Source organism: Amblyomma americanum, chromosome 7, assembly GCF_052857255.1.
Source record: "Amblyomma americanum isolate KBUSLIRL-KWMA chromosome 7, ASM5285725v1, whole genome shotgun sequence".
NCBI classification, from domain to species: Eukaryota; Metazoa; Arthropoda; class Arachnida; order Ixodida; family Ixodidae; genus Amblyomma; species Amblyomma americanum.
This window is the reverse complement of record NC_135503.1, coordinates 132,668,896-132,955,303: the sequence shown is the minus strand read 5'-3', so window position 1 is coordinate 132,955,303 and position 286,408 is coordinate 132,668,896. Positions and strand designations below refer to the sequence as shown.

Here is a 286,408-nt window from a genome sequence, read left to right as displayed (position 1 = left end):
ACGAATCATAGCTGCCTTATATCTTTCATTGTCTATCAACTCAAGTTCACTTTTTTTTTTAATTTCGTCTGCCACTTTTTTAGGCTCCAAAATCACTGCGTTTAGCAAGTATTCTTGTTGGCGCTGAAGATCTTTTTCATTCTTCGTCTCATTTCGACGCTTGATGCTTGCTCTTTCAATCGCTACCATTTTAACTTCATTTTTGAATTGTTCCCAGGCAGTCGAATAGTTTTCTGGCTGATCATTCACTAGCCGCCCTAGTTTTTCCTCAACTGCTTCAACAAAAGGTTCATCATTGAGCAATTTAGCGTTCAACTTCCACAGGTGCGAGTTAAATCGTGGCTGCTTTTGCTTATTGCCAATGTTGACACTCACAAGGCAGTGATCAGAGAATGAAACAGGTATAACATTGTAACTATTGCAAAGGGGAATTAGAGCGAGGGACACGTAAACTCTGTCAAGCCTTGCTTGACTACCTTGTTGGGTGTGAGTGAACTGCGGCCGCCCGCCGCTTGTTATTGTGTGACCCACATCCTCCAAGTTATAGTCCACCACCAAGGAGCTAAGTAACTCGGCGCGTCTATCACGTACGTATGCCACTTTAGATCTATCCTCAGAGAAGCAAACGCAATTAAAGTCTGCCAGCAGAATAAGATGCCTTTCACAAGGCAGACACCGATTAAAGTGTTCAAAGAAAATACATCTCTCACTGACATTGTTCGGGGCATAGACACACACCAGATGCCACTTTTCTCCCGACAACGAAAAATCCAAGACGATGAGGCGACCATTTTCAGACACAGTAATCATTTCCTCAATAATCCCCACACTTTTGCGTATCAATACAGCACAGCCAGCAGATTTTCCAACGGCATGGCATACACAGACATTATAAATCGTTGTGAAAGGTGACACCATATGATCAGTCTGCTCTTGTTTTTCCACCTTTGTTTCTTGTACCGCAATTAGATCTAGCTCATTCTCCATGCAAATGCGACTAAGCTGGTATTGCCGTCGCCTTGCAGCCAAGCCCCTAACATTGATTGTCGCTATGCGTAGCGAAGAATTTAAGTTATTTGCCATTTTGAATCAAGCAGCATGATACCAATGATGTCATTACAAACATGGCACACTTTTCTATCACTTCTAAGGTGAAAAATAACAACATGACATACCAAAAAGAAGTCCAGTAACGTCTTCAGCCGTACGTCGAATGTGTCGCTGGTAGCTTCAGTGATTCCGTCCATTTGGAATCCGTAGTAGCCCGGCACCTTCGACGACACCAAGTTTGTGTGCTAAGTGGGCGTCACCGCCGAACTCCTATCCGGCGGGATTTTCAGTTGCGGGCGCAGCGTCGGTCGACGCACACCCGGCGTCTTTGGCGGGGGTTCATCGTTGTTCGGCTCGGTCGGTTGTCCATCCTGGGTAGCTAACTCGTCTTGAGTTCTCTTCACCACCGCACCACTTGTGCCTGTCTCGCTGGCGTCCATTGCCTCAGCTTTATCCGTAGCAATTCTTCCGTCGTGCGAGCTTAGAGAGATTGCACCCGTAGTCGTGTTCGTCGCAGTGAGCTCCGGTTCAGAAGCGGTGAGAGACGGAGAATCACTGGCCTTGGCCTTGGGGTCGCCTCCGGACTTCTCTTCTGGAGACTTCGCGTCCTCGCCGCTCTTCTCCTCTGCTCCTTTCGAGCCTTCCTCAACTTCGGCTTCATCCTGCAGCAGGTCGTTGACGTCTATAACCCTGGCAGCTTTCTGCGTGACAGAAGCATACGTCTTCACGCACTGCTCTTCTCCGTGGCCGTATCGGTGGCATAGTGCGCAGCGTGGCACGCGGCAGTCGCGTCGAATGTGGCCGGTATTGCGACAGCGCAAGCATAGCGTGGCCCTACCGGGCACCACAACAAGCGCCAGTTCACCTGCAACACGGATCTGATGGGACAGGTCATCCACTGTCACGCCCGTCTTCAAATTTAAGGCCACCAAGCGTGTCGAGGACGCTTTGTCTTGCACACCTTGAGCACGCCAACGTACCTGGGAGACATCCGTCACTCTGCCGTACGGCAAAAGCGCCGCCCTTATGTCATCGTGCAGTACGTTGTGAAGCATCCAGTGAAGCTTGATACGCGAAGCTTGGTTGTTAGGATCTATCACAACGCACCGCCTTTCCTTCACGGTCAATTCCTTCAAAGCCAAAAGCTTATGCACGCCGTCTCCGTTTTTGAAGGTTACCGCCCGTACATGACTCATCTGATACGCCCCCAGGGCGATAACTTCAGACAGTAGGCCTAGGCTAGCCAGTGTGTCACGGAAGTCTTCCACATGGTATGGCCTTTCACGCACATCGGCATGCAAAAAAAGAGTGTTCAGAACAACTCGCCCTGTAGGTTGCTGAGGCAAAAGCACTTGATAATCCGGGTCATCACAGCCTGAAATCCTGTAACCGCGGCCCTGCTGGGCCGCTGTAGCCGCTCCTACGGAGCTCACGACACACAAGTCCGTTCGCCTCGGCGTCCGGAAATGGAATCCCACTGCGCCACTCTGCTGGATGAGGTAGCGGCATATGTCTCAGGTATATCAATGCCAATCAAGATTATTGCCATGCGACGGAGAATTTCGGGTAAAATGGAGACAGAAAAAAAAGATGTAGCAGAGCGTGGTTTCGATCCACGGACCTCTGGGTTATGGGCCCTGCACGCTTCCACTGCGCCACTCCGCTTTTTTTTTCTTTATTGCCGGTCTCCGACAGTGCGCAGTAACACATGATGGTACACAGAAATAGAAACAAAAAATAAGGCAGACAAAATGCCGCAGCAGTCAGCTTTGTACTGACGTTGTCATATTAAAATCCTTTCAGCGCTGTCAAGGCTTTTACTCTCGGCAGCCACTGTGGTACAGGCTCAAGCGACTTCTGCACTTCAACAAATCTCGCTATGCTCTCGCGAAAATAGATCCGTGCGGGCCTCGCATTCGGATCACAATGGAAACCGGCCATGCGGGAGCGCCATACAGAGTGGAGTCCGGCCAGCATTATGAGGTCGAATGGAATTCCGTCTTCATTGTTTTTGCTAGGTATCTAATGCCGTGTGGGTCCAGTGGAAAATCTTTTTTGACCGTTCGCTGCAGAACATCCCAAAAGTACACACCTTCCCAGCAATGCAGAAAAACATGATCTATAGTTTCGGGCTGTTTGCATATCATACAGGCAGCTCCCCACGGTAAGAAAAAGCCCCGTTGCTCTAGGAATTTCTTTACTGGCAGTGTTTCAGTGTGTAGCTTGAAGAAAAAGGATTTCATTCCAGGCGTCACCTGCATTCTCTTTACCCTTTTTAAAACATTCTGACCGGGTTCTCCACTGTGCAAGGCTCTGTACAATGGTTCCGGAAAAATGCTGTCACACACATCTTTGTACAGTGTTGTTCTTTTCACTGAAGAAAGATAATCAATCGAAAAACGCGCCGACAAGAATCGTACACTAGTCACGACCTCCTTGAAAAAACCTGAAATGGATCCATGCATCACATTTGTGCCAACAACAGGGAACCCCCTTCCACCTGTCTGCTTTTTCTCGCGTTTCGTGCAGCTGGCTTAGCCAGAGGTCGTCATTGTTTTTGTAGCATTCCAGAGGGACACCTAGGTACTTCGCTGGGGTGCTCACCCACGTCTCGCCAGCAATTGTGTCTGGGGTTGTCGGCCATTCTGCATGCCAGAATCCCAGGCATTTACCCCAGTTAATTAAACTGCCCGTGAGATCCCGTAAACACTTCACTACTTCAACCGTTGCTGTAAAACTTCCTTGGTCGATGCAGCATACGGCGACATCATCGGCATACGCTAAGAGCTTTACTTCAGAAGCTTGCAGTTGAAACCCGCGAATCGAATCATTCTGAATAATAGCCAAGCACAGTGTTTCAATGTAAAGACAAAATAAAAGTGGACTGAGCGGGCAACCCTGGCGTACAGAACGCTGCACGGCAACGGGGGCCCCCAGACTCTTTTTTATGATAAGCTGCGTGGTGCAATTCCTGTACGCCATGGCCACTCCATTTTTGATAATCGAACCGACATTAATATGATCGAGAATAGCGAACAAGATAACATGTGGGACACAGTCAAAGGCCTTCTCTAGGTCGAGCTGCAGAACAGCGACACAAGCTTTCATGATGTCACAGCACTCAAGCACGCACCGCATCTTATGTTAGTCACTATAGACCTGCCCCTGATTTCACATGTCTGGTGGCTGCCTACTAGGTCTTTAATCACTGTTTGGAGTCTTCTCGCTAAAACTTTCATTAAAATTTTGTAGTCAACATTAGTTAAAACTATTGGTCTGTAATATGTCACCAGTCTAAGTTTTTCTGCGGCATCAGTCTTAGGTACAAGAACAGTGTGTGATGTACTATAGGACTGTGGTAAAGATTTCATGTGGTACGCCTCATTGAACACTACCGTGAGCACTGCAGCCAGCTTTTCTTTGAAAAACTTATAAAACGAGGCGGATAAGCCATCGGGCCCAGGCGACTTTCCGTCGTTTAAATTTTCAATTGCTAGGCACACTTCACTTTCACTTATTGGTCGCTCCAAGAATTCTCTTATCTCATCGTCCAGTCGCGGCATATGGCCATGAAATGTCTTTTTAAATCCGTCCAAGTCGGCATGATGAAACGCAAATAGCGCCTGATAATGCTCAGAAAACTGGCGCCGAATGCCCTCATTATCATTCACCACAACGCCATTCCGCTCTATCTCGGCTCTGTGGTTTCGTCGGGCGTTTGTCTTTTCAATCCCTAAAGCCCGCTTCGTAGGTACAGCCGCGGTCAAAAATACGCGGCCCACGGCTCCGGTGCAAGGAGCGGCTGCGGGGCCGCACCGCGGCGCTGCTAGCTACGTCGGGCGCTCGCTGCGAGGGTGCACAGAGTGACGACAAAGCTTCACTCTCACCCTCTCTTGGGCACGCCACACGGCTGATAAATGTCAAGTGCGGCGTTCAGCTGTTTCGCGGCTCACTGTCAGTATGAAGGGGCGCGTCTCCGCTTTGCGCCGTTTGCCAGCCGTAATGAAGGGGAGTGTGCGCGGTTCGCCGTTGCCGCCTCGATACTGCTTCGCTCTCGTATGCCCCGCGTGCCCATGCGTGGTGAGCCTTGGTGCAAGGGCATTACGGTGCTCAAGAAATAGGGCAGAACAAGTTATTGTCGCGTCAGGACCCCGGTCTGTGAACTCGGTGAAGCCCTGTTTTGTTTCTTGTAGTGTGTTACTCGTAATTTCACTGCAGCAGGAACGTGGTTAGATTTTTTAAGCTTTAAATTAACGATTTTAAAGAAGCGAGCTCCAGCTACTAATTAGGGTTAACCATACCAAGCGCCGGGCACTGGAGTGCGGCGTACACGAACGTGAGACGCGCGTAAGTATGGAATGCGAACCGAACTCGGACGCTTCGCAGGCAGGCGCACTTATTCGAACTGCCGAACGCGCGCCTGCCGTGACCGGTCTGTGCATAGGGAAGACGAGATATTCAAGTAGGCGCTGAAAGTCACACGCAGCACGCATTGCAGAGCCCTCTTTCGTACTGACCGTCAGCCGCGAAACAGCTGAACGCTGCACTTGACATTCATCAGCCGTGTGGCGTGCTCCGGGAAGAGTGAGGGGGAAGCTTTTTCGTCACTCTGTGCACCCTCGCTGTGAGCGCCCGACGCAGGTAGCAGCGCCGCGGTGCGGCCCCGCAGACGCTCCTTGCGCCGGAGCCGTGGGCCGCGTATTTTTGACCGCGACTGTACCTCGCCTGCTTTCAGTGAATTTGTTCGTGCACGCACCAGCGCACCGCGATAGCGCTCTTCTTCGATCAACTGCAGTTTCTGCTTTACATTCCTGATATCATCTTTGAAAATGCCGGGCGTTTTGCACTCTGCTATCAGTTTCTCCAATATTGTGCGCAGCTCGGTTTCCTTCATTTTTTCTTGGAAACGAATCGTACTGGCCCTGTCAATTGCTGTGACTTTAATCTGCGGCTTGCATAGTTCCCACGGCTGACCCAGATTAAGGCTAGTGTTTGGTTTTATTGCGTTAATTTCTTCTAATGCTTTTGTTACAAATTGTTCGTCGCCAAGTAGCATTGTGTTCATTTTCCACATGTCCCATAAAAAGTGTTTCAGTTGTTTCTTTGTTCCTACTGCGCATTTAACGATGCAGTGATCAGTAAAACATATTGGTACAACCTCGTAGCTACGGCACATCGGGATCATATCCAGAGCAACGTATATGCGATCCAGGCGTGCGTGGCTAGAACCCTGGAAATGAGTGTACTTTACCGCGCATGCTCTCTGTAGGCATTCAGCCACATCTGCTAATTCCGCTTCGGCAACGACCTCAGCTAATAAGTCCGTACTCCTGTCTCGAAAAGCTGTGCAGCTGGTTTTGTCCGCAGAACTCAGTACGCAGTTAAAGTCCCCCATAATAATGAGGCGTTTCTCAGGCATCATGTACTGCCTAACATAAGCAAAAAAAAATTATGTCTTTCCTCCAATGTGTTCGGCGCGTAGACACAAATCACTCGATATTCCGCGTTACACAAAAGGAAATCACACACTATTAATCTCCCAGACGGGCATGACATGATGCTTTGAACAGTAAGACCGGGCAACTTTTTCACAAGGAGTACACATACTGCTGACAGTCCTACAGCGTGGCTAAATACGGCGTAGTACGTTGCTGTGAAACGCTGCACCATGCTCCCGGTCTCCCCCTCTCCCTCGGCTTTGGTCTCCTGGACGGCGAGAATCTCAATGTCATTTTCTGTTACCAGCCGATACAATTGACTTTGTTTTCGTTTCTGTCCTAAACCTCCGACATTCAACGTAGCTACACAGAGGGCTGGTTCAGGAGCCAGTTCGGTTCGCAGTAGGAAGGAGGCCCGGAGCATGGTGCTCACCTTTAGCATCTAGCGTACCGCTAGACGCCTCCGGGGCCGTCCGGTTGTCTGCTCTCGCTTCTAGACGGCGGTGGCTTGTCGGCAGGCTTTCTTTCCGCGTTGACGTTTGGCCGTGGCTTGAAGGTAGCCCGTCGTCCTTGCACCGCTTTCACTGGCGGCTCGTCAACGCTGCTTGCGAGTTCCTGGTCGTCGTGGTCTCCGGAGACTTCGTGGGTGCGTTTCGTTGCAGTGCCAGTATCAGTTGTAACGGAAGCGTCACTGGCTGGCGGTTCCTGGCCCTTAGACGATAGAGACGGCAGTGCATGAGTACTCGCTCCGCTTTTGTCGACACTCTGCTGCACCAGTGGTGGACCAGGCGACGGTTCCCTCGGACGTTCAACGCTTGTGTCCTGCGGTTCACCAGCGAGGGCTGCTTGCTCTGCCACAGCGGTAGGCAGCGGCTCGCCAGTTCCCTTCGCCGCGTCCTCTGCCTCGGTCGCGTCCATTAAGTGCTCGGCTTCATCCCTTTCCCCCGGGCTCATTGCTGAGGCATACGTGCGGACGCACTGGGAGTCCTCGTGTCCGAAACGCCGGCAGTTCGAGCAGCGCGGCACCTTGCACTCTCTCCGGACGTGGCCAGTGCCGTGACAGCGCAAGCACTGCATCGGACGACCGGGTGCCACGACTAAGGCCAGTTCTCCTCCCACCCGTATTTGATGCGGCAAATCTTCAACTGTCATGCCTTTCTTGAGCTTCAGGACGACCGTCCTCGTCATGGAACCCTTGTCGCTCATACCCTGCACACGCAACCCCTCTCTGCTAACGTCCATGACAGTCCCAAACGCCGCTAGAGCGCTCCGCACATTCTCGTCGGCCACGCCGTGCAGCAGCCAGTGAAGCCTAAGCCTCACCTGATGATCCAGCGGGTCGATGATGACGCAGCGACGGTTCTTCACCTTCAGTTCCTTAAAGGCCAGCAGCCGCCTTGTAGCCTCCGCGCCGTTCAGGGTGACTGCCCACACGTGGTTGACCTGGTAGGCTCCCAGTGCCACCACGTCCGGCAGCAAACCGGTAGGCACGAGAGCATCCCTAAAATCTTCGACCCGGTAGGGCCTCGCTCGCACGTCGCCGTGCAAAAACACGGTGTTCAAAACGATGCTTCCTGTTGGCAGCTGGGGCAGTATCAGCTGATAATCCGTGCCGTCGCTATCGGTGATCCTGTTTCCGCGGCCAGCAAGGGCCGCCGTCGCCGCTCCGCCGGAGCTCATGACTCTGCGTTCGTCACGCTCGGTGGCCGGAAGTAGAATCCACTGCACGACTCTGCTGGTCGAAGTAACGACATATGTTTTAGGTATTTTAATTTCAGACAACAGGCTGGAATGCGACGGAGTATAAGGTGGATTGTTGAGCTAGTTGGTGCATGATCGAATAAATGGCAGCGGAAAGTAAACGAAGACATCGAAGAAACACACAGACGAGGACGATGCTGTGTGTTTCTTCGATGTCTTCGTTTACTTTCCGCTGCCATTTATTCGACGGAGTATGCCGGGTAAAATGTTGTGAGAGAAAAAATATAGCAGAGCGTGGTTTCGATCCACGGACCTCTGGGTTATGGGCCCAGCACGCTTCCACTGCGCCACTCTGCTGGATTTTGTTTTTTTTCTTTATTGCATGGAAGAACTTCTGTAGAAAGGAGGAAACTTCAATCAGACTAGTTCGCGTCTCAAGTTACCGGGCTGCTTAATATGAGCCCCCCATAGCCCTAACTCACCACTGCATCCCCATCAAAACATCAAAATTCAGGGAGGCACACACAAGCATCTAGGCACGGCAGCCAGCTTGGAGGTTCGTCGCGAGCAGCATATACACTCCTCACCAACGCACACTGTTCCCGAAACACAGATTTGGACGATCTTGGTGGCTCGGCATGTCTGTCCATCATACGGCTTTTCCAAAGACTGAATAGTCCCATCAACACAAACACGTCATAAGGCACAACAGAGTTTTTGTCAACAGGCAGAAATCTAATAGTGTATGGTGTAATTTCAATGTCCTTCTTAAGAGTTCGTTGTAGTATGTCCCAAAAGAACATGGCATCACGGCACAGGATGAAGCAATGATCAATTGTCTCAGGCACGTTACACAGACGACAATTCACATTCCAGGGTACAAACATCCCCTTGTCATTAAGAAATGTCTTGACAGGCAGCGTCGCTGTGTGTAGTTTGAAAAAGAACGTTTTAGCGGCTGCCTGAATGCACATCCGCCTAACACGCTTTAGAACACTGATGTCCAAAGACCCCAGATAAGGCTGCCGATACAATGGTGTAGGGAACAAAGACTCAGTGAGAGCCTGGGTCATCTGCTTTCTCGAGAGGCTATACAGGTAATCTAAAGAGAAGCGCACAGTGAGAAAATTGAAAGTGCCAGCAACCTCCTTAAGAAATCCCCATAAAGTCCCCTCACGAGCCTGCACAGTCGGTGCGAATAAGTAAGGCAAATGAAAACTAAGCCGCCTAATGAGCACAGCCACCAGAAACGGGTCGTTTGCCGATTTGAAAAAGAAAAAACGGGAAACGAGTTGATGCACGAAAAGGTGAATAAGGCCCACTCCACCACCCTCTAAGGGAAGGAACAAGTTGTCACGCCTCATCGGCTCCCATTGAGAGCGCCAAACGAATGCTGCAAATATTCTATGTATTGCTTGCACCTTCCTCCTCGCACAATGCAGGACTTGAAGGACATACGCGAGCTTTGCAAACAAAAAAATGTTACAGACCTGTGCCCTCGCAAACACTGAGAGTTCCCTACCCATCCAAGCCTGTGTTTGCCGCCGTAGAGTTACAGTCTGTGAATCCCAGTAGGCTGTACTGTTGCGAACTTGGTGCAGCGGAACGCCTAGGTACTCAAGAGGGCTACAGTTCCAGCATATACCACCGAACTGGCTTGGCCTAGTTCCCCAATGACCCAACCAAAAGCCTTTGGATTTCTCTAAATTAAGAGCCGCGCCTGATACATCGCAGAACTGTTTAGTCAAGTTTAGAGCCTCGAGTCCACTCTTTTTGTCAGAAGAAAAGAGGGCGACATTATCAGCGTAAGCTTAAACTTTAACTTCACATTGAGCCAGGGAGAAACCACGGATAGCTGCGCTGTTAATTATACTGAGACAGAGGGGTTCCAGATATAGGGCAAACAACAATGGAGACAGTGGACATCTTTGACGAACAGATGCTTCTAGTGGTACTGGTTTCGTTAGCTTCTGATTAACAATAACCCTTGTATAGGAGTTCTTATAGCACAGCCTTATGCCTTTGAGCAAGACGTCACCAATATTTGCATACTCCAAGACCGCGAACAAGAAATCGTGCCGAACTTTATCAAACGCCTTAGCCAAGTCAATTTGAATCAGAGCTACTTGGCCTATCTCATCTGATACTGTCTCTAATACTGAACGTGCAATATGGATATGTGTTTGAATACTGCGGCCTCTAATACCACAGACCTGATGCGGACCTATCAAGTCCATAATGACGAGCTGCAGACGACTGCTAAGAACCTTGGCAAAAATTTTGTAATCAACATTGCAAAGGGAAATTGGATGATATCCCTCAACACTTTTCAACCGATTAGTATCTTTGCTTTTGGGAATTAATATTGTGTGCCCAGAATTAAAAGTGGGAGGCAGGACACCCACATCATAAGATGCTTTGAAAACTTCCATCAAAACAGGCACTAGGCAAGGCGAAAATGTTTTATAGAATTCGCTAGTAATACCATCTGGCCCAGGAGATTTCTGGCTCTGCAGGGCAGAAATGGCTGATTGAATTTCATCCAAAGTGATAGGTCCCTTCACTATAGCACACTTCTCATCATCAAGTCGAGGGAAGTTTCCGAGCAAGGAACTGTAATCGAAACCCTGACTTGGATCTTCGCAACTGCCAAACAGCTTCCGATAATATTCGAAGAAAGCAGCAAGAATACCAGGCGCATCACTGTATGTGCAATCACCATACTGAATTTCCAATATTTCCTTCGCAAGAGCATTCTCTCTTTCATCACTCAGGGCCCGACGAGAAGGTTGCTTATCAAGAAACCTTCGGGACCTAGATCGTATCAAGGCCCCCTTATATCTGTCTGTCGCAAATTGTTGAAGCTGTGCTTTTACGTTATTAATCTCTTCGAGATAGGCACCCGGGCTTACCCTCTCTAGCTCATGTAGCTCCGTTAGGGTGCGCCCAAGCTCACGAAGGTGGTGTCTCTTCAGGAAAGCGATTCTTGCTGAGGCCTCAATTGCCAAGTTTTTGATCTCCTGTTTAAACAAGTCCCACTTTTGAAAAATGGAAAGATCACGGCGTGACCATACGTCCTTCAAACAAGTAGGTACAGCACGCTGAAAGATTTCGTCTGAGAGCAGACAGTTATTCATCTTCCACAACTCCCATCGAGGGTGAAGTACATGCCGAGTGTACTTTCCTATCTGAAGAGACACCATACAGTGGTCACTGAAGAAAATGGGCCGCACCCAGTAGCCAAACACACTGCAGAAGCCACTGCAGAAGCTCTGCCCAGTGCCCCTAACAATGGACAAAGTTTTAGGCCCCTTAGCCTGCTTCAGGCAACAGAGACATGCAATGAACTTTCTTTTTACATATTTAAAAGACATTGGACATATCGATAAGCTCTAAATTCATTTGCAGGTTACCTTCATGCATTCTTCTTGCAGTGAGCTTCGTCAGCCCATTCGTCGGACTATGCACTCCATCATTCCATAGGAGTTGAGTTCCTTTTACCCCTTTCTCTCCCTTGATGTCAGCCCGAAGGGGAAAGGTAGAAGTTGTTGGATGCCGACGTCTTGAGGTTCTAAACTTGCTCAGTCACATTACTCGTGGAACTTCAGGAAGTAAACTGTTTAATCACACATAAAATAGTTAAGACAGAACGGAAGGTACAACAAGGAGAACAACTCTGTACATAGTGATTGATCCGCAGAGTGACCAGACGAAATCAACCCCCGGTCCCACCAAAACGTCTTCTTTTAATCCCTAAGTCCCCGCCCTCAGTGGGGACACCAACCAATTAGGTCAAAACACAAGCACGCATCCAATCAAGGACCGGGGAAAGGAAAACACATCCAATAAAACACATGGGAGAGGAAAACACATTGAAAAAGAGACAGAGGAGCGTAAAACACGCCCAATCAAAGATTGGGGAGAGGGGACAGGTCACTGTCACGAATACTAACAATTCCCCTCTCGGATCACTCCATCCTCCCCCGCGGGGCGGCATGATTACTCGCTTAAAGAGCATGCGAGGGCCGCACAGATTGTCGAAAGCCGTGCCACTTAAGGCTCCACCGCTCCCCAATTCTTCCTGATGCCTCACGTGCACAGGAAGTGCCTGGCAGTCATATGGAGCTCATAAGCGCTCACAGTGAACACGAGGAACGCGTCTTCAAAATTGCCTCCTAGCAACACACTGAACGACCGCCGCCCGGGTAATGGCCTTGGGCAGCGTCGCCGCGGTAGGGATGAAAGCCGACGCGCCTTCGTTGCTGCTTCTCGGAGCGGGCTGCGAACAATGCGGCCCGGCCAAGCTGGGTCGTCTGCGCACCCCGAACTCCCCTCCGTCGCCGTCCGCTTGACTCGTTAGCTCCATGTGGAGTCAAAAGGAAATGGATCACAGCGTACGCACTCTTGTCCACATACAGGCGGCGTTCCGTACGTGATTACTTGAGGCTCCGGATGTGTCCAAGCCAGCCGCGCACGACACCTCCCCACCAAGTGTGCTGCATAACATCTTGGAATGAAGCACACACAGAAAACCAAAACAGACCAACGTGCCGCGGGCCCGGAGCCGAAGAAGCACCATCTGCCGCTGCCGAACCATATGCGTTGCCAAAGCCTCAGGGTACACCTCCATACATGACATAACTCCAGGCCCTGGATACCCCCACGCCTCTAGTTGGCAGCTACGAGTCGCGACATTGCATCGGCATTAGCGTTTGGCTCCCCCTTTTTGTGCTCGACCCGGATATCGAATCTCTGCAGAGCGAGTGCCCAGCGTGTCAGCTTGGCGCTGTGCGGACTACTCAGAGTCAAATATTTGAGCGGGTTATGGTCCGTTATGACCCTAATTTGTGCGCCACACAACCAGACTTCAAGTCGCCCTAAGCCCAAATGATGGCATAAGCCTCCTTCTCGATAGTCGCCCAGCGGGTCTGAGCCGGGCTTAGCTTTTTGCTCAGAAAAGCGATAGGCTGCTCGCGGCCCTCGTCATCGCACTGGGCAAGGCAGGCACCCACCGCGTAGTCCGAAGCATCGGTTGCGAGCACGAACTCCTTACTTGGGTCAGGCGCATGAAGTGAGGATGCGCTCTTCAAGCAAGCTTTCACCTCATCAAAAGCTTTCTGCGCCTCGTCATCCCATGGGAGCCGCTGCGGTGTCCGCCTGTTAGTTAAGCTCGTCAGTGGGAGCACGACGCGAGAATAGTTGGGGACATATTGTCGGTAATAGTTAGCTAAGCCCAGAAAGCTTCTGAGCTCCTTCTTTGTTTGGGGCCTCGGCATCTCGTCTATTGCCTTGACCTTTCCTGGATTAGCGCTGTGCTTCCCCGACCCAACCACATGGCCCAAAAATTCGACTTCTCGTCTCGCGAAATGACATTTGCCTGCGTTCACGGTGAACCCGGCGGCTGCGATCCAAGCGAGCACCGCCCGAACGTGCCTCAAATGCTCCTCCCAGGTGTCTGAATAAATCGCGAGGTCATCTATGTAGGCGCATGCGTACTCGCGGTGCGGTGCTAGGACCTGGTTTATGACCCTCTGAAATGTCGAACTCGCATTTCGAAGCCCGAAGGGCATGACCCTCCATGCGTACTGCCCCACCGGAGTGACGAATGCCGTGAGGGCCTGTGCCTGCTCGTCAAGGGATATTTGCCAATAGCCTCTCAGCATGTCTATTAGGCTGATGAAGTAGGCCTTCGCTACTCGGAACAGCAGCTCGGACGGTAGGCTCATCGGGAAGGCGTCCTGCTCGGTTATCGCATTCAACTTCCGATAATCGCAGCACAGGCGCAGCCCCCCATCTTTTTTAGCGACGCAAACCACTGGGTGAGCATGAGGACTCTCAACGGGATATATTAGTCCCCACTCCAGGAGCTCATCTACTTGCCTCTCCACTTCCTTCCGATACGCCATCGGGACCTTGTATGCATGGCCAGCCCGTGGCTGAGCACCCTCCTTTAGCACGATTTTGTGCGCTCCTAGCGTGCATTTGCCGGGCCTACTGCTGAAAACCTGGCCATTCTCCTCGATCAGTGCCTCTAGATATCGGCGCTGCGCTTCGTTCAAATGTTCGAGAGCACCCGGCGGCAGCGCGTCGCCTGGCACTGAGCGCATGGGGAACGTGGGCACGTCGCCGAACTCCGCGTCGCCCTCGAATATCACCCCTACTACATTCACCCGTGCGTGGTATGCTCTGAGCTTGTTTGCGTGGACAGTCCGACATGCGCCATTGTCGAGCTTGATCAGATAACTGTACGGGCGCGTCTTCCGCATTACCGTCACAGGCCCCGTCCACTTGGACATCAACTTTCCCTCGCCATCCCTTTCAAGCAACAACACCTGCTGCCCATCTGTGAAGTGTTTATCGACAGCGCGCAAGTTGTATTGTCCAGTGTACCTGCATTGCGCTACCGTGCTGTTGTTACTAGCCTTTGCGTTTGCCTCGGCCAGCTTCTCGCGCAAAGCTGACAGGTACTCTGCCGCCGGCGTTGCCAAAGAATCTGGTACTGCCCAGTCTCCCGTCCAAGTTTTTTGGAGAATGGATAGCGGTCCGGTCGGTATTCTGCCATACATTAACTCAAACGGCGACTGCCCGGTCGTCTCATTAGGGACCTCTCTGTAAGCCCAGAGCAAGAATGGCACAAGTCTATCCCAGTCACGTCCGTGCTCCTGAATAATCTGGAATAGCATGGATTTGAATGTTCCATTCCAGCGCTCGACCAGACCGTTGCTTTGAGGGTGGTCCGGCGTGGAAAACCTCGGAGAGGCGCCCAATTTTCTGAGAAGCTCTTGTGTAAGCTTTGCGGTAAAATTTGTGCCCTGGTCACAGCACACTGTTTCAGGGACTCCCAGGCGCGCGAATACCTGCAGAAGAGCGTCACACGTGGCCTTAGCGGTAAGCGCTTTTAAACACACGACTTCGGGCCAACGCGTGTTCATGTCCACTACACAAAGTGCATAGCAGTGCCCTCGAGCTGACGGTGGTTCTATCGGTCCTATGCAGTCGATGTTTACCACTTGGAATGCGGCCTCTGGTCTAGCGATCGGCGCGATCGGCACTCGATCTGCTGTGCGTGCACGCGACTTCACCTGACATGAGTGGCATGAGCGGCAGTACTGCTTCACGTCGCGTGTGACCCCGGGCCAGAAGAATGAAGCCTTTATCCGCTGAAGCGTCTTCCGCTCGCCGAGATGACCTGCCCACACTGAGTCGTGCGCCATTTTTAACACCTCTGCGCGTCGCTCGGTTGGGAGGACAAGCTGAGTACATGGATGCCCAGCAACAGGCTCCTGGTGGAACAAAAGCTCGTCCCGGACCGCCATGCCGTGTGTTCCCTCTCTAGCCTGAGCCCACGCTTCCTGGAGTGATTCGTCTCCAATCTGCGCCTCGCGAAACCGTTGCCGCGTCGTCTGTGCCACCGCGGTTTCCCCTTCGCTGCAATCTGCTGCTACCGCGCCCGCTAGAACCTCGTCAACCCGTTTCTCCCTCTCTTCGATTTCTTCGTCAGAACCCTCGGCTTCTCCCTGTTCTTGCGCATGGACACGATCGCTCAGAAGCTGTTCATAGTCTTCGGGAGTGATTAACGCGCTTATCCCAGTTATAAGCTCGTCTGTGACTGCGCACAGTATGCCCCGCTCCGACGGGTCAAATGATACTCGCGGTGCTCCCTGAGTTGTCACTAGGGGAACGTACGCCAGCTCCGCGACAACCTGCTTTCCGAAAGCCCCGGTGAGTTTTATTGTTGCCCCCGTGCATTCATATCGCGGCACGAGCGACCTGCGGATGACCGTGATGTCGGCCCCTGAGTCAATGCGCGCACTTATAGCGTTCCCGCTACTCAACAATGTCACCTCTCCGGCGCTGACTTTCTCCTCCGCGGGCTGTCTTTCCACTGAGCCGTGCACTGTCTCCCTGTCATGCAAGGGGACCGATATTCGGGCGATTACTGATTTCTGGTCTGCGCGTCCGCCCCCCATGTCTGGCTTTTCCGCGGTTTGTCTTTTCGGGCAAAATATTGCGATGTGCCCATGCCCGTGGCAATGGAAACACTGTCCACGTCCCCGGGGCCGCGTGTTGTTTGGTCGGGACTGGGTTCCGTCGCGCTGTGTTACCTCGACTGCCTCGTTCGTCGCCACCGCCGCGCTCGCTGCTTTCCCGACCTTATATCTTCGGCTTTCGTCGTGGTTTTCTGCCAGCGTGACAATCTCACTAGGTTTTAGGAACCCTGGCTTATCATTTAGAGCAACGTGCGCTCTCGCCTCTGCACTGAGGGCTTCCTTTAGTCGGTCCGCGACGGCTAGCAGTTTGAACTCTTCTAACGAAGTTACCTGACAGCTGTTTAAATAGTATTCCAGGTAGTTCTGCAGGCGTACCGCAAACTGCTCCCACGTCTCATTTGGGTTTTTGTTCGCGGATGAGTAAAGACGCTTGTATTCGGCGGCAGTGAGCCTCAAGCCGTCTAACACTTTAGCTTTCAGGAGTGCGTACTCGCTCCTTTCCTCTGCGGACAACCGCGTGAGTAGCAGGCGTGCCCTCTCGCTTAGGTGTGGCAAAACTAGTCCAGCCCACCACTGGGTTGGAGCTTCGTATGACCCCAACGTGGCCTCTACGTCCTCGAACCACCCTGGTACCAGGGCTTCTTGAAGCGGCATCGGCGTGAGGACGCCTTTCATAAGGTTAGCAAATTTCAACCTTCTGTCCTCGTCCATTCTTCCGCTCGCTCCCGCGCTCTCACCAAGCCCACCCGCTGTTCCGCTCTGCTTAAGATTCAGCCTTGTATTTTCCAAAGCCAACCGCTCCTTTTCCACCGCTAGTTCAGCAATTCGTAATTGCACTTGCAACTCGGTCATTTGTTGCACCGGCGCGCTAACTGTCAGAGGGTACGTCGGACCCTCATTTGCCTGACCCGCGGCTGCCAACTCTCCGTTTCCTGCCCCGTTCTCCATCTCTTTCTGTTTAACACTGTCACTTCTCAAAACCCAAGGCTTTGGCATAAGCACAAGCCCGACAGAAACAGAAAGGTACTCGCCTGGCTACCGAAGCTCCGCTTTACGAGGCTGCCGGTGCCCCAGCATGGAAGACTGGCCCGGAAGTTGGTCGCTGCGCCGCACGGTCCCGGTTGGAACTCGTCTCCTTGATCCGCGTCGTCGTCGGCTCCTCCTGATCAACAGCGCCCTCCTTGACTCTGGTCACCTGGTTCCTTCAGCTGCCCGCTGACTTGGACCTTCACCGTCACGTCGGCGTTGACCAGCTGTCACTCTTGAAATCTTCTCCTCTGGACGTGCCACGCTATAGCTCGTCCGCCGCCTTGTACTTCCGCCCTCCTTCAGTTGCCTCGAGTAGGAAGACGTCGCAATCCTGTCGACTGCGCCAGTTGAGTTCCTTTTACCCCTTTCTCTTCCTTGATGTCAGCCCGAAGGGGAAAGGTAGAAGTTGTTGGATGCCGACGTCTTGAGGTTCTAAACTTGCTCAGTCACATTACTCGTGGAACTTCAGGAAGTAAACTGTTTAATCACACATAAAATAGTTAAGACAGAACGGAAGGTACAACAAGGAGAACAACTCTGTACATAGTGATTGATCCGCAGAGTGACCAGACGAAATCAACCCCCGGTCCCACCAAAACGTCTTCTTTTAATCCCTAAGTCCCCGCCCTCAGTGGGGACACCAACCAATTAGGTCAAAACACAAGCACGCATCCAATCAAGGACCGGGGAAAGGAAAACACATCCAATAAAACACATGGGAGAGGCAAACACATTGAAAAAGAGACAGAGGAGCGTAAAACACGCCCAATCAAAGATTGGGGAGAGGGGACAGGTCACTGTCACGAATACTAACAATTCCCTTCTCGGATCACTCCATCCTCCCCCGCGGGGCGGCATGATTACTCGCTTAAAGAGCATGCGAGGGCCGCACAGATTGTCGAAAGCCGTGCCACTTAAGGCTCCACCGCTCCCCAATTCTTCCTGATGCCTCACGTGCACAGGAAGTGCCTGGCAGTCATATGGAGCTGATAAGCGCTCACAGTGAACACGAGGAACGCGTCTTCAAAATTGCCTCCTAGCCACACACTGAACGACCGCCGCCCGGGTAATGGCCTTGGGCAGCGTCGCCGCGGTAGGGATGAAAGCCGACGCGCCTTCGTTGCTGCTTCTCGGAGCGGGCTGCGAACAATGCGGCCCGGCCAAGCTGGGTCGTCTGCGCACCCCGAACTCCCCTCCGTCGCCGTCCGCTTGACTCGTTAGTTCCATGTGGAGTCAAAAGGAAATGGATCACAGCGTACGCACTCTTGTCCACATACAGGCGGCGTTCCGTACGTGATTACTTGAGGCTCCGGATGTGTCCAAGCCAGCCGCGCACGACAATAGGTTACATCAATACTCGCCACTGCATCCTTAGTACCCATTTCATGGCTGCATTTTATCTTCGTTTTTTTTTCCACCTCTTCCACGCTGCTCTCCTTCAGTCTTTATCTCCCAAATTCCCCTCCCTACGCACAGTAGCATGCCAGCGATATTGAAACGCCGGCTAAATTCTCTGTTTCTTCATTAAAGAGTCTCTCACAGCGCCACTCTGCTGGACGAAGAAGATATTTTAATTTCAGTCAACATGCTGGCATGCGACGGAGTACGTCAGGTAAAATGGAGTGAGAGAAAAAATATAGCAGACCGTGGTTTCGATCCACGGACCTCTTGGTTACGGACCCAATACGCTTCCACTGCGCCACTGTTTTTTTCTTTATTGCCGGTAGTTTGGCCCACATGAAAAAAAACACATATTCATACATAAGCACTAAAACACAATCAACATCTTTGTTAAAACAACGGCGGTGGCCCAACATGTGCGGACACGCTCATGCTAAAATTCCTCGACGCTGCCACAATGTCTCGTCGCTCATCATCTGTATTTCTACAGGTTTTGCTGCTGCCACTCCTGGGACAGCTGTTGTCGCTGCCCGCAGTACAGCTAGCTGATACCCGTGACGAAGAACCGTGCGTGCGCAAATTCCGTGGCCTGGATGAACCGCCAATCTGCTGCGACTTATCTTCGAGTCTGCTGCTCCGACCGCCGCCGTTTCTGGACACGTTCACTTTGCTCGTCGGGCAACATGGGACGATGCTACCTACAACGTTACTAGTAACGTTGGCTACCTACTCCGCCCCTTGAAAAGCGCGCACGCTTGGACGACGCTCTGGACCACGACGCTGCCACAATGTCTCGTCGCTCATCATCTGTATTTCTACAGGTTTTGCTGCTGCCACTCCTGGGACAGCTGTTGTCGCTGCCCGCAGTACAGCTAGCTGATACCCGTGACGAAGAACCGTGCGTGCGCAAATTCCGTGGCCTGGATGAACCGCCAATCTGCTGCGACTTATCTTCGAGTCTGCTGCTCCGACCGCCGCCGTTTCTGGACACGTTCACTTTGCTCGTCGGGCAACATGGGACGATGCTACCTACTCCGCCCCTTGAAAAGCGCGCACGCTTGGACGACGCTCTGGACCACGACGCTGCCACAATGTCTCGTCGCTCATCATCTGTATTTCTACAGGTTTTGCTGCTGCCACTCCTGGGACAGCTGTTGTCGCTGCCCGCAGTACAGCTAGCTGATACCCGTGACGAAGAACCGTGCGTGCGCAAATTCCGTGGCCTGGATGAACCGCCAATCTGCTGCGACTTATCTTCGAGTCTGCTGCTCCGACCGCCGCCGTTTCTGGACACGTTCACTTTGCTCGTCGGGCAACATGGGACGATGCTACCTACTCCGCCCCTTGAAAAGCGCGCACGCTTGGACGACGCTCTGGACCACGACGCTGCCACAATGTCTCGTCGCTCATCATCTGTATTTCTACAGGTTTTGCTGCTGCCACTCCTGGGACAGCTGTTGTCGCTGCCCGCAGTACAGCTAGCTGATACCCGTGACGAAGAACCGTGCGTGCGCAAATTCCGTGGCCTGGATGAACCGCCAATCTGCTGCGACTTATCTTCGAGTCTGCTGCTCCGACCGCCGCCGTTTCTGGACACGTTCACTTTGCTCGTCGGGCAACATGGGACGATGCTACCTACTCCGCCCCTTGAAAAGCGCGCACGCTTGGACGACGCTCTGGACCACGACGCTGCCACAATGTCTCGTCGCTCATCATCTGTATTTCTACAGGTTAGTTATCTCCAAACTCGGTGTTACCGATGCAATGATGTTTGCCTTTTGGCAGTGTCGTGGCCGCCCAGCCCTTTCAAGCGTGCTTGCTCTGCTATTGTTTATGTTCTGCGCTTGTTGCTTCTCAGTGGGGACGTAGAAGTAAACCCAGGGCCCATGACAAAGGCGCAGGAAGAGAAATTAGACACCGTGGCAGAAACCGTATTACGACTTGAAGCGAGCAACGCCACTCTTATTGAAGCGGTAACAAAAGTGCTAAACATTCATGCGACACTGAAAACAGACCTTGAAAATCTAACCAAACGTGTTCAAGAACTTGAAACAAAACTTGAATTGGCTTCATCTGTTAGTACTTCTGCAAATCACGAAAGTGGGTTATCTAACATCGTCAATAAAATTGATGACTTAGAAAACCGGTCGCGCCGTTCAAATGTTCTGTTTTATGGTATCGCCGATAGTGACTCGTCTGAAAGTTGGGAGACGTCAGAGCAACTTGTCAACGACTTCTGCCTCGTTAAGCTTGGAGTCACTGTTACTTCCGTTGCTAGGGCGCATCGTGTGGGCCGTTTCTCGACCGAGAAGGCACGGCCAATTATAGCGAAGTTTATCAACGATAAAGAAATTGAAGCCATTCTAAGTAACGGCCGCAAGCTAAAGGAAACAAATTTTAGCATCGGACGTGATTATTCGCTTGCTGTCCGTAACAAACGTCGACAGCTGCTGCAGTTCTCGAAAACGATTAAAAAAGATGGTGACCGCGTGCGTTTGGCTTTCGATAAATTGCATATCAATAAGGACACGTATCTGTGGGATGTCGCCAGTGGCCGAGCGGTGCCAGTTAGTCTTTCCACGACCGACTGACCGGTTCCAACGGCCACCTCATCTTTTCCAGCGTCTTCATGCTCGTTGAACACTCGTCTTAATTCAGAGAATAGCAGTAGTTTCCTTTTCACTAATATCCGAAGTGTACTTTCAAAATCTGTTGCCCTTTCTTCCCTCGTCGATTCAACGTGCGCTTCACTTCTGATATTAACTGAAACTTGGTTGGACGATACTATTCCGGATGCTAACATTCTTCTCAGTGAATCCGAATTTTGCTTTTTTCGTTGTGATAGAAAAAATAGAAAAGGGGGTGGCGTCCTTATTGCTACAAAGAAACAAATATTTGCTGTCCCGATCACTGTCACTACTTTTCTTGAATGTGTTTGGATACGATGCAAAATTGGTATTGCTGATGTTGTTATTGCTGCCTTCTACCGACCGCCAGATATGACTGCCACATTTTCAGGTGAATTTCATAGAATATTGAGTGACTTATACGTGCGTTTTCCTAACTCCATTTTCCTTGTATTTGGTGATTTTAACTTCCCAAACATTGATTGGCCTAATCTTACGGTTAACCCCAGTGACCAGGAAGCCCACATGTTCCTTCATACTTGCTTAGATTTTTCGCTTGTTCAACTTATCACTGATCCTACCCGCCGCTCCGCCACAACGGCAAATATTCTTGATCTCGTCCTAACAAATAACCCTGAGGTTTGTTTCGATATCTTGCATTTACAAGGCCTATCCGATCATGAAATCATCACCGGGTACATCACTCGTCCATTTGGTAGAAAGAAAACATCCACTAAGCGAATTCATTGCTACAACCGCGCTAATTTCGATGGGATTAACTCTGCACTGCAATCATTTTCGGAGGACTTCCTAGCTCACTGTTCATCTCGCTCTGTCGAAACAAATTGGAAATCACTTAGACACATTAACTAATCTTGTTGACAAGTTTGTGCCGGTCATCACCATCAGATATCATAGAAATGCACCATGGTTCACAAATCGCCTTCGTCGTCTTAATAATAAGAAAAAACGCTTGTACCGCCAAGCAGTCAAAACAGGTCTTCCATCATCATGGACAAAGTACAGGCATTGCGATCATGAATATCAGTCACTGCTTAATACAACTCGTCATCATTTCTTCAGTCACGACCTGTCCACCATGTTAACCAATAACTGTCATAGATTTTGGCGCGTCATCAATCCGAGTTCCCACCCCGAAATCGTACTAACTAATCCTGACGGTGATCCTGTAACTGAAACTGAGTGTGCACAGCTTCTTAACGACGCATTCGTCTCAGTGTTCACCCATGAAGATACCACTTCCTCGCCCATGTTACAGTCATCTTCCGTCACTTCCATGCCAGAAATTATCATTAACGAATCAGGAATTCTAGCCCTTTTGAATAACCTCAATGTTACTACTAGCTCTGATCACCTTGGATTTAATAACAAAATACTAAAGAATGCCTCTCTAAACCTCTATCAAGTATTGACATCACTTTTTTCACAATCATTATCATCTGGTACAATTCCTGACGACTGGCGTACAGCAAAAGTAATACCCATTTTCAAATCCGGAGACCGCACCATTCCACTTAACTATCGCCCTATCTCATTAACCAGCAACATCTGTAAACTCCTGGAACATAATTCATACTCAAGTAATTAATTATCTAGAGGAGCACGATATCATTTTCAAATACCAGCACGGTTTTCGCAGGGGTTATTCATGCGACACTCAACTCACTGGATTTACTAACGACATATTTTCCGCAGTAGACGCTGGCTTACAGGTTGACGCAGTATTTTTAGACTATTCTAAAGCTTTTGATCGCGTTCCCCATCACAGGCTCCTAACCAAATTGACAAACTTAAATCTCCATCCCAGCGTTATTTCATGGATAAAACAATTCCTCGATAACAGAATACAATTCACCTCTGTCAACGGCTTTAACTCGTCTTCTGTCCCCGTAACATCTGGAGTCCCCCAGGGAAGTGTACTTGGCCCTCTGCTCTTTTTAATTTTTATTAACGATCTACCCAAGTGTGTATCGTCTCGAATTAGGTTATTCGCGGATGATTGTGTAATATATCGTAATATTACTAATGAAACCGACCGCCAATCACTTCAAACTGATCTTGACGCTGTAACGGCTTGGTGTTCTTCCTGGCTAATGTCTCTAAATGCATCTAAAACAAAGTTAATGTCGTTTACTAACCGTTCCACTCGAATTGCTACAACATACTTCCTCAATAACGATAAAGTTGAACTTACAACAACTTACAAGTACCTAGGAGTTCACTTTCAGTCTGACCTAACTTGGCATTACCATATTAACACAATCTTAGCATCAGCAAATCGCGCACTCGGCCTTCTTAGGCGTAATCTCAAACACGCGCCTTCACACTTAAAAAATCTTGCTTACATCACGCTAATCCGCCCGAAAGTTGAGTATGCGTCTGCCATATGGGACCCTCATCAAGCTTACATCATAAACAACCTTGAATCCCTGCAAAACCGTGCTGTTCGCTTCATCTTTTCAGATTATTCACGCTTCACCAGTGTCACAGCATTAAAACAACGTGCCGAGTTGGAACCGCTATCATGTCGACGCCATTTCGCTCGCCTAACCTTGCTTCACAAACTGTATCACCATCCCACCCTCCACGACGACTTCTTTTTGCCACACCCTGCAGTTTTCCTCGCCGCGACCACGTTAACAAAATAAAACGCGTCACATGCCGTTCATTGCTCTACTCGAAATCATTCATTCCTCGCACTATAATAGATTGGAATAACTTGCCATCACACATAGCTACTGAGGTTAACCCACAATCGTTTCAGCATTCGTTAAAACAAACCATGGACTAACAGATTTGGTATTTTTGTTGTATTATCTGCATTTACTGAGTATTTTCTTCTGCGTTGTTTGTTGTTGTTATTTGTGTACATTACTAGTTTTTAATTAATTATTACGTGTATTTTGTTTCTAATGCCTGTGCCATATTTTTATGCTTGTATCGCCCCCCCCCCCTATGTAATACCCTCACACGAGGGCCCTTAGGGGTATTGTAAATAAATAAATAATAATTCAACACGTGACAGCCACTCTCGAATCCATTCCAGCATCTTTTTCTCCTGAACTAAATTCCTTATGCTTTCTTTAAAATATTGACGTGCCAGTCTTGCATCGAGATCGCCGTCCCTTACTGCCATTCTGCATTTACAAATGCTGTGTAGGGCAATTAACATGATCAAATAAAAGGGGGTACCGTCATCACTTTCAATTGGCAAGTAGCGAATTCCATACCCATCGAGAGGAAATTCTTTTTTTGATTGTGCGTTGGAGCACATTCCAAAGGAACACAGCATCCCAGCATTGAAGGAAAACATGCTCAATTGTCTCCTCCTTTCTGCATATTATACAGTGAGTGCCCCAGGGAACGAAAAAACCTCTTTCAGCCATCCACGGTTTGGCAGCCAGAGTTCCAGTGTGTAATTTAAAAAAAGAAAGTCTTAACACCAGACGGGACTAACATTGCCTTAACACGCTTTAGTACCTTGTTACCTATACCTTCCCTGTAAAGGGACCGATATAAAGGCACGTGGAGAACCACACTACAAAGGTCCTTATACAGTTTTTTCCGGTTGACTTCACTCAGGTATTCGAGAGAAAACCGCGCCGTCAAAAACCTACATGAAACCACAACTTCGCGTAGAAAACCATACACTCCACCGGGCGTACTGCCAGCAGAGGCAACCATATTAGGCAAGTGCTTCCCCAGGCGAAGTTGACAGTGTGTAGGAACGGGTGCTTAACGTCCCGAAGAAATAAAACCCGATTGGCGGGTGAAGGTGTGATGAATGATGTAGTAGAGATTCATCACACCATCACCCATCATTGATGCCCTGGTGCAATAAAGTTCGCTTAAAAAAACCGATTGACAACCTGTCTCAAAAATAAATGTGACAAACTGAGTCCTCCATTTCGAACTCGTAGAAATAAATTGGTGCGGCTTGATCTTTCCCAAGAAGATGCCCACATGAACACTGCAAACACCCGATGAAATTTTTGGATATGAACCCTGGAGCAATACAAGACTTGGAGGACATACCACAGTTTGCTCACTAAAAATATGTTGCAAACTGTGGCTCTCGAGAACATTGACCAATTCCATCCATTCCATTTATTTACTCTCTCTCTCATTTTATCCACTTCACTCCTCCAGTAGGCTTCACTGTCTTTGTAACACTCAAGGGGAACTCCCAAGTATTTAACAGGAGTCGTAGTAAAACTCATGTTGGCAAAAGTGTCTGGGGCCTCCGGCCAATCCCCGTGCCAGAATCCCAGGCACTTACTCCAGTTTACCGAGCTGCCGCTGGCCGCACAAAAACTTTAAACACACTTAACAGCTTGTGTTACACTGTCGTAATCATTACGAAACATGGCTATATCATCCGCATAAGCCAACAGTCGGACTTCTAACTGATGCAGTTCAAAACCGCGCATTCAATCGCTCTGTATTGCGCTCAAACAAAATGACTCTATATACAAACAAAACAGTGGCGAAAGAGGGCAACCCTGACGCACCGAGCGCTTGACTGGAAGGCGTGAACCCGCCACCTTGTTGACAATTAGACTTGTCGTGCAATCCTGGTACGCCATGGCGACCCCGTTTCGAATAATTCTACCCACATTCAAATGGTCTAGAATGTGTGGAGGGTGTGGGGACCTGCCCTGCAGCCCCCTGAGTTTGCTTTCCCGCGAGGCACCGTGCAGCGGCGGTCTCACCTCGAGGCTGAGCGCAATCCCTTGTGAGTTACATTAACTGGCAAGAGAGGGCGCCAGCATCGCTGCGCGGAGACTGCCAAAGCCCGCGCGCGGGAGAGGGTCTTCGGCTGGTATAATCGCCGCGATCGGACGCGTCGCTCGCGGCTCCGCTCTTCGCCGGCGGGGCGAAGAAGCGACGGGGAGACAGGCTCCCGTACTCGTCCCGTCCGGCCTGCGGAGTTTATATCCCTTGCCCTAGCGCGGGCGAACATTCTCTCGGAACCTTGCTGGTGAGTCGGACGACCTCGATTCATTAGCGTACCTTGTTGCTAGCTGGCGTAATTGTTTCTGTAGCAATAAATGCCTGTTTGTGTCAGCCAATGTGTCGTTCCTTTGTTCCCTCAGAGCAAGGCCCGCCGTGGTCGGCGAGCGCTCGGTAGCGTACGCGATCACGGGGTGGGGTCCGGGCGGCTTGAACCGTGTCAGCCGCGATTGAGTGGGGAGAACGTACTTATCTCCCCAATTCACCCCACATCTGGCAGCCCAACGTGGGGCCTGCTCTTGGAACATTGGACGACTGTCGGTTCGGTTCGAGGAACGCTCTTTGTCCGGACTTGACAAGTGCTAGGCCTAGAGTGAATTTGATGGCTAGGACCTGCGGCATGCTTTCTTGAGTGCGAGTATTGCGCTGCAGCATGTTTGAACTTTTCGTCATGCTCAGCACATTTTTCCCTGGAGTTTTTTCGTCAGAATCACTTGGTCCACATCGAGGGAGCACGAGGCCTAGCGCCCGCGGAGTCGCCGAGCCCGAAGCGAGTGAGTACGGAAGCCGCGTGGGTGGTTCGAGTTTCTGTATATATTTTCTCTGTCTCTTTTTCGACTCTGGGAGTCGCGACTCCGGGAGCCGGGTGGCCTGGGGCCACGGGTGCCGCTACGAGCTCGCTGGTATTGCAGCTCGGCACCGGGCGCTCCGACACCGTCCGATACAGTGGGCGCCGACCGCTCAGAAGCTGCTTCGTGCAGTGAGCGGGGTAGGACCACCCCACAAAGCTGACGTCTCCTCGTGGCTGCGCGCACATAACCCGTTTCGGGTCTTTGTTGTGGTCACGGTCGTTGTCGGAGTGGTCGTTAGGCCTGAGGCTTTTCAGAGCTGCCTGCACCACGTTAAAAGACACGCGACCACCGGACCGTGTCGTTGAGAGGGGGCGCACTTTGCTGCCCGCCCGTTTTTTTGTTTGTTTGTAACTTCGCACGAACTTAGCAGTCTCGTTCAACTCAAGAAAGGGCTTTGTTCACTCGAACTTTGCGTTTGCACAGCCGCCGATACGTTTTGCTAGCGAGTTAGGCATTGTGCCACGAGGCCCTTGCGGATGCCGTTTCCCCTCCCGTGACCTATGTTAAAGGGACACTGAGGAGAACTCTATAATTTTTTTTTGTTAGCAAAATCTGATAGTTCGGCATTTCATGGCTTTGTTGCCGCTTGTCCGGGCGCGAAAGATGCATTTATTCCAACGAAATTTGGATTCGAAGATGAAAAAGTTTTTCCCGCCGCTCTGATTCAAATTCAGGGAACTCTTATGACGCCACGGCAACTCTTATGACGCCTCAGAACGAAGTGACGTAACCGCAGACTCCGTGATTTCTGACAACTAGCGGTGCGGTGCGCAACCTTCCTTTGCCAGCCTCAGAGATTCGCGACTTCCATGAAGTAAAGAAAATTCCTCCAAGGTGGCGCCTCTTGTCCTAGGAAGTCATCACGCTTGTAGTTGCGAGATTGGCCTGTGGCGGCGACACCTATATTTTGGTTCTTGCTATTTTCTACATTACAAGAGCTTTGTTTTCAGTAAGAGTGGTGTTTTTGTGATCAGGAGCTGCTATTCTATCGATACAAGCAAACTTCAATTCCTCCTCAGTTTCCCTTTAAAGGCACGCCGAGAGCGTTTCGGCAATTTTGCAGATCCGGTGGAGCGACCCAGGCTTGCTGTCCGGTGCACATCGTCTCGCTGTTACCTGCTGCGACGGAGCGGCCTGTATCCTGTTCGCCGCATCCATCCGGGGCAGCTGTGGCGAGACCAGTCAGCAGTCACCTCCGGCTGCTGCTGCCCTGGCGACTACTGCAGGATCCTGGCCTGCAGTTTTCCCACCGGCCTTCGATTCGCGGGCCTGCGGACACGGTAGTCCGCGGGCCATGCGAGTCGTCCCAGCGGAGACCTTCACGCCGCCTTCGGAATACCGCGGAAGTCTGCGTGGACGCTGTCGACGTGACCTCCGTTGCAAGACGTGCCTCAAGGACATGAAGACCAGGAGACTCCTCCATAGCATGTACCTTCAGGCGCGTGGGTCTATTTAAGGTTGGGGGGATGTGGGGACCTGCCCTGCAGCCCCCTGAGATTGCTTTCCCGCGAGGCACCGTGCAGCGGCGGTCTCACCTCGAGGCTGAGCGCAATCCCTTGAGTTACATTAACTGGCAAGAGAGGGCGCCAGCATCGCTGCGCGGAGACTGCCAAAGCCCGCGCGCGGGAGAGGGTCTTCGGCTGGGATAATCGCCGCGAGAGGACGCGTCGCTCGCGGCTCCGCTCTTCGCCGGCGGGGCGAAGAAGCGACGGGGAGACAGGCTCCCGTACTCGTCCCGTCCGGCCTGCGGAGTTTATATCCCTTGCCCTAGCGCGGGCGAACATTCGCTCGGAACCTTGCTGGTGAGTCGGACGACCTCGATTCATTAGCTTACCTTGTTGCAAGCTGGCGTTATTGTTTCTGTAGCAATAAATGCCTGCTTGTGTCAGCCAATGTGTCGTTCCTTTGTTCCCTCAGAGTAAGGCCCGCCGTGGTCGGCGAGCGCTCGGTAGCGTACGCGATCACGGGGTGGGGTCCGGGCGGCTTTCAACCGTGTCAGCCGCGATTGAGTGGGGAGAACGTACTTATCTCCCCAATTCACCCCACAAGGGTGAACCACATGTATTGGACGTGCCGGTAGCCGCGATTGGTAAGCTGGCGGAGCGGGCTGTTGACGTTGCTGGCTAGGCCCGTTGCCGAAATCGTTCTGTTGCACGAGCGAGAGCTTCTGGTCTCCACGAAGCAGGTCGCGGCAACTTCATCTTCATCAGCGCCGTTGGTGATGCCAGCGCCGCTACAGATGCTCCCCCCCCCTAGCGCGGTGCGCGTTAAAGGAAAAAAAAACAGTATGTACAAGTTTGTACAGGTGAATCAAGTCCAGGACACGGTTAGGTTCGTGAAGGCCGCCGGGTGGGTGAAACAAACTCAGGCGGTCGAGCCTGGCTGCTGCGCCAAGGGCGAATGGAGCCAAAGGATGAGGATGATGACCTGAGGAACAGGCGGGAGAAGTCGAGGAAAAGGAGGAGAGCTAGGCGTGCCGCAGTCGGAAGGTATACTGTTGGGGCCGCCAGTTGGGCTGAAGCAGGCCGGAAAATGTCACTGCAGAAAATGCACCCGCGGCGGGTGTTACGGGCGATACGGGCTTTGCGCTGTCACAGCGGGTGCAGACGAAGGGATGGCGTGCGGAAACCGCTGCCGTAGAAGAAGAGGGTATGCCTCAGCCGCTGGCGACGGTGAAACGACGGCACACGATACTGGGCTGGAGGTCTGCTGCGTGGGCTTCGGACTGCCTCGTAGGAAAGTGGTCGACGGGGAGGGGCGGCTTGATGCAAAACCGAGCTCACTGTGGCAGTGGGACGGGTGGCTGTGGGCACAAGAAGCAAGTCCGGGGCGTAGTTGTCGGAATGGCAAGAATACGGTAGGGCTGTCTCGCTTGTCGCGGAGGCACATGCACTGGTGAAGGCGCCAGGTAGACAGGGATGTTTGGCAGGCGTTGCGGGTGGCGTGCATGCGGGCCTCGCGACAGGAATGACAGTTGTGCTCACTGTGGTCGGGTTTGAGGGAGCAGGCGAACGTGGGACTAGAAGAGAGTCCGGGCCCGGGTCGAGAGAGGGTGCTGCTGGTGATGGCCCAAGGGCAGGCGCCACAGCTGGGAAACAGGGCTGGGCAGGAGGCGCCGTGGGACGGGAGATCACAAGTGGATGGCCGTCCATAGGGGCCGGTGAAGCAAACTTGAGAGAGATCGGGGTGTAGTTTGAGGCAGCTGGTTGAGAAGGTGGGCAAGAGACCGACGCGTCCTCGCGTGGCACTTGCCGAACCGTGAGTGGGGGCACATACGGTGGCGACGATAGTGGAGAGACCGGTGGGGGTGGGGCGCCGACGTAGGAGCAGGCGGAGGGAAAGCCGAAACTGCTCGGGTAGGGAATGCGGCCAGGGGTGGTGGTTCGAGTGGCGCCGCAACTGCTGAGTACGGAACAGGAGCGCAGAGAGTCGACGGGAGCTCCAAGCCAAAATATGCCGTCAAGCACTTCGTGAAATCGGCGTATGTGTCGGGACCGGGTGGCGGCAACCGCAGCTCTGCTAGGAGACCGGGTGGGAGTTCGCGGCTGGCGTGCTGATAGCTCAGCAGCTGGCTGGACATGAAAGTGCGAGTCCAGCAGCGCCAGCCGCAAAACGGGGTCCCTGGCATAAAACGCGGGCAGGCCGGGCAGCCGAGGAAGGAAGCGGCGGTGATACGGCTGAAGGAGCTCACCGGATGGGATGGGAGGTGCGTACATTGCGATGAAAAGCTGCCGAAAGCCGGGTGCGAACAGTAGGCGTGCAGAGTCAAGGCTAAGTGGAGGGACAGGACGGGCAGGAGTGCAGAGCTGGTGGGAGCGGCGTTGCGTGCGTCGGGGCTGTCGTCCGGTGTCACCAGATGTGGTAGGAAGTCCGCATGTATTGGACGTCCCGGTAGCCGCGACTGATAAGCCGGCGGAGCGGGCTGTTGACGTCGCTGGTTAGGCCCGTTGCCGAAATCGTTCTCTGTTGCACGAGCGAGAGCTTCTGGTCTGCGCGAGGCAGGTCGCGCCAACTTCATCAGCGCCGCTACAAATGCACAGAATTTCATGAGGCACCCTATCGAACGCTTTCTCCAGATCAATTTCAATCATTGCCACTTGTGTGCCCATTGTATCGCAGCATTCGAGGATACTACGCGCTACATGTATATTTGAGAATATAGATCGGCCTTTAATGCCGTCGTTTGATGCGGCCCCACCAGGTCGGTAATGACTGTCTGCAATAGCTTAGCCAAAATGTTCACCGTTATCTTATAGTCTTCATTTGTGAGGCAAATTGGACGGTAAGAAGTTACTCCGCGCAATACAACGAGTTCTTCTGATTTCGGTATAAGAACAGTGTGGGAGGATGTGAAGGACGGCGGCAGTAGATTGAAATCGAATGCCTCATTATAGACAGCAGCTAAGACTGGTGAAATTATTCCTTTTAGACGTTTATAAAAAAGCTGAGGTCAGACCATCCGGGCCCGGAGACTTCCCCTTCTGCATGCTTTCAATAGCGCTTTTCACTTCCTCTACTGAAATAGCTTCCCCCAATATTTCCTTCGTACTGTCGTCTAGGCTTGGCATCAACAACAGGAAGTCGTTCTTGAAACGATGAATGTCAACTGAGCAGTTAGCAAATAACCCACAGTAGTGCTCGAAGAAAGCGCGCTCAATATCTTTTGCTGTGTCACTAACTGTGACGATTGCCCAAGGCAGCAGACGCCAAGGACACCACAGGCGCCTTCTCAGCGGCACCCAGCTGCACGGGGGAAAAGGAAAAGATAATAAACGCTCCCCTACTTTTTAAGGAGAGGGGCCAGTCTGACTCCCGCCAGCAACGTGTACTGTCGGTTTACGGGGCGCTCTTCCCGCGCCCTCGTTAGGGCACGTCGGTGACCCGTTGCGGCATTCGCTTCTAAGCTCACCCCTTTAAAATATTATAACAATCCTGGCGACGAGGTAAAAGTTTTCCGGCATCGCATCATCTGCAACCATGCCGACCTACGGAGCATTGGAGCCATTCCACGGGGAAGGAGCCTGGACGGAGTACTTGGAGCGAGTCAAGCTGCTCTTCGACGCCAACAGCGTTCCAGAGGAGAAGAAAAGGACCGTGTTCCTGACATGCTGCGGGTCCAGTACCTACTCCGTACTACGGAGCCTGCTGACGCCTAAAACTCCAGATTAAGTCTCTATCGACGAGATATTCTCCGTGCTTTCGGGCCACTACATTCCGAAGCCTTCCGTGGTGGTCTGCTGCTTCAGACTCAATAGTCGCTCTCGCCAACCGGAGGAGTCTGTCAGCGACTACACCGCATAACTGAAAAAGCTTTCAACAAACTGTGAGCACGGCACCTTCCTTCCTGACATGCAGCGGGACTGACTCGTTTGCGGCATTAATGACGCGTCAATGCAACGACGCCTGCTTGAAGAGCCAAACCTGACGTTCGAGTCAGCAGTCAAGCTCCTAATTGCAACGGAGACGGCTAAAAGAGACTCAAGCATGTTGATGCAAGCTCAGGGCATGACCAAAGCGCAGACAGTTCACAGTGGGATGAGGAAGCGAATGAAACAGACGATAAGTTGTTATCGCTGTGGAGATCCGCACTACGCAACAGTATGCCAGCGCGCCAAATCCCGGTGCAACGCATGCAGCAAGATCGGGCATCTGGCCAGAGTATGCCGCTCAAAGGCTGCCGACACGAAGCAAAAGAACGTGCCAAGGAAGCGCAGTACGCGAAGGCAAACAAAGCAGCCAGTTCACAGTCTTGAGGACAGTGGAAATCTTCCTGAAATCCAGTCACAGGTCTACGAGACGTGGCAGATGAACAGCGAGAAAACAATTCCTCCGTTTGTAGCAGTTTTGCAAGTCGCAGGCAGGCCTCTTAGAATGGAGCTAGACACGGGGGCCAGTGTCTCCGTAATAGGGGAGACCGCATTCCAACAGCGGTTTCCCGAGCTCTCAGTAGACCCATGAGACGTAATTCTGAAGAGTTATTGCGGAAGACTGACACCCGTTAGGGGCAAGGTTACCGTTTCATTCCAGTTCGGACGAAGAGAGGCAACACTGCCTTTGTTTGTAGCTCCGGACCAGTGCTCAACCCTTCTCGGACGAAATTGGATCAGTGCGCTTCAGCTCGACCTAAATGACGTCAGATCCGTTGACTCACTTACGAGCGTTGATGAGCTGATTACTTGCTACAAAGAAGTATTTTCGGACGGACTAGGAACATTCAAAGGTGTGAAAGCCAAAATTGTTGTCAAGGAAGATTCACCTCCAAAATTCTTCAAACCACGAACGATTCCTTTTGCATTGCAAGACAAAGTTGCAGAAGAATTGCAAAGAATGCAACGAGAAGGGGTACTTACACCCGTCAGAACGTCTGAGTGGGCAGCCCCAATTGTTCCTGTGCTCAAGCAAGACTGCCGCGTGCGCATATGTGGCGACTTCAAAGTCACAATTAACGGTGCCACAGTGCTGTAAAAATATCCTGTGCCGCGAGTCGAGGACCTATGGGCGAAACTTTCAGGTGGCAAAAAGTTTACGAGGCTGGACCTGAAAGACGCTTACCAGCAGGTAGAACTTGACACCAGCTCACAGAAGCTAGTGCCCATCAATACGCCTCAGGGCCTCTTCCAGTACACCAGACTACCTTTCGGAGTAGCTTCAGCGCTGGTCATATTCCAGAGAGAAATAAAAAAATTGCTTCAAGACATGCGCCATGTCACCGTGTACTTTGATGACATCTTGGTAACGGGATTGGACGACGCAGATCACTTGAGCAACGTAGCCAGTGTACTACAGCGTCTACAGGAAGCAGGCCTCAAGCTCAAGCTAGAGAAGTGTTCATTTCTAGCGACAGAAGTTGAGTACCTGGGCCATGTCATAAACGCAGACGGACTGAGGCCAACACCAAAGAAAATAGAAGCTAACGTGAATGCTCCATGTCCCAAGGACGTCAAGCAACTTCAAAGCTTCCTTGGACTCATTAATATCTACAGGCGTTTTCTGCCTAACCTTTCGACAGTTCTCCGGCCCTTGAATCTGCTACTTACAAAAGAAACACCTTGGAAGTGGACAAGCGTAGAGGAACAAGCTTTCAGAGAAAGTAAAGTTCTCCTGACTTCTGCGCCGGTACTACATCATTTCGATTCTTCCAAGCAAATCGTTCCCAGTTGCGACGCTTCACCGTACAGAATCGGAGCTGTTCTCGCACACCGAGATGAAACAGGGGATCGTCCCATTGCCTTCGCATCGAGAAGCCTTCTTCCAGCAGAAAAGAATTAGTCAGCTGAACAAAGAAGCCCTTGCCTTAATTTTCGGCGTATCGAAGTTTCATAAGTATCTCTGGGGCCAAGATTTTGAAGTGGTGACTGATCACAAACCACTTCTGGGACTTCTCGGACAGGACAAGCCTATTCCCGACAGATCATCACCGAGAATGATACACTGGGCAATTACCCTGTCAGCGTACAAGTATACGCTTATGTACTGCCCTGGCACCAGCATCAGCAACGCCGACGCGCTGAGCCGACTACCGCTTCCTACAGAGCCAGGCACAGTACCCAAGCCTGCTGATATCTTCATGCTTTAAAGTGCATATCCTCGACTTCTTTCACCATCCGCCATCGCCAAAGCTACAGATCGTGATCCTGTTATGTCACGCCTACGACTGGCGCTCCTTACTGGTGAAGAGCTGCCAAGAGGAAGTGATTGGACACTATTTCAGAAGAACCGTACAGAGTTTAGTGTTCATGAGAACTGCACCCAGCGAGGAACACGAGTCGTCGTTCCTAAAGAACTACAAGCAGATGTTCTTGATCTCCTTCATGAAACTCACCCAGGCGTGGAAAAGATGAAAGCAGTCGCACGGAGCCACATTTGGTGGGAAGGACTAGACAGCAGCATCGCACAGAAAGTGCAACTTTGCAAAATCTGTCAAGAACACCAGAGAATGGGACGGAAAGCACAGTCTAATCCGTGGCCGTTTCCGAAGAAACCGTGATCTAGACTGCATGTCGACTTTGGCGGTCCATTTCAAAGACACTACTTTTTCGTCCTAGTCGATACCTACCCTAAATGGGTAGAGGTGGTTCCCGTTCATGCACCTTCAGCGGACGCCACAATTCGATGCCTGCGAACCATATTTTCCACACATGGCATTCCAAACATCATTGTCTCTCAGACGACGAGGAGCCTCTTACTGCACTAGCAGTGGCAGCGGACACGGAACAGCTGTCCCCACCTCGCTGCTCATTAAGCACCGAGCCGTCTACAACAGCCTCGGCGCGGCAACAGCAGTCAAGTGCGGCCCCTTTGCACCCCCAGCTTTGCCGGTCTACCCGGGTCCGGAAGCCTGTTATCTACTACGGACTGTAGAGGCGTAAACAAGACACGGCTCGTCCTCAGTACCGTGCAGGAGGCTTCGCAACAAAGGGAGGGGTGTGACGATTCCCCAAGGCAGCAGACGCTAAGGACACCGCAGGCGCCTTCTCAGCGGCACCCAGCTGCACGGGGGAAATGGAAAAGATAATAAACGCCCCCCCCCCCCCCCCCCCGCTTTTCAAGGAGAGGGGCCAGTCTGACTCCCGCCAGCAACGTGTAATGTCGGTTTACGGGGCGCTCTTCCCGCGCCCTCGTTAGGGCACGACGGTGACCCGTTTCGGCATTCGCTTCTAAGCTCACCCCTTTACAGTACTATAACACTAACTTTTCAACCAACTTCAATTTCCGCTATCTGATTACGCCGCGCGTTCCACTTTACTGAGCCCAATGCTCTTTTTGACGGAACTTCCCCCGCTATCAGCTTTTCAGCTCTCGCCCGCACGAGAGCACGGTGGTATCTTTCGATGTCGAACTGTTCTATACTATGCTTTAGTGCGCGAATATCTTCCATGAACATGCCGGGTCTACTGCACTCCTCACTGATCAATTTTTCCAAGTTTCTGCGCATCGTTTTTTCCTCTGCCCCCTTTTGTCTGCGTATAGCACTCGCCCGCTCCAATGCTTTGATTTTAACTGTCTGCTTGAAGTTCTCCAATTTTTCTCTGCACGTCGTATTACCCATATGATTCATTGCATCAACTTGCGTCATCACGTCTGCCATAAAAATTCCATCATCCAGTAATTTTGAAATCAATTTTCATAACTGCCACTCGAAGCTTCTTTTCCTTTCTTTCGTGCTTGCTACTAAAAAAACTGACTAAGCAGTGATCAGTAAATGAAACAGCGCTCACTCCGTACTCCTTGCAAAAGGGTACCAAATCAAGGCTTACGTATGCTCTATCCAAACGAGCGTGGCTCGAAGCCCGAAAATGGGTGTACTGTGTATTTCTTCCACCACCAAGGTATTCAGCCACATCCGCTAAACTACTGTTCCCTATTATTTCATTTAGGGTAGTGGTGCTTGCATCCTTGTACGGTCGGCCGCTAGATTTGTCCCGGGCTGAAACAACGCAGTTGAAATCACCAATATGAATGACGAACCTATTACACTCGGTATACTGTTTTAGCTGTTCAAAAACCTGCACCTTTCCCCAGCAACCACCGGCGCATACAAACAGATTACACGCCACTCCAAGGACGATAACAAGAAATAACATACAAGAAACCGTCCTATCGTGCATGACGTAACGGCTTCTATTTTGGCTCCTAGACTCTGTCGAACAAACAATTGCGCAGCCTGAAGAATATCCCACGGAATGGCTCACAATAGCACAGTATCGCGCTACGAATTGCTGCACCATGCCCCCGGTTTCCACGTCGCCTTCGACTTTCTTCTCCTGCACTGCAAGAATGTCAAGGTCAAAGTCGCTTAACAGGCGGTACAGTTCACTCTGCTTCTTCCTTGAGGCAAGCCCACGGACATTTAATGTTGCCACTAGAATTGACTTATCCATAGTCATCATAGTAAGGCGGGAAAAAAACGGGGGCGTGGCGCTCACCTCACAGCTGCGGTTTGATCGTGAGTGCGTTAGCACAGGGCGGTCCTCACGGCGGCAAAGGCGGCGTTTCCGCCGTCTGCGCGCCGCCGAAGTGTTCGGCAGCGGCCGAAAGGAAGGACGCCGTCCGACAGTCGTCTTGGCTGGCGGCTCGTCCACAGTAACGGCACTAAGCTCCTTCCCATTTTCGCCTGCGTCGTGAGGACGCTTTGCAGCTGCAATAATACTGTCGCTGTCCATCACGGTCATCGGTGCTAGCTCGGTGGATTCTTTTTCGCCTTCTCCGGGAGGAGTGTGGCCCGTAGTGCTTGCCTCGGCCTTCTCGTTCCCGCCTTCTGCGTCTTCATGTCGACGCTTGACTACGGGTTTATCTCCACCGTCAATGAGTGCGTCCCCTTTATAGCATCCTCGATCACCTTGCACCGGGTGAGCCCCGAAATCAGCGCGGTTTTCTGCGCACCGCGGCGGTGGTGCCCCAACGGGGGTCAACATCGAGGACAAGATGCACCCCGCGGGGGTGTGCATGCAGCGCCCCCATCCGCCGCTCCGAGGGGCGCTTTTTTTTTTTCTGCCGCCTTTCTTCTGGCGCGCGCATTTGACTGTAAACACCGGTCACACGTGCTCCTGTCACAACTTCTGCTGCCTCGCCAAGCAGCGCACCCCGCTCCCATCGTTGGAGAAAACAGCAATGGATTTTATGATTAACGGCAAGAGGCACCATTTGCCGATATCTGCGGATTAGATGGAAGAAGTCATGGCGAGTAAGTATTTGTTTTGATTACGCATGCAGTCAAACATTTTTAGCAGCGTTGTGTGCATCCGCGTTCCGGTGGCAGCGGATCGTGGCAGCAGTCAACATTAGCATCAGAGTAATGCTACGTATTATATTGCGACGCTTTACAGATCCACCAAAGCTTCAGGCGTTGGTGGACTCAATCACTGGCAAGCCAGCCGCTATGCGACAGCCAATACTAAGAGTGCACTGGCAGGGCCTTCGAGGCTTATGAGCCCTACTGGCCCTGGTAAGTTTTTTTTTGTTTTTAGAATTCGCAAGCTTTAGTTTTGAGCGTGCACGCGGTAAAGCATTTTTAGCATAGTCCGTTTCCGCGCTCCGCTGCAGCGGACGTGTTAGCAGTAAACATGAAATACTTTTACAAAATTCGTACGATGCTTTACAGATCCGGCAATGCTTCAGGCACTGGTGGAGTCTTCCACCACTGAGGCAGGCCGCAATTCAAAAGCCGACGCCGAGAGTCCAGTGGCAGGACCCTCGAGGCTTACAAGCGCCACCTTCACTACTCACCCTGGCAAGTATTTTTTTTGTCTTTATTAAATAAAGCAGTAAGCATATCGCAGAAACCAACAATGCATATCATTCGCTGGCTATTGCTTATTTCGTGTGCGACAGTCTCTGTTCTTGGCAGTGAACCATTTGTTATATTAACAGACCTGCTTAAATTTCTCCCCTTATAGGAGGTCCCGATGAAAGAAATGAACAGGGCATCAAAATTTCAGCCAAAGTTCCAAACGAATGGACTCAAGGCGAAACAAAGGTCCTTCTGGACAAATACTATGAATACTTGAGCCAAGTGGGGCCATGAAAAGGTTCAGAAATAAAAAGGCCATGTGGGCTGAAATAGCACTAGACATAGAGGCAAAAACAGGGAGCTTCAGAACAGGAGAGCAGTGCCACAACAGGTTCAAGACCATCAAGAAAAGGCGCTCTGATGGAAAAAAACACAACGGCACATCAGGATCTGAACCAGTTCAAATTCCATTTGACGATGAACTGGCAAAAATTAACTCAACTGATGACAGCTTTGAACCTGAGCTGCTGAGAGGACCAGGGAGAGTTGAATATAAAGATAAGTAAAATGACAGCGTTCCATCAAAGTGGTCTTAACTGTCCATCCCAGAAATGATGCGGAAGATTCACCAAGACCGAGAAGAGCAGCGGGAGCGATGGCACAAGGAGAAGATAGAGTTGTTAAAACATCTACTGGGACCACCAAATGAGGCAACAGTGTCGACACCTTCCAGCTCATAATGCGACCTCTTATCCTTGGTTCTAAAGAAAAACTGCATTTGGAACAACACACAGAGAAGTGGACAGGATGAGCACTCAAATAGTTTTCCTTTCACTGCAGTTTCAGTGCTCTTTGTGCAGTTTTTCTTTTACTCTTCTCGCTTTGGCTCATTGTGCAATTAACATGCGCAATAAATATTGTGCAGTAAACATAATATAAGAACATACTACTCGTCAAGCACACCTTGAACTCGTTTGTGCTGTTGGTATCACTTAATAAACATATTCATATTTAGTCAATTTTCACGACTACTATATTTTATTGTGTCCAGCTACTACTGGCAGCGAACAAACAACAGCAATCCAAAGTAAGGTGAACAAGATGCACTTTAATATCAATTATATGCAACAACGTACTTATACACACAAAACGCACTTATTTATTTATTTATTGCAAGTACCTACAGTGCCCATGAGGCATTATTGTAGGGGGCATATAGCTACATATATTAACACATGCAAAGAAGATATTAAGAAATATGTCAGCAAGGTAACACAATACTAAAAGAAGACTAAATGAATTCACAAGTAGTATGAGTGATAACATAACACGCATCGGCACAGCGCTGGTAAACGCATGAGACCTAGAAAAAATACATCAGAACATCATTTCAACAGCACTTTGGAAATCAGGCGCACAAACTACATAATTTGGAAGCTTATTCCAGTCCAGAATTGTGTTAGGGAAAAACGAATACTTAAATGCATTAATGCGGCATTGATAACTCTTAATCTTTTTCGTGTTGTATAGTCTCTCCGAAATGTAAGATGGCTGCTTTAGATAAGTGTTTTTATTAATGCCGGTACAATCATTGTAAATGCTATGCAAGAACTTCAGCCGGCAGATTCAAGAATTCAGATACAGGCAGTGCAAAAAAAGTGGCAACAAGGAAAGCAGGGGAATTCAAGATCTGTTCCGAGAACTGATATGGACAAGCTTAGTCGAGTATCATTAAAAAGAGAAAAAGGGAAGGCAAAGTCAGTATTACTTTTTGGCTTACTGAATGGTCTGCAGGTACCGAACAATTTGGTTTCGCTTTTGTTCCCCCAGCTGTTTCATTATTTTTTCTGCTTTTGTGTGTGTACAGGCCAGCAGCGCACTGGGGTCCGGCTTGCTGGCATTGGTAACAGAATGGTCTTCATAATCATGGCCATCATCTCCTGCTTCAATGCATAGATTATGTAGAACACAGCAGGCAAGAATAAACAATATTGCCTTCTTTACCGACCAGAACTCCAGAAGAAAAAGCTGTCTGAAACGGCCTTTCAAAAAAACCAAATGCATTTTCAATGCGTACACGTGTGTGGCTTATACCCCTGTCACACGGCCAGTTTCAATCACCCTCGAGTCGAGGGTCTTCGAGGTTCTCAATCGCCATCGAACTCGCCGCTGCTACACGGCAAATCTCAATGGCCATTGAAATGGTTCTCGTGTCTTACGCCACGGATGTGTGGCGCCACAATCGCTACTTTGGATTTTGGAAAAATAACAAAAATATTTAATAAATGTATACTAAATGCTGAAATACAGACATACGCGAAAGTCGTTCAAAACCCTTTTAATTACACGTACGCGACGGACATATGCATACACTGCTATAGCCACACTAATACAAGAAGAGCCAAAACCAAGCCAGTCCAACTGCGTCGGAGCGCTGCTTCGTCAGGCTTAAGACGTGGGAAATCGCCATGATAGCTGAAAAATAAGAGCTATTTGCCTCTTGAAACTTTATGCGAGGGTAAGAATGGGCAAATTGAAGGCGAATACAACAGCTTGGAACACGATATTGCTTTGAGGGATTAGCGACGAAGCTGTTATCGCTGTGAAGCGGGCGGGCAGGGTGCCGCCATGTTGTCAACGTTAAGTACGCAAGCAACGCAAAGACTGCAACGCAAAATTAATGCACTTAAAACCAGTCTAATATAATTTTAAAATAATTTTACAGGCTGCTTGCATTAAATTTTATGCGAATAATGTTTGTTCATGTTTTTGCACCGTGGATGTGTCGTGTACGAAAGTGCGCTTGGCGCCGCTCGAAGCAACGCTAGCAACCTTGGGCAGCGCTCGAAGGCCCTCGAAATCTCGATGGAGTTCTGCGCTACTCCGTTGACTCGATAGGCTATTGACTCGATCGCCATTGAAACTGCCCGTGTGGCAGCGCTCGATCGCCTTTGAGTCGATAGACTATCGGTTCGAGGGCCCTCGAAATGCCCGTGTGACAGGGGTATTAGGCGCAAGTTGTATCTGATAGATTCAGGAGCCAAAGAACCATAATCCCTGAATGGGGTCAACAAGTACTCTCTTAGAGGGTACGCAGCATCTCAAAGAATATGAAATTTCTTTCCACAAACTTCGGCAAGTTTGCCTAAACAAAAACAACGCTTAAATGCTTCTGCATCATGTGTTTTGCCTGTGTGGCCAAGAAATACATCAATAAATTTGCGGTCGGCACTGCTTGCAGGCCATACGACTTTTTGTCGTGCCTATTTACGTAGGTTGAGGCTATCTTCCCAGCTGGGCACCTTGTCTCAATGTAGGTCCCGTCGATGCATCCCAGAACATTTGGGAAACCTCTCCTTTATCCCTTCCCTTACGGCGCGGTTCAGGTGTCCAAAGATATATGAGACAGATACTGCGCCATTTCCTTTCCCCAAAAAACCAATTATATATAGTCAGTGCATTTTAAACGATTTAATAAGAACTTTCTATTTACAGCACTAAGATACCAAAATTACCGGTTCCGATATACAAAATATGCGAACTAAAGCTAGCAAAATGTGCATGAAGTTATATGTTATGTTCACACAATTATGGGTATACATCTTATATGTGATTACGCTACATTTAAAGAACAGTTCACAACAAAAACAAAAAAATGCAGCACCAAAAAACACCTCACAGAAAAGGCCATCTCTCTGTGATGTTGTTTTGGTGCTGTCTGTTTGTGGAAATATGCACCAACCAGTCCCCCCCCCCCCGCATGTATTATTACAACAAACGCAGTGAAAGACTAAAAAGTGGACATGAGAACTCTTTCATTCAGCTTATTGGTTTAGCTAAAACTAAAACACAGGAAAATGTAACATATAAAAATCCGCATTTGGAGCACAGCACAGTGCTGATCGGTTCTTCAATTTCTTAGCACAGACTAAATGACATAACATATTACAAGCCCAACAAAATTAGCTTTGTGTACTGTGGCCTTACCTCTTCGAACCTGGCGCTGGCTGATATTTTTGTATCAGCTGTATCGGGAAAGCGCATGACATCCGCGCTGATGGATTCCAAGTAGCCCGCTACATGGTCGATAATGCCGTGGAGTGTGCTCTATGCTATACCAAATATGACAGCGACGGCTCTTTCGCTTGTTTTGTTCCCCGCATACCTGACGAAGCAAAGACACTTATTACGCGCACAATCGTGGTTACTCAAAAATATACGGGCGTAAGGTACACATACCAAAGAAATGAAAGGATGTGCATCTCAGCCGTCTTCTGTGGGTAAGGGCCTCCGTGCTGCTTAGGATAGAAGCACGACTTTTCATACTCACTGATCATTCTGTAGCAGACGCTCCTCCTGACCCCAAAATGCTTCCCAAAATGCCTTCGCAACTGCAAATAAACAGCACATTTCACATGTCAAAGCCATGCACACAACTATACCTATATGCCAAGCAGTGAAATGTGAGTAGACGCTCACTCCAGTGTCGTCGAGGCGCCTGACGACCTTATCAACCTTCGGGCGTTCATCGCCATGTTTACGCTGTACCACACCAATTAACATTTCATTTTCGCTGTCAGACGAACTTGACAGCAGTTCATCAATTGCGGCAACCATCCGTATTTTCTGCTCCATCGCGTGAGAATGCGCGCAGACACGAGCGAAAAAGTACGGGAAAAGCGGCTTCTCCGCAGCACGCGTTCCGAAATGCTTGCCGGGATTGCACCATTGCGAGCCGTCGATTTTCCGGGTGCGAGTTGGGGCAACGAAAAACTGACCCGTCAGGGTGCGCTTCCAGTGACCGAGGACGGCGGGTGCACACCGGTGCAGTTGATCGATGATAGAAGACGCGCACCAAGACGCCCCGGTGCGCACCAGTGCGGGTGATCGAGGATGCCATTAGTGTTCGACGATGCACCTTGCGTAGCCAGGTTACGGCTCGTCCTTGCTGTTTCCTCTGAGTCTTCCTCGTCCATGATGTGGTCCGATATGTCGTTTGCCTGCACTGGTCCGGCTACGCTGGCGTACGTCTTTGCGCAATCAGCATCGACGTGGCCGAAACGACGACAGCGACTACAGCGCGGCACTTTGCAGTCGCGACAAATGTGCCCGGTGCTCTTGCAGCGCAGACACAGAGGAGCGCTGCCCGGCACAACAACAAGAGTTAGCTCTCCGGCTATCTTGAGCTGATGCGGAATATCGTCTATTTTGACGTCGGCATGCAATTTTAGCCCAGCTGTACCAGTCGTCGACCCTTTTTCAGTGACACCGAGCGCCGCCACTTCTCCCGGGTCACTTCGAACACCTTCCCGTAGGGCAACAGTGCCACGCGAACGTCTTCGTCGGTAACGCCATGCAGCAACCAGTGCAGCTTTACGCGAACCTCTCGGCTATTCGGATCAATGAGCAAACACGGGCGATCCTTTACCTTGACGTCGACTGCCAAAAGCAACTTTTGAGCAGAATCAGCAGTTGTCATTGTCACAGCCCGCACGTGGTTCATTTGATACGCCCCCAACGCCACAACGTCGGGAAGCGCACCAAGGTTGGCCAAAGTGTCCCGGTAGTCTTCAACACGATAGGGCCGGGCTCTTGGATCGCCGTTCATAAAAACGGTGTTGGCGACGGTGCGTCCGGATGGCAGATTGGGCAGAATAACCCGGTAATCATCGGCAGTAGCCGCAAAAAACCTGTTACCGCGGCCCGACTGGGCCGCTGAAACCGCTCCGACGGAGCTCATGATAACGCGTCCGTCACGCTCGGTGGCCGGAAGTAGAATCCCCGCTGCGTCACTGTGCTGCACGAAGTAGCGGACATATGTTTTAGGTATTTTAATTTCAGTCAACATGCTGGCATTCGACGGAGTATGTCGGGTAAAATGGAGTGAGAGAAAAAAAAGATGTAGCAGAGCGTGGTTTCGATCCACGGACCTCTGGGTTATGGGCCCCGCAAACTTCCACTGCGCGACTCTGCTGGTCGAAGTAACGACATATGTTTTAGGTATTTTAATTTCAGACAACATGCTGGCATGCGAAGGAGCGTGTCGGGTAAAATGGAGTGAGAGAAAAAAAGGAAGTAGCAGAGCGTGGTTTCGATCCACGGACCTCTGGGTTATGGGCCCAGCAAGCTTCCACTGCGCGACTCTGCTGGTCGAAGTAACGACATATGTTTTAGGTATTTTAATTTCAGACAACATGCTGGCATGCGACGGAGCGTGTCGGGTAAAATGGAGTGAGAGAAAAAAAGGAAGTAGCAGAGCGTGGTTTCGATCCACGGACCTCTGGGTTATGGGCCCAGCACGCTTCCACTGCGCCACTCTGCTGGACGAATTAGCGGGCATATGTTTTAGGTGTTTTAATTTCAGACAACATGCTGGCATGCGACGGAGTATGTCGGGTAAATGCAGTTAGAGAAAAAAAAGATTTAGCAGAGCGTGGTTTCGATCCACGGACCTCTGGGTTATGGGCCCAGCAAGCTTCCACTGCGCGACTCTGCTGGTCGAAGTAACGATATATGTTTTAGGTATTTTAATTTCAGACAACATGCTGGCATGCGACGGAGCGTGTCGTGTAAAATGGAGTGAGAGAAAAAAAGGAAGTTGCAGAGCGTGGTTTCGATCCACGGACCTCTGGGTTATGGGCCCAGCAAGCTTCCACTGCGCGACTCTGCTGGTCGAAGTAACGACATATGTTTTAGGTATTTTAATTTCAGACAACATGCTGGCATGCGATGGAGCGTGTCGGTAAAATGGAGTGAGAGAAAAAAATGAAGTAGCAGAGCGTGGTTTCGATCCACGGACCTCTGGGTTATGGGCCCAGCAAGCTTCCGCTGCGCGACTCTGCTGGTCGAAGTAACGACATATGTTTTAGGTATTTTAATTTCAGACAACATGCTGGCATGCGACGGAGCGTGTCGGGTAAAATGGAGTGAGAGAAAAAAAGGAAGTAGGAGAGCGTGGTTTCGATCCACGGACCTCTGGGTTATGGGCCCAGCAAGCTTCCACTGCGCGACTCTGCTGGTCGAAATAACGATATATGTTTTAGGTATTTTAATTTCAGACAATATGTTTGCATGGAGTGAGAGAAAAAAAAAGACGTAGCAGAGCGTGGTTTCGATCCCCGCACCTTTGGGTTTTGGGCCCAGCACGCTTCCACTGCGCGACTCTGGTGAACGAAGTAGTAGGCATATGTTTTAGGTATTTTAATTTCAGACAACATACTGGCATGCGAAGGAGTATGTCGGGTAAAATGGAGTGAGAGAAAAAAAAGATCTAGCAGAGCGTGGTTTCGATCCACGGTTATGGGCCCAGCAAGCTTCCACTGCGCCACACTTTTTTTTTTCCTTATTACCGGTCTCCGACACTGCATAGTAACACATGATGGTACACAGAAATAGAAACAAAAAATAAGGCAGACAAAAATGCCGCAGCAGTCAGCTTTGTACTGACGTTGTCATATTAAAATTCTTTCAGCGCTGTCAAGGCTTCTACTCTCGGCAGCCACTGCGGTACAGGCTCAAGCGACTTCTGCACTTCAACAAATCTCGCTATACTCTCGCGAAAATACATCCGTGCGGGCCTCGCATCCGGATCACAATGGAAACCGGCCATGCGGGAGCGCCATACAGAGTGGAGTCCGGCCAGCATTATGAGGTCGAATGGGATTCCGTCTTCATTGTTTATTGCTAGGTATCTAATGCCGTGTGGGTCCAGTGGAAAATCTTTTTTGACCGTTCGCTGCAGAACATCCCAAAAGTACACACCTTCTCAGCAATGCAGAAAAACATGATCTATAGTTTCGGGCTGTTTGCATATCATACAGTCAGCTCCACACGGTAAGAAAAAGCCCCGTTGCTCTAGGAATTTCTTTACTGGCAGTGTTTCAGTGTGTAGCTTGAAGAAAAAGGATTTCATTCCAGGCGTCACCTGCATTCTCTTTACCCTTTTTAAAACATTCTGACCGGGTTCTCCACTGTGCAAGACTCTGTACAGTGATTCCGGAAAAATGCTGTCACACACATCTTTGTACAGTGTTGTTCTTTTCACTGAAGAAAGATAATCAATCGAAAAACGTGCCGAAAAGAATCGTACACTAGTCACGACCTCCTTGAAAAAACCTGAAATGGATCCATGCATCACATTTGTGCCAACAACAAAACTAGACAACGAATCTCCTAATCTGACTTGGCACACTGTGCGTAAAAAAGGATCGCTCGTGTCACGAAAAAATATAAACCTATTAACGAGCTGTCGCACAAAGAGATGCGACAGGCTAAGACCGCCGTCTTTCACCCTTCTGAACAAGTTCGTTCGACTACACCTTTCCCATTGCGATGCCCATATAAAGGTGGCGAACACTCTGTGTAGCCTTTGCACATTCAGCAGCGAGCAGTGCAGTACCTGCATCAAATACCACAACATACTTACAAAAAAAAAAAAGATTGCACACTGTGGCCGTAGCGAAAAAAGAAAGGGGAACCCCCTTCCACCTGTCTGCTTTTTCTCGCGTTTCGTGCAGCTGGCTTAGCCAGAGGTCGTCATTGTTTTTGTAGCATTCCAGAGGGACACCTAGGTACTTCGCTGGGGTGCTCACCCACGTCTCGCCAGCAATTGTGTCTGGGGTTGTCGGCCATTCTGTATGCCAGAATCCCAGGCATTTACCCCAGTTAATTAAACTGCCCGTGAGATCCCGTAAACACTTCACTACTTCAACCGTTGCTGTAAAACTTCCTTGGTCGATGCAGCATACGGCGACATCATCGGCATACGCTAAGAGCTTTACTTCAGAAGCTTGCAGTTGAAACCCGCGAATCGAATCATTCTGAATAATAGCCAAGCACAGTGTTTCAATGTAAAGACAAAATAAAAGTGGACTGAGTGGGCAACCCTGGCGTACAGAACGCTGCACGGCAATGGGGGCCCCCAGACGCTTGTTTATGATAAGCTGCGTGGTGCAATTCCTGTACGCCATGGCCACTCCATTTTTGATAATCGAACCGACATTAATATGATCGAGAATAGCGAACAAGATAACATGTGGGACACAGTCAAAGGCCTTCTCTAGGTCGAGCTGCAGCACAGCGACACAAGCTTTCATGATGTCACAGCACTCAAGCATGCACCGCATCTTATGTATGTTAGTCACTATAGACCTGCCCCTGATTCCACATGTCTGGTGGCAGCCTACTAGGTCTTTAATCACTGTTTGGAGTCTTCTCGCTAAAAATTTCATTAAAACTTTGTAGTCAACGTTAGTTAGAGATTGGTCTGTAATATGTCACCAGTCTAAGTTTTTTTGCGGCATCAGTCTTATGTATAAGAACAGTGTGTGATGTACTATAAGACTGTGGTAAAACTTTCATGTGGTACACCTCATTGAACACTACCGTGAGCACTGCAGCCAGCTTTTCTTTGAAAAACTTATAAAACGAGGCGGATAAGCCATCGGGCCCACTTCACTTTCACTTATTGGTCGCTCCTAGAATTCTCTTATCTCATCGTCCAGTCGCGGCATATGGCCAAGAAATGTTTTTTTTTAAATCCGTCCAAGTCGGCATGATGAAACGCAAATAGCGCCTGATAATGCTCAGAAAACTGGCGCCGAATGCCCTCGTTATCATTCACCGCGACGCCATTCCGCTCTATCTCGGCTATGTGGTTTCGTAGGGCGTTTGTCTTTTCAATCCCTAAAGCCCGCTTCGTAGGTACCTCGCCTGCTTTCAGTGAATTTGTTTGTACACGCACCGCGATAGCGCTCTTCTTCGATCAACTGCAGTTTCTGCTTTACATTCCTGATATCATCTTTGAAAATGCCGGGCGTTTTGCACTCCTCTGCTATCAGTTTCTCCAATATTGTGCGCAGCTCGGTTTCCTTCATTTTTTCTTGGAAACGAATCGCACTGGCCCTGTCAATTGCTGTGACTTTAATCTGCGGCTTGCATAGTTCCCACGGCTGACCCAGATTAAGGCTAGTGTTTGGTTTTATTGCGTTAATTTCTTCTAATGCTTTTGTTACAAATTGTTCGTCGCCAAGTAGCATAGTGTTCATTTTCCACATGTCCCATACAAAGTGTTTCAGTTGTTTCTTTGTTCCTACTGCGCATTTAACGAGGCAGTGATCAGTAAAACATATTGGTACAACCTCGTAGCTACGGCACATCGGGATCATATCCAGAGCAACGTATATGCGATCCAGGCGTGCGTGGCTAGAACCCTGGAAATGAGTGTACTTTACCGCGCATGCTCTCTGTAGGCATTCAGCCACATCTGCTAATTCCGCTTCGGCAACGACCTCAGCTAATAAGTCCGTACTCCTGTCTCGAAAAGCTGTGCAGCTGGTTTTGTCCGCAGAACTCAGTACGCAGTTAATGTCCCCCATAATAATGAGGCGTTTCTCAGGCATCATATACTGCTTAACATAAGCAAAAAAATTATGTCTTTCCTCCAATGTGTTCGGCGCGTACACACAAGTCACCCGATATTCCGCGTTACACACTATTAATCTCCGAGACGGGCATGACGTGATGCTTTGAACAGTAAGACCGGGCAACTTTTTCAAAAAGAGTACACATCCTGCTGACAGTCCTACAGCGTGGCTAACTACGGCATAGTACGTTGCTGTGAAACGCTGCACCATGTTCCCGGTCTCCCCCTCTCCCTCGACTTTGGTCTCCTGGACGGCGAGAATGTCAATGTCATTTTCTGTTACCAGCCGATACAATTGACTTTGTTTTCGTTTCTGTCCTAAACCTCCGACATTCAACGTAGCTACACAGAGGGTTGGTTCAGGAGCCAGTTCGGTTCGCAGTAGGAGGGAGGCCCGGAGCATGGTGCTCACCTTTAGCATCTAGCGTACCGCTAGACGCCTCCGGGGCCGTCCGGTTGTCTGCTCTCGCTTCTCGACGGCGGTGGCTTGTCGGCAGGCTTTCTTTCCGCGTTGACGTTTGTCCGTGGCTTGAAGGTAGCCCGCCGTCCTTGCACCGCTTTCACTGTCGGCTCGTCAACGCTGCTTGCGAGTTCCTGGTCGTCGTTTTCTCCGGAGACTTCGTGGGGGCGTTTAGTTGCAGTCCCAGTACCCGTTGTAACGGAAGCGTCACTGGCTGGCGGTTCCTGGCCCTTAGACGATAGAGACGGCAGTGCATGAGTACTCGCTCCGCTTTTGTCGACACTCTGCTGCACCAGTGGTGGACCAGGCGACGGTTCACTCGGACGTTCCGCGCTTGTGTCCTGCGGTTCACCAGCGAGGGCTGCATCTAGCATCTAGCTTAACGCTAGACGCCTCCTGGGCCTTCCACTGCGCCACTCTGCTGGACGAATTAGAGGGCATATGTTTTAGGTATTTTAATTTGAGACAGCATGCTGGCATGCGACGGAGTATGTCGGGTAAATGAAGTTAGAGAAAAAAAAGATTTAGCAGAGCGTTGTTTCGATCCACGGACCTCTGGGTTATGGGCCAGCACGCTTCCACTGCGCCACTCTGCTGGACGAAGAAGCGGGCATATGTTTTAGGTATTTTAATTTCAGACAACATGCTGGCATGCGACGGAGTATGCCGGGTAAATGGAGGTAGAGAAAAAAAAGATTTAGCAGAGCGTGGTTTCGATCCACGGACCTCTGGGTTATGGGCCAGCACGCTTCCACTGCGCCACTCTGCTGGATTTTTTTTCTTTATTGCATGGAAGAACTTCTGTAGAAAGGAGGAAACTTCAATCAGACTAGTTCGCGTCTCATGTTACCGGGCTGCTTAATATGAGCCCCCCATAGCCCTAACTCACCACTGCATCCCCATCAAAACATCAAAATTCAGGGAGGCACACACAAGCATCTAGGCACGGCAGCCAGCTTGGAGGTTCGTCGCGAGCAGCATATACACTCCTCACCAACGCACACTGTTCCCGAAACACAGATTTGGACGATCTTGGTGGCTCGGCATGTCTATCCATCATACGGCTTTTCCAAAGACTGAATAGTCCCATCAACACAAACACGTCATAAGGCACAACAGAGTTTTTGACAACAGGCAGAAATCTAATAGTGTATGGTGTAATTTCAATGTCCTTCTTAAGAGTTCGTTGTAGTATGTCCCAAAAGAACATGGCATCACGGTACAGGATGAAGCAATGATCAATTGTCTCAGGCACGTTACACAGACGACAATTCACATTCCAGGGTACAAACATCCCCTTGTCATTAAGAAATGTCTTCACAGGCAGCGTCGCTGTGTGTAGTTTGAAAAAGAACGTTTTAGCGGCTGCCTGAATGCACATCCGCCTAACACGCTTTAGAACACTGATGTCCAAAGACCCCAAATAAGGCTGCCGATACAATGGTGTAGGGAACAAAGACTCAGTGAGAGCCTGGGTCATCTGCTTTCTCGAGAGGCTATACAGGTAATCTAAAGAGAAGCGCACAGTGAGAAAATTGAAAGTGTCAGCAACCTCCTTAAGAAATCCCCATAAAGTCCCCTCACGAGCCTGCACAGTCGGTGCGAATAAGTAAGGCAAATGAAAACTAAGCCGCCTAATGAGCACAGCTACCAGAAACGGGTCGTTTGCCGATTTGGAAAAGAAAAAACGGGAAACGAGTTGATGAACGAACAGGTGAACAAGGCCCACTCCACCACCCTCTAAGGGAAGGAACAAGTTGTCACGCCTCATCGGCTCCCATTGAGAGCGCCAAACGAATGCTGCAAATATTCTATGTATTGCTTGCACCTTCCTCCTCGCACAATGCAGGACTTGAAGGACATACGCGAGCTTTGCAAACAAAAAAATGTTACAGACCTGTGCCCTCGCAAACACTGAGAGTTCCCTACCCATCCAAGCCTGTGTTTGCCGCCGTAGAGTTACAGTTTGTGAATCCCAGTAGGCTGTACTGTTGCGAACTTGGTGCAGCGGAACGCCTAGGTACTCAAGAGGGCTACAGTTCCAGCATATACCACCGAACTGGCTTGGCCTAGTTCCCCAATGACCCAACCAAAAGCCTTTGGATTTCTCTAAATTAAGAGCCGCGCCTGATACATCGCAGAACTGTTTAGTCAAGTTTAGAGCCTCGAGTACACTCTTTTTGTCAGAACAAAAGAGGGCGACATCATCAGCGTAAGCTAAAACTTTAACTTCACATTGAGCCAGAGAGAAACCGCGGATAGCTGCGCTGTTAATTATACTGAGACAGAGGGGTTCCAGATATAGGGCAAACAACAATGGAGACAGTGGACATCCTTGACGAACAGATGCTTCTAGTGGTACTGGTTTCGTTAGCTCCTGATTAACAATAACCCTTGTATAGGAGTTCTTATAGCACAGCCTTATGCCTTTGAGCAAGACGTCACCAATATTTGCATACTCCAAGACCGCGAACAAGAAATCGTGCCGAACTTTATCAAACGCCTTAGCCAAGTCAATTTGAATCAGAGCTACTTGGCCTATCTCATCTGATACTGTCTCTAATACTGAACGTGCAATATGGATATGTGTTTGAATACTGCGGCCTCTAATACCACAGACCTGATGCGGACCTATCAAGTCCATAATGACGAGCTGCAGACGACTGCTAAGAACCTTGGCAAAAATTTTGTAATCAACATTGCAAAGGGAAATTGGACGATATCCCTCAACAGTTTTCAACCGATTAGTATCTTTGCTTTTGGGAATTAATATTGTGTGCCCAGAATAAAAAGTGGGAGGCAGGACACCCACATCATAAGATGCTTTGAAAACTTCCATCAAAACAGGCACTAGGCAAGGCGAAAATGTTTTATAGAATTCGCTAGTAATACCATCTGGCCCAGGAGATTTCTGGCTCTGCAGGGTAGAAATGCTTGATTGAATTTCATCCAAAGTGATAGGTCCCTTCACTATAGCACACTTCTCATCATCAAGTCGAGGGAAGTTTCCGAGCAAGGAACTGTAATCGAAACCCTGACTTGGATCTTCGCAACTGCCAAACAGCTTCCGATAATAGTCGAAGAAAGCAGCAAGAATACCAGGCGCATCACTGTATGTGCAACCACCATACTGAATTTCCAATATTTCCTTCGCAAGAGCATTCTCTCTTTCATCACTCAGGGCCCGACGAGAAGGTTGCTCATCAAGAAACCTTCGGGACCTAGATCGTATCAAGGCCCCCTTATATCTGTCTGTCGCAAATTGTTGAAGCTGTGCTTTTACGTTATTAATCTCTTCGAGATAGGCACCCGGGCTTACCCTCTCTAGCTCATGTAGCTCCGTTAGGGTGCGCCCAAGCTCACGAAGGTGGTGTCTCTTCAGGAAAGCAATTCTTGCTGAGGCCTCAATTGCCAAGTTTTTGATCTCCTGTTTAAACAAGTCCCACTTTTGAAAAATGGAAAGATCACGGCGTGACCATACGTCCTTCAAACAAGTAGGTACAGCACGCTGAAAGATTTCGTCTGAGAGCAGACAGTTATTCATCTTCCACAACTCCCATCGAGGGTGAAGTACATGCCGAGTGTACTTTCCTATCTGAAGAGACACCATACAGTGGTTACTGAAGAAAATGGGCCGCACCCAGTAGCCAAACACACTTGCTAATGCGTCAACAGAAACGTAAATTCTGTCAAGGTGAGCATTAGAGGAAAACTGAAAATGAGTGAAATGTATACTGTCGCCTTTTTCCTGCCCCACATCCACAAGACTATATTCAGAAACCAAATCGGTAAGTAATGCAGCACTATGTTCGTATCTCTTACATACCACTGAACGGTCCTCATCCCTACAAACGCAATTAAAATCTCCCAACAATATAATTTTGCGGTCCGTGCACAAATGTTCAACTAATGACAGAAAAAAAAGCCTTCTATCGCGCTGCTTTGTGGGGGCATAAACACAAATAATCCGCCACTGTACAAATGAAATTGTGAGATCACAGCATATAAGTCGCCCCTCGTCATCTATGCAATAAGACATGGCTGTCATCTCTAGCGTGTTCGCCAGGAATAGCATAAAACCTCCGGATAAGCCTCTCGCGTGGCTAACAATAATGCTGTATTCCGACAAAAAAGGCTCAAGAGCAGCTGCTGTCTCTTCATCAGAGGACAACTTTGTTTCCTGGATAGCGGCTACACACACACTCCATTTCTTTAAGAGATGCCGTACCTGCTGTTGCCTCCTACGATTACGCATACCCCTAACGTTAAGGGTAGCGACTTGATATGCTGCGACGCTCGCCATTTTGGTGCCAGTCTTAACAAACGCCATCCCCTGGAATGTGGTGACCCGCCGCCAAATTGGCGGCCTCTCGGGCAGACATCGCCCTCCTCTTTAACACCACCCTTCCCGTGGCCTCTACACATTGTGCCTTCTGGTCAGCGCCATCGATACACACCTCGTCAGCATCTGCAGGACGTTTCAAAGGTGCGGTGCTGTCCATGTCTTCCTCTGAGACAGCCAAGGCCTCGGCCCACGAACCCAAGGGGAGCACATCACTCGCTGCCACACTGACAGCCGACAGAGAACCTGACACGCCAGAGATCGACGCCATACACGTCTCACCGTTACCCTCCAACGACGAAGCAGAATCAGCATCAGAGGAGGATCGGCGAGCATTCACTGGCTGTATCGCCTCGACTGACTCCACAGGAGGCATATCCGGACGTTGACCTGTGGCAACGAGGTGTTCCTGTGCAGCAAGCACAGCAGTCTCCGTAACACTCACGGGGGGGCCCGGGTCCGGCGGTTTTCGTCCTGGAGGCGTGGATGCTAGATGGCCAGTCGCTTCATATTCCGTGTTGTTTTGAGGTGCTGAAGTCTTCTGTTCCCCATCTATTCGATGCTCATGACTTAGTTCTCCGGTCGCGTCCACAACCTCAGACACATCCATAATGTGTTCTGATGCCACGTCATCTTCCCGCGACCACTGGCCTTGACGCAGCCTGTCAGCGTAACTCAAGACACAGTTCTCCGCAGTATGGCCAAAGCGTCGGCACTGAGTGCATCGAGGCGTGCGACACTGGCGCCGGACATGTCCAACCCGGCTACATCGGAGGCACAGTGGAGATCTCCCTGGGATAAGGACTAATGCCTGCACTCCATAAACATTAAGTGTGTGTGGAAGGGTGCTAGCTGACACTCCATCCTTGAGTGTGAGGGAGAGTTCACGGTTCGCCGTTTCCATATGCTCCATCCCTGGGCACCGCCACTTTTCACGCTCCACAGACTGGACCGTGCCATAAGGCTCTAATGCTTCCACAATCCTCCGGTGTTCCATATAGCGGGGAAGCCAAAGGAGCTTAACCTTGACGTTCTTATTATCCGGGTCAAACACCATGCACCGCAGTCCTTCGACAGGAAACTCCGCTTTGTTAACAAGCTTCTGTTTGGAAGAACTACTCTCGCAGGTAACCATCCACACGTGGCTCATTTGGTATTGACCAATGCACAAAATTTCCCGGAGATCCAATATCTGTGCGAGTGCGTCACGGAAGTCAGGTGCTCCGTACGGGCGACCCTTAAGGTCAGCATGCACCACTCTGCTGGACGAAGTAGCGGGCATATGTTTTAGGTATTTTAATTTCAGACAACATGCTGGCGTGCGACGGAGTATGCCGGGTAAATGGAGTTAGAGAAAAAAAAGATTTAGCAGAGCGTGGTTTCGATCCACAGACCTCTGGGTTATGGGCCAGCACGCTTCCATTGCGCCACTCTGCTGGACGAATTAGCGGGCATATGTTTTAGGTATTTTAATTTCAGACAGCATGCTGGCATGCGACGGAGTATGTCGGGTAAATGGAGTTAGAGAAAAAAAAGATTTAGCAGAGCGTGGTTTCGATCCACGGACCTCTTGGATATGGGCCAGCACGCTTCCACTGCGCCACTCTGCTTTTTTTCTTTATTGCCTGGCTTTGGCTCATAACATTTAACCAAAAAAAACATTCAACAAAAAACACACAAAACACTATGTACATAAGACACTGTCGTGGTCAGCCAGCATGAGTCTGGCTTCGTCATTCTAAAATTCACGAAGCATACAGAGCGGCTCTAGCCTCGAGAGCCACTCGGGAGGCTCCGCAGCTGCTTTTTGGATGGCCAGAAAGCAGTCCATTCTTTCCCGAAAATAAATTCGGGCAGGTCGTGCGTCTTTGTCACAATAATAGCCTGTCATTCTGGAGCGCCATATACAGTGGAGGCCCAAGAGCATTATGAGATCAAATGGTGCCCCATCCTCATTGTCTGTTCTTAAATAACGAATTACCTGCGGGTCAAGTGGTAGCTCTTTCTTTATTGTCCTTTGTAACACATCCCAAAAAAAAACCCCTTCCCAGCAATGCAAAAAAACATGGTCTATTGTTTCGGGCTTTTTACAAATTAAGCAGTTCGATCCCCACGCTAAAAAGAAATCCTTTCCTTCCAAAAACTCTTTAACTGGGAGTGTCCCGGTGTGTAATTTAAAAAAGAAGGTCTTTACTCCTGGTGGCACCTGCATTTTCTTTATCCTTTTTAAAACATCAGCTCCAGGACCTCCACTGTACAGGGCCCTGTACATAGGCTCTGGGAAAACAATATCACAAAGATCATGGTACAACTTCTTTCTTTTAGTTTTATACAAATAATCGCTAAAAAAACGCGTTGAAAGAAACCTAACACTTGCTACAATCTCTTTGTAGTAACCAAAAATTCCACCCGAGAGCTCTTCTGTGGTAACAACAAACTCGGGCAGCAATCGCCGCAGCCTCACCTGGCACACGGTGCGCAAGAACGGGTCTGAGACGTCGCGAAAAAACAAAAAACGGTTCACCAGCTGCCTTAAAAAGAGGTGCCCTATCCCCAACCCACCGTCTTTTACCCGCCGGAACAGGTTCGTTCGGCTGCAACGTTCCCATTCGAAAGCCCATATAAAGACGGCAAAAATCCGGTGTAACTTCTGAATGTGCACCCGAGAGCAATGCAAAACCTGCATCACATACCAGAGCTTGCTAGTAAAAAACAGGTTGCAGACTGTAGCTCTGGCGAAAATGGAGAGATTGGTGCCTTTACATTTTCCAGCTCTGTCACGTGCTTCTTTCGTTTGCTGTTTCCAATACTCCTCTCTTTCGCGATAAGCATGGAGCGGAACGCCCAAATACTTGCCCGGTGTCGTCGCCCACGGTACGTTGGCAAAATGGTCCGGTTGGGATGGCCACCATCCATGCCAGAGTCCGAGGCATTTGGACCAATTAACCCCGCTACCGGTGACTTCGCTGAACTCGCGTACACACCCGACAGCTTCGCTTATGCTCCCCTGATCAACCGTGAATACAGCAACGTCGTCAGCATACGCCAGCAGCTTAACTTCAGCAGCTTGCAACCTAAAGCCATTAATACTATTGTCTTCTATTATTTTCCTACATAGTGTTTCGATGTAAATACAAAATAAGAGAGGTCTGAGGGGGCAGCCCTGACGCACCGAACGCTGCACGCTAATGGAGGCCCCCAAGGCACTTGTTAACAATCAATCTTGTCGTGCAGTTTCGATACGCCAGGGCTACACCCTCGCGGATAACTGAACCGACATTCACATGGTCTAAAACTGAAAACAAGATTTCATGAGAAACACAATCAAAAGCTTTTTCGAGATCAATCTGAAGTATGGCCACCCGCCCATTAATTTCATCGCAGGTGTCAAGTACACTGCGTGCTTTGTGAATGTTGGAAAAAATCGATCGCCCTTTTATTCCACATGTCTGGTGGGGTCCAACAACATCCATTATCACTGTCTGTAGTCTTCGCGCCAATACCTTCATAAAAATTTTGTAGTCCACATTAGTGAGTGCTATCGGTCGATATGCGGTAACAGATTTTAATTTCTCTATATCATCAGTTTTCGGTATGAGCACCGTATGGGAAGTCCCAAAAGACGGAGGCAAAAAGTTTATTCCATAGGCTTCGTTAAACATTGTACATAGCACCGGGGCAATTTCATGCTTAAATTCTTTATAAAATGCCGCACTGAATCCATCTGGTCCTGGTGATTTTCCCAGGTTTAATTCATCTATCTTCTTCTTCTTCTTCTCCTCAAGTAATATGGCACATACCCACGTGGGGGGATTGGCCAAGGTATAGAGTAGAATGCCAATGAAGCATTTGCGCGGGGAAGGAAACGTCAGAAGACTGAATCAAGATAAAAAAAAATAATAAAATTGGGAAAAATAAAATGAATTCAAGAGGTATGAGTCATCCGGAATAGAATCAATCTAGCCTTTTTTGGACATGCGAAAGAATTTTGTATATAGCTAACAAGATAATCGATTAGTTGCACTTATGTAATCGTGAAGGTAGCCGCATACACTGCTCAACGGGAATCCCTTGGCACTCGCACCGAACGATAGAAGAACTGTAAGAGACAGAGGCAGTCCTAGTCTCGAAAGAGGAACCTCCAGATATTGCTTTCTCTGAACCGCGAACCGCCGGCAAGAGAGGAGAAAATGATCGATTGATTCAACTTGCCCACATGATACACAAAGGTTTGTCGCAGCGAACCCGCACCTGCATAAGTACAAGTTTAAGTGAGGGATTCTACATCGCAGGAGTGTTATGGACACTTCACAAAGCCTTGACTTACACCACCGGATATTCCATGGGTACTTTAGGTGTTGAAAGTCCACGGTATTGAGCAACGGATCACTCAAAGTGGCTGAAATATGTGTGAACCGCTGGAAACGTGAAGCTGCTAACAGAATGAGGTGAGGGACGGGATATATTACAGGTGCGCTGAGAGTTGACCTTGCCAATAAATCAGCCACCTCGTTAAAATAGACGCCTGAATGCCCAGGTACCCAGACCAAACGGATGTCGCGCACTGTGCTCGGAACAAAAAACCTAAGTGAACGAGTCAAGAAAGATTTTTCCGAATTTTGGAGAGAGACAATAACTGAAAGGCAGTCTGTAAGAATAAGAACCCGTGCGACATGTCTGGGAATTTTGAGAAGAGCCAAACCAATGGCCAAAAACTCTGCGAAGAATATAGGAGTATAATCAATGATACGAACGGAGTAGCTCCAAGCTAGATCCTGCGAATATATGCCAATCGCCGCCTTCTCACAGCTGCCGGAGGCATCAGTGGAGAGAACAGTATGATGTGGAAAATTCTGTAGGTGTTCAGAAAGAAGATCATTTAGGGTATTTGCGGGCATATGCTTCGCATGGGACGGGAAAATAAAGTCGTAATAGAAGACGGGATCAGCCTGCGTGTCAGCAACTCGTTGCAAGGAGATCAGATCAACCTGAAGCGGAGCTAACAGATTCTGTGTGAACCTAACTTGCGGAAGCTGATAACGTGGCCAGTGATTAGTCAAAAAAAAGGTGTGGTTGGGATACAAAAATTGGAATACTAACGCCTGGGGCCGGGTCAAAAGACTTGAGGAAAGTACGCACTGTTAGAAGTTGGAAGCGGGAATAGAGGTTGGGGATACGGGCTTCCAGATAAAGGACAGCGTTGGAAGCTGATTTTGGGAGCCCGAGGCATAGCCGTAGGGCACGTCTTTCCAGTAAGGCTAATGGCTGCAGCTTGTAGTTCGCGCTACCAGAGAACAAGGGGCAACCAAATTCCAGAATCGGTCTCATATAAGCCTTATAGAGCAACAGTAGCGTGTCACGACGCATGCCAAACTTTTTATTGCCGACTCGGGTCAAACGGCCCAGTGCAAGTTCCCCTTTAATAACATTATTCTTAATATGGTGTCGCCAGTCCAAATTTTGGTCATAAGTAACACCTAGGTATTTAACCGACTCCACCTGCGAAATTGGAGTGGAGCGGTAGGCTAGCGAGATGTACATAGGAGCGTCGGGTGGAAATACCAGCACGCCACATTTGCTGACATTAAGTGATAAATTGATTTGGTCCAACCAAACTTCAAGAGCATTCAGATATGCCTGCAAATACCCGTAGAGCACATGAATATCCTTTGCTGATGCGAAAAAAAGCTATATCATCTGCGTATACTTAAACTGTAACGTTAGGATGAATGGGGATGTCCCGAACTAATATGTTGAAAAGCAGCGGAGAAAGAACAGAGCCTTGCGGCACACCTCTTGATTGACCATAGGTATTAGAACAAAAAGATCCGTCTGTACAGAAGAAAAATCTATCTTTTAGAAATTCACAAATCCAGGCGTAGAGGTAATGCGGTGGTTGTAGTTGAGCAAGCTTGTTAATGAGGACTGTGTGCTCCACGCTGTCATAGGCCTTCGCAACGTCAAGCGTCACCAAGGCCGAAACTTCTCTCTGGCGCATTGAGAGTCGTATTCGGCTCTCGAGATCCACATGCGCGGACCATATGGAACAACCGCGACGAAAGCCAATCTGTGCGGGGCTGAGGCCGTTAATATGATGAACATGCTTTGTGAGGTGACTGTGTACTACTCTTTCTATTAGCTTTACTAAATTTGAGGTTAAAGCAATAGGCATAATATTGTCTAATTGAAATCCATTGTCTGCATTTTTTAAAGGTAAAATTATTTTCGCAATTTTCCAACTGTGAGGAATCCAAGAGGTTTCCAATGACGCATTTACAATATCTAGAAGGTGAGTTGGAAAGTCGTGCGCTAAAATCTTTAACATGCCCACAGTAATCCCGTCAGATCCCGGAGCAGCAGAGTGCATCGAGGAAACAGTTTGCAGGAGCTCCGACACGTCGACCTCAGGATAGTCCGAGCTGGGGGTGAGAGTGTGCAAAGGTTCTGCTTTCTGTACCTGGAAACGTAAGGCCAGCCCCTGCGCGATGCGTTCAAGGTTTTGCTTAGCCTCCTGCGGAGACATTACCATTGACCTTATGCGGTTGGAGGCCGGAGAGCTGTTATTCTGCGCCATGAATCTATAGAGAGCCTTCTTATTCTGGGGTTTTGAGAGATACGTGTTTAAATTTTGATTATAATCCTCCTTTGCCTTTTTAACAGTTCTTTTGAAACATGCAGAGAAGAACTTATAATTTATCCAATTAGCTGGGCTCTGATTATAGGAAAGGCTTTTCCAGGCTGCTTTTCTACGACGATAAGCTTTCTCACACTCCTCCGTCCACCAAGGAGACGTCTGTCTGGCAGGAGCAGTAGTGCACACCGAGAATACAGAGCTCTCAGCAGCATCTTGCAGAAAGGTAATTGTCCGCTGAGCTCTTTGTGCTCGACCTGAGCTAACTATGGAGGGGAGTGAGGCAGATATCAATTTTTTGTACATAATGTGGTTTAGAAATTTCATGGTTGCACCACCTTTTCTGATAGGCGAGGATATAATAGAAAAGGTTATTGGAAAGTGGTCACTAGATGTACCTGAGTCTTCAGTTGACCATGCAGATACGCCAACCCCACGAGATGCTAATGTTAAATCTATGATTGAACGGGATCCTCCTCGCATAAAGGTTACTGCTCCGGAATTACAGCAGCGCACTGCATTCATTGACATCCAGGACCACAGAAGCTGGCCGCAGGAGTCAGAGCGACTATCCCAGGCACTGTGGTGCGAATTAAAATCTCCTGCGATGACTGTGCTGTTTGCGCCGCTCAGTAAGGTATCCAAACAGTCTGTCCTGTGAACACCGATTGGGAAGTAGACGTTAGCAATAGTGACTTTGGCGCACTGTGGAAGGGAGATTTCAACCTCCAACAACTCACAGTCGGGGCGCATAACTGTCTGCGAGATTGATGCCCTGTGACATATTTTCGTAGAGATCATAGTTATTAACCCACCACCCCTGCCATTAACGCGATCTACCCTGAAAACACGAAATTTTTAAAATGTGAATGGTTTAAGTGGAGAGAGCCACGTTTCTTGTAAAATCACAACATCTGGATTATGTTTATGAAGAAGTAATTCAAGATCCGGTAAAGAAGAAAGTACGGAGCGACAATTCCACTGCATAACTTTTAGACCCGCCATGATTATCGACTGGTTAAACAGGCATCAACAGCCTCCTTCAGCACATATGTCTGGGGAATTAATTTGGGGGGTCCTTTCATTGCTTTGACTTGCGGAACAGCTGAATTCGAGGGTGAGGAAGAAGCTCGACGCTTCTGGGAAGTGGTGAGCATTTCAACGTCCATGCTACAAGTATCTACGTGAGCGACACTGTCAGGAGCGCTGTTGGCAGGCGGTACTTGGGGCACGGTAGGAGGCGACATTGAATGACTCTTACTAGCAGCACTTGGGAGTGATGCCGGCGTAGCCGCCGAAACATGTGATTCAGTAGGCAGAGATTGGCCAGCAACAAGCTGAGATAGAGCTTCGGTGAAACTGCCCAGCATTCGCTCGACCACCACAGAAAGAGCCTGTTCTACTGAGGACACTATTGAAGTAGTCAAACTTGACGGTATATCAGCAACAGAGCTTCGCGCACGGCTGGCATATGTATTATCCCTCCGATCCAGAAGTGCATAAGCATCTGCTCTCGAACATCGTTTCGCATGAATGATATCGAGCAGGCTTTGTTCGTCGGCTCGTTTCGAGCAGTTGACATCATCAGCTGAGTGGTTGCCCTTGCATAGGCAACACTGGGGCTGATCAGAGGCGCAGCTGTCATCTGAATGCCCTTCTCCACAAACCCGGCAGCGAGTCGCCGACTTACACGCTTTACCACTGTGACCGAAACGCCAACAGTTGTTGCACTGAAGAGGACGGGGCTGCAGAGGGTCCACACGATACACTATCAGCCAAACCTTGAGTTCAGAAGGACAGGAGGAACCAGCAAACGTAGTGATAACTGACTCTGTCGCAACACGCACACCATTGAATTCTCTACTGCACCGGTAGACAGAAAGAACCCCCACACCTGCATCCTGAAACTACTTCAGTATATCCTGCGGGGAAGATGCTGGGTCCACGCCACGAACAATACCGTTGGAACATGCGAGCTGTTCCGGGATGAAGGCTTTAACCGCTAATGATTGAAAAATTTTGCACTGGAGCAGGTTCGTGACACAATCAATGTCAGCGGACCTGCAAACATTGCCTCTCCGGCAGAACGGTCGCACCTCAGAGATCTGGAGGTAGTGGGTAGTGAGAGATCTTAGCTCCTGCTGAAGGACCTTGGGGCTTTTCATCTTGATCGTTCCCTCACCGATCGGCAGGAGAGCCACAGGGATGATGTCAATTCCATTTTTACAAAAATTTTCTAGCGGCAAGCTTTGGGTGGGCAAGCTGGCAAACCAGGTTGCCGTCCCTCCACCCGGGGAGGTCAGCAACATACCTGAGCCAAACGCACCCTCAAATGCACATTAACCTGGCCTACAGACCTAACCTGAGACCTGGCCAAATCCCCCACACAGAACGGCCTCACCAGAGATGACCACGTAGGCACCACCAGGACACCACAGTTGAGCTCGAAGCCAAGCACCAGCAAGAACACGTCAGCACCGTCCAACACTCTTCTTCCATTTTCTTTTTCCTTTCTTCGTCCAGCCATGGCATTGCACCAAGAAACTGATGCTTAAATGCCACTGCGTCTGCCGGATGCCACGAAAAAAGCCTCTGGTTGAATTCTGTAAAGGCTGCTTCGATGTGGTCATTGTCTGCCGATAAGATACCCCCCATTCTATTTTATCGATGTGATTACTTTCAGCGTGGGCTTTTTCTAAACCGAGAGCACGTTTTGATGGCGCTTCGCCAGCAGCTGTGTCTTCCGCCCTCGCCCTCACCAGTGCTCCGCGATAACGCCGTTCTTTCATGAGTTCTATCTTTTGCTTGGTTTTCCTGACATCTTCTATCCATTTCCCAGGCGCCTTGCATTCCTGCTTCAGCAACGTTTGCAGTAGTGCCTTTAACTCAGATTCGTCTTGTTTTTCCTTATACCGGATACAAGTGGCCCTTTCTATTGCTTTGATTTTTAAAGATTCTTTGCTTAACTCCCACTGTTGCCATATCTTCAGGGTCTTGCACGGGTTTATTTTTCCTATTTCATCCTTTACTGCTCGGAAGTACACATCGTCGCGAAGAAGCGTGTTGTTTAGCTTCCACATTTCCCATGAAAATGCCTTGCTTCGCTTGACACTTCCGAGGCAGCACTCAACTAAACAGTGGTCTGAGAAGGACACTGCCACAAATTCGTACTGGCTGCATACAGGGGCAAGGTCAGCTGATGTATAAATGCGGTCCAGCCGTGCATGGCTTGAGCCCTGAAAATGGGTGAACTTCACTGCCCGCGCACCCTCAAGACATTCAGCCACATCTTCGAGGTTTCCGTTATCAATAATTCTGATCAACACTTCAGTGCTCCTGTCTCGAAACCCCCGAATGCTTCACTTATCGCGAGCATTTAGGACACAATTGAAGTCACCTAAGACGATGAGCTGCCTCTCCGTGCAAACGCGCTCTAGGAGGCTTTGGAAAAAAGCAACTCTTTCCTCTACCCCATTGCGCCACTCAATGCTACTCAGGGAAAAGTCAAGGAGAACACACCGGCCAGACACACACGAAAAATATGCTTGCACCTCTAGCCCCGGGATCTTCTTTACAAAGAGCACGCAACCAGCAGATGTCCCTACTGCATGACTGACGACAGCAAAAAATCTAGTCGTGAAACGTTGCACCATGCGGTCAGTTCCTTCGTTGCCGTCCACTTTCGTCTCTTGCACGGCCAATACATCTATCTCTCGCTCCGTAATAAGTCGGTACACCTGACCTTGTTTTTTCCTAGTCGCCAGGCCTCGTACATTCAGCGTAGCGACTTTAAAGGCAGAGGCGGGAGCCATTTTAACTCAAGAGGAAGGACCCAACAGCATGGCGCTTACCTCCCACGTCTAGCGCGCGGCTAGACGCCACTGTTGCCGCCGGTATCATCCGGCGGAAGAACATCGGCCTGCTCGTGGAGTACCTTGTCGCCGGCCCGCTTGTCATCCGAAAGGTTCGGGCGCGGCCGTAACTTCGGACGCCGGGATTGAGCCGTCTTTGCAGGGGGTTCCTCGACGCCGGGCGCTGCCACCTTGTCCCCTTCGGGGCTGGTCTGGTCGTGGGGACGCTTCGCCGGTGTGGTGACGGGGGGCGTGACGCTAGTTGCACGGGCGCCACTCTGCTGGACGATTTAGCGGGCATATGTTTTAGGTATTTTAATTTCAGACAACATGATGGCATGCGACGGAGTGTGTCGGGTAAATGGAGTTAGAGAAAAAAAAGATATAGCAGAGCGTGGTTTCGATCCACGGACCTCTGGGTTATGGGCCAGCACGCTTCCACTGCGCCAATCTGCTGGACGAATTAGCGGGCATATGTTTTAGGTATTTTAATTTCAGACAACATGATGGCATGCGACGGAGTATGTCGGGTAAATGGAGTTAGAGAAAAAAAAGAGTTAGCATAGCGTTCGAGACCACGGACCTCTGTACGCTCCCACCACGCGCCACTCGCCACTCTTCCTTTCTTTTCCTTATTGCCTGCTTTGGCTCTACATTTAAAAAACATTAACAAAAAAAAAACATGCAACAAAAAAACACACAAAACACTATGTACCATAAGACACGTCGTGTCAGCCAGCATGAGTCTGGCTTCGTCATTCTAAAATTCACGAAGCATACAGAGCGGCTCTAGCCTCGAGAGCCACTCGGGAGGCTCCGCAGCTGCTTTCTGGATGGCCAGAAAGCAGTCCATTCTTTCGCGAAAATAAATTCGGGCAGGTCGTGCGTCTTTGTCACAATAATAGCCTGCCATTCTGGAGCGCCATATACAGTGGAGGCCCAAGAGCATTGAGATCAAATGGTACCCCATCCTCATTGTCTGTGCTTAAATAACGAATTCCCTGCGCGTCAAGTGGTAGCTCTTTCTTTATTGGCCTTTGTAACACATCCCAAAAATAAACCCCTTCCCAGCAATGCAAAAAAACATGGTCTATTGTTTCGGGCTGTTTACAAATTAAGCAGTTCGATCCCCACGGTAAAAAGAAATCCTTTCCTTCCAAAAACTTTTTAACTGGGGGTGTCCCGGTGTGTAATTTAAAAAAGAAGGTCTTTACTCCTGGTGGCACCTGCATTTTCTTTACCCTTTTTAAAACATCAGCTCCAGGACCTCCACTGTACAAGGCCCTGTACATAGGCTCTGGGAAAACAATATCACAAACATCATGGTACAACTTCTTTCTTTTAGTTTTATATAAATAATCGCTAGAAAAACGCGCTGAAAGAAACCTAACACTTGCTACAATCTCTTTGTAGTAACCAAAAATTTTACCCGAGAGCTCTTCTGTGGTAACACCAAACTCGGGCAGCAATCGCCGCAGCCTCACCTGGCACACGGTGCGCAAGAACGGGTCTGGGACATCGCGAAAAAAAAAAACGGTTCACCAGCTGCCTTAAAAAGAGGTGCCCTAGCCCCAACCCCCCGTCTTTTACCCGCCGGAACAGGTTCGTTCGGCTGCAACGTTCCCATTCGGAAGCCCATATAAAGACGGCAAAAATCCGGTGTAACTTCTTAATGTGCACCCGAGAGCAATGCAAAACCTGCATCACATACCAGAGCTTGCTAATAAAAAACAGGTTGCAGACTGTAGCTCTGGCGAAAATGGAGAGATTGGTGCCTTTCCATTTTCCTGCTCTGTCACGTGCTTCTTTCGTTTGCTGTTTCCAATACTCCTCGCTTTCGCGATAAGCATCGCGCGGAACGCCCAAATACTTGCCCGGTGTCGTCGCCCACGGTACGTTGGCAAAATGGTCCGGGTGGGATGGCCACCATCCATGCCAGAGTCCGAGGCATTTGGACCAATTAACCCCGCCACCGGTGACTACGCTGAACTCGCGTACACACCCGACAGCTTCGCTTATGCTCCCCTGATCAACCGTGAATACAGCAACGTCGTCAGCATACGCCAGCAGCTTAACTTCAGCAGCTTGCAACCTAAAGCCATTAATACTATTGTCTTCTATTATTTTCCTACACAGTGTTTCGATGTAAATACAAAATAAGAGAGGGCTGAGGGGGCAGCCCTGACGCACCGAACGCTGCACGCTAATGGGGGCCCCCAGGCACTTGTTAACAATCAATCTTGTCGTGCAGTTTCGATACGCCAGGGCTACACCTTCGCGGATAACTGAACCGACATTCACATGGTCTAAAACGGAGAACAAGCTTTCATGAGAAACACAATCAAAAGCTTTCTCGAGATCAATCTGAAGCATGGCCACCCGCCCATTAATTGCATCGCAGGTTTCAAGTACACTGCTTTTTTTTACTTTATTGCCTGGCTTTGGCTCATAACATTTAACAAAAAAAAAACATTCAACAAAAAACACACAAAACACTATGTACATAAGACACTGTCGTGGTCAGCCAGCATGAGTCTGGCTTCGTCATTCTAAAATTCACGAAGCATACAGAGCGGCTCTAGCCTCGAGAGCCACTCGGGAGGCTCCGCAGCTGCTTTCTGGATGAACAGAAAGCAGTCCATTCTTTCCCGAAAATAAATTCGGGCAGGTCGTGCGTCTTTGTCACAATAATAGCCTGCCATTCTGGAGCGCCATATACAGTGGAGGCCCAAGAGCATTATGAGATCAAATGGTACCCCATCCTCATTGTCTGTGCTTAAATAACGAATTCCCTGCGCGTCAAGTGGTAGCTCTTTCTTTATTGTCCTTTGTAACACATCCCAAAAATAAACCCCTTCCCAGCAATGCAAAAAAACATGGTCTATTGTTTCGGGCTGTTTACAAATTAAGCAGTTCGATCCCCACGGTAAAAAGAAATCCTTTCCTTCCAAAAACTTTTTAACTGGGAGTGTCCCGGTGTGTAATTGAAAAAAGAAAGTCTTTACTCCTGCCACTGCGCCACTCTGCTGGACGAATTAGCGGGCATATGTTTTAGGTATTTTAATTTCAGACAACATGCTGGCATGCGACGGAGTATGTCGGGTAAATGGAGTTAGAGAAAAAAAAAGATTTAGCAGAGCGTGGTTTCGATCCACGGACCTCTGGGTTATGGGCCCAGCACGCTTCCACTGCGCCACTCTGCTTTTTTTTTTCCTTTATTGCCGGTATTTTGACCCACATGAAAAGAAAGCACATATTCATACATAAGCACTAAAAACACAACCAACATCTTTGTTAAAACAACGGCCGCTCAGCTTGTGCGGTCACGCTCATGCTAAAATTCCTTCATCGCCAATAATAACTCAACACGTGACAGCCACTCTGGACTACATTCCAGCATCTTTTTCTCCTGAACAAAGTTGCTTATGCTTTCTTTGAAATATTGACGTGCCGGTCTTGCATCGAGATCGGCGTGCTTTACTGCCATTCTGCATTTCCAAATACTGTGTAGGGCTATTAGCATGATCAAATCAAATGGGGTACCGCCATCACTTTCAATTGGCAAGTAGCGAATTCCGTACCCATCAAGCGGAAATTCTTTTTTGATTGTGCGCTGAAGCACATCCCAAAGGAACACAGCATCCCAGCATTCAAGGAACACATGCTCAATTGTCTCCTCCTTTCTGCATATTATACAGTGAGTACCCCAGGGAACAAAAAAACCTTTTTCAGCCATCCACGGTTTGACAGTCAGAGTTCCAGTGTGTAATTTGAAAAAGAAAGTCTTAACACCAGACGGGACTAACATTGCCTTAACACGCTTTAGTACCTTGTTACCTATACCTTCCCTGTAAAGGGACCGATATAAAGGCACGGGGAGAACCACACTACAGAGGTCTTTATACAGTTTTTTCCAGTTGACTTCACTCAGGTATTGGAGTGAAAACCGGCCATCAAAAACCTACATGAAACCACAACTTCGCGTAGAAAACCATGCACTCCACCGGGCATACTGCCAGCAGAGACAACCATATTAGGCAAGTGCTTCCCCAGGCGAAGTTGACAGACAGTGTGTAGAAACGGGTGCTTAACGTCCCGAAGAAATAAATACCGATTGACAACCTGTCTCAAAAACAAATGTGACAAACTGAGTCCTCCATTTCGAACTCGTAGAAATAAATTGGTGCGGCTTGATCTTTCCCAGGAAGATGCCCACACGAACACTGCAAACACCCGATGAAATTTTTGGATATGAACCCTGGAGCAATGCAAGACTTGAAGGACATACCAAAGTTTGCTCACTAAAAATATGTTGCAAATTGTGGCTCTCGAGAACATTGACCAATTCCATCCATTCCATTTATTCACTCTTTCCCTCATTTTATCCACTTCACTCCTCCAGTAAGCCTCGCTGTCTTTGTAACACTGAAGAGGAACTCCCAAGTATTTAACAGGAGTCGTAGTAAAACTCATGTTGGCAAAAGTGTCTGGGGCTTCCGGCCAATCCCCGTGCCAGAATCCCAGGCACTTACTCCAGTTTACCGCGCTGCCACTGGCCGCACAAAAACTTTTAACACACTTAACAGCCTGTGTTACACTGTCGTAATCATTACAAAACATGGCTATATCATCCGCATAAGCCAACAGTCGGACTTCTAACTGATGTAGTTTAAAACCGCGCATACAATCGCTCTGTATCACGCTCAAACAAAATGACTCTATATACAAACAAAACAACAGTGGCGAAAGAGGGCAACCCTGGCGCACCAAGCGTTTGACTGGAATGCGTGGACCCACAACCTTGTTGACAATTAGACTTGTCGTGCAATCCTGGTACGCCATGGCGACCCCGCCTCGAATAATTCTACCCACATTCACATGATCTAGAATGCACAGAAGAATTTCATGAGGCACCCTATCGAAAGCTTTCTCCAGATCAATTTGGATCATTGCCACTTGTGTGCCCATTGCGTCGCAGCACTCAAGGATACTACGCGCTACATGTATATTTGAGAAAATAGATCGGCCTTTAATACCGCACGTTTGATGCGGCCCCACCAGGTCAGTAATGACTGTCTGCAATCGCTTAGCGAAAATTTTCATCATTATCTTATAGTCTCCATTTGTGAGGCAAATTGGACGGTAAGAAGTTACTCTGCGCAATACAGAGGGGTCTTCTGATTTCGGTATAAGAACAGTGTGGGAAGATGTGAAGGAAGGCGGCAGTACATTGAGATCGAATGCCTCATTATAGACAGCAGCTAAAACTGGTGAAATTGTTCTTTTTAGACGTTTATAAAAGGCTGAGGTCAGACCATCCGGGCCCGGAGACTTCCCCGGCTGCAAGCTTTCAATAGCGTTTTTCACCTCCTCTACTGAGATAGCTGCCTCCAATAATTCCTTCGTACTGTCGTCTAGGCTGGGCATCAACAAAAGGAAGTTGTTCTTGAAACGATCAATGTCAACTGAGCAGTAGGCAAATAACCCACTGTAGTGCTCGAAGAAAGCGCGCTCAATATCTTCTGCTGTGTCACTAACTTTTCCACCAACTTCAATTTCCACTATCTGATTGCGCCGCGCGTGCCACTTTTCTGCGCCCAACGCTCTTTTTGATGGAACTTCCCCCGCTATCAGCTTTTCAGCTCTCGCTCGCACCAGAGCACCGTGGTACCTTTCGATGTCGAACTGTTCTATTTTATGCTTTAGTGCGCGAATATCGTCCATGAACATGCCGGGTCTACTACACTCTTCACTGATCAATTTTTCCAAGTTTCTGCGCATCGTTTTTTCCTCTGCCCCCTTTTGTCTGCGTATAGCGCTCGCCCGCTCCAATGCTTTCATTTTAACTGTCTGCTTGAAGTTTTCCCATTTTTCTCTGTACGTCGTATTACCCATATGTTTCATTGCATCAACTTGCGTCGTCACGTCTGCCATAAAAATTTCATCATCCAGTAATTTTGAAATCAATTTCCATAACTGCCACTCGAAGCTTCTTTTCCTTTTTTTTCGTGCTTGCTACTAGAAAACTGACTAAGCAGTGATCAGTAAATGAAACAGCGCTCACTCGGTACTCCTTGCAAAAGGGTACCAAATCAAGGCTTACGTATGCCCTATCCAAACGAGCGTGGCTCGAAGCCTGAAAATGGGTGTACTGCGTATTTCTTCCACCACCAAGGCATTCAGCCACATCCGCCAAACTACTGTTCCCTATTATTTCATTTAGGGTAGTGGTGCTTGCATCCTTGTACGGTCGGGTGCTAGTTTTGTCCCGGGATGAAAGAACGCAGTTGAAATCGCCAATAAGAATGACCAACCTATTACACTGGGTATACTGTTTTAGCTGTTCAAAAAACCTGCACCTTTCCCCGGCAACAGTCGGCGCATACAAACAGATTACACGCCACTCCAAGGACGACAACAAGAAATCACATACAATAAACCGTCCTGACGTGCATGACGTAACGGCTTCTATTTTAGCTCCTAGACTATGTCGGACCAACAATGCGCAGCCTGAAGAATATCCCACGGAATGGCTCACAATAGCACAGTATCGCGCTACGAATTGCTGCACCATGCCCCCGGTTTCCACGTCGCCCTCGACTTTCGTCTCCTGCACTGCTAGAATGTCAAGGTCAAAGTCGCTTAACAGGCGGTACAGTTGACTCTGCTTCCTCCTTGAGGCAAGCCCTCGGACATTTAATGTTGCCACGCGAATGGACTTATCCATAGTCATCATAGCAAGTCGAGAAAGAAAACCGGGGGCATGGCGCTCACCTCACAGCTGCGGTTTGATCGTGAGTGCGTTAGCACAGGGCGGTCCTCACGGCGGCAAAGGCGGCGTTTCCGCCGTCTGCGCGCCGCCGAAGTGTTCGGCAGCGGTCGAAATGAAGGACGCCGTCCAACAGTCGTCTTGGCTGGCGGCTCGTCTGCAGCAACGACACTAAGCTCCTTCCCATTTTCGCCTGCGTCGTGAGCACGGTGGAAGAATATTGTTCTTCCATCGTGGTCGTGAGGTCGCTTTGCAGCGGCACTAATACTGTCGCTGTCCATCACGGTGACTGGTGCCGGCTCGGTGGGTGGTTTCTCGCCTCCTCCGGGAGAGGGGTGGCCCGTAGTGTTGCCTCATCCTTCTCGTTCCCGCCTTCTGCGTCGTCATGTCGCCGCTTGTCTGCGGGTTTATCTCCGCCGTCAATTAGTGCGTCCCCTTGAATGTTCGACGATGCACCTTGCGTAGCCAGGTTACGGCTCGTCCTTGCTGTTTCCTCTGAGTCTTCCTCGTCCATCAGGTGGTCCGATATGTCGTTTGCCTGCACTGGTCCGGCTACGCTGGCGTACGTCTTTGCGCAATCAGCATCGACGTGGCCGAAACGACGACAGCGACTACAGCGCGGCACTTTGCAGTCGCGACGAATGTGCCCGGTGCTCTTGCAGCGCAGACACAGAGGAGCGCTGCCCGGCACAACAACAAGAGTTAGCTCTCCGGCTATCTTGAGCTGATGCGGAATATCGTCTATTTTGACGTCGGCATGCAATTTTAGTCCAACTGTACGAGTCGTCGACCCTTTTTCAGTGACACCGAGCGCCCGCCACTTCTCCCGGGTCACTTCCAACACCTTCCCGTAGGGCGACAGTGCCACGCGAACGTCTTCGTCGGTAACGCCATGCAGCAACCAGTGCAGCTTTACGCGAACCTCTCGGTTATTCGGATCAATGAGCAAACATGGGCGATCCTTTACCTTCACGTCGACGGCCAAAAGCAGCTTCTGAGCAGCATCAGCAGTTGTCATTGTCACAGCCCACACGTGGTTCATTTGATACGCCCCCAACGCCACAACGTCGGGAAGCGCACCAAGGTTGGCCAAAGTGTCCCGGTAGTCTTCAACACGATACGGCCGGGCTCTTGGATCGCCGTTCATAAAAACGGTGTTGGCGACGATGCGTCCGGATGGCAGATTGGGCAGAATAACCTGGTAATCATCGGCAGTAGCCGCAAAAAACCTGTTACCGCGGCCCGACTGGGCCGCTGAAACCGCTCCGACGGAGCTCATGATAACGCGTCCGTCACGCTCGGTGGCCGGAAGTCGAATGCACTGCGTTACTCTGCTGGACGAATTAGCGGGCATATGTTTTAGGTATTTTAATTTCAGACAACATGCTGAAAAAAAAAATTTAGCAGAGCGTGGTTTCGATCCACGGACCTCTGGGTTATGGGCCCAGCACGCTTCCACTGCGCCACTCTGCTGGATTTTTTTTCTTTATTGCATGGAAGAACTTCTGTAGAAAGGAGGAAAACTTCAATCAGACTAGTTCGCGTCTCAAGTTACCGGGCTGCTTAATATGAGCCCCCCATAGCCCTAACTCACCACTGCATCCCCATCAAAACATCAAAATTCAGGGAGGCAAACACAAGCATCTAGGCACGGCAGCCAGCTTGGAGGTTCGTCGCGAGCAGCATATACACTCCTCACCAACGCACACTGTTCCCGAAACACAGATTTGGACGATCTTGGTGGCTCGGCATGTCTGTCCATCATACGGCTTTTCCAAAGACTGAATAGTCCCATCAACACAAACACGTCATAAGGCACAACAGAGTTTTTGTCAACAGGCAGAAATCTAATAGTGTATGGTGTAATTTCAATGTCCTTCTTAAGAGTTCGTTGTAGTATGTCCCAAAAGAACATGGCATCACGGCACAGGATGAAGCAGTGATCAATTGTCTCAGGCACGTTACACAGACGACAATTCACCTTCCAGGGTACAAACATCCCCTTGTCATTAAGAAATGTCTTGACAGGCAGCGTCGCTGTGTGTAGTTTGAAAAAGAACGTTTTAGCGGCTGCCTGAATGCACATCCGCCTAACACGCTTTAGAACACTGATGTCCAAAGACCCCAGATAAGGCTGCCGATACAATGGTGTAGGGAACAAAGACTCAGTGAGAGCCTGGGTCATCTGCTTTCTCGAGAGGCTATACAGGTAATCTAAAGAGAAGCGCACAGTGAGAAAATTGAAAGTGTCAGCAACCTCCTTAAGAAATCCCCATAAAGTCCCCTCACGAGCCTGCACAGTCGGTGCGAATAAGTAAGGCAAATGAAAACTAAGCCGCCTAATGAGCACAGCTACCAGAAACGGGTCGTTTGCTGATTTGAAAAAGAAAAAACGGGAAACGAGTTGATGCACGAACAGGTGAACAAGGCCCACTCCACTACCCTCTAAGGGAAGGAACAAGTTGTCACGCCTCATCGGCTCCCATTGAGAGCGCCGAAGGAATGCTGCAAATATTCTATGTATTGCTTGCACCTTCCTCCTCGCACAATGCAGGACTTGAAGGACATACGCGAGCTTTGCAAACAAAAAAATGTTACAGACCTGTGCCCTCGCAAACACTGAGAGTTCCCTACCCATGCAAGCCTGTGTTTGCCGCCGTAGAGTTACAGTTTGTGAATCCCAGTAGGCTGTACTGTTGCGAACTTGGTGCAGCGGAACGCCTAGGTACTCAAGAGGGCTACAGTTCCAACACATACCACAGAACTGGCTTGGCCTAGTTCCCCAATGACCCAACCAAAAGCCTTTGGATTTCTCTAAATTAAGAGCCGCGCCTGATACATCGCAGAACTGTTTAGTCAAGTTTAGAGCCTCGAGTACACTCTTTTTGTCAGAACAAAAGAGGGCGACATCATCAGCGTAAGCTAAAACTTTAACTTCACATTGAGCCAGAGAGAAATCGCGGATAGGTGCGCTGTTAATTATACTGAGACAGAGGGGTTCCAGATATAGGGCAAACAACAATGGAGACAGTGGACATAATTGACGAACAGATGCTTCTAGTGGTACTGGTTTCGTTAGCTCCTGATTAACAATAACCCTTGTATAGGAGTTCTTATAGCACAGCCTTATGCCTTTGAGCAAGACGTCACCAATATTTGCATACTCCAAGACCGCGAACAAGAAATCGTGCCGAACTTTATCAAACGCCTTAGCCAAGTCAATTTGAATCAGAGCTACTTGGCCTATCTCATCTGATACTGTCTCTAATACTGAACGTGCAATATGGATATGTGTTTGAATACTGCGGCCTCTAATACCACAGACCTGATGCGGACCTATCAAGTCCATAATGACGAGCTGCAGACGACTGCTAAGAACCTTGGCAAAAATTTTGTAATCAACATTGCAAAGGGAAATTGGACGATATCCCTCAACAGTTTTCAACCGATTAGTATCTTTGCTTTTGGGAATTAATATTGTGTGCCCAGAATAAAAAGTGGGAGGCAGGACACCCACATCATAAGATGCTTTGAAAACTTCCATCAAAACAGGCACTAGGCAAGGCGAAAATGTTTTATAGAATTCGCTAGTAATACCATCTGGCCCAGGAGATTTCTGGCTCTGCAGGGCAGAAATGGCTGATTGAATTTCATCCAAAGTGATAGGTCCCTTCACTATAGCACACTTCTCATCATCAAGTCGAGGGAAGTTTCCGAGCAAGGAACTGTAATCGAAACCCTGACTTGGATCTTCGCAACTGCCAAACAGCTTCCGATAATAGTCGAAGAAAGCAGCAAGAATACCAGGCGCATCACTGTATGTGCAATCACCATACTGAATTTCCAATATTTCCTTCGCAAGAGCATTCTCTCTTTCATCACTCAGGGCCCGACGAGAAGGTTGCTCATCAAGAAACCTTCGGGACCTAGATCGTATCGAGGCCCCCTTATATCTGTCTGTCGCAAATTGTTGAAGCTGTGCTTTTACGTTATTAATCTGTTCGAGATAGGCACCCGGGCTTACCGTCTCTAGCTCATGTAGCTCCGTTAGGGTGCGCCCAAGCTCACGAAGGTGGTGTCTCTTCAGGAAAGCGATTCTTGCTGAGGCCTCAATTGCCAAGTTTTTGATCTCCTGTTTAAACAAGTCCCACTTTTGAAAATGGAAAGATCACGGCGTGACCATACGTCCTTCAAACAAGTAGGTACAGCACGCTGAAAGATTTCGTCTGAGAGCAGACAGTTATTCATCTTCCACAACTCCCATCGATGGTGAAGTACATGCCGAGTGTACTTTCCTATCTGAAGAGACACCATACAGTGGTCACTGAAGAAAATGGCCACTCTGCTGGACGAATTAGCGGGCATATGTTTTAGGTATTTTAATTTCAGACATCATGCTGGCATGCGACGGAGTACGTCGGGTAAATGGAGTTAGAGAAAAAAAAGATTTAGCAGAGCGTGGTTTCGATCCACGGACCTCTGGGTTATGGGCCCAGCACGCTTCCACTGCGCCACTCTGCTGGACGAATTAGAGGGCATATGTTTAAGGTATTTTAATTTCAGACAACATGCTGGCATGCGACGGAGTATGTCGGGTAAATGGAGTTAGAGAAAAAAAATTGGAGGCTTATCAAGGTTAAGCCCAGTGGATGCGAAGCCGCTTGGCTAGGCGTTCTTCGCGTTCTTCATCGGTTTCCGTAGCACGCTGCAGCCTTCGTTTTGCATTCCTATTATTAACGTCCTTAGCGTTTGGAGGCATCTTGACCGCATACACGCCCGGCGCAAAGACGCTGGCGCGGTTGCGGGCACAGAGACTGACGCGACGGCGGGCGCGCGCCGCTTCATCCCTGGCGTGACGTCACATATCACGTGATGCAGCAATGGTGGCTCCGCCGCCGCGTCGCGCGCGACGGCGCGAACCGAAACGTGGAGGCCTCCGCCGGGCGACGTCCGACGGCGCGATATGAGGCCCCATCTGCAGCCGGTGTGACGTCATCACGTGATCTCACTTCAGGGTCAATGGTGGGCACCGCCGGGAGGCGACCGACGGTGCGATATGACGCCCCATCTGCAGCCGGTGTGACGTCATCACGTGACCTCATGTCACGTGACCTACTTGAAGGTCACTTGAAGGTCAATGGTGGCCACCGCCGGGAGGCGACGGACGGCGCGATATGAGGCCCCATCTGCAGCCTGTGTGACGTCATCACGTGACGTCATGTCACGGGACCCCACTTCAGGGTCAAAGGTGGCCACCGCCGGGCGTCGCGCGAAGGCCCGAAACCTACGTTAATATGCTTCGCATAAAAAGATTTAGCAGAGCGTGGTTTCGATCCACGGACCTCTGGGTTATGGGCCCAGCACGCTTCCACTGCGCCACTCTGCTGGACGAAGTAGCGGGCATATGTTTTAGGTATTTTAATTTCAGACAACATGCTGGCATGCGACGGAGTATGTCGGGTAAATGGAGTTAGAGAAAAAAAAAGATTTAGCAGAGCGTGGTTTCGATCCACGGACCTCTGGGTTATGGGCCCTGCACGCTTCCACTGCGCCACTGTTTTTTTTTTTATTGCCGACTTTGACATTCAAACACACAAGATGAACGATTAAAACGTGTCGGCAGACGTTTGCCTGACACGGCATGTTAAAATTTTTTCAGTCTTCCCAAATCATCAAGCACATCGATCCATTTTGGCTGTTCAGGGAGAGCCTTATACGCCTCCCTAAATCGCACAACATTTTGAATGAAATGTTCTCGTACAGGTTTCACTTGTTCATCTGCATTGTTAAACTCCATTCTGGTTTTCCACAAGCTGTGAAGTCCCAGGAGCATTACTGCATCAAATGGAAAATCATGTTTTGTGAAAAGTTAGAAATCTTATGCCATATGCATCTAATGGTAGGTCTTTCTTTAATGTTCTCTGAAGGACATCCCAGAAAAAAATGGGATCCCAACAGTCCAAAAACACATGTTCAATGGTTTCTGGTTTGTGGCACCGGAAACAGTTTGTTGACCAAGGGACGAAAAGACCTTTATCGTGCATCCACGTTTTCACTAATAAGGTATTAGTGTGGAGTTTAAAGAAAAAGGATTTGATCGCTGGCAATATTGGCATCTTCTTAACTCTTTTAAGTACATCAGCTCCTGGGCCTGCAGTGTGTGGCAAACGATATATCGGCAGAGGAAGCATTGTGTCCACTAAGTCCACGTACAATTTTGTTTTCTTGACATTACACAAATACTCCATGGAAAACCCAACATGCAGCATTCTGTACGCGAGCACAGCTTCTTTAAGGTACCCTCTTATCGCACCATTTACATGTACCGAACTTACAAGAAGGTCAGGAAGAAGTCGACAAAGCCGTACTTGCATTACGGTCCGGAGGAAGACATCATTTTCATCCCGTAGGTACTTGAAACGCGAGACAACTTGTCTCAAAAATAAATGCGCCAGGCCAAGCCCACCTTTCTTCACAGAAAGAAACAAGTTTGTTCGACTCGTCCTTTCCCAGGTCGAAGCCCAAATAAAAACCGCAAATACACGATGAAGTTTTTGAATGCTTACCCGGGAAGCACTGAGCACATTCATCACATACCACACTTTAGCAGCAAGGAACAGGTTGTAGATAGTGGCACGCGAAAACATCGATAACTGTCTCCCTTGCCATGCATCACTTCTTTCCTTGGCCCTCGATGCTTGATCAAACCAGTACGGATCTGGGTCTCGGTAACTGTCAAGAGGTACTCCTAAATACAACGCTGGAGTGGTGGACCAGCGCACCCGAGAATAGCGTTCAGGCGTGACGTCCCAGCCACCGTGCCAGAACCCGTTGCTTTTTTCCCAGTTGATCTGGGGTCCAGTGCAGCTACAAAATTTGTGCACTACGTTCGTTACCTCAGAAATACTCTCTGTATTTGCACAAAATACAGCGATGTCATCAGCATAAGCCAAGAATTTTACGTGCGCTGATTGCAGCCTGAAACCCGTTATGCATTCATTATTCCGGATGGCCAAGCAAAATGGCTCAAGGTACGCCGCGAAAAGCAATGGCGACAGGGGACAACCATGTCTTACAGAAGATCGCACTTGCAGGCTGCCAGTGAGTTCGCCGTTCACAACAATTTGAGTCGTACAGTTTGCGTAAGCCATTCTAACACCTTCTGTTATTATTCGGCCAACATTCGCATGCTCTAGTACGGCAAACAGGACGTCATGAGACACCCGGTCAAAGGCTTTTGCCAGATCTAGTTGTATCATCGCCACTCGGTCATCAAAAGAGTCACAGCATTCTAGTATGGACCGCGCCACGTGTATGTTCGTAGCGATACTTCGACCTTTTATGCCACACGTTTGGTGCGTGCCTACAATCGATGTTATAACACTCTGCAGTCTCTTCGCCAACACCTTCATGAAAATCTTGTAGTCGACGTTTGCGAGGCTTATCGGGCGATAAGACCCCACCATCAGGAGCTTTTCAGCATCATCGGTTTTAGGAATGAGCGCTATGTGCGAAGTTGTGAAGGACAGCGGAACACGTTTTTTCTCATAACTTTCAACGACAATGACTTGCAGTATCTGGGCTATTGCAGTTTTGAAAGCTTTGTAGAAAGCTGCCCCCAGGCCGTCGGGGCCAGGAGCTTTACCGGTTGGCAATGCATCTATCGCGTCCTCTATTTCTTGCAAGGAAATCGTCTGTTCGAGCCGTATTTTGATTTCTTCGTCAAGTTTCGGCATAAGTGGTAGAAATTCGCAATGGAAGCCCCTTTCCGCTTTCCGCGAATGACCCAGCATATCTTTGAAGTGATCACAGATTGTTTCCTTGATTACGCCACTGTCTGCCGAAACCCCTGCCCCTGTGTTTATTTGTCGTATTTGCTTTCGACACGAGTATCGTTTTTCATCGGATATCGCTCGTTTTGTTGGTGTTTCCCCTGCCCATAGCTGCTCAGTTCACGCCCGAATAACTGCCGCAATATACTTATCGGCGTCTATTTTTTCCAGCTGGGCTTTGACATCCCTGATTTCATTAAAGCATGTGCCTGGTTGTGCGCTTTCTATACACGTGAGGTATTCAAGCTGTTCACGAAGCTGTGCTTCCTTTTGTTTCTCGGCATATTTCAACTCCGTACCTTTTTCAATCACTCTTATTTTTACCCTTTGCTTAAACTCCTCCCACTCTGCAGCGAAGTTCGACGGTTGCGCTGTAATTAGCTTCTCTAGTTCTTGCTTTACTTCCTTGGCGAATCCTTCGTCCTCCAAGAACTTATTATTTAATTTCCATAAATGCCAACTAAACCGCTTTTTGCTTTGCTGCCTGCCAAAGGTTGTAATCACTAGGGCGTGGTCACTGAAAGCCACAGGTCTGACATCGTACAATGTGCATAGTGAAAAAAGTTCTGCCGACACATAAAATCTGTCCAATCGGGCATGGCTATTGCCCTGAAAATGGGTATACCGTGTACAAGGGCCATTGGTGAAAACACTTCCAATATCTTCTAAATTATGGCCATGGACCAATTCGTTCAAGACATCAGCACTCCTATCTCTCACAAACGAACTTCTTGCACGATCAGTAGCCTGACAGACGCAGTTGAAATCGCCCAGTAGGATTAGTTCCTTGTCACAGTTTAGGTATGTCTCAAAGCGGTCAAAAAACACTCTTCGCTCGGACTCCGCATTTGGTGCATACACACAAATAACTCGGAACTCAACGCCAGAGTACAAAAAATCAACGACAAGAAGACGGCCGCTATCACACGAGAAAAGTGACAGCACCGTAATACCGAGATTATTGCGAAGAAAAAGTACGCAGCCGCCAGAGGCACCTACAGAATGACACACACATACTTCAAAGTGCGTACGGAAAACGGACACCATACGTTCTGTAGCTTCTTGGCTTTCAATTTTAGTTTCTTGTATTGCAACTACGTGCAGATCGTTGTCTAGAAGAAGGCGACTGAGCTGGCATTGTCGCCCTCTTGCTCCAGGACCTCGCACGATTAAAGTGCCTACACGTAGTGCTTCACTGATAGCCATATCGAGAAAAAAAACGCCTTATTTTATGGTGCCTGCCTTCGCGCCACACCCCAAAAATCCCCAGACCCCAAAGCGGGCTCTAGGCATGAAACTACGGAGGCGGTTTCACCGCCTGCCGTGTTTCGGACGAAGTGTTCGGCCGCGGCTTCAAGGTCAGCCGCCTCATACCTGCAGCTTTGGACGGCGGCTCGTCTCCGCCATTGCCGTCCTGTTGAAGCGCCGTGCTCTCACCGTCGTCGTGCGGGCGCTTTCCCGCCGTTAGGTTATCCGCCCCGGAAGACATGTCCATGCTCACAGGGTCAGGAGGAATGGAAGGAGCCCCAGTAGCGACTGGGGATTTCACCTCGCCCTCCGACCTCGGCCCTGCGTCCTGGCGAGGCGCTGTTTCACGTATGATTGCGCCCTCCTCAGCAACAATTTTGTCCTGTTGCGATGTCTCCACGGCATTCGTCTCGCTCGCCGCTGTCGCAGTCGTAGCGGCAGACGTCTCTTCCATATCCGCCCCGTCCATGAGCAAGGCTGAAGCGTCCTGAGTGTTAACGGACCCGGTGACTTTTGCGTAGGTACGCTCGCACTGGCTGTCCTCGTGGCCGAATCGTCGACAAGCACCGCACCGCGGTGTGCGGCACTCCCGGCGTATGTGGCCCGTGCCACGGCAGCGAAGGCAGAGCGGAGCCCTGCCCGGCACGACCACGAGAGCCAGCTCACCGGCGACGCTCACCTGGTGCGGAATGTCGTCGAGATTCACTCCCGGTTTCAGCTTCAGGGTGACGAGCCTTGTAGTGGAGCCTTTGTCTGCCATAACCTGCACTCGCCACCGCTCGCGGGCAACGTCAGTCACCTTGCCAAATGCCGCGAAGGCGAGCTTCACGTCGTCGTCAGGAACACTGTGCAAAAGCCAGTGGACTTTCATGCGCAAGTCTTGGTTAGCTGGGTCGATGACGAGACACCGGCACTTTTTCACAACCAGCTCACCAGCACTCACAATTTTTTTCACGGCGTCTTCATCCTTAAACGTAACCGCCATCACGTGGCTCATCCTGTAGGCTCCGATGGCGATTACTTCGGGCAGGAGCGATAACTCAGCCAGAACATCGCGGAAATCTTCCACCCGGTATGGGCGTGCCCTGATATAACAGTGCAAAAAAACTGTGTTGGCAACGAAACGCCCTGTAGGCAAACTCGGTAGAACTACCTGGTATTCAGCACCTGTCGAAGAAAAAGCACCAAAACGCCTGTTTCCGCGGCCCTGCTGGGCCGCTGACGCCGCTCCGACGGAGCTCATGATAACGCGTCCGCTCGCTAGCGCGGCCGGAAGCAGAGTCCCCTTCCACTGCGCCACTCTGCTGGACGAATTAGGGGGCATATGCTTTAGGTATTTTAATTTCAGACAACATGCTGGCATGCGACGGAGTATGTCGGGTAAATGGAGTTCGAGAAAAAAAGATTTAGCAGAGCGTGGTTTCGATCCACGGACCTCTGGGTTATGGGCCAGCACGCTTCCACTGCGCCACTCTGCTGGACTATTTAGCGGGCATATGTTTTAGGTATTTTAATTTCAGACAACATCCTGGCATGCGACGGAGTATGTCGGGTAAATGGAGTTAGAGAAAAAAAAGGTTTAGCAGATCGTGGTTTCGATCCACGGACCTCTGGGTTATGGGCCCAGCACGCTTCAACTGCGCCACTTTGCTTTTTTTTTCTTTATTGCCTGGCTTTGGCTCATAACATTTAACAAAAAAAAATTCAACAAAAAACACACAAAACACTATGTACATAAGACACTGTCGTGGTCAGCCAGCATGAGTCTGGCTTCGTCATTCTAAATTCACGAAGCATACAGAGCGGCTCTAGCCTCGAGAGCCACTCGGGAGGCTCCGCAGCTGCTTTCTGGATGGCCAGAAAGCAGTCCATTCTTTCCCGAAAATAAATTCGGGCAGGTCGTGCGTCTTTGTCACAATAATAGCCTGCCATTCTGGAGCGCCATATACAGTGGAGGCCCAAGAGCATTATGAGATCAAATGGTACCCCATCCTCATTGTCATTGCTTAAATAACGAATTCCCTGCGCGTCAAGTGGTAGCTCTTTATTTATTGTCCTTTGTAACACATCCCAAAAATAAACCCCTTCCCAGCAATGCAAAAAAACATGGACTATTGTTTCGGGCTGTTTACAAATTAAGCAGTTCGATCCCCACGGTAAAAAGAAATCCTTTCCTTCCAAAAACTTTTTAACTGGGAGTGTCCCGGTGTGTAATTTAAAAAAGAAGGTCTTTACTCCTGGTGGCACCTGCATTTTCTTTACCCTTTTTAAAACATCAGCTCCAGGACCTCCACTGTACAAGGCCCTGTACATAGGCTCTGGGAAAACAATATCAGAAGCAATAGTAATAATGGCTTTAGGTTGCAAGCTGCTGAAGTTAATCTGCGCCACTCTGCTTTTTTCTTTATTGCCTGGCTTTGGCTCATAACATTTAACCAAAAAAAACATTCAACAAAAAACACACAAAACACTATGTACATAAGACACTGTCGTGGTCAGCCAGCACGAGTCTGGCTTCGTCATTCTAAAATTCACGAAGCATACAGAGCGGCTCTAGCCTCGAGAGCCACTCGGGAGGCTCCGCAGCTGCTTTCTGGATGGCCAGAAAGCAGTCCATTCTTTCCCGAAAATAAATTCGGGCAGGTCGTGCGTCTTTGTCACAATAATAGCCTGCCATTCTGGAGCGCCATATACAGTGGAGGCCCAAGAGCATTATGAGATCAAATGGTACCCCATCCTCATTGTCTGTGCTTAAATAACGAATTCCCTGCGCGTCAAGTGGTAGCTCTTTCTTTATTGTCGTTTGTAACACGTCCCAGAAATAAACCCCTTCCCAGCAATGCAAAAAAACATGGTCTATTGTTTCGGGCTGTTTACAAATTAAGCAGTTCGATCCCCACGGTAAAAAGAAATCCTTTCCTTCCAAAAACTTTTTAACTGGGAGTGTCCCGGTGTGTAATTTAAAAAAGAAGGTCTTTACTCCTGCTGGACGATTTAGCGGGCATATGTTTTAGGTATTTTAATTTCAGACAACATGCTGGCATGCGACGGAGTATGTCGGGTAAATGCAGTTAGAGAAAAAAAAGATTTAGCAGAGCGTGGTTTCGATCCACGGACCTCTGGGTTATGGGCCCAGCACGCTTCCACTGCGCCACTCTGCTGGACGAATTAGCGGGCATATGTTTTAGGTGTTTTAATTTCAGACAACATGCTGGCATGCGACGGAGTATGTCGGGTAAATGCAGTTAGAGAAAAAAAAGATTTAGCAGAGCGTGGTTTCGATCCACGGACCTCTGGGTTATGGGCCCAGCACGCTTCCACTGCGCCACTCTGCTGGACGAATTAGCGGGCATATGTTTTAGGTATTTTAATTTCAGACAACATGCTGGCATGCGACGGAGTATGTCGGGTAAATGATATGCTGGCATGCGACGGAGTATGTCGGGTAAATGGAGTTAGAGAAAAAAAAGATTTAGCAGAGCGTGGTTTCGATCCACGGACCTCTGGGTCATGGGCCCAGCACGCTTCCACTGCGCGACTGTGCTGGACGAAGTAGCGGGCATATGTTTTAGTTATTTTAATTTCAGACAACATGCTGGCATGCGACGGAGTATGTCGGGTAAATGCAGTTAGAGAAAAAAAAGATTTAGCAGAGCGTGGTTTCGATCCACGGACCTCTGGGTTATGGGCCCAGCACGCTTCCACTGCGCCACTCTGCTGGACGAATTAGCGGGCATATGTTTTAGGTATTTTAATTTCAGACAACATGCTGGCATGCGACGGAGTATGTCGGGTAAATGACATGCTGGCATGCGACGGAGTATGTCGGGTAAATGGAGTTAGAGAAAAAAAAGATTTAGCAGAGCGTGGTTTCGATCCACGGACCTCTGGGTCATGGGCCCAGCACGCTTCCACTGCGCGACTGTGCTGGACGAAGTAGCGGGCATATGTTTTAGGTATTTTAATTTCAGACAACATGCTGGCATGCGACGGAGTATGTCGGGTAAATGACATGCTGGCATGCGACGGAGTATGTCGGGTAAATGGAAGAGAAAAAAAAGATTTAGCAGAGCGTGGTTTCGATCCACGGACCTCTGGGTCATGGGCCCAGCACGCTTCCACTGCGCGACTGTGCTGTACGAAGTAGCGGGCATATGTTTTAGGTATTTTAATTTCAGACAACATGCTGGCATGCGACGGAGTATGTCGGGTAAATGCAGTTAGAGAAAAAAAAGATTTAGCAGAGCGTGGTTTCGATCCACGGACCTCTGGGTTATGGGCCCAGCACGCTTCCACTGCGCCACTCTGCTGGACGAATTAGCGGGCATATGTTTTAGGTATTTTAATTTCAGACAACATGCTGGCATGCGACGGAGTATGTCGGGTAAATGACATGCTGGCATGCGACGGAGTATGTCGGGTAAATGGAGTTAGAGAAAAAAAAGATTCAGCAGAGCGTGGTTTCGATCCACGGACCTCTGGGTGATGGGCCCAGCACGCTTCCACTGCGCCACTGTGCTGGACTATTTAGCGGGCATATGTTTTAGGTATTTTAATTTCAGACAACATGCTGGCATGCGACGAAGTATGTCGGGTAAATGCAGTTAGAGAAAAAAAAGATTTAGGAGAGCGTGGTTTCGATCCACGGACCTCTGTGTTATGGGCCCAGCACGGTTCCACTGCGCCACTCTGCTGCTTTTTTTCTGTATTGCCGGTGAACAATACATACGCAGGAATAAAAATCTAGCCACACTTTGGCCGAGACAATGGCTTAAAAGATTTTCATATCAATCAGTTTATCCATAACTGCCACCCAGTCCGGCGTCTGGGGTTGACTGCGGAGAACATCTCTCAGGAAAACTGCACGTTCGCCATAAAAGAAGTGAAGAATGGTGTAAACGGGAACGCACGCAACGGCGTGAAAGGGTAGAAGTGTGTAAATGGCCATATTGCCCAGCACCACCAGCAGCCTGGTCGGCTAACTCATTTCCAAAAATTCCGGAGTGACCCCGGATATGAAATACAAGAAATGAGGCAAGAGAAGACAAATGATAGCGATCTTTCTTAATGGAAATAATTGTCGGCTTAAATGAAGTAACTGAAGACAGGGCAGAAAGCAGAGATAGCGAATCAGTGTAGAAATGAACGGCATAGAAGGAGGGTTATTAATAGCAAACGCAACAGCAGAATGGAATGCTACAAGCTCGGCGGCATAGGCACCTGAATGTGGTTCTAAGGATATGCGATGAACGTATAAAATATTTTGTGTTGAGCTAAGAACAACAAAAGCAGCACCAGCACTGTGATGAATGAATGACCCGTCTGTGTAAATATGCAATGCGCGTTGACACGAAAAAGACAAGGCTTTCTGATAACTAAGTTGAGCAAAAGAAAATTTGTATTTCAATGAGGGATGGTCAGACCAGATAATAAGTACTGGCTGAATTTCAAAAGGGTTATAAAATGTCTTGCTGTAGACAACGGGTTGCCGTAATGTAAAAAGCATAAACTCTGAACATAATTGGTCGAGATAAATAGGCAATGGAAGAACATTGGCAAGGACATGAAGAGCAACAGTACTCGTAGTGCTGTAGGCACCAGTAAGAGCAAGAAGCGGAATGCGTTGCAACGATACTACACGACCTCTAAGTCTGGAAGTCGGACAATGGAACCACCAAGCTGTGGCGGCATAGGTGATTGTAGGAAGAATAACCTGATGATACATTAGGCGCAAATGCGATGGAGAAACACGAAAATGGAAACGGAACAAATTAAGGAGCTTGGTCGTAGATGCAATAATTTTCTCTTGCAAATGATTAACATGAGGAATAAAGCTTAGCTTGGAGTCAAAAACAACTCCTAAAAATTTAATATTGGGTTCACACTTGAGACTGTAATTGTCTAGGCGTATAGTTTGCTTACGTTTGCACAACGCCGGGACTCCATTAAAGAATAAAACATAAGAACACTTTTGAGGGTTTAAGTGAACACGATACTTTTCACACCAGTTTTGGATAAATGTTAAAACATTTGAACCCAATGTTGACAACTCGCGGCTAGTCTTTCCAGGGACAAGGATAATAGTGTCATCAGCATATGCCTGAATGTGGATAGGTGAGGGGACAGGGAGATTTAAGAGGTCATAAATTTAAAATGTTCCGAAGTAGAGGTGACAGATGCTAACCTTGCGGACTACCGACAAAATAAGGCACAGAAATAGTACAAGAAGGAGATTGATAGGTAAAATATCGGTTATCTAGGAAAGAAGCCAAGAGGGAATATAAATTTTCTGGACAGCGATGTTGCCTTAAAAAATTTAAACCCAAAGGGTGCCAAACACTATCAAATGCACCTCTGAAGTCTAGAGAAATGAGAACCACAGGAAGGTTTTGTTGCTGATACGTAAATAACTCCCGCAAACGATAGAGAGCCTGAACAGAACTACGGCCATGCGTGAAACCGTACTGATTTTTGTGCAGTAGCCTACCGTACAACAAACGTTCGAGCACTTTTCCGAAAGACAAATTAATGCAGATAGGTCGGTAAGAATTGGGAAGGTGCGCTGGTCTATTCGGTTTGGGAATAAAAATAATCATTCCAGCTCTCCAAGTCTGAGGAAAGTAACACAAATGCAAAGAAGAATTAAAAATCGAGGGTAAAAACAGGGGATGAGCATTAAACAAGGCGCGAACAACACGAGGAGAGATTAGATCAGGGCCAGGAGAAGACGTCACAGCGATCGAATTGATTGCAGCTTCAATTTCCGCAGCAGTGAAGGGTAAATCTTGAACTGAGCTATTGTAAGGCTGTGCTATAATGTCACGAACGTTAGTATGGTATGGAAGATCGTGGGAAAAAGTGTCTGTAGCGATGTGAGTACGAAGTAGCAACTTTACATAGTCAGGAAGCGTATCAGTATACGTGCCATCAGAGTACTGTAGAGGAGGAATTACAGAAGGGCACCTGAGCTTGCAAAAAGCATGTTTGTATGGCTTGCCAAACAGGAATTTGCGCGTAGCAGTGGAGCAGATCTCCTTTAAATAATTATCATGCGTGTTTCGAATATTAGCCCGATACGTTGCAAGAGCCCTATAATAAACTGAGCGGTGGAAAATTCTTAACTGAGGGTCTGAAATGCGCTGGAAACGGCGACGAAGAGCGCGCACACGGGACCGCTCCATGCTCAAATCAGCCGTCCACCAAATGGAACCCTCGGGAAATTTGGGTTTTACCAAACGCAAGTTTTTCTTATATAGTGTCATAAAAGTGTCGTTAAATTTAGCTAGAACCTGATCAAGAGCTGACCCTGAATGGAACTGGTGATTATAAAAATATTGAAACCAAGGCAAAGAAGTTAACTGGTAAATTAAACGACCCGAGCTGGCCCTCGGTGTTGTGCCTTGCAAAGAGTTGTAGGTTGTGTGTCGTCACAACAGGTGGACCTGCATGCTCGTGCAGGGTTGCTTCGCCATTTTCGAGAATGTTACATTTATATTGTTTGAATGCCTAATTTAAATGTTAGGGCACCGGAAGCGTTTGGGATAATTGGTCAAGCATGTTTAGATTGTGGAAGTGCTCAAAAAGTCGAGGACACAGGAAGAGACGGCCGGATACACAATGTTAGGGAAAGGTTACGCGAACTTTTTCTTAAAAAAAAAAAAACGTCAGAAATTAAGGACATCAAGAACACTGATTTAACGTCTGAACAAGCATTCCAACAACGTCTACATGTGACGTTGTTGGAATGCTTCCTTCGGTGCTGACTGGGATGGTGCCCTAGGTGTCGATAATGAGTTGGCCTAGCAGATGAATTGTCCTTCAGGTAGTAAACATAATATACCTACGCCGCGTCTGTTAATATTTAGGCCGCATGTGAGCAGAGTGCTCTTGCAAAGACCGATAGCGTGTCTCCACGGAAATGTGGATTACAGGAATTCCAAAATCGCTAAGAAACTTATAGCAGTACCTTAATAGTTTGGAGGGTGTGTTTTTATTTGTCATAATCATTGATTGGATGAGTTCTACCGTATGAGATGTGTCATGAACCAACTGGCCCGGCTAATTCCACTCTTGGACCAGTCTACATTATCCAGACGCAAACGCAAATCTTCAAGAACGCAGTGTGATTGTACTTGCGTGGGCAGTTCTCGCCTGTGCATTGTGCGGTTGTATAATTTCATGACTATCTTAGACTTTCGATAAAAAGAATTTAATAAAAAACAGACCACTCTCTAATGATTGAATGAAACGCGGTGTATGTACACAGTGTTTAAAACACAATGAAATTTTTGCTTCGAGAAGTGAGCCGTAAATAAAATTACAAGACGCACTTATTGGATGATTTGAATACTTCTCTTTAATGCTCTTTCTGCTCTTTCGGCACGAGAAAAAAAATGAAAATGGAGACTCCCGGCTCCTGCATCTTTTGGGCGGATACTGCAGCCTCAGTTCAGGACACTGTTTGCGGCTCCTGTCTTGCACACGAACCAGACGGACTAGATGCTTCTCTCGGTGGCCTCCAGCTGCCCCGGTGGGCGGTGCGCGCGCCAGCGCGGCGAGGTACTTTAGCAGCAGGTGGCCGCCTATTCGGGGCTGGCGGAGATGTGAGTCTTCTGTGGCCGTGTGGCTTTTTGTGCGGTCGTGAGCGACTTCCCCGGTGGTGGCCAAACAGGTCCTAGGTGCCTGGACGCGCAGTGAAAAAAATCGTGCGTACTGCTTGAAAAATACCTTATTTTTTGGGTATACATTTTAAAACGTTCCACTTAAGTACACTGTGCGAATGTCTGTACTCTTCTATAGACGGATACAACTCCAGAACGCCGCGGCGAATGCCCTTCCAAGCAAGCCTTCCAGCCATTAGCGTCGACCGGCCCTCGCGACATCGCGGCTAATACTCGCGTGAAATCGTAGGTCACTGGCAAGTGGCTTCGCGTAATGGGATTAGCCACGACTTCATGACAATCGGTCGAGGCCATTGGCTGGAGGGTGTTCTCTGAGGGGCGTTTGTAACCACATTCTCGACTTGCACCCTACTACAGTCAAAATTTCCAGAAACTTTCTAGCTTCCATTGGGCCGGCTGATATTTGTGCCTATACAATTCGACGCCCTGTTCACCTCGTGTTTTCCTGATAGCATGCAGCTGACAGTTCGTACACTGTAAAAGGAAATACGCCTATGTGGGGAAAAAAGGGAATAAGCTGTCTTCTAGCGCACTACAGCTTGCTCCCTTTTCACTCTTGAGTGTACCCTGTCACATTATAGCGACATTTAATAGAAAAAGAAAAGCCTTGCCTCGTCCCGTTTACTGTGGCGCTCTCAGTATTTCGTGAAACAAAAAAAAACAAAACTACTCAACGCTGTCTAGGTGCTGACTTTGTATTTCGCGTGTTCTCTGTTCTCACTACGGACTCCGTGCCTAAATGCTATAGTAGTGTCATGACAGCACATAGGAAGACCGCCTACACGTTGCAAGTTTACTGCACAGAGAATCATTCGGCAACGCACCGCGAGAAGATGGCATTAATCACTGAACTGATTCGGCGTGTACAGTTTTTCTAGCATGCTGGTTGCTTTCACAGACATTGCAGAATGGCTGAAGCCATCCTTGGATACACTGGAGAAAGCGGAGTGTTGCGAACTGGTCTGCGCTAAAAGAAGGTGACGGCTTTTCGACGCAGTGCCATAGTTTCGACAGGCACACTGTTTGACTTTAAGGCAGGTGCATTTGTGCTCGGGGAATTCGCACACTTATCCTTACTTAAACGCCATAGCAAAGAAGCTGAGGTGGCGCCAGAATTCGTTAGCTGTAAGCGTCCTTATAAGCAGAGATTACGTTGATGGCCAATATCACGCACCATGTGTTTGGGGATGGGTGTACTCGAAACATAACAGAACGATCGCATTTCCTGAAGAATTTTAAGTCTCTCATAGGAATGCCAGAAGTAAAATCGTTCTGAAAAAAAATATTGCCTGCTTCTGTAAATACTAACAGGTCATGTACGTATGAAACATTTTACTCCATGAAAATAGCGACATTGGTCGCTCTAATTAACGTAGTGTCTTGCCGTCGACCGCTCGAATTTTGAATCGGGTCCGTTAGATTGTCTGGGGGCCGTGGAAAATATGTGGTTACTCTTCGTGGATTCTTCCTTTCTTGTCGTTTTCGGCCGCTATATATTTGAGATGGCCTAGAACGTTATAGCAGCATGAAAAAGTAGTCCCGTACGTAACCGGCCATGACCGTTCAGGCTCAGCGAGAGTTCTACATGACGGTGCTCACGTTACAAGTGCGAGGTATAGTGATCTGGGCATGGCAAACAAGAGAGGATTCGCCGCCTTCTTTGTCATTGTCACCGAGTCGTTGGCAGAATGACTTAACTTTCTGGAGGACATTGATTCTCTGGCGGACGTTTAAATCAGCGCTGAAATTAGTGATAGTAAGAGTGGAGATATTAAGCACTGAGACAGACGTACAGCCGTCGTCGCTGTGGTCTTTGACTTGTCAGTTCCGACAGATACATGTTATATGTACTGTGAACTGCCTGCATGTTTTGTATGTTATCATATATCCCGAATCTGCCGCCGTGGTGGCTCAGTGGTTATGGCGCTCGGCTGCTGACCCGAAAGACACGTGTTCGATCCCGGCGGGGGCGGTCAAATTTTGATAGAGGCGATATTCTAGAGGTCCGTCTACTGTCCGATGTCAGTGCACGTTAAAGAGCCCCAGGTGGTCGAAATTTCCAGAGCCCTTCACTACGGCGTCTCTCATTGCCTGAGTTGCTTTGGGACGTTAAACCCACATAAACCATTAGCCAAACATTCCTGAATCTGTAACGCAGCGCGTTGCACGGCAAAATACAGTTTTCATTACTAAGTAACATTTTGTATGCCTGGAGCTTGTACGAAGCGACTTCGCATTAAGGATCAACACGTAATCGCGTTGCCCATCGCGATTTGCGACGAACGAAACTTACTTCTTGCGGAGCGCAAAAACTTCCATTCGGTAATTAACTTCGGAGGCTGCGGTTCTTGTTGTCGATGTGCAGGTAGATCGAGGATGGTGTGTACCGAAAGCTCGCCCCGTGTATATACGCATGTCTACGCACCGGGTGCACACTGGTTGCTTGCGGTCGCTGTCCCGTCGGGCGGCTGTGACTGTCACCCGTTGACAGCAGGGTCGGCGACGGTCTCTAGCGCGAAGAAGGCGACCGTGAGCAGGCCCGTGCCCGTGAAGTCTCCCGCGGCCGTGATGAAGGGGATGGCCGCGTTGTCCGGGTCCACGCGCCACCACCACAGCCAGTAGACCAGTGACCGCGACAGGAACAGCAGCACGGCCACCTGCCACCGGACACGGGACAGCAAACACATTCACGCACAGCCACATAGACGACCGTTCCCAAGGACTGCTGCAGGAAATTCCTCAAATGGTAGGAGAACGGACGTCTGATACATATTTAATCGTATACTATCGCAGAAAGAATCTCCAGGACAAGAAAAATGATCTAGGTGCATCTAAGTGTCATACCAATCAACCACAACTTCGTTTAGCAGTATACCGCAGATTGGAGCACAGATTAGAGCCGGATATTCACATCCATAGGATCAGTCTCGAGCCTACCACCCAATAACAGAGCTGCCGGCTTCGACTGCCACTCACGCGTCCTGCAGACACTTGGCCTGGAGGTAATTTTACAGCTCTACCTGCTACGGCGCAGTAGTGTTCTTCGCCAAAAAACGTCCGCGATCACTTGATCACACCGTACATGCAGCCGGTGTCGCGCGCCGCGCAATAACTTATGCCCTTGTCATATGCTGCGACTAGAACGAAAAATTTGGTACAATCGCGGTGGTGTCGCTTTGCAGCCTTTGCTGCCTTCAAGGCTGCCCTCTCTCCGCTAGAACATGGTACTGACGAGGCTGCATTGGAACTCGCACAGCGCATTCTTTCTTCAGCGCGATAGCGAAATAAATTTTAATCTAGGAAGAATTGATCGTTATCAACAGTAAAACCAATGACCCGTCCAGGAAGTGGAGAAAGCAAATACAAGGGGACAAAAAAGGGACAGGACATGGACACTGCATGCACCACTCAGTTCTAGGAAAGCAGCAGTTTGAGCTAGCAGGCTTTATAACATTCTGTTCAAAGTGCGTTACGACGACACTTGAAGACATTTGCTATCTTTAAAATGATATGGTTATGGTGTCTTCTGTTTGTGTCTTGTAATGACCCGCCGCGGTGGCTCAGTGGTTAGGGCGCTCGACTACTGATCCGGAGTTCCCGGGTTCGAACCCGACAGCGGCGGCTGCGTCTTTATGGAGGAAAACGCTAAGGCGCCCGTGCGCTGTGCGATGTCAGTGCGCGATAAAGATCCCGAGGTGGTAGAAATTATTCCGGAGCCCTCCACTACGGCACCTCTTTCTTCCTTTCTTCTTTCACTCCCTCCTTTATCCCTTCCCTTACGGTGCGGTTCAGGTGTCGAACGATATGTGAGACAGATATTGTCATTTCCTTTCCCCAAAAACCAATTATTATTATTATTAATGACCCAGTTGTAGCGCACTAAGTGATCAGAAAAATGAAAACGAAAATTAGTTTTTGGGGAAAGGGAATATAGCAGTATGTGTCTCATATACCGGCGGACACCTGAACCGCGCCGTAAGGGAAGGGATAAAGAAGGGAGTGAAAGAAGAAAGGAAGAACGAGGTGCCGTAGTGGAGGTCTACGGAATAATCTCTACCACCTGGGGATCTTTAACGTGCACTGACATCGCACAGCACACGGTCGTTTTAGCGTGTACTACAGATGTGTCTGCACTGCGTTTACACCTGCGACTGTACGAGTGGAAAGTCGAAGTCGGGGCTCACCTGCACGAGGGCGACGAGCACGTACAGGAATCCGAAGAGCGGCGTCACGTTGAAGGTGCCGTATCGCAGCAGGTCGGTGGCGGTGAGGAAGATCAGCTGTCCCGGGATGACCACCAGCAGCAGGATGCGCGCCACGCGGCTCACCTCGGAGCCCGCGAAGAACAGCCCCAGCGGGTTGGGGCAGCGGGACGCGTCCTCTGGCGGAAGCACGCCCCGCTCCACGCGACGGCTCAGGAACGTCGACAGGCGGCAGCAGAAGATGGCCGCCAGGTTGCCGCCCACCGCTGTGTGCCAGCGTGGCTCGGGTATATTAGAGTAGTGCGTTTAACTTTAGCGCATGCACGTTTTTCGAAAATTGCCCGGCTAACAGTTTTCACTCTATTCGCTGAATTATGCCAGATTTGTCCCCGAAAATACGCTTGTATGGAGCTTTACAGCGTGAGGTTAATGCTGACATTTTAGCGCGACAGTAGGTTGGAGGTCCTTCTAGAGTTTGAGAAATTGCTTATGCCGTTGCAGCACGACTGATGGGATTATTCCCAGCAATCAAATGTTGTGGTCAAGAATTGTAAGCGCAGTGAAAGGACGCTTATGTCTCCCGTGGATGTTTTAGGAGCCTACGCATGGAATGAATAGAGATACGAATTACATACCTACTTTACTTCACTGCGCGAAAAGAGAAAAGTAACCTTTAGGAGCAGAGGATATTGAGCCCAGACTCACAGCCTATAGCTGACAGCTTTGGATATAGTCTTGCGGCACTTCACAAACGAGTTGGTTTTAACGGCGAGAAACATAGCGGGATGACGTATTGCAGCGAAGCACCTTTCCAGTCCCACTGCAGCACTAGCGCAGCTCACGTAGTACGCAGCGACTGATTGATATCACCCGAGGGCGGATGACGGGAACAAGAGTTCGCAATAACTTACTTTCTGTTTAGCTGAACAGTATATTTTGTGGCTGCCGTGCATAAGTTGCTCCTGCAGCTAAGTGCAGTAGATAACGTAGCGAACATTAAAAGGCAGCGCTGGTGACGTTCCCGAGGCCATTCCATGTTGCCTCTAAAAGCTCTTTGAATCGGCGTGCGGTTGAGAGACTCCTTACCGTTGACGGCGGACAGGTGTAGAGCGATGCCCTCGAATCTGATCACAGAGAAGTCCAGGATGTAGCCGCCGAAACTGCGATTGGGAGCACCGGGTTCAGATTAAGAGAGAGGAAAAAAATTGGCGTACATTGGCACACGCTGGCGAGATTCGTGGGAGCCAGATGTGTGGTCAAAGGAGCACGCCGCCGTTGACGACTCGCTTTGTTTATCAGCAGTCAGCCGTTGGCAGCACAGTGCTGGTCCCGTCTACTCATTTGCGCTCTGGGCTCATTAAGAGAACCATGGAGCGCGCTGCGATATAGAGCCTTCTGTGGATGCTGACAGACCGAGAAACATTTTAATTTAAATTGTCCTCGCTTTAACACTGCCCTTTTAGGTGCCTGCAAGCACCTTTGTCATAACGCTTCCGTTTCCGGTAGTCATAGTAACACCTTGCGCGGTCATGGTTCTAACGGACGAAACTCGTCCAATGAGCGTTTAGGTATACTGCGGGAGAGTGACCTTTTTCGTACTAGACGAAACCGAGCATATCTGAGAAGGCGCGGATACCTTCCTGCCAGCCACGTAGGGGAACAATGCGCGAGGACTGGTAGACAGAAGGGATCTTACCTGGATACCAGCACGGCGGCCAGGATGGGCGGCCAGCCCACCTTGAGCACAGAGCGCGTGTTCTCGTGCCTGAAGGCCAAGAAGAACCACAGGGGCAGAAGCAGCACGCTCATCAACACCACGCCGGGGGTCATCCACGAAGAGTCTGCAGAGACAACAGAAGCAACAGCGACCGTTGGAGGTGCGGGCGTTGCATTTTGAAACGCGCATGACTTGCGCCTTCTCGTCCCTGTCCTTGTTAACGCGCTCTGTCCCGTATGGAGCCAGCAGTGCAGAATACAGGGCAGTAGATCAGGTGCGGCCATAGCGCTATTGGAGAGCACAGCACACTAACAGTGCTAGAAAATAGTGTCAAGGCGCACGGGGCCGTCTGCTGCTCTGCAATTTTGCATACTCCGGCGGTTCTGAGAAATCGTCCGAGAAACTTACTTCCATAAAAATTTATTTGAACAAGCCCAATGAAAGAAAACTTTCCGCCGTCGTAGTCGGGTCATTTTGACACGCGTCTTTCAGCCATATGAGCTCCCTAAAAGGGTTACTTGATCCACAAGAGTGGCGGATGTTCTCCCGGCCCCCTTCCAGCTGTAGGGTTCACAGCATCTGAACATCAAATCATGCATCGCACCTGAGTGGCGCCAGGTATGCGGTTTCGCCTGTCTGTAAACGCGATCATCACAATAGCATAGCTGAAATTGGTGTGTTGATGCGCGTGAAGCGGATTCCTAACTTACTACTGGCGTACAGCGCAGAGACGGTGCGTCAGCGGGCGCGAGATGAAACTGCGGCCCGGAACGAAACATGAGAAATGAGCGAAAGAGCGACTGAAGGCAGAATCCTCACTATAACGCTAGCGCACTGGAAAGACATGTTAAGGGGCTTTCTTAACCATGGAAAACGAACGGCACAGCGAAAGAGTGTTCAAGGTGAAAAACGTAGCGCAAAGAAACGAGGACACAGAAAGACGGACAACACACGGCGCTGTGTCCTCGTTTCTTTGCGCTACGTTTTTCACCTTGAAGTTATGAACCAACAAGCCCAAGCATATACCCTTCCGAAAGAGTGTGGTGGCTCTGCCCATGCGGCCAGACAGCAGCGAATCACAATGGTGGGCAATGAAAAGGGAATGCGCAGCAGGCGGGACCCTTCCGTCCACAAAGTTGACGGCGACATTGAAAATGTTGACAGGGATGATGTACGGGTTTATGGCTTGAATTTCTCCAGTTCTCCACGACGCGCATGGCTATATAAATTTTTAAAAATCATTGCAACTGCCAAACTACGTGCCACGTTTCAATGTAGGTATAGGAGCGTAGAGCAGGCAAGATCATGGAATGAGGGGCTCGTTACAATATACGTGTGAATGAAGCCAGCAGTCACTGAAACCAAGGAAAGCATAAAGGAATGTGTCTTCTTTTAAGTTGTAGTGTTTATGAATGGAATATAGTAGCGAGCTCACCTCATGGCTGAAAGAAATTTGATTTGAAAGAACAAAACTACAACTTGCCACCAGTGGGATTCGAACCCACGATCTACGCACGTCGCATACGGTGCTCCACAAACTGAGCTATAGCGGCGGCTGTTCAATCATCTACTTTCGGGGATACTTTATGTTGCGTGTAACTTAACCTTAGGGTGTTCACCAGCGCCACCCTCGTCCACAGCGGTGGATGTAGAACGTCCTGTATTACCGCTAGTGTATCGTGGAACGTGATCAAGCGGACAAGGGCAGATAAATGAGGGCTCGTTATGACATTCATTTAGGAAGCCAGTAGTCACCGATACCAAGGACGTCGTAGGGGAGTGTTTTTTTTTTAAATTTGTGCTGTTGACCAAAGGGAAAAGAGTATCGGAGTGGAACCACCTTATGACAAAGGTAATTGAGGATTACAAGTTATGCATGTTATGCAGGAGAGCTTGGACGAATTCAGAAATTAAGAATCAGCAGGCGAAAAAGGAGGTAGCCTTGTGGAATTGAGAGGCTTCTGTAGGCAGTCGGTGAAAATGCATTTTTGCACCAGTTGCAAGTACCGGCTCGCATGTGTGTCTGCAACATTTTTCATCGGCCAGCAACTGAGCGTAGAAGCTTTCGGTGGCAGCCTGCTGCGGTACCTACGCCATTTGCTCATGCGAAAGTTCACAGCACGGAAATCACTGTAAAAAATTAATGTAATCTAAACGATAATATGGTTAGAAAAATTCCTGTTGACGCTGTTTCAATGGCGTTGCTCTCAGTGATGAGACATCGTCATGAATTTTTGAAAAACAAAGCTTAGAGCGTCCGAGGAGTTTACGCACCAGTGGGGTAGATCTCAACAGTATTGTATGTTCGCATACAGGACTGCCTTGACGTGCATAAAGAATCCAATTAGCCACTATGGCGTACCGTCTTGCTTGGACCTGTCAGACATTGTCCACGTCTGAGGGAACAATACGTGCGTTCAAGTTGCCCACATTGGCTACCAGCGGAAAGAGGAAGTAGCACCGTTAGAGTAGCAAATGGCTGCACAGAAGCATGGCGGTGATGGGAGCTGCGGGCGCATGGCGCGGCCTGGCCCTCGGCCACTGCCACCGTAGAGGGGATCACCTGGTGTTCACCTTTCCAGAGAAGCAGCCGCGAGCTGATGGTTGACAGCAGTGTGAGCGTTGTGAGGTCGCCCAGGGAGGCTGCGATGGGCGCCGCCACGTTGTCCGGGTTGAGGCCGCAGCGCCGAGCCACCAACACCACTGTGGTCATGAACGCCCCTGCACCATGCGTATATGGTATCGCTTGTGAGCCACCTCCACCACGGCAGTCAGTATCATTAGAAGTGCTGCTGCGTCTAAGTGCAGGACAGATGCCTCTCTTACTGATCTCCAGCTAACCCTGTTGTGCACTACCTTCACGAATGGCTAGTCTGTTGGATTTCATCATCCCCACGGACTGCGTCGTCAACTGCTACGCTTGCATTCCCTTAGAATGCACTATTCACGGTGGCAGCGTGCTTAGCGCGTTCGAATTCCGAGCACGAGGACGCTGGTTGGAATCCTGACTGCGGGTGACGGCCACATTTTGAGAAGGAAAATGCTAAATACACCTGTGCGCTGTGCAATGTCAGCACACTTGAAGAACTACAGGTGGTCCAAATCAGTCCGCAGCCCTCCACTGCGGTATCCCTCAAAACCCACGTGTCGTTTCGGGACGTAAACCCCGCATACCATAGCATTACCCAAACCGACCATCGTTACCTGTTCCTCTCATTAGATGCCACGCTCAAGACCATTTTCTGTTCTTTAGTTCAGCTCAGATATGATTATTCTTGTTCGATCTCATCCTCACTGCACTGTTTGTGTCTTCTGTCCATATCCCCTGGACATGATATCCTGGAATCTTCAAGCCATGTCGTACTCAAAGGTCACCTAGTCTGCGAAGCCTCATTGAAACCAGGAGCAGTGAACGGTTATTTAGGTGGATTCACGCGGTTTAAAGTGAACTTTTGCTGAGACACTTCGATTGATTCGGCGCAGGACGATGATGTCGAGGTTCCCACAAAGCAATACGCGGTAGGAAACACCACTGATCCCGGAAGGAGTGATGAATCTTCACGCTTCGAGAGTTTGATGCGTTATTTTGGCGAATTATTGTTTGTTTATTTATTTGTCTACAGTTCCTAGAGGGTAACACTGCATGGGAGTGTATACAGTACAGATATAACGAAAAGTGCCAGGTTGGAAACAGTAAAAAAACTGCATACAAAAGAAGAGATCTATGCAAAAGTATATACACTAGGCAACACAGAGAATACGTACAACGTGCACATGGCGAACAGGCCGGAAAGAGAGCCACGATAAGGAAAAAGCTACGCCTATGATACACTAAAAAAAAAAACAGGCTGGCCGCACAATAGGACCAAAACTACAAAATAGACACAGAATGCAAGAAAAAAAAAGCAACTGCGCAGATAACATATGAAGCAGCAAAGCGTGTGAAATTGTAACTAGGCCTAACAGTTTACAATATCTCGCGGTAATTTGTTCCAGTTTTCTTCTCGCGCAAACGAATTCGTCAGCTAGTTCTGGAATGAGTTGAAACGTATCTTGCATTTGCAGGTTCAGAAAATGCGGATGCAAATGAGAACATACGTCACGTAATAAACGGACAAACATTGAGATTGCGGCGAATTGCGTCTGCTTAATACAGAAATCATAAATGTGTCATAAGGTGCTTTTGCGTGAGGTTTTTTTGAAGATTGGCTATAGTCCACATTGGGCTAGGAGCTCAGGAATGGTAAAATTGGCGGGTCAGCTTCCCCTGAAGATGTATTCTTCCGATCACAAACAGAATGGCAAATGGTCGCTGATCGCTATGGATTGATAGGGGTAACAGAGTGCGGATGTGCCCTCACCGAGAACCATGGAGGCCACGTTGGCGGCGGCCAGTCCACAGGCGCACAGCATGCACGCGTAGAGCGGCGTGATGCCGGAGCCGTGCCGGGCAACGCCCTTGGCCAACGCCAGTCCGCACGCCACCAGCGCCACCACCGTCGACTGACACTGCAAGCAGGGGGGTGGAGGGGGGGGGGGGAAGGAACGAAGCAGCAGTCATTATATGCTGTATGAGATAGCATTGCACGAAAAAAAAAATAATCGCCGCAGTGTGACAGGAAGTTCCCCCTTTTTTCTACCTGGGGCTCAAAGGAAACCGACGCGACGGCCTGAAAATAGCAGCCGTGTCCTAGAAACCGCACGTCACACGGAACGCGCCCGTGAGGTAACACATTTCTGCGCAGGAGTCGCCATTTCTGAAGACCCGCGCGGCAGGCAGAGTCACATAATGCGTTGCACAGTCTGCGCGCAAGAAAGTGCAGTTCAATTCGTCATGTACATTTTTCTCAGTAGTGTAGCAAAAACAAAAAAAAGTGACAGACGATTACGATAGTCGGCAATGCAAAATCTGAGCGCAGCTCTTCAAACGCCACCTCTGCCTCCGCTGGTAGGTGGAGCCACCCTCCGTGATCATCCCCCCAATGGCAGCCACCTTCCAGCTGCCCATTCTTCCATTCTCGACGTGGCAGGTGGCGTTTCGCTCTTCTACTGGCTTCCACGCCACCTCTAACACACCACTTGACAGGTGGCGTGTTAAGCCGTTGACGACGTCGACTACGACGCGGAACGCAGGCACGTGCGGCGAAGAGCTGCGCCCTAAGAAATGTAACGTGTACTTTTTGAAAATTTTATGCATGAACCTCCAACGAGTTATAACTTTTAGAAATGAGCACGCATGCGTCCTCTCTTAAAGTCATATCGTGGGACTAATTTTTACCCGACAATTTGGCTCCAGATATTTAACACAAAATGCGCGCATGCAATATCTTTAGGCAAATTGCTAAAAAAAGTAACATAGAAGCCATATGCCTACTTTACTGTATTTCACATACAAAATCGTGTAGAAACTGGCATGTGTGTAGTTATGATATTTTGCCATTTGCGTTTACCCATCTTATTCCGGCGTGCGTAATATCAGCGCATATACAGTCGCACCTCGCCGTAACGGAACGGTATATAACGAAATAATGGATATCAGGAAAAAATAGCTATTCCCCTTAGAAGCTCCCTATTACATTCTCCTTGGAAGCTTTTTTATGATTACATTAGTAACTGCCTGCTTGTTTCGTGTAGTGGCCTGCATATCTTTTGGAGGGGTGATGCTGAAACTGTCATACGCGTCACAGCGTCTCCAGTGTGGTTCCCTGTTAAAAGAGAAGGGGCTGTAGAGAGCTGCCAAATCACATTTTGACTGCTTTTGCTTGGCTTCCATAAAAAAAAATGTAAAGCAGAAAAAACTCCAATGAAAAAAATTGACGAACAAACAGAGCAGGAATAAAGTTGTTTGTGGTGTGACCGTATTCGTGCAATGTTTCCACAAGAGGTGACATGCAGTAAACAAAAGGGCGCTGAGCAATCCATGATTTTCTTAGATACCCTTTTGAGGGAACTCGTCAGGATAGAATTCTTTCTTTTTAAAGGTCGGAGCCATCGCTTGTGATCGCACTTCGTAGTGACGCTCTATTTTCTTTGTCTCTCATGGTGTTCACGGGTTTTCAGACAAGAAAGTAACTACGCGTTTTGTTCCATAATCTGACGAAAATAAGGCGGAGCTGTACAAAAATCCAGAAACACATCGAACACTTACCTGTAACAGCGCCATGTTGGCAGCCGCTTGTCGAAGCTGGCTTTTGATCGTAGTGAGCCGGTCGAGGTTAACCTGCATGCAAGAGAAACAAGCACTCCATTACGATCCCGTATGAAACGTAACTTGTTCGCGTCAAATATGCCCGTAACTTTGCGAGTACTGACTGCGGCCTGTGTTTCTTCGGCCGGCTTGACGTTGGCTGTGTGGATCTGAAAAAGGTGTTCGCATCGGTTTAAGTGCGAGGCAGTGGAATACTGACACAATCCGTTGTAGCGGGACAACAGAGAAGGATACACTAGGTCGTACGTATTGAAAATATGAGCCCAACAAAAAGGGACAAATTCCTGCACGAAAAAGCAGGCAATGGAGGGCTGCGGTAGATTCGTGTGACCTAATACCCGTGCCGCCGGTCACAAGGAAAGACTGAACTGGCCTCTAGAAAGTTTGGTTCCCCACAATTTTGCGACGTCTCAAATAAACTGCGGCTTTTACGCCAAACACAGTTTCCTAAAACGCAGTCTTACTTTGGTGTAGATTACCTGATGGCTCCTCAACACTCAAGTGTCCTATTATTTTTTTATAACGAGGAAGGCTCCCATCACTTGGCGAGGCGCCTGATTCCTGATCTTGAAAATTAACTGCGTACTGTTCAGATCTGGATGGCCACGGCTACACTCCCGCCAGTGCAAAACAAGATTTGAGCTTGGCGGTTTGGTGCTCTTTTTGAGGCGAAGATTAATACAGGGTCCAGTGTGGACGATATACTTGTCTTCACAGGGAAGGCGAATTTTATAAATGAGCTCGCTGCATGGCACACACACTTGACCATGGCATGTCCGGTAACCTTCCTTGCAACCATTTTTCTTCGGACTTACATGCCTGCTGACAGCGCCGCAGATTTTGCCAGCTTGTTTTCCGTTGTGAAAATAAACTGCAGCGCTGTCAGCAGGCGTGTGAGCCAGAATAAAAATGGCAGCAAGGGAGGGTTCCAGACATGCCGCAATGTAGATGTATTTCCTTACCACTTCCAATGCTTCGCTGCCTATCGTAAAATGCTGTACTCTTCCAACAGTACTTTTTTTTTAAAATTCAAGAATTTTATTTATGTTTCTTTCAAAATACAAAATAGTTGCTAGACCCATAACCATTGGCTAGTAAAGGGAAGATTGAAGATTGCTTTAGATTTCTTCATAATATTTTCAACCCATCGTTCTGCTTTGCGTGTCCAGGCCTTTCATCATGCTTCCCATTTCGTTCGCTAAGCAGTGTCATCAACGAATCGCAGATTACAAAGTCATTCTTCGTTATCTTTTACCCAAAGTCTTTCCAATCCACTTCTACGAATACCTCCAGTAAACAAGCGGTGAATACTGTAGATATCTTGCCTCCCGGACTGTCGCCATTTCTGATAAGAGATTTTGTCACTTTTTCTATACCTGTGTTTACATGAATGCGACAGAATGTGGCTTTATTAGATTTTTCAAGAGTAAGAGCGGGTTTTAAGAAATCGTGTCTTATACTCCCTTCCTGAACGTTTTTGCACTTTCCTTCAAAAAGTGGACACGAGTCAACTTTTGTCGCATTCATGTAAACGTGGCTTATGGAGGACAGCGGCGGCTGTGCATCCATATAGGTATTTTCCAGAAATTATTTCTCTTCTACGCCCTGATTCCGCAATGCCTGCATGACTGCTGGCTTTTTTACTGAATGAAACACTTTTTCTTCTTCGATGAACGCTATATATACCCTATATGTAGGCTATATATAGTCTTTACGAAAGCCAGCCTTGTCCTTTGATTGACTGAAGTATATGTTTATTCTAATTCTATTAGCGACTGCTTTGGCAAGTAACGTACCTAACATAAACAGAGAGTAAGCTGAGCGACCTGTATTTTTTTAAGTCCTTGATGTCCGTTGCTTTAGCATTAAGATCATGTTAACGCTCTTCCAAGACTCCAGCTCGTCCGCGGTCGTTAGACATTGTGTGGCAAGGTGTCAAGTTTTTTCAGTACCTCCCCGCCGTCCTTCAACAGATCTGTAGTTACCTGGTCCTGACCAGCTGCGTTGCTTGTAAGGATTTCTTTACTTTCTCTTTCTTATCCAGTGGGATATCCAATTATTCGTCACTACTGCCTCCGTGATTTGTGTCTTCATTATTTTGACTACTGTATTGGTCTGTGCAGAATTGCTCGGCTACTTAAGCGATCTTTTTCATATCGTAGTGCGTACGTCTGATTGTTGTCCGCGTCTAGCTTCCTCATGACCGCTTTAAGGCTACCATAGTTTTTTAAAGCATGCTATATTCTCCTCGTATTATACTTCCTTATGTCTATTACCTTACGCTAATTATTAAAATAAACGATCGCTAAATTTACGTTCTTTGGAAAAACGAAGATCGTTTTCTCTTTTGTCATGTTTTCATCGGTATTATCACGCACCGTCGTCGTTCTCCACCGCTCATATCACGCCTGCTCATCGAAGACAAAGTCCAGCCCATATTTGCTCGCACTAACTTACTTCATCATTCACCGCTCTTCATAGCTATTCGTCGCTGGAACACATTTCCAGAAAGCATTGCGTTAGTCAAAAGCCACGATGAATCTGTTCGCAAACTGAAGTCTTTTGCCGCATTGTTTGTTTTTATTATTTGTGTTTATCATTGCTATTTTTTCATGTCTTGTATTCTTCCTCTCCGCTATGCAGTGCCTCCCTGAGGCCTTTAGGGCATGTGAATAAATAATTAAATAAATTAAATAAATAAATTAGGTTTGACAGTCCTTCCACTTCTGCGCTATCTAGGATTTGAAGGTTTTTATGCTTTGGCGTTTGTTAATCAGGTTTATCACCTCCTGAGAAAGCTTTTCAGCATCCTGCGTAGTTACGCTGCCCCCTGCTTCTATTGCGCACTGCGTAATCATAAGTACTGAAGGATTGGCTTCTACATAAACAACAGGGCTGCTAAGGAGTGCGCATGCAGAGTACGGCGACAAGTTTTCACCGAGCGAATGTACTCCTGAAAGCGTGCACGTCCAAGAGAAGTAAAAGTGTTATCTGAATCACCTTTCGTTTTCGACGAACGGTGTTTGTACTCGTCGCCACATGCGACATCCTGATCGCAGAATTTTAGAGGTGCTTCAGAAATCGGATCCTGTAAGGTGTTAAAAGGGGCAACGGAGAGGGCGACTCTCCCCCGCTTCTTTCCACTTGCCAAGTGATCCGTACAATCTGGTCTGTGCATATTGCTTTTCGGGAGGGAGGAAAGAACAGGTACCACGTTTGGCAGAAGTGAACAGGCTTCGTGGTTTGCTTCTCATTCGTATAGTGGAATACTTATGCTACTCCCAAAACACAAAATTTGAACAAGGTAAAGCGAGCCCTCGTCCTCACATTTCGGGCACTTTTTTGCCTTTCGGTAAGCCGTAAAGGATCCACTATAGGAGTGAGAAGCAAATCATACCGGCTGTAGTTTTTTGTCAAAGCCTGTAACTTGTGTCTCACTGTATATCAAAAATGGAGCGCTACCTTTGCCCCGTTCGTGAACAGTGTCTGAATCATGGTCTGCGCCACAATATGGGCAACAATCCATGCTATCGCATGAACACTCCCTATGCAGGGTACGGCAGGGAGCCTCAAGTCTCGCAGTCATCACGGACGACACTAGGCTGCATAGCACTCTGAGCGCACAAAGAGCTACGGTGTATACGGCCTGCGATACGAAGTTCATAAGTGAGCTCGCGGTTCTTCTTTGGGTTTAGCAGTGTGCCCTCACATAAGCTGCAGAGAATGCCGAGACAAAGCGAAGAATCCCCATTGTGTAGAGCGCAGTCGGGGCGTCGAGCGTGGTACGCTACGCGGATGCAGGTGTTTGAAGTGCAGTGACGTAGCCAGAGATCCGTTTTCGTAAAGCAGTCCCGCCCGGATGCTGCCCCCCCCCCCCACCCCCCCCCCCCCCAAACTCATTTTTTTTTTTCTGCGCACGTGCACGCGTGCGACTTTCCGCCGCACTTGGCAAGGGCGCGCTTGAAGAGGAAACGCTGCTTTCTGAAAATTGAAAATCGGTATCGAGGAAAGGAAATGACGCAGTAACTGTCTCTCTTCTCAGCGGACAACTCAACCGCGCCGTGAGGGAAGAGAGGAAGTTTTGAGTTAAAGAAGAAAGAGATAGAGGGCCGATGTGGAGGGCTCTAGAATAATTTCGACCACCTGAGGATCTTTAACATGAACTGACATCGCACAGCACAAGTGCGCCGTTTTCGTTTCGCCTCCGTCGAAATGCGGCCGCTGCGGCCGTGCTCGAAATCGGGCACTCCGGCTCGACAAGTACCCTTTGCACGCTACCCTTGCGTGAGTGCCAGCCGTCACAGGAATCGCACTGTCTTGTGCCCTCCCACAATAAGCCTTCAGACAAAGCGTGCCAGAACAGACGCCCGCCACTGTTGGTATGCGTGCCAGGAAGCTATAGTGAGGCGCTATTGGCTTCTTTTCTTCGAAGCAATGGAAATTTGATTATCTTTGATTATCTGGAGGACGACGAGGAAGCGCGACATTGTGCAACGAAAACTTGGCTCTGCGAAACGTTCATGGTTATATGGCGCCATTAATACCCCTGCAGCAGCCTGTAGCTAGAAAAGGTAAACACAGCGGAACTTGCGTGACCAGGATGCAGCAGGAAGCCCTGTATGCGTGCGGTATAGCAGCTGCAGCACGGTCAGACAACAGATGTGACCCCATTAGGAAGGAGAGTTTGCTAGGGCAAGCTACAAAGCAAACGATACGCCGTGTAGTTTACAGAGACGCATGGCAAAACTCTGCGAGACAGTCACGGGAGGCCTCAAGCGACACAAGGCGATTGTTACGCATCGCCATGTATATCCGCCGTGCTGTGAACGGAGAAAAAAAACAAAGATTGCGACTCCATCGAGAGCGCGGCGTCCCTTCGCTGACTTGAATTTAAGCTGGACGTCAAAAACGCGGCCGTCCTTTGTAGGACTGGCACCCATGCCTGCGCCCAAGCACTTTGTAACAGCTGTGATAGGATGAAGCAGCTACACGCTGCTGCAGTGTGGGCGCCAACGCTTGTGCGCGCCCTCTGGCGGAGAGGTGCGTACCTGTGTGCTCATGCGTGCCACGAGGGTCATTTCCAGGTTTCCGTTCAGTCCCAGGAGGGGTGGGATCAGCACGAACAGCTCCCGGTACGCCGCATATACAGGCCAGTCCTGCAGAAGTTACAGCGCGCAGTCCATTAGGCTTCGCTTCCTTCGACGAAACCATAGACTTGTACCAACACATTACAAATAATTGATTACATGTTAGTAAGTTACACTTTCTTCCAGTTTTCTATTGCAAGTATTAATTTTTGTAACGTGTAAAATTACTGGTAATCGTTTACTGGTAATCTTGTTGGAAATTTTTCCAAAAACGAGTTGTAACCAGTGGTGTCACTTCAGGAAGCTTACCTCGACGGCAAGCACTATGTAAGTGTGGAAACAGAAACGATGCCACCAATCATGATTTTTTCAGACCACCTCGCAATGACAGAGAGTTTAAAATAGGGGTGCAGATTTTGCGCCGCAGCGTGTAGCGCGGAATTCTCTCGCTTTAAGAGCGACAGCAGTCGAGGTACGGAGAAGCCGCGCGCATGAGGATGCCCGCACACACTAGCCCGAGCGGCCGCCATTGAACTAGACCCGTGTTTTGTGCTTCGTATTTCGCATTTAACTACGACGGCGCAACCGTATGTCATGTTTAGCGAGCTTGAGCTTTGGTCCCCTCATAGTGCGGGAAACAGCAAAGCGCATCGCTTTGCGTAAATTCGAGGTGATGAGGAAGGTATTCGTTGGCTAATGCAACGCGCTTCCCTCTGGCGCGTAGATTCAGATACAGCTCAGTGTCGCTACTGATGTGTTCAGTAAGAAAAGTAGAAAAAAAAGTCGAAGGAAAGGTAGAAAAATAATGGCAGGGGAAACTACCAACGCATGTACTGCAACAGACCAGAGATCAAGCAAGCCTCACTAGCTCATTCTTGTCAACGCATATTCGTGCGACGCTAACACAAGATGAAAGAAAAATAACGAAATATTAATCGATAATTTCTCAGTTACTGTTCAGTTACTTTTCCAGATTTTAAGTGACCCCTGAAGCGAGTTGCCTTTTACGTGAAGTAATTGTAATCACTTACATGTATTCTGTAAAATGCACAAGACTGGAAAAAACGCATATTCGCCAGGCTTACCACGAAGACACGGTGAGGGTGCATATGCCTCGATCACTTGAGTGCTAGCGTTACGGCTACCGTACGGAAATGTTTGGGAACGAACCGACACGTAACCTTTGTTTCATTGTCCACTATTTATCAAGCGCTTATACCTGCTGGTTTCATTACGATTTTATTCATAAGTCCGCTCACTAGATTCCGCTCACGAAACTTTCCTAAAGAAACTGTCGGGGGTACTACTAAGGGCTGAGATGTTCATTACAGCAAAACAAAAACATCCTCTGCCGTGGGCACGTGGTCTTATCGTCCTGCAGCACAGTTAACTGGAGCGGTGAAAATTTTATGCTGTCTGCTTTTGTTCGTCCGTCCGATTTGTATGCTAGGAAATGTTGCTCTTTTTATGCAAAGAAGCAGAAAAAGGCGTATACTCTAACGTTTTTACATCCTTAAAGGTGTCAAAAGTCTCATAGAGTTTCCCAGGGCTTGCACCTTTTAGTAATTTAATACTCACCGTTATAGTACCCATAAACACTCATAAAATGCTGAACACCAAAACACTATCAGTATCAAAACGTCGTAATGGTGTTCACGAACACCCTCAAAAAGTTGGTTACACCCTCAAGGGGTGTTATCCCTCGGGAAAGAGCGTTACACGCTAAAAGGCGTGCAACTTTTTAGTGTGTACCACACAACTGTTCGGCTGGTTTGATGGATTTAACCTCTTTGTATTTGCAGGAGAGGTTTGTATAAAACTGCGCGCTCTGCCTGTGGCTGTCTTATTTGACCAGTGATGCGTCAATGCACCGGAAGGACCAGTCCGAGGATGTAGTCATGCTACTGAATGCTTAGATGCACACGTTGAGCAGAGTTTGCAAATGACCGCTGAGACTCCGCGTGCGCGCCGAGCGCCTGCTGTTCTGGACATCTCTCTTAATGAGGAAAAGCACGACGAGAGATGAACAGCGTTAAAGGGACGAGACGAGCGACCAAGGGCCACAGGAAGGAAGGGGGGCTGTGTGCCTTGTTGTAGCTCGCTTCTCACAATACAAAGGCCAAGCACCCTTACGACAAAAGGCCATGAAGTACAACCGGCGACGCGAACGTCATCGACTGCGTTGTTTGCGTCGAAGTTGCCTATTTTCGCGCAGCTCAGTCAGTGCTGCAGCGTAGAGCGGCACAGCTCTGCACCTTGTTTAGAGGCAGACAGTTGGGAGAAGGCCGAACAGTAACGGTCCGAGGTGAAATGGAGGCCACAAGCAGCAGCGCGAGAAAATGGGAGCAAGGGGGTCTTGCCATGCACTTTTTTAAATGCCCTTAAGACGAATCAGGTTCACATTCCATAAACTCAGGAAATTCGGCCGATGCCAGTGCGTCATTAGCAGTTTGTCGACCGTCACTTTTTTAACACATGGGAGATGTTGACTTCGCCATACAAGGAAGGCAGAAAAACTGGCCGATGACGTAGCTCTGCTACACGAGCATCAGGCTCAGTCTAACAGGGATGCCATGCAGGCGAATATGGGAGTTCAGGGAAGTGAATTAACCGCCATGCTAATTAACTACCGGAAGCTTCGTGCCGAGGATGTTTTCCAGTCGGCGCCTCAGAGGAATAAGATCAGCACGCCGGTCGCAGAGGTGAACGAGAAGAGCCTCATTACAGGTGCGACAAAAGCGGCTAGTAGGACCGCTTCCACACTTCGGGTGTAAATGCCTTGAAGAACGTATTCTGAAATTGGTAGTGGATGGCAGCATCACCAACGTACAGTCATTTTGGAGGTCAGAAAAGCTGGCGTCATTCATACGAACGGGGAAAATGGTGGACTGATGCCGAAACACAGCAACCTTCTTGATTCCCTTCTACGGTTTCGTAAGCTCTACGCTTCGCATGTAGTCTTCAATTCCCCACAGTGCGGACAAAAGACACGGACGGAAAGACACACGTCAGAAAGCGCTTTCCGTCCGCGTTTTCTGTGTGCGCTGTGGGGAATCGAAGCATCTACAGCCAACTAGCGCAGCAGTTCGTCTTCGCACACAGTATACGCTCGCATCCGCTGGTAAGTGGAAGTGTTTTGTTTGCTTTTTTTTTTCGAGTCAAAATAAGAAGGAAAGCACGACTCCCAGCTTTAGCATTCTGCGCCATTGGAGTTTTTGTCACAGCTATGTGCGACGGAAGAGGGGGGACTAAAACATTGAAAGCTCCGCAAAATCGGAGGTGGTCGAGCAGGAGGGCACGCGGGTTGTCCAGCGCACCCACCTTGACGTGGTCGAGCAGCAGGCTGGCGGCCACCGATCCCATGCCTGCCAGAAGGAAGGGCAGGAACACCTGCACGCATGTGACCCACAGGCTCTCGGACTTCTCGGGCTCCTCCTCGCCCTTAACGTCGAGTCGATCGCTGGAGCCACCGCTGCCCGCGAGGACCACGTCGCCCGCAGCCGGCAGGTCGTCCGCGGTGGAGGACAACGCCAGGGGAAGCTCGATGATGGCCACGCCTCCGTCGGCGGTCGCCACGGAAGAGTCCTTGGTGCCGCGCATGTTGGGCCGCTTCTCTAGGAAGCCCACGCGACAATGGCTGGCCGCAAGGGAGAGCATCTCGTCGGCCGCCTTCCTGCGAGCGGTGGACGGGCACGTCTCACGCGGGGGCAGCTGCAAGTGCAACAGCTGTTCCACTGATGTCACACCTGATGTGACGCCAAACGTTTGTCACGAAGAGCCGCGCTCTGCGCCGCACTGGTGTGTAACCTGTAATCTGACGCCATGGATACAACATTATGCACGTGCACATCACCTTCCTGTCAGAACTGCAATTCATAACCAATTTACCCTCCAAACAAGTCGCTAAGAACACAGAATGGCAAGTTCCTGCCTTGGAGCACGATCACTGCGATGTCACAATGGAGCACAAACTGTAATGACAATTTTAAGCTACTCAATAACTATAACGCTATAGGTATAACCATAACGCCCAATTAAGGACTCGCCAAGATGGTTGAGCTCAGATGTTTTAGACGTTATGGAGTAAAAGAGTGCTGTAGTAAATTAGGCTGCGACAGAAGTGCACTTTTCAAGCATAAAATATCACTTTCCGTCGGTTAGCACACGTCCCATCCCTAAGAGCACTGTCAGTTCTGTGCGCATTTTTTGCGTGTGCGTTTTTGTGTAGATGTCACCACGGGACAAGTTGACAGGCGCTTTGACTTGTTATGGCAGCTTTGTTTACTGTTCTGCGCATTTTAACGCAAATAAGCTTCAGCAAAGGGAGTGTACGCGGCAACTGTTCGGAAAAAATGACGGACATCACTTGATACTATATTTATGCTGCGAATGCGAAAGCACGCACACGGGGTGTTGTTCTGCACTGATGGCGCTGTGCTCTAATGAAGCAGCCTGTGAAGCTCATCTGTTTGCGCCGGCCTGGGTTCTAAATGCACTTTTCTTATTTCCCATTTTCATTCCCATTTTTATTTCTTTCCAGATGAGTTGGGCTTTCAGGCCGTCTGGTGTGGGCAGCAACAACGCGGGGTTTTCCGCCTCGTGAGACGCACAATCCTTTCGAACTAAATAAAAATCGCAGTCTACCTCGTCGTAGTGAGTATAAGTAGACATGAAATTGCCCTCGTTACGCACTCACTGCGCTGGATCACGGGAACCCATTTGGGGTGCTATGGCGCCCCGTTTCTCGCCGCAACTGTGACGTGTTTGAAGCGAGGCATGACGCCTATGCCGGCGGCGGGAATTTCAAGAAACTGTTTTTGAGGAAATTAAAGGCGTATTGAACGCCCACCAGCTCCTTATATTTATTTATTTACCCACAGCGCCATGCCTGGCATTACAGTGGCGGGTGAAAGAGTAAAAAGCACAAAAAATACGACACAATGTATACAACTATAACTATAATGTATACAACTATTAACAACTGTAAACGCACGAATCACCACAAATTGCAGCAAAGGTTTCAGTATTTCCATTATCTATAACATCAATTACCAGCGATGAGAGAAAATTCTACTCGGGCACAATCATTGAAAATATTGAATTTTTAAACAGCCGAGTATTATATTTATAATCTCTAACTGTGCGTACGGGGTCGACACGCTCAGGCATATAAAATGGTTGCAAAATATATTTTTTGCGTTGAATACCTACTTGATCGTGATAAATAATATGGAACAGTTAAATCTAATTTTTTTTTTATGTAGTGTCTCAAGAGGCTGCCATTACAGTTCCTGAGTCACATTCGTTGCACTGACTTCTCGGCCGTACCTGCCAGAAACGTAACGGGCCGCTAAGATTTGGACTCTTTCCTGCCTGTTTCTATCTATATTGGTCGGTGGGTCTCATACAGTACATCCATATTCAAGAATCTATCTAATGTATGCTTTATACAGGATTTCTTTGCTTTCAAGTGAAAATGACCTTGTAATTCGCCCTAAAAGGCCAGCTATTCGCCCGCTTTTGAGGTTATATAATTTCATCATTCGTTCTCCTTGGCCTTCTTTTGTAACAGTTCGCTCCCCATTTGATTCATACGCCCCACTGTCATTGGTAGCGAGCGCCAATGAAGACACTGTCGATGGCTAGCTGGCAATGTGCTTTCGCAGCTTCGGAAACGCAGACGGGGCTGACGAGTGACAGGAAAGGAAAATAATGAACAGGAAGATGAATCTCTACAAAATGCGGTTCCTGCTTGTTCCCTCCGGAATGCCTTTTGAATGCCCGTCTCTCACAGGGAATGCACCCTATATGCGACGGGCTTCTCCAGGCCTTCAAAGATTTAGTTTGCAAATCTTGAGGCAGCACCAAAAGCACCGAGCCCCAGAATGCGGAAAAGTTACACTGCTACCGTTCCGCGCACCGTTCGTGGAGTTATCGCTAATGTGAGCGCGGAACAGCTCTGGAAGTGTGAATTTCGGTGTTTGAAACTCGAAACCCCAAGTGTGCCGCGCGTCGAATGGACTGGCCACCGAGGATATAGGGGCTGACCCCCTGCCGTTGCACTTAGCGCACACGCACACATCTAGGCGACGACTGCACCTTACTGAGCACATACCGCGTAGCGCCATGCCAACACGTGTTCGTGTCCCTGCGCGCTCGAATGCTTTCAAGTGCAGATTTCTTAGAGCGTAATTACGGGATAAGCGTTTCGTTAATGTCGTCCACAAGAAAAGTACTTAATTCGTAAAGATACCGGGACTCGTTGTCCAGCTATGCATTCTTTCTCCTCAGCATTTCAGAGAGCGAAGAGAAATGAGAACGTTTTTATGACGGCGGGGTACTGAAGGCTGTACGGCAGTCATCTTCGAACAATAAATAATAACAATAATTGGTTTTTGGGGAAAGGAAATGGCGCAGTATCTGTCTCACATATTGGCGGACACCTGAACCGCGCCATAAGGGAAGGAATAAAGGGGGAGTGAAAGAAGAAAGGAAGAGAGGTGCCGTAGTGGAGGGCTCCGGAATAATTTCGACCACCTGGGGATCTTTAACGTGCACTGACATCGCACAGCACACGGGCGCCTCAGCGTTTTTATGGCGGCAAAACGCTAAGGCGCCGGTGTCCTGTGCGATTTCAGTGTACGTTAAAGATTCTCAGGTGGTCGAAATTGAATAAGATCGTTTCCGAAGATTGTCCACCACTACACAAAAATACATATTTCTAAAAACATTGCAGACCATGAAAAATTTGTCCTGGTCTGTGATTCCACACTGCCATACATCACTGGTCGATACTCTAGGACTGCAATCTGAACTACTGAGGTTTCCAAATTACGGCCACATTGAATGAAGACTTAAATGGGAACGGAAGTGCAATACACTTCGGAGAACACCCTCAAGTTAACCCCCAAGTTAACAGCAGCGCTTTCTCTCAACCCCGTTTTTAAAGGACGCGGAGGACAAAGTGAAGTACACCTGTATCTAATTGCCACGTTGTAGTAACAAATACGCTAATTTCACTGAAAGCGGAGTTTTTACAGCTAGAAGAAGACAAAAGACTAAATACGGATATGCGGCCAAAGGCCGTTTGCTCAGCACAAGTACGATGACGGCCAGTTCCTCTTGTTTCCGAAGCTTTCAGGTTAGACCACGCCGCCGTCTACTTTTCGCAAGTCCATAATTTTCTCGACGTCATCATTAACGTCCCGAGTTAACGTCGCGTCATCACTAGGTCACTAGGCGCGAGAAAAATGATACATTATGAGCGCAAAATTTCTTACAAATATCAACACATTTATCGCCGAATGGGTGACAGCAGGGCTATAAAAATAAAATCTTTTGAATGTTACCAGCAGCAAAAAATATGCTCAGGGACATACATATAGCAATCCTTCAAGCTATATATTCCCTAAGCCCCCGGCCCGCGTCAGTATAAAGGAGAGGGGGGGGGGGGGGATGAATGCTGAGAGAACCATGCAATGACAATTAAATAACAGTTCGCGGAACCCCACAAAGAAATATATATGAGATGCACATACAGCTTTGTAGCTACGGACGTAAGCATTTCAATAAAGAAACGCTTACACAAAACACGCTAAAATACAAACAATCGAAAGAGAGAAAATTATGCGACTCGCGAGGAAACAAGTAAACTGAGGAACGCAAAAATAATTACAGCTTAGCTTAAACAAAATTGGTGAATGGAAACAAAATTGTTGAATGGCTTGTGCGTTTCGCCAGGGTACCTTCACAGGGTATGGGTTTGAAAAGAATGACAATAAATGTCACGTTCTGGCGAGGTATGTGAATGGTGACATATAGACGAGATGAAATGAAAGAAGCAGGTGAAGTCAAGCGCAATTTCAGTGCGAGACTGTGGGGAGAGATGTGGGCGGTGCAGAAGCTGGGAACATTATTCAAGTGGCGAATAAGGTAAGATTAAGTATTTTTACATCATTTGCTCATTGATAGCTGCGAACCGTAAAATGTATTGAGCAACTCTGTACATATTCTGATTCAACTGGAGCTTGTTAATGAGCCACACCTGGCTATTGTATCGTACTGATTAAGTGTGAACTAGCGCACGGCAAGCTTTACGCTTTACCAGGTATCGCGCTTTCTATATTACCAGCGAAGGGAAAAATACCACTGCAAGAAACTGAGCCTCATTGTATGTTTTTCTGTTACGTCACATGACGCGACCAAGAAGTTTCAGGGATCTGTACAGTAGGAATGATGATTCAAAAGGTAGGATCAAATATAATACAAGGAAAAATCAATGGCTGCGTGACACTTTTCATCTAACACACAGGTAAATTACATTTTATGCAAGTTACAACAATCAGCAGTCCACTTTTTATCTTACGCACAGGTAAATTACATTTCATAGAAGTTACAACAATCAGCAGTGTCAGTACTTATCTGTGTAACCTCTGTCAGTGTTTACATGATCCTGGCAGAGTGCGGTAATAAAGAGTACACATCTGACATCTAGAAATGCGAAGGAAGACGCTTGCACCTATTACAAGCAACTTGACGGTAGTGCTGACGCATTATCACCCGTCTCGCACGCCTATCATCTTCTTAGTACGATTACATCGCCAGCAACTCCACCAACAACGTGCTTCTTCTCGGATATTATCCCAGTGGTGCATTCCGAAAAATAAGTGCGACGTACAAGATTATTGTGGTCATCAAACATATGGGCAGAGTGGTTATTCTGCGCTATTTTGCACATTGTGCATGCTGCAAGCAAATAAGTGTGGCGCGTGTTTCCGCAGTATTAGTTGCAGTATGAAAGAACAGCAGAAAGGCAAAAAAAATCACGTGTTTAGCATCAATTCTTCATACGACTTTGTAGGATCAATGAAGCGAACAAAATCGCGTGGAGCCGTTATTTCCCTTATTTCAATACAACGAAGTAAGCAACCAAAGGACGTCCGGAGCGCGTGGCGAGGTTCCGGCGGAAGTTCGCACACGTTGGAAAGTCTCGGTAACAGGTTTGTTGCCGCTTTCAGTGCAAAGTCACATATTTGGCGAGAGTTATCACTGATCTGTCTAAGCGCAACCCAGGCCATCCACAAGCAGTGAATTCCAAAATGGTGGCCGCCTGCGTTGCCAAGGAACGCGGCCACACAGTGCAGGTAATAAGACTCTGCCAAATGCATCAACGTTCTTGAATGCGTTACGTAAATCAGCCCGCACTGTCGATACACGTGGACTTGGCAAGCCATATAGCAAGTTGTTGCCGACAAAGCTGGCACGCGTACTCTGTGTCCTTCGTAAACCAGGAGAGTGTATATAGCTGTGGCGCAATGCAATATTAACAGCGGCAAACAAGAATACTTATGCCTCAATGGCAGCTGTTTCACCTTATAGGTAAGACCTGCTTTCATTGCGACAAGTGCTGCCATATGGTTTCGACTAGAGCGCTTTAGGCTTGGATTGTTTTCACGTTGTCTACGTCAACGATCGAGCATGCAGCTACATTGAACACCGGGTGAAGTGCACTGGCGCCTGACAGGGTCGAGCGAGTAGACCAACCGAAACGGAGCTAAGCACCCTCTGCCGCCACCACTGAGTGCGCTGGCGCCGCGCATCCCTCACCGTGTGATCTCGTGAGCCGTGATGACGCGAGGCCGCGCCCAGAAGCCCGTGGTCGTCGCTGCGGGGCCCCCGTTGCGCTGGTCGGTAGCCGGCATGGCCTGCCAGCGCCACCGCCGGCTCCCGCGCCTCCCCCTGGAGGGCACGTCCTCTTCGTCTTCTTCGTCTTCGCTCAGCGGGATCAGCGGCCCGGACCGCGGGGCCGCAGCAGCGAGCGCGCCGGTTCAGCGGCTGGCATCGGGCACCTGCTCGTCGCCTGGTCCGGACGCCACAGGGACTCCTCCTCCGGGCACAGCTGGGAAGCGCGCGCGCGCACCACTCCTTGAGCCAGAATCAGCGACACTTTCGTCTGAGCGTACACTGGCGTCTAAAAAGCGACACACGGTCGCACTGTCGTCGCCTTTTCGGGTCGACATCCTGGTTCAGTGTCTCGCATCTCGACTTCCCTTCTCCGGTCGCCGTTCTAGAGACCTTTTTACCTGATGCTCGGTGACCCTCGTGATGCAGCGGGCGGCGGCCGCTCGACGACTATGCGCGCTCTACTCGCTTGTCGACTTGCGTGATGTTTGCTTTGCTTTTCCCTTCTTCCAAGCAGCGGCCAACAAAGGCGCTTACTGCGGCCGACGCGGGCGTTCAGGCGTGGCCGGCCAGGGCGAGGGCGCCTGGAGTCACCGCCGCATTTCGCTTTCGTCGTTTTCCCTCGGCGCAACGGCGTTTCCAGGCCAGCTGAGTGCGCTTTCGGTCTTGAGTCTGCCAGACCGGATCGTGCACGGTTTCCTCACAGTGTAGCCTTTGTTCGCCCCGCCCGGCACTCTCTCCCCCTCTGCACATCGGGCTTCTCTTCCGGTGGCCGGCCACCGTTCACCTACTTCTTTCGCTGCGGACGCTCGCGTTTCCGTGACCTCGAGCGCGTGGAAAATCGGTTCGGACGGTGATGGACATCGGAGCGATCGCAAAGCTCCTTGCCGGCGCTCGCTCGAGCCAGACGGTGCCAGGTCTTCGACAGGGCGTCGAGTCGAACGGGTTAAGTAGGACGTAGTAGGACGGACACCTTTACGGCATCGCGGAAGGCGTCTATGATGTGACTTTACACTGCAACGCTTATCGTTGTGAACTGCGATCGAGAAATGATAGACCCGGATTGTAAAAGTCTTCCGGAACACAGTGGCGGAATCAACGGAAGCAAGAGTAGGAGGAAAGTACCCAGCGAGAATAGCTATACACCCTTGCTCAAGACGAATCTCTCAGCGCTATACCAAACTCATCGCAGCAAGCGGGCTGTACATCCCAAAAGATGTGCTATGCGAAGGTAGTAGGTTTTGTGCCGGTGGCAGGCAAGGGTGAAAGTTACCTGGAATCGGGAATTTGTTGCTGCCACATGATGGCCTCACTACGTACTGGCTCATTTAGACAGCAGGGGTGCTACATTTATTTTCAGTGGTTTCCTTCGTTACGTTGCCGTCCAGTGCCACATGGATGCGAGTTGCGGAAGTTTTAGGCGCATTAAGAGAGTCATCGCAGACCTCAATGTCCGCAGTAAAAGCTCTGAGTTGTCAATGTAGTTACTGCTTTGGTAAAATTTTTGTCCTGATTCTAAGATGATTCAAGTATTGACAAGATATGGGCATTTTTACCAGCTTGCGATTTACCACGTGGCCTATTTAATAGGGAGTTGTTCAGGATTTGTGTTTGGTGCATGTATTCATCAATGCTCCGGCTCTAGCGATCAGTGACATTTAACACCATACATCGCGTGGCTGGTGATGTTGAACAATACACACGTAACTTTTTCCGCGTCAGAAAAATTTCCTGCCTCGAAGAAGTGCTAAAAGACAATAAGAGCGAACAAAAACGGAAAGATGCGACCGGCACTTAGCTTTGCTGGTTTGAAATAGAGCATGGAGAGAAATCGTTCTGACGACATCGTCTGAAACGATATTAGGTCAGCATGTGATTACTGAAACACTTATGGTGGTGCACCACAATTTATGGTGGTGCACCAATAGAAATCACAAATAATATTAAAATTCTGGGTGTTACATTTTCTCAGAGCATGCTAAGGGATAGTCACATTGATGCTGTTTTAACTAAGTTAGCTCGAGCAGTTGGCATTTTTTCCAATTTCAGTTCATATCTCCCGCATCAAGCAAAGATACTGCTTTATAATTCCCTGTATTATTCTCATCTTAATTACTGTTTCCTGGTATGGGGCACAACCACGTATACAAATTTGCAAAAGATCTTTATACTTCAAGAAAAGCTTATCAGAATACTTTTTAATCTACCATAGAATAGTCACTCGCAAGGTCTTTTCCCCAAAGCAAACATAATACCAGTAGTCGATCTTTACAATTATAAGCTAGCACTTGCATTCCAGCGCGAACTAAAATATCATCTTGAATCTCTGCATGCATTGTCATTACTGGAAAAGAGCACTGTGTGTTACCCTACCCGTCATAAAGAGTGGATTGTACCAACTCCTAGAACCAACTGCGCAATGGAAAAATTATCCTTCGCACTTCCAACACTATTAAACAGCTATAAAAAATCCGGGACTGACCTGCTTAAAATATCTAAACATGAATTACGACAGCTTCACTGCATTCATTTTTAAAAACTGCACCTGTATTCCTATAATGTTTATATTTAATACTGTGTTTAATCTACTGCTTTGTATCCTCTGTATTTATTGTGTTGATTGTTGTTCTATTTTCTATGTTTCTATTTCATTTTTGATCCCCTTATTTTTGACTCTAGGAAATAGCGAAGAGACTATATGTATATTTGTTAGTGTCTTTGCTTTGGTGTTGTTGCCCTGTAGAGGGAGGCTGTGGGCCTTTGTCTAGCTGCCATTTACGAGCTGCTTTTACCCACAACCTCCTCCGTCATCCCGATGGAAATAAAAAATATTATTATTATTAATATTATTACTTATGCTTTTTGCCATAGGTCTCCTCAGCTCGCTTGTTGATTGCAAATGTCACTGCCGAAGAAAAAATTCCACTTTAAATATATGACCGAAATTCTCCTAAAACAACACTTTGTCACCTGGAGATATTTATCTTACCTTTATATGCCTTGAAACTTTTGTAGGCGTTGTAGAAGGAACTAAATAAACGTAGCAGTAAAGAAATTTCGCGCCAAAAATGCACATGAAAGCATAAACGATTCACGTTTGCAGCAAGCAGTTCGTTCTTCAGGGACAGTTGGAACACGAGCGCATTCGCGGCAACCGCTGTAGCCGAGGTCAGCAGACAATAATTGCAGCCTGCACGAAGGACGGGCAACATACACGTTGCCTCGACAATAAAGGAAGTCTGCATTACACCTGTTGTCCGCGCTATAAGATGAATGAGGGTCAAACTCACCGTACAGAATTGGAAGCTATGACGACTAGTTGTATCAAGCTTGAAGAAAGAAGGAAGGAAGAGAGCTGGAATTGGCTCTGTGCTGACAGACTTGCATGAGACAGCGGAAATAAACAGGTTTCTTACATGAGACAAGATACGTGTTTCGTAGGCGATGTAAGGCTTGGATTCTACACTGCGCGCGGCAAGACGTGGGCTTTGAGCTAGCGGAAGCTTCTGGGTAGAGACTTCTTTAGGAAGGGCGAAACTTGTAGGGCTTGAAAAACAAGGACGGAAAGAAGAAGACAACACATACGCATAATACAAGTTACGCCACGAAGAACCAACTCCTCCATACAACTGCCCTGTTCAGGAAAGAAACTGCCGTAGAAAAGACGTAATCATGACGGCCATGCAGTTGGCGCCATGATTTGTGTTTGTAACGAATATCGGTTCTCGCAAAGAGCAATTGCGTTCATGAGAGTGCGTATTCATTTTTAGAAATCCAGCTTCTTGAGTTAGGAGCCTGGGCTGCTGTCGCTGCAGCTACGGTCCTGAGCCGGCATTGGCCCAGTGATGCCACCTTACTCGCCGACGCACAATCAAAGAGGGGGGTGGGGAATAGAAGGAGTTTATATATCTGGTAGTAGACAAGTTAAATACATAAGAGCGTTCAGTGTTTACTGGTATTTGTTGATTAAAACACTGGTGTTGACAACTGCCCTTTTCCCTTCAACCTGGTCGCATAGACTAGTACAACATATTGAACAAACAAGGGTAGGGAATGTAGGGCTCGTAATGAGATGCATAACGTGCCCTAATTTTCTTAAATTATCAATGGCCCATTGATTAACACCATAATTAAAAATAGAACAATTCCCGTATGCTTTCTTTCACATATAGTCGAACATGAGTACTGGAGAACCCCCCCGTGGAGTCCATTTAATTTAGAGGGTAATTACTCAGAAGCATCCATATGATCACAGTCATGTAGCCCACGGCGCATAGCTTGCGTGAGGGAAACGGCTTTCACTGGCTATACGATATTTTTTTTTTAGCCTTTAAAGAAATGCCGGCCTTTAAAATTATTCAATGCGGATTTTTCTTCTAAAATTCGTAAAAGGTACTTCAGTGTGGTGTGTGCATGTGGATAATGCGGCAAGGCGGACACTATTTACATACGCAGTAATGCACAATAGTAACCAATAATAAGCGCAAATGAAACAGGTTTCAATATTTTTGTTTATATACAGAAGCTCTGCATGGATCTATAATTTGTTTGCTGTTATATTCTCTTGACAGTAGATTTTAAAGCTGCCGTTATTGAACCCAATTTAGCGTTAAAGCTTATTATTATTATTGTGGAAGCTGACTATCCTTTATTACTTTTCTTGATAACTCAGAGGAAAGATCAGCTAACATAGCGCTCTCTTCTGTCTTTGAGTGTCTAGGGTAAAAATTGGTGGAAATATAACGCACTCGACCGACATGTACACATTGCGCATGATTTGTGTTCACAACCGATAAATTCGAAATTCCTCCATTTGCTGCTATGTGACGCACCTGAACTAGCGACATTTATGCAGACATTCAGGGAATACTAAGCCTCGTCTAGCGTCTAGACACTAAAAAGAGTCTTGCTCCTGATGACATTAACGCTTGTTTTTTGTACACTAGGCGGAATGGACAAGCAGATACCTCACTATTATATTTATAATGGAGACAAGTTTCGCAGCATGAATAAAACGCACACAGAAGACAAGGAACAAACAAGACAGGACTGTGCTGCCATGCTGAAGAATCCGTCCGTTCTTAACTGTATTTCTGGTTTTCTTACTCTTCGATCACAGCACGTACGTTTTAACTGGACCATTTCTTCTACAGTAGGTGTTTTTCTGAAGGGCCTCCTTTTAGACCACCACAAAAATTCGCTTGAATGCTGACGACTATGTACCCTACCATACCACCACTTCTCCACAGGCCCATAATCTTCTAAATGATTCTTTTACCAGCTTCTGCCAGCAACGCGACACGTGGCAAATTAAAAGTAACTTCTATGAAACGGTCTTTATGTCATTTAGTAAATGCTCCTCTCTTTTCCTATTCACATATTTTTGGTGTTTCGTCCTTAGAGTAACGGAATATAAGTATCTTAGGCTGCTTTTCACATATAATACGTCTGTGTCGAAACACGTCAATCTAACATGTAACCGCGCCTCAAAGACTTGGGTATATCTAGTGTATATTGCACGCAATTCCGCAGCATACAAAAATTATAGCTTGCAAAACACTCATCCGACCGCTTATTGAATACGGCTCCATCGTGTGATCCCTATAAGCCATCAGACACCAAGAAAACTGAATCTTTCCAAAGGAAAGCAATTCCTTTTATTTGCCGTCACTAGGAAAAAGATTTCTCGCCCTCCTGTAACCTTCGCGCTTTATCGTTAACCCCTCATTCGACACGCCTGTACAGCGAATGCCTCGAGTGCATGCACTCTGAATAACTCGCCACGCCTAATGGCACTGAGCACGTATGTTAGTTTTTCTAAACTTTTATCAAAAAGTCGCCACTGAAAACTAATTATTTCTTTTATTTATGCTCGCACTGACACATATTAATGCTGAAATTTTCCCACGAGTCATCGAAAGCTGGAACAATTTGGCTGGTGAAATACGTTCACTTCGATTTCGACAATTTATGGACCGCATCGAAGGTCTTTGATGTTTGTGCATGTGCATTTTGCCTTACTTTCTAGACACTTTTTATGTATGTAAAGCACGTGTGTATGAATGAATGTATGTATGCAGGCGCTTTATATGTTTCATATCCTCATTCCTGAAATAGCCCCTGACAAGGCTGCAGTATGTAAAAACAAACAAATCAATCAGTAAATAAATAAAGAGAAACGTTTGTATATGTCTTTGCTAGTTGTGTTTTTTAAATGCCTTCCAGTTGAAGGAAATAGCCGTAACCATAGAACAAAACTGGGACTGGGTAAAAAATATTGAAAATGCGCTCGAAGGCGAACCAAACATTGCATATCTTTAGAAACTGCAGTCAGCTACTTGTGCAGCCATGATAACTGCGTGTAAAGCATTAATCATACCAGTGCCAGAACAATCCCCCAAGTTCGAAGTAAAAGTCGCAAGTAAAACTTCTTAAACATGAAATGGGAGAAAACTGAAAACAAGTGGCAAGCTTTACTGCTTTCAGTAGCGCGAAACTGACTTGGTCACAAACATGCTACTTTATTCCCGCCTTGGCCTAATTAAAACTCAGACATATCAGCCGCTTGAAAGAAAAAAATATATATATTTGAAATAATGAAAGGGTAACAGCAGTTTTTCATGCAAACTTTTGTGTTAGCCCCTGTTAGAATAAGCACTTGATCGAACCACAATCACGTCATTCACTAGAATGAATTGCAGGCGCCGCATAGATTTACAAAAAAAGAAGACAGGCCAGGGCAGACGTTCAACCCGGTTAGGCGCCTAACCATGCTGAACGTCTGCCCTGGCTTCTCTTTTCTTGTAAAAACGAACACAAACTATACCTACAATGTCATTCAGCCGTAAGTATCTTTCTGCAATGTATTGTGATGTTCATTAATTTTTGATGCAATTGAGTTGCAGAAAAAATTGCAAACAGTTTTGCCGAAAGCGAGGACGTCTGAACATTCTTTAGGGCTGGATTTACAGAGTCTAATGCCTAGCTTTGGTTCATCTCCTCATTTGTACTCAATCTTGTTATTGCTCTTTTCATCTCAGGGTGCTCAACACGGGGTCAGCGTTGTGAATAAGGAATTATTCGTACCGTTGTTCTCAGTAGCTAATATTCTGATGACGTTTGCGCAGCGTTATCGTCTTTTCATTCTCTCCGTTCGCAATTTAATTGCATTACGAACATAAAAATATCTTGGAAAGGAGAAGTTTAACTTTCCTAATATTATGATCAGACAAATATTGCCGCCTTTGCTTCTACTTCACCAGATGTCTACCTGTCTAGTAAATGATTTCTATTCGCTTCTAGCATATGTCATGAAACTTCCACCATTGTGCGTAAAGCGATGTGAGAGAGAGGTGAAAGGGCTAACCAGGCAGCCCCTGGATGGATACCCTACTAAACATATACATGTGAAGTTTGGAAAGTAATATGCCATACAGTGTTAATTTTGTTGCTTAAGCAGATTGCTGGGAGAGTTGGCGCGTGATGAAAGAGAACGGCGGCGCGAGTGTAGGTCTCTTTCTTGTGCTGTCGTAGTTGCCGGCCTTGGCTTCCGTCATGTGTGCTGTCGTAGCTGCAGCAACGTTGTTATCTTTGAGACTGAGAGAAGCCGCAGTTACAAAGTTTTTACCGAGAACTTCTGTTTTACTGATCGTGCCACAAAGCGGACAGGGGATGTGGATAGACTTCGCCGCTAGTGTTATTTGCTTTCTAGGAAACACGACAGCATGCACCATATAGCATCCCACACATGGCATAGGCTTCAAAGGATGCGGCCTTCAACCGGGCACGATTGTGTTCACGTGAGGAGATAGCTATGCTGCCAGGAATAAAGAACGTGTTTTTAGTTGGAACACCCCAGAGCGCCAGATAAGCTGCACACACGCGCGTCCGTTACAACCCAGCGATAAGAGTTCGCACGAAAGATACACAAGAGACAAAAGTCCAACGATAACAGCAGCCTGGCGCGGGAGTTCAGAAAACATGTCGAAGCGAAAGCAGAGAGCCTATGTTGCTTCAGGCTGTTCCCGTCGTTTCTCAGTCAGTTTTACTTATCTCTTATAGGGGTAAACACGAGGCAGGGAAATGTGAGTGCCGAACGGGTGATGAGGAAAGTGCAGCAGGGGCGTACCTGCTTTGTGTGTTTGACTACTCTCGGAACTCAAGTCCACGAGCAACGCAGAAATACCGCTGCTAGGCAGCGGCTGCGCGAAATAAAAAAAAACACAAATGGTATGCGTGAGTGACTGAGACAAGAAAGCATTGGTCAAGCACTGCAGTCTTCCCAGACTAATCCCTACAACAAAAAAAAGATCGAAGGTCTAATAAGTCTTGTAGTACTACGTAGTCCCTGAGAGATCAGACGCAGAAGGTCTGTGAGATACGTTAGTGAAGAACCGGCCAAGAGAGACATAGTTGGTTTGATCCGGTGTGGCACCACTGCTTTGTGCCTGAGACTTTTGCGAAGATGTCGCAGAAATTATGTCGCATCCTATAATTCAAGAATGAAAGCTCCGAAAGCTTGAAAAGAAATTCGTAGATATTTATGCCTTATTTTTTAACTGCTATTAGAGGCGAACAATGCGCTTAAAGTTTGTCGCTTTTCCGCAGGTTCTCCGTGGACGTGGAGGATTTAAAGATCGTGCTGCTTCCGTCACTGACTAGACCATAGCATGTGCTTTCAAACTTACTGAACTGAATCGTGTTAGCCCAGCGATTCTTTTAGATTACTCTCTGGCGTTTTATGTTTCTTTTCAATTAGCAAAGTTTAACAGGGTCATAAGCGCAAGCACTTTGTATTAAAAAAAAATACTCCCCTTATTTGTAGTTCAAGTGGCCGTGGTGATAATCGTAAGGTATAGACCGAAAACATTACGGTTAGTAGCAATATAGTAACGGCAAAACTACACAGGGTGGAAGGTCCTGCAGTTTTTCTGTGGTTTTCACAGTACAAGCATGACGGAAAGAAAACTTGAGCAATAGCTAATGAGTTCTCGGGCACAGGAAAAAAAAAATTCTGTCGATGAAGTGTTATGAACGAACTTCTAAAAGAAAATTTAAGGGACTCCACAATAAACTGATTAACGCCTTAGTAAACAAAATAGAAACGTTGCAAACAATGTCGCCCGTAAAGAACATGGGCGCATACTGAGCATCTGCAACATCTATGATGATATAATCTGTGGACAAACATGCGCAGACTGAAGTGCTACAAATGGCTGGGTGCGAATGTATTTTTTATTTAGAGTTCCCACAGAAACTGGCGATTAAAAGACGCTTTGTCCGGGATATTAAACGGCATATACTTAACTCGAGATTTGCATAAATGCAATGCTTTGGTCTTCAAGCCAACCTTAAAAATGATAAGAAAGAACTTCACAGATGAAAGGCATACGTTAAAATTGACAGCAATAGCATACAGGTCTCTTAAATATGAAACGAAAGAAACAGTTTGCACCCAGAGAAAACGAATTATTTCGATATTTCTCGATTAAAGCTGCAAATTACTTGTGCATACCACAAGCCAAAAAAAAAGTAGCTAGAAAAGTGGAAGAAGTGCGCTTGTTAGATATAATTGTGGAGTAATCAAGAATTGAATGCTCCAACTTTGTTCTCTTTTGTGTTGGAGGGGCCTGCAGATTACGGAAGAGCATCTAACACTTAAGTCTTGAAATAATACTGTGATAAATGTTTCTGGATAAGGGTTGGATAATTTGGTGTTGAAAAGGACAGAAATACGGTAAGACATATTGAAGAATTTTTGATAATTTTTGTAAAGCAAGAAAAATGAGCACGTTTTTTCCTCTCTTTCTCTAAACGTAACGAAAGATCTAAACACAGTAAAATACTTGTTCAATAATGACGCACAATTAGTTTTCGCGACTATTTTATTAAGTTCTTTTTGAATTTGTTCACTGGTCGATCGAGAGTAGTGTGTTGTGTTTCAGATTATCCATAGAAGTTTCGAAAGTGTGCACTCCAGTTCAGCTCCAAAAAGTACACACGGCCTACCTGCTTATTACCATTTATGTTTATGATCAAGGTTAGCAGCGCATAGATTCGAAAAAATTCAAACGCTAATAAAAGAGCGCTTAAACTTGAAGCTATTGATTATGATAGACGCACTGAAAAGTTTTAAATAGATATAACAAATTATTCGATTGGTGCTTGTTAAAATCAGTTCTCATGAACTTTCTAAAAACAAAACGAACATCTTTAAGTTCACACTAGCGCATAAAACGTCCCTTCATATAAACCAGTAATCTTAAGCTTGTCTGCCTGCCATCCAAGCAATTGCTAAGATTTGCCGATTAAGGCGCTTGTTAAATATCTAGATATACACCGTCACCAACGTCAGTGTGTCTGAAAAATTATGGCCATTACTGCCATCATGTGTCCAAATCCGTTGATTACGTCCACTTCGCCTGAGATGGGTGATTTTTAAGCATTAGAGGAACCTATCTTTCCATATGATGCTGCGTCATCCGGAAGTTAAATAAATTACAAAAAGCAAATTCCAAAATACAGTAAGGATATTTATTAATGCTGTAATTTACGGTACCAAACTGTAACCGCCAGACATGGAAGAAAAACATAAAGCTTTAGTTGTTTTCCGACTAACCGAACGTTTTGGTGACATGGTAATAATATTTAATTGATTTCAGGACCCCAACAGATGAAGATAATATATCAAGAACAAACCCCGGGAATACTCAAAATGTGCTGAAAAAGTACAATATTTAATGAACTTACCCATAATGTTAGTGCTTTAAGTGAGAAAAATGAGATAGTAAAAAATCTGATATCGGTTTAGGACGTCGTTGCGTTTTGTAGTGTTGTTTTAAATGTTATGCGTATAATTCTTTGTGTTGTTTGCACGTAGCATTCAGCGGTGTTGAAGATGTTAAAAATGATTGAGAGGGTATTCATGCGTGAAAAAATTGTGGAGCAATAGACACGAATTTTACTTATCTTTAGCGCCCACGTTTAGTTTACTTTTCATCAAAGTAAAATGAACCTTGCGCGTACAAAACGAATAAGGAAAAAAAAAATGCTCGCGCTGGAAATGTTCTCACTCATCCAGGAACCTATGAAACACTCGCTCTCCGAAAAGGTGAAGAGCGTTACCTGCTCATAATCTCCTTCTTAATTTCTATACGAGCAACTATGTTTTATAACCTGAGTAAACGAGAAGAAACTGGGAAGACCACTTAAACCTCCGTCGATCCTCAGGGGGTGATCAGTTGGCTCTCTCGCAGAGGTCAGGCTTGACTTTCACGCAGTCTACTCGACGCGGGCGGGGTCAAATGTTTCTCTCAAAACGGTTATTCCTTGAACCTCTCTGGCTATGGGAAACGAACTGCGTTGAAAGTGCGTCATACGCGACCGATCAATTTCAGCTCGGAATGGCCAAAAGGGGGCTCTCCAATGATGTTAAAGCCCCTGACGCCTTCTTTCTTGTGCCGGCGAAGCGGCTGCAAGAGAGTGGAGCACTTTCCTGAGAAAAATGGCGGACCCCGACGAAAATTGCGAGCAGCCCTGCATTCCTGCAGCAGAGGCCGTTTAGAACAGTCGTTTTGCCTGGCTGCGCAAGACCAGGTGAGATGATCACTCCTGTCCGCGTTTGTGGCATTGCTTCAAGACGTCTTCCACGTGTTTTTTTTTCTAGTTGCGAAACGTTGCGGCACGCCACGCAACCGCATTCTTGAGGAAGAAGACAGAACTCACGAATGCGCGACTGGAGGGAGCGAGAATTCTTTGTGCGCCGACTGAGCACGCACTGATTAAGGGATTTGCATGCACTGAGTGCACCGCGAAAAGGTTGCAAAGCCGTCAAGGCTTGTTTAATCTCACCGCAGGTAAAATTCCGAATGCGAAGAATGCATCTACAGAGCAATGCGAGTTCTCCACGGGCGGTATTGCGAAAACAGGTTGCAACAACACAGATTATGTTTTTTTCTACCGCTCTAAGAGGAGAGCTGGCATCCTTTTGTTTTTCTGAAATGTAGCATGTTTTTGCTTTAACTCTCATCCGGCTGCTTCAAAATACTCTAAGAAATGTGCAAGGAGACCGACGCCGTGACCTAAAGGTGCACAGAATGGCGCCGATTATTATTGTTGTGAGAGATAAAAAAGTAAAGTGCGGTCTCCTTTAGACAAATAAACTATATCGATGCTGTTGGCGGTTGCCTCTCGCAGGAAAAGGTACCGGTTTTACAGCAAAGGCGATTACGGACGAAATGCATAATTCACCTTTAAAGTTCCCGCAGAAAGCTTTGAGTTTCCACCTTTTTTTGGCGCCTTCAATGAAGTGAAACTTTGCTTTTGAGATATACAAAACTGGTAACAAGTCTAAAGAGGAAGTGTATAATAATGCATGCATTGTGATCACATGGTGCTTTTGTCCGACGTATTGCATACTTTAGGCAGTGCTATGACAGCCACTTTTTACACCTGGGAATACAGATGAAGGCCGATACAGTGGAAAAATATGTCAAACTGGCATAACTGAAATATCTGCTTTATTCCAACCGAAACTTTTGCCAGTAAGCATAACTTGTTTTAAAAAGGTTCACTCGGCATATTTAAAAAAAATATTTAGCCTCTTTCAAGTTTGAATTACCTGATAGGTTTTTACACCCATAGCTCTCGTGCAACTCTCTCTTAAGAATGAATGCCTCTATTTAATATCACTAAATGTGATGTTAAATTAGGAACACAAGCTGAGGTGAATTGACGGATCTACGAATCAAATAAAATACTTCAGTATTTCACTAAAAAGACCAATCTTATGATGTCGTACTTTCGAAACTCCTCCTCCTGTTATCTCCGCACTGCACAAAGGGGCAGATATCATATTGCGCCTGGTTTCGCCACTGGCCTCGTGACCTCAATCGCTAAGATATCAGCGGGCAACTCCGTGTTTCTGACGTCACAAACATCACCTGCTCGCTGATACTTGTTCTGGGCTTTCAGAGCGAGATAATGTATTTTTTTTGTTCCCGCCTATCAATTGGTCATAGCTTTCGGTCGTCAATTTAGCAACTCGACGTGTGCATGATAGTTGTCCCAGTAATACCTCCGACGTCATCTATGCATCAGAATAAGCTCAGCTTTGTTTTTTCCTGGCTTTTTATTTGGGAACAGTCTTTTTAAATATCTGCATATTAAAAAAAACCGCACCGAAGAGAAAAAAAAAAGCGAAGAGAGGGATGCCTAAGAAATACAAGCAATCCTCAGCTCACTATATTAAAACCTGCGGACTTAAACTTTACAACACAAAATGTATATATGTTATTTGTCCTATCTGCTATGATACGTGGTTTGTGCTTGAATAAATAAATGTCAGTGCATAAATTTTCTTAAAGTGCTGTTTTGCACTTAAGATTTTGTAATGTTATACTCATAGTTGTATAACTTTATTTTTACATATGGTTTTGTACTATATTAAGTTTACTGAAAACAGTCTAGTGGTTTTACATTTCTTTTCTTGTGTAATTGTGTATTTATTTTTACTGTTATACTGCAACGTACATGTGCTGAGTCGTCACCTGCTTCGGTTATATATGTGTGAGCATTGTGCACTGAATGCCGAACTTCGCGACCTGGGGCAGGAGCCCTTGTCAGGCCATGAGCCTTTAGCTCCTTGTCGATTTTCTGTGTAGAGAGAAATAAAATAAATAAAAAAAGCCGTTCGATTGATACCGAGTGGCTAGGGGGACCGGTTAGAACAGCAAAAAAGAAAAACTTCTGCTGGCGGGAACCAAACAGCGTTTGTCCGATGTCCGCACTTTCTCTTGCCATAATTCTAAACCGGGCTCGAACCAATGCTTTTGAACTTACGTCTGAGTATACCACGTGACCGCTTGTTTGCTAAGCGCATCGTCAATGTTCCAGCTTGTAGCTACAATCTCAGCGCCGTCCTCCGCAACACGTACTGTAGTACAAAGCTAGGAAACATTGACACAACAGCGGGTGATAATACAAGATTACTTTCAGCACCACTACGATCTAAATGCATCCTTTAAGCGCAAATATCTTAGTGATAGCATGGAGTTTGCTCAATAAATCTGTTAGAAATTCTAATTTGATTCGGACACAAGTAGTTCCAAAGGAGAGTACGATGAGTTGCTTGTTAGAGCTGGTCTTTTCTTGCCCGATAAAACATGCCGCGCGTATGGAGACAAAGATTGGCCCGGGAGAATGTCACCCATACAGTTACTGCCGTGAATGAAACGTCTGGAAGAAGGTAAAGCTGGGAGACGACAACAGCGCTGAAACGTGTTACACTGAAGAAAGAAGGAAGGGGTCACGACAGCTAAGCGCGTATTTGGTCGGGGTAGAAGATGCGTCCAGACAAGCGCAAGTAAACTAAAAAAACTGTTAAGAATGCAAGATTATGATGATGATGAATATTATAGACGCAAGAGAAGCGTTGGCTAAAGAGCGCCATAGCAACAGGTGTTTGTCGCCTACACAAGGTGCGATCAAATATCAACAGAATACAGGCTGAGGTGAATTGACTGATGTATGAATTAAAGAAAACGCGTCAGTGTTTCAATAAAAAGACTATAGGCGCGAGAATAATCGCGAAATGGCGTTGTTTCGAAATTCGCTGTCCTGCTATCTGCGCACTGCACAAAGGGTTCAACAGCACATATCGGTTTGCGCCTCGTTTCGTGACTTACCTCGTGACCCCAATCGCGATGATATCAGCGGGCAATTCTGTGTTTCTGACGTCACAAACATCAGCGATAGGTACCCTAAAGCATTCGGGATCAGTGCAGATTTTCCCCCGCATGCGAGGCGTATGCTCAAACCACGAGGACACCGCTGCAGTAAATGAAATAATGGTACCTCTTCTTGCAGCATGCGCTGACGCCGAGTGCACATGTCTTATCTCCATCGTGGTTAAACACGCATCGGACTGACCGACGTCGTTCTGACGCAGGGCCGTTCTTCTAGCATGAAAACCTTGCTGGCGAAGCGCGGGGTTTTGCGCGTGTTGCTTCCTAAACGAATGGCATTATCCGACTGCGGCTGTCAACCGCACCAACCTGTGCGAATAATGGCATTGCAGCCCGTTAATGCCATCATTGACACTGAATGAGTGCCCGTGCATTCTTTGGTTGGAGCACCACCCGGTCCGGCCCTCGCAACGTTTTCCACGGGTAAAAGGGATGTCAGATGACGTTGGTGGCGTTGAATTCGGCCTATTAAGGTTCCACGCAAAATTACCGGGAGCACTTAAAGAACTTACGTGCGAGTGGTGCGAAAGCATGAAAACTTCCATTTTAATTATATTTCAATTCTATTCTAACTCAGTTCTAATTTCATTCCGATTCTATTTCGTTTCTATTCTATTCCTGTGCAGTTGGCGCAGTTGTTGGCACTAGTACGGACTACTACTGTTTAACATTTCGTGTTGTCGGGACTTTGATGACGTCAGACCGTTTCAACGAATCTCGAGTTTTGTAACGCCACCACTTTTCCGGCCACGCCGGGTTTTCGTGCCCATGAACCGTCTACTGTTTTCCCATTAAAATTCCATCACGAGTGCTTCGCCTTCGTCGACTTATCATGAATGCAACGCCCTTGCGGATAGGGCGTTCTGCTTGGAACCAAATTGTTGGCGAAGGTTCAGAACCTGTAGGTGTTGGCGCTGTCCCTCGAGGGTGAGAGTGCGCCAGGCGGCTTGCGTCGATGGCCTGTCAAAGCAGATCTCTAGACTGCATGCATGCGGCGCGTAACCTTGAAATTTCGAGGGGTCTAGAACCGACGTTCTGGTTGATGGAAAGGTCACTTAGGTGCGGGCTCAGTGGCGCCATTCAACTGCCCTGCTTGTTATATTAATCCAGAGCACTGTCTCTTCTCCTGTCGTCTGGTGACGATGATCACCTCAGGCTCGCCTTGCCCATTACCTTCATCTTTCTCTTGGACTATCTGGCTGGCGTGGCTGGAAAACCAGCTCGCCCTGGAAAACCAAGCGCAGGATATACTCAGCGCTAGAACGGCGTTCTTTAATAAATTGACGTCATCTCTGTCAACCAAAGCTTCATTAGGGAGCTTTAGTGCTCTACAGTCCGGCCCTGCTGTCTCTACAGTTACCGAACTCTGCTCGAGCGAGAACTGTCGGGCCCTTGAAGACTGCCCGTGGCGTTTACCTTCAGATGCACAGTCGGTCTTCGACCAGGGGCGAAGTGTGGGTGCTCTCCTAGTCCCCGATGAGCGGGCAGCAGCTACCTCTTGGGTCGGCGGCGGGGTCGAGCGCGCCGCGGGAAGGGCGCCGCATCCAGCCGCTCGCCTCCCAGCTCTGCGCGCTTTGCTTCGGCCAGACCGATGGGGGTGCCGGGCTGGACGGGCCGGCTCAACCACATGCAGCGACGGACGACGACGACTACGCTGACGACCACGGTGCGGACGGAAGCGGTACGAACTTGAGCGCGAATAAGGACTGCCGTTAAGCGTGGAGTGAACTCGGCGGAAACGGCGCCTGGAAGGTCTTCGATAAGAAGGGGGCTCTTCGAAGGATTGCACGCGCGGCGGTGGTCCGGGCGTGCTTTAACGACTACGAGGGGACGATATTTGGACCGGGAGGTCTGGGAACCAACCGGGAAAGAAGGTGGGTGGAGGGTGAGGATGTGCCGGCTGTCGTCAGCGGTGGACTCTACACTCCACGTGCCGTGAGTATGTGTCGGCAGCTGTACGCGTATTGCCTGTGCCTGCGGATAGGAGAGATACTGGCCTGCCCTCTTTCCGACTCTCTCTCCCCCCGCGCAGACTGGTCGCCTACCGGTTGACATATCAGCGGTCTGAGGAAGAGGTTGCCGGAATGTGTCGCGCCGGATTCAGGGTTGAGGGGAAACGGCGGAGAAAGAGGGAAAGGAGAGTGAAGGAGGAAATGAGCGGCCCCTGCAATAAACGTTTCCACGGGGCATTGAAACGGCCGGCGGGCGCTCAGAGATAGCTTTGTCTGACGTCTGCACCCACAGAGCACGGGAAACGGCAGGTGCGAAGGTCAACGCGCAGGCAGGTTGAGGGCTGGTTTACATGGACGGCTCTTCAAAACGCTTGCGTAGAGTGGTAATCTGGCCGACAAAAACAAGTTGATCATTATTTAACGAAGAAAGAAGTAATGACGGGATAAATATAAGCCCAAGGAATATGGCTAGGGGGCGGGGTCATTTGTTAAAAGCTTTTCAGCGAAACGAAGCAAAATATTATTTTAAGGCTTTGTTGCCTAATGCTTAACTGCTTTTATATTCAGCGTTTATAACTGCTTTTGTAGCAGCTGAAGGCAGTCACTGCCAGTCGTAATCATTATGACGTTACTGCAGATTATTATTATTATTATTATTATTATTATTATTATTATTATTATTATTATTATTATTATTATTATTATTATTATTATTATTATTATTATTATTATTAATTGGTTTTTGGGGAAAGGAAATGGCGCAGTATCTGTCTCATATATCGTTGGACACCTGAACCGCGCCGTAAGGGAAGGGATAAAGGAGGAAGTGAAAGAAGAAAGAAGAGGTGCCGTAGTGGAGGGCTCCGGAATAATTTCGACCACCTGGGGATCTTTAACGTGCACTGACATCGCACAGCACACGGGCGCCTTAGCGTATTTCCTCCAAAAGAACGCAGCCGCCGCGGTCGGGTTCGAACTCGGGGACTCCGGATCAGTAGTCGAGCGCCCTAACCACTGAGCCACCGCGGCGGGTTTACTGCAGATGTTGTTTTTGCTTTGAGTATATAGAATTCCGCATACGTGCTAAGTATAACCGTTAAAGATGAAAAACGAAAAGTACTTAGCCTTTTATTTCATCTTCCCAAAGCGCTGTCACCATCCCCCCCCCCCCCCCCCCCCAGAAAAAAAAAAGAATTTCGCTTTTCAATATGGCACCAGGCTCCAAAGATACTTTACTACTAGCAGAGAAAAAGGTGTTGAACTCCTCTAGTAGTCATAGATACCTAGGGATCTTCTGGGCCATACAATATTTCCAACATATTTCTTAAAACTTATGTTTAAATGGATACCTATTCTATGAATGGAAAGATTCTGTGATTCCTGTTTTCAAACAAACGGTACCCAAATCATCGCTGTCTTCACAAAGTCATTCTTGTAGCAACGTGCTCTAAACATGTACGGCACAAATAAGCGAGATACCTTTAAAATCAATCCGGAATAAAATTCACAGGGACACCTAATTGCATTATGTGTTGGCACTGCAATAGCATTACAAGCTATTGATATCGAGTTTCGTGTTGTTTTTTCATGATTGTGTTTTCTATCTCTTGGCCCAGTGTTTCCCCGAAGGTTTCCAGAGGTGGTGACAAGGACGCAGTAAAGATACATCGAAACTTACAGTTGTCACCAGAGGTGGGCAACCTCAGCAGGTTGCGACCTCATGAGGTCAACCTCAACCTCAAAATGACCTCAACCTCTCGTCGCGAGGTGAGGTTGAGGTGAGGTCAGCTACGGCTAGAAATTTTGTGAATGAGGCCAGCAAATCAGACCTCAAACTCACACGTGAGTGTGAGGTTGAGACGTTTTGCAGTTGTCGCGCCTTACTTCTACGAGTGCCGCTTCCGAAGCGGAGTTGCAGCGCACCACTGCAGTATTCATGCAATGACGCTTGGTGTTCGGTTTCCCCTGTCTAGACAACCGGATGCCGCAGTCCGCTCTTAGCTTTAGGTGCTGCGCCGTAATATCCGTTCAGTCCGAGCCTACAGGAAGACACACCCCTCTGGTCTTCCCGGAAGGAGTGTTACTGTCACGGCATGCCACTCTCCCTTTCCCTTCCCTCGCTGGCGTAGCAGCCGTAGCTGCCTGCCGTTCGGCTCAAACTCCCGGGAGCGCGCAAAGCACATAACTCACGTTCATCCGCGGTAGCTTTGCCTGCATGGTGCCGCAAAGAAATAAGTTCAGTCCAACAGGCACACTATAAATTGGTCGCAGCGCGGATGGCCCAAAGCAAGACTGCTTAGTGTTCATGCTCGTTGCGGGCGCTGACGTCACGGCTCTTGCCTTGCGGTCGAGTAAAGGGATCCTGGTGTACATTACACGGTGTCTTGACAGAAACTGGATCAGTCGACACAGGCGAGAGAATTTGATTCAGGTGGTACATATAACAAGGACACATGCTGATTCGATGAAAAAAGAACGATGCCAGAAAAACCCGTAAAACACCGTCGAAGCTTTTGATCGGCGTCTTCCCCTTTCGAATCTCACACTACTTCTGTATATTCCCGTTACGTAATGCAAGCAGATGCAAATATAATTTCACTTGCATATCCTTTCAAATAACGTCTCTTTGGTCTCCTGTTCCTTTTTGCTTCTCGGAAATTCACATATGCCAAAACACCACAGCATGGGGCGAACGGACCGGGACAGCGGTGTTATAGCGGTAAAATATGCAAAACTATAATTAATGTATGATGACGTGGCAGCTGGTTCTTTTATTTTTTTTAATGAAGATGTGTGAATAGAACTGATTAAGTGCTGGCGCTGTGCTGCCAAGTCGATGTTTCAAGCCTTCTAATATGACGTTTAATGGGACACACTGCTAGCTTCTATTTTCAGTGTGCGATTTTTGTTTGTAAATGTGTAATAATTCTCTTTGTTTTCCTTTCTTTTCTCGTATGGGATGGGTTAGTTTGGCGGCCTCCCCAGCAGACGACCAGGCTCTGCTCACACCGTTATCTTTCCTTTAACTATTTTGCAGAGACCCATCGTTCACCTTAAACTGCTTCTCGGAATGCTCGCGCGGTGCTCGCGGGTAAAGAGCTTCGAAGATTGCGGTGTACCATTGATTACTTCAGTTTTGGAGGAAAACAAGTGACTGACTCAAAGCAGCTTGTCTGAGACTAGTTGACGAAACGGTACCCCGAATTCTGTTCAGTTGTATAGTATCTAGACGTTTTTTTTTTTGTCGCTGGTTAGGGGCGTGGGAGGGGGGGGGGGCTGCGCCGATATTTGAGTGGAGAGCCGTGGTGCTCTTGACAGAGAGAGCGGTTCACGCTGCCCACTCTAGGCCAGTTGTATTGACCCGTGTGATTTCAATAGTCGGCACAGTGTTCGATGACGTAATTTAGCCCGTTCCTGCAAAGTGCTACATGATTACCGAGTCATCGGAGAATTCCCAGGATTTCGAAACAATTACCATCGCCATCTGGAGGGAAGTGGCGGAAACGGAAGAGGGTCTTGACCTCCCAAGAACATAAACATCATCATCATCATTAATTTTGCCTGCAATTATTCCTGTTTCCCCGATGAATTATCGTCTTCGGTTGCTGGTAATGTCCTATATTAAATCAATATTCTGGAAACATTTAATTTGGTAGCGGTTTATCGGCTTCCTGGTGCGCATAAAGATACACTATTACCATCGTCATCATCATCGCCATCACCTCGAGGATCAACGGCATGTGTCGTTCCATGAGCGTTGCAGTATGTCACACATGAGAACTGGCGCATTTACCTGCTGGTCAGTGAGAATGTCATTAATGTGGACCGAGCTGTAGGCACTCTTTGTAATGTGTCATGCGCGCATGTGTAGTAATGTGGAATCCATATGGACTTTGAAATGGGGGTGGGTGGGGACCTGGTATGATGTGACATCACATCGTTATCATGTCACTAGGTGTGACGTCACATTAAATCGTTGTCACGTGAATAGGTTTGACTTCACATCACATCGCTGTCAGTGACCTGGTATTACGCCACACTCATATAATGTCATCACTAATACTAATCAGTTTTAGCGTTACCTAATTAGATTAATAAGCATTGGTTAGGCATGTTGATCAGTATGTTAATTAGCATTAATTAATTACATTACATCATCTTCGTCACGTGACTCATCGGCTCGTGACGTCTTATGGTGCCGTTTCTTTTGGACACTTTTTTGCAGAGATGACCTTGAAACTGAGCCATCTAATGCTTTCGCATTAATAAAAGATGCCGCTGGCTTCTACATAGACATAAATACAACGTGCCTCTGGTGGTGTACTATATAGAAGGCAGCATACGGAGGACTGAAAAATGTGTCCGCTGGGTGGCAAAATTTTCATCTAGGCTGAGTACTCTCGCTATGTCGGATTAGAGTTAAAAACTCGAAATATACTGTTATGCGTCTGCATAGCCGTCAAATTGGAAAGCGCATCTGCGACCAATTTCTTTACATTCGCTATATCTAAAGTCTAAGAAGAGTATCGGGAATGCCTCCCCCCCCCCCCCGCCCTCCCAATTTCTGGTGTGTTCGGAAATTCCGGTTCGTGCGTGAATGAGTGAGAGGCTTAGAATACGAGCAAGTATTCGCGGAGCAGTTGCCGAATACTGACACTGATAAGTTTATAATTAGTTAGTGAAGCAAACATAATGAATAAGCTTCTTCTATTGCGTGGACATCAGCAGTAAGTGTACACACCTTATGAAATAGTTATAGACCGCTTAATGCGCTATTGTAATAACTAGCCATCACAATGGTACAATCTTCATTTGGCTTTCCTGTCTCACAGGATTCTCAAAATTGTTTTTAACTGAAAAACTTCTTAATCGCTTTTTGTTTTTGTTTGTTTTCTGAGGTTGAGCAGCCGACCTTAATCTCAAAATTTGAGGTTGAGGTGAGGTTGAGTGAGGTCGCCAGTGGCCTCAGGAAAAGTGAGGTGAGGTCGACTCAGGAGACCTCAAGCTCAACCTCACCTGATGAGGTTGAGTGAGGTCGGCAAAGTTTTTTTCAGGTTGAGGTGAGGTCGAGATTTTTGAGGTGAAATTCCCACCTTTGGTTGTCACTTCTAGTTCTCGCAATTATGTAATCGAATGTGCATATTTTTAGGATGAGGATTCTAATCTTCTCACATTAAAAATTCGCGCTCTAATGAGTGCTGCGCCAAGACGTCGACATCATTACAGGAATGCATGCGCGCTGTTTAATGTTCGTTCTCGTATGTACAAAAAGATCATCACAAGGAAGGTTCTTATAAAAGAAACCCTTACGCATTGTTTTAGTAACTTGACTTGCATATAAGCACCCACGCGGCAGCAACGACGCCGCAGCGTGCACGAAAGGTCTACTTGGAGTCCTCGCCTGTTACCGGCTTCCCGGCATAGGCGCTTGCTTTTAATTTCATTTCCTTTCCGATAACGCCACGCGCTGCAGCTGAGGTCAATCTGACGGATGCCAGGAACGAGGACACTATGGCGTTGGCACAGGCATATCTGTAGACATTTCATGCACGAGGCGAACCGGCCAGGCATATTGAAACGCACACACGCGGAGAGAGCAAACCCAGAAATCACGTGCAAGCGCAGACAAAAGCACGTGCGAGGGATGCGACGAGTGCTTGCTAGAATGCAACGGAGAACGCGTCACAAAGGACGACACACTGCCCGCATGTTCCAAAAGCATAAAGAGCTGCAGTGTTTACAAGGAGTCTTTTTGGTCACCTCGTCGTGAGAATATTGTGCAATCATAAGCGGTAAAATTTATCTCTCGTACAATGCCTTTGAAATAAACCATTGCTTCTCCTTGTGCTTGCTGCGTAAGACATTAGCGCCAGTATTCAGCAATGCTGTAATTGTCAAAGCGAGCAGCCACGGTGGCTGAGCGGTTATGATCCTTGGCTACTGACACGAGAAACGCGGGTTCGATCCCGGCCGCGGCGATCGCATTTCGATGGAGGTGAAATGCTAGAGGCCCGTCTACTGTGCCATGTCGGCTATTGCACGTTAAAGGACCCCGAGTGCTAGAACTTATACGGAGCCCTCCTCTGCAGCGTCCCTCATAGTGTGAGTCGCTTTGGTACATTAAACTCATCAAACCATAAAACCGTTATTGTTCATGCCACAGTAATTGCAAGCTAACATGAGCGAGTGGCCTTTGCATAAACATCCATGACCGGCATGCCAGATGGAAACAGCAGCGCCGTTTTCTCATTATCATGAAAATAATCATCATGATCATCCGTTAAATGCATACGTACATTAATAAATAATACACAACATGGTTTCAGCCACTACGCAGCTAGCGGCAATCTCCAAAACTTGCTTGTTAGTCGATGCGGCTTTTTTGTTTAGATTTGTACAAAGCTTTTGAAAGAACCCTTTATGATAAAATGTTTAAAAAATGCGAGCGAAAGCCGTTTCGTGTCATGAAATTGATAGGGTTACTCCACATATAGCAAGCGAACAGTTTTTGGATATATAGGTAACATGTTCTTATTTTTAAGAGATTCACTGTGGTGTGCCACAGTTTAGCTTCTCGGCCCAGATTTGTGTCGTACTTACATAATAATTCGAAAAAGAAACACTGCTCTATGCGTCAATGAAGCTATTTGCTGCTGGTGGATGTTTAGCACTATCTGATCAGTTTCCTGCCAACTAGTCGTAGACGCTAATCGGCAACCGCTGCTTAATTCGGACGATGTCTTGTTAGGTAAGTTATCACAGTATAGAATACGTGGCGTGGACCCCTCTATTTAATAATGTCATACTTGAAAAACAGGGTCCACTGCGTTCGTATACATAATGCTGAGTCGTCTGCGCTGCCCCTACAAACTGGAGTACCACAAGGTAGTGTTTTAGGCCCGCTATTATTTAATATATATATTAATGATAAAGTTCTTATTATACAGTCAGCTAAATGGTTTATATATGCTGATGACAGTAGCATTTTTTAAGGGTGAAGATCCAAACGATTTAGTTCTGCAGTGCAACCGAACGCTTGAATCACTATCAGGGTGGTCCCACACTAACTGCTTTGTAATCAATCCTACTAAGACTAAGGTTTTACTGTTTAGACCGAGAAATAAAGTTTTCACACTGCAAGATAAGATCAATTATAAGAATAAAGACATGACAATAGTAGATGAGCATAACGTTCTTGGCGTTACTTTTTATTCTCACCTAAACTGGGATCACCACATTAATCACGCCTGCAAGAAGCTGTCTACTGTGGCAGGCACTCTGTCCTGCTGCAGCAACCTCATTCCCGAAAGAGTTAAACTTCAGTTGTACCAAGCGTTATTTGCACCCCACATAAATTATTGCAGTCTTGTCTGGAGCTCAACAACAATAAGAAATATTGATAAAATTAATGTGCTCCAGAAGAAAGTCTTGCGTTATGTGGCAAACGTTGGAACGCACACATCTACAAACAACTTAATTCCGAAGTATGGGATCATTCGTTTTCTGCACAGTTTTGAATAAAAACTCTTAAATCGGCTTTACTTCCCGTCCGTTGGATCTGCAAATTTTCTTAAAACTGTTGCAACATTAGAACTGCGAACAATAGATGTATTCACTAGAAAATCCCCACACTGGCTAGTTCCCTATTTCAGCACCCAAAACAAGTTTCAGTCATTCAAGCATAATGTTCCATCACTTCTAAACAAATATCCAAAGGTATTTTTTCGATCTAAGAAAGAATGTAAAAATTATTTCCGTAACCTCAACTGAACTCTTACACGTCACCCTGATTCGATGTATCTTGCCTTGGTTTTAAACTAATTGTTCTTTGACCGTGTGCTTCCATATCATCTATTGATTTTTTTCTTTTTGTCTCACTGTTTTTTTCGTGCTTTATTGTCAATATGTTTTCAATGTGATCCTTGATGACTGCGGTTTTCTTTCTTTGTTGATAATCTGCGTCGACTGCTGTCTTGTAAGGTGGCCCCTGGGCCGTCGTCAAGTTGCTTAGTGCAACTTTTAGACCAGGGGACCATTCAGAGTTTATGTTTGTACCACTATGAAAAATAAACGAATTGAATTGAATTGAAGTGCGAAATAATTATGCTTGGTAAAACTACTTAACTCTGTATCAGTAGCAATGCACGCTGGATTCTACTTATATATAGTAGTCCAATTAAAATAGAATATGTGTCTGGTGTCACATTACACGCGGCCTGAAATATACCAATACACAGAAATAATATATGCTTCTCCTTGCGCCAAGAGGTCTGATTTCTCGAAAATTGGACGGCCTGAACTAATTCATCGTGTAGCATATAAGGCCATCGCTAGACGTTGCCTCGATATTCCAACATTATGCCAACAGCAGTAAGCTTGCGCAGTCATCGCTTTCTGCGTTGCGTTTTATCGGGCCGCAACGTCCCACAGGTGCACGCATATGTAGCGCCATCTAGTGACGAGAAGTCAAAGCACATCAACGCTCGGTTGAAGAAATTTTCGTCCGTTTATATTGATTACGTGTGGGTGCATTGTGAGCCTTTTTTTCGTTCCAAGTAGGAAAACTATGCAAATAGAAGAAATAGTTAGAAATGACAAAAAGCTAGAGAACAGCTTCTCCAGGCGTCGTTGGTGTAAGAAAACACACTGCAAACAGTTAGCCCTAAGAGCTTGAAAATCGCCAAATTACCTGAAAAACAAGAGCTAGTTCTCGCTTATACCTCCAAGTGCGGGCGAACGTGTGAGTAATAAAAGCGAAAGCCACCGCTTAGAGCGAGCTATCGCGTCTAACAATACAAGGCGACATGCATTTTTTTTTCGAAGTGGGCGAGCAGGTCGCCGCCATCTTGTCAACGCATCCCGTAACGTGCCCGTAGCGCACACGCGCTATGGTTTGTAGCATGCGCATGCCACTGATCCACATTAGGTGGCTGGATGCCACATTCCCGCTTTCCAAGGCGGGCGCGAGTGAAGCCACCGGACGGCTTGCTCCGGAAGTCGTGCGGCTGTTGTGTATTTCAGCGCAAAAATTCGCTTTGTTCCTCCTTTTCGTTCAGAGTTTTTTAGCCTTGTTCTCGTGTAATATCAGCTGTTGAATGAGTAGAGTAAGCAAGCTGAACGCGAGAAATGTCAGCATTGATCGGAGAACCCTGTAATTGCAGAGAAATTGAATAAAACATATATACAGGTTTCATCCGCCCACGGCAAAGCGCAAGTACATAAATATAAGTACCACATTATTACCGGGTTCTTGTCTGCAGAGCGTAAAGGAGCACTACAGGAATTGCAATGAGGCTAAGGTCATCTCAGAACCGCATTTTCATGTAGCAAAGAAAAGGCGAATGATGACGAAATCATGACACTCGTACCTCGAAGGGCCACTCGTGCTGCTGTAGTTTAGGTTTTGGAGCTGCAGGCAGCAGATATCTCATCTCATCGATAGCGGGTGATGTTTATCGCTTTAGGACGTCTATTATCTTCCAAAAGTGTTTTTAACATAACTCCGTAGCACAGACACTTTTGTGCAGCTGCACCTACATGAAACATGCAAAACAAATTTCGGGCCAGTGATTAGCATATTTAGAGACGCACAGCGCGAGAGAAACGACTGGCAGGAAGGACGAATGCTGCAGCGTGGATTTTTCGATGTGAAGCGGAGTGTGGGAAATAATGAACTAGAAAGAGCGCAGGGCAAGAGCTATTAGAACTCAAATGCACCAAGCGTCACGAATCAGTGCCCATTCAGGCATATAAGTACAATACGAAACATTGCTTGATACACTCCGTTAGAAAAACAGTACCATACTTTCTGGAGGCGCTGATATCAACCTGAACGCGATCAGCACATCTGCATATAGTAACCGCGCCCTCGCTCCTGTTCGATCGAAACTGAATTTGGTAGAGCGGTCACAGCAAAGTCGGCTGCCTGCTGTAGGTTTCCTCCTATTGTTATTATTAAAGGCTCTTTATTAGTAAAATTGTTGCTCAAATGTATGAGACTCCCCCAGAGTGAAGTAGATTGGTAATAAAGGAGTGATCACTCATCAACATCCACCCGAGCGCAGCCATACGTCTACAAAGGAAAACTGTATAGCTTTCCTTTGTAGCCGTATGGCAGCGCTAGGGTGGTTGTTAATGAGTAATTAGTCCCTTATTAATATATTGTTACTAAAATAGAAATGGGGGACAAAAAGTAATCCCGCAATGCTGGTATAAGTTGGGCTTAGAGCGTGGGAACGTCGTCCTCATCATCATCATAATCAGCCTGACTACGCCCACTGCAGGGCAACGTCCTCTCCCCTGTCTCTTCAATCACAACCCTGTCCTTTGGCAGCTGCGGCCACGTATCTCCGCAAGCTTCTTAATCGCATTCGCACACCTAGCCTCTGTCGCCCCCTGCTACGTTTGCCTTCTCTTGGAGTCCTCTCCGCTACACTCAAGGACCAGCGGTTATCTTGCCTTCGCATTACATGCCCTGCCCAAGCCCATTTCTTCCTCTTGATTTCGACTAGGAAGTCATTAACCCGCGTTTCTCCCCTCACCCACTCTGCACGCTGGTCGGGGTTCAAACGTTACACCTATATAGTGAAAGGTAGCGCGAAGAGAACAAGGACCAAAGGAAGAAGACAGACACGACACGAGCGCTTTGATCCTTGTTTGCGGTCCTTCTTCCTTGGTCCCATTTCGTGCAGTGTCAACAGCTGACTTCCGGGAAGAGGCCGCTTACTTCCGGTGCATTCACTTTCGGGTGGATGGGTGGGTGGAAGATAGCAGCGTTTCCCTTGAAACGTAGTGGTAGCAGTTGCCACAATGCTCGTTTTTTGTTATGTAATATCATTTAATAATTTATTTCATTAGCAAGATGCGCCAAGATACGTAGCGTTGTGCGCATGCGCATTCGTTACCTGCAGAATCGCTGTGTACGTAAGCTTACTGCATACGTGCAACTAAAAGCGTCTGTTGTATGGGAACCATGCACGGCAATTCACGCAAATAACTCCAATAAATCTTATTAATACTGCTATTTATTGCTACTATTAGCAACTGTTTGAGGGAAAACTGCTCGTGTGTATTGAGACTAGCGAGATGATAAGCAAGGAGGAGATATAGACAGGTTGACGCAGGTCGGGTCCTCTCCGTGCACTTCACAAAACCGCTTGACAGTTGGCGCCTGTTATGTTGTGTTCGTGTGCCTGTTTTTTCTGTTATTTTCGCGCCGTCCTGACATCATCAAAAAGCTATGCATCAACTAGCCCAAACCAAAGTACCGCTTGACAGAAACTCGTCGCCACGGACAGGTATTGTGTTCCGCCCCAGAAAGTTTACAAAAAACTTCCTTGAGTGCCGAAGAAAACAAAGGGTCCGCAAAGATGCACAGCGCATGTCCTGCTGATTACGAGGAGTCTAGTTTATTATTTTCCAAACAAGCGATAACCAATGCATGGTCTAGACTGATTGCTGTGTGAATGACCGATTCAGTGAGCATGATAACGACGGGCTCAAGGCGGTTACACGGCGTCGCGCTGTCGAGATTGCTGTTGTACTGCGGAATTCCGTCGAAGTATATCATACGCAAGCACAGGAAGAAGCTGGTACGCGAGATTTAAGAGAAGACATAGATAGCATTAGCTCCAGCATGGTTGGGTCAGCGTCTCACCTATAACAGCAACTGAAAATCAGCTTGCGGCAAGCGATAAAGTAGCGCTATTCTTTCAGTTGACGCCCTCTGCAAGACTCCTGTAAAAGGATTCGTCCGCCTGATCCCTCTTCTTTGCCTTTTCTGCGCATGCTTCAATTTATTCGGCTGCCCGTTCAAACTTGTTGAGTGTGATCATTTGTTGGGCCCCTCGCCTCGCCATAAATTGTTCCGTTTCTCCACTATGGCGCAGCTGCTCATCAGTGCTCAGCATTTTAACGAGGACTCCTGCTCTGTAGACAATCCGGCGTCGGCGTTGTGAGCGAGAGAGAGAGAGAGAAAACTTTTATTTCTTTCCAAGAGGTTCGCGGGGATGAAGACTTCCTGGTCGTCTTGCTTGGGTGCTGGCGACTTGAGTCTTCAAGCAAGAGTGGGCCCTCAGTCCAGGGCTCCACTGAGTTGTGCCGCTTCAGTTGCGTGCTTTACCAAGGCCCTCTGGACCTCAAGCTCGCTGCTGAAGAGACAGCTCTCCCATTGCTCCGCACTCGGTGTTTGTTGATTGTGGAATGCTATGTTTCTCTTGCATTCCCAGGTGATGTGATAGAGTGTGGGCGTACTGCCGCACCAGGGGCAGTCTGGTCTGAATTGCGTTGGTGATATCTTGTTGTATGTGTGAGCGAAAAGCAGGTGGGCCACCTGCAACCGAGGTCACGTGACCGTGCGACTTCATCATAACCTGCCCACAGGATTGTGAGAAAACTGCACACCGTGGCAAGACCCAGTTAAATTAATGATTGGTTGCGAGAGGTTGCTTGGGAACAGCAACCTGTGCCTCTCAAACCCCACCGGTGGCTGTGTTCGAAACAGCCTCCTGCAGGGCCAGTGGCGTATTGCTGATCGCTATCGCGTTATACTGAGAAGGCGGAACTTGGAGTCCCCTCAACTTTCCTGACTATTTCGGGAAGCACGCAGCGTTCCTTTGGAGCAGTAAAGAAAGAAAAAAGACTGGCAGTTTTGTGCGGAAAGGCTACTATTAATGCATGTGAAGGTGACGAAAAGTGCCGTGTAATAACGCCAGGGTAACGAACGGGTAGCGTTGGCGGTCACCGGTGAAAAGGGTGCACATCACTGCTGAGTTCGTATAGCTCAGAGTGAAGGTCAGAATTACGCCAGATGCGATGTTACGAAAAATGCAAGCCGATTGTGCTTCAAGATAAGTCTCTAAACAAAGCATAACTCAAGAAATTCGCTGCAAGACAGTTGCTCATTCTTTTTATTAATGTGAGGGGCGTCACTAATAAAAACCTATAACATACAGGCAACTTTGCTTTTTTCATGTGATCGTCACATGAAAGCTCTAACCGAAAACACGGCTCCATGATAAGTTCATAATGTCGAAATCACTCCGTTAGGTTTCCACAATCCCCGCGTTCCCCCAGGACGGAGCGCTGCAGTAAATAATAAAAAAAAGCCACATCGATATCTCAAATAGAGTACTGCGGAAAGTGATGTAATTTCTGGCCGTGCATATGTATTTCCGGGCCTCAGAGATCAATATGCCATCTTGGTTAATTTGATGACAAGCCAGAAAGCAGTACCACCAGGCGTTGGCGCCATCGCTCGTACAAAACACCCACTAGCTCCTAAAATCAAACTTCTGTTAAATGATGCTCTTGTGTACCACTTCTTCAATACTGTTCCTTGGTTTGGTGCACCACAGGAGTAACCAATTTATCAAAACTGCATTCATTATAAAAAAGCCGTACGGTACATTGCTGGCGTATCCTATTGTCATCCAACCAAAGAGTTTTTTCCGGTTATTTCTTTCTTTCTTTATTTTTTTTCTTAGACATTTGTCTAAGAGAGGGCTGAGACTAAAGGCTTGGTATCGCTGACGAATCCTCAGACCCCTGTGCAATGACAAAGAGGCAGAAAATATATATATATATATATATATATATATATATATATATATATATATATATATATATATATATATATATATATATATAACAGTGCGGCTGGACTATTGATAACTCTTAAATCTGACATCAAATCTGATGACAGTGATATCATTTCACTTGCTGAGTTAAACGAAAATCTTGGAAACAGGCAGACATGACATAAACAGAAATATCTTGTTTCAATACCTCGCACGTCCACATGTACACAGTTATCGCATTTCGCCATGCCCAAAGTTGAACAGGTTGCATTCTGCCGGATTCGATCCAATTGCGTACCGAACCACCAAATTAGCCTTTCCATTCAAGAAATATTATGAATTGTAAAATGTTTCGTTTCCAATTCCTCTTAACATCTCTGTGTATTACTCTTGTATGTCTCAGCAATTTTTATGCCGGTTTCTTTTTGGATTTTCTGTGCTGCATTGCACAAATTATCTTTTTGGGTACCCAAGAAATAGTACAAACGTAGAAGTGTTTAGAACATGCGAATTGATTTTCTCCTTTTTTCCTGCTCTACCAAAGTTTTAAAGGAACAAGGAGCCCGTCAAGCTGTTTTCACGGCTTTTGGTCCTGGTCCCTTCATTTCTTGATACACAAGGGTAGAAACTTGGGCGAGTCGGTAACGGTGATCCATGGAAAGTGAGAGTAGCGCAAAACGGTTGTTGTGTCTGTCTTTCTCTGTCCCTTTGTCCCGTTTTGCGCTACTCTCACTTTCCATGGATTTCTTGATAAAAGAAAACATATACGTGAACTTCAAATCAAATCAAATTTATTTATTTCACCACATATATACATGGTAGGAGCTCTTGGGAAAAAAGCTGCTCGGGCAGCTTGACGAGGCCCAAGAGACCATATCAGGGTAGAGCTGTGGAGATACATGATTGTAATATGGCAAGAAAACAATATTATATGCAATGTTATATACAAGGAAAACACGGCTTGTGTATACAATACAAAAATTGACTCTGTATAGAAGTGAGCATATTACATGTTCAAAAACCAACTATCGTAGGCGATGTAATTTGTATTTGTATCAATATTTGATAAAGAAACACAATGTGATCAAAAGCTTGACATACATTTAGGTTTTCACAATGCATTTAGAAATTGTTCCCGCAAGTCATTTCTTGTGGGCTTAGCATTAAATTTAAACTTGTTTAACAGTGAGTAAAGTTGTTTAACTTAAGCCGCCCGCTCCGGACATTGCTCATAACGGGTACGCCCTTTCTAGCGGTACTTTTTAGGGAAAGAGCCAATCGCATGGCGTCACATTGGACATTATTCTGGCACTGAACTGTGAGCAAGCTGTCAAGCAGTTCACCTGTTGCCTCAGCCGCCGCGGTGGCCGAGTGGTTATGGCGCTCGGCTGCTGGCCCGAAAGACGCGGGTTTGATCCCGGCCGCGGCGGTCGAATTTCGATGGAGGCGAAATTCTAGAGGCCCGTGTACGGTGTGATGTCGGTGCACGTTAAAGAACCCCAGGTGGTAGAAATTTCTGGAGCTCTCGGCCTCCCTCATAGCCTGAGTCGCTTTGGGACGTTGAACCCCCATAAACCGCAAACCTGTTGCCTCAAACTTGATTTCTGCTACAGAATAATTTCCCACTCGCGTAAAGATTCTGAAGCCTGGCGTGTTCAGTCACTATCTACTGTCTTTTATTGGGACAACCAAGGCTATTTACGCTGACGTGACTAACTTCTAGTTTGTATTATTGATCATGTTTATGTGAGCTATACCAATGTTAGTCATTGTCCTGTCAGTAAACTTGCATAGAACGTTCACGAACATATTCGAGGGTGACGAATGACCAGGACAACAACTGATGCCAGTGGGTTTTTTTCATGAGTGCCGATGAATGGACTTACAAGGTGTTAAGGGGAATAAAAACGACAATAATGATCCATGCTTTTCCCCTTTTTATTTAGGGAGTAGGAATCACTACCTATGCTGTCACACAGCAGATACCAGAGCATTCAAGGTGGTGCCATCTGCTATGCTTGCGTCATTTTAATCGCTGACGTTTGGCACCGTGTGTATTACAAACACTACTTGAAACACACTGCATTCCGATGGAGAAAAAAAATTGCTACGATGGCCGAGTGGAACTTCAATTTCGCTTTGTTTGCACAAATCACGCAGGTCGTCGCCTTAGTGCAATTGGTGGTTTGTTTGTGCTATCTTCTTACAAAGCAACTGAGAGCGCGGCGGTGCTTCTTGCTTTGCACCGCCGTTGGCTCGAACTCACGTCAGCGCAATCTGAGCGTAAATTTACGGAAGTTTTTGGCTTTAAATATTGTTGGTTTCCGCGTTGATTTTGGGAATAGTTTCACTACTGCTCTGACTCGATTGACGATGCTTGTCTGAGATTGCGGATAAAAGCAGAATTATGAGGCGAGACAAGCATGAAGCACATCCACCATCTTGTTACGCAAAACAGCGGGCTAGATCACTTGCACTTCCCATGCTTGCTATGAAATCGAAAACTGCCTTTTGGGAGCACAATTTGATAATACAGTTTGTGTAAGTCCGTGAAAGTTGTCGTTGAACTCATTTAGAGACGACTGTGCTATCTAAAAGTGTGACACTTAACTAATAGCGCTAAAGTTGAGTGTCACTGGCTGAAGGTGACAATGAATTTACCAATATGAGAGTGGTCTTAAACCTGGCGAAGTGGTTGAGCTGGTTGTGAGCTGCTGGTGGGATAAGTCGTGCGTTAATGGTAGAAACCCTTGAATAATAGTTAAATACGAGAGTTTTTGGCATAGTGATGTGACCTAGCAGACCTCAGTCATTACGCATACAAGCACCCAAAAGAATATTCAACTTACGCCGTCACCAGAGGAAGCACGGGGCGTGAGAACAGAATTGATGGACTATGAAGCCGGTCGTCGGGGCACTCTCCTCGAAAGGCAACAGACCTGAGTAATTTTTTTCTCAGAAAGTAATGATGGCACATTCACCAGATGCCCCATCTCATGACGGCGAGAAGTATAAAATTCCGCAGTTCACAGTGGGCGGACGTCGGCGGAAACGGCCCTTGTTCCCAGGCATCAATCAGCTCATGGTTATGGCAACGCAAGTAAAGGCCTGAATATTTGAAGATGGGCAAATAACCTGTCAGGAACAACCGGAACGACCTTCATTGGCCGTGGAGTGATTGAAAATTTCCAAATGCGTGGAGCACGTTAGGAAGTTCACGGCGCTTCGAGTAGATTACTCCCTGCATTTATAATATGATAATGCACCTTGCTCGGGTATTTTGTATGAAGCGGCTGTGTGTATGAGAGAGAGAGAGAGAGAGAAAGACGGCACTTCATTTGGAAACTTCATTCTAGTCGCCGAGGATGGAACGAGCTTGTTCCACAAGGACCAATTGATCCTCAAACTTGTCCGATGCCCAACAGGCACTCCAGGAGGGGGGGGGGGGGGTAAGTAAAGTGTAGAGGCAATGCTCTAGGCTTGCGTAAGGCTCAGGGCAGTTGGGGCAGGCTAGGGTAGCTCGGAGACGATGTTGACAGGACCGGGCGGGGATGTGTAATATGTTTAGCTGTAGTTTGCGCAGTGTGTGGAGAGATGGTGTTGATAGTGCTGGGTGGGTGGAAAGCAGTGTTTGGAGGGCCTCCCTAACGTTGTCATAGTGTGCGTTTATGTTTCCTTGCTTATGTCGTCGTTCATAGTCGGTGTAAGCATGAAATGCATTCCAGGAAAAGTGTAGCGTATTCTAGGGCGGCTAGTATATGGCGCTAGACGCACTCGGTCATCGGCCAGGTTCTTTGGCGGCCAATCATGCGCGCGCCAGTCTTCGCCCGCCTGTGCTGATCGAGCAATGAGCAGCGAGCATAATCTCCCTGGTTTCTTTCGCGGCCTGAGCAGAATCCGAGACCAGCCTATTTCTCCGTTTTAATCAAACTAGCAAGCGTCGAAATAAATGTATAGTCAAGCATAATATATGCACAAGTAAGCATGGCATCCCACCGCATAGATCAACAAAATCAGCATTCCTTTTCCTAACGCATATGATAAATATAGCCCTCAACGACAAGATTGTCATAGTTCTATATTTAGACATTAAAAAAAGCCATTCGATAAAGTTAATCATTCAATCCTATTTAATAAACTCTGTAAGTATGGCTTCCTGGAAAAAATATCACATTTTTGAAATGATTACATCATAAACCGCGTACAGCATGTTGTATTGAATGACGTTATCTCTGGGGCACAGGCCGTGCTGGCTAGGGTACCACAGGACTCAGTTCCTCCTCGCTTTACGTACTCCTCGCTTTATGTAACTAACCTTTCGGCTATACTAAATATTCGCAAGCAGTAATGTGCGCCGATGACAAAGCTTTAATATTTTTAGGAGGCACAATTAACGAACTGAACAATAAATAAACGAAGAGCTCGAAATGGTTCTTAAGTGGTATGCTAAAAACCACCTCTTACTCAACATTCATGAAACCAAATATACTCAGTTCCACTCTAGGAGGAAAAAATGATAAACTACGAACATGCTGCTTTGTATTTAAAGAACGCGCCTATACAACAAGTAAACAATTTCAATTATCTTGGCGTATAAATTGATATGCACGGGAAGAATCAAAGAAAGTTTGCTCAAAGCTAGCATAGGGCTGCCATATTTTATTGCAAGCGCAAGAATGCTTTAATCTTTTTATACTCCGAATACTCTACTTTGCTTTTATACAAAGCCAGCTAATCTACTGCATAGAGTCGTGGGGTGACACGTACTTCACATATCTCCAAACTGTAGCCCGATTGCAGAAGACAGCGATAAGAATAATTACATATTCAAAATACACTGACTCTAGAAAAACCCTCTTCAAGTGCACCGGCATTCTTCCTTTCCATTTTATCTATACTTTAAAGGTAGCCCAGATACATCCCATCCTAATGATATTAAATAAATATTGCATTGTATTGTATTGCAAAAAAAAAGAGATTAGAGCTGCTAGAACTGACCATTTCAATTTACCCATGTGTCGATACTTATGGGCAAAAATTTTTAGAGTTCAGTGGAGCTTTAATCTGGAATGGCGTTCCTAAGATTCATAGTTATGGTGTGAATTGTTTTGCGAAGATGAAAATGTTTTGTGAGTGTGTTTTGTTTTCATTCCTGCATTCCTCCTGAAAATGCTCGAATTTTCTGATTTCTATTTTATTAATATATTAAGTGCTCGTCTTTCAGCACTTATGCAGCAATTATGTTGTATTTTATTGTGATGGACCCGAAACTAGCCCCTGGCTATGGGTTCCATTTCATTGTACATACCGTACATATGGAAACGTGTCCAGAAATTCTGGACAAAAGCATTTTTGAGCGGGAACCCGTTTATGAGCGCATTTTTTTTTCAAATAATGTAAGTTTTCACTATAACAATCAATATATCCGCAGATCATCCTACGGCAATCTTGTAACTTTTTCTATTCACGTTTTTGCTACCGCCAAAAGCCTTCCCCAGTGGCTTTCTATGGGAATTTTAGCTCTTAGATGAGATCGCTGGAAGTACTTTGAACGAAAGGTTCCCTTCATCTCAGAATAATGGAAAATTACCTTCAATATTTCCTTAACCGTGTCTTACAATTTACCAATTTTCAAAATTGTCGCTGGAGAAAGCTGGGCTTGCTTCGAAATAAAGAAAAAGGTGCACGAAATTACTTCGCGAAAAGAAAGTAATGCCAAGGGCTATATTCAATGCCTTGGAGGAGGTTGCGTCGAGGTTGCGTCTGGAACTCAAACAACGAACTTAGCCTCTTTTTCAGGGGAAACGCAAAGTACCTGATCAGCAGTGAAACGCCCGTAGAAAGGCCCTATCCCATCGGGAGATGAGACCAGTTTCACTGTCGAACTAAAGCCTGCCACGCGCGCATCCGGGTCTCGGCTGAGGTCTTGGAACGCATTCGTTCCTGATAATAGAGGCTTGTCACCTGAACGCGCTGCTTTCTTTCGCAAACGGCAGTCACACGAATTGGGTTGAAACTGTGGACATTATTGAGCTTGAGGTATCCTTAACAGCGCTTCGGTCTCTTCCGTCGTTGAGTAACGGTATATTCTACCAAGATTCTCGAGCTTATTGGAGTTCGGGCAACAGGTAAGGGGCAACTATCACTGCACACAGTTCAACGCGGTTCCTATTGCCTGATGACACAGGCACCTGCTGTGATGCGTTATCAGATAGTGAGCATATATATAATGTTGTTATGTTTACATTAGCGAGCAGTGACCAACCTTGAGCTTACACCCAGCCATTTGACAATTCGAATAATAGAAGCCCAGGAACTCCATGTAATACCAGTGTTTCGAGATAGAACAGAGGGTTCCTTCACCGGTTCGACATCTGGTTGCCAGCATACAGAGGCAGAAAAGTAATGTTCTATGAGAGCGTGTACCGGCGTGCAGGAGAAGCCGGCTGGATGAACGAAAGAATGAACTTCAGGAGCGTCCCCTTTGCAACAGAGTGGTGGGAGGCGCCACCATGCTGGGAATATCAATTTCCTCATATTTTTCAAGACCAATCTCTCAAACTTAACAGTATTATATATCATTTACGAGAGGCGCGCCCGGCGTGGAGAGCCGTGGGAGAATTTTTAGGATAATAAGTGATGCATGGTTTGCGTTATGTGCCACTACTTGCCTATGGGACAGAAACGTGGAGCCTAACAAAAAGGGTTCAACATAAATTAAGGACAGCACAGCGAGCTATAGAAAGATAAATGATAGTTGTAACGTTAATTGCCCGGAAGCGGGCAGAATGAGGGAGGGAACAAACATGGGTTGTGACATTCCGTGTATGCTACGAGAATCCACGTTCGACGGCGCGGCGTAGACGGAGACCCGTGACAGCGGCATCATCAATTACCCAGCCATGCTCTTTGAGTGACGACCAGAAAAACCGGACCCGCCGCCGCCCCGGGGAAACAGGCTTTATCCTCCCCAATTTCCGGGCCACTGGGACAACATTCTTTCCCTCCCCCCCCCCCCCCCCTTTGTCGTGGGCTATCGCCGGGAAGGCACCCACAGCTTCCCAGAAGGGCCGTGACGGACACCTGTCATGGCGGACACGCAGTACTCGCCAAGAATGTGGAAAGACAGGCGCTAGTGAATTAGCTCCGAAGAGAGAGCCTGTGTATACTCTCACTTGAGAGAGAGTGGTGGCGTTTTTGTTGTTTATTTAGTTTGTATTGTTAACAGACTCTGGGTTCGAGGCTAAGCCCAACCCAAGGGGGTTGTCCCCATCTCGCATGTTATTTTGGATTGGAGAATTGATGCTTTGGGCGGGCCACTGGAAATGACCGCCCTTAGTCCTTTGTTAATCAAGTGCTTAAAAGCACATGTAAACGGATGCAGTCCAGTCTGAGCTGGGGCTCCATGCTTAGCATGTAATGTGATGCTACTTAGGCACTAACCTGCCCGGTCAATGAGTAAAGAAGTGCAAAGTTTGTTCTGTTGTAAAATTATGCTCTGCTGTCATCATCTACAAGCTCGCCTCCTGTTCATCTTCCAAGCCGAACGACACTAGAGGAAGGGTTTGTGAACCATCCTCGAAGAAACGGACGACTATTGAAATTCTACTGCAAGCACGCTCAGGACGACATCGTTCGCGAAGAGGGCCTTCAGCGCCGAAGCCCGTCGGCGTGCAGCTTCTGCCAGCAACCGCTCGAGCCCAACTCCGGAGCCACTCCTTCGCCCCCATGAAGTCGTCGGCACGTAAGCTCGGACGCCCTAGCCTCTGATGTATAATCTTAATCGTGTGTAATTATTGAATATACCTGTTTGTTTAAACTGAACCATACGGTGTCTCTTTGCCTCTCCGTCCCGTGTGGACCTGCGCATTATGGGGGTCATCACAGGGTTAATGACATTCGAATTGAAATGGAGAGGAAGAAATGGGTTTGGGCAGGGCATGTAATGCGAACGCAAGATAGTCGATGATCCTTAATGGTAACAGACTGGATTCCAAGGGAAGACAAGCGTAGGGGGCGGCAGAAACTTAGGCGGGCGGATGAGATTAAGAAGTTAGCGGGCATATGGTGGGCGCAGCTGGCAAAGGACTGGACTAATTGGAGAGACATGGGAGAGGCCTTTGAAACAGGAGTGGGCGTAGTCAGGCTGATGACGATGTGCCGATGTGCTCCCAGTTGTGCAATGTTGTTGTTGTTGTTAGCCTATCAAAAGTTGGCACATACCAACACTGGGGGATCGGCCAAGAATCGGGTGACTATTGTGACATTCCTTGTGTGTGCTACGAGGTTCCGCGTTCGACGGCGCGGCGTAGACGGAGACCCAGATGACAGCGGCATCATCAATTACCCAGCCATGCTCTTTGAGTGACGACCAGAACGAAGGGGTTTAAGCCCAACCGGACCCGCCGCCGCCGCCGCGGGGAAACGGGCTTTATCCTCCCCAATTGGCGTGGCGGTTCCAGGGGCGGCCCTCCCGAGCACGTCCCAGGACAAGGGAACTGTCAGCGGGCCAGAGCGCGCCTTACATTGAGGAGCGAGTGTCAGTTGATGGATGGAGAATGGAGGCCGGGGACCCGCGGGAACTGTCAGCGGGCCAGAGCGCGCCTTACCACAGCCGACGCTATGCGCTACCTCGAAGACAACCTTCTTTCCCTCGGACTCAACACGTGAGGGGGGCGAGACCATAAGTGCGGTGGTATGTTTGTGCGCCCAAGTGAAAGCCCTAGCCCCCCCTCCTTCCCCTCCGGCGTGGGCGTCCTCACCCTAGGGAGTGTGGAGAAGAGGATATAAAAATCGACAAGCAGTACGGAAGAGAACGCTCAGGACGACATCGTTCGCCAAGAGGGCCTTCAGCGCCGTAGCCCGACGGCGTGCAGCTTCTGCCAGCAACCGCTCGAGCCCAACTCCGGAGCCACTCCATGGCCCCCATGAAGTCGTCGGCAAGTAAGCTCGGACGCCCCAGCCTCTGAATCTTAATCATGTATAATTATTGAATATATCTGTTTGTTTAAACTGAGCCATACGGTGTCTCTTTGCCTCTCCGTCCCGTGTGGACCTGCGCATTATGGGGGTCATCACACTGGTGTCAGAAGTGGGGTCTCAAAAGCAAATGTCCTCTGAATGCTGCGACATTCATGACTTCAAAATTGTAATCAAAAGGGAATCACGGGACTGATTGTGGGACTTTTACCCCCATTTGAGAGGCTTGAGACACCGGAGGGCTTGAAAAAAAAATGTCTTTATCTGAGGGAGCTCCCACTCCACAGCCGTCGCTCGGAGCAAGCATGCTGGCATTAGGAAGCGTCATTCCGACGTTTACAGGAGATAAGACAGGGGTTCCAATCTGCGATTTCTTTTCCATGCTAGAAGAGATTGGGATAATGGGGGGATGGTCCGATGCTCAAATGCTGGGAATGGCGAGGTGTAAGATGGCAGGAGCTGCTCATGATTTTGCATGGCGAGACGAAAAAGTAAAATCCACAAAATCATTTGCGGAATTTAAGAAGCTCGCGTTTGAGCATTTAGACACTGAACCACGTCATGTGCGGGTACAGAGGTTCCTTGACGCCGTACAGATGGTAGGGGAGGACGTGCGAACGTTTGCGTCGCGGCTTCAGCGCTTAGCGCGCGATACGTTAAGCAGGGAGGAGGAAGGAGACCAGCTAAAGAAGAAATACGCGGAGGATATATTTAAAGAGGAAATGACCGCTTTGTTCGTGGCTGGACTGCAAGACCCCGTGCGCCGGTTCGTGCTCTCGGGCAAGCCGAGCAATTTCGACCAAGCCGTGGAGGCCGCATTGGATGAGGAACGAAATGAGGCGTTAACGACAGCCGCAGCGAGAGCACGCGTCATAGAGAGAGCGGTGCTCAACCCTGAGGTTGCTCTCTTGACAGAGCGATTAGATCACTTAGAACAGCTGCTATCTCAGCAGGTAGAAAGCCAGGTTGAAGCGCGCGCTCAACAGCGCTCATTCGCTGGAAACCGGAGACCGCCACAAAGCTACAGGCGCGGTATGCGAGATTTTGAAGAAATCGTATGCTTCGCTTGCCAGGGTCGCGGACACATCGCCAGGTTCTGCCAAAACGTGCGCCGTGGGGAGCCACAAAGAGAAGCAGGCGAGACACGCCCTAAGCAAGCCTACAGCGGGGCTCCAGATACCGAGACAAAAAACTAGTTAGTCCTCCCCATCCTGAGGAGCATGGGGAGGGAGCAGTGGATGATGAGGTGGTAGTAGTTTGTGTGGCCGACGAGGCATGCCCTGTTGTGCGTTGCAAGTTAAATGGTTGTTGCATGGAATTGTTGATAGATACGGGGTCAAAGGTGACATTGCTTAAGGAGAGCAGTTTTAACACGCTTCGAAGGAAGGGGGACCGCGAGGTGTTGGAAGCGTCTGGTGGTATGGCAACCAAATTTGTAGGCATAACGGGGGATCCTCTTGGCATAAGTGGACTCTACCGGTTACACTTCTCTCTCGGCGGAATTGCATTGGAGCACCCCTGCTACGTATGCCCGGACACGGTGTCTCTGCCAAACGGAGTGTCAGGTATATTAGGGCAGGATTTTTTGAGAAAAGGGAAGGTAGTAGTCTCATTCTCTGAGGAAGAGGTTAATGCGGGCGGCTCAAAAGTTCCGTTTTTGAACAGGAGAGGGGCTGAGATTCGCATTGCCGATATTGACACCCGTCAAACAGTGGGATCATTGGAGAAGGTATATTCGCGGGTTGCCGTCAGGCTGGTCGAGGAGGCGGTCGTCCTTCCTTGGTCGGAGCACATTTTGTACGCGTTTGTGCCTTCAGATGTAGAGAGCGGCGCCGTGGGAGTGCTTGACCCGGTCGACTCTCTCAGCAATGGCCTGAAGGCAGCCGCGTGCCTCGTGACAGTTAATGACGCCCACAGAGTGCCCCTACGGGTGGTTAACTGTAGCCAGCAGCCACTGAGCCTTCCCAAGAACAAAACATTGGCTTTCTTCACCTCTGCGATAGAGAAACGTGAGCCCACCGATACGGTACTCGCAACTGTAGAGCATGCTAGTCCTTCGGCTGCTCCAAAGGTGTCGTTCGATCTTTCTCACGTAAAATCCAGGGAGAGGGAGGCTCTGGCTGGTTTGCTGAACGACTACTCGGAGGTATTCGCCGCGTCCAACCTGTATTTGGGCTGCTGTGGCGTTATAAAGCACAGGATAGAAACCGGCACTTCATCGCCCGTTTACCAGCGTGCGTACAGGATTCCTTACTCCCAACGTGAGGAGATGGAGCGGCAGGTGCAGGACCTGATTGATCGCGGCATTGTCGAACACTCAAAGTCACCCTGGGGAGCACCAGCACTATTGTTGGAAAAGCCAGATGGCTCGTATCGATTGGTAGTGGACTACCGCAAACTAAATGCCGTAACTCGCATCGATCCATACCCCATCCCCAATATACAGGAGACGCTTTCTCAGCTGGGCTCTGCCAGGTACTTCACGGTAGTGGACATGGCGGCGGGATTCTGGCAGATAGCAATGGATCCGGCAGATGCCGAGAAAACGGCATTCAACACGCCCTCAGGGCACTATGAATGGAAAAGAATGCCGATGGGTCTGGCCAACAGCCCTGCTGTCTGGCAGAGAACCGCTGATGTTATCCTGGCAGGTCTTCTGGGGAGGCTGTGCTTCGTGTATATGGATGACATTATCATATACAGTGACAGTTTTGAGAACCATTTGCGCGATATTGAGCAGGTGTTGGTGCGACTAAGAGGAGCGGGTCTCAAGCTGAAGCCCTCTAAGTGCCAATTCCTCAAAAACGAGGTGAAATACCTCGGGCACGTTGTTTCAGCTGACGGCGTGCGACCGGACCCTGAGAAACTAAGGTGTGTCTCGGATTTTCCATCCCCGACTAGCGTCCGCCAGGTCCGGCAGTTTCTCGGCCTGATCGGTTACTACCGAAGGCACATAGAGGAGTTCGCCAAGCTCGCTAAGCCGCTCACCGCCTTAACAGCCAAAAATGTCGCCTTTCGCTGGGACGAAAACGCGGAGAATGGTTTTGGGGCCCTGAAAAGGAAGCTAATGAGTGCACCGCTGTTGCGCCACCCAGATTTTAATTTGCCCTTCGTTATGTCCACAGATGCGTCAAAGTTCGCAGTTGGTGCCGTGCTATCTCAGGTTATCGAGGGCAAAGAACATCCCGTTGCTTTTGCTAGCCGACAGCTGAGCCCCACAGAGCAAAAGTACGGAGCTACAGAAAGGGAGTGCGTCGCCGTTGTCTGGGCAGTAAAGCACTTCAGATGCTACCTGTACGGCCGCAAATTCAAGCTAGTCACAGACTGCCATCCTCTGAAATGGGTGATGAGTGTCAGGGACCCTAGCTCGCGACTCGCTAGATGGAATCTACACCTGCAGGAATACTGCTTTGAAGTTGAGCACAAGTCAGGAAAGACACATCTGAATGCTGATGCACTCAGCCGCACAGCTGCCGTGGCAGCTATAGAAGAGTTTGTCCCCGTAGTCGACCCCGCCGAATTACGCACAGAGCAGTGCAAAGATCCTGACCTGAAGCGAATAATCGAAAGCTTAGAGGGCGCACCGTCTCACCCCGAACAGCTAGGTTATTTCATTGACAAAGACGGCACCCTGTGTCGGCGCACGAGGCCAACTAGGAAAGGGAGACCAGAGAAAACCGCTTGGGAGAGAGTCGTCATACCTGGGTCGTGGACAGAAAGGGTTCTTCGCGCGTTTCACGATGCGCCATGCGCCGGTCATTTTGGCGTAGCGAAGACACGCAGGCGTGTGGAGCGTTTGTACTTTTGGAGTGGCATGCGACAGGATGTTAGAGACTACTGTGCGAAGTGTCATTCCTGTCTCGAAAGAAAAACACCCAAAGGACGAAGACCAGCTCCAATTCAGCCGTTCTCTGAGGTTTCGGCTCCCTTCGAGCGGACAGGTATGGACATAATGGGCCCATTGCCCACGACCACTTCCGGAAACAAGTACATTTTAGTATTTGTCGATCACGTTTCAAAATACGCGGAAGCGGTTGCACTCCCAGATCAGAAGGCAGACACGGTTGCAAGAGCATTTGTCGAACAGATCGTGCTCCGACATGGACCCCCGAGGCAACTCTTGACAGATCGGGGAACGAACTTCGTGTCGCAGCTAATGAGGAGAGTTTGCGGGCTGCTTAAGATCGCTAAGAAGCAGACAACACCGTACCATCCGGCTTGCAACGGCGCGGTGGAGCGACTGAACCAAACCGTGGCCGGGTTCCTGTCGCATTTTGTTTCGCGCGACCAGCGGGACTGGGACTTGTGGCTCCCGTATGCAATGTTTGCCTACAATTCCGCAGCACACGAGAGCACGGGCGAATCGCCATTCTTTTTTCTCTACGGCCGAGACCCGGACCAGCCTAGTGAAGTGCCAGAGGGCCCCCGTCGTGTCCCATACGCTTCACTGGACGACTATAAGGTTGAGCTAGAATCGCGCTTGCAAGTGGCGAGGGACATCGCAAAGGAGGCCTTAAAGAAAGCGGCGAAGCGCAGGAAGGAGGTGCACGATCGCAGTGCTAGAGACGCGCCGTTTGATGTGGGGGACAGCGTGTACATTGAAAACTGCCAAAGGCAGATTGGGCTAGCTCGTAAGTTCCAGACGAAGTGGAGAGGACCGTGCGAGGTTGTCGAGAAGCTTTCTCCGGTAAACTTCAGAGTCCGAGACGTGAACCGGCGCTTGATAAGGATACACGCAAATCGCCTCAAGTCGGCACCGGTTCAGTATTCACGAAATGAGGAAAGGGAAAGCGCGGATTTTGATGGGGACAGAAGTGAAGCGGAGCGCGCAGATAGTTCGCAAGAAACGCCCTCTCCTGCATTTGTTCAGCAGGCGCCCGAGGTGACGGCCGGAATGCCACCGGATTTACTTCATGCATTGCTAGAAGAAGAAGCGCGCGAGGTTGCCGCGCAGATAACGCCAGGAGAGGCTCCTGCCACGAGCCCTCGCGAGTCCCAAAGCAGACAAAGGGGCACAGACTTACTTAGTACGACTCATGAAGGCCGATATCCGCTGCGAAATCGGAAAGCTAAGTCGGACTAATGGCGTAAACAGAGCGGAGTTGTGAACTGGTTAGAATTGTGTAATGCCGCAGCTCATAACATTGCTATGTGCTTATGTGTTAAGTTATCGGAGTTGGTAGTTAAACCTTTCTGTCATTAAGTAACACCTTCACAGGAGAGCATGCGGAGCGCATGCAGAACCTGCCCTACTTCCTTTCGTTAACTATATTTTTGTCTGTGCCGTGATCGTGCTAGAAGTGGGAGCTCCTTTGTAACTGTGGTAAATTTATTTCGTCCAGTTTGGACTAGAAAGGAGAGGTTTGGGTGCTGAGTTTCATGTTTATCTGTAAAAGAAGATCAGTGCTGCCCCTGGAGACGCCAGTTATGACAGCGGAGGCATATGGTGTTGTGCAGTGGTGTTGAGTGCAGCGAAAAGTGTTTTGTCGGACGCACTGTGCGCGGCGATTCAGAAAGACAAGGGGAGCTGCGTGGACTCAAATGTTCGGAGAACATTCTTCTGGAGGGTGAGCGAGTGTGACATTCCTTGTGTGTGCTACGAGGTTCCGCGTTCGACGGCGCGGCGTAGACGGAGACCCAGATGACAGCGGCATCATCAATTACCCAGCCATGCTCTTTGAGTGACGACCAGAACGAAGGGGTTTAAGCCCAACCGGACCCAACCGGACCCGCCGCCGCCGCCGCGGGGAAACGGGCTTTATCCTCCCCAATTGGCGTGGCGGTTCCAGGGGCGGCCCTCCCGAGCACATCCCAGGACAAGGGAACTGTCAGCGGGCCAGAGCGCGCCTTACCTTGAGGAGCGAGTGTCAGTTGATGGATGGAGAATGGAGGCCGGTGACCCGCGGGAACTGTCAGCGGGCCAGGGCGCGCCTTATCCCCAGCCGACGCTATGCGCTACCTCGAAGACAACCTTCTTTCCCTCGGACTCAACACGTGAGGGGGGCGAGACCATAAGTGCGGTGGTATGTTTGTGCGCCCAAGTGAAAGCCCTAGCCCCCCCCCCCCTCCTTCCCCTCCGGCGTGGGCGTCCTCACCCTAGGGAGTGTGGAGAAGAGGATATAAAAATCGACAAGCAGTACGGAAGAGAACGCTCAGGACGACATCGTTCGCCAAGAGGGCGTTCAGCGCCGAAGCCCGACGGCGTGCAGCTTCTGCCAGCAACCGCTCGAGCCCAACTCCGGAGCCACGCCATCGCCCCCATGAAGTCGTCGGCACGTAAGCTCGGACGCCCCAGCCTCTGAATCTTAATCATGCATAATTATTGAATATATCTGTTTGTTTAAACTGAGCCATACGGTGTCTCTTTGCCTCTCCGTCCCGTGTGGACCTGCGCATTATGGGGGTCATCACACTATTGACCTGTATTCAGGTAATTAAAATGAAAAGCACGCGGGAAAGCAACACCGGAGGATTATTCGTCATGAAGAAAAAAGGGATAAAAGTTTTGATTTCAATAATAATAATAATAATAATAATAATAATAATAATAATAATAATAATAATAATAATAATAAAGAGATAGACTCGTGCAATGACTGCGTGGTGAGTATAATAGCAGAAGATGAAGAAAACAAGCAGATGGAGGAAAAAAGCTTGCGCGCAGACAGGGAACAAAAGAGCGAAAAGATTGTGCCTCGACAGCGCCGTAATGGTAGGTTTTTATTTTTGTTTAGTTATGCACATACGTACATCGCCCGTGGGGCATTATTGCAGGCGGATCACAAACATTGCATATCATCCGTAAGAAAGAAAAGTCAAGGACAAAGAAGAAGACGAAAGAAGACATGAGAAGAGCGAGAGGATGGGTGGGTGGCAGCAGCCACCACCCACAAATGGGGCTTCCGATGACTTCAGAAAACAAGACATTATAGATAACCGCTGGCAATATTGCATCGCGCCCTATACTCGCAGACTGTGTCATGCATCTATTGAGGAAACCTGGAACAGAGTGCTCCTAAACACCGCACAGCACTCAGACGGGTCACAGAAAGGGACACTTGCGCGCGTCAAGATGAAGTGTGGTTCAAACTATCTGAAATTTTTTTTCTGCAGTGCCAGTTGTTACAGTAACCCTGGACAGTATACGTGGCAACTGACAACGTAGCGTCCCCGCTGCACGCAGTCTAGTCGTCGCTTACGAGCTAATAGCGAGCGTTTCAAAGTTGTTCTCGCCACCCTAAAAACATCCTCCTTCACGGTCAGACCGGTGCTAGTCGACCATGTTCTTACTCTACTACGGCTATGACGCCGATCGTCTTGGGCCCTTTAATGGTCGCGGGGAGAACAAACATCTAGACAACAGGCTGTGGAACGTAAGTGACGACGATGAGGCAGAGGCGTGCCGAAGAAATTACAGAGAAACGCATGCCACGAAGGCAACAACAACAACAAAACGCAGTCGTCGTGAGATCATATCGTGAGGAACCATTACGCTGTTCTTTAGCGGCCGCACGGCGCCGACCGTTGACACAGAATAGGCAACGCGTTGCAGATCTCACATGCCCACGCAACCAGCGCATGCCATCATCGTTTCGTTTACCCCTGTAGTGGATGTGCCGCGCAAGTGCTGCAGCGTGCCAATCGAGCGCCGTATCTGTTGTCCCTTGCGCGTCGAGAGGCGTAGCGTTCACGCCACCCCTTTGGCTTGAGCCTAAGTATTGCGTTTCAGCGGCGCGACTGTGCGATGACACGCACAGCCACCCATGTCATACACCTTACGTGATAACATCACTGCCCCAAAATTTTCTATCGTAAGGAAAAACTTGGAGCCACGTGCAGCCTTGAACGATTTATCAGATTCCAATTAAGGGAGCACCTACACGTCCACCCAAGTGCAGCCATACGGCTACAGAGGACAGCTGTGACAGCTTCAGTCAGTTTGTTTGTGACTCTGTTGTCGGTCGCGATGACGAATTGAGAATATGCGCGCTTTGGTGGCGAGAAAGAGGCGATCATCCCTCGTCTATGGTCGGGTAGCATGTTTTCTCGGTAATACATGTACACACCCTACCTGGGCTGCGGTGCGCACAAGCGACGGACCTAACCGCTCTGTACTCTGCGCAGGCGAGAAAGGGTCATGTTTCTTATAATTCTGTAAATAAGTTACTGCTAGCGCACTGCTGCCGAACACTGCAACATTACTTCTATTTTGTTGTACATTGCTTTTTTCGCTGAGATTTAGGTGTGCGATTGAGTCATTGTGCCGCGTTAACGGGTTGTCATGAATAAGGAAGTGAAAGATCTCGCAAAATCTGTGGAAGATATGAAACGCGAGCTCAGAACTGACCTGAGGACATTAATGGAAAGCGTAAAATATTGTAGCGACACCTGCGATGGAGTAAGTGAACTACGGAAAGAAATAAAAGAGCTGCGCAAAGAGCTTCAGGATTCACGCAAAGAGAATGAAGAACTAAGAGCAGATAACCATAGACTCAGTGAGAAGCTAGAAGAACCAGAACAATATGAGAGGTCAAACAATCTGGAGATACGGGGTGCTCCAGAAAGCGGAGATGTTTGTGACGTTGTTAAGAAAACAGAGACCTTACTGGGCGAGCTAATCGTAGGTTCAGACATACACATTTGCCACCGAGTGCCTACGTTTAAAACGCAAGAGAAGAACCTTGTCGTGCGCTTCGTGCTACGAACAAAAAAGGGCAAAATCCTGCAAAAGGCAAGAAGACCACAGCTCAACACAGAAGATCTAGAATACGCTGGAGGCAGCAAACCAGTATACATAAACGAGCATTTAACCACCTTCAACAAGGAACTGCTTCGCTCTGCAATCCTACAAAATAAAAAAAAAATGGGCTGGAAGTTTGTGTGGACTCGTGGCGGAAGAATCCTTGCAAGGAAGGACGAAGAAGCTGACGTCGTACGCATCACCAGCTTGTCAGATGTTGAAAAAATTTCAAACTGAATCAAGACATAAAGACCTCAGCAATGGCAATATCTATGACTGAGGATACGGATGTACACTGCTGTTATTATGACACGGAAAATTTTAAATCAAGACTTGAAAATTTCAGGGAAAAATTGACAGCACTACATTTCAACATTAGAACTATCAAAAACTAGATGACTTCGAAATTCTTCTTGGTTCTCTCGGAATGAAATTTCATGCCCTAGCACTCACTGAAACCTGGCTGTCTGAAACGGGTATACCGCCCCACATAGATGGCTACAAGTGTATGAGTTTAAGTAGGCAGGGGAAGAGAAGTGGAGGTGTGGTGCTCTATCTGATGTGCAGTTTGCACCTCCAAGCTATAGATGAATTGACAAGGCTGGATGACGACGTTTAAAGCCTTTTTGTCATGGTCTCAAATTTTGCAACTGGCGTTTTATACAGACCGCCAGCGGGTAATATATCAAATTTTTAATATTTCCTAGATGATGCACTCTTCCTGCTTCAGTCGTCAACTTCGTCCATCCTAATCCTTGGTGATGTAAATATAGATACAATATCAAGCAATGCAGAAGCACAAGAATTTCAAAATGTCCTGAATCTTCATGCCTGTACCAATGCCATACGACTGCCCACCAGGATTGCTCGCGACTCCGTTACCTCCATAGATGTTTGCATCCCGAACACGTATTGCAGCCATGTTACTTCTGGTGTTATAATCAATGATGTTAGTGATCACATTCCAATTTTTTGCCTCACATCTTCAGCAATAGAAAGCGATTTACACCCTAGAAAGTTTATGTACCGTGCAATTAAACAGGAGAGCTTTCAGAGATCTAGAGCCCTTATTGCGCTAGAATTTTGGGAAGATGTATATGAAGAAACCAACGACAGTCTGGCCTATAACGCTTTCTTGAAGATGTTTTCTAGATGTTATAATGCGGCCTTCCCATTGCAAGAATGTGAGGCAAGGAGCAAGAAAAAAAAAGAAACCATGGATCACTTGTGAATTGTACAAGAGAATAAGACAAAAGCACAAAAAATACCACGAATTTATAAGGTGCAAAGATTCAAGCGTACTCGTGGAGTTCAGGAAGCTTAGAAATCAATCAAATTCCGATTTAAGAAAGGCGAAGAACACATATTACAAAAATAGGTTCATGAATGTTCAAAATGATTCTAGGAAAGTACGGGGCATCATCAACGAAGTAATGGGCAGAATACGTCACCAACAAGACATGATAGACATTTACAAAGACAGCGTTCGTGTTCCACTAACAGAAGTTGCTGAAGAAATGAACATAAATTTTATTACCATAGGCTCAAGCCGAAAAATGCACTCTAATATCAGAGAAGAAACTCGAATCTATTATACTTGTACCAGCGACACCTACTGAAATATATAAAATTATTCAATGTCTATCGAATTGTGTCGCTGCTGGAGTAGATATACCCATAAAATATGTTGCAGATACACTTAGCCCGATATTGTGCGATATTATAAATAAGATGCTCCAGTCTGGAGAATTTCCTGAGAAACTAAAAATTGCTAAAGTAACTCCTGTGTATAAGGGTGGCGGAGAAACAGATGTTAACTATAGGCTTATTTCGGTTCTACCAGTGTTTTCCAAAATATTCGAACGTGCCATATACGTTAGGCCCTGGAGCTTCTTTGAAAAGCATCATATAATTAGTAGTGCTCAATATGAGTTTCAGAAGAATAAGTCTGCAGAACAGGCACTCATCAATATCAGAGATAAAATAAGTGGAAATACTGAAGACAAATTCCTGACACTTGGTCTGTCTCTAGATTTAAAAAAAGCTTTTGACACTGTACAGGACGATATGCTGCTTAATAAATTACAAGCATATGGAGTAAGAGCAGTTCCACTGGGATTAATTAGAACATCTTTTGAGCCGGTCTCAATACGTATCTGTAAACCATATGTTATCTAGCAGAATGACAATTCTGCATGGCGTTCCTCAGGGATCCATTTTAGGGCCACTGCTATTCTTGGTATACGATAATGATATAACAAGAATACCAGGTTCTCCCGAATTAATCATGTGCATGCCAACAATACAAATGTTTCCTTCAAGGCCCAGACAAATGAGTCCCTGGAGAAAGCAGTTAACACTTACCTTTCTAATCTGTCTACATGGTTGCGAATGAATCGGCTAGGACTAAATACCAGTAAAACTAGAGATGTCATTTTTAAGCCAATCAATAAAAAGGATTCATACGCAATGAATATAAAGTTTGAAAACACCCTGCTGTCACGGATCTCCCCGGAGAACACACGGACCGAAAGAATGGATTAGGCGACGGGTGTACCCACACAAACGCACATTTAATACACCCTACGTGGCACACACACTAGAACACAAAACTAACACAAAACACAAAGACTATAAATACACACGACCCGGGCACACTGCTACTAGCGCCTACTACTAGTGTTCTACTATTAGCGGTCCGCGTTCGTGCTCACGGTTGGTTCGGTGTGGCTGCGGCGTTGTATGGATCCAGTAGGCGGCGTCGAGGCGGCGTTCGCCGTGCTTGGGCTGGCGTCGCTGGCGGCGTTCGACGCGCTTGGGCTGGCGTCGCTGGCTGCGTCGTACAAGCTCCCGGTCCAAGCGCCCGTGGAGGTGATGCCGGTGTTGTTGGCGTTGGGGGCACCACCCGGATGGGTGGCAACAGCGCTGGAGACACCCCTGGACGTAGCAGGTGGTAGCGTCCTCTGTTGACTCCCCGGAACGGGCTCAGGCACGGCAGAAAGTCCACGATGCGATGTCGTAGAACGCGAGCTCACCGAAGCAGTAGCCGGCGTCGCTCTCTTCCAGCCGATGTGTCCCTGACCCGCCGGAGCCTCCGCTTCTCTGCTGCTCCCCCCTGTGCCTCGCTCTCACTCGCCCTTTTATAGCCTCGGTGTTAGTCCACGTAAGCCTTGTCGTCGTCTTCTTCTCTTCTCCACCAATCATCTCTCTCCACTTCGCCGAATGCTTCTCCACCAATCATCTCTCTCCACCTCAACGAATGCTTCTTCTTCCTCTTCTTTATTCTTCGGTTAATTCGCGTCGTCTTCTTCACACCTTTTTCCTTTAAAATTTAATTTAGGCTCCTTAATATATGTGACACCTGCTCAGCCAATTAAGTGAACAAAAATTTCTGGTAATCTGGTTCTCTGAGGATCTTTCATGGACATTTCATATTCTTAAGCTCAGCACTGATCTTTTCCGAGTGGTGGGTAGCATATTTAGAATACAGAATCTATTACCGAAGTGGCCAAAAATGAAATTGTATTACTCTTTATTCTACTCCAGGTTATGTTATGGCATCTTAAGATGGGGTACAACGGCCTATTCTAATTAGAACAGGTCCTACAAAAAGAATGTTAAGAATGTGCGAAAACTTTCATGGAAACATCAGAAACTTACCCACACAACCGCTTTTCATAATATATGCTTTTATCCGGGCCGACCAGGTGCACTATTTCAAATTACTACTATGGATTCATAAATACAAACTTTATCCTACGTCCTCAGGCAATTCATCTCGCTATTCAATCCGAAATCCTACTCTTTGACTGCCAGCTATAAAAACAAACTACGGGCACAAACGTTAAACTTTCGAACAATTAAGATGTTGAATAGAACAGATATCAATGTTGATTAAATTTCAACAAAGAATTTCCTGTTTTCTAAATAGATTGCAAAAATGTTTTCGTTCCAGGCAGTATTTTTGTTGCTTTGTGAAGAGATTGTGTGATTTAATGTGTGTGTAGTTTTCTAGCTAGAAGGAAGCGAGACAAAAATATATATTCTGTGCGTTCCTTAGTTTTTTGTCTATCAAATCCGTTGCTTTATTTTTTTCCGTTCCTGGGGGATTAGCTTTGTCACTCCCGTTGTTGTGTTCTTTTTTTTATTAAAAAATGTTCGTTTCGTACAACATTAGTACTCTAACAGTGAAGTGCATTTACATACGTGTTTTTCATGAGATTGCGTTTGTTTACACACCTTTTCTGATGAGCAAATATTTGTTTGGCTCACAAGTGCAATGCCGCTTGTCGAAATGTAGTAATTATTTTTTTTTGCTGAATTTGTATTGGGGGGGGGGAGGCGCTATTACGCCTTTAGATTCGGCTCGCCCCCCCCCCCCCCTCCCCTGACAGGTTCTAAGAAACAAAGGGAAAAAATGCCGTGGAGAGGCTCGGGTGGGAGAGCAAAATGCGGTTGGATGGGCATATGGGCAATTCATATCGGATTCATGCTGAAGGCGAATCAGCAGATCATCTTGAAGTGGGTTTGCTCGTTAACTTGCAGTGCATTGCTTTTTGTCGCACTCTGGCGCCGTATAAGCATAATTTATTTATTTGTTTTGTTTTAAATACTTCTAACTCCTTAAAGAGCAGTTTTAGCTGATTAGGATTTAAGTTTTTACACAACGAAAGCGAAAAAGAAAAACTGAAAGAAGCAAATGGGAACAATCATGCCGAAAAAGCGAGAATATGACACAAGTCATGGTCACAAAAGAACAGAACTCACACATATGACCTTTTAAATGGTTAAAAACGGCTGGAGATATGTCAGCCAGCTAACGTTATCTTCTGAGAATTATAAACGCTCCTTTTTGGTGGAGAGTTTTAAAAGCACGATATTTTTAAAGAAGAATGACTTTGTGGGCTCCTCTCTCCGCTTTCCTGTACACACTTTTCGAGGAAAATTTATAAACTTCTCCGTCTTTTGAACTCGTACAGTAAATGAAATACATGCACCTAGCTAAATGTAATGAGTACCTCCGCAACGTTCCGTCGTATCACTACTCCCTCTGGAGGCTGTAATTAATGCCTACGTAATCCTAAATCTTATTGCTAAACCAATATTTTATTCGTAGGTTGCTATTTACGCTTAGAAGACTTTAATACACTAATTAAGGCTAAACAGTACTCCGCGATTTTCCATCAAAAAAATTTCGTATAGTGCCCCAACTTTCAACACCTTGACCAAATTGGAGTAGTGCATCTTGCATCATAATTCTTGCCGTTGTTCATTCTCATCAATATCTAAAGGTGAAATATTTACGTCGCTGATTACACTCGAAATGGTATGGAGGGCTAATCAAGCCGAGGTGATAATAGCGAAATTCACGTTTCGAGTTGCAGTAATTAATCTTAAAATCTACATTCATCGTTATCGCCACCATCGTCATTATAAACAACAATCATCGTCGCCGACATCTTCAATAGTGATCATCACCATCGTCGCTGGTGATTTTTTTTTCCGATTCTTGGCCGATCCCCCTGTGTGGGTATGCGCCATCTTTTGATAGGCTAACAACAACAACAACAACAACAACAACAACAACAACTGTAGCAGATACAACTCCGCGAGAACAAATTGGAGTGCATCTTTTTATGATGGGGCAATTTGTGCTGTTATTTCGTAACCCTTCGTGAGAGAACCGTCATACCATCTCACAGTTATAAGTTCTTTGCAATTTAAATGAAAAAAAAACATTTGGGAGTCAGCGCTTGTCCTCAATCCTTCTACCTGTCTCTCGTTCCGTGCGCTAACTTAAGCTGTATACACACGAAACATGAATACGCCCATATCTGAGTCGAAAAAGAGAAAGCTCCCTCTAGCGCACTCGCTTTTATATAAAAAAGTGCGCTAGAAGACAGCTTACTCTCTTTTTTACTCTTTTGCCTTTAGAGTGTTACATAGTGGGCCGAAGGCATGACCATTGAATGGGGAGGGGAAAATCGGTTTGCAGAAAGATGCCAAGGTACACACGTCAGGGAATGTGTGAGTGTTCATTTTTTACACGCGACAAAGACTGAAGGAGGCAACCAGCCTTCCTGGGACACGATAGCTACCCTTCTGCCCGCTACGTTGAAGGTTGTCTTGAACAGAAGGGTTGAATGGAAGGGAGGTTGAGTGGAAAGGGAAGTTGAAATAGGTGGAGGAAAAGCGGGCTTCGGGCATATCAGGGGCATTCGAAAAGATATCGAGAGCCAGTACAATGCAATCGGAAGCAAATTAAGCTAATTGTCGCAGACAGCGCAGATAACTGCGCAAGTGCGTGGAGCGCTGAAAAGGCAGCTATCGCCAATCCCCTTTATTCGCTGCAGTACATACTGATGACTGACTACGCTCTACAGAGAGTCGCTGCGAGTACGTGCACTGCACAACCGGTCTGTAGGAGCGAGCATAGGGGCGGCTTAGCGCGTTGCCCAGTCAGTTTTTGCCAAATTTGTACTGCATGTTCATGAGCCCTGTGCAGTCAATGTGCTTTTACTTGCTTCGCTTACGGCCGTAAAAGTGTAATGCCTTTCGAAGTGGCTTTTTATGAAATTACGCTTAAGAAGAATAGCGCCATCCTGGTCCTGGAGCTTCGGCGTCCTGCATGTACCGTGCTCGTCGGTCGTGTGTTCCTGTCCGCACCGTCCGGCAGTGCCCCAGCCCACCAGACCAGAACCGACCATGCCGTACACCCCAGCCCCGTCCCCCGTCCCGACCAGAAGACATGACGACGCCGCCGCAACTTGAACCTATGACCTCACCGACCCGAGAAGCCTCCAGCATATTCGAACACAGCCCCTTCCCATGCCGTTCGATGTGTTCATGGGCCTCGGTCGTCGGCTCATGGTGACCTAGCTACGGCCCGTAAGCTTCCTGGACCAGCGCTCATCCAATCGTCATCTGCTCATCTCTTTCACCGTGATGGCAAGCCCTGCATCTTATTCTCTTCTGTGTTCATGCCTCCTGTCGCGCCCATCCTCACGTCCTGCGTTTCATCTTCACGGCCGTTCCTCTACAGTTCACGCGATCGGTACGATCGCTCGGCAGCCCCGGGTAGTGTCACGGACTAGAAGACGACGAAGTGGGCAGTGGCGCGTCACGGAGCGCTAGGGCCACCGCCGTTAAACATTCCATCGCCATCTGTCATGTAGTCCTATCTTCACCTGCTTGCCGTCACGTAATAATATTTTCACTTGTAAACCATTTCTCAACCAGGTATGGAGTCCGCTTGCCGCTGTTAACTCTATTGTTAGCTGGACTCTATCATCTTCCTTTCGTTCCATCCCCCCGATAATAGTTCGACGAGTGTTTCCAACTGCATCGACTGATATTATAAGTAACCTTTAAAAGCATGTAGGCATCCTAGCTGAGAGATTCATAGAACTGTTGTCCAATCTTGGGTAGGCACTCTGTTACTGGGACAGCGTTTATGCCTCCACCAGGGTCCTTCATAGCTGTAATCGCTTTAGGACGTTAAACCCCGTAAAAGGCAAGAAAAGCCTCCACAAAAAGAAATTCACGTTCGCATGTTGCCGCGTTTCATTTCGTTTTTGTTTTATCTGGTCGTGACGTCAACCGTGACGAGAGAAACGGGAGGTGGGCGAGCAAACACCCAAACGCAGGCATTGCCACTCTGTGCGTAGCGCCGCCGCCACACCCTAGACAAGACTTCCTCTATATGGGAGTAAAAGTAATTATCTACAAAATGAATAAAAAATACTTTCTTGGCTGACGAGCGACGCGGACGGAAGTTGTAGACGGCAGTTTGTGGACGGAAGATACAGACGGAAGTCCGCAGGAAATGTCAATCATAAGTTGTATAACAGTTGGTAAGCAGCATATATGTAACATAGAAAAATAAAAATAATAGAATTGAAATAATAGGGATAAGAACGAAATAAAAATAAAAATAGGAAGTAAAAATAACAAAAAATGAAATGAGAAAGAGAGGAAAGAGAAAGGCTTTCGCATTTCAGCTCATGAGCAGACAAGTGCAAGCCTGTAACTTTCATAAAACGGACTGTGCTAGAGTGCTTCCTTTTTACTTCTCTCTGTTAATAGTGAAACCACCCTACCGCCTCCGCGCATCTAGTCCGGCTGTGACCCAGGAACCATGCCCCGTCCATTGGTTGCACAGCCACCGCACAGTCTCTTTCCCGAAGTAGCGCCGACAAAGCTCGTCGGGCACGTCAAACGCGTCACTTTGTTCCTTCATTTCTCGCGTCTGCCTCTGCCCCACCCAGTGCGCCATGGGCGCGAGGCAGTGGCATCTAGAGTGTGCTTCTGCTAAGGTGCAGCAAGCTGTCATCCGCCACGGCCTTCGTCAACGGGAAGCAGCAAACGAAATTAACGCTTTACAAGGCGCTGTGTGCACAGTTGTGCGCGAAACTCCCACCCTTTTTATGAGAATGAGTTACACCTGATCAGTGGTTTCTCTTCCAGGTCAGTTTAGGGTCCATCATGCAAAATAGAAGGTGCTTTTTTATGCAATCTAGCGAACGCAGTAAAAAATATTTGAAAAAATATTGAGCTTGGGAGCATGTCCTCTGCCATTTCCTTCCAGACAGATTTGGTCAACAGTAATAACATTATTTTTTTTTCCGAACCTCTGACGTCATGTGCATCTTCATAACAGAGTGATTCCATGATCCTTCGGATGTTTATCTGACGAATTCTGACGTCATGATGTTGAAATTTTAGTTATAGTGGCAGATATTGTGCGTACCTGTAGAATATTCACTGTTGGTCTTGTGCGTTGGAAAACTAATGAATTGGCTTCCTTGAGGTCTTCATAAACTAAGCGTGGTTCGGCTCAGAAATGCTTGTTTCGGGCTTAAACAACGAGTAGCCCTGAAAGCGTTAAAGGGAAACTAAATGAACCTTCACAAAAAAAAGGCTCCTGTAAAGTCTTGTGCATCGGCTTCATCTTGAGCGATACTTTCTTTTTGAGCTATGCCAGAGCTCTGCGAAACCGACGACAGAGAACTAGTGTTGCAGCGATTTTCGTAATTGTTGACAGCCTCACAGTAGCGGTTGCCTGACGTGTGGACTTGTGTAGTTCCGACTGGATTAATTGTTTACAATCTTTTTAGGCTGCCCCACCATACTTTTTGTCCCTCATGTCCCTGCTCCTATTGTAGTGTCAAATTCTCGAACCAATATACTGATATATATTTGCAGCCAATTATTTAAAGTAAGGAAGTAAAGTACTTAGACATGGAAAAGTAGAATAGCAAGAGAGCATAGAGTTTTGAAGAGGAACAAACGAGAAGGAGAAATTGAGATAGTAAGGTAAAGCAGAGGAAAGCTATATCAGCAGTCCTTTTCCTTGGCACTTTGTTTACTACTGCCATAGTAACGTTACTAATACTGTTGTTTACTAATTATACTTCACTCTATTTTGCGTTTACTTTGCTGAATCTATAAATATAGTTATTCCCCCTTCTTAATGTTTGTTAACTACTATTCTAAAATACTCGGTAACCTTTTAAAAAACAAAACAAAAAGCCAATAATAATAATACAGTTCATCTCTCCATTTAGTTATAGCCTCTAGCTGCCGCGGTTGCTCAGTGGTTATGGCACTCGGCTGCTGGCCCGAAGGACGCGGCCGTCGAATTTCGATGGAGGCAAAATTCCAGAGGCCCGTGTAGTGTGCTATGTCAGTGCACGTTAAAGAACCCCAGGTGGTCGAAATTTCCGGAGCCCTTCACTACGGCGTCTCTCATAGTCTGAGTCGCTTTGGGACGTTAAAGGGAAGCTGAAACGGTTTTCAGATCGCATGAATCGCTGTGGTTGGGAAGAAAGGACCTTGAAAATCATGTGTGTAATTTTTTCCCCGATTCTATCTGCAAACAGAGCTGCAATCGCTCCTTAAAAACCCGCCGCCGGCACGCCCTCGTCGCTTCCGGATGCGCCGGGTGGGGGGACGGCAGAGACGGAGAACTGGCGGAAGTGACGCTATTCACGGAGAGTCGGCCGGCCGTCCGGCTGCGTTTGCTTCGCGGCGGCCCGCGCTTTGGCGAACCACACATCAACGTAACCTTCTGCCAGTGCCGTTTGCTTTCTCTCGTTCGGGTGTAATCCTTGAAGCCTGTATATAAACCAGTTTGGCATGGTACTTCTTTCGAACAGCACACAGAATCCGTCGGTGGTTCTCCCACAGCCCCTTCCACGTTAACCAGACAATCTGGTGGTACGCAGCATGCCGAAACTGCCTGCACAAAATATGTGCATCAATATTTCTTTTTTCGTTACATTACTTTCTTACCTGTCTGTAAACTCTTCGCCTTTTCCAGCTGGTTCAAATCCATGCTGAGCCAAGGCCACTTCCAGCACTGTCTTTAACCCTTTTGAGCTCGTTACGCACTGCGTGCATTTTTCTTTTTCCTAACTGCTTGCACCTCTTGGCAGCACAAGTAATTCTCTTAATCTTTCATCAGGGCGCAGCAAACGCAGCTGCGCCGAACTGAACAAAGAAACGATTATATAAGCCTAGTATACTTGAGCAAAGCAAGCATTTGCATTCATGAGCGCTTGGTCATGACTGACGATGGACAATGGTGCCAGAATTCATGCTAATTTGTCCTTGAGTCAGAACGGCAAAGTTGTCGGCCCGCGGTACGCATATATCTGCCATAAGTAATTCTGCTGGTTACCTCGATATGCAACAACAGCAACTATATATATCTCGCAGCACACTAGTTTTGATGAGCAGCACTGAGAGCTCCGACACGCAGCCATAATTATTGTTCAGAAGCGTGTTCAGCATGCAAAAAAAAAACGCCGCATGGGGTAAGTGCAGAAGTTTTATGGTTAAACAGTAGCCCGAACATGCGACAGAAGGAAAGCGCAGACGGGACCTTCCTCCCGGTCACCTCGACTCTTCGCGCTACAGTACAGCAGTGCACCCACTCCAACTCACCCAGTTTGGCATTCAGTTGTAGTTCTAAAAGGCCTTCGGGAGTAATTAGGCAAGTAACTATAAATAAATCAACAAACAAATGCTTTATCCCGTGCGACTCGTGTAAGCATGCCGGTGATCTGAACTACATCACGCTTACAGGCGTTACAAGAAGTTGGTCAAGAGAAAAAAACCGCGAAAAAAGACGCAGGAACAGGAGAAGACACACACAGACCGTCACCGGAAAGATGATGGCCAGGGTTTTATGCAGCAGCGGTACACGACAACATTTCAGCGCACTTTACTTTTTTTTATTGCCACTTGCACCTACACAAAAGATATGAACGCGCATGCACCTACGCAAACCATACGTATCACTCGAGATTTGATTTTCGTTTTACCCTGGTAGGACGTGAAAGGTTCATACTGGGTTAACGAAATTTCCGGCTTGCAGGCGCCACCATGTCGCTTCTCTATTAGCTTCTTATCAGGCGGTGGCACCAGTTTTCCCTTCTGTAGTCTGTAGTTCACTACGATTTCGGAATAGGTTTGGGCGCGCTCGCCCAGGTTCCGACAGTGCGGCGGTTCCACGGTTACCCGGAAGCAGAGAATATGGGAATGCGCGGACAACCCCGGAGTCGACGAAGATATTGATAGCAGAGAAAGCTGGGAAGCCCTGCTGCGCACCGAAGAACCCGCTCGGCAAAAACAAGCCAATCTGCCTGGCGGCTGATTCCGCGAAGAGATAAAATCTCTTTGTTAGCCTTTATTCACGGAGACTCCGGCCCCCGCCCTCCCAGCCTGCGTGCCGGGGGCAGTAAGTAATAAAGGGTCTCCATTTCCGTTGGAAATAAAAGTTGTCATCCATCCATCCAGTGGAGATTTCCAACACGTGAAAATGTCGCGACTTGACTTTCGCTGCCGGCGCACTCCGCGGCGTCGTTGGTTCCGCCGTTTTCTGAAGCTGCTGATGGCTCGAACATGCTTGATGAGAGCCGGAACTGTTCAACACTGCTTGAATTATCCATAATTTCTAAAACGTAGTCCGTAAAAGGAAGCTGAAGCAACGCGCTACGCAGCAACGCCATCGGTGCCGGCCGGAGGTCCCCGTGGATGACGTCATGATGGTCCCGACCAATCGCGGGGAAGAGCGGCGTTCGCTCGGCGCCCTGAGGCGATGGGGTGCTTTGTCTTCTAAAAAAAAACAGCTTTTAGTGTTTATTTCCGCTCTTTTTGAAGGAGATATTCTTTATCAGTGGACTAAAAGCTATAAAACGATGTAGAGAACTCATTTTTTTCGAAAAGTGCTTCAGCTTCCCTTTAAATTCCAGTGAACTGTGAACCGAGTTACAGCCTCTATAAGTGAATTTGAGAAAGGGGAATAAATAAAAATAATATTAAATAAAACTGATGGACTTTACAGACAAAAAGGAAGATTAGGCGAATATATTACAAAAATTAGAACACTAGTAAGTAGTGTCATATTGTGCAGAAATTAATAGTTCTTTCTTGATTTGTCAGTTTTTACAGATGCCGGGCAAGGGAAGGGCAAATTCAGATGCCAGTCGGCAATTCCCTCATCCCCAAGAAGGCCCCGAGGGGGGCAGAGAAAGTCACTATGGCAGAACATGGCTGGAACGATTACTGGATGTCCAGGATCCAAACTAGGTGGCAGCCACTGTAGCTCCTGAGAGGACTCCAAGCCCAGATATCAAGCAACATGAGGGCGAACAGGGAAGAATGAAGAGAAGACATAGACAGGCGAAAGCCTGTCACCGGAACAGAACTCGTTATAGAAGAATTGTCAGTCAAGAGAATAAAGAAAAACGTAATTATCAATTTATTTTAAGTTCAAAATAAATGCCGCTGAGCCGGGCCGCCCCTTGGCTGTGGTCGCTGATGATGGTAGATACCCGGACCCCCTTTTTAACTTTTATTTTTCTGCTATGCTAAATTATTTTTTTCTCTTTCTAATATTTTATTTTCTATTGGTTTAAGCCCGTTGTGCCATTGGTGGTGCGGGCCGGGCAACATTATTTTTTTTTCTATGCCCACACTAATATATGTCCCTTTTAGTTGCATACTGTTTATTACTAAATGAGCAGCGCTAATATAGCTCTACGCAATGTGAATGATTTACTTGATATGTAAAAGAAAAAAGAAAATGCGCAAATGAGAACGCGAAAAAACTATATAGAAATCAGCGTAAAATCTGCGGGCGTCCCTGCTGGAAAGGAAGTAAGAAGTTAGCATACAGCACGTTTTCAATAATGGGGACAAAGCACACCAACAGACAGAATATGTTCAGAATGGAACAGCAGCACAGCGAACGGATAAGCTGAAAAACATTCATATCATTTTCTTTATAACGTTTGATAAGCAAGGCGCGGAGACTGCATCATCCGGAAGCGTACTTTGCTCCTTAAATATTCGCGGGAGCAATACTAATTTGATACATCAATGTGATTTCGACATCACATAAATTTTTATTATAATTGTCTGGTCTCTTATACTGTGATTTGTTTTAACAATAAGTATCTATATTTTGCAAGGCTACTATAGTCGATACCAAATAAAAAAAAATGTAACTTCTGCGTTCATATAGTACCTGCCAAATAGTCTGTCCTTGCGTTTCGCGTGTTTTTCAAGGAACATTCACGTTTCCCAAAAAGAGAAATTTTTTGCTTGTTTCAGTAGATAACTCTACGACTTTTGGAAATAATCCGCCTAGAGGAAAACTATAGTTAGAAAACAGGGAAAAATGCATCATGCATAATTATGAAGCACTCGTTAATTTAATGTTCAACCTTCGTTCTTTTATATTCGAAGGGACTTCACACCTTGACACTGATTCACGAACTGTTAGTAAATCATAATGAGTCATAAAAATGCAGAACGAAGACGATTGGTTTGGTTTGATGGGGTTGAACGTCCCAAATCGACTTATGAAGGACGCCGTACTGAAGGACTCCAGGAATTTCGACCATCTGGGGTTCTTTAGCGTGCACTGACATCGCACAGCACACGGGCCTCTAGAATTTCGCCTCTATCGAAATTCCACCGCCGCGGTCGGGATCGAATCCGCGTAATTCGGGCCAGCAGCCGAGCGCCATAACCCCTGATCGAGCTACCGCGGCGGCTTACAAGACGAAGACGCAGCACCACTTCCGTTTTGTTGCAGGGGCAAAGATACCCCAGCTCGTGAGCTTAATGAGGCGTTCCACATTAACAAAGGTGGAAGCGAACGCGTAAGCACATCCTCGCTTACAATTTACAATAAAGAAAGTCTTTTTAGATACGTGCTGAGACACGTTTTTTTATAGCCCATTGTTATCTTTTCGTTTCTATCCTTGTGCGCATGTGTGGGTCGTCCTCTCTGCTCTTGCCTTTTTTTTGCCCATATATTCACTCGCTTCGTAAGTGAATAACCAGTTGCAAGTTGCGCTTGTTTGGTCTGTCTTCCTGCTTTGTTGTCTCTTTTGCGCATCGTCTTTTTCAAAATCTAGTGACTTGATCAGAATTCTTTCACGCTCTCAAGGGCACTTACACAACATGCACGAGTCCTGTGTCGAGAAAAGCCAACAGAAATGCCGTCGTCTCATGAAACCCTAAGGCTACGTTTCCACAAAGCGCTAAAATATTTGCACGACTCAGAAAATGGTAACGACACAACCTCCTTCCAGGCTTGCACAACCTGCGTGATTGCGTAAAACAAGCGTTATGCACATGATATGCGCAACGCCTTGATGCTGGTTATATGGGGGAGGAGCGCTTGTCACGAGTGCCGATGAGACCGTGGTAAGGTCGCACGCACCATCTGACTCAGGAGCCCGATAGACTGCGGACGGGGAGCCAACACACGGCACGCGCCAGTTATCATTGTCAAGTGCTCATTGTCCGCAGGGTGGCTGCTGCAAGACGCATTCGCGGAGACCTCGACCTCCGGGTGTCGCGTGACTGAAGAAAAACTCGGGAACAAAACATGAAGCGCTTATCTGTCAAATGTTTGTTCGCTCTGCGAGAAAGCTACCTGTCGCTTTGAACGGAGCAGTTGCGACCTTTGTGTCTTTGTCGAGGTGCGCGAGCCTCCGATGTAAAATAATCTATCAGTAGCCCTCAACAGAGGGACGAAACTTTCGGCCCACGTCATTGGTCGTTAAGTGGGAACAGACATTTGAGATTCTTCTTAGGAAATTGTTTCAAACAGGCTACATTGCTTTGCTTCACGGGTGTGGGGCACCTTCGGTAATGAGTAATGTTACTTCTCCAAAGCTATATTGCAGGACCGCAAGCTAAGAATGGGTGATAGAGTGCAAATACACTTAATAGGGCAAGCGGACTCGCCGGACAGTACCACATGTGGCGTGCTAGAGACTATAGAACATGTTTTAGTGGCGTGTCCAGCATATGCACGTGAAAGACTCATGCTCGCATCTGCTTTGAAGTCTATGGACACCAGGCCCCTCTCAGAGGATTTCATCCTCGGCGCTTGGTCAGTATAATATAGTTTGAAAACTGTAAAGGCAACGCGAGCGCTCTCAGGCATTTTAAGCGACACGGACCTTGCCTTGCGTTTGTGATGTTAGAAAGTGTGCCCTGTTTTTTTTATGTATCTTTTCATCTGCCTCCTCTCATCATCATCACCCCCCATCGTGACCCTCTTTTTGCTCCTCTTCCCGTTCGCCAGTGCAGAGTAGCAGGCCAGATATTTATTTTTAAGGCCAACCTCTCTGCCTTTCCCGTCAATAAACCCTATCTCACTAGTAAAATGCATGCAGATAATGCTGAGTATATCTTGTTGCTTTACGATACTTCTTGAGCGCTTTTACTGCACGCAGCTGTCAGAAAACCACTGCGAGCGCAGAATTTCAAGCAGAGTTCACAGCACTCAAAATCTACAAACATTCGGTCGTTTGCTTTTTCTCTTCGCTCGTGGAATGAAGGTGCGGAAGATATCCTCAATACTTTGTTTTTGTAACAAACACTGGCTGTTGCTATAATAATGCCCTTATCTAGGGGCCCTCTGTGACGAGGCGCATTTGCTTATTGAAGCTTTCCACGTGTCTGTAGCACTGAATAATTGAATCGTCTTGAAGGGACACTGAGGACAGCCCCATTCATTTTTTCTTAATCTATTCAGTGGCTTTTCTAGCTATCTTAGTTCTTAGTTCAGCAGCAAAATACGCACTTATATTTGAGAAAACTGAATTTGAAAATTGACACGACATTTATGCTCGTGCAGATGCTTTCGAACTCTGGAAGGCAGCATGTCAACTTAAAGTGCGTCCTCTTTTGACACATCTGATCCGCCCTAGTGGATACGTAATAACCTAGCAAGCGCCCAAGTAAAAACACCACAAGCGCCCCTGGCGAATGGCTTTTGGCAGTTTTTGTTTCCGAGGCGTTTTTCGACGTATGCCACAGTTGATGGGGGCAGGTGATGACGACCAAGCTTGAGCCACCTAACTCCTGAACCGTGCGTTCCGCTCGTTGGGTGCCAGTTCAATTTGTAGGAACACAGAAGTGTGGCCAGCGCTCTTTTCTGATTCACGTCGCGTACATGCAAACTGAATGAACAACGTCGCCTATACCTTCGCCTATCTTTTTACGGCATACACGAAGGAGCGCCTAATGTGCCTTTAAGTGGACAGGATATGGCCGCAACGACATCTATAACAGCAAATACAGATCGCAGCAGCTACATGTTGCCCACAGCTAGCCATTTTAGCGTGAAAAATGGGCATAATCATAACCGTTCTCCTGTCCTTGCTGCAAGTAATGGGAAAAAAAATCTCACAAAACTTGTAGCGACAAACTGAGCATAACCACTAACCTTTGTTGCATTAAATTACCTGGCCACGTTCTTTGGCTGGTCGCCTCCAAACCGTTTTATGGCCTCACTGCTATGACTGTATCCGCCAGAAATGCTAAAAAAAGTGACTTAATTTCACCAGCAATGAAACAGAAAACGCGATATAAATGGTAAAAGTTTGACAGAGGAGGTGACGGAAGTAGCTGCACTCACTTTCCCTTCCTTTCCGCAACTCATGGGGGCGGCCGTGCCTTCGGCCAGGTGTGTACCATATGACAGCAGGCGTCGCATTCTGTGCGGGTCGTGGTCTCATGCCCCGTTGACTCCGGCCCACCCCAGAAAAGTTGTGGTCCTTGGACAGCACGAAAATACGGGGGATTCAGTTCTCGACCAAATGCGACGGCTACGTAGCCTCTGTACCCCGCAACACACCACGAAACAACGCAGTGGACGTATTTGTAAAATCTTGCGTAATTTGTATGTGATCCCGATAGTGGAGACAAGTGAACAATTATGCACCATCTCGGCACACTGCTGCAGCGTTGCGGAGGGGTGAAATTCCGCATCTTTTCACCGTTCGGGCACTAGGTAGCTTTGACGTGTTTAAACTGTCTACACATCATCTACCTTTGCTTGCCCTTGATATTCTCGCTGTCCTGACAGCATTATTCGCTACGAGGAAGCAACAAGGGCAAGGCAATACGGCGCGCCTCCAGTGCAGCGCGTCCGGCACGCCTCCCACCCCGCGCTGGGCCCGCCTGATGGCCGACCGCTGCGTCTTTCGCTCCAACCTGTTGTTTGCTAGTGCCTGTGTGATTCCCCGAAGACCGCATTGCAACTGCCTAACAATAAGTCTGAATGATAGCGCAGCGAACGTATAAGGATGGCGAAGCGATGGCAGAATGTTTGCGATGCGCTGGTGAGTACGCTGTGCCTTTCAGTCGAGAGAGAACATAAACCGACACTGACATGCTATTTGCACGAGTAGGTCGGCATGCTGGAGACATGGCGTAGAAGTTTTGAACTGATGCCTTAAAGGATCCATAGGATCCTTAAAGGGCGGGTTTGAGGCTGAAAACACGGTTAGGGTGCAGCGGAATTCACACTTTCGATCCATCTTAACGCGGAAACAGCGTCGAGCTCGACCAAGAAGATGCTGCCACACTTTCACGCACTGCTTGTTTTACGAAAACCTTACGGGACTCTTTCTTTAGCCTCTGCACCGTTCACGCAGCGTTAGCCTGGACGGCGGCACCATGGTGCGATTGTTCATTACGAAGTGAGCGTTGGCGAAGTAGTTGGTAGCGCTGTTGAGGCTATGGACGCTCGCACCCTAGCACAATTTCTCAAAATTCCCCACAGCGATAAGTGGCGCTGCGGTTACTCACACACCGTAGGAGGGCTACAAAGTAGGAACTTCATGTATGGCTTGGTTAGTAAGTGACCGGGAACGGGGACTTGGATGTAAGCGCACAGAATTCACGGAGAAAAATCTTATAGTAATCATGTGTCAACTGCTGCATCGGGTTCATGCCAAACAATAATTTGAAACAAATTGATAAGAGAAGTGCAAAACCTCCTCTTAAACTAATTTATTCTGCACACAGCGGAGATCTCCGCAGCGAAGCTGTGTTTCTGATGTAGAATGCACCTTTTCAGCCAGATACTAATCAGTTCAAATACGAAGTTAACACTTTTCAGCGTCCCAGCGGCGAGCTAAGTGCTGTTTAAGAAACTCCCATAGATGGTGATGCCTATTTTTCTTAACAAATTCTGAGAAAATCACAGGGCTTCCTGACTGGATCGTGGCCTGAGCCGTCTGCAAAAATGCTCCTGACGTGTCGGATGCTTTTTCACATGCTGACATGGTCATAAATCCTTGCGCTTTCCCCTTTTCTCTGCAAATGATGTCCCGTCAACCACTGAGTATAATTCTATGTTCTTTACGAAAATAAACCTTCACAGCAGCGTTGCGCACTGTCTTGTGGGTAATTTAAATCTAGTCCTGTCCCCCTTTTAAAGCTAGTGCTATTCGAACAACATGTCGGATGGTCGTGCTTCAAAAATGAACCAAGCAGCACAGGCAATCAGCCCAATATTGAAAATGAATAGTTTCACTCTGGTCTTTTGTAGGACCGGCCTTTGCCAATACGCTTCCAATATTGGGCTGATTACCTGTGCTGCTTTGGGGGGGGGGGGGGGGGGGGTCGTTGAGGGCGTAGAGCCGTGTACAGCTGTACTGCTTTTAGTGCTGTGGAATGCTTCTTACGTCGCGTTCCGTGAAGCTGACGAACGCCAGCTTCTGTTGCCGGCAGGGCTGAGGGCTCGCTCAACATGCGCGTACCTTGTGACCTGCTAGCATTTTATCTGTGCTCTTGGTGGCAGACCAGTTTCATAAAATACCAGCCTTAGTCACCAGCTGTTTTCAGCCGCGTTCTGCAACCGGGCGAGGTTAGATGCCATTTAGGACAACCATTGAAATGCCATCTGCTTTGATGGCTACGTCAAATGCTTGCGAAGAGAAGGCTGTCTGGCGCAAAACATCTCTATCCGTAGCATTCCGGCGAAGGCAAAAAGAAAGATGCATAGATTTGTTTTGACAGCTTTCCAGTGGAATCTCAGGGTCTCTGCGACGAATAAATTATGTTTTTAATTAAAACGCGCCAATATTGCACACTTTTATAACTGCGTAAGCGATGAGTCTGCGTGGTTTGTTTTGTAGTGCAACTTTTTCGTTTACGGCTGTCAACTCTAAACGACTGCCAGGGAAATGTTCCGCTAGTTAGGGTGTCGGAGCTGCGCGATAGGCTGTGATGTCGGTGCACACGCTTACACGACATCGTTCAGTTTTAAATCAACCCCCTTTACACTTTCTCTTTATACATGATCTTCCTATTCCGTCTGTACCGAGTAGCTAACATTAAGGTAAGAGGGCTCTTAAAAAGCCAGGTTTTTGATAACGTTCAATATCGCAGATTTTGTTTCATCAAACTTCTGATTCATTTCTGAATGAACTGCAACAAAAATTATGTTTCTAGTTAACACGGTTAGAAAGATACAGCCAGAGTTGTAACCCTATGCGCACCTAGCGATACAGAAACGGCGTTTTCCAGCCAAATAAAAGCCTAATGTTTTCATTACTCTTTACTTTTGTTAATTTTTCAGTTAAATTGATTGTACCTGTGTCTTATCTTCTGTCTGTTTTTATTTCTATTCCCTAATTAAACGCTAACAAAAGAGACGCAAGATGTTTGAAACAGATTGGATGCTTAAGTAAGGATACAACAATGATGTTTGGTTAATACCATGGCGTGTGTCATTTCAACAAAGGTCACAGAGGTACGCTAGACGTTTTGAAGCACATTGGCATCAGATCTGGTCCGCGCATACAGAAAGTTTGCCGTAACGGTGACGAACAGCGTGTCAGGAAAAAATTGTCTCGGTCTACTGATGCCACAAAAACAACAAAAACACACGTGATAAAATTATTTGCGTAGTTAGGCCAAATGCGAATTAGGTGCGCTAGCAGTGCGGCTTTCCCTGAGGTTCCGGTGTTCGGATTGATTGTTCACGGATAGAAGTTCTTCGGATAGCGATAATGGGTTAATGTGCATAAATGTGAAATTGGCAATTCTCTCCTTTACATTAATAGGCCCCTTGGAGTCGTCATACAGCTCCTGGCGCAGTGGTGCAGAGGTCAAGCGATACACCACTGCCCTTCTATGGCAGCTGCTGCCATCGGCGAGACTTATGTTCCTTGGTTTGGGTTGACACCCAGGACACTCCCCGAGCAACCTCTCGTGATTAATTGAGCTGCCACCTGACACGGAGGGCAGGTTGCTAGGTGTGTGTTTGGGAAGTCAGCATTATATATGAAGGAAGTCAACAGCCACAGAAAGCAAGGTGTATAGGAGATGTATTTTATCAATGGGTGAGCATTAAAGCATGCCTTTGCTCCTCTGCCTACAGTGAAACTTTAGCGCAGGAGGAAGACTAGTAGAAACAGTAAAGCAGAAAAATCAAATGTAGCGAACCCATCACACGTGACGCCATTACTGGTGATGCGAGTTTGAATGGAGTGGCGCGTCAAATGCTTTAAATACTCACTTGTCGGGAATAAAACCACGTCAGCGGACTCATGAAAGGTGAGCCTATCGCATTTTACTCACATGGTAAACGTACTGCAGTAGATGTAGTTTCCACATGAACAGCAATTCCGGGTAATGTAAAATTTCGTTGCTGTTCGCATTTAAGGAACAGTCTCACCCGGTATCTGATGCGAGCGGCAGTGCGAAGCTCGCGGCTTATCCCAACTATTGGGACTTTTTAACAGGCAGAAAATTTAGCGACACGAGAGTTTCTGCATTTCAGCCGAGGAAATGTGGTCCCGGTGGCAGAGACCGAAACCGCGGCATGAATCTCAACCGCTCAACTCCTCAAGCGCTGAGCCGTAGAGGCAGGTGCCTACTGTTACGTTTCGCCTACGACGCGCGGTATAGCCGGCGCGGATGCAACGGACGCCGGGGCTTCGTTCAAAGTGGCGGTCATTTTGGGCCCGTTCAGTGCTGCCGCAACGCCTCCCGCCAAGCGCGTCCAGGCAGGTTTCAATGCCACGTGTCTTCGTGTGTGCGTGTGTGTGTGTGCATGTTGGTGCCCACGCTTGTCAAAGCGCGGCAGCCGGGGTGAGGAGCTCCCCAACTGGGAGGCGAGGAGGTCCGACCGGCGCCGGCCCGGCGGATGCGTCACGTCACGTTTCAACATGTCCGTGCGTCGCCGTCTCGGGCGCCTCGTCCCGAGCCGTTCCTTCTTGCCCTCGACTCCGAGGGTATAAAGGCAGCTGCCCCGGACGCCAAGGAGAGGCTTCGATTTCTTCCGTCCAGTAACGTGGTCGCCCTGACCGGCTGCTCTTTTGCGATGCTAGAATAAACAAGTTGTTCTGTTGGCAGTCGACTCATCCTTTGCCAGGACCTTCGGATGTTTCCAGCTGTGCCCCAGGCCGCCAGGCCAACGCTACCCTTGGGGCTTGCGACCCATTTGCAACAACTGGTGGCAGCGGTGGGATCGCGACAACGGAGGCCAGCAGCGAAGATATGCGGTCGACTGTATGCTGAGCAGCACAACGACCATCCGGGAGCAGTGCAACGAGCCCTGTGTGATGACTGGTTGCCTGCAGCGGAACGACTGCGCTGAATTCTTGGCTGCGAGGTTTGGTGAGTGCGGGACTTTCTTCTTCTGAGTTTTGCCAGGCTTTTGTTAGTGTCAGAAACAGAGCTGGTAATTGTGTTGTCGTTGCTGCCGGGTTAGTTTGCGGCAAGACAATAGTAGGCAGTAGAGAAAGCAGCATTCGGAGCAGCCATGGATTTGAAGTCGTTGCGCAAACCGAAATTGCTGGAGCTTGCAAGAGAGTTGGGTCTGGATGTCTCAGACAAACTCAGAAAACCAGAACTGCTAAGGGCTATTCTTGAGTTGGAGGCTGAGGATGACGAGCTGTCGGAATGCCTTGAGACCATTGAGGAGAGGGAGCAAAAAGAGAAAGACGAGCGCGAACGTAAAGAACAAAAAGATAAAGAGAAAGAAGAGCGCGACCGTCAACACGCTTTGGAAATGAAGCGTCTCGAGGTAGAGATGGAACGCGCTCGTAATGGAAGTCAGGTACACGGTGCAGGAGAACGAGTATCGTTCAAAATGACTGACCTGATGCGGCCGTTTAAGCTTGGAGAGGACATTGGTTTGTTCCTGGTTAACTTTGAGCGAACGTACGAGAAGCAGGGGTTCTCTCGGGAAACGTGGCCACAGCGCTTGCTCACTTTGTTACCCGGCGAGGCGGCCGACGTAGTCGCTCGCTTGAAGAGAGAGGAGGCAGAGGAGTTCGACAAAGTGAAATCGAGTCTGCTAAAGTACAGGCTGTCAGCGGAGGCGTTCCGTCGGAAGTTTCGGGAAAATGAAAAAGGCAGAAGTGAGTCATATACAGAGTTTGCCTACAGGCTTATGTCAAACATGCAGGAGTGGCTCAAAGAAGAGAAAGCGTTTGGTGACCACGAGAAAATTCTGCAGTGTTTCGGGCTGGAACAGTTTTATAGTCGGTTACCTGAGAACGTGCGGTACTGGGTCTTGGATAAGCCAGACGTTAGTACAGTGGCTAAAGCCGCCGAGCTAGCCGAGGAGTTTGTGACGCGTCGGGCTCGCGCAGCTAAGGACGGTCAAAAGGGTGAATTTGGCTCCAAGTCTGAGAGGCCGAAGTTCACACCCATGAGAGCAAGGGGGGACACACGTAGTGCGGATGCGAGTGAAAGCAGTCCGACCGAACGTAAGGAGACGGCGGCAGCCGAAGCCGAACGCAGAAAGCGGTTCGAGACGAGGCAAGCGCGCGTGTGTTATACGTGCCAGAAGCCGGGTCACTTTTCGGCGCAGTGTCCAGAAACAAAAAGAAAAGTCGTGTTTTTGTCATTATGCAGCACTGACGAGAACATGAAGCTTCTCGAGCCTTACATGCGAGAGTTCCTCGTGAACGGGAAAGAGTGCCGAGTGCTTCGTGATTCCGCAGCTACAATGGATGTAGTTCACCCCTCTTACGTAGAACCCTATTTTTGACGGGCCAGTGCGCATGGATCAAGCAAGCCGTGGAAGCTCATAGCGTGTGTCTGCCCGTAGCAAAAGTGCTTATTGAAGGACCTTTCGGAGCAATTGAGACGGAGGCTGCAGTGTCATCTATGCTGCCCCCCCCCCCCCCCCCCCCAGTACCCGTACATATTTTCGAACAGGTCCGATCACCTCCTGCGCGAGAAGGGGCTTTTGTTTGGTGAGGCCAGCGTTCAGGCCTTAACCAGATCGAGAGTTCGGGAGCTCGCTGCAAATGCGGTAGTTGCGGGGCCGACGTTGTCGAACAATGAAAAAGGGTCGGAGGCGCAGCAAGCTGATATTCAGAGCACGTCCGAACTGAATAAAATTGAGCCTGTAGCGTTGAAGGCACCAGGTACTCGAGAGGAAATGCCCGACACGGGAAAGTTAGAAGAGCTATCTGCAGATTTGCTCATCGCGCCTACGTCAGATGGACTTAATAGGTTGCTAAAAGTCAGCCGGTCGGCTTTGATAGCCGAGAAAAAAAAGGATGGCAGCCTAGAAAACATGCGCTGCAATGTCAAGGAAGGTATCGCCAAGAAAAATGCTCGTTTTGTGGAAAGAGGTGGGGTCCTGTACCGGAAGTATCTAGACCGCAGGGGAGTGGAGTTCGATCAGCTGATCGTGCCTCAGTGCTACCGTCAGGATCTGTTGCGCTTGTCGCATGGCGGTTCGTGGTCCGGACACCTAGGAGTTAAGAAGACTAAGGACCGTCTCTTGCAAGAGTGTTATTGGCAGGTTCCACTTACAGAAGAGGCTAGTAGGTATGCGGCGTTCATTTCACCAATGGGAACATTCCGTCCTAAAGTTTTGAGTTTTGGTTTGAAGAACGCGCCATACTGCTTTTCAAGCCTCATGGACAAAGTGTTGCGGGGACAGGAAGAATTCGCTTTACCGTATTTAGACGACGTAGCGATATTCTCCGCACCCTGGTCTGAGCATATGGCACACTTGCGGGCAGTGCTAACCCGCCTGCGCGAAGCGGGCTTGACAGTCAAGGCTCCCAAGTGCCAATTAGCACAGGCCAAGGTTGTCTACCTCGGTCACGTGATTGGACAGGGTCGTCGCCGCCCCTCTGAAATAAAGGTGGCCGCTGTGCGAGACTTCCCGCAACCGCGCACGAAGACCGATATTCGGTCGTTCTTAGGTGTCGCCGGCTACTATCAGAGGTACATCCACAGGTACTCCGATATCGTGGCTCCCCTGACGGATGCTCTAAGAAAAACAGAGCCCCAAACAGTCGTCTGGGGCGAGACAAAGGAAAGAGCTTTTAGCGCCCTAAAGAGCGCCCTAACAAGCCAGCCTGTGCTACGATCGCCAGACTACACAAAAGGGTTCGTTGTTCAGTGCGATGCTAGTGAGCGAGGCACGGGCGTTGTACTGTGCCAAAGGGAAAATGGAGAAGTGGAACACCCCGTCCTGTATGCTAGTCGTAAGCTGACCTGTCGGGAGCAGGCGTACAGCGCCACCGAGAAAGAGTGTGCGTGTCTCGTGTGGGCCGTTCAGAAATTGTCGTGCTACCTAGCCGGCTCGAGGTTTATGATTGAGACGGATCACTGCCCTCTCCAATGGCTGCAGACCATCTCTCCCAAAAATGGCCGCCTCCTGCGCTGGAGCCTCGCTTTGCAACAATATTCCTTTGAGGTGCGTTACAAAAAGGGGAGTCTCAACGGTAACGCCGATGGCTTAAGTCGAGGCCCCTAACGTAGGAATCCGCCTCAAAGTTGTTTGTTACTGATGTTTTCTTCCTGAGGCAGGATTTTTAACATATTGCTTTTGTTTAGTGTTTCAAAGTGATGACGTGCTTTCTAGTGCAACTTTCCCATTTGTGGACGCGTTCTGAGTGCTGCTTGACTACTGTAAGGAACTAGGCAGTAGTATAAAAGGGGAAAGAGCCTGGCAGAGCTTAGTGAGGGTTGTCTCGTGCTTGCTGACTGAGCGGTTGCGTTTCGGCGTAGTTCTAACGCTTGCTGGGAACGAGAACAAAAATGGCAACTCTCCCGAAGTCACTTTGCAGTGTCCTGTGTGAACCTGAACCTGAGAACGAGGCCTTCTCTGTGCGCTGCGCTCAAGCAACGCCGAGGGACGACCGATTTCGATTACGAGCATCATCGAGCGACATCCCTCCGGACAGCGGATGCAGTCCCCTGACCATCGGGATCTCCTTCTCCCGGCGAGGCGGTCTGTTACGTTTCGCCTACGACGCGCAGTATAGCCGGCGCGGATGCAACGGACGCCGGGGCTTCGTTCAAAGTGGCGGTCATTTTGGGCCCGTTCAGTGCTGCCGCAATTGTATAATTGAACAATTGTATAATCGAATCAGTTCCTTCATTTAAATATCTTGGTGTTATCTATGACAATAACCTTAACTGGAAGAATCAAGTGAACAGCGTTTGTAATAAAGCTGCGTTTGGTTGCTACGTCCCTATTAAGGCTAGACAATACTTTCCTCGCAACATATTACGAAGCTTGTACTTCTCATTCGTTCATTGTCTGATGAGTTCTTGCTGCGAATCATGGGGCCGCACATACTCAACTTATCTCACACCTCTGCAACGGTTACAGAAGCGAGCACTAAGGATTATAACATATTCTCTATTGCATCATCCAAGTAACAATCTGTTTGAAGAAGTTCGAGTACAAAAATTTTCCGCCCTACGCGACTAAAAAATCTCCCTTCTAGTAAACTGCATGTTAACAACTAACTCTCCACTCCCGATGAGCTTATTCACTTTGCCTGTTCGCAACACAAGACATGCTGCCAATGGTAATTTTAATCTTCCGATCCATCACAACACATACGGTGAGAGATTAATTGAGTTCATTGGGACGAAAGTCTGGAATACATTGCCATTGGAAATAAAGCTTGCCAGCAATTTTAAACTATCTTCTAAATTATATTTCTTGCAAAATCAAGTAATCATGTGATTTCCTTTTTGTGTTTCTGTGTTTCTTAAAATGCCGGTGTATACCTTCCTTGTACGTTTGCCAAAATGCCTTGTTTTTGCATGCGATCGGACACTGGATGCTTTCGCTGTGTTAATTCGCTGTTTTCATTTTTTTCTCACTTTACATATTTATGTGGTTGCCTAAATGCCTAAATGACTTGATTTGTATTGGACCGGACACTAGCCATGTAGGCTATCGGTCCAAATATTTTGTACATTTTTTTTTGAATTATGAAATAAAGCTTCCTTTGATTGATTTAACGCCTCCCGCCAAGCGCGTCCAGGCAGGTTTCAATGCCACGTGTCTTCGTGTGTGCGTGTGTCTGTGTGCATGTTGGTGCCCACGCTTGTCAAAGCGCGGCAGCCGGGGAGAGGAGCTCCCCAACTGGGAGGCGAGGAGGTCCGACCGGCGCCGGCCCGGCGGATGCGTCACGTCACGTTTCAACATGTCCGTGCGTCGCCGTCTCGGGCGCCTCGTCCCGAGCCGTTCCTTCTTGCCCACGACTCCGAGGGTATAAAGGCAGCTGCCCCGGACGCCAAGGAGAGGCTCCGATTTCTTCCGTCGAGTAACGTGGTCGCCCTGACCGGCTGCTCTTTTCCGATGCTAGAATAAACAAGTTGTTCTGTTGGCAGTCGACTCATCCTTTGCCAGGACCTTCGGATGTTTCCAGCTGTGCCCCAGGCCGCCGGGCCAACGCTACCCTTGGGGCTTGCGACCCATTTGCAACACTACTTATCCGAAATTAATTCGGTAGCTGTTATTACACGTCTTGTATGTTTGGCAGTGCGAGGGGTGTCCGAAGTTTGGTATGCGCTTCTTCGCATAGCGCCGTTTGCCGCAGTTTGTTCCTTGTGCACATGGGACATAATATGAGAAAATAAATACGTATTTCATCCCATACAATTTAACTCGATTTTCTGCCTGCTTTCGCGACACAGTTGAAAGCTATCACCTTGGATTGTAAAGTGCAACGTAGTGTTTATGAGTTCCCTTCCACATAACAAACACAATATACAAGAATTGCATACTGCCATTCGCTCCTTTTAAAATCACACGATCGCTGCAGACCTTCACGCCGACCTCACTGAAGCCCTTCATACCCTGTCCCCCGCAACGGTCACAGATAAGTGGATCCCTGGCCGTGATGGCATCGGGGACAATGCGCTGGTCCGCAAACTAGCCCGCGAAACTCATCCGGGCGCCAGCGATCATCTGGTCAAGCCCTCTGACCTGCGACGAGACTCTGCGCTACAAGCACATCCTCAAGGAACCCTGCAGGCAGCTCCGTGACTCCTTTCAGACACTCCACAAAATGCACACTCAACTTAGCGTTGCCCATACTGGTATTCGCTAAAATTTCGCACCAACACCTTTCTCGCACCAGCTCATCTGCACATTTCGCTTGTGGTCAGGCCCCTCCTGCCCTAAGTGCTTCTCACCCCCGGCCAATCTGGAGCGCTGTCTTTGTCAGTGCCCAGTAGCTCCTTTCTTCCCCTCTACCCCTCCCTCTTACTTGGAGTACTTGGCTAGCGTCGGAACAACTGGCCGACCAGCCTGCTCTAATGCCCTATACCCAGGACGTATTGAGCGCTTGATATGTGGCTGTTTAATAAAGTGGCTTTCTCTCTCTCTCCTCTATAACTGACTGCAGAACCGCCAGATCTCATCCTCCATTTTTTCCTACGTCTTTGCTCCTACACACAAGCGGAGGGTACTTTGCTCCAAGTACTTCGTAATTTATGCATGCATTCTATGAAACATTAAAATTTCGCTGCGCAACTAACCTGTCTCAGGAGACGATCGTCCACATTTCAAGCACTTAGTCGTGGAAGTACCAAACCCGGCACTCCCGCTATGAAAGAAGAGATGTTCTCACGCTTGTGCGCTTTCTCCGTAGCAAAGCAGCACTCCTCCCCCATCATCCGCTGACGCAAGTGCACCCGCTCCCACGACGTCCACCTGATGTGCATAGATACAAAAATATTGTGGGACGATAAAAAGAAATAAAAAGAAAATGTCCCTGCCCGTGCAACTAAGTATAACGGGCTTAGTGCATAGGGACAGGAGGCACAATCTCCGGAGGGCTTACTAGCTTTCCCTAGTCACTCTTTGTGGTTCCCTAGCGCTCAAACCCATCTGAGTAATATTGCCTTTGGGGAGCAGGTGAACGATGGAGATTTGAAAAGTGACAGTCTCTATTTCGGAGAAATTTTCTTACGGAGATATCGCGGCAAGAAAAATGAATACATTCGTTGAATTCTCAGACTAACCGCCTCCATTGTTGATCGCTCATGTTTCCGCACCTGCTTAACACGGTCTAACTAGAAACGTTTGCAAGGTTTTGTGGAACTTCCATAAAAACGCTCCCCTCTAGGATGGCGTTTGCCCATAGGATATCAAATACAAACAAACAAACAAACAAACCACCGACCGACCGGCCGAACAACTAAGCAAGAAAAAAACAAACAAACAAAAACGAACAAACAAACAAGCAAGCAAAATATACAGTTTTATTTGTCGTAGAGAATAGGTGTAAGCAACTGATCGATTGCAGGAAAAGGGGCAGCTCATTCAAGAACGGCTCATAGGTGGTGGCAGTCGCACTCGGGTATCAGCCGGGTACTTCAGCTGCTGGACTTGGTGCCGCCGTCGCCCGCTTGGTTGGCTGCTGTATCAGCGGCTTCTCTTGCAGCGGACCACCGCACTCGGCGATTTTCGTTGTTTACGCACTGCCGTGTCGCCATTTTCTCTTGTGCGTGTTGTCCAGCGTGCTACGCAAGTTTTGATGCTTCGTGTGCCATAACGCTGTCCCACTCTTCGGCATTAGCGATGCGTTCGGCCGCCTTGGGAGCCTTTGCACGATCGGGGGCACCATCATAAACCTGGCCTTCGTGACATAGGCGAATCTTTCCATCTCTTGTCTCATGCTGCTCCATAGCACGACCGCAGCTGCAAGCGCTACCACTGCTGAGCATTTGCAAGCGCAGAAGAAAGGGTGGAAGATCACGAGAGTCATTTAGTCTCAGCAAGTGGGAATCAATTCTTTCAGAGGCGACAAGTGCAATACCAATACAGCCATAATGGAGGACGCTGCGGCGATGGTTGACGCGTACCAATGGTAAACTATTGTCGTCTTCGTCATCCTCATCGTCAGCCTGACTACACCCATTGCAGTTCTAGGGGCTGTCCCATACTTCCCCAATTACCCTGCCAGCTGCGGCCTCCTCATACCCGCGAACTTCTTAATCTCATTGCCCACCTAACTTTCCGTCGCCCTCTGCTACATCTGCCTTCTCTTGGAATTCAGCCCGTTACCCTTAACGGCCATCGGTTATCTTGCATTCGCGTTGCATGCCCTGCTGAAACCCATTTCTTCCTCTTCATTTCGACTAGGATGTCGTTAACTCGCTTTTGTACCCAACCCACTGTGCCCGCTTGCCGTCCCTAACGTTGCACCTCAACACACCTGGGCTTATTATATTTAGCTCGTGCAGCTCAGTTGTAAGGCTAGACAGAAGTCACGAAGATGGTGTCGCCTCAGAAATGCGATTCGTGCTAGGCTTCAATAAAGATGTTATCCCACTTCTAAAAAATGGAGAGAACTGCCCTGCGGCCAAATGTGCTTCAAAAATTTAGAGCGGTTTGACAGTGAACATCTGAGGCAGACAAAAATACAGAAACAAATAGAGAACAAAAGTTATCCGTCAAATAGATATAAACAAAAAAAAAAGCCGCGCACGGTGGCAACTGTCAGCACGTGGTTTCAAAATGGACGCTCATATCTTCCATCCATTCCATCCATCCCCTAATTTGGTGCTCACCTGCTCGCGGAACCTGCGTACAAATTCCATTTTTGTGCGTATTCATAGTTTAATTTTAAAAGTGAAGAAATTTCGATTTTCAGTATCCTGGATAACGGGTTCTGAAATTTTAGTGATTGTTCAATGTGCGGAAAAGCCGCATGACAGACCGGCGCGACGAGGCGCCGCGTTACATGAAGCCTTTCTTCCGAGAACAGCGCGCTTTGGTGGCGGGGGCAGTGTGCGACGCGGAACAACCCGCTGACTGGTTACCCTTTCTTGACGCGCCTGTGTGTCTCCCAGAATTTTGATGGGCTTGCTTGGGGCGGAGGGAGCTAGACGGTAGTTCGGAATTGCATAACGCGACCCGGTTTTGCGAGACATGGGCCGGTCCCAGCGGAGAAAAAGAAAAAGAAAACAAAAGAAAGGAAAACCTGCGGCGGTGGCCGAGTTTGTCTCAGGCATCGGGAAACGAAGTAGCTCTGCTTGCGCTGGCGCTTGAGCTCGTTGCTGTGGTAGGGAAACTTCCACCCTACCTCTTGGAGAGCTGGTTCGCGTCACCCAACAAAGCAGCCCTGAAACGTATCAAGCTTCCAAATTTGTTTCGTTGGTGGTGCCAGCCACCTCTCTCGAGAGATTGTATGCAAGCAAGGTTTCATGACGATGTTCCATGGTGTTGGATATTACTGGTCTCATGTGGGAGCACTCCGACATCCTTTTGCGTTGACGGAACGCAGCAGCAATGGCGGCAGAAAAAGAGTGACAGAAAGAGGGCGAGATCTCTGGATTATGCGGGGCAAACAAATTCTTTTCTCTTCCTTGGAGCACCACTGGTAAAATAACCGAAGCAGGAATGCCAAAGTTTAGCCGCGTTTCACCAATTAACGAAAGCGAATATTTTGGACGCTTCTCGTTGAGGAATGCTAATTTGGTGCAAATGCGCGCATGAACCCACCAAATTCAACACACTCTGAATGTAACGCCGACACTGCGCAGCCAGGTGGCGTTCTTCCAATAACGTGTCTTCGATCTATGATGGCATACGCAAGTGCCGCGAGACGCGGGTAGCAGGATCCGAATAAAGACACACCGAGTCACACCTAAGTTTCAGAGATGCGAAATATGGTTGTACACTGCGGTTGTCCTGGGAGTCTGCGCGTGTTCTACAGGCGCATTAGTGGCCGTGAAACAAAGCGCAGTGCAAGTCCCACAGAGGTCCAAAAATAAGACTTGATAATGCCGCACACAACAATGCTAACAATAATCTGTTAAAACTGGCAGTTGGCAGATGAGGCGTCTTAAAACAGCGCCGCTAAAAAAAAAACACACACACAGATGGTTGCCCTCTAACATTATATACAAGACTATCTGCATGCTGCTAAAAACAAGCGTGTCGGTACTACATTAGTATAGCCGGTGAAATTCATCGATTGGAAAGCGGCGGTGAACCTCTTTAAAATAGCGCAACGAATTCATCCCTATGGAATCAAGCGTAGCAGTAATACGTGAATAGAGCTCAGTGATGCGAGAGCGCAATGAGACACGCGTAGTGCATACGCACCCGTTTGTTGCCTCTGCAGAGGACGCTGCCAGCAGCGGGCAAGGTTAGTCGGCCGCAAATCTCCGGAGCGAGCGTCGTGAGAAGACGGCGCACCCAAAACCAGTAGTTGATACGGAGACGCCGGGGGCGCAAACCAAATGGCGTGGCATAACCACCGTCGCGATGATTACCGAGTAGAGAGAAAGAGGCCGCTTCCTCGTCTTACGCTTTGTCGTGGTAACCGCAGAAACAACAGCGAAGCGAAAACCTTTCGCCGCACCGACAGGCCGGCTCGCCCATCGGCGCTTTTCTTTTTTAGCCGCGGCTTTCGCTCTCTCCGGGAGGACTACATTTCGCGTCGCCCCGCTTCGGCCGGGACCGGTCAGGGCAATGCCGGCGGAAAGGCGGTGTAAAAAAATTTGGTCTGACGTCGGATTCTTTTGCTGCTGTTTGTTATATTTCTAAAGCGTGTAATGCATTCTACCTATCCTGATATGCCCGGCCGAAGCGGATGAATAAGAAACTGCATTATGTACCCACAGAAGCGTTCAAGGATTAGGTTTACTCATTTTTTTCTGCGTAATAAAAATGCCACTTTTTCTTTTTTTGTTGCACACTGACTAGTCTGCCTTACTTGAATGCAAATATATACTTTCGTTGGTTAAGGGAGGGATTATTTAAGCTGCTTTCCAGCTTTTTTGGCTCAGCCTGCACAACGTGTTCTTGGAAAATAAAAGTTAATATTAGTATTGTTATTATTATCACGTGAGCGGTCGTGGCGGTGGTTGTGGTAGTGACAATAGCCGTAGTAGTTATAGTAGCAGCAGCTTTAAAGGTAAAAAAAAGTAACGAAGTGGCCGAGAGTACTGTAACTTCCTCAGGGAACGACGGGCGCCGGGACTATTTCGCGGCCGAAAAAAAAAAAGTGGATCACAGGACGCAAAAAAGTTCCTACATGGCATTGGCGCGTAACATCTGAACATCGCTCCGACGGTGCACCTTGGGCACAGAGGTGGCACACTGACACGGATGAGGAGGACATGAGCGAGACACGAATGGCTTCAATTTCTGAAGGCGCGAGTGAACGCAGTTCATTATTTTTCCTTCTGGTTCATGCATGTGTCGGCCGCCCTTTGATGACTGTGCTTTAGGTTTGTAATCTTTGGCTCCCTGACTGTCACGGTTTTTTTTGGGCATATATTGTGCTCCGTTTACCTAAAAAATAAACAGTTGTTAGTCAGCGCCCGTCCTGTCGTGTTTTTCTTCTCGTGTCTTCGTCTGTTTCCGCGCTGGTAATTTGGAACCATTATACAGGTTTGATGCCAAAGGTAACCTCACTCTGAGTCGTCTGTTTTCAGATAAATTAAATGGATGTGCTCGGGATAACCAAATAAATAAGACAAACTTGTCTGAGGAAAAGTGCTTGACTGCACGTACAAAGAGAACGTTATGCGCGCAAGAAAAGAACAGCTAGCTCTCCGTCAACGTAGCCGGCGCTCATCGGTAGTAGCGACGCTGTTAGTGACTGAGTCCAACTGAAAGTTGCTTGCAGTAGGAACGATTTCATTGTAACATATTGGAACTAGCTGACAAATATTGCTGCTGGCCTCCCCTCAACAGCGAATTGTTATGTAGATGAATACAATAAGTGTGAAAATATAACCACCAATCGGACCACAGAAAATTGCGCACAATATAATGAATTACCGTAAGCTATATCCTTCATGGACTCCGAGAAAGCTGCCATTCAGTTGAAACAGCAGTAATCATACGGGCATTGCGCAACCCGGTTATAAAAGTGGGATATGTCAAAGAAAAATATTGAGTGACTGCACATCGACCGTACTTCTCCACGGAAGAAGAGGTTGCATACCAGCCAGAAGAGGAATTTGTCAGGAGAAATAAACCCATCCGTGGCAATTGGCTGCTTGCTACACAAGTCATTCAAGGGTTTGCACTGGAAAATGCGGGACAAAGCGATGACAGAGTACACATCGATAACCTCCGATTTGCTGATGGTATTGCCCTGCTGACTGCGAAGAGCTGTCACGCATGACTAATGACGAGAACCCGTCGATGAGAAGGGTGGTACAAAAAATTACTGCGAACAAACCTTAAGCTTTGATCAAGAGTCTGGGAAAGAGGCAATGGTTCACGACCGGTAGTGACGAAGTACAATAAGTGCATCGTTGCAATATGGCCGCGGATCTGGACCACGGCAAACTGCCAGCGGTATGAGACTAAATTTGAGCCCGCCGGCTGGCATTGTTGAGTTATGAGCTTCCCGTTGTCCCTCAAGCGGAGATTGTGCAACAGTGGTATACTCCCCACAGGCACCGAAAACTGGAGGCTATAAAGAAGGGGCCTGAGATTGAACTGACAACAGAGCAGCGAGCTACGGAGAGGAATATTGAAATTTTACGGGGAAATTTACAGTAGAGAAAGAAATCAGCGCGCATAGAGAACAAATTCGTTTTGACGATTTCCTGAAATAGGGCTAACATGCGGGCTGGTTATTGTGGGTCAAGCATATAATGATATCAGGAGCAAATACAGCAACACAAGAGACACAGCAACACAGGACAGCGTTGCCCTGTGTACTTCCTTATCTTGCATTCCCATTTTTGTTGCTAGTTTCATTATGTTTCACGACATGCTATTCGAAATAAACATACAGAAGGCTGAGAAAAAACTGCAGATGATGTCTTACGGCAGAGAAAATAAGAAACGGATTTCAGTGAAAGGAGGATGTAGCCTGAAGCGCCAGGGTGTCAGGAATGCAAAAAAAAAAACGAGGAAGAAAGTAAAAAGAAACAAAACCGAGGCAACCACCGCCGATGCAGGTAAAGTTCGACAGCACGGGGCTCGAAGAAAGTTTAGGAAGAAACTGTAATTAAAGAGAACTAAGTAAGGGGTAAGAGAGCTGAGTAAGTTACAACCGAACTCGACGAGCATCGCATCGCGGTGAAGAAATTGAAACGAAAGTGAAGATAAAAAAAAATTACCCGACGCTGAAACAGCGATCGAATATCGAGCGTTAACACACCTGACAGAGGTCGCCGGTTCAAATCACTGCAGCAAGTTAGACTCTAACTTGACTAGTAAGTTTATTGACTAACTGACTAGTAAGTTTAAGTCGTATGCCACAACTCCGAACTTTCTGCGGCAAACGGTTCGCCTACAAATTTTACACGAATGTCGGGACTAAGTGACCAGACTTTGACACGTGCTAGAGTGAGATATATACCAGGCGTTTCAGGGAAGGTGCACTAATTTTTTTGAAAATAGGGTTTTTGAGGTAAACAAGCTTTTTCCCGCATAGGAATGCCAGCGTTGGCGGACGTCAAAAAAAAAAAAGAAACAGGCGAATCATCTTAACTAGCTAAGAGATTAACTAAATTCTAATAGCTAACTTTTGGCTATTACCAACAGGCACCTGATTGCAATTAGAGATTTGTAGCCGGCCGTTAGTAATAGTCATATCAGTTTTTAAAATTTCTAAAACGCCTTAATTCTCGCCTCTGTGGCACGACAAAATTGGGCTATTTGACTAGTTACGACCACTGGAGGGGTTTCTTTGCCTGCGTACTTTTCGAAAGTGCATGTATTTTTGCAAGATGTAGCCAGATTTTGTCCCACAGCGGCGAGAGTAATGCCGTTTTCGAAATTCTAAAAACTGATATGGCTATTATTAACGGCTGGCTACAAATATCTAATTACCATCAGACGCCCATTGGTAATAGTTAAAAAGTTGACTATTAGAGTTTAGCTAATCACTTAGCTAGTTAAGATGATTCGCCTGTTTTTTGACGTCCACTAACGCTGGCATTACTATGCGGGAGAAAGCTTCTGTTTACATCAAAAACCCTACTTTTAAACACCAGTGATCACCTTCCCTGAAACACATAGCGTACCGGATCAACATCAATTAGTTTCGAGCTGTGGTGCTCGGACGTCACGCTGCCGCCTTTTACCATTTTATTCCATCGGTTACCATGGCAACTACTGGGATAGTCTGCTATGGAGGCTGCCATCTTGTATTCTATCCGTGGAATAAGCAAAGCTCGGAGACTCGAAACGGGACCAGTAGAGATAACGCCCTAAGAATATATTGGCGTAGGGTGGCTGCGTTAGGCTTTGGGAGGGATATGGTGGAGGCCTTGGTCTTGCTGTGGACGCATTAGGCTGAAAATAGTGAAAATAACGGTATTCAAACTCAAGCCGTTACAATCGTCAGGCTCTGACAAGGACGCCCTTATTCTAACTTCATCTAGAAATCTGAACAAGGTGGATAAACAAGGCGCGCAATGCCTTATAAAAGCAGTCGTAAGTACAGAGATAAATGCGCAGTTGTTAAGGTGGAACATTTTTATGTATTGAAAAACAATAGTTGAAAAACAATGGTTAGGTTAGTAACAAATTAAAGAAAAAAGAAGCCTTGCTTTCCATGCTACGAACCCTCGGTGTAACAAAGCTTTAAAAAGGGTCCAAAACGTCTTCTGATTGCGCTAATTAGTTATTTAAGTCAAAACGGTGCCAGATCTACGTTAGTGCCCCGTTATTAGCACTGCATGAAAAGGGAATTGTTTCAATTTTTTTTTCATCATATTTTTGTACGGTTCCGCGCTGTTTGACGTAGGTATTTGCTTTGATGGTTACAACTAGACCAGATGGCGGTGCCTAAGATAGCGTCAATGTTTTATCTTTCTGTGTTCGTTTTGCTCCCGCACTCCTATGGCAGCAGTCGGTTATGTGCAGAGACAGCAACAATCAAAGAGACGCATCCCCTTTCTTCAACTAACACTGATCGCAAAGAGAGCGATATAGAGCGGAGGAGAACAGGCGGGAAATTTAACACGAAAAGGGTACCAGGTTGCTAGCCTGTACTGATAATATTAAGAGGAAAAGGACTCGAAGAAAGGCTTAACTAGCCTTCCTTCGCATTACATAGCGTGACTTCAAGGAATAAGGACTTGGCTTCTGGTAATTATAACACAGAGTGTGCTAAAAAATACACAGCAAAGATGCCGTAAGACAGGGAAGTTCCGTGTACACCTGTTGTTTACGCTATGACATTCCGAAAAGGTAACAGCGTAAATATAGGGCCTAGTTGTTTGTTCACAGAGAAGAACAGCGCTGCTTGAGCGCTGAAGAATATTATTGGCACGGTGAAAAGTTGGGATGACAGGCATAAGAACGAACAAAAGCTGCCGCTAGTCGCCGTTGAATTTGGCCGGCTGCCACTTGTTTCTGAAGGCTCCCTTGGCAGAGTCGTTTCGAATGCCAATGTCTTGCTGCAACTCATCCCAGATGTGCAATACGTTGGCTGCCTTCGCCGAACGCCGTGTCAATTTTTATCAAAGTTGAAGGTTAAGTGCAGAGGTACTCTATTTCAGTCGAGGTGTTAATTACCTAGCTAAACGGCCGCTGTTGAATTTAGCGCACCGATAACGTGTGTATGCGACATTGTTTTGAACTTCTTAAATTAAGCAAAACGAAAACGTGGAAATGAAAGGCATGTGTGAAAGGACAAAATGCGACCAGCTCTGAGCGCGAAACGGGCAATCGATCGTGCTCAAACCCACCGAAAAAAGAAGACGGTACTGACGGGCGAACTGGAATGTGGTGTAGTAAAGCGTTTCATTGTTAACGCCAGCGTTTCATTGTTAACGCCAAGGACAAGACAGACCGGCAAATTTTAATGGAGTAAAGGAGACCCCTAGCCATGGTTTTACCAGTCCTCTCGACCGGCATATCACGGACGGGCTGGATTAGAAAGCCAAGAAAGTGTATTAAGTTCGCTTTGTTCGCGGGGCGAACAAGCTCACCCGAAAGGTAGTGATCAAGCATTGGTTTTGGGGAAGGTGACGAATGCCAGTGGTCTTTTTCGGAAACCCCTACATAAGATGTGCATACGACGAATAAACACTTGTAAATTTTGCGCAACTCTCAATGATTAACTAACTTAGTGAAGGGCATGAATGGCAGCTGGGAAGCTGCTGTATATACAGGCTATTTCAGCGGAGGTCACCAGAAGAGCGGAGGGTGGCCTTCGTGCGCACTTTCCAAAAAGCGTGCGTATTTGGAAAGCAATGTCCACTGCTACACGTCGCTCCGTGCCGCCCGTACTATACGAGCTTCTCTGTCTCGTCGTGGTGCAGTGCTTATCGCTTTTCGCTCCTAATGCCCCTCCTCGCTCCTATTCTCTGCTCCAGCCCACATGGGAAATAGGCTACAGCGCCACAGTTTGTTTTTAATGCGAAAGCATTATATCCACCATTACCACAAAAGCTGTCCGCCGAGGTCTAAGGCACGAAATTCGGATGGTGGAGTACGCCGATGTACGAGGTCACCAACATATGTAAGCGAACATGTATAATCGTGAATGATGAAACGTAGCGCATTATGCCCTACGAAAGTCATGGCTCGTAGTCAAAGTCATCACTCATGACACAGTCATGCTGCGAAGTACCATGACAGCACTTTGCAAGTGACGTGATGTATAAGCTGTGTAGAGTTTGTACAAAGCATGCGTAGCCATGATGGGCACTCATAATCATGACTCATGCCTCATAAATAGAACTTTACTTCTGCAACGCAATCAGCACTTTACAGGTATCGCAGTCATAGTCATGACGCATGACAGCCCTTTACTTCTGCTACGCAGCATGCCTAAGCACTTTACAGGTACGTAATCTTAGATGTAGGTCGTTTGTACAAAGTATGCGTATCCATGCCTCGTATTAGCAATCATGACTCGTCATTCTGCAGCGCAGCATCACTGAGCATTTAAATTTTACTGCTTTCGCATTCTCAAACGCAACCAGTCTTAAGGCTGGTTCACAGGTAAGCGAGCTGAGCGGATGAGCGGCACGTCGCAGCGCAAAATTTCCATCTTGCCACGACAACTCAAAACTGGTTTTGCGCCACGGCGGCAGGATTCGCTAGCATTTTCGCTTGCATCTGAAACAGGCTTTAAGTGTCTCTGGTGAATTTTAGATTTTTTTTGAAGAAATAAAACCAGAGCAACTGCCTCACACCTCGGTAGACACCTCAGCCGCGGCGCATAGAAAGGAAGATTTGAGTGAAAGACTAAAGTTCCGGAATAATTTCGACCACCAGAAGGCCGGGAGGGAAGAAGGGGGGTCTGATGAGGGACTGTTGCCAGTTTAAAACACAGGGACGTAATGAGATGGGTGTTGGTTTGCGCGTGCCAAAGACGCGCGCTCTTGGAGAATGGCGCTCGGCTGCTGAGCCGGAGTTCTCGGGTTCGTACCGGGCCGCGTCGGCCGCGCTTCTATACAGGCGCAACGCAAAGGCGCCCGTGTGCTGTGCGAGGTCAGTGCACGTAACGATGCCAACGCGGAAGAAATTATTCCGTAGCCCTCCACTCAGCCACCTCTTTGTTATCTTCTCTTAGTCCCTCCTTTATCCTTTCCCTTACGGCGCGGTTCAGGTGTCCATCGAGATGTGAGAAAATTGCTTCGCCATTTCCTTTACTAAAAACCAATCCGTTTTTTTTCACAGCTCCGAAGCTAATCCCGTTTTCGAAAACCTAAATAGTTCACTAGCTATTACTAACGACTAGCTAAAAATCTCTAGTGCAAACAGGTGCCTAACTGTTATTTTTCAGTATTTAAGTGTCAGAAATTGGTGAACCATCTTTCTAGTTAATTATTCGCCAGTTTTCCATGCCTGCCAATACTGACATTACAATGCCGCACAGGTCATGCCTCTTTTTTCATCCTAGTCAAAGTCAAGAGGAAGAAATGGGCTTCGGCAGGGCATGTATTGCAAAGGCAAGATAACCGATGGTCCTTAAAAGTAACTGAATGGATGCCAAGAGAAGGCAAGCGTAGCAGGGTGGTGGTGGTTGTAGTGGTTTTATTAAAAAATAACAGCAAAAAGGAAGGAAAGGATTTTTGCTAGCCCCGGCATCTGCCATCACTGAAGCACCTGAGCTGGGGCAGCGGAAATAAAGGATAGCAGGCAGAATGGAGAAATGAAATGAAAGAGGTGAGGGGACTGGAAGAGAGGATAGGGGGAGAAGTAATATGTACAAACTATTTACACAATAAGAAATGTGTCCAGGTTGTGCTCGTGATTAGTTCATTTTAGAGGAATTAAATCACACATGCGCACAGCACTGTGTTGGTTACAACTGGAGTGGGGCGTCCAGTTATTAATCGTTCAAGGTAGAACTCGCGGAGCGTTCGGTCACTGCGTGTAACTACCTGACAGAAAACAGACGGGACGTCAAGCCCGTGTGTTCGAGGAATGCACAGAGGCTCACCAAAGTTCGCTCACGAGTGCGCGCACTGCCCTGCGGCCACAATAGCGTCTTGATGGACTCTGGTAGTAGCAGGGGGAAGCAGAGAATTAAGGGTGCGGTTGAGATTGGGAAGTTTGCAGGGATACGTTGGCCGCAGCTGGCAAACGACAGGGTAAATTGGAGAGACATAGGAGATGTCTGCTCTGCAGTGGGCGTATTCAGGCTGATGGTGATGACGAAAAGTAATCTGTGTACCTAAAAAAGCGTGCTTCAAAACTTTAGGCTCACCTGTATATTGTGCGTACTGGGGGGTCATTTGTGTTTGATCCGGGCTGATTATGATGATGATGACTGTAAAGATCCTCTTCGCGCGTGAAGTTCGGAATGAAGGGTTGGACAAGTCGAAATGGATTTCGGTATAATAAAAGGTGCCCAGTGCGGTAGGAGCAAGACCAAACCGTTATCAAAATGTTTTAGAACTTCTGGGTGGAAAACTGTCCATTCTTTCATTCTTTGCGTGGTACCTTGCGGCGCTTACATGCGTCGTAGGATTCCGGCAGGAAAACTGGTGCTTTCCGATTCACTTAGATGAATCGGTGTCCGGACCCCGTAGAATATCTGACACGGGTCCCAATTGGACTTATTTTTGGAAATGTGGCGGAGAGTTTGAAGGTTGCTTCACTTCCGCCACCGGTTGGCCCGGTATTGCACTGCCTCCGGGATCGGCCTTGGTCTTTATACCGCGCGTCTTTGCTATCCTGTCTTTCTATCCCATCTTTCAACTCTCCTTCTATCTGCACGTGGTAGCGATTGTGGCTCGGCTTGAGCCAGTGGGCAGGCCTGTGCACTTTCCTTTTCTTTCTTCCTGGCAACAACAGACAGACAGATTCACTTCAGGGCGTGAGAGCGCCTGCGCTCTTGAGTTTGCTCGCATATAACCTGGCCAAGTCCAGGATTATCGGACATCAATTTTAATTGTGAGGCCAATGTGGAATATTGAAAGGCATTATTATTGAAATACTGAAGGTAATGATGCATTCTAGCAATGGATAGAAAAATCCTTATTTTAAAGTTTGTCCATCACTCGCATGAAATAATTAAGACTGACATTAAAAACTAATGGAGAGCATCTCTGACAACAGCGAGAACGTTAATAGCCAAAATATGCAAGCCTGCCGAGGGCAGATCTGCGGATATACTGATTATAGTATTGGAATAATAGGGTATATAAAAATGCGTTCATAATCACGTCTGGTTGAAAAATGCACTTGTCCACAATTTTTGGGGATGATCCAGTAGTCTGCAATGGGAGTTAGATTTGTTGGATAAGCAGGTGTATAATAGAATAGAGTGAGTTGTTTGAAAACTGACGGCAGGCGCCTTGACTTTTATAGCGAACCAGAATGTTATCGCAGTGGTGTGTGGTTAGCATGATGGCTAGCGTTTCGGCCACCGCGGTAGAGAGTACCATTTTTTAGGGAGAGGATTGACAGAACGTGAGGCTAGTGACTTTCGTGCGTCACCGTTCCGGGAGACAGCTCATTTCGAGGAAGTACAGTGCTTATCAGAGTCCGTAAAATTAGCATTCTTCAATAAGACACGTAACGCGGTTTTTATGGAACAAGCAGAATGTTAAGGCAATCGATCTCTCGGTGTGGAAGTAATGTTTGAGAAACAAATGCAGAATACACAGCTAGCTGGGTAAAAAAAAATAACAGGTGTAACGTTGAGAGAGCGGGATAGGGCACAGTGGGTCAGGGGACAAACGCAAGTTAATGATATCCTAGCTGAGATCAAGAAAAAGAAATGGGCCTGGGCAGGAGAACCGATAGCCATATTTGTTGCAGAGTGGATTCCGAAAGATGGCGAACGTACCAGGCTGCGGTACCAGGCTGAAGTTCAAGTTATATTAGAATGGTTTAAGCCACGATAACGCCGTCGGGTACGGGCTTACTCCAGCTAATATTAAAAAAAAAATGGGAGGAATCTGAGCACGAGGTGGGTAGATGCCATTCGGAACTTGCGTGTATGGAATGGTCGCAGCTGACGCACGACAGGTTATTTGCAAAATGATGGGAAAGGCCTTTGTGTTGCAATGAAAGAAGTTAGGCTAACGGTGATAATGATCGGTAATGCATGTAGTGAGCAGGCGTGATGGTACAGATGATGCATATTATTGCTAGCCAAGGTATCTCAAGAATTATTTATTAATATGGATGCGCCAAACTCCAGGGAGGCATACCATTAAGTACGCTGTACTGGGTGACTCAAGACTAATCTTGACCACCCGAGGTTCATTAACATACCTAAAAATATCAGCATACTAACGTTTTTAGACTCCCCTTCACTCGCTGGCAGCCATCAAGACTGGGATCAGACCAAGAACACTGTGCTTAGTTCACTGACGCCGTGGGCAAGCAGCCACCGCAGCGACTATGGCTGCCTGCGGCCGAAACCCGACAACATAGTGTCTTGCGGAGTGCCCTAGTGACATGGCGGATCAGACGGGATCTACACATATCTTGACTCCTTCCTTTTATATGGGTAGATGTGTAGGTACTTCTGCAACGAATAGAACTGAGAAAAATGAGCAGCGGAGATGTCGCTGTGATCATTTACGAACATCAAATACCTTGACAGTAGCATTGCACGCAAAGCCTGCAACCAATCGCCTCTCAAGCGTTACAATGGAGGCAGCTTTGGCAGCGCCCCTACATGTGTCCTAGAAGGAAGTGCGGCGCCCAAGAACGCGGGTGAACGCATGAAGTTGCACCTCAAGGAGAAATGCTGGTCAGACGGTTGCTGGGGCCTTCCATTTCCAGGCCACATAACTTCCTCATAACGTTCATGCCAGATGCACTCGACGCGAAATCTGTCGGGGTCCGGGACAGCTTAAGTGGGTACAAAGCTTGCATCCACACGAAATAAAATCAATGACATTTTTTTTTCTCACACCAGAAGCTGCATGAGAAGATTTCTTCGTGTTTGGTTGCGCTATGTATTCTCTCCACTATAGAGGGTGTTTCACGTAACACTTTGCATAATTTTTAAGAAAAGGCTTTTTGAGTTAGATGAGCGCTTTTTTCTACATAACATTGCCCGTGCTGTAATGCATCAATACACGGCTAAGACATGCTAACTAGCAGGCTGATTAACTAATATTCAATAGATAATCTTTCAACAATTACTTTTAGGTACACCAATTATCGCGAGGCGTGTAGCACTCCGTAAGTAACATCCATATAAGTTTTTAGAATTTCGAAAACGTGGTTACCCTCGGCGCCGTGGCTCAACAAATTCTATTTAGACAGGTTATGCGCAGTAGAGAGGTTGCTTTGGCTGCAAGCTTCTCGAAGGTTCGTATATTTTGGCGCGATGCAGCCAATATTGTTGGGCCACAGCGCCGAGGGTAACCGCGTTTTCGAAATTAAAAAAAACTGATATGGCTATAACTTACGGAGGCCTACACGTCTCTCAATAATTAAGGAGGCTAGCAGTAACAGTGAAAAAGTTCACAACTCAACATTAATGAACCACACTGCTAGCTTACCAGCCTAATGCCAGCCTGCTGTATACGACCCTCTCCTCCAGCCCTCGCCATAGGTCGCCAGGGTGGCTCCTCTTCGATCCCGATTGTAGCGAACCATAACGGCCGCACTTGATGCCGCTCAGGAAGATGAGAACGAGAAAGGCGAAGCGAACTTGGTTTTGCGTTGCCCTTCTTTCAGATTTGGGAGAATTCTATGCCCGTTTTATTTGCGGATAAACCCCCTTTAAATAAATAGATAAATAAATAAATTCATAAATAAATAAACAAATCGATCAATCATTCAATCCTACATAGCGCTCAAGAAGCAACTTGCAGATTTCAGTACCCAATGCCTCCGAAAATCCTCACAAGTGCCAGAGACGAGAAAAAACGTGAACGCAAAGGATGCAGTTGTGGCGAAAACGAACTTTCGTCAAAATTGGCTGCGTCCTTGGCTTCGGTTATTCAAAACATCGAACCAAGTTACGCGAAACACAGCCTCACGGATAATTTGATTTTTTTTTTCACGTTTGCCGAAGTGTAGGCGCCTCTTGTGGACTTTTGTTTTCGATATTGCGGCCCCGTTTGCGGCCACGATCTTACCGCCGCTATGCTCTGCGTTTATCGACTTGATTCAGACCCCCCTCTCCCCCCCTTGCCCTAACTTCCCTTCCCCATAGGTCAAATGGAAGCATATACCTCCAGTGCGTGGTTAGAAGGGGCAGGAGGAGGAGGAAGGGCAGCTGAGGTTAACCGGATGAATAACCGGTTTTCCACCCAGCACGGGGGGAAGGGGGTGGGGGGATAAAAAGATGGAGAAAAGAGTAGTTTACCCGCCGCGGTGGCCAGTGGTTAGGGCGCTTGGCTAATAATAAAATAATTAGTGAATAACATAATTGGCGCTCGGCTACTGATCCGGAATTCCCGTGTTCGAACCCGACCGCGGCGACTGTGTTTTTATGGATCAAAACGCTAAGGCGACCGTGTGCTGTGCGACGTCAGTGCACGTTAAAGATTCCCAGGTGGTCGAAATTATTCCGGAGCCCTCCACTACGGCACCTCTTTCTTCCTTTCTTCTTTCACTCCTTCCTTTATCCCTTCCCTTACGGCGCGGTTCAGGTGTCCAACGATATATGAGACAGATACTGCGCCATTTCCTTTCCCTAAAAACCAATTAATAAAAGAGAGTAGCAGGAAATTGAAGTCACTATGCAAAGTCACAGCGTTCGTTAACGTCACAGCCTATCGTGCAGGCCAGAAGTCCTCAAAAAGCGGAGCAGTGCCTTGGAGGCCTTCACCGCCGACGATCGCCGTGGCCAGTGGCCGAAAAGCTTCATTTCCGTCAGTGGGCACGGATCTAGACGCTCCAGCGCAGATCAGAGAGACTGTCTTAAGGCGCTGTGGGCAGGGCAGTCACAAAGAATGCGGTATAAAGTCTCGTCATATCCGCAGATGGCACATGCAGGGCTATCAGCCATAGCGATTAAGAAAGAGCAATGGTTGGTGAAAGTTACACCAAGCCACAAGCGACACAGCAAAGCTGCTTCACGTCGTGGTAGGCCGGATGGAACCAGGAGCTTCATATCTGGGTCCAAGGTTTTTAAACACAAATTCAAAAACGGGCCTAAATTCCATGCGGAAAGCATGATCCCTTAATGAAAACTAATACGTTTGGAATATACTTCGGGATGTTTATAATTGTTTTTTAGACATATTTTGTATTCATGAATGCACTAAAAATACGATGGAAATAGGCTCGTGATGTTTTATGCTTGGTATTGGAAATATATCTTTAAAATTTCTTAAAAAACGTCACTTAAAATATGCTTCGAGCACGTTTCAAACACGTGAAAAATTATGAATGGGGTTTTAGCATCTTGTGAATATATTAAAGTGTACTTTCGTAAATACGAAATTAATTCGTGTGAAGTGTACGCCCCTTAAAGCATGTTTCGAGCACGTTTCAAACACGTGAAAAAATACGTATGCGGTTTAGCATCTTGTCAATTTATTAAATATGTACTTTTGTAAATATGAAATTAATTCGTTTGAAGTATACTCCAATTTTAACAAACGGGTAGTCCTTTTATTCGTTTTTGAAGCACACTTTTTGCTGCCGTGGAACAGTCTAGTACTCGAAATCGCGTTTCGAACAATGACCTTTGCATGTTGGCTGTGTATTGAAGTGTACTTTCGCAAATACGACATTAATTCGTCCAAATTATACTTAAATTCTAACGAATATGAGCTGTCCGCGTAAACGTATTTGCAGCACACTTCAAGTTGCCATTGAACAGTTAGTGTACGAAATCGCGTTTCGGGGAATGACACCTTGGCAGCGCATTTAAAGTGTACTTTCATAAATACGAAATTAATTCGTGCATAGCATACTTCAATTCTAACAGATGAAGAGTCCGCGTCATGGTATTTGCAGCACACTTCAAGCTGCCGTCGAACAACCTAGTGCTCGAAATCACGTTTCAGGGAACAGTGAAAACTCTGCCTTTTTTGTCGTCCATTCGTTTATGTTAACTTATTGCAGAAAGACAATCACCACTTATTTAAATTACGTGTCGACCGCGTGATAGCATTATACCGGCAATGACGCCATGCGCGCCTCCGGGCCCGAACATGCCAGCGAAAAGGATCCCGACTGGCAAGGCCGACCGGCTCCTATTGACGCCCAGGTATGTGTTGGTTGACAGTTTGACTCCTGACCGATGCCTGACGCAAGTAACGACTAACAATTCGGTTCTAGGTAGACCGCAGATTCGAACGCGACTATTCCGACGCTTGTGCGACAATTTTGGGGCCCACAGTCTTTGCGCAAAAAGCGCCTCACTGGGCAAGATAATGTGTCTCCTCTCGGGGGTATATATATGACAAGCCAAGCATCAGGCCTGTCAGAGCTGTTCCTCTTTGCTGACGTCACTTTTCGTCCGCATTTCTTGTGTGGTGATATCTTTCCCGTTAAGGTTCCGTCACGTGACCTTGCATCGAGATACACTTCTTGATGAGAACGCTTTTTATCTGGGATTGTCTGCCTCCTGATGCTTAGAGCAAGTTCAGTCATTACTTCTGATGTTGACCACATTGAACAGCATTACCAGGCAAATCCGACTAGTACACCTTTCTTAAGCTGAGCCGAAGTTAGAATTTTTAATAATTTTGATGCAGTTCTAAGAATGTTAAAAAAATTACTCCTAGCATACTTAGAAACCATTCGTGTTGCAATTTAAGCATAGGGACAAAAATGCAAAATAAATACTAAATTAATAAACGTGTTCTAAATGCATTTTTAGCACAGCATTTTTTCGCTAAGGGGTGTCCCACGCCAGCGGTGTAAGCCTACATGCTGCGTCGGCTCTCGAGATGGGGATGGACACACAATCGCCTTCATGGCGAGCAGTTCACGCGGCTTCGTCCACGCGATGGCTGCCTGCGATGCCGCTGTGTCCTGGCAGCCATAGGTAAACAATATTGCCGCGGATCTTCCCAGTGTTTGTTCTTTCTTCAAATCTGCACCCACGCCACTTTATCGCTTTGTTTGCGACGCAAGACGCGACTAAATTTATATCGATTGATCGGAGCCAGGCACAGCTGATTCTGCGTTGTTCCGGAATGTTCCAGTAGCTTTGCACGCTTTATGTGGAAAGTTCGCTATCAGTTTTAAATTGAGCACTGTCGACAGCGGCGGGCATTCTGTTCGACGACCGCCGAGCACGCTTGTCGCGTCGCCGCCGCCGAGTGATTCAGTCCATTGTGGGCGCAAGTCAGCCCAATAGACAGCTTTCTTTTAGAAGAACATTTGCCCGTCTTCATCGCTCCTTCCACTGCCGTCACCACTACGTGACATCTGGTGAAAGTGCGGGGTCCCCTTTCATGTTCAGGACGCCCCCTTCAAGTCGGGACGCCAGCCCCCTGCGCTTACATCGGAGGACGAGCCAGCAGTTACCCGAGCCAGCCGACATCTCCAGGGAGAGCAGCCTGAGTTCGGGACCCTGCCGGACCGCACCAGACAACGAAGAGGCGCTGCTACGAGCACCACTACCTCGCCAAAGACGTCGACCTCGATCATACTGCAGCAGCCGCGGGCGCCTCCAAATTTCAATGGATCCCTAGGCGAAGACCACGAAGAATGGTTGGACCAATATGAACGCGCGGCATCATTCAGCAATTGGGATGATGCGGCGAAACTCCGGCACGTCTTTTTCGCACTGGAGAACTCAGCACGCACGTTCTATGAAAACCACGAGTCTTCCCTAACGACGTGGGAGCTATTCAAGAAGGAACTCTTTGAGGTATTCACCAGTGTCGCGAGGAAAGAAAGAGCCGAACGACTCCTCGAGTCCAGGATCCAGCTTCCCAATGAGCCCGTCCGCGCCTACGTGGAAGAGATGAAGTGCCTCTTTCGCCATGCCGACCCCCAGATGACCGGTGAAAAGAAGGTTTGATTTTTAATGCGCGGCGCAAAGGAACAACTCTTTGGCAGCCTCGTCGGCCAGCCGCCAAAAACAGTCGATGAATTTGTGCAAGAAGCCTGCACGATCGAAAATGTCCTCGACGTCCGGGCGCGGCAGCACAACCGCCCTTCCTCTGTCTGTGCAATGTGTCCGGACACGAAGACCACCACAAGCGACAACTTGCGGGAAGTGATCCGCGAAATCATCCGAGAGGAGCTACGCCAATTGCTGCCATCCTCCCCACCGCCGCAAGCAGCGACTCTCATGGACGTGGTGCGGGAAGAAGTGCAACATGGTCTTGGCACCCCGACAGCCACAGAACCCCAGATCATGACCTACGCCACTGCAGTACGCACTCCTCAGCGCCAAGACAGCCCCTACGTCCTCTCCGACATGAACAACTTGTTCCCGAATGCCGCCTCCCTGCCCCCACCCGCCCAGCCTATGCTCGACGCTCAAGCCCCAGGAAATGCGACGCCTGGAGGACTTCCAGCAACCGGCCGTTTTGCTTCCATTGCGGTGAGGCCGGCCATATTCTTCTTCACTGCAGGTACCGACGTATCTGTCTTCGAGGATTTGGCAGTGACGCCCGACGACCAGGTTTCGGCCAACGTCCGCAGGAAATCGACGAGTACCTGCGTCGAGAAGAGTACACGCCGAAGCGCCTTTCGCGCTCACCATCTCCGTCAACCTCACGCTTTGCGTCGCCACGCAGCAGCTACGCAGCCCCGGTACGAGGAATGTCTCCCAGCCTCCGTAGGGGAAACTAAAGACAGTAATCTCTGGAGGTAAGGTTGCTCACGAGCGAAACGCCGAAGATCCTCCATCGACCACGCCCCATGAAGGCGCTGCACCCGCGATGGCACATGAAGACACTGCACTGGCTGCACCGACGCAGCACAAAATTATATCCCCGACCACGAAGCGAACTGCATTCAAAACGACGCCGCCACACAGAAAAGCTTCGACGACACGCCCCACCCGCGATTCGCATACGCGACGAAGCCGTGACCCGACGCCGAGGGCGAATTGCAATGCAAGAGCCAGGACATCTGACTTAGAAGTGACTATCAACGGCCGGAAAGTTACCGCTCTTGTCGACACAGGAGCCGATTACTCGGCGATGAATGGAACATTCGCTGCGCAGCGAAGGAAAGCCGCGACCGCTTGGTACGGCCCACAAATTCCTACCGCAGGGGGCCACCTCATTACGCCATCAGGGCGATGCACAGCGCGAGTGACTGTCAAAGAACACACCTATCCTGCGTCCTCTGCTGTGCTACCGCAATGCTCCTGCGAAGTGATCTTGGGCATGGATTTCTTTAATGAGCACCAGGCGATCATCGACCTGCGATCCAAGCTGATCATGCTTTCGACGGACGAGGCCATCCTTTGAATGAAAACTGGAAAATCACGTTGCCCTGAGTGTCCTGGAGGAAGAAGGGAGCGTCCCACCCCGTTCAAGCGTTATCGTGACCGTAGGCGCCACGAAAGCCATTAACGCTGAATCAATTATCGAGGGAAACATGCAGTTGCTTCTAGACCGAGGAATCAGCATCGCAAAAGGCATCGCACATTTCCGCAATGGCCAGGCCGAAGTACTGCCAACTTCAGCGAAGATTACCCGCACATTAGCAGAGGAACGACAATTTCTTTCCTCGACGAAATATCCGACGTACGAGACTCCTTCGCCCTCTCCGACCTTTCCGCAGAAGAATCGCCTGACCAAGAAAACTCCCCACTTTCGACATCAACCCGGCCCTGCCCCGGAACAGACAAGAGCAGATCCGCAATCTGCTTTGAAGCTACAGCGAGTGTTTTTCGTCATCGCCGAAGGTCCGACAAACGCCGATTGCCAAGCATTGCATTAGAACCGACCAGCGCGCCCGATCTCTCTGTCAAAGCCCCTACCGTGTGTCACCGCGAGAACGAAAAGCCATCCAGAATCAAGTGAAAGAAATGTTTCGCGACGCCGTCATCCAGCCATCAAACAGCGCATGGGCGGCGCCGGTTGTTCTAGTGAGAAAGAAAGGCGGCGCACTTCGATTCTGCCTTGATTACCGCCGCTTGAACAACAAAACAAAGAAGGACGTTTACCCCCTCCCCCGCATCGACGACACACTGGACCGGCTCTTCAACGCCAAGAATTTCTCATCATTGGACCTCAAGAGCGGCTACTGGCAAATTGAGGTCGATGAAAGAGATTGCGAGGAGACGGCATTCATCACTTCGGATGGGCTCTTCTAGTTAAATGTGATGCCATTTGGTCTCTGTTCCGCACCAGCGAGGTTTCTGAGAGTAATGGATACAGTACTGGCAGGCCTGAAGTGGCAAATGTGTCTGGTATATTTAGATGACGTCGCTGTCTTCGCCTCGAAATTCGAAGAGCACCTCAAAAGACTTCGAACAGAACTGGACGCCATCAAGTCTTCTGGCCTAACCTTGAAAGCAGAGAAGTGCCACTTTGCCTATGAAGAGCTGCTGTTTCTAGGCCACATCGTTAGCAAGGAAGGAGAACGCCCAGACCAGCAGAAAACAGCGGCTATTGAACAGTTTCCACTGCCGGCCGATAAGATAGCAGTGCGCAGATTCCTTGGACTGTGCGCATATTACCGACGATTTGTGAAAAACTTTCGCGCATCGCCGAGCCCCTGACAAAAATGACGAAGGCAGACATGGCATTTAAATGGGAAACCCCTCAAGCAGAAGCCGTCAAAGAACTTCAGCGTCGTTTACAGTCCCGACCGATCCTCGCGCATTTTGATGAAACCGCCGATACTGAAAATCATACGGACGCAAGCAGCGTGGGCCTAGGCGCGTCCTCGTTCAAAAAAGCGAAGGGCTGCGTTCCCTTTCCAAGGCCGAGGCTAACTATTCGACGGCTGAGGAGTGCCTTGCCATCATCTGGGCTACGTCGAAATTCCGCCCCTACCTGTACAGACGACAGTTCAAGGTAGTTAGCGATCATGGCAGTGACGACGACATGGCACATGGCAGTGGCGACGACGTGAATGCACACCGGCTAAACCCCGCTCTTTTGCAATGTTGCAGATTGCATCGCCAACGGTTGCAAGTGCTGCAGCGACTACATAACGTGGAGCATCGGAATCGACAGCAAAACGTCACCGTCCCTGGCACTGGTTATCTGCACAGCGCATCAAGCGACGAGAAGCCTATAAAGAGAAGCCGTCACCGCCCCCAGGTTCACATGGCAGTGGCGACGACGTGAATGCACACCGGCTAAACCCCGCTCTTCTGCCTTGTTGCAGATTGCTTCGCCAACGGTTGCAAGTGCTGCAGCGACTACATAACGTGGAGCATCGGAATCGACAGCAAAACGTCACCGTCCCTGGCACTGGTTATCTGCACAGCGCATCAAGCGACGAGAAGAAGCCTATAAAACCAAGCCGCCCCCTCCCCAGCTTCACATGGCAGTGGCGACGACGTGAATGCACACCGGCTAAACCCCGCTCTTCTGCCTTGTTGCAGATTGCTTTGCCAACGGTTGCAAGTGCTGCAGCGACTACATAACGTGGAGCATCGGAATCGACAGCAAAACGTCACCGTCCCTGGCACTGGTTATCTGCACAGCGCTTCGAGCGACGAGAAGAAGCCTATAAAGCCAAGCCGTCACCGCCCCCAGCTTCACATGGCAGTGGCGACGACGTGAATGCACACCGGCTAAACCCCGCTCTTCTGCCTTGTTGAAGATTGCTTTGCCAACGGTTGCAAGTGCTGCAGCGACTACATAAAGGGGAGCATCGGAATCGACAGCAAAACGTCACCGTCCCTGGCACTGGTTATCTGCACAGCGCATCGAGCGACGAGAAGAAGCCTATAAAGCCAAGCCGCCCCCTCCCCAGCTTCACATGGCAGTGGCGACGACGTGAATGCACACCGGCTAAACCCCGCTCTTCTGCCTTGTTGCAGATTGCTTTGCCAACGGTTGCAAGTGCTGCAGCGACTACATAACGTGGAGCATCGGAATCGACAGCAAAACGTCACCGTCCCTGGCACTGGTTATCTGCACAGCGCATCGAGCAACGAGAAGAAGCCTATAAAGCCAAGCCGTCACCGCCCCCAGCTTCACATGGCAGTGGCGACGACGTGAATGCACACCGGCTAAACCCCGCTCTTCTGCCTTGTTGCAGATTGCTTTGCCAACGGTTGCAAGTGCTGCAGCGACTACATAACGTGGAGCATCGGAATCGACAGCAAAACGTCACCGTCCCTGGCACTGGTTATCTGCACAGCGCATCGAGCGACGAGAAGAAGCCTATAAAGCCAAGCCGTCACCGCCCCCAGCTTCACATGGCAGTGGCGACGACGTGAATGCACACCGGCTAAACCCCGCTCTTCTGCCTTGTTGCAGATTGCTTCGCCAACGGTTGCAAGTGCTGCAGCGACTACATAACGTGGAGCATCGGAATCGACAGCAAAACGTCACCGTCCCTGGCACTGGTTATCTGCACAGCGCATCGAGCGACGAGAAGAAGCCTATAAAGCCAAGCCGTCACCGCCCCCAGCTTCACATGGCAGTGGCGACGACGTGAATGCACACCGGCTAAACCCCGCTCTTCTGCCTTGTTGAAGATTGCTTTGCCAACGGTTGCAAGTGCTGCAGCGACTACATAAAGGGGAGCATCGGAATCGACAGCAAAATGTCACCATCCTTGACACTGGTTATCTGCACAGCGCATCGAGCGACGAGAAGAAGCCTATAAAGCCAAACCGTCACCGCCTCCAGCTTCACATGGCAGTGGCGACGACGTGAATGCACACCGGCTAAACCCCGCTCTTTTGCCTTGTTGCAGATTGCTTCGCCAACGGTTGCAAGTGCTGCAGCGACTACATAACGTGGAGCATCGGAATCGACAGCAAAACGTCACCGTCCCTGGCACCGGTTATCTGCACAGCGCATCGAGCGACGAGAAGAAGCCTATAAAGCCAAGCCGTCACCGCCCCCAGCTTCACATGGCAGTGGCGACGACGTGAATGCACACCGGCTAAACCCCGCTCTTCTGCCTTGTTGCAGATTGCTTCGCCAACGGTTGCAAGTGCTGCAGCGACTACATAACGTGGAGCATCGGAATCGACAGCAAAACGTCACCGTCCCTGGCACTGGTTATCTGCACAGCGCATCGAGCGACGAGAAGAAGCCTATAAAGCCAAGCCGTCACCGCCCCCAGCTTCACATGGCAGTGGCGACGACGTGAATGCACACCGGCTAAACCCCGCTCTTCTGCCTTGTTGAAGATTGCTTTGCCAACGGTTGCAAGTGCTGCAGCGACTACATAAAGGGGAGCATCGGAATCGACAGCAAAATGTCACCATCCTTGACACTGGTTATCTGCACAGCGCATCGAGCGACGAGAAGAAGCCTATAAAGCCAAGCCGTCACCGCCCCCAGCTTCACATGGCAGTGGCGACGACGTGAATGCACACCGGCTAAACCCCGCTCTTCTGCCTTGTTGCAGATTGCTTCGCCAACGGTTGCAAGTGCTGCAGCGACTACATAACGTGGAGCATCGGAATCGACAGCAAAACGTCACCGTCCCTGGCACTGGTTATCTGCACAGCGCATCGAGCGACGAGAAGAAGCCTATAAAGCCAAGCCGTCACCGCCCCCAGCTTCACATGGCAGTGGCGACGACGTGAATGCACACCGGCTAAACCCCGCTCTTCTGCCTTGTTGAAGATTGCTTTGCCAACGGTTGCAAGTGCTGCAGCGACTACATAAAGGGGAGCATCGGAATCGACAGCAAAATGTCACCATCCTTGACACTGGTTATCTGCACAGCGCATCGAGCGACGAGAAGAAGCCTATAAAGCCAAGCCGTCACCGCCTCCAGCTTCACATGGCAGTGGCGACGACGTGAATGCACACCGGCTAAACCCCGCTCTTTTGCCTTGTTGCAGATTGCTTCGCCAACGGTTGCAAGTGCTGCAGCGACTACATAACGTGGAGCATCGGAATCGACAGCAAAACGTCACCGTCCCTGGCACCGGTTATCTGCACAGCGCATCGAGCGACGAGAAGAAGCCTATAAAGCCAAGCCGTCACCGCCCCCAGCTTCACATGGCAGTGGCGACGACGTGAATGCACACCGGCTAAACCCCGCTCTTCTGCCTTGTTGAAGATTGCTTTGCCAACGGTTGCAAGTGCTGCAGCGACTACATAAAGGGGAGCATCGGAATCGACAGCAAAATGTCACCATCCTTGACACTGGTTATCTGCACAGCGCATCGAGCGACGAGAAGAAGCCTATAAAGCCAAGCCGTCACCGCCTCCAGCTTCACATGGCAGTGGCGACGACGTGAATGCACACCGGCTAAACCCCGCTCTTTTGCCTTGTTGCAGATTGCTTCGCCAACGGTTGCAAGTGCTGCAGCGACTACATAACGTGGAGCATCGGAATCGACAGCAAAACGTCACCGTCCCTGGCACTGGTTATCTGCACAGCGCATCGAGCGACGAGAAGAAGCCTATAAAGCCAAGCCGTCACCGCCCCCAGCTTCACATGGCAGTGGCGACGACGTGAATGCACACCGGCTAAACCCCGCTCTTCTGCCTTGTTGCAGGTTAGTGCTTACAGCGTACTGCTGCCGCTTGATTACTTATCTACGTCGTCTCCACTGCCAAAGTTGAAATCTGTTGTTGTTCAAAGATGTCGAAAGAGCTGGCTAAAGTGAAGGATGAAATGTGAGCAGAATTTCTTAAGCTTAAAGAGGAGCTCCGACAAGAAATGAAGACGATGAAAGAATCAGTTGAGCGGAGTTTAAGGAATGAAATTCGGGAAATACGAGCTGATCAGATTGAAACAAAACCCTTACATATGCGAACGAAACACTCGAGGAACTACAGAAAAAACTCGACAATGAAATTGAAAAAAACTCTAAGCTGGAAAAAGAGAACGAAATTCTTCAATCCCAATGTGGGACCCTAGAGCAATACACTGCAGAACTAGAGAAACGCCTTGTTCGTTTAGAAATGTACTCGCGAAAGGCGAACATTGAAATCCAGGGTGTAGAGCAGAAAGAAAGTGAAAGTGAACTGGAGATAGTTTCCGAACTTGGGAAGGCTATCAGTGAGCCTATTTCCGAAGCTGACATAGAGAGTTGTCACCGTTTGCCCGCTCGACAAGGAAAAACGCCAAACATTCTCGTCCAGTTCAAGTCACGAGCGAAACGCGATGAAACGCTCATAAAAGCAAATAAAATGCGTATCACAAACACCGATGTAGGAATCGAAGGTAGGGACCCAATATATCTGAATGAACATCTTTGCCCAGTCTTGAAACGTTTGCTTGGCCTGGCTGCCAAAAAGAAACGGGAGTAATCAGTGGAAGTCGGTCTGGTTGGTTAATGGAAAGATTTTCGCAAAGCAGGCAGACGGCACTGATGCTGTGCAGATAGAAAATGAAAAGGACCTTGAAAAGATGTGCTAGGCAATGTTTAGAGCAGCACAGCGATACCGCATCAATCGAAAATGCGCTATCACGAATTTGCTTTTCCACAAAACATAAAACTTGAACAGTCCACACAAAACCCTGTCTTACATATCAACGCACGTTCTGCTTGTAACAAGGATGAGTGCATTAGTAGTTTTCTAAATGAATTGAATTTCAAGTTTAAAATATTATTGTTGACAGAAACTTGGCATTATGAGCATAGTAATATGCTTTACCTAGAGGGCTATAGAAACTTTTTATTAATTGATTTGGTAGACGCGGCGGTGGCCTTGCTATATATGTCGATTCTGCCCATGACTAGGAGATAGTTCCAGAGATTTCAAAATCATCTATTGATTTTGAAATATTAACTTTGAAATATAAGCAGGAAGCGGTTACAGTTGTGTACCGGCCCCCGGATGGCAAGGTTTCAAATTTTCTTACCTTCTTTGACATAATTCTTGACTACATGCGTGTTAATAACCTCAGATTAATTTGCGGGGGTGATTTTAATATTAACATTTCTCAACATAATACTGCGGCAAATGACCTTATCACAACGCTTCACAGCTCTGGTTTCACAAATGTAATTGAAACATCAACTCGCGTCACGTCATCCAGTACGTCTATACTTGATTTACTGATAACGAATATAGAGACGGTCATTTCCGACGCTGGTACTATTACATCAGATATTAGTGACCACTGTCCAGTCTTTATGATCTACAAATCAGAAACAAGAGCTAAAACTGATGCTTCTTGCCCGATTACATTGCAGTACATAACAGACCTCGCATTGCAGTCATTTAAACATGATGTCGCCGTTTATGATTGGTCGTTAATATTTCGCATTAAAGATGCATGTGATGCCTATACCGCATTCATTCAAATCTTCGTGCAGATATACATAAGATACTTCCCATTTAGGAGCTTTAAGAAACCAAGAAAGATAAGGAAACCGTTGGCCACAAGGGCTCTTCTAGGCATGATCGTAAAGAAGAATACTCTTTATCATGTCTTTCTGCGCACGCGCTCGCCTGCCGATCTAGATGGTTTTAAAGCAGCCAGAAACAGGCTGAATGCTGAATTAAGGCGGCCAAGAAAGTGTACTTCCAAGAATTCTCTGATATCGCGCGAAAGAGCCCAAATATCGTTTGGAAAGTAGTAAATAAGGTCTTAGGTCGCGGAAAGAAAAACACAGAGCCAAACAGAATTACTTTTAACAACTTCGAATTGACTGGAAAGGCACTCGCGGAACATTTTAATGAACATTTTATTAAATCTATACCAAGGGACAATAACCCATTAAGTTTGGATATGGCTATTCAAAGCGTTCCCGAAAGTATGTTTTTGCAGCCGACCAATGAATCAGAAATCTACAGAACATTTATTCATTTGAATAACAGTACAGCATTAGATGTAGATAATATGCAAGTAAAGTCTGTTAAATATGTTTTGGAGGATATTCTTCCTGTTCTAACTCATATCTATAACTTGGTCCTTGAAACGGGTGTATTTCCAGTTGCCATGAAGAAAGCTAGATTAACTGCAGTTCATAAGGGGGGCGATAAAAAATTGGTTTCAAATTACAGACCAATATCTGTTCTCCCAATATTTTCAAAGGTGCTAGAGAAACTAATTTATGGTCGGTTAATTCTTTTTCTAGAGAAGCATAATGTGCTAAGCAATGCCCAACATGGATTTCGGAAAAATAGATCAACAGAGACAGCTTTATTGACTCTGAAAGAAAATGGTTTGGTTTATGGGGGTTTAACGTCCCAAAGCGACTCAGGCTATGAGAGACGCCGTAGTGAAGGGCTCCGGAAATTTCGACCACCTGGGGTTCTTTTACGTGCACTGACATCGCACAGTACACGGGTCTCTAGAATTTCGCCTCCATCGAAATTCGACCACCGCGGCCGGGATCGAACCCGCGTCTTTCGGGCCAGCAGCCGAGCGCCATAACCACTCAGCCACCGCGGCGGCCTGAAAGAAAATATACTACAAAATATAGAAAATACCAATTTTACCAAAGGTTTATTTATTGACTTCCCGAAGGCCTTTGATTGTCTTAATCACGATATACTGCTGCATAAACTTTCACTCTACGGAATTCGGGGCATACCACTAGAACTGTTTCGGTCATATTTGAGTGGCAGAACTCAGTGCGTATGCATTGATAGGGAACAGTCAAATTTCTTAACAGTTACACATGGTGTGCCACAAGGAAGTGTTTTGAGGCCTTTATTATTTAATTTATATATAAATGATATTGTTACACTATACCAAACAGAGAAGTTCATAATATATGCAGATGACAGCACAGTCTTATTTTCTGGTCCAAGCGTACACAAATTAGTACTAAAATGCAATGATATGCTTGGCAAGCTCTTGCTCTGGTCGCAGCGCAACAAGATAAATATTAATGCAGCAAAAACAAAAGCAATTATCTTCCGGGCAAAAAAATAAACCACTTCAAATTCAACACGCAATTAGGTATGCTGATAAAGAAATTGAAATTGTGCGTGAGCACAAAATTCTAGGAGTTGTTTTCTCGTCTAATCTCAGCTGGGATACGCACGTGAAAAACATCTGTAAAAAGCTCGCTGCGACAGCAGGAGCACTGTCACGATGCCGAACGCTGCTGCCCACAAACGTTAAGCGACAGATTTGTTATGCACTCTTCGAATCTCATATTAATTACTGTAGCTTAATATGGGGAACCACTACGAAAACAAATATCGCGAATATTCTGCGCCTCCAAAAGAAAACCCTTCGTCACATCGCAAACGTACACTACTTATCCCCAACAAACGTTTTGTTTCCATTGTATCACATTGTCCGCATTGACCATATGCATGATTTCCGGATGTTACGTTTGTTTTCTTTCTCTAACAGTTCTTACAAGGCCTTTATAACTGAAACAGCGTCCCTAAAAATTAAACATACTTCTGCTCATACCCGCAGCACGGACGCTTGGTTTGTTCCTCATTTTAGAACTAATTATAAACTCCAAACATTGCAACACAATCTTCCTCATGTACTTAACAAATATAACCATACCACAAATTTCAGGTTCAAAGAATTGCGACGGTATTCCGTAGAGTTGTGAACTTTTTATTTTTTTAGATATGTTACTTCTGATTCTCTAGGTGGCCTGTGATGTACAGAGACAATTTTGTGCATTTCTGTAATATTTTGATTATTTCATACAATTTGATGTGTGTATTCTGCTTTTCATGTGTGTATATAGGTTCAAAATGTTTATAAGTGAACATTAAGTGCGTCTTTGAGATTCTATTACATGTGCATTTCTTTATTACGTATTATTTTTGCACTAGATGAGCCTAGAAGTTGCAGTTTTAACCATACAATTGCATGTAAAAGTGTATTCATTGTTTGTATTTGATAGTGTGCATATTTGTTCTCCTTTGTTGTATCTTTCTTATGTTCATTTCCATCAGCTGGTATGTCGAAGCCACTGCTATGTAAAGGTTTTCCGGGCCCAGTCAAGTTGCAAAAGCAGCTTTTTGCCTGGAAATCCTCCTTCCAGTTGTTCTGGAGAAATATATTCAATTCAATTCACCACGCGCTGCGCTGGCTTGCCAATTTGAAGGAGCCCTCTGGCCGACTCGCTCGATGGAGTCTGCGTCTCCAGGAGTTTGACGTCACCCTCGTTGACATGTCCGGACGCAAGCACTCTGACGCCGATTCCCTCCGGCTAGCCCCTGTAGATGCACCGCCGCCGGACGACGATGAGGACGCCTTCCTGGGACCCATATGGTCCAGCTCTTTTGTCCAGCAGCAGCGCTCGGACCCCGACCTATAACGCCTTATCGAGTACTTGGAAGGCAAAGTTTCTTCACCCCCCGCCTCATTCAAGCGAGGACTTTCTTCCTTCTGTGTACAGAATGATGTCCTCATGAAGAACTTCGCAGCGAACAAAACAGCCTACCTCCTTGTTGTACCTGCTTGTCTCCGCGAAGTTCTTCAAGATTCACACGACGTGCCGGCAGCTGGACATCTCGGGTTTACTCGCACCCTCCACCGCATTCAAGACAAGTATTACTGGCCCCGACTGTCTGTCGATGTCGCACATTATGTAAAAATCTGCCGAGATTGTCCGCGACGAAAGACCCCTCCCTCCCGACCAGCTAGATCTCTGAACCCAATTGAACCCCCTTCAACGCCCTTTCAGCAGATCGGCATGGACTTGCTTGGTTCCTTCCCAAAGTCAACGTCTGGAAATAACTGGATCATAGCGATCGACTACCTGTCCCGCTGCGCCGAGGCAAAAACCCTACTGAACTGAACAGCAGCAGAATTAAGTCGCCAAATATTTTGTGTAGTGTATTCTTCTGTTACACGGCGTCCCCCAATGTGCTCATCAAGGACAGAGGAACAGCATTCACGGCGGAACTAACGCAAGCCATCCTGTATCACAGTGAAACCAGCCACCGGAGGACAACGGCATACCATCCGGAGAACAACGGGCTGACCGAGCGTCTGAACAAAACTATCGCCGATATGCTCGCCATGTATGTCGATGCCGAACACAACATCCGGGACGCCATCCTGCCTTAAGTCGTCTTCGCCTACCACAACGCAGTGCAGGAGACCACCCAGATGACACCTTTTAAGCTCGTCCATGGAAGGGCGGCAACGACCACGCTAGACGCCATGCTGCCCAACGTTACTGAAGAAAACGTCGACGTCGCCGCCTGCCTTCAACGCGCAGAAGAAGCTCGAAGGCTTGCGCGATTACGGATCAAAGACCAGCAGCGGACCGACGCCAGACGCTACAACCTACGAAGACACAACGCGGAATACAAGCCAGGAGACCATGTCTGGGTTTGGATGCCCATTCGCGGCCGTGGATTGAGTGAGAAGCTTTGGAGCCGCTATTTCGGCCCTTACAAGGTTCTTCGTCAGCTAGGTGAACTGGATTATGAAGTCATCCCTGACGCAATGAGTGCATACCAGCGACGCCGCGTACGACCAGAAGTTGTCGTCCGTCTGAAGCCTTATTATGCTCGCTAAAGGATGCTGCATTTCCACACTCTGTGTTTGTTTTCGTGCGATTTGTTTTTATTTGTTGCTAGTCGCATTATTTGTTTTAATGCATCGGATCAATAATTATTTGAGAGAGGAGTAATGCCGCGAATATTTCCACTGTTTCTTCCTTCTTCAAATCTGCCGCCATGCAACTTTATCGCTTTGTTTGCGACTCAAGACGCGACGAGATTTATCTCGATTGAACGGATCCAGGCAGAGCTGATTCTGCGTTGTTCCGGAATGTTCTGGTAACTTTGCACGCTTTACCTCGAAAGTTCGCTATCAGCTTTAAATTGAGCACGGCCACAAGCGGCGGGCATTCTGCCGACCGCCGAGCGCACTTGTCGCGTCGCCGCCGTCGAGTGATTCAGTCCAATGTGGGTGCAAGTCCGCCCAATAAACAGCTTTCTTTTAGAAGAAGATTTGTCCATCTTCATCGCTCCTTCGACTGCCGTCACCACTACGTGACAATATCATGCCCTTTATTGATGGCGGTGTGGAGGAGCTATCGGATTTCCGCGACCAGTTGTTCATAGAACCCATGACGAAGAGAAGATTGTAAGGCTTGGAGGGCTGCTTTTGAATCAGTGAAAACAGACCATTACTGGGGTGTTTCTTCACTGATATGCTGAATGGCGACACGAATAGCAGTAAGTTCTGCACCAGTCGATGAAGTCCGGTGTGATGTTCTCACTTTCTTAACTATGGCCCTTACGGGGATGACCACGGAGCCCGACGAACTGGAAGGGGTCACTGAGCCATCGGTGTATATGTGCAGTAGGTGTCCATGTTTCTCACCAAATATTCTAGAGTGGTCTGGTTTAATTCTGTCGACGATAAACCAGCCTTCTTTTTGATGCCCGGTATGGAAAGAAGCACACGAGGTTGGTGCAGACTCTACAATGGAGAAGGTATAGAGGCTGGTGTGAATTGGGCTGGTAGAAAGGCGCCCGAGGCATCAGTCATTTTCGTAAATGTACTCGGCCGTTTAGCAGGAAGGCTGGCAAGATGGTGTGCGGAAATCCGAGAGAGGAGACGAATATGCGCTTTCAAGGCTTCGATTGTTACATAGGCAGTCACTGGATTCTCCTGAGCGATGAGTACTGTTGCGGCTGTAGACGCGCACTTTGGCAGTCCTAGGCACGTCCGAAGAGCTTGAGCCTGAACACTTTGCAGACCCTGTATGTTCGTTTTCCTCACGTTTCATAGTGCAGGGATACTGTACCGAAGGAATGCTATGAATAATGCAGTGTACAGCTGGAGCATCGACTGCCCTGATGCTCTCCACGACTTCCCTCCAAGAAATGAGAGAACATGAGCGATCGATGTCAGTCGCCTTTTTATGTACGAGACATGTGGGCTCCATGTTAGATTACGATCGATGATTACTCCAAGAAAGCGATGGCTTCTTTCGTAGGGTATTGAGTCATTTATATGTACGGGGTAATGGGACATGCTCTTGCGTGTGAAGGCAACAAGGGAACATCTTTCGGTACAAATATCCAGGCCTTGCAGGCGGAGGTAGGCCGTAAGAATGCTTGCCGCCTTTTAAAGCCTTTCTGGAACTTGTAGTCGTGTAAATCCTGATGGACAGATACAATTATCGTCCGCATAGACTGAGACTCGCGCCGACTGTGACTGTGGTAGTACATCAATAAGGCCGACAAGCGCAAGATTGAAAAGCGTTGCGCTAAGTACTTCACCCTGTGGCACCCCACGGGAAGTGAAATGTGAAGAAGATGTTGGTTCGTCCTCAGTCTGCATAAATAGTTATCTGTTGAATAAATAACTGCGTATCCAGGAGAATATGTGGCCACCAAGTTCTCCAGCTTCCAGAGAGTCCAAAATAGCTTGATGAGTGGCGATATCATACACCCCTTTAACACCCAGAAGCAACGCCGCGGTCAAGTGCTTCAGATGGTTCTGATGTTGAACTGATGTCACCAGGTCAGTCACGCTATCAACAGACAAACGTCCACGCCGAAACACGGACATTACATCTGAGCATATTTGGTAGCGCTACAGATACCACTCAATTCCTGTAAGTACCACCCTTTCCATGAGTTTGCGCACGCAACTAGCCAATGCGATTGGACGGTACGATGCTAGGTCAAGCGGCGATTTTTCGGTTTAGTACTAGAACCAGACGACTTGATTTCTATGCGTCCGGAACTGTGCCCTCCCACCATGATGTGTTCAAGTCGTCTAAAAGAACACGTCGAACCTCCAGACCAAGGGACCTCAAGATGACGATCAGCTGCACTTCCTCACCTAGGGCCGGATCTATGCTTTGGGCTCGCTCAGCTGTAGGCGCAGGATGGTGGGGGCGTGGTGCCTGCTCAGACACCAAGGTCGAGCATGGCTGCGGCAATGGTGGCCGTGTCACCTTTAAAGCACCCGTTCTGGCTTCGCCAGTCAGCGGGCTTACATTACTCGGTGGTGGGGGAGGACAAGTAGCAGGAGCGATGGGGGCTTCCCTGCCGCTGTCAGCCGGTTGTCTAGTAGATCGTCGGCGACGAGAACGACGCCGACGCCGAGAACGGCACCGTAATTGCGGCCTCTCTGTGCGTTGAATGATCTCGCACCATGCTTCAACACCCTCCGTTCTTTTCTTTCTTCAGGCGGGGACAGGCTTTTGAAGAAGAGTCATGAGGGTCACGGCAGTTGGCGCACTTCAAGACAGTAGTGCAGCAACTGTCACCGCTATGTGGTTCAGAGCAACGCGGGCACGGTATGGTGTTATTAGAAACACCACTTACATGCCCAATTTTCATGCACTTCCGACACTTAAGCGGCTTCGGAACGAATGGGCGAACTGCATGTAGAAAGTGTGGAAAGTGGCCTACTCTCACGTGAGATGGAATACAGTCGCCCTTAAAAGTGAGCTTGACGCACCGTAACTCGCCGAGGCGCTGTACCTTGATTATTTCGATGCTGTTCGTCGCTGGTTTAATGAGTATCGGCAGGTCGGAGTCATAGATGATTGTGTCGATGTCGTAAATGACGCAAGTGGGTTTGCCATTGTTTTCAAGAACAAGAGAGCGGACGGGGATGTCTCCGATCTTCTTGATGGTGACTAGGCTTTCCAAGACACTCCGGTCCGTTATATCGATGGCAAGGAGGTTCCTTCCGCTGTTGACCATGACGTCCTTGCTCACTCCCGCGAGACGAGCCTCGAGCAACACCGACGTAACTTGCCTGTTCAGTTGGTTGATATTGTCGGTGGACGTTTCAGGAGCAAACACACTGTATGCGCCGATGCCCCACGCGTCGTGATGACAATAGATGTACTTGATGAGGATGAGTCCTCACTCTTAAGCAGTCTCCTCTTGGCTTTTTTGCTCATCACTGGGACGAACCTGTCGTCCGACGAGGAGTCTTCGCTTGTAGCTGAGTACAGCACGGTGGCCTGGCTACTTAATTGCCTCGCTAGATTGGTAGAAGCGCTTCCTCTTGGCGGCTGCCGCCGACCCACCGTGTTCCAGAGGAGGCCTGGCGTCCTCCACTTCCATCGCCGTCACAAAGAGGGAGCGGCGCCTCCCTTATTGTGCGAAAAAACGATAACACTTCAGAGGCAAAGAGATAGCGTTCTCGTCTGGAACAACTTCGTCTTCCTCATCCCCAGTATGTGGCTAGGTTAGCATTGCGCAGGCCAGCTGCTCTTGGTCCTCCAAACTATGAAGATTTAAACGCTTATTGCGTGTTTATTAAAGACATTTCTCTTTCTATGATTAGCACAACATAGATAAATGATTGAAGGGTGTTGAATAAGCTCAGATTTAAACACTTATTGCATGTTTATGAAATAGGTTTCTCTCTCTATGATTAGCACAACATGGATAAATGAATGAAGGGTGTTTATTAAGCTCGTGTTAAAAGAAACGGCCTTATATATAGCGCTAAGAAAGATTGTAAACAAGGCAAAATGAATGCGTGCAGACTCACGTCAGCTGGACAGCTCACGTGGCAGACGCAATAGCTTGGAGGTGTATTTAATAATTGCATGCCGCCTGCTTGCTAGGCCACAGACGGTTAAACAACACACGTAGCCTCAGACTGCGTGAACAGCAAATGGCATGGTATTGTATGGTTCGGTATGGCATGATTTGTGATGGTGTAGGCATGGTATAGTAGGGTTAACGCCCCAGAGCGCATGGGCTGTGAGGGGCGCCGTAGTGGAGGCCTCCTGTAATTTCTACCACTTGAGGTTCTTAAACCTGCACTGACATAGCACAGTATACGGGCGCATTGCGTCTCGCATCCATTGAAACGTGGCGGCCGCGCTTTGGTGGAGGCGAAATGGTAGAGACCAGTGCATTCGCGTACACAGAAACCCGTGTGCGTAGGTGGTCAAAATCGTTTACAGGAGCCCTCCGCTACGCACGTAGGTGGTCGAGTCGTGGCCTAGTGGTTTGGGCGTCCGCTTCGGCTGCGGGAGGTGGTTGGCTCGAAACCCACCGCCGGACACCCACCGGTAAAAATGGGTACAAGCCACCTCCGACCCGGCGCCCGGCTTCTTCAGGGGTGTGTGTTTGGAGGAGGCTCCGCAAACCCCGCTGAGCCTTTTTGGGGGCCAGCCCAGTTTCGAACACTTAGCCTGCAAAGGTGGTTCGTGTTTCAATCCCAAGTGAAGAGTTCGACTCAAAGCTCGTACGCTCTAACTAGCGTCAAGTTCAACACTAAGGTCCTTCGTCAGAAGCGATTCAGAGTATCACTGCGGTCCTGGGCAAGTCCGGTTTTTCCGGCTGTCCGACTTTGTGAGAAAAAACCGGAGCCCTCCACTACGGCGTCCTGCATAGCCGGATTAGCTTTGGGATGTTAACTCCATAAAACCGAAGAGCCAAAACAAACATTCAGAGCCATGTTTTAACAGGTAAATTGGAAGTATGTCGCTGCACAAGAAACAATTTTGTGGCACGCTAAATACCTATCTACTGCACAAACTGTATTACACTATTATCAGGAAGCCTCGAAATAAGTTGCCGGCAGAGGCCAGAGAAGAACAAGCACTCGGGAAACACTTCTGTCATCGACTTCACGGCGTACAGCATTCGGCTGCTACCGTAAAAGAATAATTGTTCAGGTCCGTGAAATCTTATCGTGCTAAATAAACTGTTCATTAGCCGCAATGGCTCTGAGCTCATTTCTTTCTTGGTCACGGTGCATCGGTGCGTTATGCACACGTGGGGGAAATTCTACCTCCTTAATGGTTACACCTTTTAGACACGTGTGAGCTTTCTACAAGAATTTTGCTGAGCGCACTCGCAGTACTTCCGTAGGGACAACTTCATAGCGTGAACTGCCGTACCTCGATAATTTTCTTGACAAACGGGCGGCCTCGCTTGCACTCGCTTTTTTATTTGTAGCGACCAAAACGTGAGTCCAATTGCTCATATAGCGGCGAATCTGAGTCCTCACTCAGCAGTCGCTAGTTCACTTCCTTGCCGCCATGACCACTTCTCTTTGACAGGAAGTTTGCACAAGGTATTACTCTGGGGTAAGCGTCCTCTCTGCCGTAACCGACGGTTTCTGTGTTCACCGTGTAATAGTGGCCCTGTGGGCGGTGGGGAAACGCAAACTTTGGAGAACGTGCATTGCTGCTTTATGTGTTTCGCGTGACCTTATCCCCTGCAAGCTTTGGCAAGGAATGTACTGCATAACTCAAGTAAGTCATGATCCACCTCTTCTCCGAAATGCATGCACCGCCCAAATACATTTGTGAAAACTTCGGCTAGGCTACGTTTTTATGGAGGAAAAACGCTAAGGCGCCCCCGTGCTGTGCGATCTCAGTACACGTTTAAGATCCCCAGGTGGTTTAAATTATTCAGGAGCCCTCCTCTACGGCAACTCTTTAATAATAATAATAATAATAATAATAATAATAATAATAATAATAATAATAATAATAATAATAATAATAATAATAATAATAATAATAGTAATAATAGTAATAATAGTAATAATATTATTAATAAATCTTTTATTGCACATAACGTGTACAGGGCAATGAAACGGGCCTGTCAAAGCCTCTAGTGGCTTGAGGGACTTGGCCCGGCAAAGTCGGCAGACGGACGTGCTATACAAGCATAAAATATGAACATAATATCAACACAATACTAACACGAAATGAATAGTGACCAAGGTGCAAAAGGTTAGGAAAAGTAACATGAACAAGTAATGAAAATAAACTGCAAGGAACCTAAGTTAAGACAACAGTAGTTTAACAATTCGTGACTGATCATGAACACTTTTCAGACATATAGAAACCGTGTTACAATGAGTGAACCATGATTTATAGCACTTTTTTTGATGCTGCGGAAAACACTTCCTCTGGCAAGTCATTAAAAATTTGGGGAACATAAACACAACGCCTGGCTTCCCCATACCTTGTTGAGGAGCGCGGCACCTTAAAACGAATGGAACTACGCAGGCGTCGGGAAGCTGTATTTCTTGTTTTGAAATTGCTGTCCCAGAAATGTCGTACCACTACAGTCTGTAGAAAGAGTATTCGAAAGCATGGAAGAATAAGGGCTGTGAAAATATTATCAGACATAGAGAAGGGGGCGTTATAGGCTATGTTTTTAGTATGTTTCTTAATAAAGTGTCAACTCTGTTTTTCCATCTGTAGGAGCAAAAAGCAAAAACAGCAATGCCATATCGGATAATGCTGTACCCCAGAGCATGCGCAATATTTTTTTTATGTGAAAAGGAACAATGGATTTTATATAGAACAACAACCAGGCCACGCTCCGAAGCTTATCACAGACATGTGATAGCTGGCTGTGTGAAGACATCACTGTCGAAGAAGACTCCCAAGTATTTTACTGAATTCACATAGGCGACCGGCACGCATCGACAAGGAAAACAGCCATGAACATGTAGAAAAACCGGCGCATCCATAGCTGTTAGTTTTAACGGGGATCTGAACAAACGAGTTTTGTTTTAATCGGGTTAACCTCCAAGCAGTTATTAGTGAACCAAGTCATTGTTTTTTGTATATTATTCTGGAGATTAGTAATGGCCATGGTGTAAGAAAAGTGCTTGGAAAGCAAAACAATGTCGTCGGCGTATTGAAATATTAGACCTTTGGAAAAACCTGAGATAAGTCATTAACGAACAAATTGAACAGAAGAGGTGATAATATGGAGCCCTGTGGAACCCCGGTCTTCAATGGAAGTTGACTACTTACATTTGTCATCCCGTCTAAAACAACAACTTGTGAACGACCGGAAAGGTAATTCTTGAGCACATGTAAAATGGACCTCTGAAGCCTATGGAGTATAGTTTTTCGAATAAAATACCGTTAAGAACAGTTTCAAAAGCTTTAGAAATGTCTAAAAATAAAGCAACACTGAACATATTTTGATCGAAAGCTGAAAAAATTTCATCGGAGAACTCTTCCAGAAGACCTACAGTACCACGACCGGGAACAAAACCAAACTGGCGGGTTGACAAAATGGAAAATTTTTCAACAAAGGATGACATGGATCTCAAAAGAAATTTCTCGATTATGTGGGAAAGTATAGGCAAGATCGAGATGTGTCGATAGTTTTTCATGTCGTCTTTTTGTCCTCCTTTAAATAGCGGTTTAACTAAAGGAGTTTTAAGGTCATCCAGGAAAAATGCAGTGCGCAGAAAACCATTCAGCAGGGTGTGACATTTCTGCGGCTAGCTTTCTTGAGCTGCTGTCTTTTTATTTAAAGTCAATGTTCGTTGTATGGGACAGTAAACTGTATACCCAAAAAGCGGGTGTTTGCATTGGATCTAGGGTGGCGCCAGTGATTAGCGATATATTTTTGTCCTTTGTTGATCGTGGTATCCAGGAAAATCTGTCGGAAATGGCGTCACGAATCTTTCGTTACGTCGATGACTTCTTGATTTTTGTAGGAAAAACTAACTTTTCAAGGCGCATGACTGATGTACTAAAAGTATTTAAAGAAAATGCTTTAGGTCTAGAGTTCACCACTGAGGTCACGGTCGGTAGTAAGCTACAATTTTTAGATCTGAGTTTGAAGGTTGCGACGGGGCACGTCTGTTGGGAATATCGTCCAAGGATGGGAAAACCGCTGTTAAATTATAAATCGCATCATTCCAAAACAGTTAAAACAGGAATTGTGATCTCATCTCTTTTGTCCTCATTATCAAAATCTTGTATCCATATGGCAACCAACAGCTTCAACGAACAAATTAAAAGGTTGAAGGAAGCTGGATACCCGGATGGTGTTATGTTATTGGGCTGTAACAAGGTAGCCAAAAAGCTTAAGAATCCATCTTTGGTCCCTAGTCCGGGAAAAGAGAAGGAAAGGAAAAAGTTTGCCATCCTCCCATACGTACACCGTATGTCACATAATCTTAAAAATGTGGCAAAAAGGTATGGCGTAGGGGTGGTTTTTTCAGCACCCAAGAAACTTAAAAGGGTTTGTGCTGTTTTGGAAAGAAAGGCTGAGCAACGAAAAGAATCTGAAACAACTTGTGGGGTTAAGCACGAAACAATGTATGTGCCACGCGCAGAAGAGGTTGTGTACAAAATCCCAATGTCATGCGGACAAATATATATCGGGCAGACGGGGCGTTGCATCAATACACGTTTGAAAGAGCATGTAAATAATCTTGAAGCTAACAAATCTAATCATCTAGTTGACAATGTTCGAGACTGCCAATTTTGTTTTCCTTCATTGCCTTACTGTGATATCCTCTACAAACACCCGTCCCGATTAACACGTGAGATTATGGAAGCATATCACATGAAGAAAAAAACAAGGTTATGTGTCAGTAAGCCATCTATTTCATTATATGACAGTGAGGTTGCATTCCTCGATGCCACGTAGAAACTTTGGTTTTGTCTATGTACAAGCTGATAAGTTGGCCACTTTTTCTATAAAATGTACTGCTTTCCTTAAATAAATTTCAGTTGTGAGTCAGCGCTTGTCCTGTATTTTCTTCCACTCTGTCCGCGTCGTTGCGCTGTTTTCCACCAAAATGCCTCGAAATTTCTTTGGAGCAAATTTGCTGACAAGCCGTCAATACCAGGAGGTTTATCTCGCTTGAAGCTAAAGATTATATCACGCAGTTCTTGTTTTGTAATGCTAGCTAGAAAAGCGGACGCAGAATTTGATTCTTTCAACGTGTATTGGTATGTCTGACTGGAAGATGCTTTCTCTGAGGCCAGTGCGAAAAAACGATTAAAACTATATGCGACTTCGATGCAATCTCCCGGAAAGAAGGAAAGCGGGGACGTACTTGCAGAATTTTTGCCCCGAAGGTGGTTTATCAGTGACCACGTTTTAGTGGCATTCCTTGACGACTGGCGAAGTTTTTGAAAAAAGTACTGGCGCTTCGTGGATCTTAGCAGAGCGACCACCCTATTCCTTGCGGCTTTATACTCCAGACGAAAGGCTTGATTTTTGGTACCCGTTTACATCGTCTCCAAAGTATGTCTGTATGAAATGGCATGCATTATGTCAGGGGTCAACCAGTTATATTCTCTTCGGCGCTTTTTATTACGACGAGCCTAGAATTGTTCTCAAACTTCCTTATTTCGTCGCAGAAGATACTATAGACCTTCTCCGGTGAATTAGACTCACTTATTGCTAACCAGTTAAAATTGCTAATTAAGCTATCTAAGACTCTATGGTCAGCTATTGTAATATAGGTGAGGTTATTTGGAACAGCGTTTCGTGAAGCATTTGATAAAGGAAAAGATGGAGACGAACGACAAGCAACCAGATAGTGATCCGCGAAGCGCTGTAATATAACACAGGAGGCAAACCAGTAGTTAGGAGCGCGTAAGATAATGTGGTCTATACATGAACTAGTTAGATGATCGTTAATCCTTTCTTCACGAGTAGGAACTGTGGTCGTATTTATTATACCACATGAGGACAGGACAGACAAGTAATCGAAAACGGTGCCCATTGTAGGGCACAATGTATTTATGTTTAAGTCGCCCACTAAACATATTTCTTCCACGGAATTCCAGAGGTGCAATATTTCTTCGAGTTCTAGCAAAAATCGGGTAATACTACCTCATGGCGGCCGATATACAGCCAACAAACTTAAACACCGGGCGCCGCAAGTTATCTTCAACGCTAAACATTCCACATGCGCGAAGTTCACGTCCATTGATGATACATCAAATTTATCACTTACAAAGATGGCGATTCCACCACCTTGACGATGAGGCCTTGTCACAAAACGACTTTGATAGCCTGGCACTAAAAATGTACGCAAGCAAGCATCTGAAGTATTGATTTCTGTCAGCACGAATACATCGACGAATCCTATTCCTGACGTAGCGACGAGCTTGAATTCTTCCCCAGTATTTGCAAAGGCTCCTAATATTTGCATTTACAATAGTGAAATCATTATCAACGCTTACACCAAAAGTGTCCTTGAACGACTGGAAGTGTGGTAGCTGGTAGCACGTGTTAGCGATTATAGGTACACAATGTTGTCCAAGTCTTCATGTCTCATTTATCGAAGAAGAGGCGATCCTTCGCTCTTTTTCACAAAAATCTTGCCACGCTTCACCCAGGCAAACTTGTACTCCATTTGCTTTGATCTAGTCCTAGCACGCCAGAATAGGTCACGGTTTAGTCTTGTCAAGTTTTCGTTCAAAATTATCTTTTCAAGCGAACTAGCTTCGCAGAGTTGTAGAAGCTTTCCTCGAGCATTGAACAGATTGTTTCTGGCAGCAGTTGAAGTGACGCGCACAAGGACCCTCGGAATAGAGTCACGTTTGCCCGGCAGGCGATGAATTGCCTCAACCTCCGACAGAGAAAAATTCTGGAGGTGTAATTTTTCAGCGATATCACAAAGCATTTCCTTAAGATTTTCATTCTCTTTTTCTGGGAGACCATGGATTTCCAAGTTCATGTTGCGGCTGTATTGCTCGCTCTCATTCATGTCAACCTTTAGGTGCTCTAGCTGTTCGGGTTGTGCCTGAACTGTTGCTCGGAGGGTGGTGATCTCCGCATCTTTAGACGTTGCTTGTTCCTTGGCGGTCTTCGTTTCATCAAGAATGGAATTATACGGTTTTGCCATAAAAGTCACCGAGTCCTCGAATTCATGAACTGACCGGGTTAAGCTGACAACTTCAGCTTTTAAGAGGAGCAATGAATCAACCTTTTTCTTAAGCTCAGGTCGACATTCTAGACTATTTTTTATCTCGAGCAGCTCCAAAAGCAAAGTTGAATCCTCGCCTGTACCTTCATCAGCCTCGGAAGCATCTACCTGAGAGGCGGAACCACCAGCGCGTTTTGTTTGCTGCTCTGCATGTTTTACACACCCACACGTCTCTTTTTGCTGGACCCATTGTATTAAAGGTACTAGGTGCAATTCCGGAACATGTCTGACCTAAGTGGTACGATAGCGTACAATTCGCACAGGCCATGAACCTGCTATCATCGGGCACTTATATGTGGCAAGCAATACATTCAGTAGTATCATTAGGCCTTGTAACATGTAGAGAGCGTACACAGAGGGCAATCGGCAGCAAATTCAAATTAAGAATGCAGGCAACGAAAAAGACACGCTACCTGTTGAAATACAAAGTGTCAGCGTTGGGCAACGTAATCGCCGCCTACTGCAGCGGATCCCGCGATGTCCGTTGGCTTAAGTAGTTTTACGATGAAACCAGGTTTTCAGATGAAGTTCGTGATTGCCGCTAGAAGGGGCAGGACGGTTAGCATCGACGAAGGTGATAGTGGCATCCGGGCTGTCAGGGGAACCGCATCCGCATAATAATAATAATAATAATAATAATAATAATAATAATAATAATAATAATAATAATAATAATAATAATAATAATAATAATAATAATAATAATAATAATAATAATAATAATAATAATAATTCGTTTTGTGGGAAAGGAAATGGAGCAGTATCTGTCTCATATATCGTTGGACACTTGAACCGCGCCGTAAGGGAAGGGATTTAAGAGGGAGTGAAAGAAGAAAGGAAGAGAGAGGTGCCGTAGTGGAGGGCTCCGGAATAATTTTGACCAGCTGGGTATCTTTAACGTGCACTGACACCGCACAGCACACGGGCGCCTTAGCGTGTTGCCTCCATAAAAACGCAGCCGCCGCGGTTGGGTTCGAACCCGGGAACTCCGGATCAGTAGCCGAGCTCCCTAACCACTGAGCCACCGCGGCGGGTTTTGGGGAGATGTTTAATACATAGTTCGCGGTGAATGTGGTGGGGGACCTGGAGCGGTGTTATCTATGCATAACTGGCGAAGTAATTCACTTAAAACGTAGAATTAAAACGTTGAGATAAAGTTGGGCTGAGGCTTAGCTAAAGTGTTAAGCCTGGCTACCTCGAAGCGAAAAGCTTCCTGGCGATGCTCGTGGTTTAGCTTAAGGTTTCATACATAGGGTTACAATTTGGGTATACCTTTCTAGCTTTTCCAAAACGTGTTGTCTTAGGTATACAAAGCTTGTACAATCGTTATACAAGGCTATTAAAATCTCCAACTCCCACGCTACCACTTCCGGGTCTTCTTCTCCTCCTTCCATGGCGAAAGGACAGACGACGGAGGCAGCGCGCGGCGGCGACGACGGCTGCGGCAGCAGCGGCCACCTGCGCTCCGCGTGACGTCACTCGGTTTCACGGTCAGACGACGGAGCCACCGCGGATAGTGCAGGGAAAGTAGATTTTAAGCGGGTAGAAGTAACCAAGCGAAGGTTATACGATTGGTGGCTAAAAGCAAGACAGGAGCAAAATTTCTCAAGACATGGCTAGGTGGCTTGGGCCACCGCCCGATTTAAAGGGTTCAGGCGTATTCATCCATCTGCCAGCAGCGACCACCTGCGCTCCGGGTGGCGCCACTCGGTTTCGCGCATGCGCAGCTGTGCCAAATCTGTAGTGTGGCTCACGCGAAGCCCGGTGTTGAGCCTAGTGAAGCTTTTCGCTTCAAAATCCAACAAGTGAAGCCCGGTCTCAGACTACTGCCAAAAGGTTAATACAATGAATAAAGAACTGAAGGAAAACACAGAAGAAGCAAATCAGCACTTCTTTAAAACAACTCTTAGAAACTTTATCAAAGATTCGTCTCACAAATTCTGGCGCTATATTAATGACAAAGAAAACCCTCCAAACCCTTTGCCTTCTTACGAAAAAAAAAAAGAACAGCAGGCAGTTGCGTTTAACGCAATTTTCCAATCCGTATTTACACCAGACAATGGTAGTACGCGTTCTTTTAGGCAAGAAAACAGAGGGCAATATGGTTTGCTAGATGCCCCAGTCGTAACTGAAGAAGGAGTACTATCACTGTTGCTGAACCTAGATTATAAAAAGTGCTGAAGTCCGGATGAAATACCAAATGTCTTCGTGAAACTTTATGCCAAACTCATTAGTAAGTACCTATGCCTTGTGTTCAATAAGTCCATATGCGAGCGCTGCCTCCCAGCAGAATGGAAAGTTGCAAAAATAATACCAGTTCATTAATAAGGTGATAAGACTTGCCAGTCAAATTACTGGCCTATTTCTCTTACGTGCACTTCCTGTGAAGTTTTAGAACACATTATCCTAAAATAAATAACAGAGTTCGTTGAATCAAATAACATTCTTCATACCCAACAATATCGATTCAGGCTTGGTCTGTCTACTGTTACACAACTTGTGGAGACTCTACACGACTTCGCAAAAGCAATTTACGACCAAATGCTAACAGATGTAATATTCTTAGAGTTTTCAAAGGCTTTCGATTGGGTCTGCCACACCAAACTGCTACATAAACTAAGTCATATATTAGGTGGTGGGTCAATAGTCCAATGGATCGCCAATTATTTAACCGACCGTCGCCAGTTAGTGCAACTCGGCGAACACACTTCAGATACTGTCCCGGTCCTTCCCGGTGTACCACAGGGCTCTGTTCTAGCCCCAATTCTCTTCCTTCTCTTCATAAACGACATTGCTGACCAGGTAGAAGCGAAACTGAAGGTATTCGCAGATGATTGCGTACTATATAGAGAAATAAATAGCCGAGAAGATTAATTAAGCTTAAACAATGATTTTGATACTGGAATACGCAAACGTCGGCTGGTTCCCGTACACGCAAGATAACATAACTACGATTGAGGCTGTCCAGCGAAAAAGTGTGCGCTTTATCTGCAACAGATATAGTGCGCACCGATTCTCCGACGCAGATGCTACCTGAGACTGGGCTTGATACGCTAGCTAGTCGTGCGATGCTTCACCGTCTGAAGTTTCTGTACATGATTTTGCATAACAAACTTAAAGTTGATTCTGCTACTACACTATCTTGAACACTTCCAGATAAACGCGTCACAAAAATGAACTCACTATACAAGAATATTTCTGCTCAAATAATACCTTTATGTTCTTTTTTCCGCGAGCTGTGCGAGAGTGGAGCTTCCTTGATGGTTCAGTGATTGTACAGCCAACTACTGAGAAATGTTTGGCGCTAGCTGGCAACAGTGTATTGTCAGGAAAGAAACTGTGTTTTTTATTTACTTTTTTCTAACATTTTCGGGGGCTTTCCATGTATTTGTATTTCCATGTCTTTATTTGTATTTTCTCGAGATCATTTATGAACGGAAAAGGGTGATGATTATTCATGCGTTATCTTTGTATTGCCTTTTCCAATCTCTCTTCTTATTGTCCCCATAATCTTCACTGTTTTTTTTTTTGCATACTTGAAATCGGGTTTTTGCCTGGTCGACTGTTTGTCTGTGGGCAGAACCGACTCCTGTAAAAATCCCTGAAGAAGGGATTGGCAGTATAAATAAATAAATAAATAAATAAATAAATAAATAAATAAATAAATAAATAAATAAATAAACAAATAAATAAATAAATAAATAAATAAATAAATAAATAAAATGGGCCCCTGTTCATCAGGGGTTGGCAGGAAGCGGGGCAGCAGACGCAGCCGCCCGCGCTCTCTCTCATCGGGTTGTTTTCTCCTCCCCAACCAATCAGGAACCCGATTTTAATCCGGCCTATACCTTCAAAGATGTTACAACCTACTATCAAGACAGTCATCGCCTTTACCCTCGCCCCTGTAAAGGCCTCAAGAAGGCGGATGAGCGGCTCCTTCTCCGCCTTCTCACCAATACACTGCTATGCCCGGCAGCACTAGAACATTTTGACCCCTCCTTGAACGGCAGCTGCAAGCACCGTAGAGCGGTGTCTTCAGACACCTATCACATGGTGTGGGCCTGCCCCTCCAACCCGGCTGTTCCCCCCATCCCCAACCCAACCCGGGAGGACTGGGAGGCGACACTGCTCGGCTGCCACGACTTCCAGGCCCAACAAGCCTTAGTCGGGCGCGCCCTGGCGGCGGTCACCGCCACTGGTGTTCCGAACTAAGGACCTCCACCTAGTGCTTGCAAGGATCGGTGCCTTACATGCCTCGTGTCCCTTCTTAATAAATATTTTCACCACCACCCCCCAGGACACCAACCTGAGCTCAAGAAGGGCAGAATCGGCCTCGACGAGGAAGAGATAGACCATGAGAAATAAAGAATTGTTGAAGCCCCAGTCCTTGGGTATTGTTAGTCGCGTGTGCCTCTCTTTACTACAGGGGCGGACAGCACATCAAAAACGGGATTTTAGGCTGTGGCTGGAATTAATGAAAGCTCGCCTCATATTGATTCCATCAGGCCTATCACAGCGAGCTAAAATGTGAATGCTAATATTAATTCATCTCAGAAACTTCCATACAACTAGATGGCGGGCCCTTTTAGTTTGAACTTGGGTAGCCTTAGTGCATCCAACATGCGACCAACTCTGTTAAATGCTGCGTGTTTTCCTTTTAAAAACTCTTCTAATATTTGGTTACTATCGAGAACGAGCAGCGGGGTGCTGAGCACTCAAGGTCACCGCGGGAATTTCAAATGTTCGGCACATGGCGTTGGTCTTGACGGCTGTCGGAAATAGTGTGAGCAGAGGAAGCATTTAATAAGCCATTCTCTGCAGCCAGGAGGAAGGGTTGGCCACAATAGCCTCCATGGCCGCAGAAAATCTTTCGGGACTCTCTAGGTCTCTCAAAACTATAAGTTAAAAATATCTCTATTCCGTTAAGGAACGCTCGCTACTGGAGACAGATACCACCATTTGCTTAATGTACGGAAAAGGTGGGCGTGCTTACCGTTACAGCCCCGTAGGCGGACCTGGAGCCACTGAGCGGCCGCAGTGTCACATGTCAGAGAGAGTCGTTAAAGACACCGCTGCCATATGGGGCACGCGAAGGCAAAAGTAAAAAGGAAATGCACATTCATGAGGGCGAAAGTGCGCTTCAGGCACATGAACGCACGATGTGCGCGTTTAAGCATAAAAGCTTCCCACTGTGTGAGATTGCGCATGCGAAAAGCCCAGCGTCGCAGGCCTCTTCATGGGGAAATACGCACTGACCTGCGTTGTTGCGTCTTTTTACGACCAGAGATTTACACGCCCTGCAAGAGCAGGAGGTATCCGGCCGTCAACTCGACTGCATATCGCGGTTCGCGTACGCGGTGCCCCGTTCATTGCGATCTTTTGCAACGTTTCCTGTCGGGAATGTTTAACGACGCACGCAGTTTTTTGTGCAGTCTAAATTCGCCATGCAGCTGTCAACAGCTTTTTTTTTCTCCGAACTAGGAAAGTATCTCAATACATGCGGATACCGAACGGCTAATCCCTTTTTCGATGTTCTAGTATATCGTAAGCACTGTTGCCGAGCTTAACATTTCATCTGCGCCGTTCGTGTTAAAAGTAACCGTTTCAAAATTCAGCAAGGTGGATCTTTTTCACCGCGTTAAAATGCCAGGATCGAATCTCATATATTCCCACTGCCCGAACAGTCACGCGATGTTTCATTTAAGAGAGACCTGTAGCCCCGCTTGATAGTGGTCTACAGGCTAAATGTAAAAGATTATATTTCGAGCGATAGCTGTATTCAGTGCAGAAACTTGAATTTCAGTCGGTATGTACATTTGCTATTAAAGTTGTCTTCGGACTTAGCGATTTCATAGCAACAGCCTCAAGTCAGATACCGAAGCATACTTTGACTGTGGCCAATGTTATGGTGTCCCCAAATTTGGCACTGGTCATTACTAACACTGGCCCACCCCACCCCTAAAATTTGATTATGAATATTTCAATCAAAATCGATATCCAACCTAATTTTAATATGCCCCGTAATATGGTGTCCCCCAAATTTGTTCTTGGCCATTTCCAAACTTCCTCTCACCTCCCTCCTGAAATTTGACGTTCTCAGATTTGGACCGAAACCGATATCCAGGAAATTTGAATGTGCTCAGTACGATGGTAACCTCCAAATCTGAGCCCGATCATTCCCAAATTTTGGCCCATTCTACCACCGAAATTTGACCATCTCAGAATGGGACCAAATCGTTGTTCAGGCTGATTTTAATGTGTTCGATACGATGGTCACCTCCAATCGTGGCCTTCCGAGTGATCCCTGAAAAGATGACCATAGTCGAACTGTAAGCCATAAGCAACTACTTCACGGACCACAGGACGCTATTTGCCAGGATCGGTGTGAATGAAGAAGCATAACTTAATAAATGGTTAAAACTTGCAAACTGAGTAATAATTTATACCGGGTGCACATAGCAGGCGCAGGCAGTAAGTTAAGCCAAGAGATAAGAAACAGCAAAATCATAGTAGAAGCAAGAACACCTGTTACCCAACCATTCGGTGTAACAGAGTTAAAGTTCTGTCATTTTTTGTGCAATAGCAATTATTTTCTTGAAACGCTGGCGCCGATGGGCATCGGTGACATTGCCTTTTTAATTTTAATTGGTTTTTGGGGAAAGGAAATGGCGCAGTATGTCTCATATATCGTTGGACACCTGAACCGCGCCGTAAAGGAAGAGATAAAGGAGGGAGTGAAAGAAGAAAGGAAGAAAGAGGTGCCGTAGTGGAGGGCTCCGGAATAATTTCGACCACCCGAGGATCTTTAACGTGCACTGACATCGCACAGCACACGGGCGCCTTAGCGTTTTGCCTGCGGCGGCTACCATCTCCGCCCTGCGACTGCACAGCCAGCAACACGTAACCTTCCTGGCCTCCTCCACCACGGCGGAGTTGATGGGGATCCGGCTCGGGCTGGACCTGCTGCTCACCCGCGGCCCTCCGCCGCCCAGGAGTGCTCTGCTGTGCGACTCCCACGCCGCCCTCAGCCGCCTGCAATCTAACGGCCGCGGTACCCCACTAGTGCGGGAAATTCGCTCGCGCATCAAGCGCCTCGCGCAGAGAGGATGTGCCGTGCGTGCACAGTGGGTGCCCGGTCACTGCGGCATCGCCGGCAACGAAGAAGCTGACGACGTCGCGACCCCTGCACACCAACTACCTGCCAGCGATTTGCCCCTTGCGCTGGAGGACGTGCGTGCGGCCATCTACGACCATCTCCGAAAGCAGCATCCCGACCCACGCATCGCAGGAGGTGAGCTCATCGACAGTATCACCGGCTGTCGCGCACTTACACGGTCACAACGTGCAATGATCCTCCGCGTGCGCATTGGCTGCGTGTGGCCCGGGGAACGACGGGAGCGTCACGGAATCGCAGAGTGATGTCTGTGACGGATGCGGTGCAGTGGAAACACTAGAACACCTGCTCCTTCACTGTGCCGCGTTCGCCGATGCTCGTCGCGGTATGCTTGCGGCCTATAGGGCGCTGGGCACACTAGCAGACTCCCTCAAGACACTATTGTGGCCGCAGGGCAGTGCTCGCACTCGTGAACGAACTTTGGTGAGCCTCTGTGCATTCCTCGAACACACGGGCTTGACGTCCCGTCTGTTCTCCGTCAGGTAGTTACACGCAGTGACCGAACGCTCCGCGAGTCCTACTTTGAACGATTAATAACTGGACGTCCCCCTTCAGTTGTAGCCAATACAGTGCTGTGTGCGTTGTGATTTAATTCCTCTAGAATGAACTAATCACGAGCACAACCTGGAAACATTTCTTATTGCGTAAATAGTTTGTGCATTTTACTTCTCCCTCTATCCTCTCTTCCGGTCCCCTCACCACTTTCATTTCACTTCTCCATTCTGCCTGCTATCCTTTATTTCGCTGCCCCAGCTCAGGTGCTTCAGTATCGATGGCAGATGCCGGGGCTAGCAAAAATATTTTCCTTCCTTTTTACTATTATTTTAACAAAAAACTACTACCACCAACAAAAACGCAGCCGCCACGGTCGGGTTCGAAATCGGGAACTCCGGATCAGTAGTCGAGCGCCCTAACCACTGAGCCACCGCGGCGGGTAAATGACATTGACTTAAGGCGCCTTTTGCGATATGGCAACTCTGCCTTTCTGTAGCAGAAGCTGTAGCCGGTGTTTCACCTAAGGTGTTCTGCAATTTTTAAAAACAGGGTTTTTGAGTTAGAAGAGCGCTCACTTCGGCATAGCATTAGAGGATTACATAATCCGTGAAGTGTAACCAAAGCTTCTGCTAAATGTACGCATGGTACGTATTGGTTAAGACTGACATGGGTATAGTATCGCTTACATGGACACGTGATCCGGATGAGCCTGGCCGGAGTGGGTCTTCGAGGCGAAGCTCTCACACGGAGCAGTGGGAGGGAGGTGAGCCCCAGTGCTACCCTCGACACTGCTTAGTTTCGGTAAATGGCGGAAAGTATCGGAGGCTCTCGTCATGACGTTATATGGCTTGCAGTGAATCTCAGGTGCTAGGATGCTTTTGTAGCGGAAGCTCCATTGGCCACGAACTTGCAGTTTCGTCGTTCTCGCGTTCCCACCGCGATCGTGCAGCACCACGTGACTAGTCACGTGACCAACCGCATGACGAACCACGTGACAACAACTAGCCAAACAACCACACAAACCTGGGCTTGCAATCAAGATTAACCAAGGCTAACCAAGCTATACCTTAGCTTTCGCTACGTACATCCTGGCATAGCCGAGCAAAGGCACTGCCAATTTTTTTTCTTTGTTCACACCATGACCATTTCGAAGACGTGAGGAACTCTTTATAGCGAACTACGTCTACGATGCGCAAGAAATGGGAGGAATTCTGCTATTCAGCTTAAAAGGTATGGCTTGGATAGGTGGTACAACATTTCTGATTCTTCAGCAGTGCACGGAACAAATACGATGCGCACGTTAAGGAGTTAACGCAAGAGCGCTGCTGTTTCGCGGTCTTCTTTAACCGTCCCCCGTCTGTGTTGCGTGCGTTGTCGCGGGTTGAAAAACTTAAATAAATCTCGCATAACTTCGGGCTTCAGGTCGATGCTATGCGGGATATCCACACGCGCAGACAAACAAAACCGCTTCCGGTGATAAAAAAACTGCTGCAGCATACAGCAGCAGCAATGTGAGGCACAAACAACCATAGAGTGGCGAAACCTTCGTCGGAGTTGCTGCATTGTGTGCTGGCAGATATCAAGGCCACAGAGCGCAAACAAGTGCGATATGGCCTGCTGTATGCGCGGGGGACAGGGCGAGGACCCTCTCTTCTTTACGCTGTTACCTACCCTTACCTAGCGAACCATGTGTTCTTTGCTGCGCCGTGATGTCATTCAACCATTGTTTTAGAATTGTGAACTGGGTGCTTCAACGTCCCGTAGCGACACATAGGCTTTGATGAGGGACACTGTAGTGGAGGGTCCGAATTAATTTACACCACCAGTGGCTCTTAGACGCGCCCTTACACCGTCCAGCACGGAGACGTATCTTCTCCATCAAAATACCGCTGCCGCAGCCGGGATCGAACTTACGACCTTGCCCATTGCTTTAGAGTAGACGCCAGGACCTCCAGGTAAACTCATATTCACTCATATTCACTCAAATTCACTTCTCCCAGTGGACTGTCGAGATTGTTGTAATCCCTTCATAAGCGATAAAGGATTAATGTTTTCGACCGGCTAAGCTGCATCGGCTGTATTGACTCCGAATCACGCGTGTATTTGTTCTTGTAAATGTGTGTCAAAGAGAACAGCTGGATTGTAAGTCTTGTTTACGTCTCGTCTCGATGTGGTGGCCTGGTGCGCTGGTTTCATTTATAAACTGGAATGAACCACCCAGCGAACAACCGTTTATAGTGCTTGGTGGGCTACCGTTACCGCACCACTGCTGCAGGGTTATCGTGGAACTGTTAGCATGCATTGCTACAGACGTTCTATTTCGTACAAATTGGGAGAAAACTGGTAAAAACTATCGTCAGTGTTTGGACCTTGCTGTGGGTAAAAATTAGAATAACATCTATATTGATCAAAATAATATTACAAGCAATTATGACAGGTCCGCTTAATCCAGTGAGGCTTGTCTGCACCCAGCTGTGGGGAACGGCAACTGGAACTTGAATGAGAATAGAAAAAACTGATGGTCGATTTGCTCACTTAGGCCAGATGCGAATTACCTACGCTAACACTTCGGTTCTAACTTTTGTTTCGGAGTTCACGGATGAAAGTTGTCTAGCAGCGATAATGAGTGAATGTCCATATATAAGAAATACATCATTCTCTACTTCATATGCATTGATCCCTAGGAGTCCTCACACCTCTCCTGACTCAGTGGTGTAGCGGTTAAGTGACGTGTCGCTGTACTGCAATGACAGATGCTGACATCGGTGGGGCTTGTGCAGCTCAGTTTACTCTTTGCGAGTAACCTCTCGTGACCAATCATTAATTGAACTGGCCCCTGTCACGGTGGGCGGTATGTACATATAAAGTAGACAGACACACGCTTAAAAACAAAACATCGGTTTATTGACGTTTCCGCGGGGGCCAGACTTCGTCAGACTGGCCTCCAATTGAAACGCCAGTAAGGCCGTGTTATGCCTTTAAGCATATGTCTGTCTACTTTATAAGTGTGTAACCTATGATTAATAATGCCTTCTTCGCATCTGTTACACAGGGTGTTTCACATAATTAATGGCTTTACAAAATTTGTAAAAATAGGCTTTTTAAGTTAAAAGACCACTTTTTTCGCCATGCATTGTCAGCGGTGTTGTACTAAAGAAACAAGGTCGTGCTGACGAGCAGGCTGGTTCACTCTAATTGAATAGCTAACTTTTTAACTGTTTCTGTTAGGCGCCTTAGAGAGGTGTAGGCTATCTTAAGTAATATCCATATCTGTGTTAAGAATTTCCGAAGCGCTCTTTCCCTCGGCGCTATGGCCCAGCAAACTTTGGCTATTTCAACGAGTTATGGGCACTATAGAAGTTAATTAGCTTACAAGCTCCTCGAAAGCGTGTGTATTTTGGCGCGATGTAGCCAGAATTTGTTGGGACACAGCAACGAGGGTAACCGCGTTTTCAAAGTTATAAAAACTGATATGGATATTTCTTACGCTGGGCGGCACACCTCTCAATAATTAAGGAGCCTTACAGCAATAGTTAAAAAGTTAGCTATTCATTATTAGTTAACCAGCCTGCTTGTTAGGCAGTCTTAGCTGTATTCCGATGGAAAGAACCGCTGACAACGCTATGCTTAAAAAAAAAGCGGTATTCTAACGGAAAAGGAATATTGTCTATATGCGTGCACACTGTATAAGCGTAAATGTAAGGCCGAGCTGTCGGTATTCATTCAAATCAGTTGTCTTTGAACGAGTGCCTCAACAAGGAACAAAATGTGCGCTTGCTTCAATTTTCACCGGCAAATGGACACAAAAAGTTAGCAGACGACAAATACGATTGGTGCGAAGTGGTATGCGTTAGCAATAGTTGCTTCGATTGCTAATCATCATAGTATTGATAATAATAATTGGTTTTTGAGGAAAGAAAATGGCGCAGTATCTGTCTCATTTATCATCGAACACCTGAACCGTGCTGTGAGGGAAGGGATAAAGGAGGGAGTGAAAGTTGAAAGAAAGAAAGAGGTGCCGTAGTGGAGTGTTCCGGAATAATTTCATCCACCTGGGGATTTTTAACGTGCACTGACATCGCCCAGCACACAGGCGCCGTAGCGTTTTGCCTCCATAAATCGCAGCCGCCGCGGTCGGGTTCGAAACCCGGAACTCCGGGTAAGTAGTCGATCGCCCTAACCACTGAGCCACCGCGGCGGGTCCGAACAGAAGTCCGACCGCTTCAGTAATTGGACGAATATAAAGGGCGCCTCCGATGACGTGTTATAATGAGTGTGACCGGGTGGCGTGATATAGTTCACCCATCACGCCACCCGTCTGTCCACCGTCAGATGGATAGAATACCACACCCCTTATACAGTCTTTGACGAACTATAGACAAATGTTTTTGCTTTTGTTTTTTGTTCTCTCAAACGATGCGCTAGACATTGATATACATGGAGCACGCCATGGGTTCGCCGACGACAGCTAAATAATTTCTAACTGAATTTCTTGACGCTGTTTTGGTTTCATCAACCGAACGAAGGTTGTCACATATAGTTGAACTTTAGGTCGCGTAAGGCAAGAAAAAACTGCAGTATAAATGCTGACATCTCCTCTCTGGTAATTCTAGCCCTTGAACAATCCCGATTTAAGTGCTCTAGTCAGTTTTAACCACGTATCAACTTTGCATTGTAGTTTTTCCGCGCCTAACGTGACCTGCAGTTCAACTGCACCTCACAGCCATCGTTCGGTTGATGAAACCGAAACACCATGAGAGAAGAAGTTCGGTTATACACTATTTAGTGGGCGAATATGCCGCCATGATCTATTTATTCTAATGTATAACGTGTCATTTGAAAGCAGAAAACATGTAACACACTTGGGTTTATTTGGCTCTTTAAGTTGAAATAAAAAGAAAATAAATGCACTAACCAGTAAAGCTTAAAAACGGAAAAGGCGTCCGTGTGCTGTGCGATGCCAGTGCACGTTAAAGATCCCCAGGTGGTCGAAATTGTTCCAGAGCCCTCCACTATGGCACCTCTTTCTACCTTTATTTTTAACTCCCCACTTTTTCCCTTCGGTTCCGGCGCGGTTGAGGTGTCCGCCGGGACGTGAGAGTTAATGCGCCATTTCCTTTTCTCAAAGCCGGGAATGTAAACGGACGTTAAAAATCCTCAGGTGGGCGAAACTATTTCGGAGCCCTCCACTAGAGCGCCTGTTACTTTCTCTCTTCTGCCACTCCCATCGTTCACCCCTCCCTTGCTGTACGGATGAAGTGTCCGTCGCCAAGTGCGACGGCTACTGTGCCATTTCTTTTATTGAAAACCATTAACTGCCCTCTCGTTGTACCCGGGTACGAACCCGGCTAGTGCGGTCGCGTTTCGACGGCGGCAAAATGCAAGGCCTCCGTGTAACTTGCGATGTCAATTCACAGTAAAGTTTCCGGGTTGGCTAAATTAATAATGCGATAGCATTACATGGCTCATCTACGGCGTAGCCCAAAAAATGGCAGCGTTACAAAACTCGCGATTGGTGGAAACGATGCGGTGGCATCAAAGGCGGGAAAACACAAAATATTAGTCAGTAATAGTCACTGCTAGTACATACGACTGAACCAACTACAAAGGAATAGAATAGAATTGTGATAGCAATCGAATAGAAATGGAACAGAATTGGAATGCTCTCGCATTACTCGCACGTATGTTCCTTATGTGCCCCTTTTAATTTTTTGGAGCCCCCCACTACCGCATCTTTTACCTCATTTTCCATTCAGTCCCGCTTTCCTCGCTTTCCTTACGGTGCGGTTGACGCATTCACCGACAAGTGAGGTAGTTATTGCGCCTTTCATTTCCAAAGAAAAAAAACCGAATTGCTTGCCCACCTTTGATCCTTTACACGACGTACCTCATACACACTGGCCAAGGCTTCAAAGTCACAGCGAGCGGTCACTTTTTGCGAAGATGGCAGTAGTAACGCTGATTCTATAAAAAAGAAAACCATGCACAGTTTTGCTTCTCTCGTTCTGACTGCGCTGCCTCAGGACACTGATCTGAGCTCCACAAGGGTGAAATAGGTCCTGACAAGGAAGAGATAGACAATGAGAAATAATTGTTGAAACCTCAGTCCCTGGGCAGCGTTAGACGCCTGTGTCTTTATTTATTAGAGAGAAGGACAGCACATCAAAAACGGGTTTTTAGGCTGTGGCTGGAATTAATGAAAGCTCGCCTCATATTGATTCCATCATGCCTGTCACTTGAGCTAAAATGTGAATGCTAATATTAATTCGTCTCAGAGAATTCCATACAACTAGATGGCGGGCCCTTTTAGTTTGAACTTGGGTAGCCTTAGTGCATCCAACATGCGACCAACTCTGTTAAATGCTGCGTGTTTTCTTTTTAAAAACTCTTCTAATATTTGGTTACTATTGAGAACGAGCAGCGGGGCGCTGAGCACTCAAGATCACCGCTGGAATTTCAAATGTTCGGCACATGGCGTTGGTCTTGACGGCCGTCGGAACTAGTGTGAGCACAGGAAGCATTTAATAAGCCATACTTTGCAGCCAGGAGGAAGGGTCGGCCACAATAGCCCCCATGGCCGCAGAAAATCTTTCGGGACTCTCTAGGTCTCTCAATACTATAAGTTAAAAATATCTTTATCCGTTAAGGGACGCTCGCTACTGGAGACAGATACCACCATTTGCTTAATGTACGAAAAAGCTGGGCGTGCTTACCGTTCCAGCCCCGTAGTCGGACCTGGAGCCACTGAGCGGCCGCAGTGTCATGTGTCAGAGAGAGTCGTTAAAGACACCGCTGCCATATGGGGCACGCGAAGGCAAAAGTAAAGTGCAAATACACATTCGTGAGGGCGAAAGTTATCTCTGAGCAGAGATCCCCGCAGAGGGCAGCAGAATCTAGAGCTAAATCCCCATGCGCCCCAACGAAGCGACCAGTCATGAGGAACACACGGTGTGCGCGTGAAGCATAAAAGCTTCCCTCTGTATAGGGATGAGAACGCCAAAAGCCTCGCGTCGCTGGGCGCTTGTGGAAATCTGCGCTGCCCTCCGTTGACGCGTCTTTTTACGACCCGCGATTTACGGGCGCTGCAAGAGAACGAGGTGACCGACCGTGCCCAGCGCGCTGCGACCTTCTGCAACGTTTCCTGTGGGAAGAACTTCACAATGCACGTATTTTTATGATGTGCACTGTAAAATCGCCATGCAGCTGTCGACAGCTCGTTTTTTCTCCTCGAGCCAGGAAAGTATCTCAATACATGCGAATTATAATGACTCCGTCATAGCATATGGCTTTCTCGACGTTCTGATCATTTCCAGCAATTTCGGACAAAAATTTTGAAAGTTCAAAAATTGTAACATGCTTTTGCGGTAATATTGAAGCTATGTAGCAATAAAGTTCTTTTAAAGTGTTTTCATCGGTCGCATCGAACAGCTAAGACTCCTAGAGAAAACCAATGCAGAACGCTTTTGACGGTGGCAAAAACGTTAATAGAAAAAAATTCAAGATTGTGGTCCGGTGATCTGCAGATAGGTTTATTGTTATAGTGAAACCTTACATTATACGAAAAAATTGCGTTTATGAATAGTTTTGCCGTTCAAAAATTTTTTTGGGCAGAATTGCTGAATGAGCGCTGTTACCGAACATCGAATTTCTTCTGCACTGTTCGCGTCCAAAAGTAAACTACACGTCATATCTTGGTGTATGAATTCTTGTAATGCATTAGAAATTTTGGAGGGACTTCACTGTTCCAAAATTCATTGAGACGGATATTTTTTACCGCGTTACACAGCCAGTTAGAATCTGATATATTCCCACCGCTCGAACACTGGTGCGATGCTTTCTGCAACAGAGACTTGCAGCGTGACGTGAATGAGCTCTACATAGTCAAAGTGAACAAATTTATTTTTTGTGCAATAAAAATTCTTTTCTTCCAACCCTGGCACCGAAATGCTTCAGTGACAGTGCATTAAGGCGCCTTTTGCGCTGTAACAATTCTCTTTTTCTGTAGAAGAAGCTGTACCCAGTGTTTCACCTAAGAGCCCGCCGTATGAAATATCTATATCAGGGTTTAGCATTATAAAACACAACTCACATCGGCGCTGTGGCCCAAGAAAGCTTGTCTACATTGCACCAAAATACACGCGCTTTCAAACAGCTTGTAGACAAAGCAACCCCTATAGTGCGCATAATTCTTCGAAAACGCCAAAATTTGTACGGCCACAGCACCGAGGAAAGGCGGTTTCGTATTTCTACAATGTTCTGGTGATATTACTTACTCTGGGAAATATGCCGCCCAGTAATTAAGGAAACTGGCATATATATATATATATATATATATATATATATATATATATATATATATATATATATATATATATATATATATATATATATATATATCCCCGGTACTTTTCATTTATCTTCAGATCGGACTAAGCGTGTTACACGTCAGTGGTGAAGGCAGGGGCTTATTATTTTTCAATCATTTTAGGCAGCCCCAACATATATATATATATATATATATATATATATATATATATATATATATATATATTAATAAGCCCCTGCCTTCACCACTGACGTGTAACAGGCTTAGTCCGATATGAAGATAAATGAAAAGTCCCGGGGCCAATGGTAAAATTTAACCACCCGTAGGTGGGGAAAATGGAAAAAATGAGGGAAGGGGGGACTACATAGCGACCCACAGCCGGGAGAGCGGGCCCGGGGAGAATCCACTGATCTCCCCTGGGACGTAGCGGAGAGGATGGGTGAAATGGAGAGGTTGTATGGTGGTCAGCAAACGGGTTATGGGCATAGGAATGGGTGCGGGGACAGCGAGTGTTTTGCTCTGATCCACAGCAATAGTTAAAAATTATGTATTCAGTTTTTGTTAACTAGCTTATTAGTTAGAATCTCTTAGCTGTGTTCCGGTCGACTACACCGCTGACAATGCTATGCTGAAAAAAGCGCTCTTCTAACTCAAAAAGCTTATTCTTAAAAATTGCACTACATCTTAGTTTCAAGTTTAAATTGCACATATGATTAGTAGATTTATTTTATTACCTATATAAAGAGGTTCCATAGTGAAAGCCTCTAGCAAGACCTCCTGAAATAAGTAAAATGAAATGAAAGATGGCAGGACGTATTACACAACGTTTGCACATGGCAGTAATTAGGATGTAAAGTAGCATAGATGAAACACCCGATATACGTGTCCCCAGCTTCCGGACCTGCGCGATTGATTTGTGAGCGCGTGCTGACAGCACACTTGTGGAAGCCGCTAGAAGCTTCGACAGCAGTTCCTCAGGAAGCTGTCGCCTCATGTAATCAGATGCGCTTGACGGCAGTTTATATAATCCGTGAACTGTAACCAGCGCCTCTGCTACACGTGCGCGCTATTGGTTAAGATTGACATGGCTATGATATCGCTTGTGTGGACACGTGATCAATATGGGCCTGGCAGGAGTGGGTCTTCGAGGCGAGCTTTCTCACACGGATCACTGGGAAGGAGGTGAGCCCCAGTGCCACCCTTGACACTGCTTAGTTTCGGAAAACGGCAGAAAGTATCGGAGATTATCGTTAAGCCCCCCGGCACGAGGTTCCACAGCTCGCAGCGAATCTCAGATATTACGGTACTTTTTTTTTTTGCTCACATCCTAAACATTAGGAGAGGCGAGGATCTCTTTACAGCCAAGTACGTCTGCGATGCACAAGAAGTCGCATAAATTCGTTATTTAGCTTAAAAAGTGTGTCTTGAATAGGCGCGCAACATTTTTTATTCTTGAACAGTCCGGGAAAAAATACAATGCGCACGTGAAAGAGACAACGCGAGAGAGCTGCTCTGTCGCCATATCTCTCCGCGTCTGTCGGCTCTGTTGCGAGCGTTGTCACGGGATGAAAAAGTTAAGTTTTCAACAACATAGGTCTTCATCATTGCTATCAGAGAAATTCACATGCGCTGAGAGAAAAAAGTGCTTCCGATGAGCAAAACTGCAGTAATATCCACCAGCTACAATGTGAAGCCAATGAACATGACACATGTCCTCTGGGCACAGTCAATGGCACACAGTGCAAACAAGTGCGATATGACCTGCTGCATGCGAAGCGAGCAGTGCGATCATACCTCTCCTAACGGAACTTTTAGTGCTGTACGGAACCGTGTATTTGTTTCTACGCCGCTTTGTCTTTGAATCATTGCTATAGAATTGTGATATGTGCAATGCAACGTCCCGTAGCGACACAAGCTATTTGGAGGGAAGCCGTAGTGGAGGCCTCAGGATTAATTGGGACTACCAGGGGCTCTTATGGACCTCCTGCATGTTTGTAAACAAACGAGGTGGCGCTGCAGTCGCTAGCGAGCTCGTGGTAGGCAAAAGGTCGGGGAGTGGCGTCGCGGATAGGTGTTGAGTGCGGGTTTCCAAGGCTTATAGGCGCATTTCCAGTTTCTGCGAATCATAGCAATGGTCGATGCTTCCAACTTAGTAATTTGTCGAAGTACACGAGCTCGCGTTGCCCACGTGCGGCCTATAAAGAGAAATAGTTTGCCACTGTGTATTGTATATATGGTTAGTAGTAAACATGTAGAAAGCGTTCCTGCCGTTTATTTATGCGCTAGGCATTGAATAAAACAAGTTTTGACACTCTGCAATAGCCGGGATGATTTTACTTCGGGACAGTAGTGAGGGGAAGTGCTGGCGTTGTTTCGTCGGAGCAGACATGCGCTCATCGTCTGCTGACATACGTACGTGTCGCGCTGCGCGAAAAGTGGGGACAGCGTCGTGTCCCCGATCTCCTGTCTCGCTTAGCGCTGTTTTTAGCCGCATGACCACGCACCAGCCAGGCCGACTTGTCCTCTTGTTAAGCTGGTCAATTTGGTGAAATTTTTTCATTTCTAGACTTATTTTCTTTCCTAGCCCTGAAGTCTAGTTTCGTGACGAAAAATTATAGCAAAATATTGAGTACAAATTTATAAATTACGCTTTTTAAAAGTGTGGTCGTCAAAAATTATGAGGTAATTTCTTTGATTTCAGTGCCGCATTTCTTTGACCAAAGCGAAAGCGAAGATGCCATAAACGAGGGAATAAACTTTAAAGTTCGTTTTCTGACCTCTCACATTTTCTGCGACTGGATCACTCACCTTCATAATTCGCATGAAAATCAAATGATTCCATTTGTCGCAAACTATTCCTGAGACGTTGAGGAGCGTAATAAATCTCTCGATTTTTTTCCCTACACGTGCAGTATTGTGTTAGTTATTTTTTGTAAGAAACGTTTTCATGTAACTATGCATGCATAAGTACTGATCATATAGAAAAAGAACTAATCGCGTCATCATACAGAACAGGGCTTTATGTACATGCTGGCAAAACTGCGCACTATCTACTCAATCATTTGAGACCTTGGGGGACTTGACGACGGTGTTAATTATAATTGCCCAGAACTGCACCAGGTATAGCTATAAATAATAGTAATGACTGAAACTAGCGTAGGAATTTCATATTTGCACCAAGTTTAGTTACATATCGCATGCATGAATAACGAAAACACTTTTCATGCCGCGTCCCCTCTCAATCTCGCCACGTGTCTGCTAGTAGCACGCCTGCGGCTGCTTCTTTGCAAACAAGCTTCGCGATCATGTATTACCCCATGAAACATGACACATGCATGATACAATGAAAAAGCATATGGCGTTTAGCACACTTAAGGTACGCTATTCTAAGCATACCAACGCGACCGCGCAAGATTGACACAACTTACCAGACTTCTTTCTACTCGAATGAAATAATTACGTCGTCATATCAAGAAACAGTTTCAAGTAAATATTAAATGTCACAAAACGCGCCATTAAAACATGGTGTGCTATTAACAAAAAAACGCATTCCTTGGGGGCGAGTGAACCTGTCGGCGCCCCGTGCACCCCGGCTCAAGGTGATAAGTATGTGTGCAGCTACATATGTCTTTTTTTTCCTTGAGCAATTATCAGCCTACTATCCTCAAGTTCAGGTGAATGAACGCAGTAACTTGCATGCTATTAAGTGCATTGAGTGGCAGTTCCTATCGACTCCCATACTTCGCGCTTTACTACCGTGGCCCAATGCCTGTTAGCCAGTTTCCGAATGCAGCATTTATGCGCGAGAAACCTATCGAGGCTAATTTAATATTTTTTATGCTCCTACGCGGATCCAGCAGTGACGCAGCTGGTCAATATATGCTGCTTCTGGAGTGCACAGGCTTGAAGCAGCCGCCGCTAACTGCGGCAGCTGCGGTAGGCACGGGCAAGCGGAACCTGTTTTGCCTACCATGCGAAAGTCGCTGCTAACATCAGCGCCACCGCATCTTCGTGACGTCGCGGGGTGAAGGAGGTCCATACGTGCTCTTGCACCGCACATCACGTGTATGTTCTGCGACAAATAAATAAATTGGTTTTTGGGGAAAGGAAATGGCGCAGTATCTGCCTCACATATCGGCGGACAATAATAATAATAATAATAATAATAATAATAATAATAATAATAATAATAATAATAATAATAATAATAATAATAATAATAATAATAATAATAATAATAATAATTGTTTTTTTTGGGGGGAAAGGAAATAGCGCAGTATCTGTCTCATATATCGTTGGACACCTGAACCACGCCGTAAGGAAAGAGATGAAGGAGGGAGTGAAAGAAGAAAGGCAGAGAGGTGCCGTAGTGGAGGGCTCCGGAATCATTTCGACCACCTGGGGATCTTTAACGTGCGCTGACATCGCACAGAACACAGGCGCCTTCGCGTTTTTCCTCCATAAAAACGCAGCCGCCGCGGACACCTCCACCGCGCCGTAAAGGAAGGGGTAAAGGAGGTAGTGAAATAAGAAAGGAAGAAAGAGGTGCCGTAGTGGAGGGCTCCAGAATAATATAGACCACCTGGGGATCTAGATGGTACCATTCGTACGAATGGTGGCTGACTATCTGATACGGTTTATGGTTTATGGGGGTTTAACGTCCCAAAGCGACTCAGGCTATGAGAGACGCCGTAGTGAAGGGCTCCGGGAATTTCGATCACCTGGGGTTCTTTAACGTGCACTGACATCGCACAGTACACGGGCCTCTAGAATTTCGCCTCCATCTTAATTCGACCGCCACGGCCGGGATCGAACCCGCGTCTTTCGGGCCAGCAGCCGAACGCGATAACCACTCAGCCACCGCGGCGCCTGAATATCTGACACGAGTCCCATCTGAACCCAATATATTAAACTTATTTTTGGAAATGTGGCGGAGTGCTTAAAGCTTGCTTCACTTCCGCCACCGGTTGGCCCGGTATTGCACTGTCTCCGGGTTCGGCCTGGGTCATTATAGCGCGCGTCTTTTCTATCCTAATAATAATAATTGGTTTTTGGTGGAAAGGAAATGGCGCAGTATCTGTCTCATATATCGTTGGACACCTGAACCGCGCCGTAAGGGAAGGGATAAAGGAGGGAGTGAAAGAAGAGAGGAACAAATAGGTCCGTAGTGGAGGGCTCCGGAATAATTTCGAGCACCTGGGGATCTTTAACGTGCACTGACATCGCACAGCCCACGGGCGCCTTAGCGTTTTTCCTCCATAAAAACGCAGCCGCCGCGGTCGGGTTCGAACCCGGGAACTCCGGATCAGTAGTCGAGCGCCCTAACCACTGAGCCACCGCGGCGGGGCTATCTTTAAACTCTCCTACTTTCAGCACGTGGTAGCGATTGTGGCTCAGCTTGAGCCAGTGGGCAGGCCTGTGCACTTTCCTTTTCATTCTTCCTGGCAACAACAACAGAACAGAATAACGTGCACTGACATCGCACAGCACACGGGCGCCTTTGCGTTACGCCTCCATCGAAACGCAGCCGCCGCTATCGGGTTCGAACCCGAGTACTCTAGATCAGTAGCCGAGCGCCCTAACCATTGAGCCACCGCAGCGGGTCAAGAGCGACAAATCCCCAGAGGAGCAACCTAGGTGGGACATGTAGGTCATGCAACCTTGTGACGTCATCCCAACGCTCCCCCCGGAGTGGTGAGCAAACTGGCCACCATGGCAAGTGGCAGTTAAATAAATGATTGATCGCCAGAGGTTGCTCTGCATGAGCAACATGGGGGCACAAGCCCTGGCGGTGGCAGCGCCTGATATCGCTGCGCAGTGGCGCATCACTTAACCGCTGCACCATTGCGGAAGGAGAGGCATAAGGGCTCCCAGGGATCCATGAATGTAATGTACAGAATGACCACTTTCACATATAGGGGCATTATCCCATTAATGCTGTCGCGTCATACCCTTAAGGAGGAGCTTCATACCCCTCAAATTTTTTCTGCATTTATCCTCCTTCGAAATACGGCCGCCGCGGCCAGGATCGAACCCGCGACGTTGACCATTGCTTTAGAGTTGACGCCAGAAGCTCCAGGAAAATTCTGTGTTCGCACATATGCACTTCTCCCACTGAATTTGCGAAACTGTTGTATTCTAAAAGGGTTAATGCTCTTGACCGTCTAGGCTGTATTGGTTCTGGATAATGCGTGCATTTGTTATTGTAAAGCTTTGTCACGCCAGCAGCACATAGCGCACTTCAAGTGCTGGACGCGCTACATCCAGTTCTTGCGGCTCTACAGTGGACGGCATCGTGGCTCCTTCGCACCTGTCATTTCAAAACAAAGTCAAGCAAGCTTTCATTTTCCAATGGAATGCTCGTGGGCTCCAGTCCCGGATTTCCGATTTACGGCACTACGTCTACGAGAATCACTTCCCCATTCTTGTGATTTGTAAACCGAAGACCCCGGCAATTTTGCGAATATCCGGTTACGAGGCATTTTCATCACCCACGTGCAACAGATCCAGCAAAGTCATCGTCTACATTCGACGTGAACTTACATATGTGCAACATTCAGTTCCTCCGAACGAAGACAATCAGTACGTTTGCCTGACAGTGAAGAGCCGTGACCTGACGTTTACGCTACTGGCGGTGTACTTGGCGCCATCAAGTCGTTTCGACGCCAGAAGGTTGAGTGGTTTGATGGCAGCTACACCTGCTCCGTGGGTTATTATGGGTGACTTCAATGCTCATCACACCATGTGGGGAGGCGTTAGGATGGACGTTAGGGGAAGACAGCTTGTGTCCTTCGCCTCTGACCATGACCTCCAGTGCTTGAATGACGGAAGCCCGACCTATATACGAGGGGTGACTTATAGCAGCTGCTTGGACTTGACTTTGGTTTCAAAGTGCCTTAACAACAGCGTCCGGTGGTTTTCGGTTGTAGAAACCCATGGCAGTGACCCTATCCCAACGTATCTAATTATTACCGGCCATTCCACATTTTCCCCAGCCACGTTTAGGCAGCGCATTGACTGGACAATTTTTTAATTACTTATGGAGGCTGCTTGCGCAGAGGGCTTCTCTACCGGTCTTGAACAAAAAATTAAGGAGGCCATGGAACACGCCACCTGCCCCTTTAACCCTGTCGCTAACTACACCGATTTTGACTTCGAATTGCAGCGACTGCGATCACAACGGCGCAGGGCAGAGCGCAGATACCGACGCACAAAGTCGCGCCTAGACCTAAGAGATGCTAGGCGCATACAGAAGAAGATTCGGCGCAGAATTCAGGCACTGCAAACACAACGGTGGAGGACATTTTGCCAAACAATTTATCCACGGAAGCCTTTGTCACGCGTTTGGAGTGTAATTCGGGGTCTTCGCACGTACCCTCAACAGCGCTACCCGTTCAAATCCGTAGCGCTCCACCAAAGGCGCAGTGTGGTTGAGGTAGCTGAAGATTTCTGCGCAAGAATAACAGGCCCTCCGAATCCAGGCGCAACGCTGCACTGCAACAATGTTCCACCCTCACGGGATTCTCGGATGGAAGCACTATTCTCCATGGAAGAACTTGATGCTGCGCTGGCTTGTTGTAGAAGGTCATCATCACCAGGGCCCGATGGTGTGACGTACTCCGCACTTGCCAACCTTGGCAAAGAAGCTCGACGGGCTCTTTTGGACACTTATAACAAGTCATGGACTGCTGGCATAGTTCCTCATGATTGGAAGACCAGTCGTCTGGTTCCACTTCTTAAGCCGGGGAAATCACCGCTCGACCTTTCATCATACCGTCCAATTGCACTCGCCAGCTGCGTCGGCTAAGTCATGGAAAGAAGGCTGCTCACACGCGTGGAATGGTACTTGGAGCGATATCAGATTTATCCAACCTTCATGTCTGGGTTCCGACGGGGCCGCTCTTCTATCGACAACGTGGTTGACCTTGTAACGTCGGTGCACCACAGCAAAAATTTGAAAAGATTGACTGTGGCATTGTTTTTGGATATCAAGGGCGCGTACGACAACGTAACGCATCAGGCCATTTTGGACGCAGTGGAAGCTGCTGAGATCGGAGGCCGCACGCTCAGCTGGATACGCAGCTATTTATCAGAGAGGTCGTTTTTTGTGCTGTCTGCGGGACGGACCAACGTCCTTACACCGAAATTCGCGCGGAGTCCCTCAGGGTGGAGTGCTGAGCCCAGTTCTCTTCAACCTTGCTCTCATCGGCCTGGTCGACGTATTGCCACAATCTGCTCAGATCTCGGTATATGCCGACGACATCTGAATTTTGGCATCAGGGGTGACCCGTCCTCGAGTTCGTGCAAGACTTCAAAAGGCAGCATCGATATTGAAATCTTATATTCGCTTGCAGGGCCTTAACATTTCGACCGAAAAGTGTTCACTTGTGGCGTTCACACGCAAAATAATGTCACGCTACACCATTCGCATTAATGGTGAAGCCATTCCCTATGAGACAAGCCACAGATCCCTTGGTGTTGTCATCGACAGGAACCTCTCGTGGAGTCCACATGTCTACGACATGAGAAAGAGACTAAATGCGATTGTCCACGTCCTCTCCTTCCTCGGGGGAAAGTCCTGGGGCGCATCAGTGCGCTATATGCTGCAACTGTACCGTTCCCTATTTCTGGGCTACATGCAGTACAGTCTTCCGATATTCAGTTCCATTAGAAAGACAAATATCAAGACTCTTCAAAGTGTGCAAGCGCAAGCTCTCCGTATCTGCCTTGGACTGCCTAAATGTGCATCAACAGCAGCAACTGTTTTTGTTACCCGGGAACATCCTGTTACTACATACATTGCTGTTGACACCATGAGAACACATATTCGGCACCTCACACGGGTTCCCTGTCATCACCTCACAACACTCCCAATAATTAGGCCGCGTACTGCATTCGCCAAAGTCATTGAAGCTCATCGCGCATATCTTCCTTCGGAGTTCACCCCTGCGTCAAGACCGTGCTCACCCTTATGGAGTCTTCATGAACCCCGGGTTCACCTCTATATTCCTGGAATTACGAAGAAAGCTGGTGTATCACTACCCGCTCTCAAACAACTGACATTGAATCACCTGCATTCTTACCACAGTCACCGCATACATGTTTACACAGATGGATCAGTTCACTCGACCAGTTCTGCAGGGTCGGTGGTGATACCGGCCAGATCCATCTTCATGAAAGTGAAGACGACCTATCCAACATCTTCAACTGGTGCGGAACTCGCAGCCTTACGGGCTGCGGTAGAGTTCATCAGTCAGGAACCTCCACATGACTGGACAGTTTTTACCGACTCTAAAGCAGCCCTTCAAGCCCTGAAAGCTGCGCTACGCCGCGGGTCGCAGGAACAACTTCTTGCTGAGATCCGTCTACTGTACCACGGCACCGTTTCCATTGGTCATGACATCATCTTTCAATGGCTGTCAGGACACTGTGGTATTAACGGTAATCACCAGGCCGATGCGACTGCGCGTTCGTCTCTCAACGACGGACTTCCAGTGAGGATCCCAATATCAAGACCTGACGCAGCGTGTGGGCTTCGCCCTCTGGCGCTGGAGCTCACACTTTTAGCGTGGAACACGGGAGATTTTGCAACCTCCGCCTCAAGGCACTGGACCCTGGACTGCGCCTTGGTCTTCCACGTAACTTAGCATGTCGCGACGCAACATTGTTATGCCGTTTATGGATCGGCGTTGCTTTTACCAACCACTATGCTTTCCGGATGGGGATGGCCGACAGTCCTGCCTGTGAAAGCTGTGGTTGTGAGGAGACCATCGCTCATCTTCTGTGTGAGTGCCCTGCATTTTCGAGTGCAAGACATACACTGTGTTGTGCCCTGGACCGCCTCGATCCTCGCCCATTAACAGGGCAAATGATCCTCGGTCCGTGGCCACAGCAGTCGACTGCCCTCCAGGCATACAAGGCACTCTTTGCCTACTTGAGGGCGACTGGATTGAGTGCCAAATTGTGACAGCGTTGTGCGTGTGTGTGTGTGTTATGCCTTCCAGTGCAGGGTCGCCAACCGGAACCCCTTTCTGGTTAACATCCTTGTCTTTCCCTCCTCCTCTTTATCCATCTATTGTCAAAGAATAGGGTTTTAAGTATTTATTGTCTACGTCTTGTCTTGTTCTGGTGCCCTGGTGCGCTGGTTTGATTTATAATCTTTAATGTACCATCCAGCAAACCACCGTTTTCAGTGCATGGTGGGAAGCTGTTACCGCACCAATGCCGCAGAGTCATCATGGAACTACTAGCATTCATTGATACAGACGCTCTAATTAGTTAGAATTTGGAGGAGACCGCTAGAAACCATCTTTGGTGTTGACAAATTTCTGCGGATAGCAATAACAACGCCTGTACTGAAGAAACTAAAAGTGTACATAATTATGACAGGCCAGTCTAAGCCAATCACGCTTGTCGGGCTACATTCGGCACGCGGCCACGGCAGCTGCTGCACAGCACACATAATTGGTTGGTTTTTTTGGGGAAAGGAAATGGCGCGGTATCTGTCTCATATATCGTTGGACACCTGAACCGCGCCGTAAGGGAAGGGATAAAGGAGGGAGTGAAAGAAGAAAGGAAGAAGAGGTGCCGTAGTGGAGGGCTCCGGAATAATTTCGACCACCTGTGGATCTTTAACGTGCACTGACATCGCACAGCACACGGGCGCCTCAGCTTTTTTCCTACATAAAAACGCAGCCGCCGCGGTCGGGTTCGAACCCGGGCACAGCACACATGAAAACTGGTTTTTGCGGAAAGGAAATGAGGTGGAAACTGCCTCACTTATCTCGGTGGACACATGTACCGCGCCGTAAGGGCAATGATAAAGAATGTAGTGAAAGAAGGAAGAAAGAGGTGCATCGTGGAGGACTCGGGAATAATTTTGACCACCTTGGGATCTTTGTCGGGCACATACATCCACAGCAGACGGGCGCCATTTGCATTTGGCCTCAATCGAACCGTGACTTGTGCACATGAGATTCGAAAAACCAGAACTATAAACATGTGTGGCAAGAAAGCTACGCTAGCAAAGAAAAGACGCTTTCCTGTCAGTATCAGTTCAAGAAAAAGATATAGTCTCTCTTAAGTAACGCTTCATTGACAAAATGAAAATTAGATTAACAGGCAGTCAGTTAAAAATTGCGGGTGCAAAAGTTACGGAGAGCACGTAAGACTACTTACGTACTCTGAATGCCAAAGCATGCAGGCGGCGACGTTTGGCTGCGGCGATAGCATAGTGCTCTAATGCAGCGGCGTACACAGCTGTTCGCGCCGACCTGGGTTCGAAACCCACATGGGAAGAAGTTTTATTTGTCTTACGTTATTTTTCTTTTCTTTTTATTCTAAAAACGCAGTATAATTTATTTCTCTCTTTATTTTTCAATATACATACTTTTAATGACCTCTGATGACGTCATGAGGTCACGTGGGGGCTTCGGTCCGTTTCTCGTGGATAGGTGGTCAAAGCTGAATTTTCTGACTTATAGGCCACATAATGCTCTCGTATTAATATTTCGGATTTTAGACTGGGATTTTAACATTCCGAAACGACTCAGGCAATGAGGATTCCGTAGTTGAGGGCTGCGATTAATTTAGTCCACCTGGGTTCCTTCAACGCGCTCTGACATTGCACAGCACATCGGTGTTTTTATATTTTGCCTCCATCTAAGTAAGGCAGCCACAGCCTGGATCGAACCCATGACCTTTGGATTTGTAAGATGTCAGCCTGCGACGCTGCATGGTGAGAGTGACTGGTTGTAGCCGGTGTCCTGCCGTTGCCGCTTCCCCCAAATTTCCATATTTCGTCGGAAGGACTGACTGACCGACTGAAAAATGTTCTTTTCAAAATATGTACAGAAAGCGAGTGGAGCGGTCCTTAAGGGGCCGTTCCTTACAAACGCTTGGTGGGCGCCTCATTACAGGAGCCCATTGGCTATAGCTTCTGCTCGGGCGCGCCCGACCTGGGCCTTTTGGCTCGTCAGGTCAGAGCAACCGAGCAGGGCCGCCTCCAAATCCTCCCCGGTAAAGCAAGGGATAGGGGGAAGGTGCGCAATTGATTGGCATGCCCATACCATGTGCTAAATGTCCGAAGACTTTTCCCTAGTGTGCGGGCACTCCCCTGTGCACGCAGGGTCGAAATTTTTGATGACTGCAGGGCACAGCAGTGCTTTAGTATAAAGGCGAAGGAGTAAGCGTTTTACCGGCCTTTGTGAGGCCCTTGCAGGGATTACGAAAAATTGCATGGCCGAAATGGTAATATTGGATGATTTATTTGAAGGTAAAAGCCGGATTGGGGTCGGAGTCCGCATCGGAGGGAGGTGAGGGCGATGCCCGGAGAGTGAGCGCGCGGGCAGCGGTCTCGGCCGCTTCGTTGCCCTAGAGACCTGTGTGCGCGGGACACGTGAGCCCCGAGATAATTACTATGCTGAAGTATTCGGTATTCCAAATAGGGAATAAAGCCTCTTTCGATGTTCCTGCAGTCCCCTCGCGAGTCGGTAATGATGACCCGCGAGTCGTGATCAGCGGCGGCGAGCGTGATTGCCACCTCTTCCGCATGAGTAGTGTACTTGTGATTTGAACGTAAGGTTGTTCATTGCGGTGATTTGGTGGAAGACTGCGGCCGTGTACCAACCCGCATGGTGTGGGCCGGTGACGTCCGCATAAAATACTCCGTGTTTGTTTCCATAGTAGCGTGCCAAGCCTTCAGCCTGCACGAGGCGCCGGCCACTATGGTCGTCTCGTGTCATGTTGGCCGGAAGAGGGCGTACGTGCAGGGCGTATCTCCTGATTTCAGGTATGCGCACGCGCTTTTCCGTCAGTGTTGGATGGTGGATATGAAGTCGGGCAAGCAGGCGGCGACCCGACTGCGTCTTTGAGAGTCTTTTATAGTGGTTTGTCAAGTGTGCTTCTCAGAGCTCCTTGAAGTTGTTGACCATCCCCAGGCCCAGGAGGCGGTGGTTGGACGTGATAACCGGGAGGTCGAGAGCACGCTTCTAAATCTTACGGAGAACCACCTCAAGGGCTTTCTCTTCACATTTGCGAAGGTGGAGGTAAGGAGTCGAGTACAAGACTCGACTGGTTAGAAATGTGTGCGGAAGCCGCAAGGCATCTTTGCACCGTAAACCCCCGCGGTTATGGGAAATTCGGCGGATCATTCGGCTCACCTGGTCCTCCACCTTGCGCAATTTAGCCAGTGTTGTGTCCACACGGCGGTGTTTGTTGATAAAGAGACCAATTACTCTAATGTCAGCGTGTTCTGGGATGGGTCTGCTGGCTAGGGACAGTTCGATTTTGCTAGCGCACTTCGGCGAGGGTCGAATGTGCACAAATTCCGATTTAGCCGGGGAGCATTCAAGGCCGCAGCGGCGGGCGTAAGCGTCCACAATCTCCGCCGCTTACTGCAGGCTGGCTTCAATGTCTCCTACCGATCCGTGCTTAGCCCAGATGGTGATGTCGTCGGCATATAGCGCGTGCTGTATGCCTTCGACACTTTCCAGCTGAGCCGGAAGTTTCATCATTGCCAAATTGAATAGCATGGGTTAGAGGACCGCGCCCTGCGGGGTACCTCTTGTACCTAATTGGTAGGGGCCGTGTCCTTTATCTGGTATCCGGAAATACGATTGCCGGGCGGAGAGCGATTGCGTAACGCACTGAAACGTGTTGTGTCCAGAGCTGGTTTGGGAGAGGTGCGTCAGAATTATGTCATGTGTTACATTGTGGAAAGACCCCTTCGAATCGAGGGCGAGTACTACCTCGTCAATAAGGGGATATTCGACGGGATTCAAAATTTCGCGGTTTAATTGAAGCAGGACATCCTGCGTGGACCGGTGTGGGCGGAACCCGAACGCGGTGTCTGGGAATATATTTTGGTTTTCCAGAAACTCGGACAGCCTGTCTCGCACCATAGTCTCCATCAGCTTTCCCGCACAAGACCTGAGGGAGATTGGGCGGAGGTTGTCCGTGCTTATGGTTTTTCCGGCTTTAGGAATGAAGGCTACCAGGCCGGTCTTCCATTTGATTGGGAGGGGTGCCTCACCTAGCCAGATTGAGTTTATGTATGCGCCGAGCGCCTCGTAGGCCGGGTCGGGAAGGTTGGCTATTTATCTCACAGTTATTTTCTCCTTTCCCAGCGCCGTTCTTTGTTTCATTTTACTCCAGGCCGCCTTCAGGTCGTGGAGCCGGAACGGTTGACTCAGTTCCACATTTTCGGAACCTGCATACGAGTACGCTGGCCCTCGGGGGTACTGTTGGATGGAGAGGTATTCATCGCGTAGTTTGCATGCTAATTTAGAGGTATCTCCGTCGAAGATATTGATAGCCCATTGGAGATGTTTTTGTGCCTCGGCTCTGTTTATAGTCGGACCGATCAAGGTGCGAAAGAGACGCATCAGTACAGTGCACTGTGATTTTGAAAATCAGCAGACCTTAACTACAGTGCCTAGAATATACTGGCTAGCAGAGATGGGCATCCTCACGATGGCGAACCCTCATGAGGGCGTCCTCACCCTCACCTCATGAGGATTTCACTCGGTGAGTTGAGGGTGAGGGAGGATGGTCAGATGAAAATAGGTGAGGACGAGGGTGTGGGAGGAAAGACATGGTGAGGCAAAGGCGAGGGAGAGAAGACATGATGAGGTGAGGGTGAGGGAGGGAAGACATGATGAGGTAAGGGTAAGGGAGGGCAGAATTTTCTATTCGAGGGCGAGGGTGGTGGCCCAAACCGTACTCCGGGCTGACGCTTTCGTCTGTGGCGCCCGTTATGAATTCCCATTTTAAAGCGCTACTTCTAAGGGTGAAGATCCCGGGGAAGAAGTAGTTTCTGCACTCTGGAGGTACACAAGATGAACACCTCGCCTACACCGCTGAAAAAAGAGCTCTTCAAACTCAAAAAAATTTAAAGATTGTGTAAAGTATTCGGTGAAATACCCTGAATAGTGCGATAACAAGGGGCCACTGGCCGGGCCGTGCGGGTGGCTGCCAGTCCAACGGAAACCATGGTACCGCAGTCAACATTTTCATTATCAGCCTTGAGTCTGTCGGATGATCAGAGTACAGAGTAAAAAACGTAGAAATTATACCCAGTAAGGCTGTTGAATTCCCAAATTCTAGGCCTTCTTTGCCGGAACGAAGTCAGATTTCAGCTCAGTTAGGTTTCAAAGAATTGGCTGCAGCGAAAAAAGATCTTTTTGAAAAATTCCACAGTCAAATCAAAACCTGTTGCTGGCAGCGTTGGTGTGGAATTTTTTTATTCACGCTGTGAGTAGTTCAGTACAGTCATATCTTCTTTCTATATTCTATTTGCTCTGGAACTGCGGAATAGGAAAGCGGTGCCGTTGTGTGGTGGGCAATGGCGACCACTGTGGTCTTACCATGAAAATAAAGCAGCACCTTAACCACCTTGGTTTGAATCATCGCTCGCTCCGCCTTGCATTGTACAATGTGCTAAAAAGAGAAAAGTTGTACTGCTCTCCAAATAACATCAACAACCCTTGCTTTATTTTTGTCCCTGGTAAGATCTGTGACCACGTAATCGCGCGCCTGATTTTATGAACCAAATTTCTAGCAGACATGGTAGATAATTGACACTAAGCCTTCGAGTAAGGCGTAGACGTGCTAGCAAAAAAAAAAAAATCACGGGCGGTTTCACTTGGGGATAACTACGAGTTATTGTGCGCTAGCACCGTTAGACCCGATTCGCATGGCTTATCTTGACTGTCTATGCTGTTCTTGGCCTGAACATGCTAATTACTTTGGTTGATATGTCATATGATGTAAGTTTGCGTGGTATTGCATCATTTAAACTTGTACTGCGGTAGAATTGGTCATTCTTTACATTAACAGATACCTAGAACACTGATTCCGCTCCTGGCGCACAGGTGCAGCGGTCAAGCTACGCGCCACTGCCCTGCGATGGCAGGTGCTGCCATCGGTGGGGCTTGTGAGACCTATGTTGTTCGTGAAGAATATCTCGCGGCTAATCATTAAATTGAACTGTCACGGTGGGCAGTTTTCTCACAATCCGATGGGCAGCTTGTGATGACGTCACAACGTCACTTGACCAAGGTGGCCTACATGTTAGAAGCAGGCTTCAGACACACAGACAATCACTTTTCGGTGGATTGGAAGGAATAGAGCACTAAAATCGCAACCACAGGAATCGTTCACTCCAGACACGGGGAGTTAGTGATTACTATTATTCAGCCCAAATGCTGTATTTTAGCGAGCCGTTTGATCTTCAAGTGGCCTCAATAATGTTTTATTTTAAAGGGGCTGCGAAGGGGCCTCTAATAAACTTGCGGCATGCCTGGGATATTGAAGCACGCTGCTTCACAAATAGTGTTGAGCAGGGATTTTTTAAATGTGCTTTGTAGAAGCTGAGTTATCTGTAGCTAAAATTTGAATTTCAGCGTCTTCGCGCCTTTCCCTCTCCTCTCGTCACTTTTTGCACGCTGGAAGGTAGGCGATCCTTCGCCGACCCCCCTCTGGGAGCGGAGCTTCCCGACCCGCCGGAGCTAACCGGCTTATTGGCCGCGGCCACGGTAGCTGCCTGACGTCTGAAATAATCTAACCAATAGCCACCTCTCACCATGTCTACGCAGATGCGGGAGACGGAGGAGGGTGCGAGCATGAAAAAGTCGCCGGGAAGGGCTCGCCAACTTTGACGCGTGATTGTGGGTCGTCTGCTGCGTGTAGAAGAGTATTATTTGGCTTTGGTTTTCATGGCAACACAGTGCAGTGATTAGGTGAGTTAATGTGCTCTCCTCGGAAGGCGTTTCAGAACCCCCTTAAGCGACCACATAAGGGCCGCACTGTAGCGGAAAGCCGGCACCGCCCGGGGGAAGACACTAAAGAAATAAAAAAAAATTAAAGCTGGGGAAGCGGGATCCGAACTCGCAGCGGCACTAAAAAATCAATTCCGCTGGCCTCTACTTCAGAACACTAAGGCGTCGCTACTGCTATTCTTTAAGTATGACATTTATAGGATTGAAAATATATTCTGTTTACACAAACTAAATTATTTATAAATCTTTTAGGATACGCCAGGAAACACATCGCAAAAAGACAGCAGCAGAGCAGGAGACGCGAGGTATAGGCTGGGCGCATCACCAAGAATGATTGCCACTCCGCTTTTAAGTCGGTCGGTTAATACATTTCCCTAATTTGAATAATCAGTTGAGAGGAATCCTAACATTCTGCCTGTACAAACTGCCAAGCTCTCGTGCTGTGCTTGCAATCACTTCGTCTTCGTCACGTAGCCGCGTTCACGAGAGTTGTTGAAAGTGCCAGTCTCTCACGCTGTAGTTTGAAAGCGTGGTCTTCATCATCTTCCATTCGTGCGCGTGGAAGCGTCATCAGACGAGCAAGTAGCAAAGCGCACAAAATGGCGGAATATAAGAAGCAGCGAAATCGAGAAGACCCAGTGCAATCGCAATGTCCTTGGGTAATGGTTATTAAGCGACCTACAAAATTTCTTCGTTCTGAGACTGTTCTGTGCTTAGCACTTATTGTAGCTATCGTGGTAAACGCTACTGAATTGTTTTCTAACTACTCTTGGCGTACATTAGTTTTTGTACACATACACAGCGACGCGCTGACTGATATTAGCAGTCCATTTCAGCACAGTGGGCATTGCAGCAGCAAACGGGGCAGCACGCTAAGCAATCGTTTTTGCTTGCCGTCCAGGTTAGTGACTCCAAATGTGCACATCGCTGCAGGAGCGGCAATCGCTTTCTAGTGCTGCTGCCCTGCCCAAAGTGTGTTCAGCGTTTCCTTTCTTGCGTGAAAGCATTATCAAAATACCTGTTGTCTTGCGGCGGTGTTGAAACAAATCCTGGCCCGACTGAAAAACAAATGCTATCGGAATTGGTAGAAGGCCAGAACAAGATTAATTAAACAATGGGGGGCCTGCAGGCGTCTCAAAACATAACTGAGAACAAACTTAAAGGTTTAACTCAGCGAACTGATGGCACTGAGAAACAGTTGTCGGGTCTAAATGTCTTAGCCACGAAGGTAAAAGACATGGAATCGGCATTATCGGAAGTTGAGGAGCAGCTTAGTACAGTTCGGAACCAGAGAGATAATTGAGAAAACAGAGGCAAGAGTTATAACCTGATCATTTACGGAATAAAAGAGCTTAGCGAGGAGACTAGCGAAGAACTAAGAAGGGAAGCAATTGATGGTGCTTTTTTTTCTGGAACAAGGTTTAACAGGGAGTGATGTCGAAAGATGCCACAGGTGGATAAAAAAGAAATAAATAAGGCACGACCAGTGGTTCTGAAACTATTCGACATCTGTGAAAAAATTTCAATATTACGATCGTGCTATTAACTCAAAAACGCCAATATCAGGTCAGAAAAAAAAGCTCAAAATCATTAGCTGATGACTTTTCTGAAAGAGTTAGGGAAATACGGAAACAGCAGTGGAAAACCTGTGAAGAAGAGGGGAAGAGGGTCCCAAGCTTTCAAGCTAATCTATGATAAGATAAGCGTTAATAGCGTACTGTATGGTTCGCATGAAACAAGAGATCCTCGCTTTAGGCTAAGAGACAAATCAAACTGACTCCGGGCTAAGAGATTTCAGACCCTGAAAATACTAAATGTTAATTGCAGAAGTGTCATAAACAAGAGAACCGAGTTGGAGGCCCTTCTGCTTTTCTACGACCCCGATATAGCGGTTTTGACAGAAACTTGACTTAAAGATACAGTGTTTGACAGTGAGTTCGTTACCACTGGCTACAGTTCGTATCAAAAGGATCGAGATGGTAGAGGTGGAGGTGTCAGTATTCGTTTTAAATTTTCCCTGTGAATTTTACCAATGCCTGATGCACCCAATGTAGAGCACATTTTTTGCACAGCGTACTATGGAAACGTTAGATATATTACTGAAGCAGTGGAGAGGACCCCCAACTCTATCGTTGCCGTATTATAAGAACTGAAACAATATTTGTGCGCGAATTTTAAACCCACGGTAATCGTATTATACTGTCAGGATATTTTAATTTGCCTGAAGTAGAGTGGCCAAAGTTTTCAGTTAAAAAGCACGACCCCCAAGGCGAAGCCATGTTGGTCATTGCTTTTGGCTTTTACTTATTGCAGATTGTTGAAGAAAATACCATATTTCAAGGTAACTCTCAATCAATGCTCGACCTCTTTTTTTTGTTAGCGGATTAATTACTGCCAAAACAAATAACCAGATAGTAGATAGAATATTGAACCACAAAGCTGCACTGCTCACTAGTGCACACGCCGCTTTAGATGAGAAGCCTAAACATTCATCCTGCCGAAACTTTTCTCGAGATACATTATAAGTATCTCGGACTCTAAATCACTAATGACTTCACTTGGACTATGCATATTGACTACATAATGGCTGATGTTAAGCGCAAGTTGTTCTTTCTGAGAAGAGCTTTGAGACTTCCTACTCCTTCTGTCCGACTGCTCGCATACAAAAACATAATTCTGTCCATACTAGACTATGCATGCGTAATTTGGGACATTTTCAGTAAAACTTACACTAACAAAATAGAAATTGTGCCGAGAAAGCAGCCCGCTTCATTTAAAATAGTTGTGGACGTACGTAAGTGACAAAACTGTTAACCAAAGCGGACTTGCTCCCATTAACGCAAACACACCATGTGTCACGACTAAAGTCCCTCTTTCAATTTATTAACGGCCACTATAATACAGATTTCATGACAATAATTTCTTTTTCATCTGGTTACACCACTAGGCAATGACATAGCCGTGCAGTAACGCCATTTACCACGCGTAATAGCCGTTTTAAGTATTCTTTTCACGAACAGTAATTGAAGGGAATCTCTTAATCAATGACAACGTTTAGAAATCATCTAAGTCGACATATCTTTCCAGTATTGTTTGAGTCTGTTGTGTATGCTTATTTTCCAAAATTTTCAAGCTACGTTATTCTACTTTGTTCTTGTGTTCATTTCCTGCGTTGTTACGTTGCGTTTACTTATCTGTATCCCCCTGCTAAAATCACCAGTGGGGATTAGAGTATAACCAAAATAAATATAGATAACAATGAAATGCTATAAGTGCAGGGCACGTGTATGCATGCAGTGCGTGCCAGAGTAAAGCCAGAGTGATATTTTAGGGACCAACTCGTAACTGTCTCGGTTTCGTCTCACCTATTGGCTCAAAAAGCTCACGCACACGTACCCGCACACACAACAGTATAAGCATCTAGCCTCTCGTCCAACAGAACCTTGATGGCTTGTCTTGTATGTTTATTACGCAGTAATATCGCCACAAGTTGCAGACTAGAAAATACAACTCGAATTTTAAAATTACAGTTAGTGAGGGTGAGGGTGAGGGAGGGCCAACTATGTGAGGGTGAGGGCGAGGGAGGGTCGGATAACTTTTCAAAATGAGGGCGAGGGTGAGGGAGGGCCATGGTTTCAAAAATGAGGGTGAGGGATTAAAAGTAAAAATGAGGGCATTTGCCCACCCCTGCTGGCTAGTGTGCCGACTGAGAGCGCCCCACAATGAGATGAAGTGGCGCATTTTCCAATGACTGCCAACAGTCGTCGAGAGGGGGCGCTTCTAACTGTGAGTGTGCGTCGCTAGCAGCCGCTCTTGCTGTCCGCTGTGTATCGCATCGCTGTAGTCCCGGTCTTGCAGTATCGCTGCTATTGTGCACGCGTGTGCCAATTTTTCGTGGTGCATATCAGTTGTCTGCTGCGTGCCGTTTGCTTGGTGTGTGGATATTGTGACGCTGATTCGCCACGAATGTCGACAGTGAAGCGGCCTTGTAAAGAACGAACATGCTTCGTACCAATGTGCCGGAGTGGATATCGTTCAAGCACCGAGAACGACTCTTTGTGCACGGCGCCGATGGACCCTGCACGACATGTGTAGTGGGGAAGAACATCAGGCGGGAAGGCAGGAGGCTGTCATCATCGGCAGTAGTGTGTGAAAAACACTTCGAGAGCAGCTTCGTTGCACACACATTCAAGATCACCGTGAATGTCATCGTGAACGAGATTCTCAGGGATAAACCTCGCCTGAAACCGGACGCGGTACCAACAGCATTTGATGCCTACCCAAAGCATCTCGTGCCTCTCAAGTCATTTGTGCCAGCAAGAAGCCACTACGAAACTACCGAAGAAAGAACAGCAACAACGGCATGATGATGGGGAGCCACGCGATTCGGCTGAAGAGGCAGTCGAGGCTCAAGTAGGCACTGTAGCTCAAGAGACACTGCCAGCTTCGCAGCTTACAAGCGTCAATTGTGCTACAGCGACTTAATTTCTGACATCGAGTTCCAGCGAGGACCGTCACCCATTCGATGGCATCTTCATTCCAGCGAGGTGGATGAAAATACCTGCATTGCCAGCTGATACAAATTTGGCCTGCGCTTGATGCGATGTGGAAGAGAATAACTTCATGAACCTTTCTGTTGAAAAAATGGTGAGGTTTGGAAAACCTTTGCCTGAGCGGGGCTCCGTCGTAGCCACGGTATATCTGCGAGGAAAAGAGGGGTGCAAGCACGTGTTAAAAACGCGCAATGAGGCGGAGTTGCTTATTGCTGAAACTGAGAAGGCTGTCCTTTGCAGTGGTGTAGGCATGAAGATCGGGTCAGGCAAATACAGGTGTTACAGGGAAATGTTTTTTGCAGACAAGTGTTTGTCGGTTACAGACGACCAAGTGGAGAGCTGTGTTCAGTGCAGCTACCAAAGGAGTCTTTTGCTAAAGAAAATTTGCAGAGACAAGAAGAAGACGGACAAAAGCAGTAAAAAATCTAAGCGCAAAATTTCTCGCCCCCTTAAAAGGACACAAAAAAAGTTTGCTAAATCGCAGAGACAAGTTGCGCAGATGAAAGCAGCAAATGAAGTGCTCACCGAGCAGGCCTTAGAGGCAAAGATTGTCGCTTCCGAAGAAGCAGCAGCTGGCAGTAAAGAACTGTTTTCTTGCTGCGAGAAGAAAGTCTGTGAACGGGATGCTATTTGAGCATGAATGGATTGTTCAGTGCCTCATGATGCGAATGAGGAGTCCAACGCTTTACGAGTACCTAAGAAGGGAAAACGTTATGGTTCTCCCTGGACGAACCTGCTTGCAAAGGTACTTGCAATGATTAAAAGGAGGCTTTGGCCTAAATTCCAAGGTCTTCGTTGCATTTAAAGAGAAAACGAAAGCCATGGATGTCCGCAGCCGGCATGGAGGTCTGGTTTTAGATGAGCAGAAACTGTCAGAACACCTCAACGTGAAATCAGCTGGTGAGTTTCAATACTGTCTCAGAGCTAGCCTTGTCTTTGTACTTCGTCATAGCTCATAACAGTGTGTGGTAAAATTATTATCCTAGATTAGAAACCAAGAAGGCATGCGCATATGATAAAAAATTTCTAGACCGTTTTGTTATCATTGATTCATTTTTTGTTTGGTGTCCGTATTCAGCACAGGCTTAATGTGCCTGTCATTTTTTTTTCTCAGGTAGCATTGAAAGCTTTGTGGACCTCGCCAATCATACACCTGACGAGCAAAGAGGCGTGCTAGCAGACCACGGAATGGTGCGTTCTACTCTTTCAGCCATTCAGTGGTAAGCGATTTTCTGCCTGTTAGTATTTTAAACTGCCTCATATCCAAACTGGTTCCTTATCGCATAATGTTACACTTGTATTGTCCAGGAAAGTGGACTCAAATCCTTGGGGTATTTGCTTCAAGGGGCAATGTTAAAGCGGCCAGATTGTCCAAGATTATTGTGGAGACTATCATTCTTGCCGAACAAGCTGGCTTATTTCTTGACACAGTAACTTGTGATGATGAGAGCTGGAATAGGAGCATGCGGCGGCTGTTCAGAATAGAAGGTAAGAGTTTTATGTCCCTTAATTAGATTGTATTTCTTAAAAAGCAACAAAGATGTGCTTGCTAACATTCCTGCCTAGGCATTTTGCTAATTGTCATCAATTTTTGTTTATTAGGTTCTTCCTGCGACATCACAAAACGCACGAGGCATCCCGTGGAACCTAAGAGACGGCTGTTTTTTGTGTCAGATTATCGTCATTTAATTAAGAACATGAGGAATGGGTTTATTGCCAAAGGTTACCTTACTCCTGCCGGGCATGTACATTCTAGAATTATTGAGGCTGCATGGCAAGCAGACCGCGAGAATGTCACACTCAAAGCAAAGCATAAAATTGCAAATGCACACATAAAACCCAATGCTTTCGAAAAAATGAGAATGGACCTCGCTTTCCAGAAGTTTGGTCACGAGGTAATTAAGGGCCTCTTTGTTTACCGAAAATATATAGAGGCTACATACCGCAATGTACAAGCAACTGAGGATTTCATCAAGAAATTCGATCGCCTTATCCGCATAATGACTTCAAGGACAAGTGAGAAAGGACTAAGGCCTGGTAGTACAAATGCTCAGTTTCTGCAGTAATTCTTGGAGTACCTAAACAAGTGGGAAGACCATGCGAAACCAGCAGGAGGAGGTGAATTTTTAACAGGGAACACAGCTGCTGGATTAAGAGTCACGACTAAAGCACCACATACTTGCTGTCCTACTTGAGTTCTACTGTAGGGTTCAGGTACATGATGACGTCTCGTCTCTGCCAGGATAGACTTGAAAACTTGTTCGGCATAATACGACAGTCCTCGGGATGTAATGACCATCCCACTTTGTCGCTGTTCCTTGTTAGTGTTAACTTGTTGTCATTTTACAACTTGGCAAAGCCACTGAAAGGAGGAAACTGCTATGCGGATGCGATAAATGCTCTGCTGAGTTTTGCTGACACTCGCAACACTGCTCAGAAGCAGCCCCTTTCTGGTGCTATAGATGATTTACTTGATGAAGGGCGGATTGATGATGCCGAAGACATCATAGAGGCTAGTCTTGAAACTGATCACACAGGTAAAAAAAGAGCAACAGTGCATTAATCTGCTATGTTGCTGGATACGTGGCAAGGAAAGCAATTGTCAAAAATGATTGTCCTGCCTGCGCAGAGTGCATGTGTGTCACGCAGAATGAAGCTACGGAAAATTCAGACTCCTATTTCACAATGCATTTCGACACTAATGGCCTCGTGTAACCTAGCCACCAACTGTATGACGTAGTGAAACTCCTTGAAGATGCCTTTACAGTGTTCTGTAGCAAAAACCAGCTGCATGAGGAAAGCTTTCTTGAATTTGCAAGCAGTCTGCCGACTATGACACTGCCGCCCATTGGGTACTCTGACCACGGAAAGAAAAACTTGGAGGCATTACAAAGTTCTATATCCTGCTTAGTTCCAGGTTTTTTGTAAAACGCCTTAACAAAGGTCGCGATGCACAGAGGCAGCGTATGAAGCTTTTGAAATTAAGTCACTGTCAGTAGATCTACCCATTGTGATTTTTACTGCAACCAACTGTGGTCATATGTGTCGTCAGTTCGGCAGTTTGTTTACTTTGAAGCAAATATTGTGTCTTCATAGGCAGGTTTTGTCATGCTGGAATAAATGTATTTTCTTGCACTTGTCTTTTTCATTCTTATGCAGGCATGCTAAACCTAAGCGTCTACCTCCAGTTTAAAGAACACTGAAGAACTTTGTCTAGGTAATCAATTACAACAACAGAGAAGACAAGAAAACGTCATGTTTTGTGTTTGTTGTAATAAGAATACCGCACACTACTAATACAGCACACACAGCACAGCACAGTAATAAGAGCACAGCACAGTAATAAGCACAGCGTCACGAACAACCAGCGGAACCGTCCAGGCACAGATCAGAGACCGCGTTCAGTCCAGAGCACGCACGAGCGACCGAGCGTTCGGCGCTCAAACGTAGTGTGCGGCGCTCGAGCTTCGCAGTGTTCGGCGCTTCTCGTCGTCTTCTTCGTTGAGCGCCAGCCTCTGAAGATTCTGAAGCCCGTGTCCAGTCTTACAATTCCCCCCGGGCGAAAGGGCGCCACCCTGGCGGCCTAGGGCGATGTGACGACGGCGGGGTCGTAGTAAGGTTTGAGGCGGGTCGTGTGGACAATTTCGCGGCCTCGGCGGCGATGATCAGGGGATGGCGTAAGGGGTTCGATGAGGTAATTGACGGGGGATGTCTGCTGAAGAATACGGTAGGGTCCCTGGTACTTGCTAACAAGTTTGGAGGAAAGGCCGGGACCTCAGTAGGGTACCCAGAGCCAGACGAAAGGGTCAGGAAGGTAAGCGGGAGGAAGTGCAGGGGGATCACGGGTGCTTTTCTGCTGCTGTTGGGCGTGAGAAGTGAAAGACCGGGCAAGCTGTCGGCATTCTTTGGCATAAGTTGCGACTTGAGAAAGAGTTGTAAATTCGGAAGCATCAGGGCGGTAAGGTAGAATGGTGTCCATTGTGCAAGAAGGCTCACGGCCGTACAGGAGAAAGTACGGAGAGAATCCGGTGGTGGCTTGAGCAGCGGAGTTACAAGCGTATGTGACAAAAGGGAGAACGCGGTCCTAGTTACAATGGTCGGAGGTAACATACATGACCAGCATGTCGCCGAGGGTGCGATTAAAACGCTCAACCATGCCATTTGTCTGGGGATGGTAGGCGGAGCTGGTGCGGTGAACAACGTTGCATACCTGAAGGAGAGCTTCTACAATTTCTGAGAGGAAGGCCGGACCTCGATCACTGAGCAGCTCTTTGGGCGCACCATGGCGAAGAATGATGCGATGGAGAATGAAGGATGCAATGTCGTGGGCTGCAGCGGATGGTAAAGGCGATGTTTCAGCGTAACGTGTAAGGTGGTCGATGGCAACGATGATCCAGCGGTTCCCGGTTGATGTGCTGGGAAGAGGGCCGTAGAGGTCGATGCCAACACGCTCGAAGGGCTGTACTGGGCAAGGCAGCGGCTGCATAGGAGCGGCGGGTCGGCGAGGTGGATGTTTTCGTCGCTGGCATGCGGTGCAGGACTGAACGAACTGGCGGACGTAACGGGCCATCCCACGCCAGTAGTACCGCTGTCGTAGACGGTTTAAAGTCTTCAAGAATCCGGCATGGGCACACTGGGGATCATCGTGGTAGGAAGGGCAAATGAAGGAGCGCAGATGTGTCGGAATGACGAGAAGCCGCTTGCGACCATCCGGGAGATAGTTGCGGCGGTAAAGGAGCTCGTCTCGGATGGCGAAATGGTGGGACTGACGACGGAGAGCACGGGAAGGATATCGAGACGATTGTCCAGATAGGAGATAAAAAAGGCAAGTGATCCACGGGTCTTTGCGTTGCTCGGAAGCCATATCAGCGAACTGAAACTTCAAAGAAGGCAGGGCGGATATACAAGGCGCTGCTTCAGATGGTAAGGGGAATGTGAGAGGGCGTCAGCATCGGCATGTTTTCGGCCGGAACAATAGATAACGCGAATGTCGTACTCTTGGAGTCGCAGAGCCTATCGCGCCAGTCGACCAGAGGGATCTTTCAAAGAGGACAGCCAGCAGAGGGCGTGGTGATCGGTGACAACGTCAAAAGGGCACCCGTACAGGTAGGGGCGAAATTTGACGATCGCCCAAAGGATGGCTAAACACTCCTTCTCGGTGACAGAATAGTTGGCTTCAGCTTTTGTGAGTGTCCGGCTAGCGTAAGCGACAACGTATTCGTCAAAGCCTTGCTTGCGTTGAGCGAGTACTGCACCGAGGCCGACGCCGCTGGCATCGGTGTGGAGTTCCGTCGGAGAACGAGGGTCAAAGTGACGCAGAATTGGTGGAGTGGTGAGGAGGCGACGGAGTGTCGTAAACGCTTCATCACAGACTGGCGACCAGGCCGAAAGGTCGTGGCTGGAAAGGAGCTTGTTCAAGGGGTCGACGATAGTGGCAAAATTGCGGACAAAGTGGCGGAAGTAGGAGCAGAGGCCGACGAAGCTGCGGAGGTCTTTTACAGAAGTGGGCTTTGGAAATTCGGCCACAGCTCGCAACTTGGCCGGATCCGGGAGAACGCCATCCTTCGACACATGTCCGAAAATGGTGAGCTGCCGAGCTCCGAAGCGGCCCTTTTTCAAATTAAGTTGGAGGCCAGCGGCGGCCAGGCAGTGAAGAACAGTCTCGAGGCGCTGGAGGTGAGACGGAAAGTCCGGGGAAAAGATTACAACGTCGTCTAGATAACAAAGGCATGTGTGCCATTTGAGCCCTCGGAGTATGTTGTCCATTCATGTTGGCGAGGGATCGTTGGCACCTCCACCACTTGTAATAAGAACACAGCACACTACTAATACAACACGCACAGCACAGCACAGCACAGCACAGTAATAAGAGCACAGCACAGTAATAAGCACAGCGTCACGAACAACCAGCGAAACCGTCCAGGCACAGATCAGAGACCGCGTTCAGTCCAGAGCACGCACGAGCGACCGAGCGTTCGGCGCTCGAGGTTTGGAGTGTGCGGCGCTTCTCATCGTCTTCTTAGTTGAGCGCCAGCCTCTGAAGATTCTAAAGCCCGTGTCCAGTCTTACATTGTATTTAAAAAGAATCCTCCAACAGTTGGTGGGCGCGCACATATCAGCCAAAGTAATGCCTGCTGGACTTGCGAAAGTGATAAAACTGCGAGTAGAGGTGTAGTGATGCTGTGAATGTTACTTTAAACTAGTGCGCTGAGCGTGTTCACTAAATATAAAACTAAACAGAGGTCCCGCGAACACGTTCTTCTCAAGGAAGGCGCAGCGCGCTCGGCCGACGGCCTGGCAAACACGCACACTCCACGTCGGCAGCGCCCCTATGCGACAGTCATTGCTCCCGCTGCCAGATTGGCGCTCTCGGTCGGTACACTAGCCAGAATATTCTAGGCACTGTACCTTAACACTGCTCAACCCGAGGCGCCATTGAGATGTGGCAGTGTTGGATGGGGAGAAGTGGTTTCATGCGCGAATATATTTTTGATTTCTAAACACTGGTACGAATCAGGAAAAATGGGACCACCCTCGCCACAGAGCTTCCGGAATGCTACCGGGATTAGCAATTCATAGGAGCTGGTGTGGGCGGTGCATCGACAGACAAACCCCTGGTATTGCTTGCCCGGCTTTTAGGGCGGTGGTCATGATGTCATTGTGGCCCCTGTATTCCCGGCGTTCACTAACGGCTAGAAATTGAATTCAATATTTCAAGCGCCTTGGCAATGAAGCTGGGACCCGCTACTGGAACCTCAATTGCGTATGGGAGCTTCCACGTTGCGATAGCACTACTGCAAAACAGAGACACGGAAATGTGGAGACACTTTCAGTGCTCGCTTGTAGGGGGAGCGTGCAGATCGCGTCTTGTGGTGCGGAGGGCGGTCATGCTGGAGCCTAGTGTGCCATCATCGGTCGCCAAACGGTGGTCATGCGCCTAAGCTCAGTTTTCTTCTTTCAGTCGATCGCCACTACTCTCCGTTGAATCCGCCAACAATGAGCTCGCCGCCTCAACAACAATCTGATAGGCCTCGCTGGACACAGAAGATACGACCGCATGAACCTAAAGCGCCGCGTCTGCAGGCGCGTTTTCTCGTTATCGAGTGCATGGTGCTTCCGATGGATGTGATTCCAGTGATTAGAACGTTTGCGGCAGCCGCCCCCTCCTCTTCCAGGAAAAAAAATGGCTACAAACAAAAGGGGTCCGACAGCCCTCTACATTTTGCACAGGAAGCGCTCCCCACGGATGATACCGATATGTCCACTTGCTAAACACTGATTGCGACGGAAAGTTGTTTTGAACATGATTGCAGTATACGAAATTACTAAGCCTGTCATCGGTATCCACCCTCTCTCTCGACGATGCTGGGCTTTTTGACGCAAGTGAATCTAAGGCCAAAGAGCTGCACCGTCTGTTAGTATGCGCCGTGTATGCAGTGGAGCATAACATAGAGTACGTTCATTTTTAGGGCACGGCAAAGGAACAGCTGCTTTTTAATCACACACAACATGCAAGCTGAACCATTTTCTTTGTTTAATTAGAACGGAAAGTGAATGAATTTCATGCGCTGACCCAGGGGCTTTGTCATTTGGCAAAGCTTCCCTTAGTGGGAAAGAAAAAATTTGCACATTCAATGAAGGATGTGCGTAACGAACCTAAACGTTGGTTTTTATGGCGTATATGCTGTATCTTCTCTTGGAAAGTTAGTTGGGCAGATTAGAGTAAGAAGCTTGCCTGGATACGGCGGCGGCGGCAGTTGGCATATGACAGGGTTAATTGGAGAGACATGGGAGAGGCCTTTATCCTGAAGTGGGCGTAGTCAGGCTGATGATGATGATGTGCAGCTAGAGCTGGGCTCTCTATTAAAAAATTACCAGTACATATTAAAAATGCGGACATTCGCCATCTATACGTTGACGTGAGGTTAGTCGTTGTTGGAGCACGTGTTCAATGTTTACGTTAAAGTCGCGCTGGTGGTTGTCGGCGGCTTGGAAGGCTACTTGACCGAAGAGGACGCTGGAGACTGAAGACGATTGGAACTGACGACTTGCGCAGACAACGATTTTATGCAAACGATACACAAGGTGCATTTACAGGCAACGAAAGAGATGAGACTAACCGCGGCTGGTTTAGCCGACCGCCTAACGTTGAAGCAAGGGACGCGGCGTCTCAACCGCGGCAGCCCTGAACCAGGCCAACTCTCCGTTGGCGACTTCCGCGAGCATGTGGCAACATAAAGGCAGCGAGCGAGAGGCGGCCATCACGAGTTTCACAGACTGATGCGCCACCACGCAGTGAAAAGATCCCTATCTTCGCGAGGATCCACGATAGCGGCGACGGCCGGCGAAGTCTTTTGGAGAGCTCTAGTTTGGGCTGGTTGGTTCATGAGTCACAAAGAAAACGGCGCCAAATAGGGGGCCAAAAGAGAAACAAACGCTGGTGCTTGGCCTGTCGTGTTTGTTTCCCTTTTTGTCCCCGCATTTCGCGCCGTTTTCTTTGAGAATGATGTGTTTTGGCACTATTGTTCTGTGTGACGTTTATTCCGTATGAAGGGATTTCGCTTAATTTAGCAATCTGATTATCATGACAGCCTCTTCGTATTGACAGGAACTGTAATACGGACGAAAAGATATATGTTTAACGCTCAGCCACACCATTACGCAACGTAGGCAACGCCCATGCAAGCAGGAGTCATGAGCTGACCGCCGAATGAGGTGATCTAATGTAGCCCGGCGTTTCGAGCGCGACGAGCGGCGCGCTTATGTTTCATGCTCTGCTTCTTAAGTGATATACCGATATATCTCGTGCTTGAGTGTGTTTCAAGGTTAACGATGTCATTAAGAATGTCCACACTGCTGCTACCGCCAATAAGCGGGTTTCAGGACTTCTCAAGCTGCTTCTGCAGCTTTTCCCTCAAACCTCTCCGTTGTCAAATGTTTATTGCTAGCGGGAAATAAAGCATTTACATTCTTACTTACTCTACATCGTTAAGCTTGATTAACGCCAAATATTGCATTGAAAAAAGTAAAGCGCTTGCTTTAACAGAACTTATGTTAGCAAGCTCTTTGAGCAGAGAGAAGGAGGCAGGCACTTCATGTGGTGGGAACCTGAATTGCGCGCACTGCACTATTTTCGCTAGGTCTTTGGGCATAATTCTCTCCTGTGATGTTAAAGGGAAGCTCTAACGCCATGAGGTAATACTGCGTACATGCAGCCTGTTCTTTTGGAAATAGAGCCTGGAGCAGCGCAGTACTTCAAATCATTTAGGCACACTGTCGCAATAAAAAAAACGATTATGAAATAACATCGAAATTTGCAGCGCTAACACAGCATTGCAGTGCGTTTATAGTTTATGCTCGCTAATATAGTATGTACATGTGTTTAAACGGTGCAGCGTATTCTGTTTTTGTTAATTTTGCACTTATTTATGCGCTTTATACTGCAGCTAAAACGATTAACCTTGCTTCTCAAATAAAATACAAACTTTATCGAATAACGCGACCACATTATGGCTACATGCGTTCAGTTACAGTAAACGCATGGCATACTGGGGTTTGAATTCTATATGCCGATGCTGTCGCTTGGGTATGAAGCATCGAAATGAAGGGCTTCTAATTCCGACCAGCGTCGTTTCATTAACGCGCGCTGACATTGCACAATAGTCGTGCTTGTTTTGGATCGTCCTCATGCATATGAGGTCAACGCGGCTAACAACAGAAACCGCTACCCCACTCTAAGCAGCGCCAGAACGGCTGCAGCTACCGAGTTACCCCTGCGGGTAATTTCAGCCTCCAATAAATACACCAAGGTTGGCCTAAGCAATTTAATTCGCTCGACCGTCAGCCTCTAAACCGAGCCAATGAGCCGTATTCCATGACGAGTATGGTATCCGGCGTGCGGAATCGCACTGACATTTCTCAGTTCTTCCGCGTTCATCCAGAAACATTATACTGAAGTTTTTATTGGGGAGTTCGATGCGCCTCACGCACACACACAAACCGCACACACAGTTCACATCGAGTCAGAAAACCCATTACCAAACGAATGCAATTAGGCAGTCGGGCGTCCGGGATAATTAGGTTTTCCGCCATGCCGCATGACTGCTGGCGCCATCTATTGTCCACTAAACACGCACACTTTCGTGAAAGAAAAATTGCAAAGGAAGACGCGACGTCGCTTAATAGATAATACTGCTAAAATTTCACACTAGGAAAAACAAGGAATAAAAGGGGCCCTGAGGTTAGTCTTTTTGGGGACTAACTGATTTGGCGTGATTATTACTCCTTTACGCGGTGACTAGACAGGGTCTAAGCACTGGTCGCCTTGGAATAGGATGAAACGGTTAGTCCCCAGGAGCAGCCGCTTAACGAAAAAAGGCAAACGAAGCATGATTTCTGGGTTGATGTAGAGCGGGATATTTTTTCCACAGCACCTATCTCACACAACACAAGAAAGGAAATAGAAATTCACGAACAAGCGACCATTATATCCCATTACCTTTGGACTGGGAACCGAGCACTGATACGACCGGGCGACCAGAGCATTTTTTTTCTTTTTTCTTTGCCTGTTCCGACAGTGATCAGCCACCACAGCAGACGGCCCAGTCAGGAAATGAAAGCCTTGTATACGAAGCGTACAAACTAATAGAATTTTCGCTCGCAATTTTTTCGAAAATATTCCTGTTTCGAGCTATGGTGATTTTTTTGCTGCCATATGCTTTTACAACAAGATGCGGTAAGCCTTACGTAAAGCGTACGCACAGTGGTCGGAATCACGATTTCTGCAAAAAAAAAAAAAGAAGTGCCGAATAGTGTACGCTTTACAGCCGGTACTTCGAGAACGCAAATCCTTCTGTTTTCTTGGTTTTAACGCATAAGGTGGTGTTATTTACGGTAACAGGCAGCTGCACATTACTGGCTGCTGAAAACGAATATATAGAAGTCCGTGGTACGCTACGCTTCTTGTTGCTGGGCGTTGACAGTTTGCCACTAACCGTTTTGCTAAGCGCCGGCGATGCTTAGATGCTTACACACCATCACCAAACTCGTAAAGAAATGGAAACGAAATGAAATTGCATATACTTGCTTGACGCCAACTCTTACAAATCACATTGGACACGTATTAAATTGCCCAGCGCATGACTCTGCACTTTCTCAGCTGCCCGATTGCTTCGTCTCAACGAAGCCTTTTCCGCGTGCAGAAGCGTTTATCCGCTTTGTCCGCTTTGGCACGAACTGCGACTATGCTCTCACTGGCCGTATAGACGGCATCCTGCGCTTAAAAAAATCCAGTGCTATCGCAGTCAAGGTCTTCTTGCGCGATTTTCATGTGCTGCTATTCGGCTGTTCGGCCGCTGTTAGTCTCGTTCTGAGCTGTAGGCCCACTGAGTTTGTGCTCGGCACGTATTTGCGGCAAGAGGCATGCCGACTGCAAACTTACGGACAAAGGGCGGGTTTCGAGGACTAAATCTGCATTTGCTCCCCGACTAGTCCTGTTTTTTTTTTCTTCTTAGAGTGAACAGATATCACGACTCCAAGGTGGCGTCGACGTCCTAGACGAACAAGTGAAAAACGTCTCCTCTAACACTCCCAGCATTCTACTTTCCAGTTTCTAAATTGTCTCGAAAAAAGGACATGTTGGAAATACGCCGCCATAGCTGAGTTAGTAGAGCAGCGTACGCGACGTACAGAGAACGTAGGCTCGGATCCTACCTGCGGCAAGTGGCTGTTTCTTCTTCTACTTTGTAAACAATTATCTTTCAGGTATACAACACTCGTAGCACTAAATTCTCATTGGTAAACAAAAAAAACACGCATTCCCTATGCTTTGTTTGGTTTCCGTGACTGGCGGCTTCCATCAAGTGCTCGTCCTAGGCTGGTGTGTTAAGCTTGCAGAAATTTTAGGATTAGTAGACACCCGGACTCGACGGAGATTGGTCACACTGCCGATATCCGTAACTGAAACTGTTCGGAAAAGGAGCAAACGTTTTCTTCAGGCGGATAAAGCACTGCCTTCCCGGTTGGTTCAGAACCGGCGGGCACTTGTGCTGTGCCCTTTAAGTAAGCGCTGAAGAGATGCAACTTACAGAGCTAGCGCTCCCACTTGATCTTGTTCCCGTTGTGCGCTGTCCAGCGAAACAAGTAGTCTTCCCTCCGTTGAGGCATGGCTATGCACAGGACGGCGATCTAGACCGCCTGCAGTTCCTGCACACACATCCGCTGAGGCAGCCTTCGGTGTCTGTGGAGATTCTTTGGGCGTCTTGGAGCTCAGTTTGTTGTCAGCGCACAGCGGTTCAGGAGTCATCTCACTGCTGGGAGTCCGGCTGTGCGCAACGCAGACTTTTTAGCTGCATTGGCACAACACGGCTGTACGTCCACGGCCGTCGCTGAGTCTCTCCGGCGAGCAAGCAGTCGGCGCGCGACTCGGACAGACAAAGCAATCAGCGACCGAGTTCCATCATCATCCCAGCATGCCACTCGCTCTTGCCGCAGCAGACGAGGATCCCAGCGTGGAATTCAGGGCCAACCAGTTTTCTTATTTTCTTGCTCTTCATAAGCTGTGCAGCTGCCGCCGTGCCTCCGTGATGTCTCTCTCTCTCTCTCTCCCTCTCATCGGTACAGATGTGCAAACGGTGGGAACGAGACAGGAACTATTCAAAAATAGCAAAGGCGTACGAAAAAAGAAAAGTGGAAAATTGTTCTGTGCAGCGTTTCATTTTCAGTCCCCGCCCACCCTCATCTTTTTCTCTTTTACTCAGGCGCTGCATGCTCGCGGATTGCGCCACATCGGCTCGATGTTACAGCGTGGCGAAGGCACACGACAGGCACTCGCCGCGGCGGCAATGCGCGGCAACGCCAGCATATTCTCCCCGCTTTCTTGTGTATATAACAGTGTTTGCTTGATGCGCTTCCGCGATCTGCTGACACGCGGGGCGCGTCGTCACTTTGATGCAGTGTGCCAACCTTCTGGCTCAGTCGTCAGAAAAAAATACCCCGGGATGACGTCATCGCGAGTTTGGAGAATACCACGAAGTCGATCCGCGTTGAGGTCAGCAGTTTTGCGAGTACCCACGCGGATTTGTGTGCGCGCCGCCTTGTATAAGTCCTGCTAAAAGCCCTCATTCGAGTAAGCGCCCTGTCCGCTTGTTCCAGGCAACAGCTAGCAATGGTTGGAAGCCAATTTTCACCGGGCCACCAAGCGAACGGGCTGGGATGATACCATATAGCAGCGCTCGCGTGTGCTTGGAGAGGCCGCGTGCGCCGCCTTAATAAATATGTGTGTGTGTAATATAACACTTTTCAATGTTTCCTATGTCTAATCGAGTATCTAAAAGACAGTGCACGTGCATTTACTCAGAAAGGCATTTTTATTTTGAAGTGTTGACCATTTGCGTTGTTGAATAATTAACCAGAAAGCTTATCACGATGCTCCATATTGGAGCAATACGATTATGCTTTGAATTAGAAGCTATACAAGCTTATCCTTACGAGAAATTACGAAATATATCGCACGGTTCAAATCGAGCGTGACGTCACGCGGATGAGCAGTTGTGCTAATGCGCCGATACCATGGTAACCAGAGAGACCCCACAGCTGCGCCGCGTTCTTCGTCGCCGCCTCGCCGCACGCCGCTCTGTCACCCGAACCCGGCGTCGCATGCGCAGGATTGGGTATAAAAGGAGGAGATGCAGTGGGCGTCTGTATCACAACGTTTGACATGCACGCAGAGGAGGAGAGTCCAGCCGCTGCTAAACGGCTGTATAGACAAGAGAGAATTAACTCTTCCGATCCTGAAGATGTCGCTTGGCAGTTGGCTTGCACCAAATAAGAACGCTGGAGTCTGTGTGTACGTGAAACAAGTTATCACCGCTGTCAGACATCTCTCTTTGATCGCGGTGAATAATGGTGAATCCTGCTGTGGTCGGCTGCTGGAAAGCGGTATTATCACCGAAGGAGTCGACGTGGCACCGGGAACATCTGTCAAGCAGACGATTGATGTGGTTGCCACGTGTAAACCAGCTTACGGCACGTTTTAACAGTTGTGTGTGATGTGGGTGACTTCCACGGGAAACTGGACTTTCTTAGTCAGTGTATGAAAGAAAAGTTTGACTTTAACCTTCGGACCCTCACTTCCGGACCACACAATGGGGAACTACTATAGAGCTTGTATGCCAAAGAGTCTCTACCAAATCGAAATACTGTATAGACAAAATTGAGATCGCTGCATGCTACCTCACAGATCATCGGGCAGTCTTCGTCTCTGTCAAGCAAAATGAATAAAAGATGTGTATACCCAATGTCTCTTATTGCTAAACATCCAGCAACCACAACACGCTCAGCCAGGGA

The 286,408-nt window shown here is 47.7% G+C and overlaps 5 protein-coding genes, 1 long non-coding RNA gene, 10 other non-coding genes and 2 pseudogenes across 22 annotated transcripts; 4 read left to right on the top strand and 14 right to left on the bottom strand.

Moving 5' to 3' along the window:
* Window positions 1-6,941: 6,941 nt before the first annotated feature.
* LOC144098071 (uncharacterized) lies at window positions 6,942-37,113 on the bottom strand. Its single transcript, XM_077630627.1, has 2 exons — window positions 37,079-37,113; window positions 6,942-8,220 (listed from the first exon to the last, which is right to left on the bottom strand). The coding sequence occupies exons 1-2, from the start codon at window positions 37,111-37,113 to the stop codon at window positions 6,942-6,944; spliced, it is 1,314 nt and encodes a 437-aa protein (XP_077486753.1).
* Window positions 8,475-8,546, bottom strand: TRNAM-CAU (transfer RNA methionine (anticodon CAU)). The gene has a single exon. It is a non-coding gene; the product is annotated as a tRNA-Met (tRNA).
* Window positions 37,114-44,323: 7,210 nt separating the features above from the next.
* Window positions 44,324-44,395, bottom strand: TRNAM-CAU (transfer RNA methionine (anticodon CAU)). The gene has a single exon. It is a non-coding gene; the product is annotated as a tRNA-Met (tRNA).
* A 4,533-nt stretch (window positions 44,396-48,928) lies between these two features.
* On the bottom strand, window positions 48,929-54,580 carry LOC144098070 (uncharacterized). The gene is made up of 2 exons (XM_077630626.1): window positions 53,804-54,580; window positions 48,929-49,297 (listed from the first exon to the last, which is right to left on the bottom strand). Exons 1-2 carry the CDS (start codon window positions 54,578-54,580, stop codon window positions 48,929-48,931), a joined length of 1,146 nt encoding a protein of 381 aa, XP_077486752.1.
* Window positions 54,581-63,800: 9,220 nt separating this feature from the next.
* LOC144098069 (uncharacterized) lies at window positions 63,801-71,828 on the bottom strand. Its single transcript, XM_077630625.1, has 3 exons — window positions 71,006-71,828; window positions 70,555-70,561; window positions 63,801-64,038 (listed from the first exon to the last, which is right to left on the bottom strand). Exons 1-3 carry the CDS (start codon window positions 71,826-71,828, stop codon window positions 63,801-63,803), a joined length of 1,068 nt encoding a protein of 355 aa, XP_077486751.1.
* Window positions 66,912-66,983, bottom strand: TRNAM-CAU (transfer RNA methionine (anticodon CAU)). The gene has a single exon. It is a non-coding gene; the product is annotated as a tRNA-Met (tRNA).
* Window positions 71,829-71,950: 122 nt separating the features above from the next.
* TRNAM-CAU (transfer RNA methionine (anticodon CAU)) lies at window positions 71,951-72,022 on the bottom strand. Its single transcript has one exon. It is a non-coding gene; the product is annotated as a tRNA-Met (tRNA).
* Window positions 72,023-74,998: 2,976 nt separating this feature from the next.
* TRNAM-CAU (transfer RNA methionine (anticodon CAU)) lies at window positions 74,999-75,070 on the bottom strand. Its single transcript has one exon. It is a non-coding gene; the product is annotated as a tRNA-Met (tRNA).
* A 793-nt stretch (window positions 75,071-75,863) lies between these two features.
* On the bottom strand, window positions 75,864-75,935 carry TRNAM-CAU (transfer RNA methionine (anticodon CAU)). The gene has a single exon. It is a non-coding gene; the product is annotated as a tRNA-Met (tRNA).
* Window positions 75,936-82,718: 6,783 nt separating this feature from the next.
* On the bottom strand, window positions 82,719-82,790 carry TRNAM-CAU (transfer RNA methionine (anticodon CAU)). Its single transcript has one exon. It is a non-coding gene; the product is annotated as a tRNA-Met (tRNA).
* A 102-nt stretch (window positions 82,791-82,892) lies between these two features.
* On the bottom strand, window positions 82,893-82,964 carry TRNAM-CAU (transfer RNA methionine (anticodon CAU)). Its single transcript has one exon. It is a non-coding gene; the product is annotated as a tRNA-Met (tRNA).
* Window positions 82,965-83,276: 312 nt separating this feature from the next.
* Window positions 83,277-83,348, bottom strand: TRNAM-CAU (transfer RNA methionine (anticodon CAU)). The gene has a single exon. It is a non-coding gene; the product is annotated as a tRNA-Met (tRNA).
* A 519-nt stretch (window positions 83,349-83,867) lies between these two features.
* TRNAM-CAU (transfer RNA methionine (anticodon CAU)) lies at window positions 83,868-83,939 on the bottom strand. Its single transcript has one exon. It is a non-coding gene; the product is annotated as a tRNA-Met (tRNA).
* Window positions 83,940-87,959: 4,020 nt separating this feature from the next.
* LOC144099578 (solute carrier family 41 member 1-like) lies at window positions 87,960-284,534 on the bottom strand. Of its 7 annotated transcripts, none has more exons than XM_077633004.1 (12): window positions 284,149-284,534; window positions 115,131-115,422; window positions 108,846-109,197; window positions 105,486-105,593; window positions 100,378-100,449; window positions 98,591-98,738; window positions 96,804-96,950; window positions 94,209-94,353; window positions 93,599-93,672; window positions 92,495-92,778; window positions 90,736-90,967; window positions 87,960-88,311 (listed from the first exon to the last, which is right to left on the bottom strand). In XM_077633004.1, the coding sequence occupies exons 2-11, from the start codon at window positions 115,223-115,225 to the stop codon at window positions 90,788-90,790; spliced, it is 1,605 nt and encodes a 534-aa protein (XP_077489130.1). In that variant the 5' UTR covers window positions 115,226-115,422; window positions 284,149-284,534; the 3' UTR covers window positions 87,960-88,311; window positions 90,736-90,787. The 7 variants fall into 7 exon arrangements, with proteins under 7 accessions (XP_077489130.1, XP_077489128.1, XP_077489132.1 ...); XM_077633002.1 differs by lacking the exon at window positions 284,149-284,534 and adding an exon at window positions 131,366-132,010; XM_077633006.1 differs by lacking the exon at window positions 284,149-284,534 and adding an exon at window positions 131,366-131,875 and having other exon boundaries at window positions 108,846-109,338.
* Window positions 169,128-176,009, top strand: LOC144099581 (uncharacterized). The gene is made up of 2 exons (XR_013307442.1): window positions 169,128-170,145; window positions 175,645-176,009. It is a non-coding gene; the product is annotated as an uncharacterized LOC144099581 (long non-coding RNA).
* On the top strand, window positions 203,729-203,850 carry LOC144099619 (U2 spliceosomal RNA; annotated as a pseudogene).
* Window positions 255,635-255,733, top strand: LOC144099657 (U2 spliceosomal RNA; annotated as a pseudogene).
* Window positions 271,597-277,732, top strand: LOC144099580 (uncharacterized). Its single transcript, XM_077633008.1, has 3 exons — window positions 271,597-272,962; window positions 273,177-273,282; window positions 273,408-277,732. Exons 1-3 carry the CDS (start codon window positions 272,884-272,886, stop codon window positions 273,574-273,576), a joined length of 354 nt encoding a protein of 117 aa, XP_077489134.1. The 5' UTR covers window positions 271,597-272,883; the 3' UTR covers window positions 273,577-277,732.
* Window positions 284,535-286,408: the final 1,874 nt, after the last annotated feature.

Bases quoted from the DNA above. Each gene is read 5' to 3' on its own strand.
- LOC144098071 (XM_077630627.1), bottom strand. From the start codon at position 37,113: ATGAAGACGCAGAAGGCGGGAACGAGAAGGCCGAG. The intron at 8,221-37,078 runs GCAAGCACTACG...TTCGACCAGCAG, and splicing joins GCGGGAACGAGAAGGCCGAG to AGTCGTGCAGTGGATTCTAC.
- LOC144098070 (XM_077630626.1), bottom strand. From the start codon at position 54,580: ATGCCCGCTACTTCGTCCAGCAGAGTGGTGCATGCTGACCTTAAGGGT. The intron at 49,298-53,803 runs GCGACTGGCCAT...GGTGAACCGCAG, and splicing joins AAAACAACACGGAATATGAA to GACACAAGCGCGGAACGTCC.
- LOC144098069 (XM_077630625.1), bottom strand. From the start codon at position 71,828: ATGAGCTCCGTCGGAGCGGTTTCAGCGGCCCAGTCGGGCCGCGGTAAC.
- LOC144099580 (XM_077633008.1), top strand. From the start codon at position 272,884: ATGGATGTCCGCAGCCGGCATGGAGGTCTGGTTTTAGATGAGCAGAAA. The intron at 272,963-273,176 runs GTGAGTTTCAAT...TTTTTTTCTCAG, and splicing joins CCTCAACGTGAAATCAGCTG to GTAGCATTGAAAGCTTTGTG. The intron at 273,283-273,407 runs GTAAGCGATTTT...ATTTGCTTCAAG, and splicing joins ACTCTTTCAGCCATTCAGTG to GGGCAATGTTAAAGCGGCCA.
- LOC144099578 (XM_077633001.1), bottom strand. From the start codon at position 284,366: ATGACTCCTGAACCGCTGTGCGCTGACAACAAACTGAGCTCCAAGACG. The intron at 109,198-284,148 runs GTAAGTTGCATC...CACCGCTCGCAG, and splicing joins CAAGTGGGAGCGCTAGCTCT to GAAGGCGGCCGACGAGATGC. The intron at 93,673-94,208 runs GTAAGATCCCTT...TCCCAATCGCAG, and splicing joins GCCGCCGTGCTGGTATCCAG to TTTCGGCGGCTACATCCTGG.